At 48.5% G+C, this 283,849-nt stretch overlaps 7 protein-coding genes and 3 pseudogenes across 9 annotated transcripts; 6 read left to right on the forward strand and 4 right to left on the reverse strand.

The window, feature by feature from the left end:
* The first annotated feature begins 9,889 nt into the window (after positions 1-9,889).
* On the forward strand, positions 9,890-10,368 carry LOC150014945 (large ribosomal subunit protein uL24 pseudogene; annotated as a pseudogene).
* Positions 10,369-19,697: 9,329 nt separating this feature from the next.
* ACOT11 (acyl-CoA thioesterase 11) lies at positions 19,698-58,796 on the forward strand. The gene is made up of 16 exons (XM_090269525.1): positions 19,698-19,815; positions 38,398-38,608; positions 39,583-39,652; positions 43,307-43,367; positions 44,317-44,415; positions 44,899-45,034; positions 46,843-46,999; positions 48,392-48,511; positions 49,888-50,032; positions 51,584-51,643; positions 52,441-52,503; positions 52,869-52,952; positions 53,646-53,779; positions 55,719-55,850; positions 56,962-57,088; positions 57,901-58,796. Exons 1-16 carry the CDS (start codon positions 19,783-19,785, stop codon positions 58,054-58,056), a joined length of 1,788 nt encoding a protein of 595 aa, XP_090125651.1. The 5' UTR covers positions 19,698-19,782; the 3' UTR covers positions 58,057-58,796.
* FAM151A (family with sequence similarity 151 member A) lies at positions 58,161-76,984 on the reverse strand. Its single transcript, XM_090269524.1, has 8 exons — positions 76,732-76,984; positions 72,895-73,041; positions 63,373-63,525; positions 62,740-62,899; positions 61,093-61,317; positions 60,255-60,394; positions 59,334-59,477; positions 58,161-58,876 (listed from the first exon to the last, which is right to left on the reverse strand). The coding sequence occupies exons 1-8, from the start codon at positions 76,844-76,846 to the stop codon at positions 58,203-58,205; spliced, it is 1,758 nt and encodes a 585-aa protein (XP_090125650.1). The 5' UTR covers positions 76,847-76,984; the 3' UTR covers positions 58,161-58,202.
* An 18,859-nt stretch (positions 76,985-95,843) lies between these two features.
* Positions 95,844-135,831, forward strand: LOC150014948 (maestro heat-like repeat-containing protein family member 7; annotated as a pseudogene).
* Positions 135,832-150,974: 15,143 nt separating this feature from the next.
* TTC4 (tetratricopeptide repeat domain 4) lies at positions 150,975-170,116 on the forward strand. 2 transcript variants are annotated; one of them, XM_090269526.1, is made up of 10 exons: positions 150,975-151,101; positions 151,665-151,782; positions 152,769-152,930; positions 154,674-154,751; positions 156,433-156,557; positions 161,448-161,534; positions 163,165-163,379; positions 163,966-164,047; positions 166,724-166,806; positions 169,175-170,116. In XM_090269526.1, exons 1-10 carry the CDS (start codon positions 150,991-150,993, stop codon positions 169,275-169,277), a joined length of 1,164 nt encoding a protein of 387 aa, XP_090125652.1. In that variant the 5' UTR covers positions 150,975-150,990; the 3' UTR covers positions 169,278-170,116. The 2 variants fall into 2 exon arrangements, with proteins under 2 accessions (XP_090125652.1, XP_090125653.1); XM_090269527.1 differs by lacking the exons at positions 163,165-163,379; positions 163,966-164,047 and having other exon boundaries at positions 169,175-170,114.
* A 6,088-nt stretch (positions 170,117-176,204) lies between these two features.
* Positions 176,205-182,733, reverse strand: PARS2 (prolyl-tRNA synthetase 2, mitochondrial). Its single transcript, XM_090269528.1, has 2 exons — positions 182,666-182,733; positions 176,205-178,362 (listed from the first exon to the last, which is right to left on the reverse strand). The coding sequence occupies exon 2, from the start codon at positions 178,331-178,333 to the stop codon at positions 176,906-176,908; it is 1,428 nt and encodes a 475-aa protein (XP_090125654.1). The 5' UTR covers positions 178,334-178,362; positions 182,666-182,733; the 3' UTR covers positions 176,205-176,905.
* An 11,040-nt stretch (positions 182,734-193,773) lies between these two features.
* Positions 193,774-216,357, reverse strand: TTC22 (tetratricopeptide repeat domain 22). Of its 2 annotated transcripts, none has more exons than XM_090269530.1 (7): positions 215,656-216,357; positions 200,974-201,029; positions 200,659-200,774; positions 199,879-199,997; positions 198,382-198,543; positions 195,152-195,304; positions 193,774-194,616 (listed from the first exon to the last, which is right to left on the reverse strand). In XM_090269530.1, the coding sequence occupies exons 1-7, from the start codon at positions 216,220-216,222 to the stop codon at positions 194,080-194,082; spliced, it is 1,710 nt and encodes a 569-aa protein (XP_090125656.1). In that variant the 5' UTR covers positions 216,223-216,357; the 3' UTR covers positions 193,774-194,079. The 2 variants fall into 2 exon arrangements, with proteins under 2 accessions (XP_090125656.1, XP_090125655.1); XM_090269529.1 differs by having other exon boundaries at positions 199,879-200,024.
* Positions 216,358-221,114: 4,757 nt separating this feature from the next.
* Positions 221,115-233,060, forward strand: CIMAP2 (ciliary microtubule associated protein 2). The gene is given in 10 exon segments (XM_090271636.1): positions 221,115-221,164; positions 222,587-222,674; positions 223,136-223,300; positions 223,458-223,580; positions 228,035-228,172; positions 228,307-228,445; positions 229,029-229,033; positions 230,059-230,226; positions 231,275-231,391; positions 232,875-233,060. Coding segments are annotated over 10 exon segments (1,134 nt in total). The 3' UTR covers positions 233,016-233,060.
* A 3,537-nt stretch (positions 233,061-236,597) lies between these two features.
* On the reverse strand, positions 236,598-255,651 carry LOC150014953 (delta(24)-sterol reductase-like). Its single transcript, XM_090268273.1, has 6 exons — positions 255,613-255,651; positions 255,118-255,199; positions 253,578-253,681; positions 240,899-241,150; positions 240,327-240,505; positions 236,598-239,305 (listed from the first exon to the last, which is right to left on the reverse strand). Exons 1-6 carry the CDS (start codon positions 255,649-255,651, stop codon positions 239,152-239,154), a joined length of 810 nt encoding a protein of 269 aa, XP_090124399.1. The 3' UTR covers positions 236,598-239,151.
* A 688-nt stretch (positions 255,652-256,339) lies between these two features.
* LOC150014954 (maestro heat-like repeat-containing protein family member 7) overlaps positions 256,340-283,849 on the forward strand; it is a 40,221-nt pseudogene continuing 12,711 nt past the window's right edge.

Below are 283,849 nucleotides of genomic sequence, written 5' to 3' on the forward strand. Positions count from 1 at the left end.
TTGTTTCAAACTATACATGTGAGAGGGAGTGGAATAGGCCACCCCAAAATGTGCCACTTTGGATGTGGACTATTTTGAGGTAAAGGCAATCAAGATCCAGTAGAGTCAAGAAAAACTTTTACCTTTACCATACCTATCTGAAAGAATTTAGATAGGGAGTTTGGCCCAAGGAGAGAACTATTAGTAGAGATAACTTCTAAAAAAAATTTTATTCTCACCTGAGGACATTTTTTTCATTGCTTTTTAGAGAGGAAGGGAGAGAGAGAAACATCAAAGTGAGAAAGAAACATCGATGGGTTGCCTGGTATATGTGACCAGATGAGGGATTAAACCTACAACCTAGGCATGTGCCCTAGCTGGGAATTGAACCTGTAATCCTTTGCTCATGGGATGACACTCCAACCAACTGAGCCACATCGACCAGGGCACTAGAGATAACTTTTATCTGAATGACCTATCTGTATGGCAGTGCCAACATCTAATTACCAAACATCCTCCCTTTTATTATTGTTATTATTGTTATTTTATTTATTGATGAGATAAAGAGAGAGAGAGAAACATCAATCTGCTATTCCATCTAACTATACACTTACTGGTTGAGTCTGATATGTGATCCATCCCACAAACTTGCGGTATTGGGATGATGCTCCAACCAACTGAGCCGCCTGGCCAGGGCCAAATACCTGCCTTTCTTATTGTTCTGTGAATCACCCTCCTTCCCTTTGAAGACCCAATGCCTCTGTCCCACTCCTTAGCTCAGGATGATATATAAGTCCCATGCCCAACTTGCCCTTGAGTCTCATATCTTTGGGGCTCCTCGTATATGAAATTAAATTTTTTTCTTGTGAACCTGTCTTATGTCATTTGATTTTCAGACCAACAAAATAACTTATAACTAGAAGAAAAATTGTCCTCTCATACACATGTTTGGATGAGCAAAATTTACTCCATCTTTTTAAACATTTAACAGATAGCAGCGTAAGAAAGGACTATGTTTAAAGGAGACAGGAGCCTCTCCTGGACCCCAGTGGAACTGGGGCTGAATATTTTTGTCTCTCTGTGCCCCTCTTCTTTCCCTTTCTCATGCTTGTCCCTTCGTTTGTCCTCTCTGGGTTCCAAGTAGACAATAACCTCCCCATGGCACCTGAGCACTTCTATAACCCTCAGTTCCACATCTGGGAAGCCACTTCCCAGGGGAAGAGAGAAAATATAATTGGCTGAGATTGGACCAGGTAGGTCCAACTGAGGCCCAGTCACCTGTGAGGTACAAACATGGCTGTTACGGGCCTTGGCCTGTGTGTGTAGTGGGGTGTAGTCTTCAAAGGAGAGGGTGTGGTGGTGAGCAGTGCAGGCAGCAGTAAAAGTGCCTGCTATGGTCAGGGACAGCCTTGAACACTCAACTAAGGAACTTATCCCCCAGAGATGAGGGTTTTATGACAAGGAATAGCAGAATCCGACTCACAGCTTGGAAGGCTTGCTTTGGCTGCTGTTGGGTGCAGGGGGCTGCAGGGAGACCAGGGAGGAGGCCATTACTCCTGTGTAAGGTGGTGAGGGCCTGGGTGGGGGCACAGGGTCCCCTGAGGAGGAAGCACTAGATCATGCTGCCTTCTTTGGGCCATGTTAATTTTCTTCCTCCTGAGCCAGCTCTGAGACTCATCAGTTGATTCTGATCACTTTGTCCAAGCCAGGCCCTGTGGTGGGTGCTGAGGCCCTGTGCCTAGAAGCTCACCGCTGTGGCAGGAACAGGCCATGGACAGATACCTCAATGGCACTGGGGAATTGGTGTGTGAGAAAGGAGGGTCAAATGAAGTATTATGGGAGATCCAGGAGGCCAAAGTTACTTGGGGGTGGGGTGTGTGGGGTGGGAGAGAGGATCTTGGTCATCTCCCCCCACCCCAACTCTGACCCCTTTTTCTGTAAAGTTAGACCAAGTAGAAAAAAATGCATGGAGCTGTGGGGGAAGGGCTTTCCAGGTGGAGGGGGCAGCGTGAACAAGGGCATCGAGTGGGAAGGCGGGAGGTGTGGCTGGGGACAGCAGGCAGCTCTTTTGGTGGGGTGTGTGGAGTTGAGTAATGGGAGATGAAACAAGAGGATGGCGGCAGGAGCCTTCCCCTACGGGTCTTCCCTCGTGGGACATTTTAAATGCCCAGCTAAGGTGTTTGGGCTACATGCTGCCGTGCGAGGGGCCATTAACTATGCACAGATAGTGATGTAGTCAGTGTTTCCCTTCAGGACCCTGACAGCATGGGTTCTATACTTTAAACCAGGGGAGAGTACTTAGGCCTTCTGAGAGCCAGGGCCTGGTGCCTTAAAATCTCCTGCTGAAATGCCCACCCCATTTCCCAGAGCTTTTGGGAGTTCACTGGGGCGGTCGGTGAGGCCAGGGGAGGTATGTGCAGGCACGGGGTGGCCCTGGCAGCTGCCGCATGGCTGAGGGCCTGCAGGAGCTGCTGATGGCTGGAAGGTAATTAACAATTGTAATCACTCCTGTCATGACATCATTAAACTCCGATTGCACTGGCTGGGCAGCTGACGGATGGGCCTGGGAGTCACAGCTCGTGAGGAAGGCAGGGTCATTTGTCAGCAGGCAGAAGATCAGCAGTGGGGACCCAGATCTCTGCCTGTGGGGTGCTGGTGTGCCCTGAGGTACTGGCTGCCATCCTGGGACCGGTCATGGCGGGGGAGGCTGAGCTTGGGCCCAGAACAGGTCCAGACTCCATAGCATTTGATGATAGGTCTGAGCTGGAAGGTCTTGAGAAATCATTCAGTGGAGGTGCCGCAGAAGGTAGAGGTGCAGCAGAGGTTGTGGGGCTCTAGGCATCCCTCTCCTTGCTTCAGACTTCCATTTTCTCCCTAAATGGAAATTTTCCCATTGTTCATTACACATCATTTTTGAAAAAGAAATCCAAACAATATATGGGAGAAGCACATGTCCTCCATAATCTCATTTCCTAGATGTAAATGTTAAAAATTTGGTTGTGTTCCACTTCCCAAGGTCCCTGGAGCCACCACCCAGGTCCCTGCCAAGATTCTTCCTGTTCTGTGGGCTGTCCTAGTGACCTCCCAAGAAATTCTCTTTTTGGCTTAAAATAGTATGATGTTTTTTCTTTCAAGTGCGGTCCTCAACTCAAGGAATAGGACGTTCCTAACCCCCCACCCTGTCCCCACTCCCACCCCTGGGCTGGTTCCTAGGGTGGCCTGCCATTTTCATTCAAGAAGCTAGGGAACAAGCTGTAATGTCCCAGCTTCTGCAGATTCTTTGTGTTGCCAAAAGCAGAGGCTGGACTAGAGAAGCCTCTGTGTTTGGCCAGGCTCTGTGTATTTCCACATGCTGGCTAGAGGCCTGGGAAGGTGGGGGTGGAAAGGGGAGGAGGAAGAGCTAAGAGCCTGAAAAAGCAACAGGAATGGGGAAGGGGGAGGTTGTGCACAGGCAGCGGAGCAGAGGGGTGTGGAAGAGCAGGCACAGGTGGGCGGGTGTGGACTACTGGAGTATCTCCTCCCATCTGCGGTGCCCCTTGCTGGCTGTAGCTGAAGATGCGTTGGAATGATGAACACTCTTGGCCTCTCTCTTCACTCCTCTTGGTTGGTCCCCACCAGAGGGGGAGGAGTGACCCATTTGACATATAATCGCAGGGAGCCTGACATTTTTGGGCCAGATTAGCCTGGGGCAGAATCACCGTTTTAAAATTCAGTGTATTTGGAGATAGGGGGTGTTCAGTTATTTAATAATGCATATCAAATTAACCTAAACTAAGTGGCATAAAACAATCCTGTATTCCGCTCACAGATTCTGGGGCTCACATATTCTGGGAACTTCTGGTTGGGCAGTTCTGGTTTGGGGTCTCTTTAGGTGAAGTGCAGGTAGCCTCTGGGACTGATTCTCATTCATTCCCTCTCTTTTTCTCTCTCCCTCTATCGGTGTTCAGATGGGAGAATTGTTATCCTATGGAGTCTGCTGACAGCTGGGGTAGATAGAAGTCTGCCTACCCCATTCCCCAGTCTTGCCTCACCAGCAATAAAGCTGATTCTTCCCTCTGCCCCTCCTGGGGCTTCTGATCCCCATAAGGCAGCAGGTAATGGTGGAGCCCTCCTCCCTGCCCCCAGGAGTCCTGTGAGCTTGTGAGAGGACAGTGCCCACTTGCCAGCCATGTGAATGCATCCCCTCAGAAGTGAATCCTCAGGCTGGTCAAACCTTCAGTTGACTCCATCCCTGGCTGACATCTGACTGCAGCCACTGGAGAGACCCCAGCTAGGAACTGCCCAGCTTCCTGAAATCCTGACCCAGAATTTGTGAGCATAATCAATGCCTGTGTTGTATCGCACAGCATTTGATAACTGGTATTGCCTTTCTCCAGGTACTCCAGAGAAAGACGGAAAGATGATTCTTGGGGGTAGAGGGTGAGAAGGCAGATCAAGGGAGACAGAAAGGTAGACTGACCTCTCACTGTCCTCATGAAGCAAGGGAGAAACCCAGGACTCCATCAGTCTGGGACCCTTAAACATGGCACTCTCCAATGCGTGGTGAATATAAGAGGGCTTTGTCCCGTTTTCCACGGTGAGAGGGGGCTGAGAGTTCTTGTAGGGTAATTAGGCCAAAGTCACATTATCAGAAAGAATATGTAGACATGATGAGAGTTTTCCACAGGAAGCTAGTTTTTGAAGTGGGGGCTGTGTGTGATTTTTAGCACACCCCCTTCCTCTCTCACCTAGCAACCCAAAGTTACTCCCTCCCCTCAGCACAGACCCTGGTGGGGAATAAAAGGCCTTTGGCTTAGAGGATGCCAGGGACGGAAGAAGTCACAAGACTCAGAGGAGTTGAGGGACATCAGGAACTCAGTGGAATAGGACAGAGAGGGAGGGCAGGAAGAGGCCTGGATTTCAGGAGCGGGTGGGGTTGAAAGCGAGACAGGGTCTTGGGAAAAAGCACTCTACTAGAAAAATATTTGAAATTTATGGATCGATTGAACCCCCTCAATCTTCCCCTCCCTCATTTTATAGAGGGATAGGCAGGATTACCTAAAGTGGCGTTTTCCCAAGCAGATCCTAGACAAGGACTCAAGGCAAGCCTGCTTGAGAGGTGACCCCAGGACGCAGGGAAAGGGGGGGGAGTAGCGAGACAGGGCAGGGGAGGCAGCCAGTAAAGGTTGTTATCAGGCCAGTTACCCCTGTAAGCAACTGGGCAGAATAGGCCCCACCTTGTCATGCCACTGTGGGGAGAGGAAGCTGGCATTTATCCTCTCACTCCCATTGGTGGCAGCTGGGCTGCTCGTGGGCCCTCCCAGCAGGCCACTCATCATACCTGGGCAGAGGGAAGCCTGGGGAGAGTTAGTGCAGGCTTGGCTTTCTCCTGGAGTGGGCACAAAGGGTTATGGGTGAGGCTGTGGTGCCAATGGAGACAGAGCAAGCTGGCTTGCACGGAGTCCCCGGGCTTGGAGACCTTTCCCAGCAGGAGTCAGGGGTCCTGCTGGCCCAGACTCCTGATTGGTGAACGGCAAAACCTGTAGGAAGGTGGTTTGCTCTAGACTGGATACCTAGAGGGTGCTGCTGGATACTTGTTTTAGGGGAAAGGCTTAAGGTGAACGTTAAAAGGAATTGGTTCAAACTCTGACTCAATTCCTTACTATACAACTTTTATTAGGCTTATCTCCTTTCTTGGCCTCAGTTTCCTTAGCTGTAAAATAGGACTGATAGTCTCTGCCTGACTTGAATGCTTAGAAGAACATTGTAGTGGGTGTTGGTAGCTCGCCTTCATCCTTCTTGTCTATTCCCCCTTCTTCTGACAACATTTGAGGACCCAACTCTTAGTCCAAGTGGTTTCGGTGGGACGCCACCCCTGGATCCAGCCAATCTGACCATGACATTCCCCTGGCCATGCTGATTGGTTCAGAGTTGGGCATGTGCCCTGAGCCCAACCAACCCGAGCGAATCTCAGTGCTTCTGTGGGAGCTCTTGGAAAGCTCCTTTTTCCTGGTGGCCTTGAATTTGAAAGGAAGAGAAGCTTATCACTATGTGGAGCCTTAGAATGAAGCCAACACAGGGAGAGAGTAAGAATAAGAGGAAGAGAGAGAGAGACAGGTCCTAATGACCGCTTGCATCCCTAAATCAAGCTGCGCCTGAAGCTGCCTAGCACTCCTCGGCTTCTCAGTATGTGAGCCAGTACCTTCCCTCTGTTGAAACTTGTCTGTGTTGGATTTTCTGTCACTTGCTGCAGAAGGATTTTTAACTGATAGAAGTGCTGGCCATTGTGTTGATGTGAGCTGGGGGCTGAGCTGCAAGTTTGTTTTGTTTTTGGCTTAAAATAGTGTTTGCGACCACCAGTGCTAAACCAGAGGAATGCTTTGGAGTGTCTGTTGAATAGATGAATAAACGACTCACCTAACTTGTGGTCCCCTTGAGGTGAAAGAAGAGGCTGGAAAGAGGTGTCAGAGAATTTTCCATTTCCCCCCTAAAACTGGACAAACGTTCATTCTTGTAGGGCAGGCCAACCCCTGCAGTCATTATGGGGATGAGGAAGGATGTGATGAGCCAGGATAGGACCCCAAGGAGGTCTGAAAGAGGAAGCCAAGGGTCCTTACAGGGAGCGTGGGGATTCACCTTAGGCTTTGGAGCCCAGCCTCCCTCTAGGGCAGGAAGAAAGAGGGAGTGTAGAACATGCAAAAGCTTGGATTCAAGATCCACTCAGTTTAAAGACTTGCTCTTCTGGTGACAGCCTACATCACAGTGTCTGTCTCATCTGGCTGTGAGCGCAGATCTAATTTGCCCCATGTCTTGAGTGTGGGGCCTAGCACAGGTGGCCTCAGAGTGGACTCATGGGCTGAAGCTGAGGCTGATCTCTTTCCCAGTAAAAAGGACATTTGTGATAGAGTCTCAGGTGTGTGTCTCCCTCTCCTCACATCAAGCCTCTTTCTCCTCACTGTTCAGTTTTCTTCTCATCCCTGTGGCACAAGCCTGTGAGCAGCCCATTTGCAGTCCTTAAGCAGGTGGTCCCCCCAAAAGAGGCTATTTTCCCAAAAGCCCACCCACTGCAGGCAGGTAAAAATCCAGCTGTGTGGCCTTGGGCAAGTGTCTCAGCTTCTCTGATCTTCAGTTTCTTGATCTGTAAAGTGAATATAATTCATTCTTTGTGGGCTAGATGAAGATTAAATGAAGTGCTAAGCACTGTGTTTGGCACAAGGTTGGGTGCAATAAAAGAGACTTCCCCTTGTCCAGCCTCCACCTAAAGTAGAGCTGGGTTAAGAAAATTTCTGTGACTTGACTTTGGGTGATGAATGCACAGTACAATATGCAGATGATGTATTATAGAATTGTATACTTGAAACCTATATAATTTTATTAACCAATATCACCCCAATAAACTCAATACAAATTAAAAGAAGAAAAGAAAAAGAAATGATAGGCAGTATTCACTTCAGATACAGTAATGGTCAGGGAGCGGTTTCACCTTGAGCTTGAAGCATGACTCTTGTCATTTCTTTTCAGGTAGATGTCTCCACTCCCAAGTTAAATAACCAACCAGAAATACCCTTCTTTTGAAGAACATCTACAATAAATGCCTAACTTAGTTGCTGAAAAATAAATTCTGTGGATTGATTCCACATGACCCCATGTGTCCACATATGTGCATGCATGTCTGTGAGTGTGCACGGGCATGTGTGTGCTGTTTGTGAGCACCTGAATGTGGGTGTGTGTAAACAGAAGTGTGTATGTATGTATGTCTGTGTGCATTGCATGCATGTGTTTTCCCGTCACCATTAGTGGAAAGCCATAATTCTGCTTTATGGCAGCAGCAGCAGCTCGCTCTCCTGCCATTAAGCTGCCTCCCTCCACTCATCTGGGGGTGGGGGGAGCTGCAGCCACTGTGCCTCCCCTGTCCGTCTCCCTGCATGCTGCGTGAGCACCCGGCTACCCCCCTCCCTCACCATATGCCTGTCTTTTACAGTTCTTTGGAGCGTGGTGCTCATCCAGTGGCTAATTAGCTAAATGAATTAAGTGACATCCATACATGTAATTAGCAAATGGTTATAAGCAGCTAGTCTCCTTGGGATGTCTAAAATTTCTAGGGGTCAGATACTGTGGGGGTGCTTTAGGGAGTAAATAAGAATGTTCAGTGTGAGTGCCAAGGACCAGCCTGGGGGGCTCTGAGAGCTTCATGGCCTGGCTATGGGGAGGGTCAGCAGCGGGCAGAAGGGAGGAGGTGCCTGTGAACCTGGTAGGGGAAACTCACTCATAACATACCGGGAGTCAGGAGGCTTGGGTTCTGGCTGCATTCATGCAGGTTTCTGTGACCTTGGGTAAGTCCCCTTCCTTTTCTGGGACATGGTCTCTACTTCTAGGAGGGGGGGATGGAACCAGCTGGTCTCTTAGGACTCTCCCAGCGCTAACATTCTTCCTTACCTGAAGCCAAATTTTCTAATAAATGGGCAAAGAGAGGGTGATGTGCCCACTTCTTTGTTCCAGAGTATGGCATCACTATGCTCTCTCATACCTGTAGGGTTTGGTACAAGCTGTGCCCTCTGCCTTTACTGTCATCCAGGGGCAGTGTTTCTGAAGATGCATAGAAGTTTCTAAGTCAGGTCCAGATGTGGCTCATTGTAACCCAGAGAAGTGAACTGGAGAAATGAGAACATGGTGCCTGGTGCTAGGGTCAAGATGAATAAGTCCTCTCACTGTTCATAGTCGAGTGCAGAAGGGCAGACACTTCAACCAGTCCTTGTAGTGTGGTTACAAGATCATGTGATTGTGTAAAATTTGAAAAAGTAAGCTATTTTAGCCATAATCAGCTGAGATCGCTCTCTCTTTCTACTTTGACTTCTTCATATATCTTCCACTTGTACTGGGTGGTGTTGGAATGCTGTGGGCTTTTGTGAGGTGACTAAAGGAAAGTAGTGTTGGAAATGCATTTAGTGTGGGTTTAGTGGGATATATTTAGGTGATTCTGTCATTTCTTTGTATAGTTACATTATTGCTAGCTGTGCTAGCATAGGAATAAATTAATAATACATGCCCTCTCCCTAAGATCAAGAGCAAATAAAGGATGTTGGGATCTTACTACTTCTATTTAACATTGCGCTGGAGTTTCTAGTCAGGACATCAAGCAAGACAAAAAAATGAAAGGCATAAAGATTAGAAATGAAAAGGCAAAACTATCTTAATTTGCAAATATGATAATCTATGAAGAAAATTCTAAGGAGTTTACAAAATGCTACTAAAATTATGTGAGTTTAGTAAGTTTTAAGATATATGATTAATAAACAAAAAGCAACTGTATTTCTATATAATATCAATATTCTGACTGAAAAAATTTAAGTACACTTATAATAGTATAAATACATGAATAGTTTAATACATTTGACTGAAGATGTGCAAGCATGTAGTTAAAGACTACAAAATATCGCAGAAAGAAATTAAAGAAAATCTAAATACATGGAGAGATACACCATGTTTATGGGTCAAAAGACTCAGTATTATTATCAATTCTTTTCATATTAGTAGATTTGACACAATCCCAATAAAAATCCAAATGAGAGGATTTGCTAGGAGAGTGCGTGTAATCCGCAGCCATACGTTCACCGGCACGTTGGCCCTTGACCTCGGGGGCCCCTATACTTTTCCAGAGGCTGAGTAGCCACCAGGGAGTGGGGGCCAAGATGGCCTTGACCTGTTTCCCCAGTAGCTGAAGAGCCATCAGGCTGAGGAAGGGAAAAGAGGATTTGGGGACTCAGAAACGGGAGCTGGAAGGTTGGGGGCCTGTGGATCTGTAGTTAGAGCTGGGCAGAGTAGCTTATAAAGAATGACCTCAGAACTACTTTTGGTAAAGCCATGTAACTTCCAAACTGCGCTCGCCCATTGGAAGTTTTTTTGGTCTTGGGACCTGTGCAGCAATCTCCAGTCAAAATGAAGTTCAATCCCTTTGTGACTTCTGACCAGAGCAAGAACCGTAAAAGGCATTTCAATGCACCTTCCCACATTCGCAGGAAGATTATGTCTTCTCTTTCCAAAGAACTGAGACAGAAGTACAATGTTTGGTCCATGCTAATCCGAAAGGAAGATGAAGTTCCGGTTGTACAAGGACATTACAAAGGGCAGCAGATTGGCAAAGTAGTCCAGGTTTACAGGAAAAAATATGCCATCTACACTGAAGGAGTACAACGGGAGAAAGCTAATGGTCCAACTGTTCATGTGGGCATTCACCCCAGCAAGGTGGTTATTACCAGACTAAAACTAGACAAAGACTGCAAAAAGGTCCCTGAACGTAAAACCAAATCTCGCCAAGTAGAAAGGAAAAGGGCAAACACAAGGAAGAAACAATTGAGAAGATGCAGGTATAATGTAATCTTCTACACAACTTTCATTAAAAACTTGAAATGAAAAAAAGAAAATCCAAATGAGCTTTATTTTTAGAAATTGACAAGCTGATTTTAAAATTTAAATGGAAATGCAAAGAACTCAGAATAGCCAAAACAATTTTGACAAAGAAGAACAAAGTAGGACTTATGCTACTTGATTTTCAGACATTATGTTACAGTAGTCAGAAAAATATAGCATTGGCTGAAAGACAGATATATAGATCAATAGAACAAAGCAGAACCCAAAAAATAGACCTACACATATTTATTTGATCAACTTTTCACAGAGGTGCCAAGGCAATTCAATGGGGAAAGGAAAATGTTTTCAACAAATGGTGCTGGAACAACTGGATGGCCATATGTAAAAATATGAACGTCTATCTTTACCTCATACCAAATATAAAAAATAACTCAAAATAGATTGTAGTCTAAATGTAATACCTAAAATTATAAACTCCCTAAAAAAAGGCTTTGACTACTCTAGATACCTCATATAGTGCAGTATTTGTATTTTTGTGACTGGTTTATTTCACTTAGCATAATGTCCTCAAGGTTCATCCGTGTTGTAGCATGTGTTAAGAATTTTCTTCCTTTTTAAGGCTACATAATATTCCATTGTATGTATATACTACATTTTATTTATCCATTCACCAGTTGATGGGCATTGGGCTGCTTCCACGTTTTGCTTACTGTGAATGATGCTATTATGAATACGGGTGTACAAATATGTCTTGGAGAGCCTGCTTTCAATTCTTCTGGATTTATAAAGAACTCTTATAACTCAAGACAAACAATCCAATTTTTTTTAAATGGGGAAAGATTTGAATAGACATTTTACCAAGAAGATACAAAGATCATGGCAAATTAAGTATACAAAAAGATACTTCAAAAAGAAACCAAAAAGATTGTTTTTTTTTTTAAACAAAAAACGTTCTTAACATTAATAAACAGGAAAATAGAAATAAAACTCACAATGATATACTACTATGAATCCACTGAATGATTAAAATTGAACTGACTGAGCATACCAGCTGCTGGTGAGGATGTGGAGAAACTGGAGTTCTCATATACTACAGGTGGGGATGTGAAATGGTAATACCATTTTGGGAAATGTTTGGCAGTTTAAGAAATGTAAAACACTGGTCAAATGAGGCACCTAAAATTGTTTACTGCAGATTTAGGCATGCGTTCTATAAAGGAACAACAGCTAAACCCAAGAGGGCAGCTGTTGCGGCATCCAGTGCATCTCAAGGATTCCGATGACTAGTTATACAATAAATGTCCTGGTTCTTTAAAAAAATGTGAAACACACACCTATGACCTGGCCATTTTACTCCTAATTATTAACCTAAGAGAAATGAAAGAATATGTCCACACATAAATTGAACATGAATGTTCATACCAGCTTTATTTGTTTAACAGCCAGTAACTAGTAACAACCCAAAGTCTGTCACTAAGTGAATGAATAACCAAATTGCAGTGTATTGGTAAGATGACATTCTACTCAGCAATAAAAAGAAATTAATTATTGATGTATGCAACAATATATATGAATTGCAAAATAATTATCCTGAGTGAATGGAGCTAAACAAAAAGAATATATACTGTATGATTCCATTTATATAGAATTCTAGAAAATACAAACTAATCTAGAGTGACAGAGGCAGATTATTGTTTGCTTGAGGATGTGATGGAGGTGGCAGTGTGGGGCAGAAGAGAGAGATTACAAAGGGCCATAAGGAAACTTTGGGGGTGAAGAATGTGTTCATTACCTTGATTGTGGTGATGTTTTTATGGATATATCCATATCTAGGTCTAAAATATAGGTCAAAACTCATCAAATTGTATATTGTAAATATGTGCAGTTTTAAAATGATCTCAATAAAACTATAAAAGCAAAAAGAAAGAGATTGATTAAATAAATTCGAGTAGATTATAAGGAGAGATACTATATAGCAATACAAATTTTGGCAGGGGAGGGGCGTATAAGGAGACTAAATGGTAATGGAAAAAATACAATAAAATTTAAAAAATACAAATACAAAATAAATATCAGTTTCATAAAGAAAATTTTGGAAAGATATTTATGATAATCACTGAGAGAAAAAAGTCAGATTACAAGAGAATATATCCTATATGGTCACTTAAAAAAATGTTTATTGATTGATTTTTTAAAAAAGATTTTATTTATTTTTAGAGAGAGGGGAGTGAGGGAGAAAGAGAGGGAGAGAAACACCAATGTGTAAGAGGAACATCAACACCCCCAACTGGGGTCCTGGCCTGCAACCCAGGCATGTGCCCTGACTGGGAATCAAACCTCTGACCTTTCAGTTCATAGGCCGACACCCAGTCACTGACCCATACCAGCCAGGGCTGGGTTTTTTTTTTCTAGACGGAGAGGAAGGGAGAGAGAGAGAGAGAGAGGAAGGGAGAAACATTGATTGATTTATTGTTCCACTTATTTATGCATTCATTGTTTGTTTCTTATATGTGCCCTGACTGGAGATTAAACCCACAACCTTGGCTTATTGGGACAATGCTGTAACCAACTGAGCTACCCGGCTAGTGCTGGTCATTTTTTTTTTTTTAATAGATAAACTGAATATCTCCAGGATTCACCGTTTGATTAAAAATAGTGTCACATTAAACTTAATTCATGATTTATGCCAGTCCATAGCCATCCTACCAGTGTGAGGATTCCCCTTCCTTGCAAAGTCCACCTGTTTCATGTTTCCGGGCATCCTCAAATGTGACTCACTTTGAAAGCAATCTCAGATGTCATTTGCTGTTGCTGACACCTGGGGCCTCTGCTGAGCTGAGGCACCTGCATTAATGCTGCTGCTGAGTCAGAGATCGCCCCAGACTGTAGTCCATCCCCTGACAAGCTCAGCCATAAGGTGCTCTCAGAGCATGGCCCAGGCAACATGACAAGGGAGGTGCCTGCCCCTTCTTATTACCCAGCCAGAGGTTCCCCCCAGGAGGGCTGGCTGGGCTCCAGGTGTGGCCAAGCTCAGCATCATGGCAGCTTTGCTGGGGCAGGATGAGTTCAAGTGCCAGCTCCTGGGAGGTGTATGGAATGACTGATCCCACCCACTCTGCCATCCTGGCCAGGGAATGAATGCACTTGTACTGCCAAACTCCTTCCGGCAGATACGTTGTTTTTGCCAGAGGAGCCTGTACCCCAAACTTGAACACTGATGGAGATAGGCAGTTATTCCACACTTATGATGTATTATATATTTCACATATTATATAACATATATACCTACACACAGTGGGAGAAGGAGAGGGTGCCTCCATCACTCCCTGTCATGTACTCATTTATTTTTTAGAGAGAGGGGACTGAGGGAGAAAGAGAGGGAGAGAAACACCAATGTATGAGAGAAACATCAACGCCCTCAACTGGGGACCTGGCCCACAACCCAGGCATGTGCCCTGACTAGGAATCGAACCAGTAACCAATTGGTGACCCTTTGGTTCACAGGCCAGCACTCAATCCACTGAGCCACACTAGCCAGCGCAGCCTGTCTACATCTTTAAGCTCTAGTCTTGCTGGAAACAGAGACCTTGAAAGATCAACAGTGATCCCCTGAGTGAAAAGAGATTATAGATGGTATTTATTTTCTTTGCTTCTTTCAGACTGCTCTCCTCCTTTTTATGGATACACATAAAGACAAGGACAGCATGTCTGGCTCAGTACCTCATCCCAGTACCCAGTAGCAGTGTTTAGCACATAGTAGGTGCTCAATAAAGGTGTGAACGACTAGCAGGTGTTACTTTTAAGACGTGAGGGACTGGTTTAGCACTAACAGGAAGCGGCTTTGGAGCCCTTACAAGGCTCTACGTGGACCCGCTGGGTCCATTGCCCGCGTTTCCGCCTCTACCCGGCGCCTGGATTGACGCCTGCCTCCCGGGGCGGAGTGTCTGGCGCCAGCGCCTTTGTGAGCCGCAGGTTCGGCAGCCGCGGTTCCACCCCGCCCCTGATGTCCCCCCCACCCCCTCCAGCGAGGGGAGGAAAGGGGACCAGGCTCCTCCAGGAACTCACCCAGCCGCCCCCGCCTGAACTTCTGCTCGGCTTCTTCCTGCGCCTCCGTGGAGCCTCCTGCAGCCTCCCCCGTGAGACTGCTCTGGGACCCCGGATCTCTGTTTCGAAGCCTCTCCCGGCGGACCCGCTTCTCTGACTTCCCCATTCGGCTCCACTGGCCTCGGCCCTGCAAGCTGTTGGGTCAAGAGTATCCTACCAATTGGGTAAGGTCCCAGCCACCTGCAGTCCCTCCCTGACTTCCCGGCCTCAGAAGGGTCGCTGTCCCTGAGATCCTCCTGCTGCGGGCTTCTCCTGGGTCCCAGCCACCCCCCTAGCTGATCTGCCTCTACCCCCGTACTTAGCTCAGACAAGGGTTGGTGCCTGGTGCACTTGCGCTGGGGCAGGCTGGGGCGGGCAGCATCTGGGATTTGAGCTGGGATGGGCGGGCCTCGCACCAGGATGGAGGAGGCTGGCTCTGGGGAGGGCCTAGGGGCACAAGACTCAGAGTCCAGAGGGTGTGAAGCCACTGCTGACTCACTCTGGCACGGTTGTTTGTGTGTGTGTGTGTGTGTGTGTGTGTGTGTGTGGGAGCGTTAGCCCGTGTTGTGAGTAGCTTTCCTGCAAGGGCCCAAATGAGGAAGTCAGGCTGGGTCCAAGGAGGGGTTCAGTCCCCACAGGAGGAGGTGGTGAGAGACCGGGAGGGCAGGCGTGTTTGAGCCAGCTGGGCCGGATGGAGTTCAGAGCTGGCTAGACAGCATCCTGAGTCCAGCCTCCGTGACTTGTTAGCAGCATTTCTTCCTCTCTATCCCCACCTCTCTGTCTTCTCTCCCCTGGACCACTGAACTGGTTTCTCACTGCTCTCCTGGCTGGCTTCTCCTGAAAGCACTGTGTGTGTGGTTCCGAGGGATGCCTGGCCTTGAAGCAATGTCTAGGTCACCTCTATTTCCTGTCTTGCTGGTATCACTACCTCCTTCCTTTGTTCCTTCCTCCTGTCCTCCACCCCCTTTATACCACAACTTCCTTTATTCTGCCATGGAACTCAGTCTGTAGCTGGCAGAATAGGAGAGGATGGCAGCATTCTTGCATTCATTCATTCACACATGTATTTACTTCCATTTACTCACACATTCCCTTGTTCTTTCCCATTCAGTTACTCATTACTTCATTCTCTGGACACTGAGAACCTACTATGATCAAGGCCCTGAGTGTTTGGTGGGAGGGGACAAGATACTCTGATGAATCAACACTATTCCTGCTGCCAGTTTGCTCAAGGTCAAGAAAGGGAAATTAGCCCAAATCAGCCCAATTTAAGAGAAAAAACAGCATGAGAGAGAAATAAAGAACTGTCAATTGTGTGTGTGTTCATTGATGTGTGTGAGTTGAGGGTACAGAGGAGAAGGGATGTAATTTTCATTTAGGAGGGGACAAGAGGACTTCTGGAGGTGGTGCCATTTGAGCTAGGCTTTGATATAGGGCAGGGTTTGGATGTAGAGTTATTAGAGGGAATCAGAATGGAGGGAACAGCAAGAACAGAGGAAACCCCAGGTGTGTGAGGCTCCAGTGGGAAGCTCTCTTCGTGGCTTGAGAGGATTAGAAGAACTAAGTCTGGACAGGGAGGTCAGAGCCAGGCAGAAGACAGCACATGTACTTCCACACCTCTGCCAATGTCACAGGCCAGGGGACCAGGGGAACAGCTTTGTTCTGGGTGACCCAGAGCCATGGATTGATGGCAAGGCCCTTCTGGCTATCAGAGCTCCTGAATTGTACAGGCAGCTTTTGATGGTGTGAGTTCTTCAATCTTGGAGGTATGTAAGTGGGGGCTGGGTACTAGGTGTGTGTGTGCAGGGGGAGAGCAGTAGGTGTTGGCCTGTGGACAGGTTCAGCTAGGAAGGTGCTGAAAGTGAGGGCTGCAGTTGATGATGTCAGAGGTCCCTCCTACCTAGAAAGTCTGTGGTCCTATCTGGGAAGACTGAAAGGCCCAGCAAAGGGAATTCATAGGAGTTTGGTTATTTATTCACTCGGTCATTCCCTCGGTTACCCCTCACCCACCCACTCCTTTCTTCCCTCCCTCCCTCCCTTCCTTATCACTTAGTCACTGAACCCTTTCTCTGAGCAGACTCTCTGCTGAGCACTCCTAAGACTCAGATGAAGTCCCTGCCCTTATGAGTTCCCAGTCTCATGGGGGAGACAGACTAGTGCCTGATGGTGATAATGCAGTATCACTGTAGAATGTAGATTGAGATTATTATTTCATTGTGTTTTGTCACTGAGTGGGGAAGTAGAGCTGAGACATGGACCTGAAGTATTAACACAGACATCAGTCCTCCAGCCAGGAAGGCCCCGTTGGGGGGCCAGATGAAAGACTTAATGTAGGAAAAGATGTGTCTGTGGGAGAAAATACTGTGGGCTCACAGGGCTTAAGGGTCAGGCTTTCTGAAGATGCAGGACACCCAAGAGTGGACCACAAGCTCATCTCATTTCAGAGATGAACCTACTGGATTTGGGAACCTCTCGAGAATTCCTTGACCAGCATAAGCTGTAAGCAGGTTGTGTAGAGTGGTGGTCGAACTTGTGAGCTCCAGATTCAGATCAGGGTTCAAATCCTGCTGTTAATCCTTATCAACTGTGTGACATTGGACGAATGACTTTTGCTTTCGTTTTGTCCTCTGTCAGAGAATAATCATAGTACCTTTCTCCTGGGCGAGGCCCAAAGCTGGTAAGGAACCTGAAGTGGTTGCACAGTGCTGGGCATATGAGAAGGGCTATACTGGCCATTAGTGATGATGATGATGATGATGATGATGGTATTGATATACAGTCAAGGGCTGCCTTTAAACTCTCTGAGTTTCATTTTCCCCAGCTGTAAAAAAGGGTGGGCTGACTTAGCTCACCGGGTCTCAAAGTATGGTCTCTGAACCAGCAAAATCAGCATCCCTTGGCATCTTGTTAGCAGTGCAGATTCTTGGGCTCTGCTGCAGCTCTACTGGAAATGGGGCCCAGCAATCTGTATTTTAATAAGCCCTCTGGGTGACTGATACAGGCTGAAGTTTGAGAACCACTGACTTGGCTATCGCTTAAGATGTCTTCTTTGTCTGCCTTTTCAGGACTGTGACTCGTGCAGGTGTGTTTCATGTTTCCTGCATTTAGGGCCCTGGTCTGGGGGCTGGTGGAAAGGGGAGGCAGATATCCATGGAAATATTCACTGAAGTAACATCCTGAACAGAGCTGCTGAAGAGATGCCGAAATCATTTCTGCATCTAATAAACATCAGAGAGGAGCAGGAGGGGACTCTGCAGAAAGATCTCGCCCTTTGTTGCTTGTTCCTGATAATGACACTGATTGAACCTTGCTGGACATCCTCTCCTGTCTAACTGAAGCCTATCTTATTTTATGCCTTGTTGTCGGGTGGGGAGGACAGGGCTCTAGACCTGAGGTCAGGAGTGGTGGTTCTAGATACTTCCCCACTGAGTGACTTTGGGGCTCACTTTTCATTTCTGGGCCTTAATGTATCCACTGGTAAGATGAGGGGACTAGACCGAGCCCAGCGAGTCTGAGATATTACAGTTCTCTGGAGAGAGGGTAGGGTTGGGGACCAGAAGCTCTCTGGGTTTCCATTCTCTCATCTGCATAGTGAGAACCCTGAGGCTGTCCTGGCCGCCTGCCTGAATCCAGGGAGGCTGAGTGATACGAGCTTTCCCCTCACTGGGCTGGCTTCCTTACCAGTCCCAGGCAGTCTCATGGCACCTGTCTTGTTCACCTCACATGGCTTTTATCACGTTGAGCATGCTTTTCCTCTCAGAGGCTTCTTGATGCCTAAACCCTGTTGCCTGGCATTCGAGGCCTTCCTCGACAGATTTCCAGCTTTGTTCTGCAAGGTGAAGACCCTCACGGCCTGTGACAGCATCCTGTGTGGTTCCTGTTAGGCCTTCTCCCTCACCCCTCTTCTCAATCTCTCCAAACCCATCAGTCTTCAGAGCAGCTCTGCCACTACCTCCTTCAGGAAGCCTCCTGGCTTGCCCCAACCCTCAGTGCCGTCTGTGGACCATCTTGCACTTTTTAAGGTGTGACTTTAATTTCTCATTTGTAAACACTCAACTGCTGACGAAGGGCAAGGCCTGAGCTCATAGGGATGGACATTGGGGTTCTTGACTCTTAGAGCAGGGAGGCTCAGAGAGAGGAGGGAGTGTGACCAAAGTCACGCAGAACGTTCTGTGAAAGCCCCAGGCCCAGAACCCAGGTGTCTTAGGGCCCCAGGGGAGATAGCATTAGGTATGTGGCGAGTGAAACAGAGGCAGTGAGGGGCAGAGGAAAGGCAGAGGCCTCAGAATCAAGCTGACCTCTGTTCCAGCACAGCTCTGCACTCAGTAGCTCTGTCACCTGGGGCATATCACCTGTCTTGTTGAAGGGACCTGCCGGTAGGCTTAGATAAAGAACCATAGTGAGACCTGGCACACAGGTGCTCAGTTATTTTAAGGAGCTCATTATTAGTCCTGATCCACTTCTTCATCCAGCTCCCCAGCCTGGATCCCACCCGTTCACCCCTCAATGCCTAAGCACTTTATTCATTGCCCTGTCATAAGCAGTCCAGCCTGAGTGTCAAGGCCTCCTCATTAAGCCTCTTGCAGAAGTGAGGGGGCGAATGGGAAAGCCTGGTGGTCTCTCAGTTGGTAGTGGCTATAGTGGGCCTAGGATGGACATTCCAGGGGCTGAGTCCTGTGGAGCCAAGGGGGTGGGATTTGGCAGGTGCTACTTTTAGAAAAGCCATGCCACTTATTTTAAGGCAGTCAGGGGTGTGCCCTGTCCCTGGCCAGCAGCTGATAGAAGCCAGCAGCCTGGAGTGGTGGGGTGGGGGAGTAACACTCCCAAGGGCGAAGAGTCCTAGCAGGTGGGACTGCTATCTCTCTGGGACGCTGCTGGCAGCTCCCTGGCCCTCTGCCACCTTCCAACCTGATCCCTTGTACACGGATGGAAACCTGTTGCCCGTTTTACTAGTTTGGCTGAGACTGGGCATCTGGAGCCTCCCAGCCCCTGGGAGCAACCCCAGAGCCAAGAGGATGCCAGGGGCTGGAAATGGGGGTGATTAAGTTTGGCTGTGGCTAGAAGTGAAGTGAGTGTCCAGCTAGGAGCCCAGTGGGCGGGCTCAGGCCCCTTGACATGGCTGTGCCCCAGCTGGCAGCCTCTTTCCCTCCTCTCCACCAGGCAGGCGCGGGGGCTCTAGGAGGAGGGGTGCAGAGGGCAGTCTGAGTGGAGGCTGGGACCTGGGCTCCGCAGGGGCGGGAGCTGGGGAGGAGGAGCGGGCGGAGGTTCCCAACAGGCTTCATATGGAGCCGGGGCCTGGCTGTTGCTCAGGTGACTCACGTCTCTTGGAGGGTGCTGCCATCCGTGCAACCAGCTAGCAGAGTTTCAGCCACAATGATGCAGAATGTTGGAAATCAGCTCCGAAGGGTATGGAGGGTGTGCTGGGGGCGGACTGGAGGCAAAGGGGATGGGATGATCTGGGGATCTCAAAAGAGAATTGAAGTTTCCATTTTAAGTCAGAAGTTCTTTTTCTCCTCTCTCATTTTCCATGGGCCATTTTCCAGCTCTCTTTTGGAAAAAGAAATTGCAGGCCCCCTGGGCTGATTTATTAGAAGCAGCAATTGCCAGATAAGCCCGGCAGGCGGTTTGTTCCCCAGGGGCAGGTTGTATTGAGCGCCGTCATCTTCTGCAAGTTCTTTGCGCCTGGCATTCTATTCCAGGGGTGTGTGTTTCCTCCCACAGAGGTCTGTGTGTGCTCCTGCAGGACACACTGAGCTCCAAGCTGTGTGGTGTTTAATTCTCAGAGTTCAGGGCTCAAAGGCCACGGAACTGATAGTTGTTACAGGGCTTGGGGTGTGTGGGCCCGTATGACAGGGAGAAGCAGGGGTTCTCAGGGACAATAAACTCGGGAGAGCAAGTGCAGGACCAAGTGAGGACCGGTGGAAACGTGTCCTGCAAGGTGACCTCGCAGAGAATGTTTCCCTAGAAGCTTAACAGGGACTTTGGAGCTGAGATTAGATGCGAAGGCACGAGACAGACCCAAGTCCTCAGCGGGCTTTTGATATGGGAGCAGAGAAGGGTTCAGGGCACCGTGGCAGAGGTTGTGCTAGGCGTAGGGTGGGTGTCCTCTGAGGATGTTTACAGGAAAAGCCTTTTTAAAAGGGGCAGAGGCAAATAAAGAAATCTCTTATCCATCCCCTTCCTCCATCTATATGACTGCTACTCAGCTCAGACTCAGTGCACCCTCTCCTCCTTGGTTCCCCTGTCTCATGTCCAGCCCCCTCCTATCCACCTCCATTGGAGGGATGCATCAGAGGGGTAAGTGCGATTATTCCTCACCTTCTCAGGTGGCTGCCTTCAGTATAACACCTACATTCCTTACTTGGTACAAAAGGATTTTGGTGATCCGCTCCACCTGTCTCTCCCTCCTCACTTTACCTTGCCCACCCCTATGCATCCAGTATGGCGGCTATCTAGCACTGCTGGCCAGTGACTCGATGTACCAACTTTGTTGTCTCCCCGTGCTGTTGTACATATTGTACTTTCTGCCAGTGACTACTAGCTTCCCCTCACTCCCTACTAGCTTGTTCTCCTGGAAGGGTACTTCTGAGACCTCAGATCTCAGCTCAGGTGCTGCCTCCTCTGGAAAGCCTTCCCAGATTCCTCTCAACACAGCACGCTGGACTGTGTGTGGTGAACTTGCATGTGCATCTCTTCCATCAGCCAGTGAGCTCCCCAAGGCTGCTCTTGGTGTGCTCAGCACAATGTTGGGGAGGGCCAGAGCCCCAGGAAATGCTTAATGAATAGATGGGCACAGGCTACTTTGCAGCAAGGCCAAGGGTGGGATCTGAGCAGCAGGATGCCTTACTTCTGTTTCCTAAGCACAGGGCAGAGAGCATCTTCCAGGTGTGGGGGGCTCTCTGTGTCTTCTCTTATGTCTTGTCACCTTTAACTCTTCTCCCATTGATCTGAGTCTTTTCCCATTGATCCTCAGTAATTGGGAAGAAGGCAGCAGGGAAGAGACGTATCACTGTGACTATTTTATGGAGATAGCCAATCACCTTTTCTAGAACAATTCCTTACGTAGTGCTGACCGTGCCAGGCCCCAGACCATGCATATACTAACCCATTCAGTTCTCTGGGAGGCAGGTACAGCTATCATCCCCATATCCCAGGTGAGTTTCCTCATTTGGGCCATGGGGATGATATCCTAGATGAGTTTCTCTCACTGAGAGAAATTGAGTGACTTGCCCAGGATCACACTGATAGGAAGTGACAGAGCTGAGATTTCAACACAAACTCAAATCTGGCTCTAGAGTTTGAGCTCTTAAGGAACCAGAGGCTCAGCCTGATGAGAGCCCAGCGTGGACTTCAGTTTCCGCAGCGGGTGGGTCACAGAGTCAGTTGGTCAGATGAGCTGGTAAATGCTAGCTCTTTTTGAGTGCCTGCTAAACGTCAGGCATGTTTAAACTTCCCAGCTGCTCTGCCAGGCTGCTGGTTTTCATCTGGCTTTACAGATAAGAAAACCAAGGCTCTGGCATTGAGTCACCTTGAGCTAGTTAGAGAATTCCAAGTCAAGTCTTGTCTGACCCCAGGCTGCCACTGGGTGAGGCGTTGGGGTTGTGGCTCTTCTTGTCCTGGGCTGACCTGGCTGAGTTGAGGAACTGACAGTGCTGCCTTGTGCCTGCTCTGTCCTGTGGTTCCAGGGACAGATGGTGCTGACGGCCGGGTCCTCTGCCAGCTCCCTGGCTGAGGGCCTGCGTGCTCCTGCCAGTCCCCAGCAGCAGCTTCCTTGCGGGTAGGAGGTGGCATCAGGGCAGTGAAGGAAAAGACCAGAGTCCGATGCTTTGGGAACGCAGGGATGAGTCAGACTGGACCTGTCCTCAGGTGCCCCAAGCTGGTGGGGAGACAGAGAGAGGAACAAAATGATGATGACAGCACAGTGTGGCCAGGCTGTGACAGAGAGAGGCCCAGAGGTGGCCCCTCACAGCTGGGGGCAGGCCAGGCTCTCTGGAGGAGCTTGAAAGCTTTCCTAGGCTCCAGGCAGAGACAGCCGTGCGTTAAGTGTGGGCGAGAGCTCGTTCCACAAGCAGTGGGGAGAGAATTTGGCAGGGACCCCTTGAGGAGTCTCTCCCTGGCCCCCTTGTCCATGTCTAGGTACGTCCGGCCTGGTGTTTCTTAAATAATAATAATTTGTCCTCAGCAAATTAGACATTAATTAATTAATGTCAGTAGGCCTTAAATATTAAGCATCTCTTGATTGTGGTAATCCTTTCACAATGTGTATATATATATCAAAACATCACACTATGCAACCTAAATAATACATACAATTTTTATTTGTCAATAATCTCAGTAAAGCTGGAAAAAACTGTACTGAGACATTGGGACAGAGACATGGGACCTGCACCCTGTCCTCCAGGAGTTTCTCACATCCTCATTGTTGCACCCACCTTACAGTCTGGGAAGCAAGTGTACCTGCTTTACCTTGTCTGGTTGTTCAGAGGGCCAGTGTTCAGAGGGCCAGAGTCAGCGGGCGGGCTGGCAGCACCTCCCCTGGGGCGCATCACTCAGGATGGGATGCTGCCAGACCCCCATCTCTCCGCTCCTTGGCTTTGTCCTGCTTGTGACCTCTAGAATAGGCTGTGATCCTCCCCTGGGGGTGTGGTCCTGCTCCCAGGAAACTGGTCAGAGGTTGGAAGGGGCGTGGCCCTTCCGCTTCCCTAAAGTAGCCTCAGGTTCCAGCACACTCCAGGGCTGAGCTGAACCAGGTGGGTCTCCATTTCCTTTGGATTCCTTAGGGAGGGTATGGCGAGACCCTCTTTTTCTCCTTCTTAATCATAGCCAGTGGATTGAGCGTCGGCCTGCGAGCTAAGTGTCACTGGTTCGATCTTCCAGTCAGGGCACATCAGAGGAGGAAAACTCTGACTCCAAAAAACCTCCGCTGCCTTGCGGCATACCTCTTCAGGGGAAAGGCTAAGGGAGTAAACCCCGACAGAAAATCTGGAGCCGGAGTCCCTAAGGCAGTTTGACGTTGTAGTCAACACCGGCAACTCCTGCGGCGCACCTGAATCCAAGCTGTATTGACTCCGTCTTTCCCTTGGATCCTTCAGCTGCGAAGAGAGAGGGGGTCTGCTGCATGGGCAACAGCAGACCCTCCATATTACCCTGCCCAGGCTCTGTAGCTTCAGCGTCATCGCAAGATGTCGATTCAACACGGGAGGAGACAGATACTACCATGTCACTCCCGAGTCGGACTGCACAGCCATTCTCGGCGGTGCAGATAGACTCTTAAGAAGCTACACCATCGTCTCTCGAGACGGACGGCTGCCGCCGCCGCCGACGAAGACCTCAGAAATTCTTGATTCCATCCCCTACTTATTTCTCCCCAGTCTCCCCCGACTCAGTAACCAGCATCACCAGCTACCAGCCATCAGCCATGTATCCAAAGCCTGGGTCCTCCCTGCATCGTCCCTTTTTCTCACGCTCACTTGTGGAGTGGAATCTATCAGCAAAGTGCACTGGCTCCACTTCCTAAATACCCCCTGGGGCCATCATCTCTCTGCATCTCCAGTGTTCCTAGCCCTGCCCTAGCTCCATCATCTCTCTCTGGACTGCAGTGGCCGACTGAGGAGTCTCCCTGCTTTTTCTCTCTCATCCTCTAATTCACCCCTACACAACAGCAGAGTGACCTTGAAATGCAGGTGAGATCACCGCCCTCCCAACTTATAGCTTCCAGCTCTTCTCATTACACTTGGAGTAAAATCTAAATTCCGCTAGGACCTACAAGGCCTTGGGTGACAAGGGCCCTGTCTGTTCCCCTGACTGCATTTCCTACCTTGCCCTCCTCCCTGACACTGCTCCAGCCACCAAGCCTGTCCGTGTCCCTCCTTGGGATCTTTGCACCACCCTCTGTTCTCCTTGGACCTTGTGCCCCCAGAGCCTTGCAAAATCACTCCTTCTTGTCATTTTTTCAGATCTTGATTACCCTACCTAAATTAGTTCCTTCCCAACCACCACCTTTTCTCTTGATCACATCTGCTGTATTTTTTTGTAAAAATATTTTGTTTGTTTATTTTTAGAGAGAGGGGAAGGGATGGAGAAAGAGAGGGAGAGAAACATCAACCTGTGGTTGGTTGCCTCTTGCATGCCCCCAACCGGGGACCCAGTCTGCAACCCAGGCATGTCCCCTCACCAGGAATCAAACCAGCGACCTTTTGGTTTGCAGGCTGGCACTCAATCCACTGAGCCACACCAGCCAGGGCTGTTGTTGTTTTTAAATAGCACCTTTCACTCTCTAAACTGATCTTGTTCTGTGAGGGAAGAGTTTGTATCTTGTTCATGCTGGAATCCCAGCACCTTGAAGGAATGAAAGGGAGCTTTAAAAAGGATCGGTGTTAATCCCCCAGCCAGAATTGGCCTCTTTCTAACCTTGTCCATCCCTGTCTAGTCTTGGTTTTATACCTTACTAGGACTCTTCCTGTCCTCTGACCCAGCCAGTCCTTAGATTTACAGCTAGAGGCCTGTCACTCAGGCCAAATGTAGCCCAGCCCCCTCACCATCCCTCCTGGGGTATGGTTGTCCTTTGCACTCCTGTCCTTCCTGTTCTCCTAGCAGGGCTGGGCCTCACTCTGCCTGCTGTATCCCAGTGGGAGCCTGTCTTTTCCCTGCTGCTAAATCTTTCCTGCCCTAAACATGCTGCCATCCCTCAGCAGTCACTGGGTGCTCATTTAGTTACAGCAGGAGTTGTCACTGTTGAGCTATGGACAGATGAAATCATGTGGCCGCTTTTGCATAAACAACCATTAAGTTAGAGCTCCCCAGCATGCATATAACTTAAAGCAAAGTGACGGCAACAGAAAAACATAAATGCAGCCCTGGCTGGTGTGGCTCAGTAGATTGTGCACTGGCCTGCAAACCGAAAGGCTGCCAGTTTGGTACCCAGTCAGGGCACATGCCTGGGTTGCAGGCTAGGTCCCCAGTTGCGGGTGTTAGGAGGCAACCAATCGATCTTTCTCTCCCTCTCTTTCTCTTTCCCTTCCCCTCTCTAAAAATAAATAAAATCTTTAAAAAAATACATAAATGCAGGCTAGTACCATGAATCATGTCTATTTTAATCTGCTTGGTTTGATGTTTATGTTACATTTCGGGTGGCCATTGATGGACCAAGAGTGTCTTCATTCAAACCATTTGATCAAATGTTGAACAGAGCAGACAAATGTGGTGGTCCACTGGAGCCATCGCCCAGGTTCAATTTGACACATGTTTACTGAGCACTTACAATGTTCTGGGTCTGTGCAAGTGCAAAAGCTGTCTATTCTTGCTCCAGTGGCCTCTTCCCTTGTGCCTAGAATGTTTTGTTCCCAGTGAACCTGAGCTGGTTTCTAGTGATCATAGCCTTCTAATCCAAGAAGCCTCTTCCTTCGTGAGGTATCTTAAGCCTTTCTGGGGCCCAGCAGTCCCTGAGACTGGCAGACTGGACATCGGTGGGAGGCTTCCGTGGAGTGTCACAGACTCTGTCCTGTCCACCGTCTTGATTCGTGGCTGAAGTGAAGCCTTGGTGCTAGACAGATGCATGGTCACCTGGCAGTGATTATCACAGAATGGTGCTGAAAGGTCTGTCTGACCCCCACTGCTGCTGTAAGCTTCCCTTCAGTTCTATCTACCTGAAAGTGGGTCTTCATCCTCACTCTTGGCCAGGGCTCAGCAAAGGCTGCCTGGCCGGTCACAGTAGGTGTCTTTTATCCCGGAGGACCTGTGCAAGGCTCTTCCTGGCTCGGATGATTTCCTGTGTTGTTCAGTAACGTCTTGCTTTTTAACAAGTTGAAGAGCTGACACTTTTCGACCACTTTCGATGGCTCAGACCCTGTTCTAAGCATCTTGAACATAAAATCTCAGTGAATGCTCTCTATGAACATTATCCCCTCTTTATAGATGTGAGAAGTGAGGTTCAGCGTGGCTTTAAGTAAATGGCTAAAGGTTGTCCAGGGAGACGGGTGGGGCCGGATGCCAATGCAGCCTGTGTCAGGAGGGCCTTGCTGCCAGCCCCTGGGCCTATTTGTTTCCTTCTGCTCCCTGTGCCCTGCCCATCCTTTCTCCAACAAACCTTTACTGTGGGCTGAGATTCCTGAGACAGTGTAGGGCACACAGGGATGGGGATGGGACTAGTGCTGGTGTCTCCCAACCAGAAAGCTTGAGGCTGAGGGAAGGACTAGGAGCACTGTGGGTGCCCGGTGGAGAGTGGGTGGTGCACCCCTGAGTCAGCAGCCCCCACCACAAATGGGTCTCACCCTTAGACCTGGTGACTCAGGGCCTCAGAAGCAGCCCTTCGAGGGTTGAAGTCCCCTTGCTAGGCCTCATTCTAAGGCCTGGTCTCCTCCTTACATGTGCGTAAGGGAACACGTTCTCTGGATGAAGTCGTAAGTCTTGTTCTTACCACTTGGCTTTGAGAAAGGTTGCTTGAACACTTTTGCGGGGAAAAGTTGGTGTGTTGTGTGAGGGGAACCTAGGGAATAAAACAAGGGGACTGCAGACTGCAGACCTGGGTAGGCAGGAGAGCTGGGGACATCTAGGGGCCTTGGGGAGGGTAAGGGAGTCAGCCTGAAGGTTCTGCCTGGGGTGTGGGGGAAGTGGCCCCACCTGCTGGGGAGGGGGAACACCATCCCTTAGAAGGAGGGGCTTGCAGGAGCTGAAGGAGCAGCTGGGCCTTGAAGGGGCCACCCAGCGTGTTGCTAGCTTCCTGGGGCAGGAAGTGCCAGCTGCTGCCAGAATCCTATAGCTCTGTGAGGAGCGGCTCAGGCCTGAGGAATGTGTGCAGCCGGGAGGGTGAGGGGGCCCCTTTCCTGCTTCCCTTACCTCTGTCTGGAAAGAAAGAGGGATTCTCTTCTCTTCTACTTGTTCTGTTCTCTACCAGCCCCTATTCTTTGATCTCATGGCTTTTCTGTTCTCTCTTTCCTTCTTTCCCTCTTTCCCTGTCTCTGTAACCTCTCTCTTCTTCTCCCCCTTTCCCTTTTCTCATTCTTTCTCCCTCTCCCCTGCCTTCTTGGAGGGGACTTGTGAGGCCTGTGGCTGTTGTGCCCAACGGATGGCCAGGTCTGACCCATCACCTGGCCTCATGTTGCCGTGGTGACCCAGAGGCCGTATCAGGCAGCAGCCTTGGCTGTCTGGTGGGGGAGGGCAAGAAGGGCTCTCACAGGAGAAAGACTGGTCCTGTTCTTCACAATTCCTGAGGGGCCCACCCCGCTGCCAGGAGCTTTTGCATGGGGGTTGTTGCCTGTGAACGTGGGTTCTGGGCTGGGTGACATCAGAGTGGCTCCCCTGAGGGGCCACAGATACTGTCAGGCCACAGATACTGTCAGAGGTTGGTGACAGTTGGACCTAGGGTCAGACTGCCTGTGTTCAGATCTATCCTGCCTCTTTATGGGATCTACTGGAGGTAGAGCTTGGGAGGTGGCAACCAGCCCTAAGGGAGGAAGCCATAGGGAGGCAGCTGTGAGCTGTGTGGAGTGTGTGGTGGTGGGGCTGAAAGAACTCTGACACTGGTGGCGGCCACCTTGCCCCCTCACAGGCTTCTGGGTCTGGAGCATCCAGTAGGACAAGTGTCTTGACTCTGGAATGTGCATCAGTGTTTCCTGTGGAGCATGTGAGGGTGGACAGGGAGAGGAGCATCCCCATATGTGTCCTGGTCTGGCGTGTGTGGTAAGGAAAGGCTGCGCCTGGCACCGATGCCTAGGATGATGAAGTAACTAACTACCTTGCCTATCAAGCAAGAGAGGCAGTTATGGCAAAGTGGCCAAGCAGCCATAACTTTTGAGTTAAACAGACTTGGTTCAAATTTCAACTCTGTCCTTTACTGACTGTGTGGTTGTGTGTGTGTGCGTGCATGTGTGTGCAAGTTACTTCCCCTTTCTGAACCTCTGTTTTCCTATCTATAAAATGGGAATAATAATGATATTCAACTATTGGAGCCATGTGAAAATTGAACGAGATAATGCATAGAAAATGCTTAGCACAGTGCCTGGCACGTATTACATATATATTTTATTTAATTTTTAGAGAGAGGGGAAGGGAGGGAGATAGAGAGGGAGAGAAACATTAGTGTGTGAAAGAGACATCGATCAGTTGCTCCTTGCACGCCCCTAAATGGGGACCTGCCCCGCAACCCACGCACGTGCCCTGACTGGGAATCGAACCAGGGAACTTTCATTTTGTGGGATGATGCCCAACCCACTGAACCACGCTGGGCAGGACTACATATTAAATATTCAAGCAAGGGAGAGTGATTTTTCTCAATCTCACCTACATACCCACCCTTTGAATTTTACAAACAAGGGAGCTGTGGCTGGAGAAGAGACATGAAAAAACTTGTTCACATCCCATTGATCGTTAGTAATGGGGCATACTGCTGGGACAGCACCCAAGCAATGCAGAGAGGTGGGAGTAAGGGTGTTGGCTGAGTTTAATTTGAACCCCTAGCCGCACAAGCCAGTCCCCCATCCTGTGGGCTCTGCACACACTCCCACAGGCTCCTGCCACCCCTCGGGGTAACAGCATCTCCTAGGTAACCCCTTGCTCCACAGCTCTGTGAGGATAGGGAGCCCCTTGGGCTTGTCCACCCTGGCTGGCCCTGCTCAGACTCTCAGGCAGCGCTTGCATAAAAGGAGGGCAAAACCACTGCAACTTACAAAGCACTCTCCATATGTCCCCTCCCTTTGTACTCAGGACAATTCTGCAAAGTATTTATGCATCTCATTTTACAGATGACAAAACTGGCCTGGGGGTGTGCTCAGTGTGGAACCTATCAATCACTAGGTAGATGAGGAAGCAAGTTGCCCTTGGTCCGTGCATTTCTGAGAGTAGGTCTGGGGATTGCCAACACCCTACCTGGTTCCAGAACCCATTGTCCCACGGTGCCTCCCTTCCCTACATTTCATTTCCCCAAAGCTGAGGAATGAAGGCTGCTGGAGTCTCTCATGGTTTAGGAAAGACAAGCCCCCCCCAGTGCAACTGCTCCATCCCCTCCAGCATCCTCAGAACGCTCCCTAACATGTACACAGCCCTTTACTGTTAGCTGGGGGCCTTCAATTTTGGGATCTCTGTTAGTCCTCACACTAGTCTAGGATGAGTTGTGGTGAGGGTATTTATCCTCAGCTTCTCAATAACTTATCCAAGGCCTGCCTGACTCTGCGCCCTTGGACAGAGTGCCTCAGTTTCCCTAGTCATACAAGCAGGCCCTTGTAATCGATCTCCGAAAACCTTCCTCACTCTCCTGCAGGGGAGGAAAGGGCTGCATTGTAGGTAGAGGCAGGAGGCCTGCACTTAAGCTTCAGCCCAGCTCTGTGGTTCAGAGCAGGGGGGCCCTTGAACAGGACTTGGGACTGACTGATCTGTGCATGGGTCACCTGTGGACTTTGCCAGGGATGACCCCTCAAATATGTGCTCATGAATCAGGTGGAATAGGCATGGAGAAGCATTCAAGAAATGTTCTCAGCACGGCCACTGGCCCCTGTCAGGCTCCTTGTGGGGCAGGGGGAGTTTTCCTGTTGACCCCGCTGAGGGTAGGTATCAGATTTCAGAGAAGGTTATTTTTACACCAGGAGTGGAAAGAGGCAGGTGAATTCAGGCTGTCTGTTCTAGAATGGGATGAAGGGGTCAGGGGTAGGGGCCGGACCTCTATCTAGTGGGGAACCTCGCCTGACCTTATGGCCTGTGTTCTCCCTGCCTTTGTGGGGTGACAGTAGTGGGAATTGAGGACCCACTGAACAAACATTCATTTGGTCTTCAACAAGCCAGGTTCCGTGGATGCCAGGAGTAGCGAGGGAAAGCTCCTGCCTGGTGGATCTTCTGGTCCAGTGTCAACCAGATACTCTCACAATTAAATAAACATCGTCATTCATTACAGAGAGAGCATTACAGAGGCAAGGTACATGATGTTGGGGGAAGAGCTGATGGAACTGAGGGGTGAGTAGGCAGGCATTGCAGAAGTGAGGAGGAGAGGTAAAAGTGCTCCAGGTAGAGGGACCACACAGGGAGAGGCTCTGTGGCGGGTGGTGGCATAATGAGTACGAGAAACTGAAAGAAGGCTGTGAGGCCTGAGTGTTACAGAACCCCTGGGCTGTTCCAATTGAAAACAAACCCACGGGCTCTTTAGTTAGGGGCCCGATTGCCCGCCGCCAGAATTATAACTCTCAATACCAGAGTTTAGTGAAAAGAAAAAGAATTGTTTATTTACCAGTTATATAGATTTAGTTATTTGCGGATTTCTGTTGTTAAGTCTTATGTTCTTTAAAACACCCATAAACACATATCCTTGCCTCCCCACTACCAAACCAGGCTAGTTTTAGAAAAGTTAGAGAAACCCTTTCCCTACTTTCCAAACACAGTTCAGCTTTACCAGTAGCTGCCAATCATTCAGTTCTGATTGGGGAGACCTCGTCTGTGTTATTGGGTCCACCAGCTTTTAATCCAGAACCTCGTGGATTCTCAGCCTCCTTGTAAACTGTATAGTTAGTCCTTTTGTAATCCACATGGTCAGTTTGTTCCTTTTCAAAGCAGCAAGGTATGTCCCTTCCTTAAAACTGCATCGTCAGTCCCAGTTAAATTCACATGATCAGCCTGTCCCCAGTTAAATTCGCACAGTCAGCCTTAGCCTCAGTTAAATCCGCACGGTCAGCCTGGCTAAAATGTCTGCCGCTTATTTTTAAATCCCTGACTACGTCCTCTGATGCAGTGGGTGTGGTAACCAGTTCTGACCATTCACAGAACCTCACACAGGCTCTGTGTGCTTTTTCCATACCATCCCCTGGTCCAAGACCCCTCCCATCTACCTGAGGTTTTGGATGCATCCAAGCAATTTTGCATAAGAAAGACACTAGCCACCAGCCTCAGGCATGTGAAGGCATTCTAAAAGCTGCTTCCTTCTCCCCATCCCCCAGCCGCAAACTCTGGGGTTTTTTGGAACACACCTGTTTCTGTAACAGGAGCACGTGGTGTGAGTGAGACTGAAGGTGTGGCAAGGCTGCCTGCGAAGGGCCTGGGGGCCTTGTTGAGGACTTCCTCCTAGAAGCCAAGTCTTGGAAACTAGTTAAATGCTCCATTTGACAGATGAGGAAACTGAGGCCCAGAGAGCTAATAATAAAAACTACTTACCATTTTTACCATGCTAAACAGTCTGCTTCCAATACCTTTTTTTCTTAATGTGGTTTGCATTTTATATTTAATGTAATTTAGCTGGCTTACTTGATATTTATCAGAAATGTTTTGCAGAAGAATTTTTTTAAATTATCAAGGTGAAATATAAATTACCCATTTTATTTTATTTTAAATATTTATTTATTTATTTTTAGAGAGAGGAGAAGGGAGGGAGAAAGAGAGGGAGAGAAACATCAATGTGTAGTTGCCTCTCACACGCCCCCAACTGGGGGACCAGCCCCGCTGCCCAGGCATGTGCCCTGACTGGGAATCGAACTGATGACCCCTTGGTTTGCAGGCCTGCACTCAATCCACTGAGCCACACCAGTCAGGGCAAATTACCCAATTTAAAGTGTATAATTCAGTGACATTTAGTACATTCACCATGTTGTGCTACCACCATCTCTATCTAGTTCCAAAACACATCTGTCACTCCAAAGTAAAATTCCTTACCTATAAAGCAGTTTCCTCCAAGGGCTGGCGATAAGAAGGGGGAAGCCCCACTGCCTGATCAGTGCACCAAGGGGCTCCGGACAGGGACTCCACGCTGTGGCCTCTGTTTTCCCCTCCCTCACTGGCTGGCTATGTAACTTGAGATAGTTTGCCCCCTTTTCTGAGCCTCAGATGGAAAGAATTTCTTCTGTCTTCTCCATCTCCAGGGCCTATGGAAGTGCTGTTCATATAGATGTAAACGTGGACTTTGGCTGGTGGGTCTGGGAGTGTCTTAATAAACTGCCACTTCCCAGTTGCTCAGAAGCAATATACCTGCTCTCAGCCTTGGTTTACTCTTCAGTAAAATGGGTAGAATAACAATACCTCACAGGGTAGATATGAGAATTACTGAGATAAGATATCGGAAAGCTGTTGGCACAAACTTGATACATACTAGGTATCCAATAAATGTTAACCAAATGAATGGCATATAGGAGGTCTTAATAAAAAATATATTGACTTGATTCTCTACCTTTCCCACCTTAAAATTTGAAAAATGTTAAGTGCCAATACACCTGTAGCTAGAAGTAGAATGAGGATGTTTGTGTAGGGCATTTGGACCATTATTTATTTTCTAGAATGAAGATACGAGCTGATATTATATGACGATCAGAAGCCTGTGAAACAGCCCACTGGTGCCTTCCAGCCCCCCCAGGCTGGCTTCATGGATGAGGTCTCCCTCTTTTTACCTGAGTTTGGTACCCACTGCTACCCTTTTTTGCTTTGTCTGCTGGGAGTCTCAAGGCCAAACAGTTTTCTGTGGCAGCATCTTTGTGTACCTGGGTTTATAACATCATCACTTTTGCATTTTCTGGTTTCTTAGGTCTGCTTGCACTTCAGCTCCCAGTGCATGTGCGTCGTGTGTGTATGAGCCGGCTGCCTCAGAGCCTTTTTGGGGAGAAAGGTAGGGAACTGCAAGGGGAGTTGAGGATGTTGACAAATGTGCCTGCCTCACTGGTGGGGAAACCACTGGAGGCTGTCCTGGTCTCTCTGAGAGACTGGAGCCACCTTCGTGGGGACAAGGCACTGGGTCAGGCAGCTCCCTCAGACAGCTCAGAGTGGTCAGGCTTGGTCAGCCAGGCCTTTCATTGATCTGGCCAAGGGCTCTGAGGACGGGTCAAGGCTGCTTCTCCCTACTCCCCCAGGCCTGCGTTTTAGTCCCTCTGGAGAGGCAGGGGGGTGGGGTGGGGGGAACAGGGGCTTTTCAGTCTCACACCCTGGGCTTGAGTCCAGGCTTTAATATCAATGGCTCTTTGAATTCTCACAGAACCTCTCAAATGGGCTCATAATCTTGCCTCCTGTCTTGCCCCTTCACCGTGAAGTTCTGGTGCACTCCTAGGTGAGAAAAGTCTGTGTAAAGTCCAGTGTGAATTATAGTGGGGTCCTTCCCAGCTATGTTTCTGTAGGAAGTCTAAACTCAGCTTTATAATACTAACAGTAAGTGCTCAAAAATGTTAGCCATATGGCAGGCATGTGCTCGGAGCTTTCAACACTTGATCTCATTTAGTTTCATCCTTAGGATGACCCCTGGAGGTAGGTATTATAATCACGGATTTTACAGATGAGGAAACTAAGGTCCACAGAAGTTGAGCAGTGTGCTGAGGTCACAGAGAGTGGCCTGCGCCACTGATTTGAACCCAGGCCAGGCCGACTTCCAAGGCTTGTCATGGTGGTTTAGGTGAGAGATCCCCCAAGACTGCTCCTTCCTGCCTGCGTGGGTGGGCCTCCTCAGCTCTAGGCCGGCTGTTCTCTCTCATTTATTTTTAAAATTAATTTTTATTTTTTAACAAGTTTACTTTATTTTATTTTTATTTTATTTATCTGTTTTTAGAGAGAGGGGAAAGGAGAAAGTGAGGGAGAGAAACATCAATGTGCAGTTGCCTCTCACGCGCCCCCAACTGGGGACCTGGCATGCAACCTAGTCATGTGCCCTGACTGGGAATCGAACCAGCAACACTTGGTTCACAGGCCGATGCTCAATAGGCCGGCTGTTCTTGATGGGTCCTGCAGGCACTAATAAGATCACTCTGCTGGCCGGTCTCCTTTTCTGGGTAATCTGTAGGCCACACCCGTTTCCAGGAGCCTTCCATGTTTCTGGGGACTCCTTGGCTCCTTTCGCTCTGTCTCTGCCCGCACAGGTACCTAGTACTTTACCTCTGGCTTTCCTTTGCCATGGCCGTGCCCATCACCCCAGGCACCCCTGTTCCTGCCTGTCTTTTCTGCTGTCTTCATATCCTCTCTGCACCTCAGATCTTCCTCATCTTCAAGTCTCAGCTCCCAGGTGACCCCTGTCATGAGTTTCTTCCATAGGTGTTTATTTGGCACCTGCTCTGTGCTGTGCCTGAATGTGTTCTGTCCAGTGGATACACCTGTCTCATGGGATGGGCGCCTGTGCATACAGTGACTACACAGCTTGGTCAGTGCTGTGATGGAGACAGGCGAGGCTGTGGCGACTGGGGGGCCCTCACTCCCTGGGGAAGAGGCAGGGATGGGTGTGCTTGGAGAGGGAGGAGCAAGGACTCACCTGGCAGATAAGAGGATCCCAGGCAGAAGCAGCACGCACATGGCAGAGGACCGAATGGAGGTGGAGGGGAGTGGTGCTCTGAGAAACCATCTGTGGTCAAGCTGGGGGTCGTGGCAGGAGCTAGAAGCAGGGCCTTGATCCTGAGAGCAGTAGGGAGTCTGGAGCAGGGGAGCTGGCTGATCAGGCTTACTGTTCAGATGGTAGGTCTGTGTGGTCCTAGGGGACAGAACGAAGTTCCCTAGTGGGAGGAGTTACAAGGGCTGGACCTGGTCTCCCTGCCAGGCAGGGCACAGTAAGTTGTGGTTGGTGGGTCGGTGGATCTCCTCTCTGGAGGATCCATCTGGCACTGCGTAGAGGCCAGAAGGCGGTGGAGGCCTGTGAACAGGCTATGGAAGCAGTGCGGGGCCCAGCAAGCTGCAGTGGGGCCCCGAGCGCCTCAGGGCAATGGGGAAGGCTGAGAGCTTCAGGAGGTTGGACCACTGTTAGTTGGCTCACTGTGAGAGGGAGGAAATCCAGGTCAAGTGTGTCAGTGTGGAGCTGTGGTCAAATTGCCTAGAAGGAGCCCAGGCCCAGGAGGGCTCATCCTAATGCTCAGCTATGGGACCCTGGACCAGCCTTTCCTTCCATGTGCCTCAGTCACCCTATCAATGAAGGGATTGGGCGAAGTGGCTTCTCCTGCTCTGACCAGCAGGTCTGTGGCACGGCTGGCCAGGAGAGGGACACAGAGCCCATGGTGTAGCCAGCTGAGGCCTAATCTGGGATTTATTAAATCTGGCCAGTTCTGCTGTGGCCGGGGCCAGAGTCTGGCATGGCTTCCTTCTGAGAGGGCACATCTCTGACCCCACCTTTGCAGTAGGCTCTGCCCTCCCTGTCAGCTGTTTTGGCTCAGCCTGCCTGGTTGCCCCAGGACGTGACTCCTTCCAGGGCCTCCGCTTTCCCTGTGGCTGGCCCTGGGAGGAGTGGCCCAGCTCTAGGGTCCCATTGGCCAAACTCTTATGGGCTGCACAGTGCCCTGCCTCCCAGGCTGGCTGCCTGCCTGCCCACCCCGGACAAGAAGGAGGCCTGGCCTGGCCTGATGTGGGCAGGCCATCTTGGAGCCAAAGAAGGAGCTGGAATCTGAGAGGCTGTGTCCTGGGTCATTGGTACGGCCCTGTTCCCTCCGCTGGTGTCACAGCCCAGGGCTCTGCACCCCTCTTTTTGAGAGGAGTTGCGGGATAGCCATAGTGAGGCCTATCCCACGCCTTGCAGGGGAGTTGGGAAGGTGGGAACTTAGCCCTGGTTGGAGGAGCTCAGTATTTCCTGTCTGACAGGGCGAACCAGCTCCTTAGCTTCCTCATAGGAAATCTCAGTTGGGCTTGCCAGAGCCCTGCAAGGTTAGACCCCAGAATCCTGGAGCCGGGGCTGGGAATAACTTGGGGATTGGTATTCACCCACTTCCCCTGCCCACCTTATGAGTGATGGATGAGGCTCAGGAAGAGAGAGGACTTGCTCATGATCACATAGCACCTGAGGGACAGGAGTAGGATTTGAATTCAAGTCTGTTTCTGCTTGTCCCTCTGCAAATCTTTGATGAGGTCCTATTGCATGCCTGGCTCTTCTAGACATGAGCCCTAGAGTAGGAGCTTTTCAAAGGGATTGACTTGATTTACCTTTGCATACTCAGCGTTTGGCGCAGGGCCTCGTGCAGAGGAGGTGCTCAGTGAATGAATGAATGAATGAATGAATGAATGGGGCAAAGATCCTGCCTTCAGGCATGTAGGGTCTATTGGGAAGGTAGGGGCTCCTTTTCATGGAACTTGAGCCAGAGGAGGCTGATAGGAGTGGGGAGTGGCCAGATGAGAAGCAGAGAAAGGATTGAAACTAAGGTGCACTGACTGCTGGTGTGGGGCTTTTTCCATCCGCACTTTCCTCATCTGTAAAAATGGGGTCTGCCTTTCTTGTGAGGATCCAGGGAGATGGTGGATGTGAAAATAGGCTTGTGAAGCAGGGACATCATGCGTGCATGCCCAGAACTGCCCAGAAACTGCACATGTCTGCTCCCTTGCTTCTGCCCCCTTACCCTGTGCATCTTGCCTCCCTCATTTCCCTAGCTTTCTCCAGGCTTCTTTCTGGAATGTTCTGTGCAGAACCCCTGGCTGTGGGAGGGGTTTGGGAAGAGTGTGGGTGAACAGAGTCTGCCTGCCTTCTCCTCTACCGTCTCCCACACCCAGAGAGGCAGCCTCCGGCATCCACACCCACGCAGGCCCCCAGTGCACACCAGGCTGGAAATGCCGTGGCAGTGGTTACCATGGTGACATTCCTGCTTAGACCACAAGGCCTGTGAGATGCCTACAAGATCCTGCAAGCCTGGCACCTTGAAGGCTTCCACCCAAGCTGAAAGCTCCTGGGACAGCTGCCTTCCTTTCTCTCCCCTCAGTGCCCAGCTGCCTCTCTGGGGACCTACAAGCTATTCTGGGTCAGACAGGCCTGGTTTAAAGCCCAGTTCAAATCCCACTTACAAGTCAACCACCTTGAACCAGTCACGTCCGTGTGTATTGAATTTATTGAATTAGCTACAGAGTTTCATGGGGGGAATTATCTAAGGGTACACACCCCCAGCACAAGGGCCATCACAGCCCTGAGCTGTTCCTGCCCCCGTCTGCAGTTGTGGCAGCGTCAGAGTCGTGGCACTTTTTGCTGCCGAATCCAGGCCCAGGCTCCTGGCTTCCTTCTTATCTCAGCCCCAGGAGCCCAGTGCAGTGTGGTGGGTAGGACGTCAGACTGGAACCAGACCTCTGGGGTAAGCTTTGCCACTGACTCTGGCCTCAGTTTCTTCATCAGTGAAGTGGGGATAATAATGAACCTATCTCAAAGGTTTCTTGGGCAGATAAAATTGAATTAGTACATGTAAAGTGCCTAGGAGAGTGTTTGATATTTCATAAGTGCCATATAAATATTGGCAGCGACTGTTACCTTGATCACACCTGGCATTGCCCATGAGACCTGGATCTCGTGCCTGCCCCTCCTGTCGTTTTTCTCAGTACCCAGCTCTTGTTCACCGTCCGATCAGGGAAAGAGAAGGGATGACAAGTTGCCCCACCTCCTCCATCCCACCGCATCCAAGGGACTGCTAAGCCCTTGCCACCTCTTCTGCCTGAGGACTTACAAAAGCTGCGCCCTGGGCAGAAACCCCACCTCTCCTTCATGAGTTTGAGGATTTTCTCAGCTGATTCTCCAGCTGGCAGCTGCTGCAGCCCTGGCCTGGGTCACCAGCTGCTCAGTGACTGTCCAGCCCTCCAAGTTGGTAGAGCTAAGTGCTAAAGAGAGATGAGCACCCAACAAAGGTGTCATCTGAAGACCAAGGAGCCCAAGGATGGGGCCCTCGGGGGATGAAATAGGAGCTGCTTCTTGAGACACTTTATTGGGAACAAATCCTCAGGCTTGCTGGGTAGAGGCTCCTTAGGCCTCTCTGCACAGAGAGGGGGAATCTTTCAAGCATGAAGGTTAATTAGAGGCAAAACTTTAAAAAGCTGAGCTACAAGCTGAAGCAAGGAGGACTGAATTCTCTCCTACCTCTCTCTCGGGTCCAAGGTCATGCTAATATGGAGTTGTTGGCTAAAAGGAGCCTGGGCACAAGTGACATCCAGATTGCCCCCTATAGGGTCTGGCCATGAGCTGGAGGGTGGTGACCCCCCTTGGGGTTGGGAGCTGGTGGGAGGTGGCCCTGGGGGCTCTCTTTTCCCTGCAGCCCTCAGGTCTCAGGGATGGGCAGACCGAGGGGTCCCTGCAATGAGCTGACCTCTCTGAACCTACCTATTCCCCAGGGCTTCACCTCCGTGTTCTCAAATCGCCAGTCCCGAAAGTCAGCCTCACGTGCAGAGTTCAAGAACAGCGCCATGGCAGACGATGAGGGGTACCGAAACCCCACAGAGGTGCAGATGAGCCAGCTGGTGCAGCCCTGCCACACCAACCAGCGTGGCGAGCTGAGCATCGGGCAGCTGCTCAAGTGGATCGACACCACGGCCTGCCTGTCTGGTGAGACTGTGCTTGGCACAGCTGTCCTCCCATCCGCTGGCTCCACACACCCAGAGGAGGGGCCCTGCTTTTTTGAGATTCTTTTGAGATGGTCGCTGTCTTCCTGAGTGCCACACTAGTCCCTCATCCCAGCCTGCCTGCCTGCAATGCCCTCTCCAATTTCTCGATGCTCAGCCCTGGCCCACCCTCTCCCCCAACCCTCCCTGCTCTGAGTGCCCTTAGGTCCCTGCTGCAACACAGCGAGGCCTTGAACGTGGCTGCTCCAAGACTGACTTAGCAGTGCTGTGAGCAAGCACCATGCTGTCTGCCTTAAAGAGCTCCCTGCATTGAGTTGAGTTGAGTTGAGTTAAACTCATTTCATTCCTTATGATGTCCCAGTATTCTCCAACCTGCAGGGAGCTCAAGTCTGATGGGGCAGGTGGGACAGACTAGTGACCCAGCTGCCCCCAAGCACTGTTTAATGGGGACTGGGAAAGGGAGGTGAAATTGGGGCTGTGAGAGAACAGGCTGCGGGGACAGAGAAGAGATTCTAGAGGGACAAAGGCACATGAGCAGGGTCCTGAGGGTAAGAATGCCTCAGGCAAGCAAACAGAGGCGGTGAAGTTGACTGGGCAGATGTGTGGGCACTTGGAAGGCTGGGCAGTATAATAGAATAGCATGGTGTGACCATTCATTTGTTCCACAGCTACTTATTTGGTGTCTGCTATGTGCCAGGTACTCTTCTGGGACTGGGGCACAGCAATGAACAAGGCAGGCAAAAGCTCTTGCCCTCAAAGAACTTGCAGTTGAGCAGAAGGGAGAGATACTAGACAGGCCAAAACCAGGTGCCTAAAACAGGGCACGGCGGCCTTGAAGATGAGTGAAGAAGGGTGCGGGTGAGGCGGCATGGCCCCTGCTCGGGAGGGCTGGCGTTCGGTCGGAGGTCCGCATACATGGGAGGCCGCTAACGCGTGGCTTTCTTCTCCTGATGCCAGCGGAGAAGCATGCTGGCTGTCCCTGCGTCACCGCCTCCATGGACGATATCTATTTTGAGCACACCATTAGGTAAGTGGCCCCTCCTGCCTCTAGGTACTTTTGAGCACCCCATCACAAGCCTAGGGATCCCTCCCCTGTCTCTCCTGCCTGGTGGTCTTTACTGAGGAAGTAGGGGAAGCCTCTGGGAAGCAGTGACCCATCTGCAGGGTCTCTGGGACAGCGGCGGGCTGGGAGCTGGCTTGTTGCTAGTTGCTAGTTGCTGTGGGGTGGGTTTCCTCAGCTGAGGTGGAGCCAAGGAAGTTGCTTCAAATTCGGAGTTGAATGTTGCTGAGGCAGCATCGTGGGGTGCTGTGTGACTTTGGTGAAGTCCAGGTTTTTCTCTGGAAGGGATTAGACATAATCAGTGAATGCCTTTTTGATCTCGGGCATTCTCTGTGGGTCATTGGTTGCTGGACTGTAGGGAGGTCTCTAGACAAGGTGCCTGGGCCAAGCCCAAGCTAGAAGCTTGGGTCATTCAATCTCTGCTTACATACCTCCAGTGTTGAGGACCTCCCTACCTCCCAGATTTTCTTTTTTTAAATGCCTATACTGGTTAGAAAGCTCTTCATTACACTGTGCTGAGCTTTGTCTCTGCAGAGCTTTGCTGGGACTCAAGGACCATGCCAAGCCCTCAGCCCAGGACAGGCTGTAGAGACTGTTTACAGTGCTCTTGCCTTTGGGCCTGCTCCCAGATTCTCCATCAGTGCCTAGGACAGGAGGTGCCAAGGGCTTATGCAGGACTTCCTTGGTGCCTAGAGGGTTGCAGTTAAGGAAAAGGTTTGGCCAGTTCTTATATTCATCGTTCAGCCATTCATCACTACTTCCACCTTTTCTGGGTAAGGGCCTATGCTGGGTTCGCGGTACACAGTCAACTGGAGGGCAGTCCCTGTGCCCCAGGAGCTCCCAGACTGCAAGGAGGCAGATGTAGAAACATAATTTCAATTCATAGGGGTAAGTTCCATGCTGATAATGATCTCTGACGTATGGGTGCTTTGTAATACTTTTTTTATTTTAGAATAGTTTTTGATTTACAAAACAGGTGTAGATAGTACAGAGAGTTCCATATACCCCACATCCAGATCCTCTATTAAAATTTTATATTCATATGGCACCTTTGTCACAATTGATGAACCAATATTGATGCATTATTTGCAATGCCTTTTTAAATACATTAACTTAATTAATCCTCGGATAAATACTATAAGGTCCTGGCTATTAGTATCCTCATTTTACAGAATAAGAAACTGAGGCACAAAGAAGTGAAATAACTTCCTTAAGGTCATACAGCTAGAGGAGGACCCAGGATATACTGTCAGGCAGGCAGCCTGGTTCTAAACCACTTGGACCATATTTTCTATATGTCTCTGGGTGGGTATAGTGGCATAAAGGGTCATCAAGGGGGGCTTCCTGGAGGAAGTGTTTGAGCTGGCTTCAGTACTGTCAACAGTGTGAGTAAGTAGTGACACTGAGGAATTGCAGTTATTCTGGGCCAACTCTGGCTCTCTGCTGCCAACATAGATTCTGCAGCTAGGGATAGAGAGGGGTGGTAGGAGGGATGCATGCATAGTGCATGGATCTGCTGCAAGACCCAGCAGAGTGAAGGTAAGTCAGGGCAGAGGAGGGTGTGGGTTGAAGGGAAAGCTGGAGAGGATCCTGGGAAGGAGGGCAAGCTGGGGAAGTGCCTGGACCATGATTGGTGGCCAGGAAAGGCTTGGCTGAACCTGAGGAAAACTAGGGAAGTGTTTTTTGTTTTTTGTTTTGCTTTTGGCATTTAAAAATATTTCACAATGTATCTCTAAGGGGTAAGAATTCTTTTTAAACTTAACCTCAAGACAAAGATACCTAAACACAATTAACAACAATTTCTCATGTACATCAAATATCCAGTCAACATTCAATTGTCTACACTATCTCATGAATTTGTTTCTATTTTGTTTTGCTTCAGTTATTTTTGTTGTTCAAGTCAGAATGCAGATAAGGTTGCAATAGGTTGATAATGTTTCTTAAGGTTTTTAAAAAAATCTATAGATGTTATACCATCCCCCAACACCCTCTTCCCTGACCATCTCTCTCTCTCTCTCCCTTTCCTCCCTCCCCCTCATTGAAATGGATTTGTTGAGGAAACCTGGTCACTTGCCTTCTAGAGTTCTTCATCATTTGGGTTTTGCTGTTAGCATCATTGAGGTGTTATTTAACATGTTCCTCTGTCCCCTGAGAGTAAATTGGTCCTGGGGAAGGGCTTGAACAGGGGTCAGATTTGTTTATGGTAGCTGCCTCTCTGTCATGTGGACACCTGGATGGGTACCAGGGAGCTAGGGGCTTGAGAGGACCCCCAAAGAGGCTGGGCAGTGACTGGGGAAGGAGCCAGTTTCAGCCTGAGCTGCGGGATGAGGACAGTTAGGAAGTGAAGAGAGGCTCGGGAGTCCAAATGGATGTCTGCTCGGCTTTTGGGGAAGCTATAGAGAGGAGGAGGAAGAGGAGGGTGAGGACGAGGGGGTGGGGTGGGAGGAGAGTCACAAATTTCTTTCTTTTTAGCACCACAGAAAATAAACTTTTTTTTTTTTTGAGGATAATGGAAGGTTTTTTCTATTATTTTTATCATGAAAACTTTCAAAATTCTAGAAAAGTTGAATAGTGAAATGATCACCATCACTGAGATTCAATAATTAACATTTTGCTAACTTTGCTTTATATATGGGTAAATAAATACATACTCTCTCTCTTTTTGCTGAACCATTTGAAAGTAAGTCATAGACATTATGATCCTCCATCCCTCCACGTGTCAGCACATGTCTCCTAAAAATGACAGTCCCCCACATGACTGTGAGAATTGTTAAAAGAAATGAAAAAAATGAGCATAGGGCAGGCTAGGTGGCTCCTTCATAGATTCTGGTTGTTCATCTGGATGTGGGACTCATTCCAGAGGGACAGGCTGCAGCTGGAAAGAGTAGGGCCAGAGCAGTCAACAGAATCAGTCTAGAATCCTGGCTTTGTCACTTTTTAGCTGGGTGACCTCAGGCAAATGGTTTACCCTCTCTGATGTTCATTCTGCCCCTAAACCTACCTGCCGCACTTATTTTGAGGCTCAAATGAGGTCAAGTACAGTGCCTGGTACATAGTAAGCATTCTTTAAATGTTTTCATTTCTCTTTTCATCCTTTGTTTACAGCCCCTTGCTCTTAGTAGGTATGCAATAAATGTGGAATGTATTAATTTAGTAGGCTTCTATTATAGAGGTACTGCCCTGTGCCCTATGCTAGGCCTTGTCCCAGTGGAGCTTGGGACTGTGGGGAAGGCAGAGGCCAATCTGCTGGAAGAAGTATTAGGAAGGTTAACCTTGCAGAGCTATAGTAGGGCAGACAGGGCTTCCCTGAGGAGGGGACTGGTAAGCATAGAGTGCAAGGAAGCTGGAGCATTCATTGGACAAGGGGGAGTGGGGGCAAGGGAGCAGATGAATGAAATCATGAAGCTTCTCTCAGCCTCAGCTGCCCCTCCTGTAAAAGTGGTGCTGACACTATCTCGCTGGCTTGCTTTGAGGACTCAGGTGACATCCAGGTGTGAATATGCTCTGTAAACTGACATTCTTCTGCCAGTTCACCTCAGAAGAGGCCCTGCAAGTATCTGGGGCCTCTGTTCCCTCCCTCTGTTCCCTGTGGAAGGCTCACCTCCTGCGTTTCTCTTCCAGCGTTGGACAAGTGGTGAATATCAAGGCCAAGGTGAACCGGGCCTTCAACACCAGCATGGAGGTGTGTGGGGCAGGTGCTGCCTGGGGCTGAGTGGGTGCTGGGCGGGCTTTATACTTCCTCTCCTTGCTCAGCCCCCAGCGCAGGCATACTCACACTTGCAAAGCCTTGGTTGAGGCCGCAGAGTTCTGAACCACCGGGCAGGGCTGAAAGGGTCTTCCTATTCAACACCCCATAACACAGAAGGGAAAAACAGGTGCAGGGAGGGAAAGGGTTTGCCTCAGGTCACCAGGCCGCATAGATCCCACTGTGGGACTTGACTTCTAGCCCCCTGGTCTTCACGCCTCACCTCAGCCGCTGCTATGCCTGCCCCTGGAGGCAGTGGGGCTGGAGCAGGGAGAGTGCTGGACTTCAGTCCTTTAGCTTACCTCCCACAGACTCTACCGCCCACCAGTAAGGTGGGAGCATGATTCCTGTGCCTCAGGGTCATGGAAGGACTCTTGGTGACACATAGGGCTCTGTGAGCTCTGAGGGAGGGACTCTACCACCCATGAACATCAGATCAAGGTGGCTTCACCCGTCTGGGCGTGTGGTCACTGAGGGACCACTGAGGCTGAGATAGCAAGCCATGTCGGTGCCTCTGGGTGCCCTGTAAATGCCCAGATACCCCCACATATCTTTCCTTTCAATTTAGCGAACACTTCACTTTCACGGACACAGTCTCGTGTTAATTCTCTCAATAGTCCTGCAAGGGTGGGTATGGTCATCCTGACTTTACAGATGAGGAAACTGAGGCCCAGAGAAGGGAAGTGACTTGCCCAAGGTTTCCCAGGGAGCCAAGGGCAGAATCAGAACCTACCCCAGGTCTCTAGCCTCCTAGACTTGGCGGGTTAGGAGAAATAGCAGAGCCCAGGCCTAGGGTGGGACTTCCTATCTTATCGGGCCGTGGGGTTTCAGTTTTGTGAGCTCTGTTTCTTCTCTCCTCACTCCTCCACCTGCTCTTCCTCTCTAGGTGGGCATCCAGGTGGCCTCTGAGGACCTGTGTTCTGAGAAGCAGTGGAGCGTGTGCAAGGCCTTGGCCACCTTTGTGGCTCACCGTGAACTTTCCAAGGTGGGTGGCTACACCTGGCTGCTTGATACTGCTGGGCCACTTGGCCACCAGGCACGGTGGGCCTAGACCAGGATGGTGAGGCTGGGGTTTGGCAGAGGGGTGGAGGTGCGGGCAGGGAACCCACAGCCCCGAGAGGAAGGCCCATTTCCCACTGCTACTGGCCCCAGGCACCCTCCCTCTCTCCTTTCCCCACCTCTCCCTGTGTATCCCACATGAGGATTCTTTAGGTCTCATCCTTCTCTTTCATGTCCTGCAGTGACCCTTACCCCCATCCCTTGTGCCTTTACCCCAGAAGGGAGCCTGGGGTCATTTGGAGGATGTATATGATGTATCAGTCACATGGAGACAGGAAAATGTGGACCAAGAGGGGACAAAGATTTGTAGCCATCAGCCCCAGGCATGAGATGGTGGCTGGGGGGACAGGCCCTGGCACTGTTTCAGGAAGCCTGTCCCTAGCATCCCCCACCCCACCCCTGCCCACAGGTGAAGCTGAAGCAGATCACGCCGCTCACGGAGGAGGAGAAGACCGAGCACAGTGTGGCAGCTGAGCGCCGGCGCATGCGGCTGGTCTACACCGACACCATCAAGGACCTCCTGGCCAATTACGTCATTCAGGATAGTGAGTAGCTGGGATGGGGCGGCCAACTGGTGCTTCTTTTCTGCCCTGGGCCCTCACTGTGTAGAGGGAGCAAAGGCATTTCCTTGAGATGTGGCCCCACTGGTGGCCTCAGGCCTGACTGGCCCTCTTGCTTCAAGGTCTCCTTCAGTGAAAGGGGAGTGCCTCTTCCCCAGCTCCCAGCAGCCATGAGGAAAAGTCTTTGTTGTCCACAAATGCATTTGGGTCTTTAGGATATAAAGTATTTGGGGAGGTTGTATTTAGCTTGCCCTTGAAGACTCTAGGATTTTTAAAAAGCATCAAAGTAGGTAGGTAGGCAGGTAGAAAGACAGACAGATAGATATAGAGGTAGGTATAGGTATAGGCATAGACGTAGAGCTAGAGATAGAATAAAAAGCAAGACTCTCCTACCCCAGAGTCCAGGCCCCCTCCAGAAGCACATACTCTTTCTCATTTTGGGGCATCTTTCCAGAAGCATTCCCTGCATGTTCAAGCCCGCTATGTATCATATAGCTGCCTGGTTTACCCAAAAGGGAATATATGGTACATACTGTTCTGTATCTTGCCTCTTCCTCCCTAAAAGTGGATCTTAGAGATTGTTCCATACCAGCTCACTCAGATCTACTGTGGACTGGTAGGATTTTGACAGGCAGAGAGATGAGGAAGGGTATCCCTGACAGAGGGCATAGTCTGGACCAAGGGTCAGAAGGGTGTCCTTGGATTTGCTCACTAATCTCCAGAACATTAGGATGTGGAGTCTTCCTTGAAACTTAAAGGAGACTATTTTAGGATAAGTCAAAGAGAGTTCAGCTGCCCAGAGTGGGGAGGGGTGGAACTAGCTAACCCCACTGAAATCAGTGGGCTGTGCTTCGAATTCTGTGTGCCCTGTTTATTCTAGGCCCTGAGGGCTGTGGGTGGGCATGTTCAGCTCTCCCTGCTGACATCAGGCCCCCCTGCAGCCATCCATCCTGCTGTAGCCTTCCCACTCCCTCCTGTCCTGGCAGCCCTTCCTCCCCAGGGTCAGTCCAAATGCCCTAGGCTGGCATCCAGGCCCTTGGCTGACTGCTCAGCTTCATCTGCTCCAGCTAAGCCAAGGCTCCCTGTGACTGTGACTGTCCTGCCATCCTGCCTCCAGACCTTGGCTCAGGCCTGTAACCTCCCCTAGTCCATACCTCTGGCACGTCTGAGCAGCCTACAAGCCAAGCAAAATGTTGCCTATTTGATGGGCCCGCCCTGAGAAGGTCTTCTTCCCTGGGACATGGCACTTCCTTGCGTTGGGTGGGGCATGTCAGCATCTGATTCCCTGACCTCTCTGGCCTCTCCTACTGAGAACATCCTAATGCCATGGCCCCTGAGGGGTAGGGCATGTCAGGGCAGGGGGAGGGAAGAACTATCCTTTTTGAGAGAGTGCCTACTGAGTTTGGTGCCAGGGACTGTAGAGCTGAGATTGCATTTCATCTTCACAGTCCAGTTGGGTTGGGTTTGACATCTGCCCTTTACAGATGAGAAAATTCAGGTTCAGACATGTTACTTGACTTGCCCAAGGTCATACAGTCTGTATGGGGTGGAGCTGAAGTGCAGACCCAGGTGTGTGCTGTCTGAAAGCCAGTTTCTGACCCCTGCTCTGTGCCAGCCTCATCTCTCTCTCTCCGGTCTCCTCTTGCAGGTCCAGCACACTTGGTGCTGGGTAAATAACATAATGTGGGTGGGGCAGAGTCATGGTGGTGGGGTCCTAGCCTGCCCATGGGGAGGCTCTGCCCTTGGGAAGCTTCTCATCTCCCCTCTCTTTCCTTCTGCCCCTTCTTGGTTAGGTCTGGAGAACAGAGACTGCAGCTATGTGGTGCCAGCTGAGAAGACCCGCGTGGAGAGTGTGGAGTTGGTCCTGCCTCCCAACGCCAATCACCAGGGCAATACCTTCGGGGGCCAGATCATGGCTTGGATGGTGAATGTGGCCACCATTGCAGCCAGGTGAGGGAAGAGTATACTGCCTCTGCCTCCCTTCCTTTCTCCCCTCCTTCCCTTAGCCAGCTCCCTCCAGGGCAGAAACCCCAGTTTGGTGTTGGCATTCAAGGCTTCAGAAGCTTGGCTGTTCTGTTAAGGTAACCTGAGACATTCAGACACAGAACCAGAGAGCAATGATTTTCCATGAGCTGGCCATTCCTTCTTTGACTTAAAAAGCCCTGCCTGGGTGGGTGGCTTTCTCTACAGAGGACGCCCACACCCTTCCCCACTCCCTACTTTCCCCAGGGCACACTCTGTCTTTGGCAGAGCACTCCTGTGTCTCTCCTCCCTCTTCTGTCCCTCAAAGGCATGTGTCTCTCTCCCTCTTTTTCCTAAGCTCCAAGGGCCCTTCTGCTTCCTCTGTAACTTTCTAAATAAACTTTCCCTTATAAATGGGGGTGGGGGGAAGTCCTACATGGTTTTCATTTTCTGCCTGGGAAACACCAATTCCCTGGGCCTGGTACCAGGACCTCCCCTTGACCTGGGCTTCCAGCTGTCTTCCTGTATCTTACTCTCCCTGCCAATCAAGCCATTTTCCCTTCCCTTTCCCATCCTCCATGTTCCCAGTGACTTTGCTCCTGGTTTAACCTCCTACCATGCCACCCCTCTATTCATTGTTTGCTAAAATCCTGCCTACCTCCTCCATGCAGCCTCTCTGACTATTCCCTTCTCTCTAGAGGTGAAACACTCCTTCCTTCTTTGATAACCTCTGCGCCTATATTGGGCTCATTCTACCCCAATATCAGGGCATTTTTATAGTTAAGGTAACACATTCACTAAATGACACTCTTATGCCTTCATGATTTGGTACTTGCTGTTCCTCCTGCCAGGAGTGCTCTTCCCAACCCACACCCTCCTCCAGCGACTCCTCCGCTGGGTGGGACACAATGCATAAGCAATGCTATGAGTGCTGTAGGATCTCAGAGGAAAGTCAGAGCCTGGATAGTTAGGGAAGACTTCCTGGAGGAAGAGCATTTCAGCTAGACCTTGAGTGACAAGTAGCTTTGGGTAAGGGGAGGGCTTCTTTGGGTTCAAGGGACCGCAGATGCTAAGATATAAAGGTTGGTAGGAATATGGGTTAGGGATTACACCAAGCCCTGCACTAGGCTTTCTTCTGTCACCTCAAACTCAGCTGCTCTCCAGCCATGCACATGGACCTCAGTATTTTAAACTCTGAAATGAGACTTAGTTCTCTTCCTCTGGGCAAAACAGTCACCGGGTAGGAGTGGGTGGGCCTGAAGGTGGTGCATGTGGTTTTGGATGGGTCTAGAGATGGGGTAGAGGTAGAGGCTGGCTCAAACCAGTGGCTGAAGCACTCAAGGCATTTCTTCTGTCCCCCCAACAACTGGCCTCCTCCAGCCGGCTGTGTCATGCCCACCCTACGCTGAAAGCCATTGAGATGTTTCACTTCCGGGGACCATCCCAGGTTGGGGACCGCCTGGTGCTCAAGGCCATTGTGAACAACGCCTTCAAACATAGGTGAGGGGCTGGAATGAGCAGGACTGGGGTCCTGGGGGCTGAGGGCTCTTCCTGACCCAAGAAGGGACCCTCCTACAAACCTGCCAGGAACCCTTTAACCCTGCAGATGAGATCTAAATCCTGCCTTGCTGCTGGGTCCTTTCACCTCCACCAAGATTCAGCCTCGATGTTCCCTCCCTGGGTTCCCCCAGCCCTGTGTCTCCTGCTGTCTCAGATAGAGCCCTGTGTTCATTATAAGTCTCTCTCCCTGGCTCCTGCCTCCATGCATGTCACACTATGGATCACAGGGCTGTCTCTGGCCAGTATTGTGTTATCATCAAACCTTTTCCCACCCTTGCCTAAAACAAAACCTAGTCACCAGAACCCTTACGTTTGAAACGAATCCTGGCACCTACTCCCATGAAAGCTTACTTTAAATAGCCATCTTTTTTGGTGATTTCAAAGATTATAGCGTAGTCGATAAAAAGGAAGAATCTGGAGTGTAGTCGATAAAAGTGAAGCTGCCTGGGTTCAAGGTTAGCTCACCTCTTACCAACTGTGTGACTTTGGGCAAGTTACTTAACCCCTCTGAGCCTCGGTTTTCTCACTGGTAGAGTGGGGCTCACCACAACTATCTTATAGTTTTAAGGATCCGACGATGTGTTACTAGTAGAATGCCAGAGAAAATGTCAGTGAAGGTCAGCAATTGCTGCCACTGCTGCTGATACTGCTGCTTCTGTTGTTGTTGTTATTATTATTATTATTCAGTCTGACCAGCACACATTTTGCTGCCATGAATAAGGAGCTATGAGGCCTGGTGTGTAGTCCAGATTCTCTTCCTGACTGCTGTGTGACTTTAAGTTATTGCCTTGTTTAGGTCTTGGTGTTCCTATTCGTATAACGTCTATATTCTGGGATCAAGACCTTTATAAGTGAAGAGGATGGTGGGGGCTGCTATTTTATAATTAATAAAGATAGTCAGGTATACAGAAACCACAGCCACTGAGCTGTTAAAGTGCTGGTGATTGTATAATGAATATTATTTTTCTGATTAGGCTCTGTACCTCCCTCTACCTCCTTCCTTATGTTCTTCCATAACATTTTCATAACATGCCATCACTATATATACCCCCAGCTGTTAGCCCACAAAGACGTGGACCGGACAGGTTTTTTCATTTCTGTGTCCCCAGTGACTGGCATAGGGCCACATATGCAGTAGGTGCTGTGTAAACACTGACGGAAAGGAAAAGTTCTGGGTTTCCCGCCAATGAAGCTCTGGTCCAGGAAGAACTGCAGCAGTGCATGTGTGTGCATGCACCTTTGTGGGTGCATGTGTGTTGGGGAGGGAGCCTCAGGAAGGCCTGTCCAGCATGCAAGTAGCCTTCCCTCCCCCTCAGCATGGAGGTGGGCGTGTGCGTGGAGGCCTACCGCCAGGAGGCTGAGACCCATCGGCGGCATATCAACAGCGCCTTCATGACCTTCGTGGTCCTGGATACAGATGACCAGCCCCAGAGGCTGCCCTGGATTCAGCCCCAGCCTGGGGTGAGTGGGTGCAGCACCCTGCCCTTTCACCAGCTCCCCTCCTTCTCTGCCCCAGGTAGGGGTGCCTGCCAGCCCCTGATAGGCCCGGAGAGTGACAGGCCCAGCCCTGCCCCTTTGCTGGGGCAAAGCCAGGGCTGAGTGCCCTGGTGTGACCCCTGGAGACGCCCCTTGTGCCAGGTGGGAAACTTGTTTTGTCTGAAAGAATTCAGATCGTGCATGTGGACCTGGCTTATAGTGGGTGTTGACAGAGTTGAAAGAGCCTTGGCTTTAGGGTCGGACGTGGATTGGAACCATCTCTGCTACATTCTAGTGGTGCCCTCTGTGAGCTTTCAGTTCCCATCTGTAAAGTAGGTGTACCTGTGGTCCAGATCTCACAGGGCTGTCGGGGTCTATGGGCTCTTGATCCTGTGTCAGGTTAAGGTCTGCAGACACTCAGGAAGTGGTGACTGTTAGGATGATGGTGACAGGAAAGCAAGGAGATAGGGGTAAGAGTCAGGGCCTTGGTTCACAGCCCATTCCTTACAATAATGCTCCCTTGTGCGTCCAGTGGGCCAGGCCTGGCTTGCTTGTGGAGGGCCAGGGAGTGACTCTGGAGAGGCTGTCCGCTCTCTCTGGCAAGGTCCCCGCCCTGCCCACCTACCTGCCTCACAAAGCTGAGTATGGGCTGTGATAATTCCCCGATCCAGAGCTGAGTATTGGGCAGGCAAGAGTGGGGTGGGGGGAGCCTGGGAGATGGCCAGTATAGTGTACAGTCCCCAAAATGCCTTTCAGGCCTTTGCCGTATAATGCTCATGAATGGGGACACATTAGAAGTAGTAGTTAAGGGGGCAGGCTCTGAGCAGGCCATCAGGGTTCTGTTCCTGGCTCCACTCTACCCCTGTGACCTTGAGCAAGCCACTTAACCTTTCTGTGCCTCAGTTTTGTTCTCTGTAAAATAAGGGTTGTACTAGACCCTACCTCAGAGCGTTGCTATAAGGCTTAAATGCAATTTTGCATGGAAAGTACTTAAGAATAATGCCTGGTACATAGATAGCAAGTGCTCAATGAATGTTTCTTTTTAAACATTAAAAGTGTTTTTTTTTTACTGATTGATTTTAGAAAGAAAGAGCAAGGGCGAAAGAAATATTGATTTTTGTTGTTCCACTGTTTCTTGTATGTGTCCTGACTGAGGATTGAACTCACAACTCTGGTGCAGCATGACAGTGCTCTAACTAACTGAGCTACCCAGCCAGGGCAATGAATGTGGTTTCTTATTACCACTGTAAGTGCCCTTAGGGGTCCCCTGCTACCAAGGAGGAAACTGAGGTCCAGTGAGGGCAGGCGGCATTCTGAATCACTCAGAGAATCTGAGGGTGTGACGGGGCTGGAGCTCAGGGACCTGGCACTTTCCTGTCCAGGTGCTTTGACTCCTGCTGCCCATTGAGGCCTGAATACCTTAGGGCTGCAGGGCCTCCTTGGGCCCTTGTGCTGGGGTGGTCAGACAGTACCAGGGGTGGGGGGCAAGCTGGTTGTCCCACCTGAATCATAGTCTGTCCCTGTGTCTCTTCCCAGGATGGCGAGCGGCGGTACCGAGAGGCCAGTGCCAGGAGGAAGATCCGCCTGGACAGGCGAGTTGGGGCTGGGCGGTGGGAGGGGACACAGGGCCCAGGGCTGTCCACCTGCTCCCTGGCCTCAGGGACTTGCGTTTCTTTGATGTTGCCCCAGTGCTGGCCACTGGCTGGGCCCTCCACATCCATGTAGCCTCATTGCACAGCCATCTGACTGGCCCATTGTACAGGCGAGGGCACTGGTAACAGGGATTGTGGCCATGGGCACGCAGGTAGGAATGATTGGCAGAGTGAGAATTTGAACCTGGCCAGGTCTGGCCTATTTTAAATCTTATTCCTTCCATCAACTCTGATACCTGTTTGGCAGATGAAGAAAGGCCCTGAGAGGAGAAGTGATTGCCCAAGATGAAAACCCAGGTCTGAATGACTCTGCTAAGAAAACACTTCAGACTTAAAAGAGCTGAAAACATACCACAGGTCACCATCACTATTCGCTGTTAATAAGAAAAGCTTGTTTATGGAGGACTTGTATGCCAAGCACTGTTCTCATGATGACCCTAGGTGGCAGGTGTGACTGCAGATCCCAGTGAAGTCACCCCAGCTCAGCCAAGGTGTGGGCCACTGAGGCTGCGCCAGGTGCCGGCATTGGCACCTTCCCCAGGCCCGTCCGGCTCTGACCAAGTTTGCATGTTCTCGCTGCTGTACCCTGTGTGCCCTCCAGTCTCCCAGGCCAGACAGGAGTCTCCCCCACCTGCTGGGCTGAGCACAGGGCCTGGCACACAGTCGGCATGCAGTGAAGTCTGTCCAAAGAGATGGGCTCCCGTGGGATCAAGGTTGTCCTCTCCCTTCTCTCCCAGGAAGTACATCGTGTCCTGTAAGCAGACGGAGATGCCTCTCTCTGTCCCCTGGGACCCTAGCAACCAGGTAAGGCTGCCCGCCCTGAGGGGAGAGTCCTCGGGCCCATTGTGTCCCCACTTCCCTGCTGTCAGAGTGGGTTCGGAGGTAGGCCTGAAGGGGACAGGATACTAATGCCTCCAGGTTCATGCAGTGAGCCAAGGGCTTTCCTTTGTCCCTGTTTGGTGGGAGGGAGCTGAGGTCCCAAGAGGAGGTGTGGCTTGTCCAGGGATACTGGCTTGTCCAGGGAGTCTGGCCAGGCCTGGGCCTCTTTCCTCAAAGCCCAGCACCCACCCTCTTCCAAGACCCAAGTTCTTCTGCCCCGCTTAACGTGGCCTTGGCATTGAGCCCTGCAGAAGAGGAGAAGGTGAGGCTTCTCTCTGTGCCCTGTCCAGGTGTACCTGAGCTACAACAATGTCTCCTCCCTGAAGACGCTTGTGGCCAAGGACAACTGGGTACTGTCCTCGGAGCTCAACCAGGTAGCTGACCCCACCCACCCACCCTTTCTCCTCTGAGCAACCAGAGGTGGCTGACTGCAGGCAACAGAAAGTCTCTCAAGTCACTCATGTCAGAAGGGGGTTTCTTAAAAGGACTGGGAGGAGGTCATGAAGGCAACCCAGTGATGGAAACACAGCTGTCCTCACAGGGCCTGGAGCAGAGGACCCCCACATCCTTCTCTCCTGCCCACCTACCTTCTTGCCCCCATCCCTCATCCCTGCTGCCCATTGTCCAGCTGCTTCCTCCCTCTCTGCTCCTTCTACTGTGAGTCACAGCAGGGATGGGTGGGGGGCAGTGGACAAACACGGGCTGAGGGAAGACAAGCTCTGCCACTCTGCCTGTGCCCTAGGACGAGTCACTTCCCCACTTCCCCACCCATGACATTAGAGGGTTGAGTGAGTACCTGGCTCTGAAGATCTATTCCATTGTTGCCTCAGTCACTGCTTTCTAAGACATGTTTCTGTCCACTTGTATGGAATTCTCCCAACATCCACTTTCATAGGGATGTGACTGAGGCTCAGATAGGCTGAGTCACTTATTCACAGTCACACAGCAAGTCGGTGGCAGTTTTGAGCTTCCAGCCCTGGCGTCCAGCATCCCAGTCAGCCCAGCCCACCACTGGCCTAGTCTGGGGAGGAGGGTGCAGGAATGAGGCTGCCCTTTGTCCCATGCAGGTCCGTCTGTACACTCTGGAGGATGAAAAGTACCTCTCCTTCCACATGGAGATGTTGGTGCATGTGGATGCAGCCCACACCTTCCTGCTGCTCTCAGACCTGCGTCGGAGGCCTGAGTGGGACAAGCATTACCGGTGAGGGCCAGGGCACAAGTGGGGCAGGGTCCCTTCTCAGACCTGGTGGGGAGGGCGGGCCCTCAGGTGTCCTTTTGTTGCGCTATTCCTTATTAGGCTCAGCCCCAGCTGGCCTTTAGCTGGGGTAGGGTGGGGGACTGTAGTTATGTGTTAGGTGGGAGTCAGGGTCAGGGTTATTCTGAGCCTTCAGAGAAGGAACTGAGCCTGGAATTGAACTTGAAGGCCTGGTGCTGTTTCTGGTCCAACTAGCTGTGGGCAAGTCACTTTCTTTCTGGACCTTAGTTTTTCACCTCTTAAAATGGGTAATTAAGGGGTGGATCATGGAATTACACTCAGGGATAGATTAGTAATTTTTCAATCTGTGTTCTGTGGAGTTTTACATTCCCAGAAGAGTTTTAGATATTGCTTGGGATGGGGGTTAGAAGGCTGGAAGGGTGGGTGGGACAGGTGGGACCCCCTCTCAGATTCAGGCCAACTGATAGAATAACCAATTTGCTGAATTTACCATGTGTTGGTTCTACATATGGATATGTATGCAATTTTTTTTTAAATGTAATGATTGAATATAAATGTTATTCCTATGACATTTTATTCCTCAAACTTACTGCTTCTTCATATGAATATTGTCTTGCATTTAGTCAAGGATATATGTTCTTAGGAAAATAGCCAGAATTTCAGTGTTTAATGTGGGAATGGTAAGTTGAAGGTGGCATTTCATCAAATCCCTTTGATAAAATTTTCTGTTACACCAACATCCTATTTTGTGGGTGGGGGATTTCTTTGGTCATTTCTCCAATGACTTATTATGAGGAGCGTATATTCCTGAGTTTATGCATAGTAGGACCTATGCTTTTAGGAGTTCAGTGAGCAGATCATTTGATTTTTGACAAATTGGACTTCTCCCTCCTACCCCCATGCATCCTCACTTGAGCAGACCCACCTGTAGCCGATGGTACACAGGCTTTCTGCTTAAGATCTGTTTGCAAAAGGGGCTGTGCTGCTTTAAAAAGTCCTGCTCGAGGTGCCCCAGGCCTGCTGGCAGTGCCACCCGAGAAGCCTGAGAGGTGATTTGGTAGTGGATATTGGGGAAGCTGACTATATGGTTGGAAGGCCTCTTACAGGAGCTGGGCTGGTGTGGGCCTTGAAGGCCAGATCAGATTGTGATACGTGATGGGATTGAGGGGAAGTGGCCTGCAGGGAAAGAGAGCCCCTAGCTGCTTCTCCCCACCCTGCTCCTGAAGCAGCCTCGATGAGGGTGGGCAGAACAGCAGGCAAGAAGGTAGCAGGTCTGGACGTGGTCATGTGTACCTCTGTGGATGTCCTCGTGTGTGTCTCTGTGTGTGTATGTGTACATGTGTGTTGGTATAAGCCTACGTGAGTGTATAGGCACATGGGTTCAGTGCACCCACGCCTGAGGGGCACATCCCAGCTCTGCTTCTCTATTAGCTCTGTGGCTGTGGGCAGGTTGTTTCCCCTCCTCTATGAAATAGGGCTACTAAGAGTACCTGCTGCCTGGGCTGATGTGGGATTAAATGCGTAGTACATGTAAAGCACACAGTGGGTGCTCGCTAAATGTTCTGTACACCTTGGTGTGGGGTGTGTGCACCTGCATAGACATGCCCAGATGTGCACAGGTCTGTGTGTGCACAGTGTGTGTCAGTCCATATATCTGCATGGAGGTATGCCCCAAGTGTGTTGTGTCTGTGCATGTGTTCGTCTGTTCCCATGTCTGCACCTGTGTATTTGCTTGTGTGTGTGTGCGTGTGTGTGCACATGCACGCATCTGGGCTGGGCCTTCCTGTCCTCTGTAGTCCCTGCTGTCCCTGTCTTCTAAGCCTTGACTCAGGGAGGCTGGCTCATGGAGAACTGGGCCAGGCCTGATGTCCTACAAAGAGTAGATGTGATAGTTTCAGACCCTGAGCTCTGGGCCTTCCCACAGGCACGTGGAACTAGTGCAGCAGGTGGACGAGGACGATGCCATCTACCATGTCATCAGCCCTGCCCTTGGGAGTGACACTAAACCTCAGGACTTTGTGATCCTTGCTTCCCGCCGGAAGCCTTGTGACAATGGGTAGGTGCCTGCCTGCTGGGGTAGGAGGTAGGCAGGATTATCTCCTTTCCCAGGGAGGGGGACATCAGCCCAGAGTTGGCTCTATGCTTCCTATTGGCACTGAGACTCCAGGTACCACTTGGCTTTTCTGGGCTCCACAGGTAAGATGGGGGATAGGGAACACCCCCCTCTCCCTATCTAGTCACTCATGCTCTGAAGCAGGGTAGGCTCTGACCCTGCAGGGGCAAGGCCATTGCTCACATGGAGCTTCCTTGGCCTCCATCCTCTGACAGCCCCATGTTGGCTGAAGGGTGGCGAGTCTGCCAGCTGTGCCTTAGTGAGGACATGGGACAGATGGCCTTAGTTCTGTGAGAGATAGGCACAGAAAGATGAAGTATAAAAACCCCAAAGCCCACCACTCCTTCCTAAGGGGCTTTTTTAGAAAATCTGCCCTGAAGTCACACTGGTGAATTCAGTGCTGTTACACACAGGTGCCTCATCTCTGCAGCCAGGCATGGGGCCTTTAAGAGTTTACATCTTCCCCTAGCTGCTGTGGCTCAGTGGATTGAGTGTCGGCCTGCGAACCAAGTGTCGCCGGTTCGATTCCCAGTCAGGGCACATTACTAGGATGCATGTCAGGTCCCCAGTTGGGGGCGCATGAGAGGCAACAGCACAGTGATGTTTCTCTCCCTCTCTTTCTCCTTTCCCCTCTCTAAAAATATAAATAAATAAATAAATAAACAAATAAATAAATAAAATGGTTTAAAAAAAAGAGTTTATGTCTTTAGACTCTGGTGTCAGTGCCAGAGGAGGGCTCTAGAGTATGCATCAGTGCTGAGGGGAGCCTCAGAGCCTGGGTCAGTGCCAGAGTGGGGCTCCAGAGCCTGGGTCAGTGCTAAGGGGAGCCCCAGAGTCTAGGTCAGTGCTGAGGAAAGCCTCAGAGCCTGGGTCAGTGCTGAGGGGGGCTCCAGAGCCTGGGTCAGTGCTGAGGGGAGCCTCAGAGCCTGGGTCAGTGCTGAGGGGAGCTCCAGAGCCTGGGTCAGTGCCAGAGTGGGGTTCCAGAGCCTGAGCCAGGCAGGACGAACCCTTATCATCTCCTTCTCTGCCCCTCCTCTCTCTTCTTCCACTCCAGGGACCCCTATGTCATTGCACTGAGATCAGTCACACTGCCCACGCACCCTGAGACACCAGAGTATAGGCGTGGGGAGACCCTCTGCTCAGGCTTCTGCTTCTGGCGTGAGGGAGACCAGATGACCAAGGTGAGGCCCAGCATTCCCTTCTCCCAGACCCTAGCCCACCCCAAATCCACATGTGGGTACAGAGCTCAGTGCAGTATGGGTCTCACAATTCTGGCCCTGGGCCCCCACCTCTGCCTGAGAGTGGTCTCTTCCAGCTTTGGGGGAAGCCTAAGAATGTTGGGGGCCAGAAGTAGAATTCATGAAGATCTAATCTGTGCAGAGAAGTCCGAGGCCACTGCAGGGTCTTGCGAAAAGCTCTGGTTGCTGAGGGCAAAGGCCTAGGTTCTGATCTAATAGTCATCTTATTGGCTCGTATACTCCTTGTCTAGGAAGGCTTTATGTGGTTCTCAGGGCCCATCGACCTCAGCAGGGCAGTCGGTGTTGAAACTGTGGGGGAGGGAGCTGAGAGCGAGTGAGTGTGGGCAAACACAGCTCCCCTCCTTGACTCACAGCTGTTGTTAGGGCAAGCAATACACTTAACTGATGAGCTTCTCAGGACAATCCCTGGGTTTAGCTGTAACTTGTCTCTAAGGCCCTAATAGGCCTTCATTTAAATAGGATTCTGTTTTGGGCTCTGGAAACCCAATCCCTGTCTTCCAGGGTCTCCCAGATGGCAGGGGAGACCCCCGTGACAGTGCAGTGTGTGGTGACAGGGAAGCTAGGTCCAGGGGAAACCTCTCGGGGAGGTCACACCTGCCAGTCATGTAGCCTTCTAAGACCCCAGGCCGCTGCCCTCTCAGCAGGCAAGCAGGGCTGACTCCCCAAGGCCCACTTGGCTCCTGCCCCCCCCCCCCCCAGCCTAGCCTCCCTGAGTGTGTCTTCCTGTCCTGCAGGTATCCTACTACAACCAGGCCACCTCGGGCTTTCTCACCTATGTGACCACGAATGTGGCCGGCCTCTCCTCTGGATTCTACAACACCTTCAAGGCCTGTGAGAAGTTCCTTCTGGACAACCGAAATGACCTGGCCCCCAGCCTCCAGACCCTCTAGGCCCCCTGAGTAGCTGCCTCACTCCCACTCCATCCTGCCAAGGACACACATGCAGTGCATTGAGGAAGGCAGAGGCATTTATTTCTTCCTGCCTCCCCCATGGGAAGTCTGACCTGGGGGTCCTCCTGCATAGCACCACTGGGTGGTCAGTTCCTGCTGGCATCTGCCAGCAAGTCTTCGCGGTAACTCCAGGGCAGCCTGTAGTACACCCGGGTCCTATCCACGGCCCTGGCTGCCAGCAGCACTGGCCGCAAAGGTGCATAGCTACCCTCCGCAGGGCTGTGCTCCACTGTGACGGTGGCCCGGGGGGAGGCTGCCAGTAACCTGGCCACAACTCCAGCCATGCTCTGGCCCAGCGGCCCAGCCTGCAGCTGGAAAGACACAGGTTGCCAGAGGCCCTGGCACAGCTCCAGCATATCTGTGAGCAGCTGTTCCCTGTAGCCACTGCCTAGTACCTCCTCGGGCCAGCCCGGTGCCACTGTCACGTGGGGGAAAACTTCAGACACAGCTCTAAGCAAGTCCTTGCCGGCCACATGGCCAGGCACGGTGAAGCTCCCATGGGAGACTGTGGTCCCCACCCACACAGGCTGAGAAAGATGACCAAGGTCGGAGAGGTGGGCCAGCACGGCCAGGGATGGCCGAAGGGCGGTGGGCTCTGCTATGTGCAAATGGACACCCCAGTGTCCAGGATGTGTGGCCAACTGCAGCAGGCATGACTCCAGCGCCAGGGTAAGGCCACCTGGGGCATGGACGACGGGCACAGTATCCCCAGCTGCAGGCTCCTGGAGGCCCACATTCAGCAGGATCATGCCTTCTTTATCTGGAAGAGGCAGTGGAGGCAACAGGGACTGAGGCTCAGTGATCACGGGGGTGTCAGAGGCCCTTGTTAAAGGGGCAGCAAAGAGGTAATGGGCAGCCAAGGAGGAGCTGGTGCCCCCTCTGTCTGGAATCTGTGGACTGGGTCTGGGCTCTAGGTGGAAGAGCTGCTCTATATATATGTCCAGGGCTCATCAGAATGACAGAGAAGCTGCCAGCTCAGCTCTTGGCCCTTGCTAGTGGTTCAGCCATGGAGGCTGTGCCTACCTCTCTCACAGCACAATGTGGCTAAGGACTCAAAGGTGCTGCTGGTCTGAAGGCCAGGAAGCCCATCCCCTTGGCAACACTGGCCTCCTCCACCTCCTAGCTGGTGTGTTGCCATGGTAACAGAGTCCCTGCCCCAAGCAAAGTCAAGTCCCTGCAGTTTAGCTAGGAGCACAGGGGCTGCAGGCAGACCTCACCTGGGAGTTGAACTGTTGCTGTTGTTCCGTTGCCCTGGATGTCAGGAACCTGCCACTCCACCCTCAGAGCGTCACCCCCGGGAAGCTGGAGAAGCGGGATCAGGCTGCCCCCTGTGTAGTAGCTTCGCTTCCTTGTGGCATTCACTGTGGGGTCCCAAATTGTCAGGATGAAGTGGCCACCATTTACAGAGCGCCTTCTGTGTGCCTTGGCTAATCACACTTTCTAGCCCCACAGCAACCTGCCACATAGCTGTGGTTTCCCCTTTTGTTGGTTGCAGGAAGACACCTGCCCAGGATCCTACAGCCAATAGCAGAGTTGCTGGGATTGAACCCATGAAGCCAGACTTGTCTGGCCCCAAAACTGTTATTCTTCCCTCTCATCTAGATGGCTCCCAGGGAAGGAATGTTGAATCTGATGGGTCCCCTTTGATATGGCTTAACTGCAGTCTCTCCTAGGTTTGGAGTCAAGGGAATGAGGGGTTTGAACAAGAAAAAAGGTAGCATCTGAGTCATTGATTAGCAGGTACAATAGAGGGTCGCTCTCTGATACGTTAGAGTAACCCACAGAGAAACTATGCTGCAAGGAAAGGTATATGGGGTTTGAAATTTTCTGTGTTCCAACCTGAGCTGTGCCATGTACAAGCTGAATGACGTTGTATAAATTCCTTAACTGTTCTGGACCTAAGTTTTCCTGTTCATAAAAATGGGATCTCTGCTTCATGGATACATGAGGCTTAGATAGCATATAATACAAGGGTCTGGCACACAGTAGGTGCTTAAAATGATTCCTTCTCCCTGGTCCACCCAGGGTGTCCCCCTCCAGTGTCCCACCCCTCCAGCTCTGCCCCAGTGCCTGCCAGGTGCTGTCCAATGCAGAATCCAGCCCACCACCCTTCCCCACCCTCCCAGACCGCTCCCTACAGGCAAGCTGCTTGAACTGCGACAGGACAGGCTCGAAGAGGTCATAGTAGATTTGGTGGGTGGCGCAGTTGTCTCGGAAGTAGAGGAGATCGTCCACTGACACTGGGTCCGAGGGGCCCTGCCAGAGCGTCAGGCTGTACCTGGGGCCCAGAGAGCAGGCTCGGTGTCTGTCTGGGCCCAGCTAGGTTCTCAGTCCCTGTGCTCAGAACTGGACCCTAGTTGGGCAAGGGCAGAGCAGCTGACTTCCAGCCAGCCCTTTCTTCCAGAGCACTGCTCCCTTCCTGGGGGCAGAAGAAGCCACAGGGGCTTCAGGAATGAAAATTGAAAGCAGAGACCCAGAAGGAGGGACGGGTGCTATTTCCTGTTTTAGGAGAGGGTCAAGGACAGAATGGGATGGGCACAGGGGGTGTGGGGAGAAGCCAGGTGTGGGGGAAGCTCTCCTGTGGGGAGCTGCTGAAGGTGGGGCTGGGCATCTGGGAACAGACTGCAGGAGTGGGGATGGAGGACTGTCCTTGGGCAGAAGTTGCTGGTATAATCTGTGCAGCCCCACAGCTGGTTCCCGTGGGAGGAAGCTGTGGGGAGACAGAGTGTGTGTCTCAGTGTAAACTAAAACAGGCAGAGACTTAGTTATCCACCAATGGACGGACTGCCTCAGGTGATTGTGAACAGCCTGTCACCAGAAGCACACAAGCAGAAAGGGACTTTGTACAGGATGTAAGCACCAGCGGGGGTTAGATTAGAATCTTTAAGACCCTGCCAGCCAGGAGCATCTAGAATCAGTGCCTAGGGGTGGGTTTGGCAGGAGCAGGGGCTGTGCCAGGGGGCTGGGAGTTTTCACCTGTCAGATTGGCCCAGCAGCCAGCTGAAGTGGGGCCAGGCAGCCCGTACCATGACAGCCCGCACGGGGAAGGTGACCCTCAGTGGCAGCGCTCCTACCAGACCCTGCATCTTCTCCACCATCGCTCGGGTGTATGTGCTGTTTGGGAACAGGGGCACGTAGAGGGTGGTCCAGCCTGGAGACAAGGTGGCCTCAGGATACTTTTCCTGGACCAAGGCTAGGAACCTGCAGAGAATCGAAGACACGGGTTTCTTAGAGCCTTGTGGACCCTTCCCTGTCTCCTGGGTTCCCATACTGTGCTAGGAAGTGGCAGGGCCCATTGAGTCTATGATATAAGGGCAGAAGCAGAGTCCTAAAGAGCAGAAGTGGCTTGTTCAAGGTCCCACAAATAAGGCATGGATTTTGGAGTCGTTGGGGTCTGGGTTCAGGTACTGACTGGGACCTTGGGCAGCTCACTCAACCTCTTTGTTCTCAAGGATGGCATTCTGGGGCCAGGAAGTGGTGGAGGGGAGGAGGGCCTCTTACACATCCCCGTATGGACTGAGGCAATGAAATCCAGAGCCCTGAGGGTGGGAATCTGGACTCTGCCTGCTGTGAGAGTCTCTGAAGTTTCAGATTTTACTTTAAAATTTCATTCAGATTTTGCCCTGATGCAAATTTTAGTAGGCAAAAAATGTTCCCATCTCCTTCACCCCAAACTATTGAGTAAAATCATACTCCAGGAAGACAAACTATATTTATCTTGTGCCATTGACATTTTTATACACAGGAAAACTGAGGTGCCACTAACAGGAGAGGAGAAAGGAGAGGGGAGGAAAATTGCTGCTTTCCAAATGCACCTCAGTTTGAGAATCACAAATATTGGATGGATGGACTTGGCTGGTTGGATGGACAGATGGATGGATGGAGAGATGGGTGGTAAAGAGCATGGGGCTTAGCACCAAAGTCCTGGCTTTGAATCTTGCTCTGCCAATGAATATACTTAGGTAGGTCATTTAGCTTTGATGAGCTGGTTCCTGTACTAACAAAGATAATAGTACCTACCCCATTCTCATTGTAGGAGTTAAATGTATCCTGCAATTAAAGTACTTAAAATGGTGCCTGGGGCACATAATAAACATTTAATAAATTAAGCCTCAATTGTCGTCAGCTTTCTCATCAGCAAAATGAGGAGAAAAGACTCCTAGCAATGCTAGTAAGAATCAAAGCTGGTATATGCGACCCTTTGTAAACTATAGAGCATCATGCAGCTGGTATATGTGAGGGCTGTTAGTGGTAGTGCTGGGATTTCAGGGGGGATGGCAAGGAATCAGTGTTTTAGACTTTTCTAGCAAGCCAAGCTCTACCCTGGTCATTGGGGATACAGTCACCCCAATGAAATCAGGGCTGTGTTAGGAGGAAGTGCGGGTGTCAGCCTGGGATGTTGGGGCAGTTTTGGGGAGAGGCAGTGACTGGGCAGAGGTTCACTAGGAAATGGGGAAGAGGCATTTGAAATGAAGCAAAGGGAACAGCCTATGCAAAGGCTCAGAGGTCAGAATATGTGGTATGTCTGGAGGCCAATTCAGGAAAGATCTCCCAAGCACTTCCTGGGTCAAATGTTGAAGGAAAAGGGCTGGATACAGTTGGGGCAGAGAGGGGAACACTTACTGTGTCGCATTGACTTCGATGGAGATTGGCACGTTAGGGCCCCTCAGGATATCGGCATTGATCCATACAGGCCTCCGGACTTTCCCATCCAATGTCAGCTGTCGCAGGAGGTCCAGGGAGGGGCCCACAGCCTTGAGACTCTTGAAGTCTAGCTTGATACCTGTGGGGAGGAGGCTGAGGGCTTAGGGAACTGGTCCCTCATGCTCAGGGAAGAAGGAACTGGAAGATGTGAGCTCCTGGGGCAGAAAGAGCAGGTATGGTATATGTGTGTGGGAGGGGGGAGTAAGGGGTTGGGGAGGGGAGGAAGGTAGAAGGGGACCAGATTTTGGCCGGGTGTGAAGAAGGGCTTTCGAAAAGGGAGCACTAACCCAGGGAGGAAGGACCATTGCAGGAGTGAGCTACATGCTCCATCTCACCTGTGTCCAGCAGAGAGAACCCAGGACGTGCCCTTTCACACCCCCATCTCACCTAGAATTCCCCGAGCCTGGCCTCTGGAGCATGGGGCTGGAAAGTCAAGGCAGGGAGCATCTCATGGTGGGAACTAGACTTGCCTCCAGTGGAGTGGTCCTGGCACATACTTCCTGAGGACCAGAGGGCTGGAGAGCTGGGGCGGGGGGCCAGAGAGGTGCTTACCCTTTTGGGAAGAGGCCAGCACAGCCTCCAGCCACTGCTGCAGGGTGTTGTCACTATAGATGGCTGGGGGGTGCGCCATGATGGGGACCCCTGTCTCGTTGGCTGTGTTGAGCCCTTCTACGGTGATGTCCGCCTCCAGGACCATGACATTGCCTGTGCAAGATGCAGAACTCAATCAGCTCTTGATTGTTTTAAAACAATTATTCTCATCGTAAAAAAAAAAAAAATTGCATGTTTATTAGAGAACACTTGGAAAATACAGAAAAGCAGGAAGAAGGGAACTGTTGATTCACATTTCCATTGTAGTTCATGTTTTCGTACATTTTCTTCCATTTTTGTCAATGTATAGTTTGGACTAGTTGAAACCACACTGTATTTATAACTTTTAATGTTTTCTTTCAACATTATGACACATTTTCAAAAACTTTTATATGCTGCGTTAAAGAAAAAAAGAAAAAGGCTACAAAAGCCCCATTTGAGGGTTCACACCATGGTTTAGTTATCCTTCTTCCTATTCCTGAGACATAATGATGCACATTTTATCCTGATTTTCTGATACCTTTTGATCCCTACTTGTGGAATTTGAGTTAGGACAATACAGTGCCATTTTAAGCCCATATTATCAAATTGCTGTCTAGAAAAATTGTGCTTCATGTCCCCACCTGAAATGCATAAGCTGTCCATCTCCCTGACACCACTGAGCACTGTAACTTTTGTCTTTCAGATTCATGCAGGAACTCAGTCAGGTGGAGGCCATCTGATAAGAGCTGAGGACTTCCCTTGGGAAGCAGATGCTGGGAGACTCTGTCAGGGTCTCTGCACTTGGGGAGGCTAGTGGAGGGAGAGAGGGGTCACTTTTAGCTTCCTCAACATCACAGACAGTTGGCATCAGAAGGGACCTTTGTGCCTGGTTGGCACTGACAGCCTCCTGGCTGCCCCCTTACCTCTAGCCCTGCTCCCCTCCAAGTGCATTCTCTGCACAGCCACTAGAGTGAGAGTTCTAAACAGGTACCTGAAAGTGTCACTTCTGTTAAAAAAACAAAAACAGCTCCGCCATTGCTCTAAGGATCAAATCTAAATTCCTTATTGCAGTCTGTGTGGTCCTGCATGACCAGGCCCCAGCAAACTTTCCAATCTCACCTTGAGTCCCTCTGTCCCTCATTCTGAAGGATCTAGACACTCCAGCTTTTCTCACATTAGGAAATGTGCACATAAGTCACCCAAGAACTATTAAGATGCAAGTGCTGATACAGTAGGTCTCTGGGGCTGGACCCAAGATTCTGCAGGTCTAACCAGCTTTCTGGTGATGCCCATGCCACTGGTCCATGGACCATACTTTGAGTAGCGAAGCTCAATTTGTCTTGTCCTCCCCACCTCTGGGGTCTGACTCATGGCTGTTGCCTTGGCAACACTCTTCCCTCTGCAACTTTACTAAGTAGGCCATTTCTGGATCATCTGTTGGTGTTGGCTTAAAATGTCACTTCCTCAAGGAGGCTATCCCTGAACCCCATGCTTAGTCTGTTAGGCCGCCTGCTTCTGGGCTTCTCCTTTGAGAGCTTAGCCTTATGTAGTTGCTCGTTTAGCACCAGCCTTCCTGAGTGTAAGCACCAGGGAGCAGGGCCTGATCTAAATTTACTACCACTGGGATTTCTGGTGCTGAGATGATACCAGAGCTAAAAGAGAAGCTTCAAAAAGGGTTATTGCATAATAAAGGCCATATATGACAAATCCTCAGCTAATACACTTAGTGGTGAAAACTGAAAGCTTTTCCTCTAAGATCAGAAACAAGACAAGGATGCCTACTCTTGCCACTGTTATGCAACATAGTACTGGAAATCTTACCCAGAATAATTAGGCAAGAAAAAGAAAAGGCATCCAAATTATGGATGCAAAGGTAAAACTGTCACTATTTGCAGATGACATCATTCGACACGTGGACAACCCTAAAAACACCATCAAAAGACTGTTAGAAACAATAAACAAATATAGTAAAATCACAGGATACAAAATCAATATACAAAAATCTCTTGTGTTCCTATATTCTAACAATGAAATACCAGAAAGAGAAATGAAGAAAACAACTCCACTTACAGTTGCAACAGAAGGATAAAATATCTAGGAATAAACTTAACAAAGGAAGTGAAGGACCTGTACAATGAAAATAAGACATTGTTGAAAGAAATTGAAAACAAATTCCAAGTTCATGGGTCAGAAAAATTAATATAATTAAAGCAATTACCTAAAGCAATATAAGGTTTAATGCAATCCCCACCAAAATATCAATGTCATATTTTTACAGAAATAGAACAAAAATTTCTCAAATTTGTGTGGAACCACAAAAGACCCCAAAGACCCAAAGCAATCCTGAGGAAAAAGTAGAAAACAAAGTATCATATGCACTGACTTTATGCTACAAAGATACAATAATCAAAACAGTATGGTATTGGCAGAAAAACAAACACACAGACCAATAGAACAGAATTGAGCCCAGAAATAAATCACATATATATGGGCAACTAATTTTTGACAAAGGAGCCAAGAATATACACTGGAGAAAAGAAAGTCTCTTCAACAAATGGGAAAACTGGACAGCCACCTGCAAAAGAGTAACAATAGATTGCTATCTGACACCATACATAAAAATTAGCTGAAAATGAATTAAAGACTTGAATGTAAGACCTGAGATGGTAAATGCATAGAAAAGCCCTGACCAGTGTGACTTAGTTGGTTGGACATCGTCCAGCAAAGCGAAAGGTTGCCAGTTTGATTTCTGGCGAGGGCACATACCTAGGTTGCAGGATCAGTCCCTGGCCAGGGTGCATACAAGACACAACCAATTGATGTTTCTCTCTCACATTGATGTTTCTCTCCCTCACTTTCTCCCTCCTTTCCCCTCTCTCTAAAAATAAATACATAAAAATGAAAATACATGGAAGAAAACATAAGCATTAAACGTATGGACCTCGGTTTCAGAGGCTTTTTTTGTGACCTTGACCCCAAGGGCAAGGGAAGTAAAAGAAAAAAATAAACAAATGGAACTACACCAAATTAAAACACTGCTTCTGTACAGCAAAAGAAACCATCAACAAAACAAAAATGTCAGCTAACTAAATGTGAGAAAATATTTGCAAATGATACTTTCAGTAAGGGGCTAATATCCAAAATATGTAAAGAACTCATACAACTTAATAAAAAGAAATCCATAAAATCTGATTTAAAAATGAACACACACACACACACACACACACACACACACACACCTCCCAAACAAAACAAATGAACAGAAGACCTGAATAGACACTTTTCCAAGGATGAAATATGGATGACCAACAGATATGATGCTCAACATCACTAATTATAAGGGAAAAGCAAATAAAAAATCACAATACAGTAGTCCTTCTCTATATTGTGTTTCACTTATTGTGGCCTCGCTGTATTGCGGGATTTTAAAAAATAATATATTTAATTATCCCGCATTTTTCGCTATATTGCAGGATTTTGTGGTACTGTATATGTATGTTGTTAAAGTTAAGTAGGTTTAAGAGTGTAGAATAAATGTAAGGTTCCTACTTTGTGGGGGTGTGTGTGTCTAGAATGTAATATGATAAGTGAGGGAATTCTGTACTACCTCACACCCGCTATAATGGCTATTAACAATAAGATAGACTTTTGGCCAAGATGGAGGCCTAGACAGTCACTCTGCGTCTCCCTCCACAACTAAGAAGGAATACAACTACCTCAAAACTAGAGACAACCAGAAGTTCCAGAAAATCAAGCTGCATTGAAGTCGAACAAAGATACAGAGAAGAAATACTCATCCAGACAGGTAGGAGGGGTGGAGCCGGGGCGGAGAGGACGTCGTGTGGTGGCGGCAGCACCAGGCCAGTGGAAAGTGCAGTCACATGTTTTAAAAAGTCAGGAGAAGCACCTGGGGAGTGATCCCAGCACCAGACCAGACCACGCAGCTCACAGTCCCAGTGCCAGGGAAAATAAAGCCTCATTGCTTCTGACTGTGCAAATCACTGGTGGGGTTGGGGTGGAGGAATAAACTGCTGGTCTCTGAGAAGAGCCCGCTTGTTTAAAGGGCTTCCACAGTCCTAGAACATCTGCAAATCCACCCACTCTGAGAACGACAGCCAGGGCAACAGCTAGAGAGGTGCCAGGCTTATACAGGGGTGGGAGAGGGCCTAGAAAAGGAGCGAGTGCTGAGCAAGTGGCATTGTTCCCTCTCAGACGCCTCTCCCACACACAGCACCACAACGTGGTGAAATGGGTCGCCCTGTACTGATGAATACCTAAGGCTCCGCCCCTTACAATGTAATAGGTGCAACAGCTCTACCTAAGACACAGGCAAACAAACACAGAAGCCTGTCTATATGAGGAGACAAAGAAGTATGGCCCAAAAGAGGGAACAGATCAAGGTTCCAGTGGGAGAACTAAGCACAGCCAACCTAACAAACAAGGAGATAGCCAACCTAACAGACTCAGAGTTCAGAACACTGGTGATAAAGATCCTCACAGACTTGACAGGTATACTCAAGTATGGCAAACACATAAGGGAAGAAGTGAAGGCTATGCTAAATGAAATGAAGGGTAAAACCAAGGGTAAAGAGAAGGAAACCGGGGTTCAAATCAATGATTTGAAATATAATGAAGAAAAAAAGCAGTCAACCAGTACAGAATGAGGAAACAAGGATTGAAAAAAATGAGGAGAGACTTAGGAACCTCTGGGACAACTTTAAATGTGCCAATATCCGAATCATAGGGGTGCCAGAAGGAGAAGAGGAAGAGCAAGAAATCAAAAGCTTATGTGAAAAAATAATGAAGGAAAACTCCCCAAATTTAGAGAAGGAAATAGACATACATGTCCAGGAAGTACAGAGTCCCAAACAAGCTGAACCCAAAGAGGACCACACCCAGATGCATCATAATTAAAATGCCAAAGGTGAAAGATAAAGAGAGAATCTTAAAAGCAGCAAGAGAAAAGCAGAGTTACCTACAAAGGGGTGCCCATAAGACTGTCAGCTGATTTCTCAAAAGAAAGTTTGCAGGCAAGAAAGGACTGTCAAGGAGTTTTCAATGTGATGAAAATCAAGGACCTACAACCAAGACTACTCTATCTAGCAAAGCTATCATTTAGAATGGAAGGGCATATAAAGTGCTTCCCAGACAAGATAAAGCTAAAGGAGTTCAACATCACCAAGCCATATTATATGGAATGTTAAAGGAACTTATTTAAGAAAAAGAAGATCAACAATATGAACATTAAAATGACAACAAATTCATGACTATCAACAACTGAATCTAAAAAATAAAAACAAAAACAGAGCAAACAGCCAAAACAGGAACAGAATCATAGGTATGGGGATTATTTGCAGGGTTATCAGCTGAGAGAGGGAAGGGGGAGTAATGTGGAAATGGCGCAGGGGTTAAGAAGCATAATTGGTTGGTACAAAATAGACAAGGGGAAGTTAGGAATAATATAGAAAAGGCTGAAGCCAAAGACCTAATATGCACAACCCGTGGACATGAACTAAAGGGGGTGGGGTTGCTGGGGGAAGGAAGGTACTGGGCGGAGGGGAGCAAAGGGAAAACAAATCTGGGACTACTGTAACAACATAATCAATAAAATATACTTAAAAGAAAAAGAAAAATCAAGGAAGGGTTAAATTAAGTCAGTCTATTTGAGTGAAGAAGAAAACCAGTCAAGATTTTAGCTCAATGATATACTGGGTTGATGTTAGACAAGGAGCTTCAGAACAAACAGGGCAAAAATTAGAAGCAAGAAAGCATCAAAATGGTAAAAGAAGAAGAGGAGGGAGTAATAGTTAACTTTTTTTCTAAAGAAGATAATTTGGGATGGGGTAAGCTTAATTATAAGTAAGAATAAGTGAAGAATTAGATCTCTAGATAATATTATAAGGTTAAACTGGGAGTGGTTATCATTGATATGTATGTCTTAGGAAGACATTTTAACTTGTGTTTCCCTTTACTCTGTTTTTTTTTAACTTTGTTAGGCTAATTCATTTCATTTAGTTATCAAGTTTATAGAATATTATTAAAATAAAGAGCATTAGAAAGTAAAAAAAAAAAAAAAAAAGATAAAACCCTGACTGGTATGACTCAGTGGATTCATCATCATCCCACCAAGGGAGACGTCACCGGTTTGATTTCTAGTCAGGGCACATCCCTGGGTTACAGGCCAGGTCTCTGTTGGGGGTTCTGGGAGAAGCAGCCAATTGATGTTTCTCTCCCTCTCTCTCTCTCTCCCTTTCTTCCCCTCTCTCTCTAAAAATAAATAAAATATTTTAAAAAACCAATAAGTCAAATTACAAGTGTTGAGAAGATGTGAAGAAAAGGGCTTGATGAGGGTAGCCTTTATTTGTACGGCTTGAACATGAAGTCCTTTCTTATCATAACTTTTGGTTACCTGGGAATAGAGAGAGGGACCCAAGGAGTTGGCCCCAAACAAGGCCCAGAGAAGCCAGGCCCAATGGGGTGGCTGGGCAGATACAAGAGTACTCAAGAAAAGGGGTGCTGAGGGGTCTCCTATCCCAGTTAACCAGCCAGTTCCTGCCTGGGGGTGGTAGGGTGCATCGGGAGGGAGTCAGGACTGGAGCCAGGTCTCTGAGTCCTGGGATCCTGATGCTGCTGCCTCCTTGATTTGCCCTAACTGCTTCCCATGAACACAGTGAGGCCCTTGAACACAAGGTCACATTTTACTTCTAAATCTCCTTTCTGAGATTGGCCCAGAGCAGGGGCCCAGCAAATACTCAGCACAGTAGACTAAAAACTGATGGAGAGGGCATTGTGGACCTAACCTACCTCCCTGTGACTGCCACCTGGGTCCAGCTTCTTCCTGGAAAAATTTACTCCCTTATCATTAAAAGCTGTTACTTGCCTTCCAGATGCTGAATCTGGAGGCCAGACTTGCTTGAATGGAGAATGAAGAAGGAACTGGAGATGAGTGAAGGGTCAGGGCCCTGGAGCCACAGCAGGAGTCCGGGTCCTCAGGGGTGCAGTCAGGAAGGAGGAAGTACTGCTCTCCATGGGGAACAGACAGGAAGTTACCAAGTCTGCCCCAACCCTGTGTCCTCCTTGCCACACCAGCTCTATACTTCACATCCAGGCAGGAGAACATTGTGGTTGAGTGTGCAGACCTGAATCCATTATGCTAGTTTCCAGTCCCAGCGCTAACACTTGCAAGCTGTGCGACCTTGGGCATCTTACTTGACCTCTCTGTGACTCCTTCTCATTTACTAGAATTAAATAACAAAATATCCCTGATTAGGCATTCACTAAGTGTTAATTATTATTTACATGGAGTAGCTCACTTAACTAGGGTTACCATATGTCCCTGTTTGCCTGGGTTAGTCTGGTCTATTTCTGTTATCTCTGAATAATTATTAATCATGATCTCTTATTAAAAGTGCCCTGGCTGGGGGGAATATAATAAAAACCAAATTAAAAAACAAAAACAAAACACTCTTCTGCTTAAAAAAAGAAAAAAATGCCCTGGTGGAATGATAAATGATACAATCATCCTATCAACCCACATTTCGCAGAGCAGAAAAACTGAGCTGTAGGTAGGTAAAGTCGCTTGTCCCAAATCACTTCACTGGTAAAAGGGCCAAGGTAAAATTTGAACCCAGTCCTGTCTGCCTCCCAGACCTTCACTCTGACCCCTCCTCTCCACATGGCTGTCCAGCCATGTCTAAGATGACTTCACCTGTTCAACCCTACCACTGGTTCCCCATCAGGGTCTTCACCCGAGTTGTGGCACCACCCTCCTCCCAAGGGTCTACCGCAGGGACCTGGCAGAGCTGTCAGGAAGAAACTAGGCCTGGAGTTCCTCTCTGGACCCTGAAGCTATCCTAAAGGTGCCTCTTCATGCTTCTGAGCTGCTGGCACTGCCTGGGTGGGGTCCTTCACTTTCTTTTTGGTCAAGGTCCTAGCTTGGTAGGGCTGGATCTATCTGCTGCCCCAGTGCTGACATGGGATGAGCCAAGGAGTGGTGAGTCCTCTTTGCCTCAGGACTATCTCCTAGATAAGAGTCCTCCCTCTCTGATTTGGCTCACTCAGCAGAGGGTTGGGTCTCTCTTCTTCATCACCAAGGTCTGGCTGGCCTTCTAATCAGAGAAGATCCCCGAAGCACAGCAAACTGGCTCCCCCCATTATGTGATAGCCTTTCTTCTGTTGATCACCAAGCCTGTTTCCTTCAGCAAGTCCTTCATAATAATTTATTCACGTGTTCATTCAGCAAAGATTTTCCAAGCATTTATTTCTAGGTCCTGTGGTGTGGTGACCATGTAGGAATAAGAGCTGGAGGCCTGGGGCTGAGGCCTTGCTCTGCTTTAGACCTACAGTGTGACCTTGGACAAGTCTGTCTCCTACTCTGGACCCCAGTTTCCTCATCTGAAATTGAGAGATTTTTGTTGAGCAGTGGTTCTGAAAGTGTAGTCTTGGGGCCAGCAGAATCAGTGTCATCTGGGAACTTACCAGAAATGCAAATTCTCAGGCCTTGCCCCAGAATCATTGAATCAGAAATTCTGCATCTTCTGAAGCATGCTCAAATTTGAGGATGATGCCTTTCATATTTTTAAAAATATTCTATTTATTCTTTAGAGAGAAGGGAAGGGAGGAGAAGAGAGGGAGTGAAACATCGATGCGCAGGTGAAACATCCATCAGTTGCCTCTTGCACTCCCCCAACTCTAGACCTGGTCTGCAACCCTGGCATGTGCCCTGATCAGAAATCAAACTAATGACCTTTCAGTTTGCAGAGTGGCACTCAAACCACTGAGCCACACCAGCCAAGGCCATGCCTTTCATTTTGGATAGTTACCTCTTTAGAGTTTTGTGTCTTCCTTGTTGAACTGGGTCGGGCATAATCCAGTGGCCAAGAGCATGGGGCCAACCATTCTGCATTCCTGTGTTGGCCTAGTCACTTTTGGTGTCACCTTGGGTAAGTCACCCAACTTTCCTGAGCCTTTTTACTTTTGTCACATGGTATCCATGAAACAAGTTGCTTGTAGACCCACGAGAACCCATGCAGAATGTATATGTCTCTACAGTGAGTAATCAATGACTTGTTGCCATAATCATTCTGAATTGGAGACTCAGCACAGTTACATGATTTGCTCAGGTTTTTACAGCTCGTGTTTGGTAGTGCTGGGCCTAAGCTCACATTTTCTGGTTTCCTTAGATTGAGGACAAATGCCTCCTTAGCAGGAACAGCTGTCACCTGATAGGTCATGGGAGGGGTAGCTGGTAAGGAAGGTAGGATGTGATGAATTTGGAATCAGACTTTGGTTCAGGTCCTGGGCTCAGAGCTCATCAGCTGCACAGTCTGAGCCAGCGCCTTCACCTCTCTGAGCCCCACTTCCTCATGTCTACATAACAAGCCCTGTGAATACCCATCATAGTGTCACCTCATTGGTAGTGTTGTCTTAGCCCCACCTCTGCTCTCCCTCCGTCTCCCCCACTCCTGCCTGGCCAGTCCCAGTCCTTGCAGCTGGACTTACTGTTCAGGGCAGCCCTCATCTCCTCCTGGCTATTAGCAGCATGGTACCAGGTGACCAGCAGGCCATCCCGTTGGTTGATCTGGCCCAGGCTCAGCAAGTAGTCCAGCATGTCTGCATCAGGGCGGCAAGCCGCATTCTGCTCACAGCCTAGGAGGAAGGCCAAGGGGGCTATTGGCATCTGTTCTTGCCCCAGCCCAGGACTCCTGTTTACTCATCCATCCTCCCTCTCTGGGCTCTCAGGGTGTGCCTAACATGCCATCTGGCAGAGAGGAAGTGAGACCCAGAGTCATCAGTGCTGTGAGATGGGGAAATATGTGGGCACCTGGGTACAAGGAGGCTCCAAACCAGCCTGGAGCAATCAAGAAGTTTACAGAGGTGCTGACTTCTGGCCAAGATGGAGGCGTAGACAGAGATGCTACGTCTCTCTCCACAACTAAGAAGGACTACAACTACCTCAAAACTAGAAACAACCAGAAGTCCCAGAAAATCAAAGTGCATGGAAGTCCAGCAAACAAAGTTATAAAGAAGAAATACTCATTCAGACAGGTAGGAGGGGTGGAGCCGGGGCGGAGAGGACGCGGTGTGGTGGCGGCAGCAGCGGCAACAGCAGCAGGCTGGTGGAAAGTGCAGTTACACGTTTTAAAAGGTCAGGAGGGACACCTGGGGAGCGTTCCCAGCTCCTCACCAGACGGCACAGCTCACTGTCCCAGCACTGGGGAAGATCAAGCCTCATTGCTTTTGACTGTGCAAACCAGTGGGGGTTGGGATGCAGGCAGAAACTGCCGGTCTCTCAGCAGCGTCTCCTTGTTTAAAGGGCCCCCACGGACTTAAACATCTGCAGACCCACGCACTCTGGGAATGACGGCTAGGGCAGCAGCTAGAGGGGTGCCAGTCCAGTGTGGAAGTGGGAGAAGTGCCTGGAAAAGGGGCGAGTGCTGGGCAAGGGCATTGTTTCTACTCAGGCCCCTCCCCTGCATACAGAACCACAATGTGGTGAAACGGTCGCCTGTTACTGACGAATCCCTAAGGCTCCGCCCCTTACAATGTAGTAGGAGCCACAACTCTCCCTGGGACATGGAAGCAAACAAACACAGGAGACTTCCAGTCAAGATGGAGGCCTAGACTGACACGTTCTGTCTCCCTCCACGACTAAGAAGTAATACAACTACTGCAAAACCAGAAGTTCCAGAAAATAAATGGAAGTCCAACATATGAAGTTATAAAGAGGTGGTGCTCATCCAGACAGGTAGGAGGGGCGAAGCCGGGGAGGAGAGTTCAAGCTGTGCTCTCTGCGGCAGCAGGAGCGACAGAGGCAGGAGAGCGGTAAGTACAGACACCTGTATTTAAGGGGAGGCGAGAAGCGCCTGGTGAGCACCCCTGGCTGCCGACCAGACCCATCAGCTTGCGATTCCAAAGCCAGGGAAGGCAGACCTTCATTGCCTTGGACTGTGAGGCCTGGAGTGGGTGGGGAAAGAGGAAGAGGCTCCCGGTCTATCAGTGGAGAGTGAGCAGCAGGAATCCATCTTGGATCCCCGCCCCCACAGAAAACACCACAGCGTGGTGAGACAGGTCGCCCAGTTGTGAAGAATGCACAGGGCTCCACCTCCTATAGCATAGGAGGTGTAACAGCCCTGCCCAGGAAGCAAAGGTAAACACAAAATGGTCAGGGTGGCACAGATCATTGATAGAGATCCTGGTGACACAGCTGACCAGACAGCAAATATCTAATCTAACGGCTCAGCAGATAGGAAATCTTTCTGAGGCTCAGTTCAGAGCTTTGGTTATAAAAATACTTTCAGACCTAACAGCCGATCTTAAACAAGACGGGAAAAGAATGAAGGCTAGTCCTGCTAAAATGAAGAAAAACACATATGAGACTAGTGGTGAGGGAAAGAAAACCAGGGATCAAATCAACAAATTGGAACATAGGGGAGGAACAAACAGTCAACCAGTGCAGAAAGAAAAAACGAGAAGTGAAGAAAATGGGGAGAGGCTCAGAATCTTATCAGACAGCTATAAGTGGGCCAACATCTGAATCATAGGGCTGCCAGAAGGTGAAGAAGAAGAACGAGAAACTGAAAAATTATGTGAAAAAATAATGAAGCAGAACTTCCCTAACATGGGGAAGGAAATAGACGTACAGGTCCAGGAAGCACAGAGCGTTCCAGAAAAACTGGACCCAGGGAGAACCACACCAAGACATATTATAATCAAAATGTCAAAAATTAAGGATAAAGAGAGAATCTTAAAAGCAACAAGAGAGAAGAAGAGAATTACATACAAAGGGGTCCCAATAAGACTCTCAGCTGATTTCTCAAAAGAAACTCTGCAGGCAAGAAGGGACTGGCAAGAAATATTCAAAGGAATGAAAAGCAAAAACCTACAACCACGATTACTCTATCCAGCGAAGCTGTCATTCAGAATAGAAAGGCAGAGAAAGTGCTTCGAGGACAAAGTAAAACTGAAGGAGTTCATCAGATCCAAACCACTGTTATATGAAATGTTAAAGGGACTTGTTTAGGAGAAAGAGGATCAAAACTATGAACATAAAAATGAAAACTGTATCACAACAACCAACAACAGAAGCTAGGGAACCGAAACAAAGGAAGACTAAGGAGGCAACGAAAGTGGGAAAAGAATTATTGGTACAGGGAACATATTGGGGGCAGGTCAGTGGGGAGGGGGAGGGGGGGAAAGGGAGGGAGATGGTACAGGAATTAAGAAGCATAGTAGGAGGGAGTGGAGTAGACAAGAAGATGTTGAGAAGAACTATATGCACAACCAATGGGCATGGACTAAGTGGGGAGGGACAACTGGAGGGAGTGGGGTCACTGGGTGGAGGGCAACAAAGGGAAAAGAAATTGGGACAACTGTAATAGCATAAACAATAAAGCATATTAAAAAAAAACTTTACAGAGAAGGGAACATTTATGGGGAGGGGGTTTGAAGGATAGGTATAAATTTGACAGAAAAGGGGGGTAGGTTATTCCAGACAGAAAGGAGATTATAAGCAAAGGCTTGACTGTAGGAAATAGGGGTTGCCTAAAGAAATGGACATTGACTTGGTATAGATGGAATGTAGAGACATGGAATAGACCAAGATTTGAAAATAGGGTTGTGACCAGGTTGTAAATCACCTTGACTGCCACCAAAGGAATTGGGTATGTGCTGAGGGCAGTGAGTGAGTTCTACATTTAGAAGGCGCTCACTGGTGGCAGAGAGACTGTGTGTGGTGGGGGAAGGCCACTGCAGGGGTCCAGGAGGAGCCCAGAGGCCTGAGAAGGCAGCCAGGTAGCCTCTAAAGGACTGAAGGCAGAAAGGTCAAAGTGCCAGGACTGAGGAGACAGGCCTGAGGCAGAGGATGAGGGGAGGCTGCTCCCAGCTCATTGTGTGAATGGATGAGACACAGGGACAGCAGGTGTGGGAGTAAGTGTGGGAGGGGTGTGTGAGTTTGGCTCAGCGTGCCAAGTTTGAGATGCCCACATGACCTCCAAGAAGAAATGTCTATGTAGAGGGCACTGAAGGGAGCTCTGGGATGAAGACCAAGAATTGGTGTGGTCTTCAGGCAACTGAAGTCTGGTGAAGGGGGAAGGTAAAGAAGGCCAGTGGGACCTTCTGCGGAGGAGAGGTCTTGGTGCAGTTGGTAATGAGAGAGGGAAATGAAGGTGTGGATGGGGGTGAGTCTTGGCGGGGATGCAGGATGGGAGACCAGGTCATCAGAGCTGTCAGTGGGGCCCAGGAGGGTTGGTGATGAGGACAGATTAGATCTGCCTTGGTGGGGACAAGGAGTGAGCCATAATGGAAGCCAACCTAATGTTATGGTGGGGAGGCCCCTACCTGGCTGGTTGACCTCCAGCAGTGTGAAGCACAGGACCAATCCGATGACCAGCACCAGGATCACACTGACAACACTGGCAATGGTCCACTTGTTTGAGCACTCCTTGCAGGCCATGATGACCCTCTCTGGAGACTGCCTCCCAACTCCTCAGGGCCTGGGATCCCTGAAAGCTCTGTAGTTGGGATTGGGTGGGAAACAGGAGCTCCCACCGGCACCCAATTCTCTCCCAAGGTAAGGCAGCTCTAGCATTCAAGGAATGTTCCAGTGCATAGCTCCTCCTCCTTCCCCACCCTCCTTCTATTCCCTCACCCTCCCAGGATCTTAACGAGTCAAGCAGAAAATCCTGCCATCCCCAATATGACCTTTGAGCACATTAAGAGGCAGCAGAGGATGTTGGCCTGAGCCCCCACTCCCTGCCTATCTGCCCTGCCAGGGAGTTGAAAAACCATGGATCTAGACCTCGATTTGCTGGACACCTGCAACAAGTGTCTCACCTTTTCTGGTCCTAGTTTTTCCCTTAGTAAAAGGAGGCAGCTGGATTGTCCTTTCCTCTTTCTGCCCTGCCCCAGGGAGTCAGGAAGATCAGGCAAGGGTTGGTGACAAGGACAGATTAGATCTGCCTGAAGAACTGACTATTCCTTCCATTCCAGATTGTGGCTGATAGATTATCTACCTGAGATTGAAACCGATAGGCCTGGCATGCTGACCTGGGTTATTGCAGGTCACTCCCGGGGCAACAAGTCCATGGGGAGAGGCTGAGTTACCATCTTGCACAGAGGGTGTCCTGGAGGCACTGGTGTGGGAAGTAAATTAGAGACTGTCCCTGAAACAGAGTAGGGGAGGGATCCCCAAAGTCCCCACAGCCCATGGTTTGGGGGGTGGGGGAAGGAGATAATACAGCTTTTAAGATACTTTGCATATCTATGGCAAGCTGATAGCTAGATAATACCTGTGCCACTGTCCAGGGCAAAAGGTGTTCTTGACTTTCAGGATTGAAGGGCGGGCAGTCTTGAGAGAAGGAGCTTGTTGGAGAAGCATGATGGAGGGGTGCCAGGATGTAGGAGCATGTGGTAGTAGCCATGATGTAGGGGCATGTTGTAGCAGCCATGTGATGTAGGAGGATGCTGTAGCAGCCATGTGGGAAGCAGCAAGCAGCTGGGCAGTTTGTAGTCAGGATCTGGCCATGCGGCCTGGGCTAGTAAGAAAGCAGGCACGCTGCTGCTGGGATCGTGCCTGCTCTAGCTGACTCCGAAGCCACCAAGGACTCTGCCTTGCAGACCCAGACTCTATCTGGGTTTTTGGAACTCGGTACATATGGAGAGGACATTCTCTTAGGAACTGTGCCTTTTCCGGACTTAACCATGAGCCAGTGTAACATGGCACATGGTTTCCTGGGCTACTATTTGGAGGCTGAGGACAACATTCCCCATTCCTGAAGGAGAGAGCTGACAGATAAGGGATGGGGAACTACTGGCCTTAGTTATAACTTATAGCCTTCTGGGGGAGCAAGGGAAGTGCTGGGTCTCATGGGAGAAGAAGGCTCTGAGCAGGAGTGCTCACAGCACCCCCTCCCCCACCCCAGGTTGGAATATTATAAATAAAGACTTGTTTTTCTCAACACTAATTGTTGGGTATAACATCAAGGCGCCACATGAATGAGCTCCACTTTGCTCAGTAACATCCCGACTTCAGTTACCCTGAAGTTTCATTGAGTCCAAGAATCACCTGTTATGGGCACAGGGACTTCAACTTACAGGGGTTCAGAAGCTGGGTCCCTGGTGACTGATTCAAGTGTGTGTATGTGTGTAAGAGTGTCTAAAAAAATAAATGATGGGCGAGTGAGGGGAGCCTGGGGGTGGGGAGCAGGTTGGGAGGGAGTTTGGTTTAGGTCCTGTGAGTCCTGGGGCCGTGGGTTGTTCCTAAGGAGCTGCCCAGGAGGACACTGGTTAGAGAGAGGTCTGGGGCTCAAGACCAAAGACAAGGACGTGAGCATGATTTCCTGCCCAAGGCACAGAGAACAGTGGACACAGACCTCTGGGGAATTAGGGCTAGTGGAAGAAGAGGAATCAGTCAAGATGAGTGGGACAGAATGAAGAAGGATGGAGGGGTCCTAGGAGCAAATGGAAGGATCACTTCAAGAAGAAAGGGTGGTTCCAGCCAAGATAGAGGCGTAGATAGACAGGCTGCATCTCCCTCCACAACTAAGAAGGAATACAATTACCTCAAAACTAGAAACAACCAGAAGTTCCAGAAAATCAAACTACATGGAAGTCCAGCAAACAAAGATATAAAGAAGAAATACTCATCCAGACAGGAATGACAGCTCTACCTGGGACACAGAGGCAAACAAACACAGAAGCCTGTCAGAATGAGGAGACAGAAAAGTATGGCCCAAAAGGGGAAACTGATCAAGGTTCCCGTGGGAGAACTAAGCAACAAGGAGATAGCCAACCTAACAGATGAGGAGATAGACAACCTAACAGACGCAGAATTTCAAACACTGGTGATAAAGATGCTCACAGGCTTGACAGATGTGCTTGAGTACGGCAAACACATAAGAGAAGAAGTGAAGGCTATGCTAAGTGAAATGAAGGAAAATCTACACAAAACCAATGGTGAAGAGAAGGAAACCGGGGTTCAAATCAATGATTTGGAACATAAGGAAGAAGAAAACTGTCAACCAGTACAGAATGAGGAAGTAAGAATTGAAAAAAAATGAGGAACACTTCCCAAATTTTGCAAAGGAGATGGACATACAGGTGCGGGAAGCACGGAAGTTCCCGGGTGAGCTGGACCCAGAGGGGACCACACCAGGACGAATTGTGACTGAGATGCCAAAGGTGAAAGATAAAGAGAGAGTCCTGGGGGCAGCAAGAGAGAGGTGGAGAGTTGCCTACCGAGGGGCGCCTATAAGACTATCTGCTGATTTCTCAGAGGGCACTTTGCAGACAGGAAGGGACTGGCGAGCAATATTCAATGTGATGAAAAGCGACCTACAACCAGGATTACTTTATCCTGCAAAGTTATCATTTGGAATGAAAGAGCAGATGAAGTGGTTCCCAGATAAGGTAAAGCTAAAGGAGTTCATCGTCACCAAGCCATTATTATATGAAATGTCAAAGGGATTTACTTAAGAAAAAGATCAAAACTATGAACACTAAAATGACAACAAACTCACAACTATCAACAACTGAATCTAAAAAATAAAAACAAAATCCAACTAAGCAAACCAGAATAGGAGCAGAATCATAGGTATGGGGATCATTTGGAGTACTATCAGCTGGGAGGGGGGAGGGGGAGAAATGGGGAAATGGTGTAGGGACTAAGAAGCATAACTGGTTGGTACAAAATAGACAGGAGGTAGTTAAGAATAATATAGGAAAGGGTGAAGCCGAAAAACTTATATGCACAATTCATGGACATGAACTAAGGGGGGTGGTATTGCTGGAGGGAAGGTGGGTACTGAGCAGAGGGGAGCAAAGGGGAAAAAAATTAGAACTACTGTACTGTAACAACATAATCAATAAAATACACTTAAAAAAAAGAAGAAAACCTAAACTATTTCCCTCAGCCCTAACTAAGTATAATGGGCAAAAGGGTTTTTGACAGGAGAGATGTGCCTAGCACACCTTCCTCCAAAGAAGCCCTTTTTTCCTTTTTTTTTTTTCTCTTTCTCCTAATGTGGAACATTGAAAAATTAATCCCTGCCTTTTGTCATCTAGTAGTTATGGACTGAATGATGTCTTTTAACCCTTTTCACTAAATCTGTTGCCCCCAGAAGACAACAAGGATGCCAGCCTGTTAAACCAAGAACGCCATTGTCCGGAGACAGCCAACTGACCTGGAGTCTGCATGATCCTTCCCCATGTGGGAAGGCCACCCTCCCCTCCACACCCCCACTATTATTAGGGTTTTCTGGACCCAAAGGTAGGTAGGACGACGACCATGTCCAGCTTGAAGCAGCTAGAGGAGCTTGAGACCTTTGCCCATTGTCCTTTACAAGATTACAAAGGGTCTTAATATCTTAGGGGGAGGGATAGTTATTTTTTACGAACCAGGGGTATGGACTTAGGGGGGAGATTGCTGGGGGAGGGAGATGCTAGGTGGAGCGGAGTAAAGGGGAGAAAATTGGAACTATCGTAACAATATAATCAATAAAATACATTTAAAAATAAAAATAAAGTAAAATAATAAAATAAAATAAAAAGAAAGAAGAAGAAAGGGTGGTCCGTTATACCTGGAACGGAGTCCTATAAGTAGAACAAATTGCTGCCAGGAATGACAGTAAAAAGAGTGATGGTGATATTGGGGAGGACAGTGTCCATGGTCTCCACTTATAATGGGTTGGCCACTTTTGGGGGGTTACAACATTTAGCACCAATGTTGGATGAATCTTTTTGAAAGAAAAATCCAGAACTTAGATCTCACAGTTGACGATATCTCTCCATGTACAAACAGCCTTTGTTTTAGAACTGTTTGTTTATTTAGATGTCAGGACACTCTCAAGGGACTCCCTCCCATCCCCTCTCCCCTGGGCCTGTCTTTCCTCCCATCAGGGTGTGTGTAGCCTGGCTCCCTCCTTCCCCCAGCGCCTCCCCACTCCGCTCAGCTATGAGGGCTCTGCAGGCTGTATTTTGGGGGAAGAGGGGCTTTATCCAGCTCTGGGGCAGACTCCAAGCTACAAAGGACTCTAATACCAGTGACATTTCTTGTGGGACAGACAACTAATTAGGGTGCTGAGCCCCATGCTGTGCCTAGCACTCTGCTAGGCTCTAGAGACCCATCTGCTCTCCATGACCTACTGTGGGAGAGAAGAAGTGGGGCGTGTAAGGGGGGCTCCAGCCTCTCAGATGTGGAGCAGCCTCTCTGGAGGTGGTGCTGCAGGATCATGTGAGGAGGTGCCAAAGGCAGAGCCCCCAGTGGAGGGGGCATGATGGATTAAGGAGACAGGATTAGGAGCACAGAGGAGGAGCCCCAACCACCTGGGTGGGCCAGGTGGCTTTCAGGAGAGTCAGGGTGAACTTCGTGAATCATAAGGGTCGGGAGCTAGGGATGGACAGTCCAGACAAGAGAGCAGCAGTGTGTGGGGGAGCAAACAGGGCTTGCTCAGAGCCATGAGCAGTGCAGTGTGACAGGATTGCTGGTGGGAAATGGGGGTAAGCAGGCCTGGGTCACCCTGATAAAGAACTGGCTCCAGCTGTTGGTGAAAGCAGCACCAGCTGTTAGACCGGTGGAGTCAGAGCAGACCTTGGTTTGGCAACCTCAATACTTGAGTAAAGAATTCAGAGCCAAGACTCAAATTGTAAGAGAAAAAAAAAATAGTATAAAAAAATCTTTTTTAAAAAAGAGAGTTTATTTAGAAAGTCACAGAAATAGCAGTGAGATGTAGAAGAAGTGGGCTCAGGAAACAAGTTACAGAGACAAGAGGAGAGCCCTTGAAGCTTAGGAGGGAGACGCAGGGAAAATGCACCTGGGGGAAGCAGGTGCCAAAAGGCTGGGCGTACTCCATAGGGAGAGGCAATGGGATTCTTTGTCTTGAAGGCTTTTATCTGCTCTCCAAAGGCAGGGATTTCAGGGGAGGACCTGGGATGATCTCAATGCAACATTCATCAGCTTCCCAGGTATGTCCCCTCAAGGTCCTGTTTTCCATTGATTGGTTGGTGCTAGGGGAGGGGGGTCATTAGTCAATGTTTCTGGTCTTGATTTCAGCCCCAGAGTTGGTCCATCTGGTTTTGCTACTTTTCTGAGCCTGGAGCTAAAATACAACTGAGGCCTAGATGTTGTCTCTAGGACTTCATGCTTAAGGGAGTGGTCATGCCAGGGCTTGTATGGCAGTCGTGTGAGGCTATTTTCCAGCCCCCTTGTTCCTCCTCTAAGGGGGGTCTACCACATGACTATCAACAAGCCAGGGAAGGAAAAATCAGGGGAGAGTCTGAAAGGCCTAACCACCGATATGAAAGGTCAGGGTCAAACCCACATGACCAGTGGTATGCTGGGGATGAGATCCTCGTTTTCCTAGTTTTGCTCATTGCGAGGCACCCGGGGCTTTCTGTCCCGGTGACTTTCTGTGCTTTGCCCATCCTTGCCCTGCTCATGTCAGTGTAACATCTGCCTGCCTACCACATGACCCGGAGGAGATGGGGAGCAGGTGTTACACAGAAAACCACAGGCTCAAAATGATGTCACTTGTGCTGGAAGTCCCTGATACATAACCAAGATTTAATACCGTATCTAACTGCAGCTTCCACCCTCCCCAGAAACATTAAATCTTAATCGATCAGTATGAAATTTTCTGGTCAAGCACCAGTAAGGTAACCTGTCACCTGGGCCCTCTCCATCCCCACAGAAAGAAGAGGCAGTCTGCATAATAAAAAGCCTTCCCTTCTCACTCCCCAAAGAAAATAATCTTTTCTTTCCTTTCTCTACCCTGCTTCCTATAAAACTTTCCTAATAAGATCCCCTACCTTCCCCTAAGAGAAGAGGACTTTGCCTGAAATAATCAACTCTTTTAACGTCTTAGTCTTACCCTCTTTCTGCCCATAAAAACCTTCCATTTTGTTCAACCCCCAGGAGCTCTCTTCCGGTTGCTAGATGGGATGCAACTGATTCACAAACTGCTTAATAAAGCCAATTAGACCTTTAAATTTACTCAGTTGAAATTTGTCTTTTAACACAGGAAATGTGCTCAGCTTTGTATTTTGGAGGGTGATTCTGGAAGCTGCTATTTAAAAATGGCTTGAAAAGGCCCAACTTTTTCTAGCACCCCGACCACCCAGTTGTAGCGCTGCCCCAATCCCAGCCTCCGACAGAGCCACGTGATTTCTCATATCATTGTGCTTGGAAGAGCCAAATGCTCACCGAATTTTGAGCCCCACGAACTGTTACCTGGGTTACCTTGCCCCCCCCTCTTACCCCCGTCCCCTGAAAGATAGGGACACTAAATGGGAGGTTGTTGGGAAGTGCCAATATTTCAGATGTGGAGCAGCTAGGGCTGGTGCTGCAGGAGGTGCTGCCTGCTGGGCCCTGAGAGGCCCCACCAGCTTCTGGCTGCTCCTCTGTAGGGAAGCCCATGAGTATGGGGGAAAGTAGCCTTGAATTATCTCTGGAAAAATGGTTGTTCTAGCTTGTGGACTTTCAACACCCACTAGCTGGGGTCTGCTGAGCCTCGGGAGAATCCAACCTGCTCCCGAGGCATTTAGAATCCAGTCACAGCATTAAGGCCATGGGAGCAGACAGTCTGGTCTGGCCAAGGAGCTGGGAGTCCTCCTGAGGGAGGCAGCATTTGAACTGGACCTTGAAGGACGGATAGGATCTCTTAGGGAGAAAAAAAAGGTAATTTTTTCCCCTTATAAAAGCGATACAAAAAAGATATGGGAAAATTCAGAAAAATGGAAAAAGGAAGTTATCATGATTTTAAATTAAAAAGATAGCCTCACCAGTTATAACTTGTTTTGATTTTATCAAATATTTTTCCTTTCTTTTTCAATGCACATTTATTGATACTCTGTTTTGCTTTCTTGGTGGGTGTCTTAGTTTCCAATTGTTGCTGTAATGAATTACCACAAATTCAGTAACTTAAACAATATGCTTATTGTCTTCTATTTCTGGAGGTCAGAAGTCTGAAATAGATTTCACAGGGCTAAAATCAACATATTGGTAAAGCTGAGTTCCTGCTGGAGACTTAGGGGAGAATCCACTTCCTGGACTATTCTAGCTTCTAGAGTCTGTCTGCACTTCTTGGCTCATGACCTCATTGTGTTAACAGGCATTGAGGTTCTTGGATTCTCCAAGACAGAAATTGAGAGGAAAACCCAGAGAGATTTCCAGACAGATTTTATTAAGCTTATGCTTGAGCACAAGGGAGACAGCACAGAGGAAAGGAAGGCCCTCTGAACTGGCTGGGGGGCTGGTTCTGCTTGGCTGCTTTTATGAGCTGGGGACAAAGCAGACTTGTGTGAAAAGATGGGCTTGTGAGGGGTTTGGGAGTGGAATTTTCCATGTTAGGATGGGGCTATTTCCTCTTTCGGCTGGGTTGCTTGGCAGCTATCATGGAGGACTTCCTGGAGAAGATACCATTGGGTTTTGAAGGATGAGTGAAGTGGGGAAAATTGGGAGGGAAAGAACATTCTGTATGGAGGGGAGGGAAAGAACATTCTGTATGGAGGGAACATCATGAGAAAAGACAAGAGGCAAGAAACATCACTGTGAGTCTGGGGGAACCACTGTGTTGCTAAAGCAGAAATTGTACAGGAGGAAATGGTAGGGGATGAGACCGGGGAAAAATTCCAGCAGTATAATGGATTATAAACACTGAAAAAAGCTCACAATTGGAAACAAGTGAAATGCTGAATAAATTAAAAATACTCTTTTAAGCATAACTCTAAACTGGTGTGATAGTAAAGAATCCACAAGACCAAAAACTGACATGAACGCTGGAACCCTGAGAGGGAAGCAATTGTTAAGGCTGACTTTTGTCCTGAGGAATTTTGCTTCCATTATGATGGCTACACAGGTGATGATGACAAGAGCTTAAGCCTAGGACCCCCTCCCAAAGGGGAATTCTAGTGGGACACACCTTCATGGAATGGTACCCCAAAGGCTGCACCCTTGCAAGAATCAAAGAGAAATAAAACCACTGACCTGTTTTGATATTTGCACTTGGTGGGACAAAATATTCCTCTGAAAATGAATAACCACAAGCTGTCCCTCACACATATGTATTTGGGGGACATATATATTTGGTCCAAATTCATACGGTCTGGGTGGTCCCCAAACTCCAAATGGTGAAATTTAAAGTACGTGGTACCCTAAGGTGAGGAGCAGAAGCAAAAAGAAGCTTCCTCAAGAGGATCATAGTTGCACCCAGACCTTAAAGAATTCCTAGGCAGCCCTGGCTGGAGTGGCTCAGTGATTGAGCAGTAGCCTGCGAACCGAAGTGTTGCCAGCTTGATTGCCAGTCAGGGCACATGCCTGGTTGAGGGCGAGGTCCCCACTTGGGGGTGTGCAAGAGACAACCACACATTGATGTTTCTCTCCCTCTCTTTCTCCTTCCCTTTCCCTCTCTCTAGAAATAAATAAATAAAATCTTAAAAAAAAAAAAAGAGTATTTCCAGACAAATTTCCAATAGACCCAAAACTCGTAAGGAAATAAGGCACCATGAGTGAAAACTGACAGAAAGAGTACACAGCAGACTCAGGCTCACAAAATCTTTAGAATTCAAAATTATCAGACATGGATTCATATGTTTAATGTTTTAAAGATAAAAAATAACTTGAAAATATGAACAAACAACAGTAGGATATATAGAATGACCAAGCAAATTTGAGAAGGAGTCAAACAGAACTTCTATAAATGAAAGATAGAATTAAAATAAAAAAACCCACTGGGAAGGCTTAAGATTAGACACAGCTGATTAGCAAATCAGATAAGATCTGAAACTGTTATCCAGAAATTAGTGTAGAGAAACAACAAAGAACAAAACAGACAAAAACAAAAAAAAACAAAACAAAAAAAAAACACACAAAAAAACGAAGAGAGCTGGGAATACTACGGAGGTTAAGACAGAGAGAGGTAACCTAAATCTAATCAGAGCTGCAGAGGAAGAGCAAAGAAAGATGAAGAAAAGGCAATATTTTCCAACATTTCTGTAAATTTTTCAAAACCATTCATGAGCACCAATCTCTAGATTTAGGAATCACAATGAATCTCAAGTAGGAAAAGAAAAAAAAGTTCATAACTATATATGTCATAGTAAAATTGCAGAACACTAAAGTAAAAGACCTTAGAAGCAGCCAGAAATGCAGATTAACCCACCCAAAACCTGGCAGACTACCTTCTCAATGGCATCAATGGGAGCCAGAGGAAATGCAGCATTAACTTTGATGTGATAAAATAAAATAAGAGACATCTCAGTATCCTACATTCAGTGTAAATATTTTAAAAATGAAGATTAAATAAAGATTTTTTTTTTTTGCAAACAAAAACTAAAAAAGCTTACTACTAACAAACTCTCATTAAAGAATTTATAAAAGCTATTCTTTAGGCAGAAGGAAACAAATCCCAGATAAAAGCCTGAGATTCAATTTAAAAAATGGTCAATCAAAAACTTAGTAAATGCAAAGGGTTTTAGGAGTTCAGGGAAAAAAAGTCAGCGAAGATATTAATGAGATGTTGGTTAAATCTAAACAAATATTCATTGCCTAAAACAATGATGTCTAATTGATAGGGTTTAAAAAACAAAACAGAAATAAAGTAAAGAATAATGTATATAAAGAAAAGAAATAAACTAAAAAAGCAAAAAAGGAAGCCCAGTAAAACAAAAAAAAGTTAAAAAAATAATATATAAGTTAGGAGGTGGCTGATTGAAGTTAGGTTTTTCTATGGTCCTTGTGTTCCTTATTTTTGATTTTTCTGAAGGAGGATAACAGTATTACTTAATTTTACACTTTGCTTTATGAGGTATGCATGTTAAAATGGCTAAAGTAACCCTAAAGGATAGATATAGAATATGGAACTTTCAATGACATAGAAAAGGGGGAAAAAAGGAATGAAAAAGATGGCAAATGTGGTAATCCTAAAGAAAGTAAAAGAGGAGAAAAATAAGATAACAATAAGGAGAGTCTACCTCTGGCAATGCCAATGTGGCTCCTATCAGAGCAACCCTCCTAGAGATATGAATTCTGAACAAAATATACAAAACAACTACCTAAAGCCTCCAGAAAGAGCTCAAAATCAGGAAGGATGTAGAGGGGAGCCAACATTGAAAAGAAGGAAGAGCTTCTACATGCAAAAATATGTACAATCTTACAAACATAATATTGAACCAAAGAAGCCAAAAACTTAAAAGGGTGTTGCTGTGTAATTCTATGTGTATAAGTCAAAAGCAGACAAATCTAGAGTGGTGTTGGAAGTCAAGATCTGGTACCCTCTGTGGGGGATGGGAACTGGCAGGTTTCTGGGGTTGTGAGCAGCAATGGTTTGTTTTCTAGATCTGGGTGCTGGTTTCATGGGTGTCCTCGCTCAGTGAAAATGCATCAGCATTGAGAGTACACTCAATTTCCTATATCTGTACGATGCTTCAGCATACAATTTTTAAAAATCAAAAAGGGAGCATGAACAATGTGGACAGGCAGACAGAGGATGACTGAAAAGGGGCCTCAAAGCCAGACTGAAGAGCTTGCATGTGACCCTGCAGGCATGGAGACACTGAAGGGGTTAAGGGGGCATTGAGCTGTCAGGGAAGCTGCTTAGCTGCAGGAGCAACGTGGCTAGCAGAGGGGAGAGCCTGCCTTGTGGGACATTATTGAGAAGAGTGGCCGGAGAAGAGCGGGTCTAATGATGAGGACCGAAGCCAGGCTAGAGGGTGTGGGGCTGGAGGAACAGGAGAGATTTGGACGTAAAATTGAAAGAACTGTAACTGCACAGGAACCTTATTTTCTTTAATCTGGCCTTTTATTTTATTTTATTTTTTCCTTTGACCCAAGCTGGCCTCACCCACCTCCCTCCTCCTTGCTTAATCATTAATCCCTCAGGACAATGAGGTTCTGGTCAGCCTCCAGTAGTCCTGGGCCTATTGACTACAGAGTTTTCAATCAAACTAAAGACAATATTTTGGCCTCAGTTGTGTTTTAGCTCCAGACCCAGAGAAGGCAGAACAATCCCACGGAACAAATCCTTGTGAAATTGGACAGAACGACTCCATGGCCAACCTGAGGACCAGATGCAATGATCAATTACCCCCCTACTCTAGCTCTAATCAATCAGTAGAGACCACGACCCTAACTCCTTTAGTAACCATGATTAATGATTTTTTCCCTATATAATTCATCCCCCTGGAAGCTATCGGGGAGCCAGGTCTTTGAGCATTAGCTACCTGTGACTCCGGGCATGGCGCCATCGCCTTAATAAATCCTTACTTTCTTGGCTGCAAACTCCTGTTAGTGTCTTATTGGGCTTTGATGTGTGCAGGCAAATGGACCCCTTGAGTCTGGTAACAGGACTTGGTGGTTAATTAGATGCATGAGACCAGGTGAGGAGAGGGAGGAGTCAAAGAGGGTTCTGGGGAGAGGCTGGTCACTGCAGCGAGCGAGCAGGGGCTGAGGGGCTGAGTGAGGGGCCGCTGGGAGAAGCAATGAACTGGAAGGAAGAATTTTTGCTAAGAGAAAACTTAGCCATGTTCACAGGCCACAGGGAAGAAGCAAATAGAGAAAGAACTGGGACAACACAGTCCCCTGAAGCAGCAGGAGGGAACGAGAGGTGCAGGGCAGATACGAGGTGGACAGGAGAAAATTCACTATGGTGGATGAGAAAAGGGGTTCTATGGAAAGTAACCTCATGGGGAGATTTGATCATAAACTCCTAACTGGGCAGGTCACTGGGTAGTCACACCCCAGGCATGTAAATTTTTACAATTAGTGAAAGCTTTATCTTTGCTTTGAGCAAACCCTGTCCATGTCTTCTGTGCATCTGGGTCAGCAATTTTCAACCTTTTTCATATCATGGCATGCAGAAACTAGCTATTGAATTTATATGGCACACGAAAAAAGTGTTTTTTGCTGATCTGACAAAAAAAAAGAGTAAATTTTGATTCATTCACACTGGTTGGCTATTGTGTTGGTCATTGCCATATTTTAATTTGCCAATCTAAGGGGAAAGAGGTCAGTACCCCTGACTAAATAGTCAGGTATTGCATATTTTAAAAATTCTTGCAACACACTGGTTGAAAAATCACTGATCTAGGTTAACACACCTCCGAAATGCCTCTTTTGAGACCCCTCCTTCTAAATGTGAGGACCACTGTAAACGCATGAGAGAAACTTGCTCCCAAGCATATGTTGTCAGTTTGGGCTCAAATAAACTCATATAAATTTTCTACAGGTTTGGATGTTTCTTACATTCATCCACACTCTCAGGCGCTGAGGTGCCTGTGGTGGGGACCGCGTGGGATGAGGTGGATTTCTGGACTGAAGAGCTCAGAATATCACATGACTTACTCACACTATCCTGAGATTTCATGACCTAAGTAAATGGGAATGCAGCTTAGCGGACAGTTTCCTTCCTGTTTTGGAAGTGGTGCCCCATGACATTTTTCTATCTAGTCACTGGTTATCTTAATAGCTTAGTTATTGCTCATTCTTTAAAAAGCTTTTTCTTATCGTAGAATATAGGTTTCATTTCTGAATCTCCTGGCCCACCCTCATTCCCATCCTGCTCCACTGTTATCTACGCCTGGTGTGGGGAGGCAGGGTGGCGTAGGAGGAAGATAAGGTGCCCGGGCAGTGTCCTCGCTCTTGACTCTGGGCCAGTCTTTTCCCTCTGTGGGTCTGTTACCTCATCACAGACTATTTGATTGCAAAGTCCTTTGCCCACACACTATGCATGGGGCTCCACCTCAGGTCTGCTGCACCCCAAACTGCAATGTTCCTTAGAACCAGGCTGCCACCCCAAGATAAACAGAGGCATAAAGCCAGTGGGGCTTTTATGGGGAGGCTTGAGCACAGGGCAAGGAACTTTGTCTTCATTTGAGTGAGGTCATTGCCAGGCAGTGGTGGAGGGTCTGAAGACAGATCCTTCTTTTGGAAGTGTTACTGGTGGTGTTGGAAGCAAAATTGGACCTTGGCTCTTGGTTTCCGTGAAGAATCCTGAGCCAAGAACTCAAATGATAAGAGGAAGTTTATTTAGAAAGTTACAGAGGTAGTAGAAGTGAGCCAGCTGGGTTGCACAGGCTCAGGAAACAAGTTACAGAAGCAAAAGAAGAACCCTTGGAGCTTAGGAGAGGGAAAGGCAAAGGTACGGTACCTGAGGGGTGTGAGAAAGGCTCACAATGAAACACCGGGACGCAGGACTTCAGCAGCTAAGTGAGGCAGTTATTCACGAGTCTGCAGAGTCGGGTGCAAAGCCAGCCAGGAGCCTGTGCATGCGAAGTAGACAAAGAAAACTGGTTTTATAGGAATGCGATTAGCTCCCCTCCCTCACGCGATTAGCTCCCCCTCCCCTCTCCTCTCCATTACTGGTTAATCTGGGTTCACAATCTAATGCAATTAACTACTAAACTCAGGGTGTGATTAATTAAGGATAATCTACTTATAGGTCTCTCTCCAACTTCTTTGCAGTTATCTAGCTACATCTTCCTATTTCTCTGTGTTTGCTGATGACAATCTTCCTCCTTTTGATCCCAGAGATAGGTGTGAGGAGCTGCGGAATGTCATTTCCTCTCTCTTTTTTCATGATTCATCTGTTAATTATCTCCTACTGGTTTGAGAGTCACTGGCTTCTTATCCCTTACAGGGGGAAGATGAGGGAAAAGGAAAAGGCCTGGGCCACTCAGCAGTGGGAGAGTGTGTGCTGGGTCCTTCCTCTTGAGGGTTTTAAAGGCTGGGAGATTTGGGGGAGGTCTAGGGGAGATCTCAATAGAATGTTCATTAGCTTTCTGCTGAGGAGCCAACATGAGATTTATTCCCCTGACTTCATCTGTCCTTGGCTGTGGTTGGCACTAATTGGATTTCTATTATCTATCTGCGTGAGTAGGGTGATTTAAGTTATTTATCCTCTGGTTAGGGAACAAAAGATTTCACGATTTACCAGATGATTGTAAACTGCTTGGTCATTTAACTATCTCAGTTTGCGTATGCCACTTGTCCTGGTCTACAAGCCTGTCTCAGAAGAACACTTAACTGCTTTTAACTGCCGCGTTGGCATGAGCAAGAGCCCCATTGGCTGGGAACTCCTGTGTCATCATGTCGACCTCACAAAGACTGTAGCACTAGCCTGGGCTTGGGGGAGCCTAGGTAACCTGAGAGGTGGTTCTAGAGACATCCCAGGAGTGGGGGCAGCCTTCACAGCCTTCACAAGGCAGTTACGGTTTTGACCCCACCCTTCCTGGGTAAAAGTCTCTCTCCTGAGATTTTAATTCGACAGTTGGAACTTCATACCTTTGTCTTAAAGCTGAATTTTCTGTGACCACGTGGCTACTCCAGATGGAGGTAACACATTGAACTTTACACCAGCAACTTAAAGCTCACGGAGAAAATTTTTTGAGTGTGGTGGGTGGGAGTTGGGGGCAGGTGAGGGGGAAGAGAGTGAGAAGAAGACTCAAGGAGGCAGTACCATAGGTTGGGGAACAGAGAAGGCAGACAACCTGGAAGCAAGACTTGGTCTTTTTCTCAAGTCCCCCTGCCCCCACTGTACCCTCAGCCAGGGGGAGGAAGAGATGGTGACCAAACTGGGACCTGGCCCACAACCCAGGCATTTGCCCGGATGGGGAACCGAACTGGTGACCCTTTGGTTTGCAGGCCAGTTGAGAGTGTCTTTTGATGCGCAAGTTTTTGATATTAATGATGTCCAATCTATTTTTCCTCCTGTAGCCTGTGCTTTTGGTATCATATCTAAGGAACTCTTACCAAATCCAAAGTCATGTGATTTACTCCCATATTTCCTCCTGAGAGTTTTATAATTTTAGTTCTTACACGTAGGTCTTTAGTTTATTTTGAGTTAATTTCTGTATGCAGTGTGAGGTAAGGGGCCAAATCTCATTCTTTTTGATGTCAATATCCATTTGTCTCATGACCATTTGTTGGGGAGACTATTTTTTCCCCATTGGCTGGAGTCAGCATTCTTATAAAAAATCAATTGACTATAAATGTGTGGATTTATTTCTAGGCTCTCAGTTTTATTCCACTTGTCTATATGTCTACCCTTAGACCAGTACCACGCTGTTAAATGTAACTTTAAATTTAAATTTTATTTTGTATTGGTTTCAGGTATACAGTTTATGGATTGGACAACCATATACTTTTCGTAGTGTTCCCCTCCGTATTTCCAGGGTCCCACTGACATCATACAGAGTTATCGCGATATCATTGACTGTATTCCTTCTGCTGTACTTTACTTCCTATGACTGTTTTGTAACTACCAATTTGTGTTGAATGCAATTTTAAGAAGATTTTGTGGCTCAGTTTGGAAAATGGTTTATTGGGTGCAGTCCTTAGATTCAGGGACCATTGTCAAGAGGGCAATTCTAACAGCCCCAAGGCAAGAGAGTTTCACTAGGGTCTGGGAGTGGTGACGGAGACGTGGCATGATATTTAGGAGCTTTTTTTTTGGAGCCAGAATGAGCAGAACTTGGCTAAAATGTGATGCAGCAAGTGAAGAAGAATTGTCAAGGATGATACTGTTTCTGGCTTGGATAGTGGAACCAGTTCCTTTGAATGGAAGAAAATAGGATGGTCCAGTTTGGGGAAAGGATAGCAAGTTGTGTTTTGGGTTTTCTAGGTCTGAAAGGTCCTAATGTCAGATGTATGTGTGCACTGGCACATGTGCATGTGCACGCACACTCACATGGGTGCCTCACACATTCCAGGCCCCTACATCTGATAAACGTGTTCTCAGTGAGGAACTGGAAGATCCACTGATTTCGTTTTCCTGAGAGCACCAGCAGGGGGCTGGAAGGGTTCACTGAGGTGGAGAAGACATGACGGGAATCAGTCAATGATTCTCTCAGTCTTGGATAAGATTAGTTGTTCCATGGCCATCCTCTGCCCTCCCCATTTGGGGCCCTGGGGCTTCAGGGCAAAGGCCAAAATGTCAAGACAGTAGTGAGTTCCTTTAGTTCCTCTGGGTCCCACCCAAAGCCATCAAGAACCATCACTTCCCAATGCACAATGACCCTTTAGCAGAGGGTAATGTGGGCTGCGTCAGTCACTGTAGTCAGCTCTGAAGTCTGACTTTTCTGTTGCAGAATAAAGGAGAATCAAAGGAACAGGAGGAAGTTGGGGGAGATCTGCTTTTTTCTCATGAAAGAGGGAGGGTCAGTCAGGGCTGGGACCTGCGGCTTTCTGCCTCTGCCCGTGACTGTGCCTCTGCTGTGTCAGAAGGGCGTAGATTACTCTCTTCGATAGCCCAGACCAGTTAGGCTTTCCAAAATCTTATTCACTGCTTCAGAGGCTTGACCTGATTCATATTTTTTTCCAGGTTGAAAATTCCTCTCTTTGATAACTATGGCATGTGTATGCATGCATGTGTGTGTGCCCTTGTGTGCACAGATGAAAGGGGTGATGAAGGGAAGATCCGGGGTTTTTTGGAGCCTGAAGCTTTTCATAATTTTGAGGCACCTCTTTAAGGAAAAGAAGACAAACTTGTGAATGCAACATTAAGTATAGATCCTTTGTAAAGGGACTTATCAAGCAAGGAGCCCTGGAATTTTCAATTTCATTAGCTTCAGGGTAAAATTGCTTCTGGTGCCAATGGTGAGTGAACCTTTCCTGCTTCTGAGGCAGGACGTGAAGCTGCTTGCTTGGAATGAAAGCTGCTCCCACTGTGCTCTGCCTTACTTTTCCCAGTGCACAACGGGCCTTACTCCCCTTTGTCCACAGTGCCTGGCAGAGAGAAATAGAGCAAATGGCAATGATTTATAGAAAGCAGTAGGTGGGCTATTTGTGTGCAACAACCCTGGGTAGCAGGCTTTGTCTTCCGTATTAGCAATGAGGAGGATGAGGGTCAGAGGGGGAAAGTCTCTTACCCAAGTTCACAAACACTAGTGAGAGGATGAGCTGGGATTTGAACCTGGGATAGCATGACTCCAAATCTACAGCCTTTCCAAAGCCACACTGTAAAGATGCACAGCAAAGTTTGTGGAGTAAGTGATTTAGTAAATGAGTGCCTGAGCGAATAGTAAATGAGTAAGTGATGAAATCAGCTAGTGAAAGAATGGGTGCGGGAATGGAGACGAGATAAAAAGATGAAACAACAAGCTTATTTATGGAACATCTCACGTGTGCCAGGTGCTGTGCTAGACTCTTGTGGATCTTATTGTCTAGTGGAGAAACCAGATATTATGTGCCAAGAAAAGGGAAGTGGACCAGATGCTTTGGGAACTTACAAGTGGACCTCACCTATGTGGGGGACCTGAAGGCTTTTAATATCTGAGCTGAAATCTGAAGTGGTGAAGCTGTAGGTGTTAGCCAGGGCAGAAGGCTGGAGAAAGGGGTGCCCAAATGTGGAAGACCCAGACCTAACCTAGGAGCATGGCTCTTTGAAAAAACTCAGAGGAACTGAGGGATGGTGGAATGGAGTCGGGAAGGGAGTATGGAGGGGCAAGAAGGGTGAAAAGAGAGTTGGGGCCACACACAGAATGGTGCTTTGGGTGTTGCTAAGGGTTGAGAATGTTGTCCTGAAGACAATGGGAAGTTATGGAGGGTAGGCAGACAGTTAGCATAAAGAGGTGGTCTTGGCTGCCCTGAAGGTCAGTGGGGTGGGTGACCTTCCTCTCTTTGAGCTCCACTTCCTTAAGTGTATAATGCAGCAATAATATCTCACTTCGGGACTGTGTATGTATATGCCTGACTTGTAGACTTTGCTCAGTAAGTATTGGAAAAGCCACTCTTCACCTGACTTATCTCCTCCTGTGTCTCCTCCCAGGGGCCCATTCCCGCCTAAGAGCACCATGCATGCAGGTGAGCTGTGGTCTAGGTGTGGGGCGGGGTAGGGTGGGGGGATTAGGGAGGTCAGCCAGCAGTCAGATTGCTGGGTTGAGGCGGGCTGTGTTTTTGACGATTGCCCCAGCTTGTCCTCTACGTAGCCAGCCCCACCCAGAATAGGCAAACCGTTAGGGACGGTGGGCAGCTCTGCCAAGTCTGCTTTGGGAGTCTGGGCCACAGTTCTAGCAAGTTAGGGGTTGGTTGGAAGTGGGGTGACTCATAAGGAAGCTCCTCCTTCCCTTTTTCTACTTAAGGTGGGAGAGGTTCCTCATTTATGGACTTCCTACCGTGCACTTGGCACAGTGCTAGGTGCTGTGGATGCCCCAAGGACTAAGATATGCAGCTCTTCCCAGGGTGGAGCTCTTCCCAGCAGGGGCTGGCCCACTAATGGAGTCGTTGGAATAAAGGGTGATGAATATTTTGTTGTGTAGGGTGGGGCTGGAAAAGTGGGCTGGGAGTGGTCATGGAGGTCCTTGTAAGTCACACAGGGCCTCATTTGAAAGATAGTGGGGATCCATGGAAAGATTTTAACAAGTGAGGCATTGCCTTTCCTCTCTCTTAAGAACACTGCATGGAGTGCAACAGTCAGCTATTTGAGAGAAAGGGGCAGTGGCATTGAGAAACCTCTAGACCAGACATGGCTCTGAGTCCAAGGGCCAGTGTGGCCCTCGATGAAGACCCAGAGATGAAACCCAGTCTCAACTCCACTGGGGCCCCAGGTTTAGGCTCTGGCACCATCTCTGGGCCAAACCCAGATACAGACCTTGTTCCGATCTTGAATCCACCCGTGAATCCTGGCTTGGCTCTTCTTCCAGACCTTAATCTAATTCCGAGTCCTGTCTCTGAGGAAGCCCCTGGCCTAGTGTCTGATAACAGCCCCAGACCTGTTGACAGTGAGGCCATGGCTCCAGCCTCCCTCTAGATCACCACTTCCCACTCTGGTGAAGCTCTGGGCCTGGATAGAAATCACATCTCAAGGCCCAACTCACAGGGGTCCCCGTGTTCAGCCTCAAACCTTGTTCTGAGCCCTGGCTCTACCGAGGCCCAGTGTCTGAGCTGGAACAACTCCTCGGGGCTGAATTCTGAGGAGGCCTTCAACTGCCACTCAAGCACAATTTTTGATTTGGGTCAGAGCAACTCCAATCTTCCCAGGCCTGAATCATATCCATTTATAAGGTCCTGAGTCCTGGCTCCAATGATGATATTAGCCTGCACTCCAGCACCTATGGACCCAACTCCGCCTTTTCTCCACCCTCATACATGACCTCGATAGTAGGTTCCAAGGAGACTCTGAGTCTGGGCTCCAGCCTCACCTTCAGCGACACGTCCACCCTGACACTGAGCAGCCAGCGGGATGATTCTGAGGACAACACCATCCACACTATGCCCCTGGAGAAAAATCAGCAGAGCTCGAGCAAGATGGCCGGTGCCAAGGTGGGCCAGTTCCTACTGGTGTTCCCCACCCACAACACAACAATCAAGCACACCACAGCCTTCCAGAGTGTCCCTGAACGTGAATGTGGCAGGGGTGACAGCCCTAGAGAGGGCACTGTCCTGGAAGAAACTTGTATTTAGACTTGTGGTGCAGGGAGGGGAGAGGAGAGGGGAAGAAAGGGAACATCAATCAATGGATAACATGCAATATATTAATTATACACAAGAGATTCAGTGCTCAGCCTCTGCTTGTTGAGGGATTTGGGACAAGCTACTTAATCTCTCTGAACTTCAGTCTCCTTAACTCTAACATCATCCATATGATAATACCTTTATTATGTCCAGATTACAAGTCAACTAACTATAGCTTCCTTTCAAAATGTATGCCTCTTCCTTTTTTGATAAATTTCAGACCTGGCTTTCCAAATCAATGGAGGAGGCAGGCTCTAGGCTCAGCTCCCCTCTATTATAGAGCGTTTGAGGTCCCCACCTGAGCAAGGCCTTGGGGTCCTATCTGGAACCTGCACTCACTTCTGATATACAGGTGTTTTGGAAATCAATCTCCTGTTTTTGATGTTGTAAGGATCTCTCAGTTATTTATATCTCCAAATATTTGTGTTTGTTCATGGACCAATACTATATTGCAATTAAAAAATTACCATGGCTTTGCAAATATGTATTCGTATCTGGGAGGGTAAGAATCTCTTTAAAATGTCTCAAAATTATTCTGAGGATAACAGCATCCAAACCATGCTCTGACATCTATTAGCAAGCCCCCATTCTTCCACATACATTTTACTTTATTTTTTAAAATACTTTATTTATTTATTTTTAGAGAGAAAGGAAGGGAGGGAGAAAGAGAGGGAGAGAAACATCAATGTGTGGTTCCCTCTCTCATGCCCCCAAGCAGGAACCTGGTCTGCAACCCAGGCATGTGCTCTGACTGGAATCAAACTGGTGACCTTTTGGTTTGCAGGCCGGTGCTCAATCCACTGAGCCACACCGGGCAGGGTCCATATATATCTTAGAATATGTTTTTCTAGGTCTTCAGAAAACTCTTGCTGGCATTTTTATTGGAATGCTATTAATTTATCCATCTATTAAAGTTTTTCTTTATATAGGATATAGCTTTTACTAGAACTGAAAAATTCTCCATCAAGATCAATTGTATTTTTTGATAGGTTAATTCCTATGTACTTTATAGTTTTTATTGCTTGCATGAATCATATCTTATTTTTTAATACAATTCCTCTTTTGTACTGCTGATGCTTGATGGTATAGAGGAATTCTGTTTCTGTATGTTGAACTTTTTAAAATACAACTTTATTGAGTTATAATTTAGATATCATAAAATTTCCCCACTTTAAGTGTACAATTTAATGGTATTAAAATATACACAGAATTGTGCAGTTGTACAATCAAGTGTAGAACATTTTCATCAACCCCCCCCCAAAAAACCCAAACCTCTTAGATATCACCCCAAACCCGTTGTCCCCCAGTTCTGGGCAACCACTGATCTACTCTCTGTATAAATTTACCTGTTTTGGAATTTTCATATAAATATGTGGTCCTTTGTGATTGAAACACTGTAACCCCACTTAATTCCTTCCCCCTAATTTATATGCTGTCCTGGTAATGCATATTCATTATTTTCTTAATCCTATAAAGTTATTATTGTTTTATGTAGTTAATGTTCTTATAGTTACCCAAATATTAATCTTTCTTTTATTTCATTGCTTATTGCATCTCAGACCTTCCATCTGACATTGATTTCCTTTTGCTTGAAGAGCATACTTTAGAATTTCCTTTAGTGAATTCTGCTGATGGTAAACTTTTATCATTTTTTGTCTGAAAAAATTGCCTCTAGTTCTCTTTCATTCTTTTAAAAAATGTTAAAACAATGAAAACTTGAAGAAAAATTGAAAGCACAGTATATAAAATTTTTTGTCTGTGAATAATTTGATTAAGTGGCCCAGTGATGTCCCACATCCCTGAATTTTGTTTTTTATTTCTTACAAAAAAGAACAAAGGTTAACCATCAAAATCATGAAATCAATATTAATACACTGTTACCATCTAATTCGCAGAGCCCATTCAAATGTCACTGATTGTCCCGGTAATTTTTTCTGGAAGAAAGAGATCCAGTGCAGAATAACTCACTGCACCTTTTTGTCTAGTTTGTTTTGTTTCCTCAGTCCTCACCTCAGCCTTTCCTTGACTTTCATGTTCTTTTTTTTTTTTTTTGAACATGTGCTTTAATGAGCTGTCAGGCCAAGGGGGCAGCAGCTGACCAGAGCTCAGGGCCTAGAGGGGAGTCACCCATGGCTCCCTTTTGTCACCTCAGGAAGCCTATTTTTTTCCTTTCAACCCTGAGAAAGTGTCAGAGGCTTGGCTAGCAGTCTTGTCGATGCTTTTCTGGGTGTATTTGGCCCCCCCGTCCATGGCTGCAGCCTGGGCTACCCCTTCCACTTGCTGCTTCAGGTCCTGCAAGCCCTTGCTGGCTATGGCTGCAGGGGGCCTCTGAGGAGTCAAGGGTAGCTGAAGCCACATTGGATCTCCGGACTTTCATGTTCTTGATACATTTGAAGATTACAGGCCAGCTGTTTTGTAAGTTGTACCCAAGTTGAGGTTTGTCTGATGCGTCCCCATGATCACCTTCGTGTCATGCGCCTTTGGCAGGAAGAGCATGGAAGGGAAGCTAGCCTTTTCTCATGGCGTCCCACCTGGTGGTGTATGATTTTGGCTTGTTCCGTCACTGGTGATGCTCACTTCAGTCACGTGAGTGAGATGGTTGCTGCCAAGTTCACCACTGTGAAGTCACTATTTACCCCTTCGTAATAAATATCCTGTGAGGAGGTTATCTGAAACTATGTAAATAGCCCATTCCTCATCAAACTTTCTATTTATTCATTTACTTGTTTATGTTAGTATGGAGTTGTGGTTTCCTAGTGTATTCAATGGACTGTATCATCTGTTGCTGCCATTATTTATTGTGATAACCAAACTTTCCCCAGTTTGACCAGTGGACTCCTCTTCAAGCAAGCTTTTGTGCCCTTTGACATAGCCTCATTGTTGCTCGAGTTCTCTTGTTGTCCGTTTCAAGATGTCTCTTCCTTGTTTTCTAGCTCGTCTTGTATTTTTCCTGCCCAAGTCCTAGAATCAGCCCAAGGAGCATTGTTCCTTTTAGTGGAGAATGGTACTTAGAAGCCAAGGTCTTGGTGCTGGCTGTATTTACTACTATTGGGATGTCTCTGCTTCTTTCTCTTGGCTTAATCCTCCAGCCAAACCCTGGCTGGTTTGGCTCAGTGGATTGAGCGTCGGCCTGCGAGCTAAGTGTCGCCGGTTCGATCTTCCAGTCAGGGCACATCAGAGAAGGAAAACTCTGACCCCAAAAAACCTCCGCTGCCTTGCGGCATACCTCTTCAGGGGAAAGGCTAAGGGAGTAAACCCCGACAGAAAATCCGGAGCCGGAGTCCCTAAGGCGGTTTGACGTTGTAGTCAACACCGGCAACTCCTGCGGCGCACCTGAAGCCAAGCTGTATTGACTCCGTCTTTCCCTTGGACCCTGGACCCTTCAGCTGCGAAGAGAGGGGGGGTCTGCTGCATGGGCAACAGCAGACCCTCCATATCACCCTGCCCAGGCTCTGTAGCTTCAGCTTCACTGGAGAGGACACTCCAGCGTCATCGCAAGATGTCGATTCAACACGGGAGGAGACAGATACCGTGTCACTCCCGAGTCGGACTGCACAGCCATTCTCGGCGGTGCAGATAGACTCTTAAGAAGCTACACCATCGTCTCTTGAGACGGACGGCTGCCGTAAAAAAAAAAAAAAAAAATTCCTTCAGCAGCCTCTGGTGGCCAAGAGGGCCCTGAAATTCTAGGCTCTCATAGGTCCTCAGAAGGAGAAGACACACTTTCTTGAATAAAGAGCTCTATTGCCCTGCTCACCCAAGAGCCCATCCCTGGACCAGTCACTGTGGCTGTGGGCACAGGACTCTTTTTATTGGCCAAGCTTGGGTTGCAGGCCCGTGCCTATTTGAAGAGGGGGATAGGTGGGGCTTGAAGGATTCAGCTTCATCTAACTATATGGAATGGGTAACCCACAGGGAAGGCAGGAATTCTTTTACCAAAGGAAAGGTGAACAAACCTGGGGCTGACAAAATAGCAGGTATCTATTATAACAAGTGAGAGTTTAATTATAAATTGTGATAATGGTTGAAAAAAGAGAGTAAGATGATGCACAAGAGGATCACAGTGGGACCCCCATTAACCCAAAGGTCAGGGGAGGCCTCTTTGAGGAGAGGCAGGCAAGCTTAGACCTGAAGGACAGGTGTAGGAGCTGGGCAAGGGGGCGTGGCAGTGAACTGGTCCAGGTAGAGGAAACTGCCCTGTGCAAAGGCCCTGAGCCTGGAAGCTTGTCTGGCCAGTGTGGCCAGAGCATGGTGAGTGAGGGAGAGCAGCAACAGTAAGGCTGGGAGTGGGGTCAGGGAGGGTGACCTGGCAGGGCCCTAAAGGCACTGACAAGGATGCTGACTTTACGCTCAGTGAACTGGGGTGCCATTGAAGGGTTAGGGTAGGGAGCCCAGTCTGGCTGCCGGGAGAGTAAGGATTAGAGAAGCCCAGTTAGGGAGGAGAGAAGGGACTGTGGCCCCCTAGGTATATTATATCTTTCTACTCTTTTCTTCCCTCATCGAAACAATGACATGCAGAAGCCTTTGACGAAGCGGCCTCATGCCTGGTGAACGTGCCAGGGAAGGGAGAGGATGGCAACAAAGTGACTCTGGTATGCATCCTGCCCAACAAACAGCTGACTTCCTGGGATGCCCCCCAGCCCCGACTCCCCAGCCCCAGCCCCAGCCCCAGCCATCCCTGTTTCTCTGCCCAGCTCCTCTTTTCTCCATGGTGTTCATCACCATCCGATGCACAAGATGCTTCCCATCTTTTATCGGCCTCTCTCACTATATGTATCTCCTGTGCACTGGGCATTTTCATCTGTCTTATTCGCAGCTGTATTCCCAGCATCTACTGTGGTGCCTGGCATATCAGAGGTGCTCAGTAAGTTTTCTAAACAACTAAATGAATTGTGAGACGGTCTGTAATGGTGACAGAAAGGCTGGAAATGGCCTGTTTCAGGACATAGGCCTGACCCAGGTCTTGGCCATGCACCAGGCCTCGGGAGGCCAGAGAAAGCCAGTGTCTGCAGGACTTGTTGAGGGCCAGTTGGGGCAGATGGGACAGGCTTGTGGACACGAGTATGACACACAGAATGTGGGCAAGGCTGGCTGACGGGCAGAGTCTGGAGGTAGGGGATCCACCCAGGTCAGGACTTATAGGGGGGAGGCCCTGCCCTGCCCTCAGGCTGATTCAGAGGCCAGCTCAATGCAGCATGTGGGTGGGGGTGGGGAGAAGGTGACAGAACTATGAAGAGGTCTTGCATTTGGGAAGCATCTGTCTTTACCCCACGGCATTCTTCCAGTTGTCCATCTTGCCCTTGCCACACTAGCCTTCTTCTGTTCCATACCAAACTCATTCTTACCTCAGGGCCTTTGCACTTGTTATTCTGTCAGGAAGGTTCTTCCTATAAGATAGGCCTAATAAGGCTGAAGTGAGGTCTGTGTTACATAATGTATGCACAGCACTGAGCACGATCCCTGCACAGAAAGAGTTTGTTACTGCAATCACTCAGCAAATTTAGGTGAGCCCTTGCTACGTGCCAGGCACTGTTTCAGGCACTAGAAATATACTAGCGAAATGACGTTCTACTTTGGAGAGACAGACAGACGCTCCTTCTTGTTTTTCACATGGCTACCTCTTTCTTGTCATTCAGGACTCAGTCTAAATATTATCTCCCCTGAGAGGCCTTCCTGGACAGTTTGTTGTAAACGAGCCATCCCTCTCCCATCACTTTAGTAGCCAGAGTCATTAATCGCTGTTTAACAAACTGCGTCAAAACTTAGTGGTTTAAAAGTTCACTCTGACAGCCGGGGAAGTAAGGATGGAAAGGGCCCAATTTCTCATGATTCTAAAGTGTGACTGGGCTCAGCGGGTGGTTCTTCTGCTCTGTGTGGTGTAGACAGAGATCACTGGGGGAGGGGGCCTGGAACATCCAAGATGACCCCATCTTCCCAAGTCTCTGTGTACCTGACGTTGCCATTCCATGGCAGCTGGGTTCCAGAGGGGAAGAGTTGCCAGTTCCTTTAAGGGTTAGGCCAGAAACTGCACAGCAGCACTTGCATGGCCTTCTGTTGGTCCAAACAAGTGGTGGGATGAGCCTAGAGCCATCTTGATAGGCAGAATAGGGAAGAACTTGTGGGATCGTGAACCCACCACGCTGTTCATCCGATTACCTTGTTTTGCTTTCTTTACTATATTAAGTTATTTTATTCATTGTTTTATTTATTTCATGTTTTTTTTCTCCTCCTTCTGCCCTAAGATAAGGAGAATGAATAGATTAATTGGACATTAGTAAATGTGTTGCCTTTCTCAGGTAGCAGAGTGCCTTAATCTGATTAGGACGTGTCCTTCAGAAGGGTAGATAGCAGAAGGCCCATAGGAGGTATGACTTATGGTGAGATTTCAGCTTGAGGTGTGGGGACCCTTTCTGTCCCCGCAGCCGTTGCTTCTCCCTTAGTTGACTGGCAAAGGGGGAGAGTTCTGCAGCCCCTGATATCTGTCCTCTTGCAAATGCTGGGCTTCAAGGATTATCCACACCCTCCTGCGGTCACCTTCTCAAGTCTCACTCACTCCCCAGATGTTCCCTTTGTGGTTTCTCATTTCTCTCAAGCAACGCTGGGGCTGGCAGCTGGGGAGGAGCAAGCTGGCATGCCTGCAGGGGGCGGGTGGCTGATGCAGGGGTAGGGACAGCCCCTGAAAGCTGGGTTCAGTGCGGCTCTCACCCTGTGGCTTTGCCCTCTGCTGCCCCCGAGGCTGAGAATGTCACCACCCTCCAGAAGAGCCAGGATGTGCTGGAAGGTGAAGGAGAGAAGAAGACCATGGTGAAGAAGATGATGGTGCGAGAGCCACATCTGGTCTGTGGCATTGGGGTGGGAGGAGCGGAAGTCCTGAGTCTACCCACTGATGAGACAGGGGGCTAGGCGGGGAGAGGAGAGACAAGGAGGCAGGGCACTTGGCCTTGAGTCTCAACTCCACCTCTAACTGCTCTCTGCCTGTCTAGAGGGAGCCCAGGCAAGTCACGTCCCTTCTCTGAGCCTCACTCTGCTCATCTGTGACAATGCCTGTGTCACTGCTTGGCGGGGGAGAACACAATCCAATGGTTCACTGTAAAGCATTGTGTACCTGGGAGCAGTTTTATGACTTAATACCAAAAGTTAGTTCTGGTGGGGAATTTTCTTATCATTTTGCTAAATACAGTCATTTCTCAGTTATCCACCAGCATGTGCTGGGTGGGGATAACCAGAGAAGTTTCCAAAATCATACTTAGCTTTGAGTCCCTTATAGAGGGAAAATATCCTTGCCCTTGATACCTTCATTTAACTAACATTAATTGAGCACCTATTGTCTGTAGGTACTAAATCAAAAGTGAGAAGTCATTAGAAGAACATTTTAAAAGGAATTCAACTGGATTTCTTTCGAGGGCCCTTTGTGGTGTTTTTGCTTTGGGCTAGTCCGTGGTTTAAATAAACCTCCCCACCATGAGTCTTGAGAGATGCAGCTGGTTAGAACGTGGGGTGTTTTGGTGGCTTTGAACTGAGGCTCCAGACAGGTCTGAGCAGTGAGCTGGCTCCCCCCGACTGGAGGCTGCCAGAGCGTGGAGGTGGGGAGTTCTGCCCAGGCTGAGGGGCTGCTGTAGCTGCTCCTGGAGGGGTAGCCGCAGCCCTGGTGGTCTGCAGCGGCCTGCTCCCCTCATCGGCCCTTCTGTGTGCCCTGCTCAGAGGCTGATCCAGGAGGAGCCACTGGATTCCCTCTCCAGCCCCATCCGCCAGCAGGCCATGGAGACCCTGACGCAGCTGAGGTGTCCACAGCCCCTCCCTGACCCCCATCTCCTTTTCTTCTTCCCATGGGCTCCGCCTCTGTCTTCTGGAGCCTCTCTGCTGTGCCCTAACCCCACTCCTGGGTCTTCTCTCCTCGTGCCCAGTCCCTCCCAGTGTTGTCTGCCCTCCACACCCACTTCCCTCCTCCCTCCACCACACCTCACCCTTCGTGGATCTGAATCTCAGGCCCACGCCTGGCACCCCGTTGAGGTACCCTCGCCCCAGCCCTGCATTCATAGCTCCAGCCTCCCTCACTCTATGCCTTTGCTTTCTGTCTCCTCACCAGTCACACCGAGCCTGTCCTGGATGTTGAGGAAAGGTTGGATCTGGTGGACATGTGTGTGAAGAGTGTGTTCTCCCTGCCTTCTGTGCAGGCCATGCAGGAGAAAGATGAGGCCAAGGTTGACACTGTACAGGTAAGCAGCGCCCTCCCCGGTGGGTCCTAGGGTGGTCCAGGGTCCTCAGAGTGAGGTACATGGTAGGACTCCGAGCAGGGAAAGGAAGGGTGCTTGCTCGAGTTGTAGGGCCTGGGGCAATGTGCTGACCCTCTCTTGGTATCAGAGGGATGTTTGGTGAGTGAACGAATTTTTGGAATAGGGATCAGTCCCTCATCCGGAGGGTTCTATTGACTTCTGAGCCCTGCCCAGTGAGAGGGAGGTGGGCAGGCCTTGGCATGGCCAGAGGAGGTAGCCAGGATTGAGAGGAGGCTGGTTGAGGGCTGGGTCACAAGGAAGAAAGACTGGCTGTGGCCCAGAGAAGCAGGACCTCAAGGAGCTCAAACACATGAAAACCTTTCAACCTCTGCAGTTGTCCTAGAAGGAGCGGTCAGAGGTGACCTTTAGTGTAGGGTGTAGGGTCTGTGGGGGAAGTTAAGGGAGTGGTGTTTCGGCTCAGAGTAAAGCTCATTCATTCATTCATTCATTCATCCTTTCATTCATTGAATATTAACGGAGGGCCTACTAGAAGCACAGGGGTGGGATAGAGTAGGGGCAAGGGCGGGGTGAGATAGACCTTATCAGAGAATTATGCAGTTAATGCAAAATTACAACACTGGTACATGCTGCGAGCAAGAAGTTCTTCTGCTATAAAGAGCCTGGAATGGAGGGGACCTGGCCTAGATGGACGGGGGTTCAGGATTCTTGGTGCTGGAGCTGAGAGGTTAAAGAAGAGCTTGTTAGCTGAAGGGAGTGGGACTGGCAGAAGGAAAAGCATGCCGGGCAGAGGGAACAGCCTGTGCAGAGGCCTGAGGATGGAGAAAACATGATGACAGCAAGGATGACACTGAAGCGGTGTGGCTGGAGCCCAGGGTCAGGCGAGAGTGCTGAGAAGTGAGGCTGAGAGCTGTGGGGGCAGACCACGTGGCGGTAAGAGGGCTCTGGGTCCCAGAGGTGGTGCCCTGAGATAAGACCCAAAGGAAGGGCAGGCAATCCTTGTTTGGGCCCAGGAAGACAGAGGCCCCCTTGTAGTAACAGGTCCAGCCAGCAGAGGTCAGCGCTGCACAGTGCTGGGCTACAGATGAGAAGGACGGGGACGTAGCTGGAGAGTGAGGTTTGCTTGGTGGTTGTGGTGCAACCCTGGTGTGAATGAACAGACTCAGGAAACCTGGGCAATAACAATGTGAGAGGCAGACATGGGGAACTGGCAGGACAAGGGAAGGCAGAGGAGAGAGGGCCTTTCCAGAGTGGCTCAAACCCATAGCTCAGCCTCCTGTATGTGTAATGCCTGCACCTTCCTAAAACCCAGGCCTGTGGTGTGATTGACAGGGGAGGAGCCCGGGTGTGGAAGAGATGGCGGCCCTGAAGAGGCAACTTGGAAAACCTATTTAAGTCTAGGAGTAGCAATTAAAAAAAGAACCAGAGCGCTTCCCTAGAGACAATAATAAAAGTTTACCTAGCTCTTAGAGTTCTGGAGCATTTTCCCACTCACCCTCTCATTTGTTGCTTACTTGGCCTATGGTAGATTCTTAGTGAATGTTGGGTGTCTGCTTCCTTCACTATAAGGTAAAAAGTGTAGGGATAATAACGACCAATTTGTGGATAAGGAAACTGTAACCCATGGAGGGGAAGTAATGTGTCCAATATCATACATTAAGTTAGTCTCGGGTGCGACCAAAGAGCAGCTTCCTGGGTCCACACAAGGGGTTGCCTGGGGTGAGGGTCTGCTTCAGAGGCCTGCTAGTAGCTTGGTCCTTCTCCTGTCTACAGACCCTTTACTGTCATACCTTGGAAGCCCTGCAGACACTGCTCAATGCTCTCTTTGTTGAGGACCCCACTCTTGCTGGGCTGATGATCGTTTTGCAGGTGAGGGGACGGGGGGAGGGGAAGGGTGGAGGAGAAAGGAGGATTGGCTTAGGAGGAGGGGGTGATGGGTGCTGGACCCAGAAGGAGTGATTTGACTTCAGGATGTGATCTTGTGTGCGTTCTGCCTCCCTGTCCCAGACCCGTGCCTCTTCACTCTCTCCCTCCCCTCCATACTCCCATGGTAGCTGCCCCCATATCTTCGCTCTGTTCATTCATGCCCCTGTCTTCTTCTTTGAGCCTCATGATTCTCCATCTTTCATCTCTCTCCTCATTGACCATCCTCCCTCTGGTCTTTCAGTCCTATTCTCAACTTCTGGACCCCATGACTCCCTATGCTCTAAGAAGAAGAGAAGATCTATGGGGAGTGGTCTTTATGCTCTCCCCAGAAGCTGATCAGTGAAGACTGGGCTGCCCACCCAGGCAGTAGGGGCGGGCAGCCAGCCTGTAGCTCTGAGTCTTACCCTTGTCCTCACAGTCCCTGGGGCCCTGGATGAACTCTGAAAAGGCCCATGAACGAGCTCGTGCTGTGAGCAGCAATGTCTCTGTGTTGAAGCACACGCTTCTCACCCTGCCTTACTTTGTGAGTGGCCCCTGGGAGATGGGGCGGGGGGGTCTCCCAGGGAGAATATTCCCAGTTCTGAGGGAACCTGTGCACCTGTCCAACCTGTCCAGAGATTCCCAGGTGGCCCTTACCATCCTCAGAGGGCTCCGCTATCAGGGACAGACATTCCATCTCTTTTTACCATTTACTGTATGGCATTATTGAACCTATAAGACTCAGTCCCTAATATTATTACAACACAAATAGATTTATTTCCGATTCCCGGGCCTGGGGCTTCTGCTGGGAAGACTCACCCTTCGCATTGGGGATCCCGATGAGGATATTGGCCGGGAGGCTCTGGAGGGCATCACCATCCTTTATACTATCCTGGACGTCCGAAAACGTAAGTCTAGAGCACCTCTGAAGCAAAGCTTCTGAGCAGGCATTCAGCTAGGCACTTGACTAAGGCAGTAGTAGCAAGGCACTGGTGGGAGATGGTGGAGACCATCACAGGGTCTGATGGGGGTATGCGGAGGTACAAAGAATTAGTCCCCACAGGACCAGGGACAAAGGCTATAAGCAAACCTATTTTGATTGAAGCAATCCTTCTATCTAAGCTTTTCCTCATCCTTCCAAATTTAATCTGTGATTCTCCTTTTCACATTCCCATGGAACCATGTATACTCAGGCATGATAGCCCTACTACTAAGAGTAGTTCCTGGTCTGTCTTCTCCACTAGACTATAATCTCACTTGAGGACAGGGCAAGGCTGTGTCTTGTTCACCGATGAACCCCCAAGGGCTAGCCATGGGCCAGGCACGTGGTGGGTGCTCAGTGAATATTTATGGAATGAATGAACAAAGAACAGATTCTATCTTAGAACCACAGTGGTTCAAACCTGTAAGTGGGGAACATTCCTGGGATGTTCTTCCAGGGAGCTAGTGTTGCAGCATGGGCTGACACAGGTGCCCAGAAGGCACTGCACCTAGAAGTGCACCGTATCATCGATTAGTTGTGTCCTTCTTTTTTCCACAGTCCCAACACTGCCTCAAACCAAGGGACCTTGGCATGTTGTTTAAACTGCCCTGGCTCTGGAGGCAGAGTGACCTAGGTACAAGACCTGGCTCTGGCCCTCCCTAGCTGTATGACCTCAGACAAGCACTCTCCTTGTCCAGGTCTAGATTTATTCATCTGTAGAAAAGGGTAAAATAGCATATAACTCGCAAGCTTTTTGAAAAATTAAGTGAGATCATATATGTAAAAAGACCAGCTCAGTACCACACATTATAGGCACTTGTCAAATAGAGCTTTTTTTCTTTCTTTCTTAAAGACTTTATTTCCTTGTTTTTAGAGGCAGGGGAAGGGAAGGAGAAAGAGGGGGAGAGAAACATCAACATGTGGGTGCCTCTTGCGCACCCCCAACTGGGGACCTGGCCTGCAACCCAGGCATGCGCCCTGACTGGGCATTGAACCAGTGACCGTTTGGCTCATAGGCCAGTGCTCAATCCACTGAGCCACACCAGCCAGGGCAAGTTTTCTTTTCTCCATGCAATGATGGTCTTATTAGTTTCAGGCCTTTGGGATCTGTCTGGTGTCCCTGCTTTTCTTGACCTCTAACATTTGGGACAAAGATTTGGCCCCTGGACTATTTTTGCTGCTTCCCAGGAACCACTCAGACCTCCTGAGTAATGGGTAAAAGTGATATAAGTCATGTTAATAATCAGCCTTAAGGTCAGGAATAGCATAGACCAAGTTAGTATTGCTAGATTTTGCAAATAAAAACACAGAACACTCACTTAAATGTGAATTTCAGATAAACAATGAATAATCTGATTGAAAGTATTATATATTTGAGAGATATTTTCACTAAAAATTATTTGTTTACCTGAAATTCATATTTAACTCGTTATCCTGTATTTTATCTGGCAAGCCTAGGCCAAATCCACTCTGTTAGATTCTGCAGGAGAAAAGTGGTTTGTCTGGACCCCCTGACCGTAGGAAGCAGCAAAGCTAGAATACAAAACGTGCGTTTGCCTGATTCCAGGTCCCAAGCTCCTTCCCTTTACAAAAAACCCACACACTTGGTTCATGTGGTCACTCCACCTGATGGACCTTTCTCATGCCCATGTCTTGCCTACACTGGCAGATCCAGGAAGGACCCAGGCCAGGCCATAGTAAGGGCTCATAAAATGCATCTGAAATGTGTTTCCTTCAGTAGAAAACAGAAACCATCATGTGCCAGATACTATTCTAGGCCCTGGGACACAGCAGTGAAGAAATAAATATAAAGTCAATTAATCAAATAATCCACCCTGTTGAACTTACCTTCTTGTTGTCAGTAGACAACAAAATAAAAAAGTAATACCTATAGTAAGTCAGATGATGATGAGTCCTAAAGAAAAAAGGAAGCAGAAAAGGGGAATTGGGAATGCCAGGAGCAGGGGGATTGCCGATTAAGAGGCATTGCCATACGCCTGCCGGAATGGCAAAAATGAAAGGGACGGTGCCGCACGCTGGTGAAACCTGAGCCACTGGAGCTCTCGGGATCTGCGGTGGGAGCATCACTGGCCTCCACCATGGAAAGCTGCTTGTCAGTACCCCTGAAGCTGAATCTATGTCTACCCAAGGACACAGCAATTTCTCTCCTAGTTATCTGCCTAGCAAATGTGTACATATAGTCAGCAAAAGACATGACTAGACATACTAGAGTGTTTACAGCAGCACTATGCACAATAGCTGGAACCAACCCAAATGTCCATCAGAGGTAGAACAGATACATAAATTGTAGTATATTCATACCATGGGAAATTGGGCAGCACTGAGGATGAATGAAGCAATGCTACTTGCAACAGGGGCCATGAATCTCACCCACATGATGTTGAGTGAAGGCCAGACATCAAGGGTCGCATAATATATGAGTCCATTTGTAGAAGTCCAACAGTAAGGATATCTAATCTGTGGGCTGAGAAGTCGGAACAGTGGTTACCCCAGGGTAGGGGAGGGACAGAGTGGACTGAAAGAGGGCATGTGAGGGGCTTCTGGGGTGCTGATCACATTCTGTTTCTTGACCTAGGCGCCAGTTATGTGGATAGGTTGAGCATTTGAAAATCCATTTAGCTGGGTACCTATGATTTATGCACTTGCTACATCTATGTTTAACAAGAAGTTTTAGAGAAAGGGTGATCAGGCCTCACTGAGAAGGTCCTCTTTTTACAGGAGCCAGGGATAAGGAAAATTTCAACAAGGAGGAACTGTATGAGAGCAACAAGCGTTTCCTGGGGCCCTACGACCCCGTCAGCCCACGCCAGAACATTCCGCGTGTGATCACGGTGACTGCTTGCTGCCTGCCAGCCCTCGGCCTTCCCGGGAATGGGGGAGAAGGGCAGCACCAGCCTGCTCAATGCCCTCCCCTCCTCTCCCGTCTTCCAGGAAGGCTTCCCTGACCACACGGGCCATCCTGAGTGCCCACGACCCCTCTGGTCTGGGCCACAGTGAGTGGGCTGAGTCACTCAGCTCTGAGGCCACATCACCTCTTGTTTTGCAGCTCCTCCCCAGAGATTGCGGGCTCTCCCTGCTGACCTCTGGGTGTGCTTGGCGGTGTTTATGCATCTGTGTATGGCTCATTCAGGGTCTGTCCATGTGTGCCAGCATCTCTGTGCCTTTGTTTCAGGAATTCAGAAACTTCCTGGAGCCCCAGCAGGTAAAGGACCTGTTGCTAGCAGCCCTGGAAGGGCTGAAGGGTGCCTCGGAGGCTCAGGGGAAAGACTCAGGGGTGACGATGCGGCTGGCCTCAGAGGTGACACTCCGCTCGGTGCTGGAGTGGTACGAAGACGGGACACTGGAAGTGGTAAGGCCCCTGGGAGTGGGGGCTGGGCTGGGAGACCCCACAGGGTCTGCTCGTCCCTCAGGCAAGGCAGGGGTGGTGGTGGCTGAGTTCAAGGCGAGGAAGAACTCACCCATCCAGTGTGGGGCAGTGGGGGTGGGCAGTGAAGACAAAGTAGCTCGCTTTCAGGGAAGGAGCAGGCACTCTGCCCACTTCCCCATTTCTCTCCTGTGTGTCCCCTTCTATCCTGTCACTCCTTTCCTCCTCCGTCTCCCCTCCCCCACAACTCTCTTGGCCTCGCCATTGGCCCTCTGCGTGCTCATGGCTTCCCGCCATCCTCCAGATCCCAGAAATCACGGAGGCTGTCTACGTGCAGCTGAGCCACATCCAGGAGCCACAGGCCCGCAAGGTGGCCCTGCTGCCCGTCTCTCTCCTGGCCCGCTCCTTTATGCCCGAGGTCGTGGAGGCCCTGCTCCTGTGTCCTCTCCCACTAGACAGGTACCAAGGTGGGGGTTGGCCTCAGAGGGTTGAAGCAGCCCCCACACTGGCCTGGGACTCTCCTTCTACCCAGAGGAATCCCTTGCCCTTCTAGACGGCCCCTCTTCTGTGATCTGTGGTACTACGACGACCATTAGGCACTTCCCAAACACTGCTAGCTGTCTTTGCTCAGCATTAATAGTGCAATAACCCCATTCTACAGATGAGGAAACTGAGGCTCAGGGGAAGTTTCTTACCCTAGGCATCCACCGAGCCAGCAACAAAATGAGGACCTGAACTCAGATCTGACCAACTCCAAGCCCAGAGCTCTATAATGGTGCCATAGAAAGGAGGCCTGAGTGATAGTCCTGACTCAGCTTTCAGCTGCTGTGTGGTCTTGGGCAGCCTGCTTGTCCTCTCTGGGCTTCAGTTTTCCCCCACAGGCCAAAGGAAGAAATAATCCCTGCATTCCCACTCCATATGGGTGGTTGTGCCGAGTAATGCAGCCAGTTGTGCCGGGCCTGTGCAGGAGGGCGCACCGTGTCCTCAGCCTTCAGGGAGCAGGTGGTCTGATGGGCCGAGGGGACTGTGGCCAATGGTGAGCTCATGGCCAGGAGAGACCAGTGTGACTGGTGCAGCCTCCTGGCCCTGGAAATGCTCCCACACCTTTGAATGACTAAATCAAGGCAGAAAGCATGTGGTCCACATCTTAAGATGGTTGGTTGAGAGTGAAGGTAACAGAACTGTGCAGAGCTATGCAAATGGGGTGTGTCTCTAAGGAGAGTTGGTGTCATTCACAGAAGCCAAGGACATCAGTGGTGAGGGCTGGGGTGACACATATCTGTCCTCCCACCTGCAAGAATTTAAACCTTGTGACTGCACTGCCCACTAGAGGGTTTGCTTCTTGGAGCCACTAGACGTGCAGACTCACAAGGCTGCGGAGGCCACACTTGAAATCAGAGTCACTCAGGATATAGGACAGGATGGCATCAGGGGCTCCTCTTTGCAGGAGACATTGCAGTAGCCCATGAAGCTGGCCAGACAGAGCAGGAACAAAATTCAAGGAGGCCCTTGCTCTCAGGTGACATGCCTGCCTGCACTTGTGTGAGCCTGAGAGTGAGGGACTCCTTACGTTTTGTGCCCTGGATGCTTCACTTCCCTTACCCCAGCCTTGGCCCTGGTTCCAAGAGTTGGTCTTGTGGGTCTCAGGCGGAAGGTGCGGGAGCTGCCTTAGCTTAAGTGGCTCAGGCCACACAGGAACTAGCATTTCTTCTAACAACTCTATAGACTTGGCTTCCAGGGTCCCCACAGGGACAAGCACAGTCACCCCAGGAAGCTCAATGCTACAATGTCCCCATCGGTTCTTATAGTTAATTTATAGTTCCTCCCAGCTCAGATGCAATTTACCAGTTGGGTCACTTTTACCATAAACAATGTTACCTAGCAACATAGTTGACATACTATCTTTATCAGGTTTCCAGGGGAACAGAGCTGGAAAGTTAATGGGAGGCTCACATGTTCCTGCAGAAGGTAGAAAGGGCTGGGTTAACTCTATAGCTCACCGGCCCCTCAGAATGCCCGGAGGCCGGTGCCGCCTGGCGCAGGTGCCTTCCCCTGCCTGGGGTACTGCCTCCCAAGGGACAGGGGTGTGGGCTTCTTGATATCATGTGACAGATGCAGGGTCCAAGCCCCAAAGGGCTCCTTGGCCTGGGGGAAGGAGCACAGGCTTTGGGACACCAGACCCGGTCACTTCTTGATGATACAACTCATGAGCTGTGTTGTCTTAGACTGGTGATTGCACGTCTCTGAGCCTCAACTCTCCATGTCTAAAATGGCAATAACAACCCACCTTGAGGGTCATTGTGAGAATTCAGTGACCCTGAATGTCTTAAATGTCTTTTTGTATCTGTATCCCCAGAGATATGCTCAGTGCCTGGATGATAGCAGATGATCGATATTTGCTGAAGTAATAAATTGTCTGTAAAGCACCTGGCATAATACCTGGGAAATAGGGTTTTGTATCGCTGTTAGCCCCCTGCCTCACAGGGAGTGTTTTCTGGACCATTCCAGGAATTTGCTAGCATGCCCATGGGTACCAGTGGGAAGCTGGGTTGCCCCAGCTTGGGCCTGGTCCCCATAACTATCTTACCCCCGACCTCCCAGCAATGCAGCAGAGATGTGGAGGCAGCTGATACTGTACAAGCCCAGCAGTGATGTCCAAAAGCTCCTGGACCTGCTCCTGCTCATCCTGAAGGAGGAGCCTGTCACCAAGAAGGGCGGGGCCTCCAGCAAGCCACTAGCGGTGAGACCTGTCTGCCTGCCCTTTTCTCCTCCCTCCTCCTGCTAGACTCAACCCGCCCAGCTTCTAGGGTGCTGCTCTGCGAGCAGCTAGTTGTGTGGCCTTGGATAAGTGTCTGTCTGTCTGCTCTTGATTGTGATCCATCGATGGCAGCAGTGCTGCTACTTACAGTTACATCAGTGGCCTGGAATAGTAAACGTCTAACATTTACCTGGCACAGAGCAGATAGTCAAGAAATTTCAACTCATATATTTAACAATTCTTTATTGAGCACACGTAAGTTCTGGAGACTCAGCAGAGAGCAAGACATTCTGAGGGAGGGAAGCAAATAAGCAAAGATATGGGGAATGGAGGAGTGGGTGCTATTCTCCTTTACAGAGGGAGATTCTCCTGTTCAGGAACAGTCTGCGTCTTGCCCAAGGTCACACAGCCATTGAGTGGTGATGGCAAGACTCAAACCCAGATCCCGTGCTTCCCCATCGGATCTCTCTGCCTCTCTCTCCCAGCATCGAGCTCTATGGATCAGGCACTCCGTGCCCTCCATGATTTTGGCATTTAATTCACTCCTCCCATGTATTCTCCAGTCACTCATCCATGCGTCTTGCTGAACAAGCATAGTTTGAGCATAGATACGGCGTGGGCAAATTTTTACCTTGTGGCATTAATACACCATTTGAGCAAGATTAAGCCAAGAGCAGAGCCTCATGGCACATCACCAGAGGCTTTTCTCTACACCGCAGACTGTTTTATTTGAATAAAGTATTAGTTTTGGGCTACTGACAAGTGGAAAGGCTTTGAGTCCAAGAGACTCATCTTAGCTCTGCCACTGCCTCTCTGTAACCTTGGCCAGTCACTTCCCCCTCCTTAGCTTTCATAGTAAAATCTGTAAAATGAGTAGTAATAACTCCTGCCTCTCGGTCTTACCTGTTGAGAAGAGTGAGATAGTGGATGTGAAAGGGTTTCCTAAGCCGTGAATTACAAATAAGGGCCGTTTATTGTTCTCCTCCAGCCCACATTATGTCATTTATTTCCATGGGAACAAGTCATGGGCTCTTTCACTTCACAATTAAATGGGCCAGCTGCATGGTGGCGCAGATTTCAATCATTTCTTTAGGAAGCAGTCTCCCTTCTCCTTCAGTCACTTCTCACCACACCTGTGGGGCTGGCTGGACGAGGCCCAGTAACCTCACCTTATGGAGGATGAATCTGAGGCTCAAAGCGGGGCAGGGAGCGGTGGAGCCAGAATGAGCCATCAGGTCTTGTGACCCCAACCCATCACTGCCTGCTCCCTGCCCCCACCTTGTCCTGCAAGTTAGGGAGGACTCAGTGGGCCAAGTGTGAGGGGTGGGCCCAGGCCAGGACCAGAGTGAATGTAGGTGGGGAAGTTGGAGGGGGGCAGCAGTGAGTGCAAATTTGGTCCTTGGGAACCTGGTGGGACAAATGCCAACGAAGCCAAATTCCCAGGGCTTGGGAGGGTTGGTGCCAAGGAAGGTGTGTGAGGCAGGTTGTCATGGAGTTCAGAACAGGTCCTTCCTGGCTCCTGCTCCAGGCTGTGGCTTGTTTCTTTTAGCTGCTGGCCACATGGGGAGGCAGTGAGGGCAGTCCACCTTAATGGCCCAAAGTAAAGGGTCAGCTGGTGCCCCTTTGCGGTCTGTGTGCCTGTGGTACAAAAGAGGAAGAGGAAGAGGAAGGGCACGCTACAGCCATATCTGAAACCCTAGGTTCAAGACTCAGCCCTGCACCCCAGGGGCTAAGTGACCTTGGGCAAGTCCCATCACCCCTCTGATCTTCTCACTGGCACAGTGGGATCAAGACCACCACCATGACCTTCCAGGGGTGTGTCAACATCAAAGAGGCAGGCTTTTGTTATTGCTCCAGTGCAGGGCCCACCCACATAGCCAGGAGTGGGAGTCGGGATTCGGGGAGATCTGGGCTTTCCCAGGTCTCGCCAGAGTAGAGCAAAGATCCAGGTCTGACCTCCTAGAGAAGCAGTCCACCCCCTGCCAGCAATGCTGAGACAGTGGGCCAGGACTTCTCACACGCCTCTTCTCTGCCCCCAGGCAGCCAGCGGCCTGTGTGAGCTCCTGTCCGTCAACAGCTGCCTGGACCGTGTGAGGCGCATCTATCCCCAGCTGCTTCTGGCCTTGCTCGTTCAGGTGCATCACCACATCGGCCTCAACCTGTCTGGGCTCGTGGGTTCCCACGAGGACGCCAAGAAGGATGCACAGCTCTCTGCCTTCGTACCTGTGCGGTATGCTCCTGCTGTTCCTGGCTCAGGGAGCCTCCCCCCCACCCCAAGGGCCCTTCTGAAAGTCTTTAGGGCAATCGATAAGTAGAAATCAGCTGTGAGACTTGACGAGCAAACAGAACCACACTTCTATGAGAGGCAATCATCTGTTCAGCAACTATTTGTGAGCCCTTGCTGTGTGTCAGACTCTGTTTAGTGCTGGGCTGTGGGAGAGAATCGGCCCTCCCCAGGGGGGTTTTATCTAAGGCCTGGACATTCAGTTTTAAATGGTTAATTGGAATAGGTAATATATGCACATGGTAAAAATCTCAAAAGATATTTTCTTCACCCAGTCACCCTCCCCAGAAGGACAGAGTTCTTTCATGACCTTCCAGAGGTGGTGTGTACAAAGATAAGCACACATTTATTTCTCTGTTTTTCTACCAATGGAATTGTGACCCTTACGCAGTTACACATTTTTGCTTTTAGCATATATTATGTCTTGGAGATAACTACATATAGTGCCACCCATTATTTTTCACAGCTGCATAATATTTCCATGTAAAAAATTAATTTCAATATTAATTTCAATGTACCGTAATTTATTTCACCAGAGTCCTCTTCATTTAGGCACTTAGAAGCCCTTTGTGATTACAAACAATGCTGCAGTGAGTTTGCTTGTCCACATGTCTGTATGTGCACACATGCGATCGTATGTATAGGAGGAATTCCTGACAGCAGGATGGCTGCAGCAAAGAAGGTCTCTGCATCTAAATAGTCAGGTGGAATAGGAATGTGTGGGGAAAAGGGTTCTTGACCAGTGATGTGATGGAAGAGGAATTGCAATATATCCTAAAGCACCGAACTTGCCAAATAGCCTCCAACAAGGGCACCGCCACCAGTGGTGTATGAGTGTCTGTCTCCTCGCATTTTGCCAGCACAATACTGTATAAAACATTTTCATCTCAGCCAGCCTGAGAACTGGGGAACAAAAGGTACAGTAGTCCCTCTCTATATCGCAGTTCACTTATCGCAGCCTCACTGCATCGCGGAATTAAAAAAAATATTATATTTAATTATTTATCACAGATTTTTCGCTGTATCATGGGATTTTGCGGTACTGTATATGTATGGTGTTAAAGTTACGTAGGTTTAAGAGTGTGTAATAAATGTAAGGTTCCTACTTCACGGGGGGGGGTGTGTGTCTAGAACGTAATACCTGCGATAAGTGAGATAATACTGTATTTTGCTGCAATTTTAGTTTGTGTTTCTCTTATCGTGAGTGGGGTTGAGGTTGAGATGCTGTTTGTGTTTTCTGTGAGCCACTTGTTCTTGTCCTTTGTCCAATTTTATACAAAACTGTTGGGAATTTTCCTTAATTATTTGTAGAAGTGCTTTATATATTAAGGACACTACTCTTTGTCATTTGTATTCTAGTTTGTTACGTGACGGGCAACGATTTTACTGTTTATTTATTTTTTGTCTGTTTGTTTTTGCCACTCAGAAATTTTAAATGTATGTAGACCAGTTTGTTAGCTTTTTCCTTTTTGGCTTCTCTTGCGTGTTATGCTCACAGAGGTGCACTTTGAGGGGCACAGGGCAAGCAGTTTTGCAGCTGGGCTTGGATTTGAGTCATGCTTCCACCACTTTGTGCTTTGTACTTTAGGGAAACTACCTTAACGTCTTGGTGGCTTGTTCCTTTGCCTATAAAATGGGGTAAGAGATTTCTACCCCCTAGGTGTGTTGTAAGGACTAAATAGGATGGCATCACAGCAGGACACTGGCACTCACTCCCCTGGCGCTCACAGGTGCTGCCATGAGGGTGTCACCCCTGACTCAGAAAGCTGGTGGCTGGAGGGAAAACAAAACCAGAGGAAGGTGGAGGGGGAAGTGGAAGAGGAAGAAGAGGAACACATCGTGGAAAAGTCCTGGGCTGCCGAGTGAAGGTGCAAACTCCTGACATGGAGGGCTTCAATCTGCTGACGCTTGCACCAGGGAGCTGGAAGAGAGCCTGAGCGTCCACCCTCACCTCTGCCTCGCAGGAGGCAGCATCTGAGACAGAAAACCAGAGGTGGGCAAGTGCCACGCTGAAGGGGACCAGAAAAGCCACAAGGTGGTACCTGGGTGGAGAGGGCTGCATGGCGGGTCCCACCTGGAACCTCCAAGTGTGACCTTATTTGGAAAAAGAGTCTTTGAAGATAATTGAGGAGCTTGAGATGACATCATCCTGGACGAGCCAGGTGGGTCCTAAATGCAGCAATAAGTGTTGTTATACGAAGAGGAAAAGACGCACACGGAGGGGAAGGCCGCGTGAAGAGAGGCAGAGACCGGAGTGCCGCAGCCACAAGCCAAGGAACGCCATGAGTCACCGGAAGCAGGCGGAGGCCGGCACGGGTTCTCTCCTCGACCATAAGAGAGAGCAGGGCTCTGCTGGCAACTGGATTTGGGACTTGTGGTGTCCAGAATGGAGAGAGAATAAATTTCTGTTGTTTTAAGCCACCACTTATGTGGCCGTTGGTTAGGGCAGCCCGAGGAAACTAGGCACCGGGGCGTGGAAGCCAAGTGGGTCGTGGGTGCTCCAGGCCCCGGTGAAGGAAAGGAAAAGCTCTAAGGAGATGGCTAAGTGCACAGAGACTGTCACAGCCTCCCGTGAGGAGAGGTGAGTGGAGGCGATGAGTGTGGGCCCCAGCTCTGTCACACGGACTTGGGTTTGAAGGGGGTGGGGGCGTCCTGCTGGACCGGACACCATAGATAGAGCTTGACAGTGCATCCCGTGCAGTTCAGCTTCCATGCTGTGCAGCAGCCTCGGGCTCTGAAGCAGCTGGTGTTAGATCCTTGCTCCCTGCCGCCTTCCCACCCCCCATCCCAGTGCAGGAACAGGGCAACACTGGCTCCATTTGCTGGGAAAAGCCAAGAACCTTCCAGGAAGGTGAAGCTCGCAGAGTTGGTGTTTGGGGAGCCGAAGGAAATGCACCCCCTACCCCGCAGCTTTCTCCCAACAGTGTACCTCTGCCTTTTTACGAAGCAGCACAGGCTGGCCTTCTTTGGGCTTTTCCAGGTGTCTCTTCGGGAGTGAGGTGGGGAGGAAGGGTGATGAAGAAGGTCATTTTTGTTAAACTTTGGAGCCTTATTGAGAAAGTGGTGAAGTGGGAGAAGACAAACTATGAATGATGTAGCTCTGTGTTTGGAAGTTTTGGCCTAAATCTACATTCTTTGTGGGCTGCACAGATGAGGTCAGGGGTCTGCTGTGACTGTCTGAAACCTCTAAGTCACATTCTTTCCTGTGGAGCTTCTGAGCCCTGAGCTCAATGCTGTCCCCGAACCAGTTAGTGAGAGGTGACCAACTGCCACTGGAGATGGAGACACATAACAGAGAGCACACGCAGGTGGTTCGTTCTGTTTTAGTTAAAGGTGCTGCTAATACTTGAACTGGAAGATATAACATTCCTTCTCTAAACAAAATGCATAAGTCTCAGCTTAGCCCGTGCTGGGAGTTTCAGGGGCAGAGGAAGGACAGTGGATGGGAGAGTTGGGGAGGGTGAGCCCTCGGCTGTTAGGGTGAACAACACCTGGGGCCTGCCCCACTCCATCCCCTCGTGTGTGTGTGTGTATGCATGTGCGTGCGTGTATGCACATGTGTGTGTAACTTTAAACTCTTAACGGCATGGCTAGTGAAGGACTGTCCCCGACAGCATGTGTTTCAAAGAATCCGCACAAAGATTGCATGACTTGAATTTTTACACTGGACTCATATTCATTACAAAACCCCAAAGACAAAAATTCAGAGCAAATTCCTGAACATCACCTGAGTTCCAAAATGCTTTGATGCCTTGTCCTGGATCCTGAGAACCACCAGCCCTGAGCATCAGTTGAACTATGCCCACAAAACTGTGTCTTAAACTCTTAAAGCAAGGGTTTGGCTTTCTGGAAAACTGTGTTTAAATGTAAACTTTATTCCACACATTGTCAGTTTTTATTTTACTAAAGGCTCATACACACACTCACAGATCTACACGCGTGCATGTCCGCACACACACACATATACAATATATACCCATGAGCAGCCGGGGCCGTGCATGCAGGGGGATGACAGCCCCTGGCGGAGCCCTCCTCCTGCTCCCTCGTACCGGGGCTCCTCAGGCTCACCCAGGGCCTTCAAAGCACAGACCGGCGTCCCAGCCTGATAGTCCCCGGGTGGTGCAGGCTCCCCAGGGACTTTTGTTGTGCACCTAGACTTGGGACTCACTCCTTAAGTGTCCTGAGCGAATGAAGGACTCAGGGTTGGACAGGAGACTGTGTGTGAAGGAGCAGAAAGGACTGTCCCATGGAGCTCCCCCCGCCATGGGCTTGATGGGGGTGGAGGGCAAGCTTGAGGCAGGACCTGGGAGGCAGGAGGCTCCAATCCGACCTCTGCATTCAGTAAAGAAACTCAGGGGAAAAGGGAGGGTAAAGCAGCAGCTCCAAAGAGAGGGACATCTTGCTTCTGTTTGCTCTCTTGTTCTCAAAGCTAATAATTGTTTGTAAAAAAGCCACTATTTGTGGATACACTGGACACCACTAGCTAATGATTAGCATGACAGAGAGGAGCTTGTCTGGCTAGATGGGAGCTGATGGTGGGAGAGTCCTGGGTGGAGGGCGGCCCAGCCTGCTGGGGGCGGGGTGACATGAGGTCTCAGTCCCCTTATCTTGGCAGTTGGATGGTCAAAGTGGTGAAAACCCTGCTGCTGAAGATGGGCTGCTCGTCCGAGGCCACCTTTCTGGATGACCAGGGCGGCTGGGAGCTCATGGGACAAGCGGAGAACCACCACCGAGGAGTGTCCCTGCTGGCTAGGTGAGGCCAGGGGCCCCCAAGGCAGGGGTTGGAGGGAGGGGAGGGACCTCAGCGTCTTCAGACAGACTTGGGTTTGCAGGCCTCTGGGCAAAACCCTTCCCTCAGTCCATCACCTCTCCTCTAAAACCAGCAGATCCCGTCTGCCTTGGTGGGTAGACAACACAGATGTGAACTACGGTGCACGCTCTTCAGAGCAAACCAGGTATCACAGGACCTGGCAACCGCAGAGCACTTAGGTTGTTTATAAAGCACCTTTCCTCACAGCATCATGAATTTAATACCCCCAGTGCTACAGAAATGATGGGATGGCTGAGAGGGTCAGAGTGTGGCCTTGGAGGTGGTCTGCCTGCGTCTGAATGCCCGCTTGCTGCGTCCCATCTGTGTGACCCAGGGCAAGTTACATCCCTGTCCATGTCTCGGCTTTCCCTTCAGTCGTAAGGAAGTAACAATAGGACCCACAGCCAAGATTTGGGGTGAGGGTTAAGTAAAGCACTCGGAACAGCCCCTGGCATATGGTCAGAGCTCAGACACACAGGTTAGCTCTTACTATCGTTATGCTCCCTGGTGGGGCAGGAATTACTGATGCAGAGGAGGATGCCAGAGAGGGACAGCTGTGTACCAAAGGTCACAGAGCCAGGAAGTGGCAAAGCTGGGAAATGACCTGCTGACCCCAACTGGGGCTCTTCCCTGCAACCACACACAGCCTCCCGTAGGGTCAGGAGAGGACAGACACCTTGATTTTAAAGATGTGAGTCCTGCAGGAATGCCTGCTTCAGCCCTGCACCAAGTGCCCAGGATGGGGTCTCAGGATACAAGCACATTTATTGAGCACTTACTATGCTTGAGGCACCGTGCAAAGAGCTGTATGTATGTGGATTATTCCACTTAATTCTCACCGTGACCGATGAAATAGTACTACTGTTATACCAGTGTTACCAAAGAGGAAACCAAGGCACAGAGAAGTTAAGTGACTTGCCAAAGTCACGCAGCTAGTGGTGGGGCCAGGATTTGAGCCCGAGCTGCCTTACTCCAGTCTCTGTGCACAGCTGCCACACTTCCTGGGTTCGCTGATAATGGAGCATAGTGCAGTGGTCCCCAGACTTGAGCAAGCAGGGCTTGTTTCAACACTGATTGCTGGGCCCCACTCTCAGAGTTTCTGATTCAGTCGGTCTGGGATGGGGGCCCGAGAATGAGCACTTTTGACACGTTTCCAGGGATGCTGATACTGCTGATCAAGGGGCCACGTTTTGAGAACCACTGACTTGGTACAACAAACAAGGCAGCTGGAGTGGGGTCCCTGGGCTGGGGCACCAGCTCTGCCATTTTTCCTGTTCTGTGATCCTGAGCAGGTTACACTTGAAGTCCCTGTCTCCTTATTTATGAAAATGGGAATAATAACGGTAATGTGCTCGGGGCTTAATGGGGAGGATCAAATGCAATAACAATGTGAAAGCACCTGGCTGCTGCCGGGCGCTTAGGAGTGGGTCCTCACACCCTCTCCTTCCGGCCTCCTCCTCCTGGGGGGGTCCTGTTCAGTGGGCAGTCTGAAGCCAGGCTGTCTTACTGATTTGCCCTGTGCTGTTGGGCAAGCCACATTCCTACTCTAAGCCTCAGTTTCCCCATCTGTAAAACAAAATAGTTAAACTAGATGGCCTCTGAGGTCCTGTCCAGGTGGGAAATCCTGGGAATGCAGAAGCCCAGGTGACCCTGTCTTGTTCATGGTTTCCAGTGTCTTGGCCAGACTCCCACACAGCAGGCCTCCCTGGGGCCAGAGAGCCTGAGGGACTGCTCCCCTTCCCCCCTGCAGGGCCATGGTGCACTGCTCCTGCCGGGAGCTGAACCACATCCTCTGCCTGCTCATCCTGCTCCTGGAGCAAGGCGACGAGAAGCACAAGATCACCGCCACCGCCTTCTTAGTGGAGGTACCAATGGGGCACTGCGTGCACGGTGGGGCTGCTCCCAGGCCTTCCCCTGAGCATAGGCTTCAGTTCACATTAGTGGTCTTTTGTCCTGCGCAAATAGTACTTAACAATTGACAGTCTGTGGTGAGCATGATTTCTCTTGAATAGGAAGAGCTCCTTCTTCCCTCCCTTTTCTCCTCCTCTTTCCACTCCTTCACCCCATTCCACTCTTCTCAGACCCCTTCTGTTCCCCAGGCAACCGCTATCCTTTGCTGGGCATTTCTGTGTGCCAAGTACCAGATTGGAGGTATAAACATACGTTTGACTCTGTCCTGCCCTCAATGAATCCTTGGTGCAGCAAAGGAGCGAGAGGACATCCCCATTATAACATGGGGTGCTGTAGAGTGATGTGTGCTATGATAGGGATCATCGGGGAGGGCTTCCTTGAGCAAGTGACATCTAAGCTGAGCGAGTGTGGGGGGGGGTACTAGGAGGGGGTTGCTGGGGAAAGATGAGTCAGGACATGGATAGGGTCAGACCCAGAAGGGGAGACTTACTTATAATAATAGAACACATACTGAGCACTTACTATCTTCCAGGCACATTCTAGGAGCCTTACACATACTGATTCATGTAATCTTCATGCAATCCGGTAGTGCAGATACCATTCTATCTCCCATTTCAGAGGAATAAACAGGCACAGATTTAAATAACTTTCCTAAGGCCATGCAGCCTGTAAGTGGCAGATCTGGAACTCAAACCCAGACATCTGAGCTCTTAGAACACTGTGTGTATGTGTATGTATGTGTGTGTGTGTGTGGTAAAATACACATGGGGCAAAAGTAGGTTTACACTTGTGAGTACATTATTTTTGTATTATTATTTATTAATTATTGTATTATTTTCCATATGAACAGCTGTAAGCCTACTTTTGCCCCACCATGTATATCATAAAACTTACCACTTTAATAATTTTAACTGTACAGCACAGTGGCATTAAGTGCATTCGTAGTGTTGTGCAGCCATCACCACCATCATCTCCAGAACTTTTTCATCTTCCTTCCCAAACTGAAACTTCCCATCCCCCTCTCCTGGCCCCTGGCAACCACCTTCTACTTCCTGTCTCTGTGAATCTGCCTTTTCTAGGTTTTGGATAAGTGAAATCTACACTATCTGGCTTATTGTACTTAACATAAGGCTTTTAAGATTCACCTATGTTGTAGAATTTCATTCCTTTTTAAGGCTAAATCATATTTTGTAGTATGTATATGCCACGTTTTGTTTATCCCTTCATCGGTTGACGGACACTTGCAAAACCTACTCTCTTAAGCTACCCCTGTGTGCCTCTTTTGACCTGCTGATTGTCATGTGGCAGGTCAGGGCTATCACCGGGGTCTGTACAGTGGGGCTCAGAGACAGGAGGCTCAGTTAAGGAAGGCTTCCTGGAGGAGGTGCCATTTGAGACAGGCCTTGACAGGTGAGCCAAGTCTGCCAGGTAGACAGGAGGCAGCATGGCATTCCAGGTACTCCTTGCATATTTTCTGCCTCTGCAGAACTCCTCTTCTGGACTGTGAGTCTGCAGAACAGAGGCCATGCATTGCAGCCCCAGACCCAGTCCTCGGAGGGCTCCCAGATGGGGAGATTGAATAGAGAAGTGAGGGTCGGAATGGACACTTTGCCTGGCTTTGCAGGCACCAGCAGAACATCACCTCCAGGATGATAAGCATGGGTCTTACTTCTAATTTTCCACATGGTTCTGGTGTGGAAAGGGAAAATATCATTTCTTGAGAGCCTACTATGTCTCAAACCCTGTGCTGACTGCTTTCATTTGTTAGTTACCCTTCTAATCTGCACAGCAGTGCTACAAAGGAAGACTTGTGAGGCGCAAGTTTAGGGGCATTTTTCCAGGTCACGCAGCTCAAGGAGTCCAGAGAGCTTCAGACCACGTCTGCATGACTGGCTCTTCTATTGCAATCAGCCTTAGTCTTAAGTGGCTGCCGCACAGTTTCTTCGGGGAGGGGGTGGGAAGTCGGACCTTGCCAGATCTCGGGGGATGCTCTTGTGTTCACCACTCTAGACTTAATCTTTCCCAGCATTCGCCTGGAACCCTGAGCAGCGGCCCTCCCTCCAGGAGCAAGGGTCCTCCCCTAGGCTCTCCTACTTCCCAGAAGAGGAGGTGGTCTTCTCCTGGCCAGAGCCAGGCCTGCTGCGTACACTCTGGAACTTTGATGAGGCTCAGATGTTCCTCCCTGGCTCCCCAGGCCCCTATGCTGTGAGTGTTGTGTGTGTACTTGCTTCTACCAATGGCCAGGGAACTCCTCTAGGGCGCTGTGTGACCTTGGGCAAGTCACTGAACCTGCCTGTGCCTCAGTTTCCTCACCTGTAATGTGGGGATAATGAACTGCCCATCTCATAGGGTTTCGATGAGGATTCAGTGAGTTTACATCCAGCACTCAGAACAGTGCCAGAACACAGGAAGTGCTCTCTGTGAGTCAACTCTGTTGCTATTATTACCATCATCGTCATCTTGACTCTTTTCTGTATTTCTAGTGCCCAGCACAGAACCTGGTGCATAGCAGGCCTGAGTATCCTGTATGGATGGGTAGGAGCCCCTCTCCCCAGCTCTCTCTTCTCATTACACAGACACACGGTCCCACTAGTCTCAGTAGATATAGGGCAGGGTAACAGGTAGGAGAAGTGTTTATGAGGACAACTAGGCAGAAAATGAAGACCGGTGATTGTGGTGGGTGGGGAGGGTGAGGAGGGAAATGAAGGAGATGAGAGTGATGTCTGGTTTGGGGCTGGGAAAAGAATTGGGGGGGGGTGGCGGTTGCTAACCCTGCAATGGGGACACAGGAGGAAGGGCAATTCTAACGAGGAAAGGAACCAAATTTCATGTTTGAGGCAACAAGTGTCCCCTAAGCACATATGCCACACCACAGCTGTCTCAAAGGGACCCAAAGGAGAAACACTTGTTTGTGTCCTCAAGGAAACCCACAATGGGAGAGGGAAGGCAGACACATTAGCAGAGGGGAGCCCTAAGGTCTCCATGTTCAGGGCCCTAGGGGGCCCAGAGAAGGGAGCCAGCAGCCGAGGTGAGTCTTGGGGGCACTGTCAGACGTGGCTTCTCAGGGGCTGAGTTCTAGATGGAGTCATGCAAAGTAAGCAGGGGCTAGAGTGGAGGTGGCTGCTGTGGCAGAAGGGCATCCTGTCCACCCTAAAGGGACAAAACAGTCTGGGTCATTTCATGAATGGTGTGCAGCTTGTTTAGAAGCTGGTTTATAGCAAGTGGGGCTAGAGGGCAGGCAGGCATGAATGGGGCCCCAGAGCAATTAGGGTTGATGGAGGAAGGCAATGGGGGAGAATGGGGGCTCTGAGCTGGGTAGTGACATGTTCAGCTCTGACATGAGGTGCTGGACATCTGGTGGAGGTGTGCGGTGAACTGTTGGTTTTCCAAATTGGAAGCTCCAGATGGAGGCTGAGCTGGAGGCACAGACTTAGGAGTTATTTACCCAGGGACAGCAGTTAAGATTCTGAGAATGGGGGGCTCACTGGGAAGAGTGGGCAGAAAGGACAGGGCGCAGGGCCGTCACCACTGTGTGCTGGGTGGAGACAGAGGACCAGTGGCTATCACCAACCAAACCTGGACTGTCCAATACGGTTGCCACCAGCCACATGGGACTAGCTGACCCTTGTAATGCAGTCTGAATTGAAATGTGTCCGGAGTATAAAATTCACACCAAGTTTCAGTGTGAAATATATCAATAATTTTTATATTGATTACATGTTGAAATGATACTAATTTGGATATACTGGGTTAAATAAGATGTATTAGTAAAGTTAATGTTACCTATTTCTTTTCACTCTTTTAATGTGGCTATTAGGAAATTTAGGCCTGTACATGTGGCTTGCATTGAACAGTGCTGACTGGGCAGTAATTGTTCGTGCCCCACACCCGGCCCCTGGTCATCCGGCATGTGCTACCAGTGCATGGGACCCAGAGGGCTGCCTATCCCCTCCGTCCAGGGAGTAATCACTGTTCCTCCCTTAGCTCCTCCAGATGGAGCAGGTGCAGCTGATTCCTGAGAAATACTCTTTGGGGTGGATGGTGGAAGGCCTGAACCACCGCGATCCCATCATGAAGCTTCTGTCCATCCGAGGCCTGGCCACTCTGGCCCTCAAGACTGGAAAGGTAAGCCGAAGGCAGAGGAAAGCCCAGCCCAGCTGGACTCTGGGTTGGAGGAAGGACGGAGCTGGCTGTCATCGACTTTCAGATGCCGGTGGCTGGAATGAGAATCGGAGCCTGTTTCTGTCTGTGCCTCAGCAGCTCCATCTGTAAAATAGATATCCCTTAATAATTCCCTAAATACTTCATTTGTTTTGAAGTAGTTTGTAATCCAGAGTTTTCACAATGTCCCTAAAAGCAGCGTGTGTGAGAGGGGCTGGGGATGGCAGTAATTATTATTGCTTTACAGATTAGGAAACCAAGGCTAGGATTGTTGGGACATCATTAGCATTTCTTAAAGTGCTTTGTTTTTTCTACCAAGCACTGTTACAGCTCATGATATATATATATATATATATATATATGGCAGGTGAAATGGCAAGATGTAGACTCTAAAGCTAACTAATAATTATACAAAGAAGGGAGTAGACAGCCAAGGGCTTCGGGTATTCAGGACAGGAAGGAGTCAGCAGGGCCAAAGAAGGCTCTGGGGACAGCAAGAGCTTGAGTGAGGGTGTCCCAGGCCGGCGGGATGGCAGAAGCAAAGGCCTGGAAGTGAGCCTTGTTGCACTGAGTTCTTCTCGGTGAAGCAGAGGCTGGGTCTCCCACCTGTTAGCCCAAGTAGGAGGCCCCATCCCAAATGCTCCTGCCCCACAGACCACCAAGGTGCAGGCTCTTCTGCCCTTCATGGTGAAGGCTCTGAAGAATGTGGATGGGCTGCTGTTGATGGAGGCAGGCGAAAACCTCAAGACCATCTTCAAGGGGCTGGACCGCAGGAAACTGAATGACAGCTCAGCCTATGTGGAGCTGCTGCAGATCCTGCTGCCACACTTCAGTGATGTAAGGGACCCCCTTGGATATGGGTGGGAGGGGTGGGAGTTGGCTATAGAGGATGGTTCTTTACTGCCCTGCAGGTTGCAATACCTCCATGGCCCACTGGCACCTGGGCAGTGCCAAGTGGGCAGGGCCAAGTCAGCCCAGGGGAAGGGGTACCTCATTCATCATTCCAACTTGTCTACATCTTTTTGTAATAGGTTTGCATAGAGAAAGGTCCTTTTCTAATTGGCTCGCATGGAGGGAGCTCTTCTTTTATAATCAAGTCTCCCAGTGACTTGCTTCATTGCTATTGGTCCACCTGCAGGAGGTGCATTTCTTATTGGTCCAGGCAGAGGGCTCATTTTCCCACTTGACTCTAAGACATGTTTTGGGTGAGCAGGAGGCCTGGCTGGGAAGAGCGGGAGGAGCTCCAGACCTGGGCTCCAGCAGGGAGACACCGGCCCCAGATCAGGCCCACCAGGGGGCTCTGCTGTTCTCTGTCTCTGTGCCTCCTGTGCCTGGAGGGCCGCTCAGAATGAGTGGAAGGAAGGCCGAGGTGTGTCCCTGTGAGGCGCAGAGGCCCAGGTTGCCTCCTGGAGGAGGGAGCGTGCCTGAGCCTCCACATCTCTCCCAGTCACGAGAAGATGTGCGCTCCTACTGCATCAAGCTGTACGGCAAGGTGGTCCGCAAGCTGCGGTCGTTGCCCCGCACCCCTGCCATGGAGGAACAGCTGATCAGCGCCTTGGTTCCCCTGCTGCTGACCATGCAAGAGGGCAACGCCAAGGTGGGCCCGGTGAGTGTGCGCAGGCCCCGGGCCCTGCGGGTGCCTCTCCCTTTATGGAAACTGATCCGGAGTCACTAACCACTATGGTGAGAAGTCTGTTTTCCGAAAGCACCTGTGTCAGGATTCCTCTTCCAAACACCAGCTCCGCTTGTCCACTTCAAATGGGAATTGATTTTCCAAAGTGCCGTTTCACACGACTTTCTTCTGGAACATGTTCTGGCGGTCCCGGAACTCCACAGCTCTGGTATTCTCTTTCTGTTGGTCCTCAGTGCTGTGTGAAGACCCTGTCCCGCTGTTCTTGCTTCATGGCGTGGGACTTGCCAAAAAGAGCTTATAGCCAGAAGCCCTGGGACAGCCAGCAACGGACGGTGGCCAAGATTTGCAACTACCTCGTGAGTGCTTCCAAGACGCCAGTGGTTCCTTATGAGTATGTTGGAGATGGGCAGTTCTTTCCTTTCCTCTTCTTTTTTTTTACATCTTGACTGGAAATCCAATAGCACCCATGAGTTGTTGGCTCCTGAATGTTCATCTCGGTCTCTAACTTCTCTCCTTACTCCTAGTGTTCCCTTTCCAGGGGTTTACCAGACACAACCCCCAAACTGAACCACACGCACTGCGAGCTCAGCATGTCTCTTCTGAACTTATGACTTCCTGTTGCAATTGTGCTCTGTCCCTCTTGAGCCCCAAAGCTGAAACCCAGAATCAGCCTAGACGCCTTCATCTCCCTCACCTTCCACACTGGATCAATCTTAAATATCTTAAATACGTCTGAATCTGATTTTCCCTCCCCACCCCCACTGTCACTGCCTTTAGTTCAGGTCATGGATGTCTCTCAGCTAGGACTTGGGTCTAGCCCTCCAGTGGGTCTCCCAGCTTTTAATCTCACCTTTCCAATCCGTTCCCCACTCAGGCCACCAGAGTGGTCTGGTGAAAACACACATCTGTTTATCTTGCTGAAAGGGCTTTACCGGCTCCCTTTTCTACAACAGTAATTCCCAGAGTGTCTTGTCTATGACAACAATTCTTTTGTTTTTTTTTTATCCTTACCTGAGGACATGCTATTGGTTTTTAGAGAGAAGGGAAGGGAGGGGGAGAGAGAGAGGGAGAGGAACATTGATGTGAGAGAGAAACATCGATCAGTTGCCTCTTGTATGCACCCTGACAGGCCCGGCCCCCAGACCTAGGCACGTATGCTGACTGGGAATAGAACCCGAGATCTCTTGGTTTATGAGATGATGCTCCAACCAAGTGAGCCGCAGCAGCCAGGGCTATGACACCAGTTCTATAGGATATGCCCTACTGGGGAGAAAGGACGTTCTCAGACGTCCCAAACTAGGTTTGGGAAACACTGCATTGTCATCTTCCTCTTGGGTATTTGCAGCACCATCAGCTCTTTGAAGTCTCTGAGATGTTCCGTGCTAAGGGCACGTTTCATGGCTGTTTAATTTACGGTTTTCCAAACTTATCTGACCACACAGAACCCCTTTTCTAGGTAACACCTGAGAACATCCTAAGGTAGTAAAGTGCTGGATATGGCCCAGTACCTCCGCATAACATTTAGGAAGCTTTGCCATCTGGTCCCATTTACCCTCCCTGTTGTCATGGGCAGGGTTCCCCTGGATGCAGACTCTAAGACAGATTAGCACGCACAGGGTTTAAGAGGGTGCACCCTTGGGGTTAACACCTGCAGAAGGGAAAGCGAGGAGCAAGAGTGGTAGAGCAGTCAAGCCTCCTCGTGGTTGCAGGGAGGCCTCAGCCAGCACTTCATGAGATTCCCCAAATTGGAGTCGGGGGTCATATCTTTACATCCTGCCTGTCTCTGGCCGCCAGCCCCCCTGTGAAGGGATGTGACCTTGGGTTAACGGTTTTCTTCAGCCAAAGCAATCTCCATAGCTGGGAGAATACATTTTTCAAACCCAAAGGGAGATTTGGACCGAGCATGTCAGTATTCCCCATACCAACCTAACAAATATATACAAAATATCAGATTGGGAAGATGTTTCAGGACCACCATTCTCAGGAATGCTCAAAATCTCCTCACCCAGTGTCTAATATCGTTACCATCATTTTACACAGAGAGAAAACGCCCTGGAGGAAGTGCTTGGCCAGGGCGCTAATTCAAATACTTGCAGTGCCCAGGGACTGGGCAGACATGATCACGAGTGACGTGGCAGTGGTAGTGCCTGTGGCAGCCTGCAGGGCCCAGTCCCTGCTGAAAGCCCGAGTGGAGTGCTCCAACTCACTGTGCAGCCACTCTTGCCAGGTCCTCGCCTTCACAAGAGAAGCTAGAAACCCAGATTTTTTTTTTTTATTAGAGAGAGAAACATTGATTTATTGTTCCACTAATTGATGCATTCATTGGTTGATTCTTGTATATGCCCTGACCAGGGATCTGACCCATAACCTTGGCATATTGGGAAGACATTTTAACCAACTGAGCTACTTGGCCAGAGTGAAACCCAGATTTTTATAAGACATTAATCAGTAATCAGTTTAGCTTGCTTAAAACACTGTGTGGGTCACCACTCGGCTGGTCACTTATGGCCCGTGGGCTGCCAGCTTGTGACTCTGCAGGATTCTCTGTCCCTAGTTTTGCTCACGCGAAGGTTAAGTTCTATCGTTTGGTTTAGGAAGGGGTTGGGAACCTAGTCATCAATTCATTCATTCACTCACTCACTCATCCATCCATCATCCAACAGTTTCTGGGCACCTGCAGCATGCCAAGTCCTGTGCAGGGCACTGAGGCCCTGAGTGCAGTGAGATGGCTCCTTCTCTCTGGGGAGCTTAGGATCCAGTGGAGGAAACGGGTATAAATAATTACAACACAATGTCATAGGTGCTGTGACAAAGATTGTGCAAGATGCTGCAGAAACATCACAGGTGCTGGAATCAGCTCTGCCTGAGGTTTGCGGGAGCTTCAGGGAGGAGCTGGCTTCTGAGCTGAGCCTCAAGGGATGAGAGGGAATTCCTCAGATGAAGAGAGGGAAGGGCGCTGCAGTTAGGAGCAACTGCTTGTATCAGGCACAGATCTGAGGAGAACTGGGCTACATCCTGGGACTGGAGCATAATGTGCATGGCAGGTGAAGGCAGTGCGGAAGTTGAGGCCGAGAAGGAACATGATCATAAAGGCTTTGCATCATGCCCAGGAGTTCACTCCCTGATGTGGAGATTGTCAACAGGGGAGTGATCAGATCAGATTTCTCTTCATTTCCCACAACAGCCTCTTAGCAAGCTATCTGCCCCCTAGTTTCTACTTGATCAAATTCATCCCAAGCACCACTGTCAGATTATTTTGCCCAAATTATTGCTTTGCCATCACCTTATCAAGAATGAATGTTGGGCCCTGGCTGGTGTGGCTTAGCCGATTGAGTGCTCACCTGCAAACTAAAGGGCCTCTGGTTCAATTCCTGGTCAGGGCACATGCATGAGTTGCGGGCCTGGTCCCCGGTTGGGGGCGCGTGAGCAGCAACCACATGTTGATGTTTCCCTCCCTCTTTCTCCCTTCCTCCCCCTCTCTCTAAAAGTAGTAAATAAAATCTAAAAATAAGAAAAAAAAATGAATGAATGCTGGCTTCCTATTTTCTAAAGCATAAGTCAGCCCTCTGCCTGCTTGGCTTTTAAGGGCCTTTAAGAACTCCCTCACTTTCCAGTTTATTCCCACCTGCTCTGCAACTTGAATCCTTCACCCTGGTCAGACCTTTCTCCTTATCGATCATGTCCATTGTACGTCATGTGCATCCTCATCTCTGAATGGACTTGCATTTTAGAATTTTCCTTCCAGCTGCAGCAGGGGGGTGGGTTGGAAGAGGAGACACTCAAGGCAGAAAGACCACAAAAGTGATTTTTGTAATCCACCAGGAGAAGATGAGGCCTGGCCTCTGGGGGCTCAGGCAGAGATTTTCAGGAGGCAAGAGGCCAGGGCTTGGCTGCCTGACAGTCACCATTCCCAGTTTCGGGAGGAGTGGATGAGTAATTAGTTCTCATGAGGGCTCAGCACTTTGGGGGTTCTCTTTGTCCCAGGTGAACACCCACCGTGACAGCGCCTTCACATTTCTCAACCAGAGCCTGGAGTACGCCAAGAATTCCCGAGCCTCTCTCCGGAAGTCCTCCGTCATGTTCATAGGTAACCTACCTGGGCACTAATGCTGCTCCTGGGGCTCTGCACAATCTCCAACGTGGAAGGAAGCTGCCAGCCCTTTGGGCACCTGGATGGGTGCCTCCCCTGGGGTTTGAGTGTTGGTTAGCAGATAGTTGTGGTGCAAATTAGAAAGGTCTTCTCTCCTCTGAGATCACTGCGTGGACCACAGGCTGGATTCAGCCTGGAGTCCTTGTGCAGGTCAGAACCTTGACAACTATACATAGCAGAACAGTTCCCCCTGGGGTGCAGCCTGGGCCCAGGCGCAGCGGGGACCTGCCACTGTGGACGTGGAAAAGTGACGTCGAATCTCAGCTCCATGACGCCCCCTCTCTGAGCTCAGTTTTCTCACCTGTGAGATGGGGAGCAACTCCTGTTTCACAGACTAGACAAGAATTTTTTTTTTTTTTTAACGTGAAGCCTGGCACGTCAAGGTACTCACTCAATGTTAGTTACCTTCATTCTCGCCACAGTGCCAGCCTCTGTCTTTGTGTGAAAAAAACAAATAGCAGAGTCCCCTCACCCAGAATCCCCTGCAGGACCCTTCTGATGACATGCTGGGTATGTCTTCTCCCAGCTATACTCCCGCTCCCCACAAAATAATTACACACCCTTCACCGAAGACCAGGAAGCCCTGCTGCAAAGAGGCTTAGAGAGGATGATGCTCCCAGCCCTGTACTTTGTAAAGTGATGTTTCCTTGACTTTCCTCAAATCAGTTGCAGTTTTTTATCCATTAATCCATCCGTGGATCCCTTCAGTGGTTTGTTTAGCAAATGGTGGTTGACCCTCTACTCTGTGTCAGTCACTATGCTTAGTCCAGGGAAACAAAGAACCCTTCAGGGGGTGATGCCGTTCACATGATCAGTGATGGGACAGAGGAGTCATGCCCGGACTGGGGGAGCCCTCAGAATGTGGGGGCCTGTTCAGAGGCAGCTTCTCCCGGGGAGTGACATTACTTCCTAAATCTTGTTCCAAATTAATCACTTCTAAAAGTGTTGGTGTTTAACACTGCAGGAGTCTCCTCTCTGCCAGGCGCTGTGCTGGGGGAATAGAGTTGAGCAGTGCCAGCCTTGCCCACAGACAGCCCCCACTGTGGGGCAGGACTCCAGCCTCCATGGGTGACCGATCTTTTGTGAGACTCTGAAGAAAGTTAGGAACACCTATTCTAGGAAAATGCATATCTGCATACAATTGTGCCCATGCTCTAGGATCCTTGGAGACTGCCCTACCTCTCCCCAGGGAGTTTAAGCTGAAGAAACCCCTGGTCTGATGGGAGATTCATAAGTCACATGTAAAATACAACATGCTATATACAGATAGAGAGAGACTCACAGGGACTCTGGGAACCCAGAGAAGCATTTAACCTAGCTTGGGGGCAGGAGCAGGAACGATTTCCTGGAGGAGCAACTATGTTGAGCTGAATATTCAAAAATAAATAGGAATTAGCCAGGTAAGAAAGTGTAGGAAGGGCCTTGCAAGAGGTATAGGCCATTTAAGGATCTGGTGGCACTTTGGGAGCCAGGCATGCAGGCTGGGCGCAGGGGAGGGCTAAGTAACATCGCTGAGGAGCTGGGTCTCAGCCCCTCCATGGGCCCTGCCAACTGCCTGCCTGGAGGGTATACCAGGCACTTGGTGTCTTTCATGTTATTGTGGTTCAAACTCCCCAGAGAAGGGGCAGCTGGGGCAGCACCGCCTCCAGTCTCAGGTGAGGATACTAAGGGCCAGTCTGACTAAGTGACTGCCTGGGGCTCTGTCAGAGTTGGCTACAGCCCACATCCTGCCCCTGTCCTGGTGCCATCCCTGCCCTTTGAGCCTGCCACCTCTCCCAGGGCCTCTGTTGCAGGGTCAGAATAAAGTTCTCCTTTTGTGTCCTCATTTGCAAGGCTGGAGGAGGGTAAGGGAGAGCTTCTCTGAGGAGGTCTGGTCCGAGGGTGGGATGGGGGTGGGGTCAGAGTAAGGAGGTAGATATGCTCACCTCTCGGATTATGCTCAAGGGTCCCTGGTCCCCTTCATGAAGATCGTAATGACGGAAGAGCATCTGCATGAAGTTAAAGCCGGTAAGTTGTGCTCTGTGTTGGTGAGATTTCAGGGGCCAGTGAGAGAATGCGTAGGCCCACAGTGGGTCATAGAAGAGGAAAGGGATAAGTCCCAAGGGAACGGTCCTCAGCTCAATTCAGTTGTGTTAAGTCTTTATGCAGATGAGTACATGTTATGTACCATGGAGTTGCCAAGACAGAGGACATAGCCCCATCCTAAGGGAGCTTATAGTCTAAGAAACCAGACTCAGAGAACCAGACTCAAAATCACTTAGGGCAAGCACTTCAGACTCTTAAAAGGGGAAGATTAATTTTTTAACTGGGAAAGCTGATGGGAAAACTGAAGGTAGGCTGGGGCACTCCAAGAAGACTTCCTGGAGGAGGCAGGTTTTGCTTCAGGCGTTGAAGAAGCTGAGAGGAAGGTAAGATGAGGGGAGGTTGAACAAAGGGTGCCGAAGCCATGTCATGGAAGTGAGAAGGAAGGTAAGGTGTGAGACCCATGTGGAGACCTGGTCTTCACAAGTGGCCCCTTTCCTTCCCATGACTCAGCTCTGAAAAACTTGAGACACGACCCAGAAGCCTCAGTATGTATCTGTGCGGCCCAGGCCCAGGACAACATCCTGGCCAGCTGTTGGCTGAACTCATCGCCACTGCCACATGGGGACTCAGCCATCATACATCGCGGGAGTCCTAATGATGAGAACCTGCCCACTTGCCGTCGGCGGCGCTCCTGGATCATGCGGGCACTGGGCTTCTGATCGATGTCCTTGAAGCAGTGTTTTGATATGATATGGTTACAATAGTTCCAACTTTTTCCCCTTTACTCCCCTCCACCCAGCACCCCTGCTCCAGCAATTCGCCCCCAAGTCCATACGCATGGCTCGTACGTACAAGTTCTCCTGCTTCACCCTTCTATATATTCTTTTTCTCCTCTTCCCCCTTTAATAAATAATTAATGATTTTAAGAATAAAAAAGAACAATCCTTCCCTCTTAGATATTAAGACCCTTTATAATCTTATAAAGGACAATGGGCGAAGGTCTCATGCTCCTCTAGCTGCTTCAAGCTGGACATGGTCATCATCCTACCTACCCTTGGGTCCAGAAATCCCTAATAAGAGTGGGGGTGTGGAGGGGAGGGTGGCCTTCCCACATGGGGAAGGATCGTGCAGACTCCAGGTTGGTTGGCTGTCTCCGGACAACGGCGTGCTTGGTTAAACAGGCTGGCATCCTTGTTGTATTCTGGGGGCAACAGATTTGGCAAAAAGGGTTAAAAGACATCATTCAATCCATATCCACTAGATGACAAAAGGCAGGGATTAATTTTTCAATGTTCCACATTAGGGAAAAAAAAAAAAAAAAAAAAAAAAAAAGGCTTCTTTGGAGGAAGGTGTGGTAGGCACATCTCACTTGTCCAAAACCCTTTTGCTCATTATACTTAGTTTTGGCTGAGGGAAATATTTTAGGTTTCCCCCCTCTCCGACCTCTGGGCCCTTTCAGTCCACGCCATTAGGATAGAAAAGAGAAACCAGTTTTAAAGTGAAGCCCACAGACCACCACATTCTTCGCCAACCCAGCCACTTAGTTCAGCCAAACCGTTGAGTCTCAGGAGGCAGCGCTGCAGAGAGGATTAAGTGAGGCTTATGCGTACAGACAATCACTCAGGTAATGTGATCATAGGCTTATGCCCTTTGAAAACAGAAAACACATGTTAATTTATGTATTATAACCTACAAACAAGTCCCTAAATCTGTAAGACTGTCTTATTGGAAAGACATCCAGTTGCAAGGCACTTGACATTCTTCTTGCCTGTAACTTAAATATCTTTGATGATACCACAGACATGGTTTAACTTTCAAGTGAAAACATATTTTAAATGAAAAGAAACTTTAGAGACGGTTAGCTGCACTACTTTATAGTCTACCGCTGATCATTGTGATTTTCCTTGAATAATGGTTTTTTTCCCTAAGATTACCCTCCTTGTCATTAAAGGGACTGCATTAAGTCCATTTTTAATTTATTCTGTTCATTTGCATATACACAACAAGAGCAGCAAATGATCACTTATGATCTTTAGTTTTGCTTTGCTGGAACTTACCCAAGGAACATTTAGGGTGACCTTCAGTCTGCTCTTCAGGGCACAGAAGCTGGGCCACACACCTGGCATTCAGCCTTGCCTGTACACTCCTGTCTTTTCTAAGTCCTTCTGGTTTTTCATTGTGCCTTAAGGTCCCTTCTAGCCATCTTTCAGGAAAACAACCTTCGTTCCTTCCCTGGAAAGATTGCTGTGGACTGTACAACCAACCATGGTACCAGGCCTTTTATCTCGCGGGCTTTTATTACCTTCGAAAGTCATTCCCAGTTCCTCAGGGCTTTTTGGTAACAACCTGAGCCAAAGCATGTCTCCTTTAGGCTTGACATTCCAGTCACAGTCTTCGTCAAAAAGAAAAAGAAAAAAAAAAAAAAACCCTCTATTAACAACTGGTCTTATTAGTTTTATGCAAATAAACTTACGTTATTACTTACTTCTTTAGAATGCCAAACTCTGGAGGGATCACATAGGGAGAAAAATATACAGTGTGAAGGAAATTCCTTGTCCTTCTAATATTCACTAAACTGGCATTTCCATTTTTCATATTTTCATTTTTGCCCCACTAAAATTTTTTTTGTCTGTTTTCCCATTACAGTTGTCTCACATTTTCCCCCCTCTTGCTTCCCTGTCCCTGTTCCCTCCCTCTCCAACATTTAGTCCCCACTCAGCTGTCCATGTCCGTGGGTCATCTATATATGTTCTTTGACTAGACCCTTCCCCTTCTTACCCCCTTCTCTCCCTCCTGCCTCCCCCCTTGTTACTATTAGTCTACTCCTTGTTTACATACCTGTGGTTCAATTTTGCTCATTTGTTTGTGTTGTTCATTAGTTTCCTGTAATAGGTGACAGCATAAGGTATTTTTCTTTCGTTGCCTGGCTTATTTCGCTAAGCATAATTCTCTCTAGTTCCATCCGTGTTGTTGCAAATGGTAGAAGTTCCTTCTTTCTCTCTGCTACATAGTACTCCATTGTGTAAATGTACCACGATTTTTTGATCCACTCATCTACAGATGGGCACTTAGGTTGTTTCCAGCACTTGGCTATTGTAAATAGTGTTGCTATGAACATAGGGGTGCATAGGTTCTTTTGAATTGGTGTTTCAGGATTTTTTGGATATAATCCTAGCAATGGAATTGCTGGTTCAAAAGGCAGTTCCATTTTTAGTTTTTTGAGGGAATTCCAAACTGTTTTCCATAGTGGCTGCACCAGTCTGCATTCCCACCAGCAATGCACCAGGGTTCCCGTTTCTCCGCATCCTCACCAGCACAAGTTGTTTGTTGATTTGTTGATGATGGCCATTCTGACTGGTGTGAGGTGGTATCTCATTGTGGTTTTTATTTGCATCTCTCTGATGGCTAGTGATGTTGAGCATTCTTTCATATGTCTATGGACCCTCTGTATGTCCTCTTTGGAGAAGTGTTTGTTCAGGTCCTTTGCCTATTTTTTAATTGGGTTGTCTGTATTGTTGGTGTTGAGTCGTGTGAGTTCTTTATATATTTTGGAGATGAATCCCTTGTCTGAGATGTCATTGGCAAATATATTTTCCCATATGGTTGGTTTCCTTTTCATCTTGCTGATGTTTTCTTTAGCTGAGCAGAAACTTTTTAGTTTGATGTAGTCCCACTTGTTTATTCTTTCCTTTATCTCCCTTGCCTTAGGAGATATATCAGTGAAAATGTTGCTACGTGGGATATCTGAAATTTTCCTGCCTATTTTTTCCTCTAGGACTTTTATGGTATCATGGCTTACATTTAAGTCTTTGATCCATTTTGAGTTTATTCTGGTGTATGGTGTAAGTTGGTGGTCTAGTTTCATTTTTTTGCATGTCCCTGTCCAGTTCTCCCAACACCATTTGTTGAAGAGGCTCTTTTCACTCCATTTGATATTCCTTCCCACTTTGTCAAATCTTAGTTGATCATATAGACCTGGGTTTATTTCTGGGCTCTCTATTCTGTTCCATTGATCTATATGTCTGTTCTTATGCCAGTACCAGACTGTTTTGATTACCATGGCCTTGTAATATAGTTTGATATCAGGTATTGTGATTCCTCCTGCTGTGTTCTTTTTCCTCAAAATTGCTGTGGCTATTCAAGTTCTTTTTTGGTTCCATATAAATTTTTGAAGTATTTGTTCTAGGTCTGAGAAATATGTCATTGGCATTTTAATAGGGATTGCATTGAATCTATAAATCGCTTTGGGTAGTATGGCCATGTTAATGATGTTGATTCTTCCCATCCATGAGCATGGTATATGCTTCCATTTATTTGTATCTTCTTTAATTTCTTTCTTCAGTGTTATGTAGTTTTCTGAGTACAGGTCTTTTATCTCCTTGGTTAAGTTTATTCCTAGGTACCTTATTTTTCTTGTTGCTGTGGTAAATAGGATTTTTCTTTCAGTTTCTCTCTCTGAGTTTTTATTGTTGGTGTACAGAAATGCCTTCAATTTCTTAATATTGACTTTGTACCCTGCTATTTTGCCGAATTCACTTATTAGGTTGAGTAGTTTCTTTGTGGAGTCTGTAGTGTTTTCTATGTACACTATCATGTCATCTGCAAATAATGACAGTTTTACTTCCTCTTTTCCAATTTGGATGCCTTTTATTTCTCTTTCTTGTCTGATTGCTGTGGCTAGAACTTCCAAGACTATGTTGAATAGGAGTGGAGAGAGTGGGCATCCTTGTCTTGTTCCTGATCTCAGGGGGAATGCTCTCAGTTTTTGCCCATTGAGTATGATGTTGGCTTCAGGTTTCTCATATACGGCCTTTATTATGTTGAGGTATGCTCCCTCTATTCCCATTTTGCTGAGAGTTTTCATCATAAATGGGTGTTGTACTTTATCAAATGCTTTTTCAGCATCTATTGATATGATCATGTGGTTTTTGTCTTTCATTTTGTTTATGTGGTGTATTACGTTTATTGATTTGCAAATGTTAAGCCATCCTTGCATCCCTGGGATGAATCCCACTTGATCGTGGTGTATGATCTTTCTAATGTGTTGCTGGATCCGGTTTGCCAATATTTTGTTGAGGATTTTAGCAACTATGTTCATCAGCGATATTGGCCTGTAGTTTTCTTTCTTTGTTGTGTCTTGACCTGGTTTTGGAAGTAGGGTTATACTGGCTTCATAGAACGAGTTTGGGAGTCTTCCCTCTTCTTGGATCTTTTGGAATAGTCTGAGGAGGATAGGAGTTAGTTCTTTCCTAAATGTTTTGTAGAATTCCCCTGTGAAGCCATCTGGCCCAGGGCTTTTGTGTGCTGGGAGTTTTTTGATTACTGCTTCAATTTCACTAGCTGTTATTGGTCTATTCAGACTTTCTGCTTCTTCTTGATTCAGTTTGGGAAGACTATAGGTTTCCCGGAATTTGTCCATTTCCTCTAGGTTGTCAAATTTCTTGCCATAGAGTTGTTCATAATAATTTCTTACAATCCTTTGTATTTCTGTGGTATCGGTTGTGATTTCTCCTCTTTCCTTTCTGATTTTATTTATTTGGGTCCTCTCTCTTGTTTTCTTGATGAGCCTGGTTAAAGGTTTGTCAATTTTGTTTATCTTTTCAAAGAACCAGCTCCTACTTATGTTGATTTTTCGAATTGTTAGTTTAGTCTCTATGTCATTTAATTGGGCTCTGATCTTGATGATTTCCTTCCTTCTACTTGATCTGGGCTTTGCTTGTTGTTCTCTCTCTAGTTCTTGTAGCTGGAGGATTAAATTTTTTATTAGAGATTTCTCTATCTTTTTTAGGTAGGCCTATATTGCTATGAACTTTCCTCTCAGAACTGCTTTCGCTGTATCCCATAGGTTTTGGGCTGTTCTGTGTTCATTATCATTATTTTCCAGAAACTTTTTGATTTCTTCCTTGATGTCATTGTTAACCCATTTATTATTTAATAGCATGTTATTCATTCTCCATGAGTTTGAATGTTTTTGAGTTTTTTCCTTGAGGTTGACTTCCAATTTTAAGCCGTTGTGATCTGAGAAGATGCTTGATATAATTTCTATTTTCTTGACTTTGTTGAGGCTTCTTTTGTGTCCTATATGTGGTCTATCTTTGAAAATGTTCCATGTGCACTTGAGAAGAATGTATATTTTACCTCTTCGGGGTGAAAAGTTCTATATATATCGACTAAGTCCATTTGATCTAGAGTGTTGTTCAGTGCCTCAATATCTTTGGTGTTTCTTTGCTTTGAAGATCTGTCCATTGTTGACAATAGGGTGTTAAAGTCCACTACTATGAGTGTGTTGCTGTCTATACCTTTCTTGGAGTCTTTCAAATTTTTCCTTACATATTTGGGTGCTCCTAAGTTGGGTGCATATATATTTATGAGGGTTATATCTTCTTGATGGACTTTTCCCTTAAGTATTATGAAATGCCCTTCTTTGTCTCTTTTTATGGCCTTTGCTGTGAAATCTGTTTTGTCTGATATAAGTATTGCTACCTCAGCTTTTTTTTCATGTCCATTTGCTTGAAATACTTTTTTCCATCCCTTCACTTTTAGTCTGTGTAGATCTTTTGTTCTAAGGTGGGTCTCTTGTAGACAGCATATATGTGGGTCATGCTTTCTAATCCATTCAGTTACTCTATGTCTTTTGATTGTGCATTTAACCTGTTTACATTTAAGGTTATTATTGATAGGTACTTATTCATTGTCATTTTCCCCCTTTGTACTTGTGTTCCTTTCTGTCTCTCTCTGTTTCTTTATCTTCTTAAAGCAGACCTTTTAGCATCTCTTGCAATGCTGGTTTGGTGGAGATGTATTCTTTTAACCTTCTTTTGTCTTGGAAACTCCTTATTTCATCCTTTATTTTGAATGAGAGCTTTGCTGGGTAGAATATTCTTGGTTGTAGGCCTTTGTTTTTCATTGCTTGGAATATTTTTTGCCATTCCCTTCTGGCTTGTAGTGTTTCTGCTGAGAAATCTGATGATAGCCTTATTGGAGCTCCCTTGTATGTTATTAGTTGTTTCTCTCTTGCTGCTTTTAGGATTCTCTCTTTGTCTTTGAATGTTGCTATTTTAATTATGATGTGTCTTGAAGTGGGCCTGTTGGGGTTCATCTTCACTGGGACCCTCTGTGCTTCCTGGACTTGTGTGACTCTTTCTCTCCTCATGTTAGGGAAGTTTTCTGTCATTAGTTTTTCAAAGAGGTTTTCTATCTCTTGCTCTTCTTCTTCTCCTTCTGGAATTCCTATGATACGGATATTATTACATTTCATATTGTCCTGCATCTGTCTTAGAACCTCTTCAGTCTTGTTCAGTCTTTTTTCATTCTGTTGTACTGTCTGGGAGTTTTTGTCTACGTTGTCCTCTAGCTCGCTGATCCAGTCTTCTGCTTCCTCTAGCCTGCTTTTAATTCCTTCTACTGTGTTCTTCAGTTCAGAGATCGTATTCTTGATTTCCTCCTGGCTATTATTGATAGCTTCTCTGTCCTTTTTCATGCTGGTGTAATTCTCAGTAAGTTCCTTGTAATTTTTCTGGAGTTCCTTGTAGTTTCCCTGGAGTTCTTTGTAGTTTCCACTGAGCTCATTCAGCTTCTCCATAATCCATGTTTTGAATTCCATATCTGATAGTTGGCTCCCCTCTATTTTCATTTAGCACTCTTTCTGGGGATTCTACCTTTCCTTTTGATGGGGGGTTGTTTCTCTGTCTCCCCATTTTTGTGACTCCTATTGTTTGTTGGTGCTTCTTAGAATGATCTGCACTTCCTGGCTCTGCCCCTGGTGGCGTCAGATCCTGTATCAGTCTGGGCCTAGGTAGCCTTTTGGAGACTTCCAGGGTTCTACTGCCTTTGTCTGTCTTCTTTAGTTGTTAATCTACTCAATCTATGAGTAGCCGTCAGGCTTAAGGACCGTGTGTGTGGCAGCTTAATTCCTGTAGGCAGGGATTCTATTTCCCCTCAGGCTGACGCCACTCAGAGGGGAATGGTCTGCCTGCAGTTCTGGGGATGAGTCAGCACTGGGACCGGGTCGGCTGCTCCTCCAGTTCTCCCCTCAAAGCCACAGCGTCAAACTCTCCCAAAGTGTCTTCAGTCCTTTCTGCCTTCCCTCTGATTGAGCCCAGGGTAAGTGGGGGCCAAAATAGTTTTGTATGTGATTCACTTAAGATCTCTTTTTCTCCTGCTGTTTCTCTCTGGCTAGCAAGAAACCCTGTGGCTTTTCACTTTCCACATTTGGATACTATTTTACTTTCCACTCTGTCGCTGTAGGCTGGGAAGCTCAGCTGGGGGTTTAGACCCTGCCCTTCTCAGGGGGAACCCCCGGCTGCTGAGCTGTTTCTCAGTCCTTTCAGTTGCTACCCGTGTGAGCCCAGCCAGTCCTTCTGTGTCTCCACACTCCCTACTGGTCACGTTGTGATGTTGTGGCCTTTTCTGTCTCTCCATGGTTATAAGACTTCTTTCCAGCTGGTGTTCGTTTGGTTATTCCAGATGATTTCTCCAAAATTAAGTTGTAAATCCAGACTGGTCCTGGGAGGAGGTTCGTGTAGCTTCCACTTATTCCTCCACCATCTTGCATCTCCGTCTATGTTGTCCTTTATGTTATTTGTTTAATCTGTCTGGTTGTATTTCAGCTATTCTTTGGTGAGTCTTTTCCTCTGGTTAGTTGATTGAGAGTCACTCTGCCCACCTTGTCTTGAGATCTTTTGTGGAGGTGCTGTTAAAACGTAATCACACAACCCAGGCAAGAAACCCACACCCTCCAATATCTCCCCCAACTACAATCTCACTATAGGTTGCAAATGAGCCCATATTAATATACTTGTGGAGATACTGGGACTCTTATTTCATAGGAGAAACAGATAGGAGTGTTTTAAATGAAGGGAGGGTAATTTTTGAGAGGGAAGGTGATAGAGTAATAATATTAGCAATTGGGATCAAGGCTATGCAAGACAGCAATTAACATTTACCCTATGTTTGAAAAGGAGGAGAGGGTTACAGTATGTAGTGAGAAAGTGGAAGTGTATAGTATTAAGATTATATAATAGGTATATGCTATATGTTTAGTGTGGAAGGGAGGATAGACACAACAGACATCCAGATAGACAGCCAGCCAAAAATTGAAGCAGAGGGCTGAGGGGGTTAGAAGGTAGGAAACAGATTGAGAAAGAATTTTTGAAGAATAAAAATACAGAGTAGAGAATAGCAGGACAGGAAGGGAGAGAGGAAAGAGAGAGGGAAAGTAGAGAAGAGGAGGGTAGGAAAGAGAACGAAAGAAGAAGGGGAGGGAGAAGAGGGGGGAATGGATTAAAATTTTAAAAAATTAGAAGATTAATACATGATATAAAATAGTGAGATAGAGAGAAAGAGAGGATATATATAGAGAGGAATAAGAGCTGGGAAAGGGAATAAAAAAATAAATGAATGGAGAGGGAGAGGGGGGCAAATAAAGAGAAATATTAATAAAATTAAAAGTACGTAGAAAGAAAGAAGGGAAGAAAGAAGAGGATGAGGGAGGGAAAGAACATGGGGGAAGGAAGGAAATTGAGAGGAAGAGGAGATATTAAGGAGGGAAAAAATTGAAATTGAAGAGTTGACAAAAGATAGGATGAAGGAGAGAAATACAAGAGGGAGAGAAAGGAGAGAAGGGATGGGGAGGAAAGAAAAAGGGTAAGAAGGGGATGGTGAAGAGGGAGGGAAATAGATTAGAATTAAAATTAAAAAATTAAAAGATCAGAAAATAAAGTGGACTAGGGATGAAGAAAGAAAGAAAGACAGAATATATATAGGGAGAGAAGGAAAACAAGGGAAAGGGAAGAAAGAAAAACAAACGATGAGGGAAGGGGGACAAAATAAAGAAAGAAATTTAATAAAATTGAAAGTGCTTAGCGAGGAAGAAGGAAAGAGAGAGAAAGGCAACGGAGAGAGGACGAGAATAGGGGGGAGGGAAGGAGATAAGAAGAAGGGAATAGGAAGGAATGGGAAAGAACTTGAAATTAAAAAATTAACAAAGAATAGGATGAAGGGGAGACATGCTAAAGGGAGAGAAGGGAGGGAAGAGGAGGGGAGAAGAGAAGAGAGAATAAGAAAGGACGGGAGGGTCAGTAATAGAGAGAGTAAGAAATAAAAGAATGAGATGATTTTAACTCAATTCAACTTTTGAGCACAGTCTCTGTATTTTTTGTTGTTGTTGTTGTTGTTGTTTGTTTGCTTTTTGTTTTTCCTTCCTTCCTTCCTGGGTCCACCTCTATTCAAAATTCCATGGGTTTCAAATCTTTTCTGGTTGGTTGGCTGGCTGTGGGAACGTCCTGCTTGATTCTGGGGTTGCTAGTCTTTTATTCGTGGGCCTACTGCTGCTCTGTTGTGAGCTGCGTTTAGTTGTCCCCTCCTGTGGCACCCTCAGCCCTCCTCAGGCTTGTCCAGCTATGCCTTCCCACTGTTGGACCAGCCTGTGCCTGCCAGCAATCCCCGCCCTGCCTCCAGTCGTGTCTCTATTCGCGGGCTACAGCTTCCGCTCTCTTCCCCTTCTATATGCCTGCGCGTCCTACCTCTCTCCCTGTCTCAAGACCGTCCCTTTGTTCTGCAGGACTCTGGCGCAGTCGGTCAAAGCACCAGGCCCAGTGGCACTCTCCTGCCCAGGACCTCTCCCCTAGTCTGGAGCTCTGCAGCGGGTTTCCTGCATGGGCTCTTCTCCTTGCCCCAAAACTGTCTCTATTCTGAGCTACAGCTTCCGCTGGCTTCTCTGTCTATAGGCCTGAGCGCTCTATCTCCTTCCCTGCCCCAGCACCATCCATTTATTCTGCAGAACTCTAGTGTGGTCGGTCAACGTGGCATTCTCCTACCCAGGAGCTCTCCACCAGTCTGGAGCTCTGCAGCGGCCTTTCCCTGTGGGCCCTTCTCCCCGCCCTAAAACATCTCCATTCCCGAGCCACAGCCTCCGCTCGCTTCCCTGCTTACACGCCCTGTGCGCCCTATCTCTCTCCTAGCCCCGAACCCATCTTTTGTTCTGTGGGATTCTAGCGCCATCACTCAAAGCGCTGGGGGCATGCACTGCTCTCCTGCTCAGAAGCTCTCCCCTGGTCCGGAGTTCCGTAGTGGCTTTTCTGCACAGCCCGTCTCCTTGCCCCCAAACTGTCCCTTTGTCCTGTAGGGCCCTAGCGCGGGTGCTGCGTGCGCCCGGAATGCCGAGCTTTCGGTCGGAGGTTGCAGCTGAGGAGGCCTCCCTCTAGACTCAGATCACACAGTTTCTCCCAGTCCTGGTTGTTCACTGTTCTCCCACTCCTCTGGCTTTTTCAGCCGAATCCTCTCCCTAACTCCCTACGAGACTTCACTTACCAGTGCGCCCCTAGCAGGGGGAGCCTCCAAGCAGCTCTCGGCTATTGAGCCCTTGGGCGTGGTACTGCAGACGACTGGGTCCCCGAATGACTCAGCCTGCAGTGTGTGGTAAACCCGTCCACCCCCCTCCATGCTGCTCCCACACTCCCCTCCCTGTTCATGTTATCGGAGACCCACACCCACTCAGTCACTCCTCTCCGCATTCGTTCCTGGAGTCTCTCCTTAACAGGAGCGAGCAGAGAACACTGCCTCTACTCCACCGCCATCTTAGCCACCTCAGGAAACATTCTTTATAGTTTATATATTAACCTCCTTTTGTTTTAATCCCAAGTAAGTAATTGTGTATTATAATCAATATTGGAATGTGCCTGTGAGCTCATTTCTTACCCTCCCTATTGATTTCTATACTTGTAAAACTCAATAAAAGGAGAGGTCCTTGAGCTGCTCATTGCTGACCTGCCAGAGCGTACGGCAGAGCCTTCCAACTGACTCATTCTCCCTGCTGGAATTACTTCTGCATCTTCGACTATATTTCACACAACAAACACCAAGGCCCCCGCCACGCTCATTATAAATGCCACCTGGCTTACCTCTCTCCACTGAGTGTTTCCTTGTGGGAGAGGCCCCAGGGTCGGGGGCAGTTGTTGCTCTGTGCCACGAGTCTTTGAGTAGAGCATGGCCTTCCTTGTTGACTCAGTCAGCATTTACAAACTCACACAGGCTATCTGTCCACATTTTATAGGTGGGGAAGCTGAGGCTCAGAGAGGTGTGGTGGCTTGCTCAAGGCCACACAGTAAGTTTGTTGGCAGTTTCGATTTTCCCTCCCCAACAGGGAGAGCATAAGAACAAAAGGAGAAGATGATTTGGGTGGTTTTTGAGGGAGGAAAAAAAGAGACACCTCCCACCCCATGACATCATGCATATCCCAGAATCTGAATCTCTGAGTCCTACCCTCAGATCTTTGCACGAAGATTGGTTGCCATTCATTTGGGCAACATTTATTGAGCAGCTAACCTGGACCAGGTTTGCTCTGGGTGCTGGAGATATAAACATAAACGAGACCCAACCCCAGGCCCTGGGCAATTTATGGTCTGATGCAATGGTTTCCCCCAAGGGCGTGATTTTTGATCCCCTGGGAATATCTGACAATGTCTGGAGACAGTTTTGGTCGGTATGACTTGGAGAAAGAGATGCTAATGGCATCTGTGGGTAGAGGCCAGTGATATTGCTAAACATCCTAAAATATTTACATAGGAAAGCCCCCACAGGGAAGAATCATTCACCCCAAATTGTCAAAAGTGCCGGCATTGGGAAACGTTGGTTTAATGGAAGTACAAGAGATATAAAGACACCAACAGCCCAGCAGGTCAGGACTGTGGTGAAGGGAAGCATAGAGCTGTGAAATCCAGAGGAGGTATATAGACCAGCTTGGGGTTAAGGTGCTCCTCCAGTGGGTTTGGAAAAATGACCACATGGTGGGTGTGTATGGAGAACAGGGCACATGGGGCCAAGGCCCGAGTGCAGATACATATGTGCAACCAAGCCCAGTGGGAGGGAAGAGGAGGGCAAGTGTTGGCCACTGTGGCCTTGGAGGCTGTGTTAAGCAGGGAGACTCCATCCAGAGAGCAGTGGGAAGGCATCATGGGGAGGGGAGAGGCAAGCAGGGGAGAACTGTGGGCATATTTCTGCTTTAGAATGCTCCCTCCTCATGGGGATACAGGAATTCGTAGGCATTGCTGGTGGGAGGGTAGATAAGTGCAGCCATTCTGGACAGGAATCTGTCTCTCTTCAGTCATATTAACTTTATGTATACCCAATGACCCCGAAATTCCACTTGTGGGCGCACATCTCAGGGAAATCCCCTCATTGGTCCACAAAGAGCAATGTATGAGGAAGTCTATCACAGTTATTTGTGGTGCCTGGGAGAGTAGGAGAGTAGGACCTGGGTATCCATCCTCAGGAGTGAGTGGGTGCCATGGAGTACCACGGAGCAGTTAGAGGCAGTGGGGGTACATGTAACACCGTGGATGGAACCTAAAACTTAGTGCTGAGTGAAAAAAGCATGTTAAAAAATGTATGGCCCTGGCTGGGTGGCTCAGTTGGTTGGAGCATTGTCCCGTACACCAAAAAGGTTGTAGGTTTGATTCCCAGTCAGGGCACATACCTGGTTGTGGGTTCAATCCCCAATCCGGGTGAGTATGGAAGTCAACATATTGAGGTTTGTGTCTCACATCTATGTTTCTCTCTCTCTCCATTCCTCTCTCTCTCTCAAATCAATAAACATCTTCCAATGAGGGTAAAAAAAGAAGTATGCACAGAAGTTGCATTTTGCAAGAACATATACAAGTTGAAAATACACATTAAAGCCCATTAGATACACCAGGCAGAATGGCCATCATCAACAAATCAACAAACAACAAGTGCTGGCGAGGATGCAGAGAAAAGGGAACCCTAGTGCACTGTTGGTGGGAATGCAGACTGGTGCAGCCACTATGGAAAACAGTATGGAATTACCTCATAACTCTAAAAATGAAACTGCCTTTTGAACTAGCGATTCCACTGTGAGGACTATACCCGAAGAATCCTGAAACACCAATTCAAAAGAACCTATGCACCCCTATATTCATAGCCACACTGTTCATAATAGCCAAGTGCTGGAAACAACCTAAGTGCCCATCTGTAGGTGAGTGGATCAAAAAATTGCGGTACATTTGCACAATGGAATACACTATGCAGCAGAAAGAAAGAAGGAACTCCTGCTGTTTGTGACAACATGGATGGAACTGGAGAGAATTATGCTTAGTGAAATAAGCCAGGCGATGAAAGAAAAATACCATATGATATCACCTGGTACAGGAGACTAATGAACAACACAAACAAATGAGCAAAATTGAACAAGGAGCAGAGTAACAGTTATCAGGGGGGTGGGGGGAGGGAGGGAAGGGGGGTGAGTAGGGGAAGGGTTTAGTAAAGGAAGTAGTATAAATAACCCATGGACACGAACAACGGGGTGGGGATTGACTGGGAGAAGGGGTGGGTTAGGAGGGGGGTAGCAATGAGGGAAAAAGTGGGACAATTGTAATAGAAAAACAATAAAAATAAAATAAAATAAACAGATTAGAGTGGTGAGAGGGGATGAAGAGGGCTCTGGGGCAAAACAGGAATAATGAAAAAAATGAGCAATAGAAAGCTCACTCTAAGTGGAATGAAAGGGTGGGGCAGCAGGTGGCGGCAGTTGTATGGACAAGAGCTTCATCTCCAGGGTTTTAAAGGCTGGGAGTTTAGGCGAGGTCTTAAGGGAGAGCTCAGGAGAAGATCTGTCAGCTTTCCCAGGTGTATCCTTTCTGGGTTGTGGTCCCTGTTGATTGGTCAGCATCAGGGCAGGGGAGTCATTAGTCATAGCAGCTGGACCTGGCATCACCCACCTGGTTTTGTTGCTTTTCTGGGGCTGGAGCTGAAATACAGCTGAGGCCTAGATGTTATCTGTAGGGAGGTCACCTTCTGTATCTGGCTGTAAATTGCTTGGCCAGTTTGTTCAGCTATGTCTCAGTTTCCCCATTCCACTTGCCAAGGAATTTTCCTAGCTTCTCACTATCCTGCCTCATCCCAGGTAACATTGACTCCTCTGTGCAGACCTGTAAGCAGCCCTGGTTTCCCCTGGTCTGCGGCCTGTCTGCCTTTCCTTCTAGACCAGGCTGTGGGCCTCCTGACGCTTAGCACCCAATGCGGGGCTGGCAGCCATTTGCTGGGTAACCCAGTGTCTGCAGAAAGGCTCACCTGGTCTGGAGACATTGTTTCCATCTCAACTGCGGGTGGTAGGGGTTGGTTAATCTTGGAAATATTATACAACATGTCTGATTACATCACTTATTTCCCCCAAACTCTCCAAAAGGTCCCATTGCACAGAGGAAAACCCGTCTTCCGAATCACGCCCATTATCCCTCCCTCTTCACCTCCTTTCTCATTCTGCTCCCCGAAGCTCCCCTTGCTGGGGCTCCGCCCTGTTCCCTCCACAGGGAATGCTCCCATTCCCCACCCCGACACACATATCTGGGCCACTCCACGCTTTCTTTGCTTGAATGCCTGTCCACCAGTTTAAACGTTTACCCCCATAGCTCTTGCTACCACCTGACAAAGTCTCACATCTTATTTATTTATTGTCTGTCTCTCCTCACTACCTTATCAACTCCTAGGAGGGTGGGATTTTATCTGCTTTGCCCAGCCCTGTATACCCAGAGAATACAACAGTCCTGGAATCCAGAAGGAGCTTAGGCAATACGTGTTAACCTGCTGAACAAGCGAACGAATGAGTGGACAGTGGGGCGTTGGGGGAAGCCGGGTTTATCCACCACCACAAAAGCATTCGGGGGGCGGGGCTGCGGCTGAGGGGCGGGGGGGCGGGGAAGGGCTGGGCGGGACAGGTGTCAGTCCGAGGGACGATTGGAGCCAGGTTGGCCACGCCCCCAGTACCGCGGAACACTAGGCAAGCGATCGGGCGCCACCCGGAGGATTTAGGGAAGGGCCCTCGCGCGGCCGGAAACCGGGGAAACCGGGTTGCAGTTTCCGGCGGCGCCGGGACCGCGAGCCCGTAGCTGGAGAGCTGAGGAGCTGCCATGGAGCGGCCTGAGCCGGACCCCGCGTCCGACGACACTCAGGACTCGTTAACGGAAAAATCCCCGAGCCAGTCTTACCGTGGCGGCTTCCACGAGGACCACTGGGAAGAGGTAGGCAGGCCTGTGGGCTCCTCACCGTGTGAGGGCGTCGTGCGGACTTAGCGGCTCCCTCAGCTCCTAGACCCCTGACGCTGCCAGCAGATGCGTGGTTTCTGCTCGAGTGTTAACAGTCGGCCTCGAGGGATTGGGGGCCTTCTTACTCCGTCAGTGCACTCAGGAGGACAGGTTTAGGAGTCAGGCCTGTGACTCCTCCACCCGCTGGCTCTGCTACTGGGTTGGTTACTTAACTTCTCTGATCCGTCTCCTGGATCTATAATTGCCCTAGGTATAGCACGAATGTGATGGGGTTGTGGCGAAGATGAAGGAACATTGAGCGCTCAATTAAGATGTGTACTACCACTCTTGTAAGAATGTCATAAGGGAAAGAATCTTTAGAGATCATTATTCTACACTCTCATTTATAGATGAGAAACTGAGGCCTGGGTAGGGAGCGATATAGCCAATCATGATGTTTTGCACGTCATATTAAGTAAGAAAATTTTGATGTTGAGACTTGGATCTACTCAGTGGCAAATCCCATTTCTGTGGTTCATTCTTCTCTTAACAATCTCTAGGAATTTGAAAAGATCCCCCTATTTATGAAGAAAGCACCATCAGAAATTGATCCCAAGGAGAATCCTGATTTGGCTTGCCTCCAGTCAATTATTTTTGATGACGAGCGATCTCCAGAAGGTATCTTCCATGACTCTTAACATTTGTTCCGTGTCTATTGAATTGAGGTAAAGAGTGAGTCGTTCTGTCCCTGGCCGGTGTGGCTCGGTTGGAGCGTTGTCCCATAAACACGGGGTTTCGGGTTCTATTCCATTCCTAGGTTGCGGGTTCCGCAGCGTCCAGGTGGTCCCGTGGGGGTCCAAGTGAGCCCATCGGGGCACGTGTGAGCGGCAACGGATGGATGTTTCTCTCTCCCTCCCTTCCCCTCTCTCTAAAATCAATAAGCATGTCCTCAGGTGAGGATTAAAAAAAAAAGTGAGTCGTTCTGATTTATAACACGTAGTAGTTAGCCTGAGATAACCTGTCACTATTTATTCCACATCCATTTTTTTGGACACCTACTAAATGCTAGGCATTAAGGATACAGGGGTGAAGAAGACCAGTCTCCAAGGTCATGCTCCAGTGGGTAACCAGATTGTCCTAAAGAATCAGGACAAACCTGTGTGCTATGTGCCAACATGTAGCTATATACAAGGTGCTGCTGGAACACTGAAGGCAGGGAGGTAGGAGTGGGCTCACAATGGATCAGAAATTTGAACTGAGTCTTAACAATTTTGTAGGCTCTTGCTAGGGTGAGGATGGAATTTGCATTCCAGGGAATAAAATAACATAAGCAAAAGTAAAAGTATAATTTCCCCCCATCTCTTCAGTAACTTAAAAAAAAAAGTTCTTCAAAAACTAGGGTACGTATACCTTTTTTCCTGTATGTTTTCTTTTTTGTAAGCACTTAATAATCTACCTTGTAAAATATTTGGAATTGATTGTAGTATTAAGTACACATGACTTTATTTCTCCATGTTAATAAGCAGGTTTATAGAATTTTTTGAATTTTGTTTCCCTATTGGTTTCTTCTACTTGGTTTATTATGTTTCATTGTTGCATGATTTAGAATATTTTTAATGAGCCTTTTAAAAAATAGGAAATAATGATTATTTCTCTCTTTGCAGAACAGGCCAAGACCTATAAAAATGAGGGCAATGATTACTTTAAAGAAAAAGACTATAAAAAAGCTGTGATATCATATACTGAAGGCTTAAAGAAGAAATGTGCTGACCCTGATTTGAATGCTGTTCTTTATACCAACCGGGCAGCAGCACAGTACTATTTGGGTAATTTATTCCATTATTGAGTGCTTTCTAAAGAGTTAACTTATGATAAAGGCATTATTATGGTCAGTGGGGAGTTTGAGAATGTCAGGAAGAAGAGCTGCTTATCCCAGATACCTAGGATCGTTTACTCTAATTGAATTCTGATCTTCCAGGCAGAGTTGGTGAAAAGGGAAACCAGATAGATTGCATAATTTTTGCTATCTGAACAAATGGGTGACATCAAATACTTTAGTATATGAGTTGGTATGATCTGGGATTTTTTAAAGCTCACATGCTTCTATTCCCTCAAAAAAAATGTCCCATTCCCTCCTACCCACCCCCGCTTCCGGCCTTCTCAAGGATGCTTTTGTGGAAGGATTAAGGTAATAGAGAATTTTGTGTGAGAGAAACTATATTATCTAAGGGAGAATTTCTCAAAGAGTATTCTGTGGGACTCTTGAAGTAAAAAATATTCTTTGCACAAGTAAGTTTGGAAAGTGCTGTTTCTCTGTGGGGGATTTGCAGTGCACATTGGTATGTTAAGGACTCTTAGATAACCTACAGCAAAGAACCTTACCCCATGATTCTCAGGGTCTGTAAACCACCTCTTCAGGTAACACTTGCAGTACTGTTCTGCAGATATGACCTTGGGAAACACTGATTATTTGCTAGTGACTAGTCTTCATCATTTTAAACCCACGTTTCTTATCACAGTTTAGAGAGGACCTGGGAATGACCCCAGGCATTGTGAGGGGCTGAGAGAGAATAAGCCTTGCAGTCTAGCTGGGATGAGTCTGTTGGGACTCATCACCATTTGAGCAGAGTTCCTTCTCAACCATTGTCTGCTCTACCTGTTTTCTCATTTAGCCTGTTTTATTATAAAATCCTAAAAAAATAAGAGTGGTATAGCACTTCAGAGATTATTTGGGCCAGTCAGTGCCTTCATTTTGCATGGGCCCAGGGAGAGGGACTCCTTGGTTAAAGCCTGAACCTGGACTAGAGACCCAGTCTTCTAATTTCCGGAGGAATATATTTTCTTCATTCAGCAGACAGTATGCTGTGCCAGGTACTGGCATCACAGAGATGAGTAAGACCTGACTTTTACTGTGTGCTAGGCACTGTACTGTGAACAAGAGCTACATAGCTCCTTTCCTTGGTGAACTTAAAAGGTGTCATTTATAGGGCTAACATGAGCAAGCACCTTGCAAGAAAAAAACCTGTGCGTGTACAGGGACACCAGAGGAGCAGATGCATAATAGTGAGAGCCATTCCTTGTATATGTCACTGGTAGGGCTTATAAAGGACTTTGACATTTGTTATCCCTCTTGACCTCATAGCAACTATGTAAGGTAGGATAACTTAGAAGAATATTCATGGGTCACAATGTACCCACAAAGTTCATGCTAATTTGCTCTCTAATTTACCATTGGAGTACCCTTTTCCCCTATCTGGATATTATCAATCTTTGCCAGTTTCATGTTAATTTTAATTTCTCTAATCATCCATGATGTTGAGCATCTTTTCATGTGCTTATTAGCTAGCCATCTATAGTTCTGTGGATTGGTTGCCTGATAAAAACATTTCTAAGGCTTTTGATGAGCATAATTATGGATATTTTTCTAAAAACAGTTGCTCTGATTTACATTTATCCAAGATTGTACAGAGTGTCTTTGTCTCTACGCACAAAATTTTGGAAATATTCTGATTTTAAAACTTGTTGGTTTTTTTTTTTTTTTTTTTTTTAACTAACTGGTGTTTCATTAGGCAATTTTCGTTCGGCTCTCAATGATGTGACAGCTGCCAGAAAACTAAAACCCTGCCACCTCAAAGCAATAGTGAGAGGTAAGTTTTGTACAGTATGATTAGAAATAAGGAAAAGTTAGTACTTACTGTGCCAAAAGTTGAGACATTTTAAGCTTTGATATTAAGGTGCTAAGAAACTAATGAAGTCACCTTATTTTTGCAGTCTTGATATTAAGTTCCTTGTCCTTATCAATAACAACATTCCATTTTTTTAAAGAATTCCCCAGAGAATAATCTAACCCTTTGTGTTTTAAGAATTTGTAGAGAAAATGAAATTCCTCATTTCAAATTAATAAAGAATAAAAATTAATTAAAATAAAGCAGTTCCAAAGCCACATTGTAATTTTTTTCCAAACGTTTTTTTATTGAGCCCTGACCAGTGTAGCTCAGTTGGCTGGAACATCATCCTGTAAACAGAAAGGTTGCAGGTTCAATTCCCAGTCAGGGCACATGTCTAGGTTGTAGGTTCGGTACCCAGCCAGGGCACATACAACAGGCAACCAATTGATGCTCCTCTCCCTCTCTTTCTCCTTCCCTTCCCCTCTTTCTTGAAAATCAATGAGCATGTCCTTTGGTGAGGATTAAAAAAATTTATTTTTGTTGATTGAAAGGCGAGATATTAAAATGCCATGTTAATGTTAATTAAAAGATAAGTTATGCAACCTGTGCTAATAACTCTGATGCTGAAATGGTCCCAGGTTATTTTTTCTCTTGTAGTCTGACCTTTCTATGTAATAATAGTGTTTTATTACTTTTATACTTCACCGTTTTTTGAGAAGTTTAAAGGTGCTTTGCAAACTTTAATTTATTTCTCAAGTATTAATTTTCCCTATATCCCCATGGACCAACTTAAAATGCTTTATCAAAATTATGCTTTAGCTATTTAGATATTTATGATTGGAGATGGTAAGCAGATCCATGCTCATAGGGAAAGAAGGTACTGAATAAAGATTGGCAAGTAAATTGAGTATAGTCCTGTGGAATTGGCCTCAAGTTGGGCGTCTGTAATCCTTCATTGAATTGTCAGTTTTACCTTACTATGTGATCTTAGCAAGATACCCACTCTGAGTATCAGTTCATTCATCTTTGAAAGATGAAGTTGGATTCTGTTGACATGTAAGCACTTATAGTTCTCATATTTTGAAATTCTATGGAAAGCCCAAAGAGGCTAATGGGAGAAAACTGAGCATGATTAAAGGAGAGGCAGCTTAAACTGGTAGACATCAAGAACAATTTCAGGAGAGGCCTATTGTCTTTGGTCTTGCCGCTGCTTTGATTAATTGCTGAGGCAAACTGTACTTTCAAACTCCATTTAGAAAAAACACCTGAGACGGGCTTTATTCTTCTCATTTGCAGATAAAGAACCTGAAGCTCAGAGATGCTCAGTCCTTTGTCTAATGCCTAGTTGGTTAATGACAGAACCAGATTTCTAGCCCAGATCTGTCCGATTCCAAGGCTTTTGCTTTTTGCCACTAAGCTGTAGCCTTTCCTACTTTGAGTCCTTAAGACTAGGGAGGCTCACAGGAGTTTTGAGCTGAGTGCACTAGAGATCTTACTGATCTAAGATATAAAAAATAGTCTTTCTAGTTTTGGGAATGCAGTACAAGGGACTTTCCATATAGGGTGCTGGCTGGTAGGTAGTGGAGGTGGGGATTCCTCTTCAAGGGGGGCTCTTCCTATGCATGTTGTCCATGGATCCTAAGGGTTCTGAGTTCTGCAGGTGTCTTATGCCATCTGGAATTAAAAAACTCTGCCGAGGCTGTGAACTGGTGCGATGAGGGGCTGCAGATAGATGCCAGAGAGAAGAAGCTTCTGGAAATGAGGGCTAAAGCAGACAAACTAAAGGTTGGTGGCAAAATCAGCAGCCATTTGACATTTAGTCAGCATTAATGAATTAATTAGTATTCCTCAGATTGTGTCTTTTGGTCATTGTAAACTTTTTCTTCTTTAAAAATAAAACCCATGAACCAACAAGTTTTAACCAAGATGTCTGGGCCCTTGCAGAGCTGCCCAAGCAGGCCGTTATCAGTCATGATGTCCAGGTCAACAGATCCTCATCAGGCAGGTCCACCAAAAGATCCAGCATAGAGAGAGCCACCAGCATTCCTGGAGGACACACCACAAGCAGCGTTAACCCAAGCTCTATCTCTAGTTGTCACAGAAACAGAGACAAGAAAGAAAGCAATATCAACAGATGAGCCGACTCTACAAATGACAAGAGTAAAAGGGAAGAGACACAGAGCCACCTGGAAGTGAGTCAGGTAAAGAGACCTGTGATATTATTAACTGACACAAAGGAAGTTAGAGATCATCTACTAGAGAGAATTGATTCTGTCCTTGGTGCAGTTGATAGTTTGGCCAAGTTCATGGAGGCTAAGTTTAAATCACTAGAGAAAAAACTAGATAAGTTATAGACTGATTTGTCTTTTTATGTATTCCAGACCAATACCAGGTACTCCAACTAAGAGGCGGTATCCAAGTCTTCCAGGTGAAAGCAACCCTCTGCTGTCACCACTTCCTTTTGCTTCGCCCTCTCATGCACTAAGTGAACCTCTTAACAAATGGGATGGTTGGTAATTGCTCAACAAACACAACAAATTTAAATGCCTAGAAAGATGCTGCAGTATCTTTACCTCAAGTGGATAGTATCCTGCCATGAGAGTACATTGCCATGTATAATACCACTATTATCAATAAAAATAAGTCAATGCAAATAAATAAAAAAAAATACATTGAAAAAGGAAGAACTAAACCAAGAGAGGAAGAAATCAGAAATTGCTAGGGGAGGAAAAAGACATACTCTTTCTCTTCGTTGTCTGGAACTTTGAACCCTGCACGATACTGTAGTTGAAAAGTATGAGAATTGAAATGACAAATTCACTAGGGAGCTTAATAGCCGAACTTTGAAGATAGGTCATTTGCGATTACCCAGTTTGAGGAACAGAAAGAAAAAAGAATAAAGGTGAAGTGAGACTGAGACACCTGTGGGGTGTCATCAGGCACATCATCATAGGCATACTGGGAGTTCCAGGAGAGAGAGAAAGGGGCAAAAGAATATTTGAAGAAATAAGAACTGAAAACTTCTCAGATTTGATAAAAACAGTAATCTACCCTCCCAAGAAGCTTAACAAACTCCAAGTAGGAAATACTTAAATCTATACCCAGACACATCATAGACTGCTGAAAGTCAAAGACAAAGAAGAGAATCTTAAAAGTATCAAGAGAGAAGTGACTTCACATATAAGAGACCCTCAATAAAATTAAAAGCTGATAGCTCATCAGAAACCATGGAAACGAAAAGGCAATGGGATGACGTTCAAAGTGCTGAAAGCAAAAGACTCAACCAAGAATTCTATATCCAGCAAATCTACCCTTCAGAAATGAATGAGAGGAAGAAGTAAAAACTACCTCTGTTTGCAAATGATATTGTCTTAAATATGGAAAATCCTAAGGAATCCACTAAAAGAACTATTGGAACTCAAATTAGTTCAAGCTGGTAGGATATGTCAATATACAAAAATTATTTGTATTCTATAGAGTTTTAATGAACATTCCCAATATGAAATTAAGAAAACAATTTTATCTATAATAGCATCAAAAAGAATAAAATACTTAGGAATAAATTTAACAAAAGTAGCATAAAACTTATACTTTGGAAATACAAAACATTGTTGAAAGAAACTAAACTGAAATGAGTGGGAAGACATTCCATGTTCACGGATGAAATCTTATATTGTTAAGGTGACAATACTCTTCAGTGCACTCTGCATCAAAATTCCAGTTGGCTTCTTTGTAGCATATCGACAAGCTGATTCTAATATTCATATGGAAATTCAAGGGACCCAGAAGAGCCAAAACAATCCTGAAAAATAAAAGAAGACTCATACTTCCTAATTTTAAATCTTACTACAAAACTGTAGTACTCAAGATACAGTATTTCCTCACTTATTGCGGATATTACGTTCTAGAACCCCCCCCCCCCCGCCCCCACAATAGGTGAAAATCCACGAAGTAGGAACCTTACATTTATTTTAGTATTTATATATATTTTAAGGCTTTATAAACCCTTCCCACACACTTATAAACCGTTCCAGTCCCTTATTAACCTTTCCCACTCCCTTATTAACCTTTTCCACACTTTTATAAACACTACTTTCATTCTTAAACATATTCTACACTCTTAAACCTACGTAACTTGAACAACATATGTATACAGTACCGCAAAATCCCGCGATATAGCGAAAAATCCATGATAAATAAATAAACATAATTTTAAAAATCCTGTGATACAGTGAGGCCGCGATAAGTGAACCGCAATATAGAGAGGGACTACTGTGTTGTGGTACTGGCATAAGGATAGACATATCGATCAATGTAACAATTGGGGGCTCAGAAATCCTCATATTTACAAACAATTGATTTTCAACAAGAGTACCTAGACCATTCAATGGAGAAGGAATAGTCTTTTTAACAAATGATGCTGGGACAACTAAAATTCTAAAACAATGCCAGTGTGATATAGAATGGTATGACTATGTTGGAAATCAGTTTGGCAGTTTCATATACCTGTCCTGTGACCCAAGAATTTCACTCCTAGGAATCTACCTAAGAGAAATAAAAACAAGTTTATAGAAAGACTTGTATAAGAATGCTATAGTCTGTTTTTATTTATAATAACCCAGAAATAGGCCTTGTAGCCAATAACAGGAGTGTAGATAAACAAAGTTGTATATTTATACCATGGAATATTACTTGGCAATAAAAAGAAACAAACATACAGTGTTGAGATGGGAGGGAGACCGACTGCAAAGGGGCATGAGGGAACTTTCTAGGGAAAGAAATATTCTCTACCTTGATTGGAGTATTGAGCTCTCAGGGTATATATTTGTCAAAACTTATCAAAGTTTGTAAATTATAACTCAACAGAGTTGATTTAAAAAGAGGGAGCAGTTGCAGTGGCTGCTGTGGCTCAGTGGATTGAGTGCCAACCTGCGAACCAAAGGGTCACAGGTTCTATTCCCAGTCAGGGCACATGCCTGGGTTGCAGGCCAGGTCCCCGGTTGGGAGTGTGCAGGAGGCAACCACACATTGATGTTTCTCCCTCTATTTCTCTCTTCGTCACTCTCTAAGAATAAATAAATAAAATCTTAAAGAAAAAAAAAAAAAAAGAGAGGGAGCAGTGAACTCCATAGTTCAGGGCTCCTCTGACCTGACCTGGTGGTTATTCCACTTTATGTGGGCTACTGAGACCCAAAACTTCAGGAGATACAGCAGAAAGCCATATTCACCCACTTGCATTCTGTAAATCAGTAAAACATGAGACAGAGTCCGAGTCATCCTTAATAATCCATCTTAATCATTCTCTAATGTGGACCAGACAGTGGTCAAGTGTAGCTCAACTAGGAAGGTGGAATTGGATATAGTTCTAGTGGTATCCATGAGTGGGGCACTCTTGATAGTGTAATCAAACTTGCTAACAGCAGAAAGGATTTTTGCAGCCCTCTTGGCAAACTGGATTGGAGAAGGAATGACCAAGAATTATCAGCCATTATCTCCCTGAAAGGGTAGGCTGTCCACAAGAAAAAAAAAAAATACGCACAAAAAGAAACTAGCCTTTCTGGGGCATTTGTGGGGAAGTTGATGAATGGTTGGTGCTATATTTTCGAGCAGTGGTCAGAAAACTGATCCACAGGCCAAATAGAGGCCTGTTTTTGCACATGCTATGAACTGAGAATGTTTTTCACATTTTTAAAGGGTTCTAAACAGCAACAAAACCAGATACTAGATGACAGAGACCACACATGGTCTTCAAAGCCTAAAACATTTACTCTCTGGCCCTTTACAGAAGGAGTTTGCTGATCCCTATTAATCACAATCTTGAGGGTAAGAGCAGGATCAACTGATTTTGGGTAGATTAGCAGGAAATGGAAATTAAATTATCTTCCTGCCAGATTAAGTAGACTGGTGGCATTTTTCTCTTGTGGATTACATAATAATTGTGAAAAAGACAGAGCTTCTGATAAGTTCTTGCCCTGGGTTTTCCCATCCATACCAATGAAACTAAAATGCCCCATAGTTGGGGGGGTGGGGGGATGCCCTGGCTGGGTGGCTCAGTTAATTGGAGTGTTGTCCATAAACCGAAAGGTTCTGGGTCTGATTCCTGGTCAGGGCACAGGCCTAGGCTGTGGGTTCAGTGCATGGTTGGGGTGCATATGAAGTAACCAGTCAATGTTTCTCACATCGATGTTTCTCTTCCTCTCTCTCCCTTCCCCTCTCTCTAAAATCAATAAGCATGTCCTCAAGTGAGGATAAAAAAAAAAAAGAAAAGAAAAAAAGAGGCCCCATAGTGGTATCCATGCAATGTCAGTCCCTTTACCAAGAATGCCCTTTCTTCTTCATCTGGTGGACTAGACTCTTCCTTGCCTGTTTAAACCCACCTTCTCAAAGGTGCAGAATTAGTCACTCCTTCCTCTGTATTTTAAAGCACTTGGTTCACACCACCAGGGACTGTGAGCTCCTTGGGCATGGAATTGTAGATTTTTAAATTTCTGCTGTTACTGGTCCTGACACCCAGACATGTGCTTTTAAAATGTTTATTGAACTGAATTTAGCTACTGGTGTCCCTTGACACAGGAGCCTGGATTGCATAGAGTCAAGAGATAGTAATTTAGGAACAGGCTAGGGTAACGAGGAAGCAAATTCCCTGACGATGATTGATCTGAATTTCATTTTCAGCGAACTGAACAGAGGGATTTGAGGAAAGCAAAGTTGAAAGAAAAGAAGGAGCAGGATCTGAATGAGGCTTTACTCCAGGCCATCAAGGTGAGTTCTCAAACCTTAGGCCCTTATGGTCTTGTCAAATCCACTGATCCTGAGGCCTCTTGGGAACCTTTCTTGGGATGCTTTACCTGAATGGATTTGTTCATTTTCTCTCTGTGTGATGAAGGGGCTGTGGAGTCAGACTCCCTGAGTTCAGTCAGCTCTCCCACTTGTGTACATGTGTTGGTCTCAGGTAACCTATCCTGAATAGTTGCTACAGGTTAAGCATCATTTAATCTTCACAGTTGCATTCTGAGGTAGGTTTCCTGGCTCCTGTTTTGCTAGGTGATGATGTGGTCTCACAGAGGTAAAGAAACCTCACGTAGCTAATGTTGGTCAGTCAGGTCCTTGCTGTAAATGAATGTAGTCTGATCCAAACCTTGCTTTTACCTGGTGAGCAAGTCACTCGGTGAGCCTTGGATTACTTGGTCTTGGTGTTGGGTAGGTTCTTGGTTTCATTCTTTGGTGAGTTAAATTATGCACCCATTTAAGTGACTTGTTGACTTTGAGAACTTCACACTACTCAGATGCACTCCACTAGTCCCCCCGCCCCCACAACAAGCAGTCTGTTCACACATATAAACAAGTTAAACAAAATGGAATACTCCTGATTCTCCATCTAATTCTCATTCATAATCAGGGATTTGGTCATTTTCTAAAATGTAGAATATTGAAATGCCCAGGCATTTGCACACACACCTTATTTTGGTTCTCTCCTTTAGTCTTAACTGCATCTCAAAAACCTCACTGTACAAAAGACAGTGTATACACAAAACCACACATACTATTACCAATAGTTTAAAGCAAAGGTCAACAAATTGCAGTCCTGCCTGTGTGTGTATGTGGTACCTGTAACTGTTTCACACTGCAATGCCAAAGTTGAGTAGTTAACTTCAACAGAGACCATTTGAACCACAAAGCCTAAAATATTTCTTATCTGACCCTTTAAGGAAAAGTTTGCCAACCCCTGTTAGGAGATCCTATCAAAGGCAATTTTGAGTGCATGTAATTTTCTTCTCATTTGTAACCTTAGGAATCTCCATACACAAACATAAGAGGTGACTCTACTATTCAGACTTCAGATTATCCTTAGTTCCATGAGACAGTCAAGATTAAATCAGGGTGCATTATCTTTAGTATTCCATGTCCTAGCTAAACAAGCATTGTCATTTTTGTACATGCCACACTCTTGATCTTTTCTGTGCCTTTGTACATGCTGTTCCTTGGGGTAGAATGCCCTTCCACCTTCCCCCACTTCTACTTCTCTGCCTTACGAAGTCTTTGTTTAAGGCCTAGAGTTCCCCAGTCACCTCCAGCTTTCAGACTGAACTAATTATTCATGGTCTGCAGTTCCACAGCTTTACTTCTTACTGTATATTGTACTTATTTCCTTGGGTCTCCCCACTAGACCATTAACAAGGTCTTGAGGGCAACAACCGTGTCTAGTTCGTCTTTGTTGTGGTACACGTCCGGGGAAGTTGAGTTAAACAGATGATGCCTACTATGTGCCAGGCCTCAGGGATAATGAAGACGAATCAGGGAGCTCGCAGTGTTGTGGTTTCCCTGTTTTAGTGAAATGTGTTTGCATCTTTCCACACAATAAGGTTTCTTTGTGTTTCTGTCTTTACCGCAGGCTAGGAACATCAGGCTAGTTGCTGAAGCTGCCAGTGAGGATGAAGATTCAGCCTCAGAAGGTCTAGGTAAACTGCTGGATGGGCTCAGCTTTGAGAACCCCTATGGAGCCAGGTTGAGTGTAGATGACCAGGGCCGACTGAGCTGGCCTGTGCTCTTTCTGTACCCAGAGTATGCCCAGTCGGACTTCATCTCTGCTTTTCATGAGGATTCCAGGTACTTACTTGCCCAAGAACTTCTGCTCTTGCTAGCATGCTCTTTTCCTGCTGTCTCTGCAGGAGGGACAGGTGGATTTTGGTTGAGGAGGGAAGAGAATAGTGTAGAGGGTTTCAGTCTGGTTTGGCGTAATCTCTATCCTGTAGCTGATTCTCCTTTTGCTAACTACCCTTGCAGTGACAGACACAATCTCACCATTGTACTGACGGGGCTAGTACGGTGTTTGTACATATCTGGTGAGATATGAAATAATTGTAGGTGGTATATGCATAGTAATTTAAGTGTATTTTATTAGACAATATATAACTAGAAGTTATAACGTGATTTCCTAGGGTTAATGCTTAGAATGTGGCTGAATGTGAGGAATGTTAAGCTTGAGTCAGACTTAAATTTAAAGAAAATTACTATGTCCTAATAGGACAAGTGATACACATACACAGTTTGGGCACTGTTGTAAAAATGACTTACATTGCATTTCATGTTCTGTACATTCTTGTTATCTCTGTGATTTGGTGTCTGGGGACTATGATGTGGGAAAGTAGATCATGAGTTATTGATACCTAGAAAGTACATGTTATATCCTTAGGTTTATTGATCATCTAATGGTGATGTTTGGTGAAACGCCCTCTTGGGACTTAGAGCAGAAATACTGCCCTGATAATTTAGAGGTAAGAGAAGTTTTATTTTGTTCCTCTATGGGATTTTTTGCGGGGGTGTGGAGGTTTCATTGCTTTTTAAAAAAATTGTGGTAAAACAGAACATAAAATTTACCATTTACCATTTTATGTTCTGTATATTTACCATAAAATACCATTTTTAGCTCTTTTTAATTAGTTATATAATTATTATTATAGTTCAGTAGCATTGAGTACATTCACATTATTATACAACCATCACCACCATCCATTTCCCTTTTCATCATCCCAAACTGAAACTCTGTCCCCATTAAACAATATAACTCCCTATTTTCTCCTCCTCCAGCCCCTAGAAAGCACCATTTTACTTTCTGTCTCTATTAACTTGACTACTTTAGGTACCTCATATGAGTGGAGCCATATAATATTGGACTTTGTGTCTGGCTTGTTTTACTTAGCATAACATCCTCAAGACTCATCCATGTTGTAGCATGTGTCAGAATTTCCTTTTTAGGGCTGAATAATATTCCATCACTGGGATCAACAAAATAATCCCAATTATAGTACAAAGAATTTATCTTCTAACCATTTCAGAATAAGATGCCGACTGATCCCCCATCATCCCTGAATACTTCAGTTTCTATTTCCCACAAACAAGGGTATTTTCCTTCAAAATCCTAATCAACCATCAAAATCAGGAAATTAACTTTGATACACTAGTACAGTGATTTTCAACCGGTGTGCCACAAGAGTTTTTAAAACATACAAAGAGGGGCACTGATCTCTTTTCCCTTAGATTGTCAAATAAAAAAATGACAACAGCCAACACGATAGCCATCCAGTGTGAATCAATCAAAATTATATCTATTTGTTTGGTGTGCTGCAAAATTTTAGTAATTAGTTTATGTGTGCCATGAGATGAAAAGGGTTGAAGATCACTGCACTAGTACCACCTAATCCTCAGACTCCATTCAGCATTTACAGTTTGTTCCAGTAATGTCCTTTGTAGCAAACAGACCCGTTCAGAATCCCACATTGTATTTTGTATTTAGTGGTCATGTCCCTTTAGCCTCCTTCAGTCTATTGAGGAGTTTCTCAGTCCTTCCTTGATTTTCTTGATCTTACTATTTTTGAAGATTACAGACCAGGCATTTTGTGTAAAGTCCATCCGCGTGGGTTTGTCTTTGTTTTTTCCTGACTAGATATGGATTATGCATATTTGACCAGAATACCACAGAAGTGATGCGTCTTGTTGCATCCTGTCAGCTGCTCTTAATTTCAATTTGTCCCATTACTGATGACATTCACTTTGATCACCTGATTGAGGTGGGGGTCTGACAGTCTTTTGTACTGTAAATCTTTTTTTCTTTGTAATTAGTAATTTATAGGGAGGTACTTTGAAATGATGTAAATGTTCCATTGTTTATCAAACCTTCAACATAATAATCTCTTTATATCAGTTGACTTATGGTTTCCTATTTTATTCATTGAGTTATAATCTATTACTATGATTAGGTTATACTCATATTATCTCAGATTTGGCCAATGGGAACCCCTCTAAATTTGTTTCTGTGTCCTTTTGACTTGTTTCCATTTTGTAAGCATTTCTTTGCTTTCTGGCAAAAGCTGTTCTAGGCTCAAATTGTGCTTTTTTTTTTGTCTCAGTTCTGGAATCAACCATTTTTCCCCAAGCAGTCCTGGTTGTTTTTAGTAGAAAAGTGTATTTGGAGCCAAGATCTGTACAATAGGGGTGTGGGCGTGTAAATGTGTGTGTGTGAGAGAGAGAGAGAGAGATAGAGAGAAAGAGAGAGAGAGAGAGAGAGAGAGAGAGAGAGAAAGAGAAAGAAACATGAGGTCTCACAGGTATCTTCAGTTCTAATCCAACACCACAGGGTCTCTTTTCTTCCTTTCTATATTTGTAATAGTGGCTTCTATTATTATTCATATATTTATTCATTTGATCAGTCCCCCTCCTGTCACTACCACGGTCCCCTCTTCCATGTAGAATCTTCTTCACCCTACCTAGACTTTTGACTCGCACATCAGGCTGCTGCCCCAGTGTAAGCGGGGTGCCTCTTCCTACATGCACACCGTTAACCACTCTGCACACATACCCCTTATCCTTCTTGGGTTCTCACTCCCCGTGGCAGCCCGCCCCCTGCCATTTGTGGTTGCCTTTCTCACCCTCATTGGTCTCTGACACTTCATATTGGCTGTCCCCATGCATGGACACCCTCCTCACCCAATGTGGGATTGAGAGCTATCTTACGAATGTAAGATGAGCCTTTGTTCTGTCTTTGGAAAATGGAGCCAATAATACCCTTTTTATTTTTATTTTTTAAAATTATTTATTTAGAGAGAGGAAGAAAAACATCGATGTGAGAGAGAAACATCTCTGTTACCTCTCGTACATACGCCAACCAGGGACTGAACACACAACCCAGTCATGTGACCTGACTTGGAATCAAACCAGCGACCTTTCACTTTGCGGGATGATGCCCAACCGAGTCACATGGGTCAGGGCCGATAATACTTTTATTAGTATCTTGGGGGAGGACTGAGTACTTTATATTCCACTGCTCTGTATGGGAGGCATTCAGCTAATAGCAGTCATATCTCTTTAACTTACCCTAGACTTGGCCTCAACATGCCTGGTGCTGCTGCAGCCCTTTGTTTGATCTGACCTCTGCTCCTCTGTTAATCTTGCAGGTCTACTTTGAGGATGAGGACAGGGCAGACCTGTACCAGGTGCCTTCCAAGAGTACCCTGCTGGAGGTGCTACAGCACCCCCGGTGAGTCACTTCATGGGGCTGAGTAGAACAGGGAAGATGCCCACCCATCATCCCTGGGGTACTGCCGGTTCTCATTCCACTGCCAGTTGTCTCGCACTTCCTGCCCTCTGCCCTGGACACAACACCGTGAGATGGCACCATGGAGACGGCCCTGACCATTTGCGAAACAGTTGGCAGTGTGATGACTGAGCTCATTGCACTGCAGCCATGGTACCCTCAGACTGGGAGAAGTGAATGGGACTAGTCTAAGGAGGAAAAAGCTGTCTGGCTCTTGTACCTAAAGACAGCAGGGTGGTTCTCCTGCTCTCAATTGTGCCTTGTCCCCTGATTCTGTTATATGGAAAGAGCACTGGCTCTTGAAGTCCTGGCTGTGTGACTCTTTAGGTACCCACTGCCTCTCTGGGGCGATTTCCTCATCTCTAGAGTGGGAATAATAACTGTTGCCTATATATTTCTCATGTATTTGAGAGCTGATGAGAGAGCAGGAGTCAAAGTGCTTTTGTAAGCTGTAAAGGACGGTCTTGTGCTAAGGACAATACCTTCGTCAGTAGCAGTAGCAGCCAGATGGATTTGGCAGTTCTTTCTTTTGCTTTGGGGTGTTTCTGGATTGTCAAGGAATGCCCTCACTAGATGTATAAATTGATTCTTGGACTAGTTTTCCCTATCTTTGAGCAAAGCAAATGCTCCTGTATTCAGGCTTAATGAGCCCAGTATGTTAGGGGAATGAGGATGGTTGGGTGTGGTGGGAAATGAGGCTGGAGAGCCAGGTGAAGGCCATGTGTGAAGGCCTTGAATGTTCTACTGAAGGAACATGACCTGTGTTCTGATGGTGGCGTACGGGGCCGCAGAGGGTGTTTGTGTTGGTAAAATTTACAGTGATGTACAGACTTGGAAGAAGTGTTGTATTGGTTGATGGTGGGGCCTGAAATAGGGGATGGATTGGAGACAGGTTTAGGAGGCGGATTGGGTGAGAATTGGTGATGTGACTGACAGGGTAGGGGTGCCCCACTCGTCTTTATGCTTCTGTTTTGGGTTGGCAGACGGGAGGTGATGATTTCTTTAAATATGATCAATTACTTTGCTTGGCAGTGGTTTTTTTCTGGCTCCAAATCTTTCAATTTTATTGACAAATTTTTAACAGTTTTCTCAATTACTAGCAAATTATCTAGATTCTTTAAAGGCCTGAGGTCCACTCTCCCCCATGTCCAAAAGAAAAAAAGAACAAAAAGGGGGTTGGGGGCGAAATCTAACCAGAAAGCAGACTGATTTGTGGAGATGAACCAATTTTATGCTTCTCCAAAAATGTAAATGTGGTTGGAAGTTATTGCTTTTTAAATGACTAGTATAGTTAGTAAGAGGCTACCCAGGACAGATTTCCAGCAATTCAGACCCTATACATTACTGGAAATAAACTGGGACCGACCAAGATTGGGTGGAGCCAAGATACAAGTCTCTCTGTCAGAGGCAGATTTAACAGTGGGTACACTGGGCGCGCGCCCTGGGCCCCGACTTCTGAAGGGTCCTGCAAGTTTACAACTTGTATGTAATTAAAATTGCACACATGAAACCAAACTTGGTGTCATTAGAAAAAAGTGTAAAGTTGGGGTTTTGCGGGGCCCTTCAGAAGTCGGGGACCAGGGTACGTGTCCGGTGCGCCCGCCGTTAAATCCGCCTCTGTGTCTCTGTCCAAATCAAGCACACCGGGTAATGCTAACACCCCTCAACCTGGGAGGCTGAGGCCTTGCCCATTTCTCCAACCTGCCTCACTCCATTTGCTTTGTGCCCAACAACAGCAAATATTCTGGTGACCTGCACTGCCTGGCTTAATTCCCCCAGGCCCATCATGACCCACTTTCTGAATTAAGTTCAGGCATGACATCTTCCAGGAAGCTTTTCCTGATTCCCTTTTCCCATAGAGGGAGTCACACCCCTTGGACTAAGGGTGTACCTCACAAATGCTTCTACAGTTTTGCCTTGCTGTCGTTCATTGATTATTTATCTCCCTCCCTCCAGGACTCGAGAGCCAAGACAATGGTTTTTGTTTGTTTTGTAAAGTCTGTTTTCAGCACAGTGCCTGGCTTACCCTGGACATTCATTATTGAATGAATGAATGAAAGCATGTCCTTTTAGTTTTATGTCATGTTTAGTCACAGACAGTCAGTGCTAGAGGACTGGCCCAAAGATTCTGAGGGGGCAGGGTTATGCTAATTTGCCAGATTTATAAACAACCCAACAAATAAATGTGCTAAACTTGCATTTTAATGTTGAACTCACATCCAGAGGTTCACCTTGAATGTTGTTGGGAAGGTCCATGGATGATTAAGATTGCAATTCAAGTAACCCCTCTTTTTTGTTGTATTCACTGCAGGTACTTTGTAAAAGGCCTGACACCAGCATTTCTGGTCTGTGTGGGATCCTCACCTTTTTGTAGAAATTATCTCCGGGAGAGAAAGGTGCACCAGGTAAAGTGACTGGGCCAGGCTGTGGAGCCAGGCCCCCTGGATCCCCTTCTTGATCCTCTTCTGCCTGGAATATAGCACACTTGTTATCAGCTGGACATGCTCCTAGAATCCAACATTTTTTTCTGTTATACTGGGGACAGTCCTTCCTCAAATCGTAGGCAGGGAGGAGCTGCTGACTTCTCTGAATTGCAGCCTCCCTGGTCAAAGTGCTGAGCCTGAGCTGGTCTTCACTCTCCTCTGTTGATACAAAACTCTGTGCCTTGGTCATGACATCCTTGGACTCACTGTGCGCTGTGTTAACCAGCCTCTCTCTCTGAAGGGACCATCTGTTGCAGTTACCATAGCAACTGACCGAAGGAGCTCATTGGACTGACTCAAGATCCAGTGACCTGGTTCTGAACCTTTGTGGAGTTAGAGGCTTTAGAGAAGCTAGTCCTCAAATTGCATGTATATACAAACCATGCATGTAATTTTAAGGCATTAAAGCTGAGAGACTCTGGCCTCTGGTTATTTCATGAGCACGGAGGGTTGCTCTGTGGGGATACTGTAGATAAGCAGTTCTCAACCTGTGGGTCACGACCCCTTTGGGGGTTGAACGATCCTTTCACAGGGTTCACCTAAGACCATCCTAAAAAACATATATAATTACATATTGTTTTTGTGATTAATCACTATGCTTTAATTATGTTCAATTTGTAACAATGAAAATACATCCTGCATATCAGATAACTTACGATTCATAACAGTAGCAAAATTACAGTTATGAAGTAGCAATGAAAATAATTTTATGGTTGGGGGTCACCACAACATGAGGAATTGTATTAAAGGGTCGTGGCATTAGGAAGGTTGAGAGCCACTGCTGTAGATGCTTTGGGGTGAGATGGGGCCAGGAAGGCCGGGTCCCATTTGTGTATCTATAGACACCTATAATCTGGGATCCTCCAGAGCCCCTAACAGGTTTGCCATTTTTCCTGATCTTTGTAATATGGAGGACTGTGATATTCTTGGACAGTGGACTCTGCATTCTTCCCAGTTTTCACATTTTAGGATTTTGTGTCTTTAAAAGTGGAAAGTCTTTGCATGTTGAGTCATTGTCATAGGTTGTACCTAGTGGGTTTTATATGTCCTTACCTGTAGCCATGTGACTTCTTGCAGTGCCCACCCCATCCCCCATGGAGGAGTGCATTTGCCTGAAGAGCCATGGTGTGGAAGGTTCATGTTCTCTTCTGCCATGAGAACACATTTCCCAGGCTGGGGCTGTTCCTTCAGCCTGGGTGCCAGAATGGTAAGACATATGGAGCAGAGCTACAGCAGCTGCCCTTCGGCCACTGATTGCAACATGAATGAGAAATAAATGTTTGTTGTAGTAACAGCACTGAGATTTTGGGGTTGTTTGTTACTACAACAAAGCTAACTAATACATCATTAAACTGAAACCAGCTGCTGTCCTTGAGATGGACTGCTGTGGGGTTTTGTGCTGTGTGCTTCCTTGTCTTTGAAAGGCAACTTGCTGTGGAATATTTACAAAGAACCATGCAGTTGTGGCCAGGAAGCTGAAGTTCAGCCTCCATCCGAAGCCTGGCTGAAGCCATACTGAGGCAGTTGTCCCTCACTTCCCAGCTACCGACTCCTGCTTGGTTCTCTTTGTAAGAACTCAGCCATTTTGTGTAAGAGGCCTGACATTAGTTAGCAATGACCCTAGCAGGCATTGTGACATTCAGTTAGCAACAACCCTATCAGGCATAGCAGGGTTCCCTGTAGCAGCTGCCTTCAGCCACCTCACTGTCTTGGGGCAAAGCAGGTTCCAGTGGGCCGCCTTACTCCTCTGTGAAACAGACTGATTACCCTGCCCAGATTGTACCATGAAAAATACATGCACCTGACAAGGGTCGTTCTATGACCTTCGTCCCATCATAAGGCTCCTGGCAGGCCAGGTCATCAACTTCTGTTCTCCTTTCCTGTCAGTCCCTGCCCATCCCTCCAGGTAGAGGTGAGGACAGAAGTGGAAGAGACTTAGAATGGCAAATTGTTAGACCAGAGGTAGGATCGTAATGGCTGTTGACTTGCTATGACTGTAAGGGACTGTGCTAGGAGCTGCCTTCATCTGTAAAATGTTTCACTATACCTACCTCATAGGTGTGTCTGTGGCATTTCTCTGCAGGTACTGTATCAAAGTGCTCAGTCAAGTGCCTGGCACATAATTATTCAATAACTAGCTCTTAAGCGATCCAGGTGTACATCTATGCAGACTGGTAACACTAGACCAGTGGTTCTCAACAAGCGTCATTGCACTGAGGGGACATTTGCTTATGTCTAGCGACCTTTTTCTTCATCACAACTTGGTGAGAATGCTACTGGCATCTAGTGAATTGAAGCCAGGGATGCTGCTAAATATTCTATAGTACCAGGATGCCCCCCGCCCCCCCACCAAATAAAGAACTGTCTGTCCCAAATTGTCAATACTAGTTTGAGAAATGCTGCACTAAACCTTCCACAAAGCTAGCTCTCAGTGGGCAGGGGCCAGATGGAGATTTGTCTGACACATAGTGGGAGCTCAGTGAGGATGAGTGTGCTGATGAATAAATGGATGAATGGAAAAAAATATATATCAAGTCCTGTTCCGAGGCACCACTTGTGCACACACTAGCATCCAAGCTCAAGCCCAGTGTGGCCCTCTTACACGTCCAGGAAGGCTCCTGGCCTGCCAAGGCAATGGGCTCTGCCTCCTCTGCTGCTATTCTCTTTGGTCTCCAGGAGAGTGGAACAGGCACAGATTTAGGAGCAGGCCTGCAAGGCAGGGCTCTCTGCAGGCTGCACAAGACTGGCACATGTACACCCCACTGCCAGACCCCACAAGTCAGGGTCAGGGTTTGCAGGGTGGGGGTGCAGGTGCAGATGCTTCCAGCTGAGCTCACCTGGGGTCACCCTGGCCACCTGCCCATGTCTGAGACTCCAGCAGAGCTGATTCAGAGCTCCTGCAAGGACTCAACCCTCCTCCACCTAATTTTACAGATGAGGAAATTGAGGTCCAGAGAGGAGGAGCAAGGCCAAGGCACCAGCATCCTTAGCATCCATGACTTGAGGCAGAGCTTTTTCACCCCTGAACATGTGATGGATGTGGGCCACGAAGTTGAACAAGGCATTGGTGGGAAGGGGTGAAGTGGGAGGCCTTTAAGCAAAGGCAAGGAGTCTTGAAGAGGCATATTCCAGGGGCAGTGCATAGGCTGGCCTGGCTTAGTAATAACAGCTGCCATCTACGGAACACTTAGAATGTCCCAGTCTTCTCGGAGCTTTATGTGAATGGCTCACTTAATCCTCCCAACACCTCTGGGAGGCAGGTAGTTTCACAGCACTGTTTAACTGATGAGAAAAGTAGCAGAGAATGACTAACTTGTCCAAAGTCAGCTAGCTAGTGAAAAGTATAGCCAGAACTTGAATTCAGGACTCCCTTAACCCTTCAGGAGACATTAATAGTAACAAGGCTGGCCCCTGCATTCAAGGACTTGGCAATAGGCTCAATGGCCCTTGTCTACTCACTCCAAGATTATGGTCAAGTCTTGGCATTCAGTCACACAATGTTCCCAACTTGTCTGCCTGGGTAGAAGAATCTACAGCCTGAAGAAACCCTTACCATAGCCCACAGTTGAACTCCATAGCACCTGACACCCTACCAATGGGGCTTCTGTCACCCCACAAAATTCCTAGGTGAGCCTAGTCAAGTTCTACCCTTGCAAATGGGACATCCTCAGTTAGCATTAACTGGTAAGTGCCTCCTCCTTGCTTTCTTGGTCCTGCACAGTTTTAATTAGCCAATGGCAATTAAGCTTTCACTATGGAAGCTCATAGCAGCCTTGAGAGCTGCAGGTTTAACAGGAGTGGACACCATGCCTACACTAAAGTGGTGACTGAATGTCCTGGCCCACATGCACCACCCGCCCACCTACTGTGTGCAAAGGGCTAACTGGTCTAACAAGGGCAGCTGCCACTTACCAATCAACTGCTCTGAGTTAGGCACTGTTGTCCCCATTTTACTGACCAGGAAGGGCTGGGAGTATGAGGAAGGTCATACCTGCACAAAGTCACATGGCTATCAAGTGGCCCAGGAAGTTGCTCTTGAGTCTCTAGTATGGGTCACTAAGATATAAGCCATTATTTTCAATTAAGTGAAGAACCTTGATTTTTTTCAAATGTTCCCTAAGTTTGCAATATCATAAAAATATTTTCCCATTTTCCACATTATAGAAAACTATCCACAATTATAAAAACTCTTCCTAACTCTAAGACAAAGCCTTACATGCCCTTGGAGGCATAACCATCCATTCTAAAAAGACATTCTGCCACTCTGGTGTACAAATGGAGGGTGGGAACTCTGTGAAGAGGCCTGGCACTCAGGTAGTTAAGGAAATGACAATTTCAACAGATTTCTGCAAGCTCCTTTATGGATAGCTCAGCAGGTGTTTCTTCCATTAAAACACAGAATATTAATGGAGCCCTGGATTTACATCCTGAGCTTGATTTATATGATGGTTTTATTATGCATCAGCCTTTGTCCCCAAGTATTAATTCTGCTAAATATTTCCCAGCAAGTTGCTGCTAGAGCTCCCCAAGGAATGAGCAATGATAATACAGCCTGTACCTGTTATTTTGCAAGCATTTCCATTTCATCAATTTATGGCAAGTGGTAACACTGGCAAGTTCAGGAAGGAGAAAAGGTACACAATTTGAATATTTCCATCTTTTCCTCTAAGGAGATGGAACCACTCCACAGGCATTACTTAGTTCTTGTTGGTGGCATTCCCAGGAAGGTTGTAAAGCATCACAAGAAAACAAGATCCAGGTCTGGAGATAAAGTTAGCAGCACCTGAGCTCCCATTGGGGGCACTCCTGAAGCCATCTGGTATGAGGGAAGTGTTTCCTGAGAGCAGTTCATATAAGTAAGCTCAGCCAACCTCCAGACAACACTAGGAGCTGGGTACCATTATCATGAGGGCTACTTACAGATGAAGAATCTGAAATATACAAAGGGCAAGTAATTTGTCTAAGGTCCTAGAGGTGAATCTACGATTATGTGTCTTCTGACCTTTCAACCAAATTATACTGCCCCTGGCTACTAGATGAAACACTGGCTTAATAATCAGGACACCTAGGTTTCAGTTCAACTTGACCTTGGGCAAATCACTGCACTCCTTGTATTTGTCTGCGTTGGAAAGTATCTGTTTCATACTTACAAGGCTTTTCTATATCAAAGGCTGATCCAGCCAGACCTCTCAATACAATGAGATCAACTGGAAGAAGCCCAATTTAGGGATGTGGCCTTTTGCCAGTCAGATGGTATGTGGCTGGTGAATTCCCACGGCAGGCCTGTTTCCCATCTGTGAAGGTTGGACAGGGAGACACCAAGTAGTCCTTCTGCTCTAAAGTTCCGTAGTTCTACATCCTCAAATCATTCTATAATTTGCACATTTATGAGTCAAAAATTAATTGGTTTTTAAAAGTGCCAGCCTTCCATACATATGATTATAGACACAAATTTAAATATATATATATATATATATATATATATATATACCCATTTGCACAAATTCTAATTTCTCACCTATTTTAGGCAAATTTGGTTAGACAGAAATAATTGTTTTATTTGCTGAAATCACTTTTGTGCAGGCAGAGGCCATGTGGTGTGGTGGGGGGGGCAGAGGTTTTGGTCAATACTTGGATTCTAGCTCTGATACTGAAGAACTGTGCATCCTTCAGTAAGTTGCTTAAACTTCAGATTGCTCATTGGTAAACTGAGAGTAACAGCACCTCCCCTGCACAGTCTCAAGGTCTGAAAACAGTGTATAAAAGGGCCTCATAGCACAGTGGCACATGGCAAGCCCCCAACAAATAAATGACCAGACCATGAAAAGCAGAGCTCACATTAGTCTAATAACGTACAACCAAAATCACTCAAAGAAACACTCAACTACAAAGTGGGCTCAGAGAAGGCGGCTACCACACAAAAGGAGCTCTCTCGATGGACTCTGCGCATCAGCATTGTCCAGGAGCTTTAAAATTCCTGACACCTGGCCACACTCGTCCTTAAGAAGAACCTCGCTCTGGGTGGGACCCAGGTGGTTCCAATGTTCAGCCAAGGTTAAGCGCCCGTGCCTCACAGTCCAGCCTTTTCTAGGTTTGCTGTCAGAATCTGCATCTCCTGGCCTGAGTGCTGGGCCTGCGCTCGTGGCAGGCCTGGGAGTCATTAGGGCTTGGCACATGCAGTAATTAGGAAACCTGACGGTGTGTGCTTGGGGTGGGGTTACTCTAGCAGTAACCAGCTCCTGGGAAGCTGGCCAAGACAAGAACTGCAGTACACTTGGAATCTGCCTAGGACCCTGGTCCTGGGGAGCTGACCATCAACAAGAGGCTGGCCCACCAAACAAGGAGCTGGGTGGCCCCGAACAAGAAGGAATTGCCATCAGGACTGAACAGGAGGGTGCTAGGAAGCCAGACAGAAAACCACTTCCAGGAGCCATCAGGTGCATTTTTAGGAGGTGGTGGCTTTGACCTTGCCCTTGTTCGATTCCTGTTAGATTTGGACGAGACCCTAATCTGGTGAGTAGGAGCAACAAAAGCAGGCGGCACTACAGTAGTGGCTCAAGTCTAATCCTAGTTTTCCACACACTTCAGGCAGAGACCTTAAGATTCACCCCTGCCATGGCTCTAGAATCCAACTCTGCACCGAGGACAGGGCCACCACGGCACTCAAAGCCTGCTGTCCCCAGTGTGTGTGGGAAGAAACAGTTTAAAACACATTTTTCCAGACACCCATTTGTTTTTTCTCCTTTTGGAATGGGAAGTAGAAATGGTAGAAAAAGAAAGTGAAGACTCTCAAGACAAGATACCACTACAATATTAAGATGGTAGATGTCACCACTGTTTCAAATGAATGTGCAAAGCTTATCCCACTATTTTTGACTTTATTTAATCAATACAGCGTGATTTCAATGCAGAGCCACCTCAATAGATCCAGATCTATTGGGGCCATTAGCTTATTACATCAACTTTCTGTGTCGCTTAGACTAAGGAGGACCAGAGGACTCATATCTGTTTGTCATGAACCTCTTGTGGAACCAGCCAGTGCCAGACAGCTATTAAGGACTTTATAGATCTAGGTCCATTTTCTTATGTCACAGATGGGGAAACTGAGGCCCCAGTAGGGGAGAGGACATGTTCAAGTGGAGGAGGGCCATATGCAGCAAGTAGCCTGGACTATGGAGCCGGGGGGGTGCTCTGGCCATCAGCCACTCCCACCTTACACAAGGGAACTCAGCTGAGACCAGGGAAATGGCTTGCTTCAGGGCCAAGATGAGTAGTCTGCCCTTTCTTGCCTCCCTGCCTCCTAACAGAAGCTTCCACAATGAGATGTAAAAGGAATGGTATGTGGCAGCATGGCCCGTCCAGAGGAAGGGACCAAGTTAATGACTTTAAATACAAATAATTTGAATAAATGACTAGATAAAAATTGGTGTCCCTAACATGTGCTCACCTTCCATGAGCTGCCCTGTTTCTGGAGACCAGCCCCAGAAAGGAGTTTAAGAAAGGCAGCATTGGAATGAACTCCAAGGCTTCGAAATGGGGCACGGGTGGCCTGGGAGCATTTAGACAACCTGCACTTGGTTCAGTAATTCCATGACTGCTTCTTTGGTGAGGAAGACCACCTCACTGGTGTTCTGGCACCAAACCTCAAAACGGGCAGGGTCCTCCAGGGCCCTCTTGCCGGCGATGATCACAAAGGGGTAGCCAAACTTGTTGGCATCTTTCAGTCTATTTCCAATAGTCAGATGGGTCCTGTCGTCCAGCAGGACCTCCCCACGAAGCTGCGGTACTGCCTCTGTGATGTGGTCATATAGGTGCCCTGTGAGCTCTGCAGCCGCCTCCTCTTTACTGCCTTTTTTGGGGGGGATGAGGCAGACTTGGTAAGGAGCCAGGAGGCCAGGCCAGCGAATGCAGTCTTCTGTAGAGAGAAGCTCAATGGCAGCAGCCAAGATCCGTGTCACACCCAACCCATAACACCCCATTTCAGCCAGGGATGGTTGGCCATGGACGTTAATGAACTGGGCATTGAAAATGGAGGAGTACTTGGTGCCCAGGTAAAATGTGTGCCCCACCTCAATGCCTTTGGTTTCGGTCAGTGGTCCCTGGCAAGCAGGGCAGTTCGTTTGTGATGAGTCTAGTGTCTCCTTGTTGGCCGAGAAGCTGCATCTGGGACAGACTGCAAGTCGGTCCTCTCCAATATCCACTGGTAGCTGGAACTCGTGAGACATCGTGCCCCCGATGCTGCCCACGTGTGCCTGGACCTTGACACACCGCAGTCCCAGCCTGTCAAACAGACTGCCATAGGCATCACACACCAGGCTGTAGGTCTGCCGGGCAGCTTCTGGGGAGGAGTCGAAGGTGTACATGTCCTTCATGTAAAACTCTCGGCCACGGAGAAGACCAAAGCGAGGCCGGGGCTCATCCCGAAACTTCCTTGTCACCTGATACAGCAGGAACGGGAGCTGCTTGTAGGAGAGTGTCTTCTGGGAGGCAACCAGGGCTGTAATGGCTTCCTCATGAGTTGGTCCTAAGCAGTATTCCTTGCCGTGTCTGTCTCTAAGTCTTAGCAGCTCCTTGCCCATCAAGTCCCACCGGTTGGTGGCTCGCCAGAGCTCTGCTGGGCTAAGGCTGGGCATGTTGACCTTCTGCCCACCAATGGCCTGCATCTCCTGGTCTATCACCCGCACCAGCTTCTCCAAGGCACGAACGGTATAAGGCAGGAGGTGGTAACAGCCAGAGCTTGCAGGGTGGATCAGGCCGACCTGCAGCATTAGCCGCTGGCTCTTACAAGTCAGGTCACCAGATCTTCCCTCCAGTGAGAGCGCCTGGTCTTCCCGGAGGTTCTGAGGCTGGAACATTTGGGACAGCGCCAAGCGCTTCCCACTCCCTGGGGCACAGTAGTGAAACCTGCGGGGAATGTACCCAGAGAGCTGGTGGGTGCAGGTGGCCAGGGTGGGCAGTGCTCTGCATCTTGTCAGCAGCCCTTCCATGACACCATGGCACAGGGAAGCACTTGTGCCTGCAGAAAAATGAGTCGTGCAGAAATAAGTGTTAACTGTGTCTGACGCCATGAAATGGCCAGCTCAGTGTGTCCTCCAACAAACTTGTACGACAGCCACTGATTCTGCAGACAAAAACCCTTTCATTTCTAGTATCTTTGCAGATTCAAGTTCTACTGCTCTTACTGCCATGTAAAAAAAAAAAAATTAGCATTTTCCCACTTATAAAAATGTAAGAGCATACTGTAGAGACATGAGCAGGTACCAAAGGCACAAGCTCCGACACCAGGCAGCCTGGCTTCCAGGAGGGCTGCCTGCTGACAGTGCCCTGTGTAGCTTGGGGCATGTGACTTAACCCCTCTGTGCTCAGTTTCTTCATATGTAAAATGGTAGTAATATTAGACCTACCTTATAGGTAGGGAATTTAGAAGAGTTATAAAGTTATAGAACAGTATCTGGCATATTCTATGAGCTCAATCATTGTTTTCTATTATTATTATAGAAAACTGGAGGGAAAAGAAACAAATAAAAAAAGAAAAGGAAAGCAACTACAATTCCTCGGTTCAAAGACAACCGCAGCTGATGACCCCTTATCTTTTTTGTCAGCCTTGTCCCTTGCCCACCTTCCATAAAATGTCAAATGTCTTGTGCTCCTCCCTCCTCTCATACACACTCCCTGGTAAGGCCGCATGCTAATGGCTCCCGGTCAACATTTCCACCTCGTGTATGTCTCTCAAGCTTCAGATCTACCTATCCAAATGCCTCCTGGAGAACACACTGCACTTCTAACTCGGCACCCCAGAAGGATCTCAGCACCTTTCCCCTAGACCTGCCCCGCCTCCAGTGCTGCCTATCACTGAATGGCACTGCAGGCCACCCTTCGCCCAAACCAGAAACATGAGTTCCATCCACTCCATCCCCCATGTCTCACATACACCAACCCCTTGGCCCTGTCATTCCTTCTTCACTTGCTGTTCAATCTACTCCTTCTCTCCACCTCCGCAGCCTCCGCCCAGGTCCAGGCCACCATCATCTCACCTGCTTATTGCATCAGCCTCCTCCCTGGGCTCCCAGCTTCCACCCCGTCCTTCTCCAATCCCATTCTCCACGCTGCAGCCATAGGGGACACTTCTAAAACGCCTAACAGTTTTTCTTGCGTAAAGCCCTGCAATGGCTTCCTGCTACCTTTAGAATCGGATCTGAGCTTCAGACCTTTACGGTGCCACGGCCCCCTTGAGCTGGTTGCTGCTCCTCTGGCCTCATCTCACCATCGCCCTCTCCATGTTCCAGCTGCACCATGCTCTCTTTTAAACACATTGTCTCCCTTACATACCAACCCCTACCCATCCTCCAGGCCTCAGGATTACCATGCTGTCCTCTAGGACTCCTTCCTTGTCCCACTCCCTGCATTCCAAAGACCAACATGTCCTGCAGCAGCTGACTTGCCCCTACCGAACTCCACTCACTCTTTGGAGTTACAGTGGTACCTCAGTACTCGTCAGCTTCAGAACTCCTCAAATTCATTGCATTTTAATGAGAAAAAATATTTCGGCGTTTGAAGCTTGCTCGCCACTTGTTGCACTTGCTAGAAATTGAGAGTCACGATGCCACTCCACAAGAGAAAATGCTTCATCAATCACCGCCTGCTTGCCACTCACTGGAATGAATTAATGATGAGTACCGAGGTACCACCGAACTGCTCAATTGAGCTGCCTGTCTTCCCCCAACGCTCTGCTCTGTGCAGGCAAAGGTCACATCTAACCTGCTCTCCACTCAGCATACAGCAGGGGCTTACTGGACATCATCTGATGAATGAGCATGTAGGCTTCTCTATGATTTTACCAAACAGTCACACATTTCATTGACTGACTACATCAAGAACAATTCTTCTACTATCAGAGAATTGTTGGTTTTCTCTTTTATACATAATCTACAATGAACAGAAAGTTTTATTTTGTTATATATTTGTAAGAGGATTTTCAGGAATGAAATTACTGAGTCAAAGGGTATAAACTTCCAAGGTTCTTGACTTATATTGTCAAATTTAGTGAATGCCTCTGATTTTCAGCATATCCCATGGAGTGAAGCTCTTCTGCAGGGTTACTGATCCGCCTCAGTTCTGGGAAGCTGGAATTCCCATGTGGTTACCTCTAGCTTTCAGCCTCAAGTCCTCCAGCTGGTCCTCTCCAACCTCAGGCAGCACCATCCATTGTCCCTGCACCCTATACAGATATTATCACTTTCTATGTAGTCTATGACCTGAAAAAGGTTGGGAGGCAACAGTACAGAGTCCTAGTGTGACTGCCTGAAGTATGGGTCCTGTAGGCAAGGAACATGTGGTTCACACCTGACTCCATCACTTGAGGTTCCACCTCAAGCCAGTGGCCCGGGCTGGAAATGCCTTCATCCTTGGCTCCTCCTAAAGCAAATGAGTCTGTCCGCAATATTTCTCTCAAGTCCACCCCTTCCTTTCTGACCCTTACTGCCTCAGCCTTAGGTTAATCCCTCAATACCACATTACATTATAGGAGACCAGTGGTTCTGAAACTTGAGAGCATCACATTCACCTGAAGGGCTTGTTAAAACACCAACAGTGGGCCTCACCCCACAGTTTCTGACTTAACAGGTCTGGGGTGTAGGCAGAGAACCTGTATTCTTAGGAAGTTCCCAGGTGATGCTGATGTTGCTGGTCGAGGGACCACACTGGGAAAACCACAGCAGAAGCATACAGAGTGGGTGAACGGTGGGCAGTAACCATGCCTACTTTGTTCCAAGTTATATCTGCAATATCCAGCCTGGTGTCAGGATACAGTGGACACTCTAAATAAATGTCTACCAATGAATGAACTGAACGATTCTTGATTCCTGTCTGTCCAGTCTCCATATTATAATCACTCCTGTTTATAATCTCAAATGGCCCCTCATCATAATTTTCTCAGAACAGTACCAAAGCCTCTTCATACTTTGATCCCAACACATCTCTTCCAGCTTATCCTACCACTCCCCTAACATGCCCCAAATTGCTCATCATTCCTAGAATAGGCCATCTTCAATCCAGCAACTCCAATTCATCAAAACTCACTTATTTTAAGAAGCCTTCTCCAACCCTTCCAAATAGATAGTCAGTTTCTTCTCTGTGTTCCCACGGCACACACCTCTTCATAGTACTGTATTGGAATAATTTTCAAACATGGTTTTGGATTAACTGCTGAGTGCCAGGCATTGGGAGTGAACAATATTTCATGCCCTATTCTGCCATTAAACTATGGGTTCACGAGGTTTTCTGCAATTTTAGGTTTCAGGGCCTATGGAAACGCCTAATAGGCTATTATTCATAATGTTTGCTTACCAAACATATTAGTAAATGAAGAGCAAAGTGAAGGGGTGCAATGGGAAATTATCTGGATAGTTAAAATAAGCGCCTTAAGCCCTCTGTCCTCAGATCCCTCAGCTTACGCCAACAGGAGAATAAATACATCTCAATTTTTCCACGGACAATAGAAAGCAATATAATAACTAATGTGTCTTGCACCTCATATTCGGGTAAAGACACTCTGAGTCATTTGACCATTCAATACATTTTTATAGAGCATCTGCTCTGTCCTTCCAGCATAGGCCCTTTTTTAGGTTGATTCACAATGGCCCTGCAATCCAAGCAGGAAAGCTATGCATAAAGTGCTGGTAACAGTGTTTGGTGTATCATAAGTGCCATAAAGTGTTTGCTATTATCATTAGGTCCGACTCACAGAGAGGGAGGCTCAGAAATGTGAAGTCATTGTATCAAGCGACTCGGCAGATGAGCCCAGGACTACATCTGGAGGCTAAGCCCCTGCCTCCAGTTCCCACGAAGTCTCCATCACGGACGGTGCTGCATAAAACAGCAACAGAACCCAAAACTTCGTTCTAACAACTGGCTCTGCCGTCACTGCTGGTGACACGGTCAAATGACTCCACTTTCCAGACCTGTTTTTCCATCTGTAAAATAGGAAGATGGGCTCAGCCCCCAGGTGATCCCCGACGGTCTTTCCAGGGCTGGCATTTGTAGGAACACCGTGACACTCACTCCCAACAACCTGAGGTAGACAACGGAGGAAGTCCTGGCCTCAATTTTCCACGGAGGAAACTGAGACCAGGAGACAACTATTACCCAAAAATTTATGTGACTGTGACACTGTTCCAACTCAAAGACGGGATGCACGTGGGAAAACAGTATCCACACCCAGAGACCTCTCTTCATTCTGCCGCCTTCCACCCCGGCCCCCCGACCCTCCGACCCCCCGATGCGCCGCCGGCTCCTCAACCTTCGCTGTAACCCACGCTCACCAACTGCAGCCCCAGCCAACGGCACCCACAAGCCCGCCAGGCCCGGCCAGTACGCCTGCGCCGGGAGCTAGCGGTGTGGGGAGTACCCTCCAAAGCACCACCTCCCGCTTTCCTAGCCAATCACAAGCCGAGATTAGAAGACTAGTCCCACCCAACTTGTAGACAAGTGACGGGTTTTCCGGAAGCTCAGCCAAGGAGAGAGAACTCCGCTCTAGCAGCACTGAGTAAATCCAGGAAGTGCTCTCTAGGATACATGGAGGTGTAACTCTATGGTCAAGGCCTTTCCCGCCCCCCCCCCACCAACCCCCCCCCCCCCGCCCCCGGGTTTTGAATCTGGTGTTCCCGCTCATGACCAGGAGCTCGCCCCACTCTCGGACTAGGAGAAGCGCGGGCAGTAGTGTAACCATGACAACAATGCACCATGTTTAAAATCTAGCCTATTATGTAACAGGCTTTCAATTTAAATAAATTAAAGGTTTTTAAATAATTGGAAAAAGGCAGACTTTAAGACACTAAATCAAATTTTCACTCGAAATATTTTTTGAGCAGCTACTATGTACCAGCCACTGTTGTAGAAATTGGGAATGGTGAACAGAACCAAACAAAATTCCTTGTATTCAATGCTGCTTACATTCTAGTCGATAAACAAATACAGTGAAACTTAAAGGGATGCCAAAGAACTCAGTAATTAAGAGAAGTGGTGTTTTAATGAAATTAATTTAAAAATTAATGCAAAGTCCATGGTGAACAAATTGTCAAAATTTTATAAGGCCCTAGCTGGTGTGGCTCAGAGGATTGAGCGCTGGCCTGCAAACCAATGGGTTGCCGGTTCGATTCCCAGTCAGCACACATGCCTGGGTTGTGGATCTGGTCCCCAGTTGGGTGCTCATAAGAGGCAACCACACATTGCTGTTTCTCTCCCTCTGTTTCTCCCTCCATTCCCCTCTCTCTGAAAATAAGTAAATAAAATCTTAAAAAATACATAAAATAAAATAGGATAATCAAGAAAGCCTCATTGAGAAGGTCACATTTTAGCAAAGACCTGAAGGAGATAAGAGCTTTGCAGATATCCAGGGAAGAATGTTCCAGACACTGGGCACAACAAGTGCAAATGTAATGAGGCGAGAGCTACATATCATATAACTCTACCTATGTAATAACAGCTATAGTTTATTGAGTGCTTAAAATGTACCAGGCCCCATGCAATACACTGGTGATTCTGATAGTGGCTCCAAGAACCTCTCAGCGCACCCAGGATCTGCCAGGAAAAACAGCGCGGTCAGTGGTGTAATGGGAGCTGAGAAACCTCCTATGGGAATGCCAGGGAGAAGGGTTTCACTGAGGAGGTGAGCTTTGAGGTGAGCCTGAAGGATGAATGGGGTTTACCAGGACAAGAATGGCAGTGGGAGTAGAGCAGAATGTCCAGGCAGAGGGGCTGTAGGGACACTCATTGGCATGGAATCAGGAAATGACAAGCAGGTGTGAAGGAAGCATGGGGTGTGGTAGGGTTTACACCTTCTGTTCTCACCACTCCTAACACAGTGCTTGACACATAGGCCGAAGCAATGGTTCTCATCCTTGATTGCACTGGAATCTCCATAAGCACCCAGTCTCAGCCCTGAGAGGCTGGTTAGTGATCTGGGTGGGTCTGGGCATCAGTACTTTATAGTCCCTCCGGTGATCGATCCTACTATGCAGCCAGGTTTGGATCTACTGGCCTTAAGAAAAGACACTAGACTACTGTGTGGGGGATTGGGGAAATGGCAGATGTGTGGTATCATCTCAGTCTCACAGCTGAGGAAATCACAGCTTGGGTGGGCCATACAACTGCTATTTGCCCAACCAAGCTGGGAGTCCAGACAGAGCTGGGCTGGACCTGAGCTCTTTTGAGTTAAGGGTGTGGCTTGGCCTCTGCAGCCCACCATTATGGTTGAGGTTTTCCCCAAGGAGTGCAGTCCCAAAGGTTTTACTGAGGCACTATTCCCCACACTTGCTCCTTGTAGGCGGGAGATGAATAATCTTTGGTACATTTTGGGATCCAAAGTAGCCTTATAGTTCTCCCTCCTTCTTATGCACATTATTACATCGCTTCCAATCCTAGAAAAGCCAGCTTCCTTCCTCTGCACCCTGAGGTGTTAATTATTTCTCAATTAGCAGTTCCCAGGCTGTAGAGTATAATGGTGTGGAGAGGCCTAATGACTTGCTGTGTTTATACACCCCACATCTTCAGAGCACTTTACCAATGGTAGCTAATTAATGCTCACGACACCCTTGGGAGACAGGCTGAGAACTGCCGCATTTTACTTCAAGTTTGCAGGAGGCTCTACAGCCTAGAGCTGCAGAGCCTGCTCAAGCCAGCCATGGTCAGAGTAAATTTGTTCCCCAGTGAGGATGCCGGGTGGTGGAGACCCAGAATGTAACCCTATTGCTGCTAGGAACTTGTTGTGTGACATGTCAATCAGTCAGTTGATCAGTCATTTATTGGGTGCCTTGATTTACAGAGTTCATTCATGGTGAAAACTCCACAAGTGCCCTAAAACAGAAAATACCTCGCACAAACAAATTATTCATTGTTATTTAAAACAAAACAAAAGAAAAAGATCCTACACTTGCCTTGGAGTCCCCCAGCTCTGGGGACATACTATGCGCTTAATGGTTTCTCTTGGCCCCTGGCCAGACTGGGAGCCCCTGAGGCAGGCATGGGTTTTGCTCTTTTCTGTACCTTGAACACAAAGCCTGGCTCAGATGGGGGATTAGCAAAAGGATTTTTTTTCATTTTTTGTTTTGTTTTAATATATCAATCAATAAATGAATGGATGGATTGTCTCTCCCTCAGGTTGGAGCTCCTCTGAGGACACACTGTGTCATTCCTGCATCCAGAGCCCATGCTGGGCACAGAGAGGGGCTCCAAATGTGCGCTGAATGAACAGGTAAAGGCAGAGTTAATGGTGAACTTGCTGACCTCAAACTGCTCTTAACCTCCTGGAAAGACAACTAAGGCTTGAAAAGGTTGGTTAGCTCATCTATGGTCAACACCACTAGTCAAGGGGGAGAAAAAAAATTAACCTCCAAGTGTATTTGATGCACAGCCTGATCTCTGCACTCAGAGCCTCCAGTGGCAACTTATTTGTATCAAACGTGCTGACCCATAAGCAAAATTATGGGAGCCATCACGCAAACAGTCTTTCTGGTTGGGTCCCCTTTGTCTGGAGACCTGACCTTTAGAACCCCACTCAAGTCACCCTCTTTGGTAAGCCTTTCTTGAAGTCCTCACATGCAAGGACTCCATTCTCCTCAGAATTTTTGTCTGAGTTTCTCATCTGGCCCATTCACTCTTGGAGGTGTGTGACAGCTGACTGTGTACATTCGACGGGGCAAACAGGCCTGAATGCCAATCCCTGCTTTGCCACCCACTTACTATGTGCCTGTGGGTAAGATACTCAGCCTCCCTGAAGCTCAGATGCCTCATCTGTAGAATAGTAGTGACATCTTCCCTTTGGAATTGTGATGAAGATGAAAGGAGCTGGCCCCCATAAGGGCTCAGCACAGTGCCTGACACTCAGTTGGTCATGCAGGACACGCAAAAAGTTCTTCTTCACCCCCACAGGCTGCAAGCTCTCAGAGGGAGGACCCATGTCCTGTTCACCTTTGGCCTGCCATAATAAACCTGATTACTATGTAAAAAGACTTTGCACAGAGTAAATCTCAATTGTACATAGTAAATTTCAATTGTATGTAGTAAATCTTAATACCTATTTGCTGAATCAATGGCTTTCTACTTAATTCTCTCAATTCTTAAGAATGAACTGCTAAAAATTCAACCAAACAAAACCTCAGCAACGGTTAATCTGGTGGCCAACATCTCCTTTTTGAGCACCTGCTTCGTGTTAGCTCTGCAGAACCCTGGGCACAGCCAGAAGTAGCCTGGGGTAGAGCATAAGTGCCCTGGGACTGAGGAAATGGTCAAACGTCTGTGAGTTCTGGGTGTAACTTTGGTTTATCTGGGCACTGCATTTGGAAGGATGATGGAAATGGAGTTCCTTTCAACACGCCTCTGCCTTTTCTCTTTGGTGCAAGATTTGGGTGAGCCGGTGGCTTAGGGAGAGGGATGCAGCATTTGGATCCAGATCCGGGTTTGCTTTTCAGGTCCAGCACTTACTGGCTGTGTGACTTGGGGCAAGGGACTAGACCTTTCTAGTCTTTGGCTGTATGAAGAGGTCAGTAACCTCCTTGAAATGTGTGAAGAGCAAGCAAACAACATTACAAAACGTTGTAAACTGGAAGTTCTTTATAAATATTGGAAATATATTAAATATATTCAGATCATTCTTTTGTAAGGTTAAATGTGTAATGAGAAGATGACTTTTAAGTAATTAGATGAGATTATGTATGCAAAGCACTTGAAGGGCACCTGGTACTTAGTGCTCAGTATAAAATTAACTTTGTTAATATTCCAGTATAGCTCTTGCATTTGCCACTCCTCTATCCGGTGGCTCTTTTCTGCCATGTCCACATGGCTCACTCCTTCACCTACTGCATGTCTCTGCTCCAACGTCAACTTCACAGTCAGGACTTCCTGACACCCAGTTTTTCACAGCAATCCCCACTGCTACCTGCCTTCCCCCAGAAGATTCCTGAGACTCCTTACCTGCTTAATTTTTCTCCATAGCATTTATCACCATTTAACATACTAAATATCTTACTTAGGTTTTGATTTAGTTGTTTTAGCTCTCCCCTCACCCCAGTAAAATTCAAACTCCGTCCAGGAGGGTAGGGCTTTTGTTTGTTTTGTTCACTGCAGCATCCCCAGTGCCCAGACCAAGGGCACCGAAGTTTTTCTAAAGGGGCCACTCAATATCTTATGCCTTGCAGGATATACTGTTTCTGCACAAACTACTCAACTCTGTTATAGCCTGAAAGCAGCCATAGAAGTATGTCAACAAATGAACATTACTGTGTTCCAATAAAACTTTATTCACCAAAACAGACGGCAGGCCGAATTTGGCCTGTGGGTCATAGTTTGCCAATCCTTGGCCTAGATCATTGCCTATCACATTATAAATGTTCAATAAATTTTTTTGAATAAACTAATTAGTGAGTAAATGAATGAATGACCACAAGACACCTTGTACAGTGCCTGGTGCACAGCTGGTACTCAATAAGTGCAAATTCCTTTCTATTTTATATTGTCAAATGAACTCACAAGAGTCTGAAGGCTTTGATAGAAATAAATGATAAAGACTTACTCAAGGGTCTTTGAATTTGCACACTATGAACACAGCTAGGCAAAAACTCCCAAGTGTTTGAAGAAGAAATTAAGGCTAAGAGTTCTTGTAGCAAGAAGTACATTCTTGAGGATTATCTGTCCTGCATTCTTAGCCCTAGAGTTGGTCCAGGATGCTTATCAGTCAGATGTCAGAGGTCTGGAGAGTGGATGCTAGATGATCTGGATACATGAGTCCTTCAGGGAGTAACCAGAGGTCTACTGTATGATTGGATTTATACTCAGGCATTGATACAGGACTGGAAATTCCAAAATGTTCCCAGGCTAGTTAGGACAAGAATAGGATAATTCTCTCCTACATTAACCTTCATAATGTTAACAATTTTAGCATCTGGTAAGTGGCTCAATTATATCTATTCCCTATCTTCACTCCTTCCTCATAGTTAATGGATGCGACAAGATAGACCAACAAGCAGTTTATTTGGGAGGCAACCCCAGGAAACGAAGGTAGAGGAGTGGGGAAATGAGAGAGGGCAGGGCAGGGGTGAATATAGGGTGTGATAATGAACAAACAGGTTACCGCTGAGGACCACCAACTTCAATCCCAGTGGCCCTTGGGGAGAGTGTGGAGTTTGCCTCAGAATAATCCTATCCCCTGCCTCTAGGAGGCTGGGTTATTTTCTAATTTCCACTCCCCATTAGTTGAAGGCTGCTCTCGGGGCATCAGCTACCCAGTGCTTCCGGTCAGATGGAGAGTGGCCGGAGCTTGCAGTAGGATGACTTCAGCAGGTACCTGGGAGGTAAGGGGAGAGGGGAGATGGGCAGGCACTAAAGTGATACTTGAGCTACCCTCAAAGGATAAACTGCCATTTTGTTTACGATACTGTTTTCAGGTCTTCGATGAAGGCTAAGCCTAATTCTAACAGAGACAGCCACTAATAGCTGTTTCAGCAGACAGACCATTTGCATTTTCTGTCCCTGCACTCAGTTGGAGAACTCTGGGGAGGACTCTGATTGGCCCAGCCTGGGTCTTGTGGCCTGGGCATGGGTACTGTGACTGGCAGCCCTACCCTTCCATGCAGAGTGGGGAAGGAGCAAATCCTAGCCCAGGAAGGAGAGGTGTGCTATTCCCAGCGGGGATGGGCTCTGGACAGACGAAACAATTGATCTCCACTATAAATGCAGAGGTTCTTCAATTTGTTTCTTTTACTTTGTAGATGACAAATAAAACTCCCAGAGGAGCTGCAGTTTAATGAAACAATTTGCATGCCAACATTGAACAAGCCCTACCACAGAACTATTGGCAGGCTTGGAAACATAAACATGAAAAATACATTCCAATGTTTTGTGTTCAGTTTATATAACAACATATGTGAGAGAAGAGAAAGTAATCAAAACGCCAAATAGTTCAAAAGTCATTTATTAATACTCTCTAGCCTGCTTGCCATTCAAGGCAGTGTGGAGAGACCTCAGGCAAGTTATCAAACCTCTCCAAGCCTCAGTTTCCTCATCTGTAAAATGGAGACAATGTGGATACATAGCTCATGGGCTTAGGAGGGTTAAGTGAGGCAAAGGCGTGTGCCCCAGGGAACAGCCCATGGCAACTTCTCAGTAAGTTGTCGTGATGGTGATCAAGATGAATATGATTTTCTTTGACCTCCTTGCAGGACCCTTCCGTGCTCAATCAAGTTGTTCTTCTGCGGCCATGGAGAGGCCAGCTGAAGTCTTTCTGCAGCTCCACAGATTTTGCTCACCACTGCTTGCCAAGGACATCTCTCTCCTCCTCTCCTCATCAAAATTGGAGTTTGTTTTCCAAGCAGATCTGGGAGGCAGGAAAGGTGCTCCAGGCAGGAAGTGGGGAGTGAGGGCAGGCAGAACCTACGCAGACTGTGGGGTGGAGGCATGCGGGGAGGAGGAGGGAGCAGGCTGTGTCCTAACCCAACAGCAAGCCTTGCCAGTGACTTCAGCCCCACAGATCTGGGGAGGGTTTCTCACTGGATGCACACCCGCCATTCTGGGGATCTGTTTCCATCTGCTCATTTTACTGCTGAGTTGTAAAGTGCTAAATGTCATTATCCTCCCTTTCCTTAAACAAGAAAAAAGTTAACAGCCTGAGGAAAGGAGATATTTCACTTCATTTGGCATCCAGCCACCATCGTTCACACAGGGTGCTCCCTAGGGGCCTGATTAGGGACAGGAGAGCCTTGTTCTGTTCTGCTTCCAGCTGCTGGCATCACTCTGTGCAGGCTCTAGGCCGGGCACTGGCAGCTGGCAGCCAGATCAGAGCCCTGGCTGGCCCTTGGCGGAGTAGCCAGCCACCTTCTGAACAACTCAGGCACTGTAATAGGTATCACAACAGAAAGAGAGAATGGGGCCAGAGGAAAGTAATTTGTTCAAGGTTACCATGCTTACTAGGGTATGTTCTGTGTGGGCCCAGAAGCTGAGCTTGAATCAGAAGATAAAAACTATAGAAAAGAGGATTTCAACTCACTAGAAGGACAAACTCAATATAACGAAAAATGGATTGGTTCCTTCAAGAGGCAGTAAGCTGCCTGTCTGCCAGAGGTATGCAAGTGGTTTAGACCCTCCTTTCAGAATAATCACTTGAGAGGAGTCCTCCTTTAGATGGAGAGGCTGGAAGAGGTAATGTCCAGGGTTATTTCCAACTCTGAGATTCTGGAGACCTGTAACTGAAAAATCTCACCTGCTTCCTTTTAACACGTCTTGCTCACACTGGCTAAACAGGAGTTTCTAGCTGCCTGATGTTGGCTTCTAGACACAGAGGAAGGAGTGGGCAGGCAGCTTGAGGTGTGATTTATCTTCATTACTCTGATTATGGGGTCATTAAGGCTTTTACTCTGCAGTGCTACCCTAAGGATCTCCTGCTGCTTCAGCTGTGTGATAGACAGTTGTTCTCCCAGCTGCCCAGTGGGCTGGGGTATTCTGCAGGGCTCAAAATTGTAATTAAATAAAGATCAGCCATCCACTGGTCTTCCCTAACCAGCCTGAGTAACAGTCCTGGGGGACTGCGAGGTCTGGCCTGAGGAGTGGCTTGCTGGAGAGGGGTGGCCAAGGACCAGGTTCTGAGCCTCAGGGACAGCCATCCTCTCCCCCACACTGGGCTGGGGAAAGGCCACTAATATAGGACACAAAGGACTGGTGTGGAGGGGGAGGGTAGCCAGCTCTGCCAGCTAAAACCTTCCACAGCTTCCCGTAGTCTCTACAAGTCTCCACTGCAGCCCACGAGGCCATGCATATGCTGCTGTGCAAGGTCTAGCCTGTGAGCTGCCTGAAGGTAAGGGCAAGTCTATTTGGTTCTCCACTGGAGCCCAGAGCTTGGCACTCTGCTTGGCACTTGACCAGTGCTCAGTAAGTACTAGTTGAGTGAAGGAATGGAAGGGCTGTAATCCTCTTGGACTTGATAGAAAAACTTGGCAAAGGAGGTAGCCTTGAAAAGGCAGAGAACACTGGCCCACAAGTCTGGAAGTGGGGTTCAAGTTTGAATATGTCATCGGTTCATGGCTTGACCTTGGTCGAGTCCCTGCTCTCTTGTCTCAGTTTCCCAACCTGGGCTTCACTTTCCTGAATTAAACAATTGAAGAATTGGCTTAAGGCTGGAGAGGCGGGGGGAGGAAAGCCCATGTTTTCTGGTTGAGTTCTGGGCCTCAAATGTCCTTGGGCTGCAGACCTGGCCCCAACCTTAGGCCTGTGGGCCTGGTGATGGAGTTGCCTGTTTGCAACTGAGGTAGCAACGTCATTGCTGGGAGTTTACTCATTTCAATAACCCAAACTGAACCTGTCTCAGTGCCAAGCCCGGTGCAGGGCCCTGAGGCTTAATCAGGTATAGTTCCTACTGTAAAGAATCCAGCTGGGGCAGGGGTAGGCTGCAGACATGTTGATACAATTATGACCCAAGGAGAAGGAATCAATGTAATAGAGTGGGACACAGGCCCTGAGAGCCCTCCATGCATAAAAGGGAGTGATAATGAGAGCTGGGAGGATTTGGTAAGGCTTCCTGGAGGAGGCATTTTTGAGCCTAGCACTTGGGATAGAAATCATAGGGAAAAAACCAGTGGGGGAATAGGATGTGCAAAGTCACAGAGGAAAAGCAGTTTGGGAACAGAGAGCTAGTGCACTGGAGGAAAAGATGGGGCGAAGGGACAATTCAAGCTGGGGATCACAGACCCAACTCTAGACCACAAATGACACATCTCCCAGGAAGAATCATGTTCCAGGAGGCAGCACAGAGCTGGGCAGGTCTGGTCCAAATTCTGGCTCTTCCCATACTTATCCAAGACTTTGGGCAGGATCTCAGTGTCTTTATCTGTAAAGTGAGGAGTAGAATGCTACTCCCCAGGGCTGTGGAGAGAATTACATGTATGAAGTGCCTAGCACATAGGATCTGTCCTGGAAATGGGCTTTCCTATCTCTTTTTGGCTTTTGGTCAATAGGCAGATACCCCGAGAGAAACTGCAGTGGGTGTTTATTAGTCATTTATACAAATTGTGTGAATGAGGTTATCAGGAAGAAAGTTTATTGAAAAGGTCTGACAGGAGGAAGAGGCAATGGAGGGAGAAACACATTACCTTGCGGACAGGAAAAGCAAGAAAGGAAACAAACTGGGAAGCCTGGGGAGGCAGACAAACTTCACCAACTTCCTCATTGTGCCAGCAAACCATCTTGAATTCAGTTTGTCTGTTTGAGGAAGCAGGAGAAGAAAGAGATGGTTTCCCATCGTGGGTGGAGAAGGGATGGATGGAGGAGTGGACAGGGCTGTGTGTGCTGTGAAGTCACCTTCTGGACTCTGCTACAGTGGAGGTGAGAGGAAGCAGGGAGAGAACGTCACTACCCGAAGTGGGGAGCCATGATGAGCCGTGAGGTGGAACTCAAGGACCTTAGGGTGGCCTCATTGTCCAGATTTCACAGGTACCTGGGACACTATCATTAGTGTTAGAGCTTTATCTCAATGGATATAAGTGCCCCATGTGACAGGTAACACAGAAACACTTAATGCTTTAGTGTTAATTAGTATATTTGTATTTTTCCAAAACTGAAAAATGCTGACAGCAAGTCTGAGGTACAAAGAAGGGGAGGCTAGGAAGTGTGAAGTGTGACCTTGGGCAAGCCATTTCCTTTCGAGAGTTCTCGGTCTTCCCATCTGCACAATGAGCGGTTTGGAATATGTGATCTCTAAGGACTGTACCTCTTAGTCTGTTCGCCATCTGTCACTGGAGACAGGAGAAGTGATGTAGGGGTGTTAGCCTATTCCTGGTTAACATCTGAGGATCAGAGATACGAGCAAAGTAGTGAGTATAACTTTAAAGAAAGGAACAAATGCAAAACAAATTGCAAACCATTATGGGGGTCTTGCCAGTGCAGGTACGTGCAACTAGTTTACCTGCAATCTGGCAAGAACTTAATCTGGAATTTCAGGGTAAGTGGTTCTTGTAGGCAGGGCCACAAAAGTCCTGGTTGGCCATTATAAGATTTGGTAGCAATCAGAATCTAAGCCTTTGACAATAAAATTCCACCTTTAAGGTTGGTTCTATGTCTACGATTCCAAGAAAGTAAAAATTCTGAGATATTCTTCATTCTGTTGTGGAAGGTTCAAGACTGGGAGCAGGTGGCACTCCTGATGGGTGGGCCTCTAGGTTCCCAGAACAGGGAAGTCTGTTGAAGGGTTTTATGCCTTGTCTGGGAGCCTTGCAGAGCACACCGAGCAAGGATGAGGCCTGCCGGAAGACTGCTAGCCAGGTAGGAAAGAGCCCGGAGCACACGGCGTAGACCACTGCCCTGCCCCTTCCTGGCTCACTGTGCAGCTTTGCCCTCTGCTGTGGCCATGGCTTTCTGGCCTGCAGGAGCTGTGAGACCCACGCCAGCCAACTTAAGTAAGGGCTTTATTTTAAGGATAGAGTTGCTCAGGGTGATCCAAAGACACACACTGAGGCCTAAGGGATTGCACCGCAAACTAGAAAACCGCCAAAATTGAGACAGTTATCTAATGCATCTCTTAGGAGAGTTGCAGCCATCTTATTTTCTCTGCACATTTGCCCAATTCTGTTCTTCTCTTGGCAGTTTCCTGAACCAGGCCCTTCTAACTCCGCAGGCGTATCAAACTGCCCTACTGTCTCAAGGTCCCCATTCCAGTTCCTGAAAGAGAAACTGACTGACGAGGCCTCGATGGGGTTCCTCAGAAGGAGAACGCGCGGCAGACCCGCGGTGCCCCCGTACCCTCACCATCATGTCCCATGGTCTCAAAGAGCAGCCGCACCAACGCCAGCCGTCCCTGGTCCACCAAGGCCCGGGCCAGCCCCAGCACCTCGCCCGCGCGGCCGCGCCACACACGCTGCAGCTCCTGGCGCAGGCGCGCCGCCGGGTACTTGTCCTGGGCGCGGCGCAGCCACGCGTCCACCTCGCGGCCCAGCTCGCCATCGCTCAGCTGCGCCTGGCTCCACTGCGCCAGCAGCGCCTCGAGCAGGCAGCCGAAGCCCTCAGTGTGGCTGGAGCCGGCGTCGTCCAGCTCCACCGCGCGTTTGAAGCAGGCCGCTGCGTTGGCCTCCTCGCCCTTGATGCGCAGGCACTTGCCTCGCAGCAGCTGCACCTCCGGCAGCGAGGCGCCCAGCTCTGACTCGCCGGCCTTGGCCAAGAAGACCAGCGCCTGGTTCAGCGCCGCCTCATCCACTGCCAGCAGCTCCCGCATTGCGTCCACGCCCATGTAGTAGTACACCTGGGGTGGGGTGGCAGGGGTGAGCTTTTCAACCCTCCCTCCCCCCTCCTCTGTGACTGCTCCCCGGATTCCAGCCTTCCCTCTTTCCAGCTGTTCCTCTCTCTTTCCACAATTATTCACTGCAAATGTTGGTCCCCTGTCCCTGGAAAAGGAGAGACAGTATTCTGATTCCAGTTCCAGTCTCACCACTCTTGGCCACATAACCTTGAGCAAGGCAATTTCTGGGCCTCAGTTTTCTCATATGTAAAATATGATGTTGTCACCTTTTGCTAACCATTCCCTGTGCACAGAAAGCACTTCTGGATAAAAAATATTGGTCCCTACTTTCTGAGTGCTTAGAAAGCGTTAGGCCCTGTCCTAAATGATGTACGGGCATTCTCTCATTTATTCCTCACCTGTAGGTGGTGGGTACTGTTATCAGGTAGAAAGAGGTCCCCTATTCCTCCCTGTGTCCTAAGTTCCCAGACCTGGCCTGACAGAAAGTAAATACGTTCTTAGTAAGCCATTGGCTATGCAAACCCAGAGACGAGCTTACCCGGCCGATGTCCAGGTAGGTCTTGAGCCCTGGGCACACCTTGACCACTTCCTCGAGGTCCGCCTTGGCACAGGCCAGGTGGTTCCTGTCAGGCATGCCTCCGAGTCCCATCTTGACCCGCTCCAGGTCATGAAGGTAGGCTCTCATATGGATCTGCCCACAGAGAGTCAGCTTAGGGAAGATGCTCCACGCAAGGACCCCTGCCCTCATTTCTACACTAAATGAAGCCCATCTTTTTCTCAACAGCAGCTCAGGGAGGTTCTGTGGTGCAGCAGAAAACCCTTGAGACTGGGACCCAGGAGTCCTAGGTTCTAGTCCTGGTACAGCTTGGGATAGCCACTCCCCTTTCTGGGTCTTAGTTTTCCTATATGTACAATGAGTGAGTTGGATGAAGTAAGAGCCCTTCATTCACTCAACAAATATGTACTGAGTGTCCACTATATGCCAGGTCCTGTGCTAAGTACTGGGGGTGCACTGTTGATAAGACAGATGAGGTCCCTGTGCTGGTAGAACTTAACGTTCTACTAGGGAGAAGATCAGTACCATTTCAAGCAGTGATAACTGCTATGAAAAAAGTAAGCAGGGTGATAGGATTGAGGTGACTGGGGAAAGGGTTATTTTAGATAGAATAACAGCATCAATTTTGTGAAAGTCCATGTAAGCAAGCAGTTTGGGAAGAGTGGCAGGTAGCCGCAACTTACAGGCATCAAATTACAGAAGATTCCAGGCCCCTGCTTTCATCTTCACTTTGTCCCTTTCCCCCCCACACTTGGAGCATTTATAAAGTCTAGAGATTCAGGAGCGGTGAGGTAGGGGTGAGAAGCAGGAAGGAAGGAAAAGGGGGTCATTGTTGTTGAAAGTATTAAAGCCTCATAGCCAACAGGGGGGCTCTGGTTCTAAGAGAGCTTCATAATATGAGTGTGGAAGGTAGGGGGTGGGGGGTTGGGAAGCTCTGGTTTTATTGCAGTTGGACTTGGCTGAATTCCACCCATCCCCCTTATTCACATGTGAGCTAGAGGAAGTTGCTCAACCTCTGTGAGCCTCATTTTCCACATTTGAAAAATTAGTACACTAATATTTTCCTTGGGGAGTTACCATGATGACTGAGAGAACGTGTTTCAACCAGGACCTAGTGTATGGTAGGTGCTCAGTTCGTTCATTCATTCATTCATTCAAAAAATATTCATCAAGAGCCTGCTATGTGCCAGGTACTGTTCCAGGAACTGAGGGTACACTAGAGAGCAAAATGACAAAATTTCCTGCCCTCATGGAGCTTATATTTTAGTGGTGGGGAGAGACAAAAAAATATAATAAATAAGCAAATAGTATGTTAGGAAGTGGTAAGTGTTGAGAGGTTGCCCTGTGGTTATGGATCAGTTGGTTGGAGCATGGTCCCATAAAACCGAAAGGTTGCAGATTTGATTCCGGTCAGGGCACGTGCCTAGGTTCTGGGTTCAGTCCTGGTTGGGGCCTGTATGAGAGGCAAGCAGTTGATGTTTCTCTCTCACATTGATGTTTCTCTCTCTCTCTCTCTCTCTCTCTCTCTCTCTCTCTCTCTCTCTCTCTCTCTCTCTCTCTCTCTCTCTCTCTCTCTCTCTCTTTTCCCCTCTCTCTGAAATCAATGGGCATGTCCTAAGGTTAAAAATTTTTTTTTACATGATGAGAGGTTGATATTTTCAGTAAGATAGTGCTAGAAGCTGCCTTTAAACAAGACTTCCAGGAGGTGAGGGAGGAAGCCAATCGGACACTGGAAGAAGAGCATTTTAGGCAGAAGTCCTGAGGGAAGATGTTGCCTCAGGAACAGTATGGAGGCCAGTGTGGCTGGAAGAGAAGATGCTGAGTGAGGGGTAGGCAGAGGGAGGTGATGTCGGGAGGTAATGAGCCAAGTAGGGCCTTATGGGTTGCAGCCTCATGGGTAGGAACTGAGGTTTTCACATAGGTAACGAGTTCCCTTCCCTTCTGTTCCTTCCACCTCACCATCCCCTGCCCTCATCCTGGTGCTAGTTTGATCATCTGAGTAGTATGTGACCTTGGAGCTATAGGGAGCCAGTGAGCAGGACACAAGCTGATGATGGTTTGAGGATATTAAATCAGACCATGAACATGGAAGTGCTGGGTGAAATGCATTGTTACAGAAGTGTTACATTGTTTACTATTATGATTAATAGCATTACTGTTGATAATAACATATCAACTACAATGGATGAATATCCTGCCTACTACTGGCTGGCAAAATGATTATGCCATTGAGACCAAGAACAAGGGAGCAGATTTGAAATCATTTCCTGAGGAAGTGAGTAGAGAGGATTGGAGGGACTGTTTATCCTGGAGCAAAGCTGACTTGGAGCTCCAGGTCTCTGTCCCCAAGCAGATGGGCTCTGTGGGGGTCCAGAGGGCAGATCTGGGACCAGTGGGGGAAGGCAGAGGGAGATGTTCTCAACTAAATTTCTAACTTGAAGAGCTGGATGACTATGTGGTAGACTGCTTCAAGAGACAGGAAATCAGCTAAAAATACACCTAGTAATAGCAACCCGTCAGTTATGAGTTCTTACTGTGTGCTTCTCAGTGCTGAGTTTTACATGGAATCTAATTCTCATAACAACTCTGTGAGGTAGGTATGGTCATCTCCAGTGAGGCCCAGAATTTGGGCAAGACAATATGACTGTGGTCCCGCAGTATGTGAGTGCTGCTGTGGAACTTGGACCAAGACTAGCCGGTCCAGAGCCAGAGCTCTGATCGACTACTCCCTTAGACTACCCCTAATATATCCTGCTGCCTTTCACCAGCACCTCCTATGCGCCAGGCACGGTGCATTAGGTGTTACTTCACTTATTCTTCTGGCAACATTTTAGGACAGGTGTTACTGTTCGTATCTTCCAGATTTAGAGGCTTGGAGGATAAGTGGTTTGTCCCTGGCCCCAGAGTGATAAGTGGAGATGTCAGATTTCAACCCAGGTCTGTCTGACTACATGGGATACTGATCAAGAAGAGGCTGCAGGTCATAGACCAGGTAGGTCATTGTAGAAGGGATGCCTGCAATGGATAGGAGGGTCCTTTATTCTTTTACCCAACAACATACAGAACATAAACTGTGTGCCTCAAGGACTCCTAAGCTCCTTTCCGCCATGAAGGCTCCAATACCATTGGGTTCCGGCAACAGGGTCTTGGCCTGTGGTCCTTGTTCTCTGACTTCCGATGGCAGGAGGAGATGGAGTTAAAGGGGGACTTACCTTGGCCCTTGTGCAATATGCCTGCCAATTGAGCTCCGGATCCTGTAGGACATCCAGGGCCATGTTGCAGGTGCCAATGGCCATATCCTGTTTTCCTAGGAAGTAGAAGATTTTGGCCAGGCGATTCAGGATTGGGGGCTGGTCCTTGGCAATCTCGATGGCCTGGGTAAGGGAGGAGAGGAAGAGCAAACAATCTGTCTGTTTGCCAGAACTGGCTACATAATGACCTTCAGGAATCCCGTCTCTGGATGGAGCCATGTCATTGCAATGTTCTTATTCCCCATATCCACCTGCCAGTAAGCTTGGTCTTCTCATGGAGGCCAACACTTAGGGGCACAGCTCACTGGCATGTAACTCTTGAGAGCTCAACCCATTGCCATGCTCTCCATCATGTTCCTGGGTCATGTCCAGTGAATCCCTCCAGACCCCAGGCAAACCCCTCTTCCTCACACACATCGAGTGTGTTCCCTTCTATCTTCCCAGGGAAGATGGGAGGATGGGCCAGAATCAGCCTCTACCTCCCCTGTACCTAATGCAGAGGTTCTACCTAGGTCACAGCACTCACCCCCTATATTGTTACTGCTGGCTATGGGTGTTGTGTCCTTCGCTGCCTCTGAGATGGCGAACTGCAGGGCAGGGGCCCTGTCTGTCCCTCTCTTTGCTCCAGCAGAGTAGGTTCTCAAGGTGTGGTGAAGGCACAGTGTTTTTGTTAAATTGGACACAACTCTCAGAATACTCATGAGCCAATGTTAATGCTCTGCTCTCTTCTATGATCTCTCATCAAGAAATTGCTCATCACCCACCAGCAAGCATCAGGAATGTGCCTGTGCAGGGCACTGTGCTGAATGCACTGGTGAATGAACGTCGCAGGGTCCCTGGCCTCCAGGAAAGACTCCAAAACTGAGCTGAGTGTAGAAAGGGCCACGTAAACAAGGTGCCAAGAATAAGGCCTGAACAGCACTTTACAGTTTTCAATGAACAGTTTTGTCCACTAACTCCTTTGAGTCTCTCAATCATCTAGAAGGTAGAAAGATCACATAACTTACAGAAAAGGGGGCTCAGGGTTGGAAGTGACTTGCCTTAGCATCACATGGCCTGTGGACACAGCTGGCACGAGACCCTGGCTAAAACCATCCTCTTTCCACTACGCCACTGGAGGTGGGGAGGGACAAAGGGAACTAAGGCCTGAGGAGAGGAGCCTGAGGGTATATCTGGGAAACGGTGAACAGCGTAGAAGACAAGGCTGGAGACACAGGCTTGGGCCAGACTGGGTGTGGAAAGGGTCTGATTCTTAGGCGAAGAGGATCCATCGAGGGGACCCTTTTGTTTTGTCTGGGATGGAGAGAGAGGTCTGGAATGAGGGCACTTTCTGGGTGAGCACGCTGTGGGGGTGGAAGCGGGGGATGACACCCAGAGAAGCAGAGGGTTCCAGAAGAGGAGGATGGGGTGGTAGGCTCCGTCCTAGTTTGGACACTGGGTGGGGCTGGGGACACTTACCTTGCCAAAGCAGTCCAGGGGGTCTGTCCCGGAGTACCCGCAGTCGTGAATGCCCATAGGCGTGGTGGAGAAGGTGTCCTTCCTCTCCAGCAGCATTCCGAGGTAGCACCAGGCCAGAGCTGGGGTGAAGGGTGGGAGAGGGGTCTCTAGAAGCGGCAGGGAGGAGAGAGAGAGAGAAGCTGCAAGGATGGAGGGGCCAGCTCCCAGGAAGACAAAGGGAAGGTCAGTGCCATGAAATCACAGAGGGCCACTCAGGGACCCACCGAGAGAAACAAAGGAGGGGAGAGGGGACATGTGAGTGAATGGATGAACACACGGTTGTGCTCGATCTGTGTTTACTGTGTTGCTCAGGGGACCTCCTGGAAGGTGCACGGCTTCCCTGGCTCCAGCTCTTCAGCTCTGAGGTTCTAGTCCCTACTCGGGTCGTGTGACCCTGTGAAAAAGGACTGAACTCCTCTCCAGCACAGCCTCCATTCCAGGCCGCAAAGTGGAGGCAAGAGGCTGAGCTAGAAGCTCTCTCTCAAGCTCTGTCTCTTACATGCTAGGTCTTGAGTCACACGCCTGGAAACATGCAATTATGTGACTGACTCACCATCGGTGTACTTGCCTGTGCAAGGTGAGTGAGCTCTTGAGATGAACAAGAGGACATATGAGACTGAGGGTGAGGGAGAGAAACAGGGTCTGAAAAGGGGGGCAGCGCTCCAGGTGGGGCCAGTGCCAGAAACAGGAGCGGGGAGAGCTGGGCAGAGGCTGCTCTTCCCCCATCCCTGAGGGCCCTACCTCGGGGGTGGGGGTCCGAGGACTTGAGGACTTGCCGGAGCAAGGCCAGTGTGCGGTTGAAGGCAGGCAGCCTCTTCTGCTCCTCGCTGCCCAGCTCCAGGAAGATGCCATCTAGCCTGTGGCCGAGAAAAGGATACAGCTGGTCGGTACCACCTCCCCCAGCGGCCCCTAGCATGCTGTAAGTCCTCCCTTTCCCTGGCCAATGGCAGGGAGGGGGTCTTGGGGAGCCCTTGCCATAGACGTGGGCTCAGCCACCTGTCCCCTGGGTTCCAGTCATCACCCCCCTCCATCCCGGGCTCCCCTCCCCAGCCTGACCTGATGAAAAGCGTTGCCATGGTGAAGTACCAGCCCCTTTTCTCCTCCATGGGGATCTAGGGAAGCAGAGAATGGCCCGTGCTGCTGTTATTGAGGTACTCAGGCTATTGTTCATAGATTCCCACACTTTCTCTGAACCCGAGAAGTCTCCCGGGTCTGCCATGGACTGGCCAGATGACCCTGGGCAAGTCACTTCACTTGTCTGACCACAGAGGAGGTGACGAGATGATGTGTGTGAATGCCCTGCATGAGGAGCCCATCACAGAGCCAGTGTGGGACACGTTCCCTCCTCTCCCACCTTGTTCTCCAAGCTGAGCTCCCCTCCCCTGGCTCCCCACCTGTGTTCTGCATGCCCCCACCTTGGGGCCTACACTCCACTGGTCACCTTCTCTCCCCTGCCATCCCTCAGCTCCCACCTTCCGGAGAAAGCCCCTTTGGGTATGCTGAGTGAGTTCAGCTGAAGCCTGGGACCCCCCTGCACTGTCTCCCATTGTTATTCTTGCCAGCCTTGCCGTGCATTTAGACCGACTTGGGCACCAGATAAAATATTTATGCTGTTATTTATGGGAGTAGCTGTTCCTGCCTCGGGAAGGAATTTTAATGAAAACCAATAAAACCCCCAGTGCATATCAGCAGATCTGCTTCAGGCTCCAGCCCCTCCCTCTGTCTTCATCTCCTGTCGATGGTCTCCAGACTCGACTCTGCATTCACCTCACACCCCACGATGGCTTCCTTAGCTCAGGACCCCATCATCCCTCCCAGCAGCTGGGTGAACGCGTTCAGTCCAGCCAGCATTTCTGGGCATCTGTGGTGTGAAGCCCAGTGTTCGGTACTCTGGGAACGTGGAACTGAATGGGAGCTGCACCCTGGCCCAGATGGGCTTGCAGCCTGACTGGGGAAAGAGACCCAGGCATAAATCATAGGGCTTGACTGAGTGCCTGCCACGTGCCAGGATCCTCATAGCAATCATCTCAATCTCACAACGCCTGTGAGGTAGGTGTCACCCCATTTTACAGAGCAACATGTTAAGGCTCAGAGAGGTAAGGTGACCTGCTCAAGTTCATAAAGTGTGTGGGTATCAGTGCTGGGATCCGGGCTCCAAAGCCCACGCTCTCCTCACCACACCGGGTTGCCAGTAACTGTGGTACAAGGCAGAGTGGGGTGAAGGCCCGGAGAGGGATGCAGACAGGTATAGCAGGATGGAGAGGCTATCCCAGCCGAAAGACTCTGAGGCAGCCTTGCAGGGGTTGGGCTGTAATGTGCGTCTTGAACAGCAGAGGTATATCAGAGGGCAGATGGGGGACCGGGGCATTCCAGATGGAGGGCTCAGCGTGGAGGTGTGTGGGTAGCCTGGTGAGCGTGGAGCATGTGTATGTAGATGTGGTATTGGGGAGCTAAAGCTTGCAAATTACATTGCAGCTGCTCTGGGAAGGCCATGGATGAACTTGGAGGGAGGAAGAGAGAGGAAGGAGAACTGTGAGTCACATCCCACTGAGTGAACCAAGCCAGACCATCAAGAGGGGGCTCCACTAACTGCATTTCTCAGCCACTATTCCCCAAGGACCTTCCTGTGTGGCCCAGGCTGGGCAGTGGGGATAGGGGAGGGAAGAGTCAGGTCTTGCCTTTAGGAGCTTCCGATCTGGTGGGAAGGTCAGAACCAAAGGCACGGAATAAAGGAACACCAGGGGTAGGGGAGGAGGCATCCTACACGACCCAGGGGTACCCCCTGGGCTTCCGGAGGAGGACAGGCTGGATCAAGTTTTTCAAGGACAAAGAGGAACACCCCAGTGGGTGTGATGAGAGAAGACATTGCAGATGGAGAGGACATCACGTGCAAAAGCTCAGAGATGAGTGAGCACGGAGTGTCGGGGGCTGCATGCAGCTGTAAGGGGCAGAGGATGAGCCAGCAGGGGTACACCAGGAGGAGCCCCTAAATGCCAAGCTTAGGACCAGGAGCTCACCTGCAGGGTAGCAGGGAGCCATCAGACAACTACTGTGGGCCATGATGGCTGAAGACCTGGACATACTATCAGCATCTGACCATGGAAAGATTGAAGGCATGTGCGCCTCAGGCCACCTGGCTGCTTGTACGTGTGTTCTCATGACCGCTGACCCTATGCTCACTTTGATGTTGGCCAAACTGAGTCATGGTAGGGAAGGTCATAACCTGCTCCCCCTCTCAGGCTCCTTACAAGGAGGTGTAGCCACAAAGAGAGCAGGTGCAATAGACCTGGGGGCTGTAATACAAAGAGCAGAGGGCTGGTGACTGGCACTGGGCGGATAAGTTACCCCTGGGGACTGTGTCCTTACCTGAAGGGGGATAATAATGCCAATGTCACAGGCATTGTGAAGCAGTCCTAGCCTGGAGTACTTGCTCCATTAATGTTTACTGCCTTTCTCCTGGTTTGGGTATAAGCTGAATGGAATTAGGGGTGTCTAGGAGGCTTCTCTGTACTGTGACCTATTTCAGTTCCCTATGGAGCAATGAGGTCTCAGGCCCTGGAATCCAGAGGCATCCTCTTTCACCCCACTCTCCACACCTTGCTGTGCTCCTAGGCCTCAGATCCCCTAGGGTCCCAGGCACCTTCCCCAGTTCTAAAGGTCCCCAGTATTGGAGAGGATGTGGCGTCCCAGGCGCTCTCCCTGGTTCATGGCCACTCTCTTGTTTGGTGTTCAGGTGGCAAGGAACTAAATTATGCACCCAGCCACATAGAACATGACAGAGCTGGGACTTAAGCTCATGCCTTCATAGTCCTAGACTCAAGTATTGTCCACAACCCTCAATTATTTTGATCAATCTCCTTATTATTATCTCTGAGGACACTGAGACCACAGAGGTGAAGCAACTTGCCAACGGTCACTCAGTAGCTAGTATCAAGTCTTAAAATCCAGTGGTTTCGCCACAACTCTGATATTCTCAAGTGAGTCAAGAGCCTGGTTATGAGTTTGAACTAAGCACACAATACTACTACCTGGTGGTAGTATTTCTGAATTGCAGGGACAACTCTTAAGAGCTTCCCCTTCACCTTGAAGACTGAAAATGATTTTCAGGAAAGGAGCTAGCAGAGTGACATCTGTATGACGAATCCCAAACATAGTCCCTTCTTAGATTCCTGCTTAAGAGTTATATTTGCCAGAGGGCTTATGGGGTTGCAGATTTGGAATGGAGTCAATTGTATATAAATGGATCTGGTCTGAAGCCTTGCTGTGCCTAAGGTATTATCTTCTCTCCCTGTGATGAAGTTGGTGGATGCCATTCCCTCTGCTGTGCAGTTCTGGCCCTAAAATGGGCTGTCTCTTTAAAAATCCTTCTGGTTGTAACTGAAGCAGCAACTGAAGCTGTTACCAGGGGCAACCTGGCAAGCCACAGTGCGTTAAATTAAATTAAACAGGCCTCTGACTGTTCCCTCCCCTCCTGGAGAAGGGAAGGGCTGTTCTACCTCTCTCCTGGAAAATAAAGTTGCTGTGAAACCTCTTATGCTGCAAGGAATTCACTTCCAGAGTTGATGGCTCCCAGAGGCAAGATGTTTGGAGGCAGCCTGGGAGGGGCTGAAAGGATCTCTGCCAGGCCGGGCGTGTTTACTGAGGGCCTGCCTGGTGTGGGAGCTGGACAGGAAGCCTCGCCCTTTCTCTTGTTACATTCTTATCATGACCCCATGAGCTGGGGCTTCTGGTCTACAGGAGGGGCTGGCCAGTGAGTCAGCCCAGGCTTGGAGCTGGATGGGTCTTAGATTAGGCTGCTGCTCCCCCGCAGGGGGCGGGGCCAGGCTCAGGCACCAGCACTGACCCTGATTTGAAATCCTTAAGACCCTGCTGCTCATTGAAGATGAGAGTGAGGAACGGATCTCAGGCGAGGGGTTCTCAGGACATTTCCCAGCTACTCTGGAGTTCTCACTGTTATTTCCTTCTTTTTAAAAATGGGGAAACTAAGCCTGAAAGAGGCAGAGACTTGCCTATTTAACCTGGTATTTTAGGCCAGGTCTCTCTGACTTCAAGTTCATGTTCTCCCACAACATCTAGCTGCAGGCGTTTGTACAGTGCTTATCATTTAAAAAGCGCACTCACACACATTCCACTTGATCCTCAGAATACTATGTGGAATGTAAAGTGGGTTATAATTACCCTTTTAGTACAGGTGGGAAAACTGAGGCGAGATGATGTCCTTGAAGTCACATGGCCAGTGCGAAAGTCTGGACTGAAACCTGGAAATGGGGCTTTCATTCTTTTCCTTCCTTCCTTCCTTCCTTCCTTCCTTCCTTCCTTTCTTTCTTTCCTTCCTTTCTTTCTGCTATGCTAATAACAGCAAATTTTATCAAGCACTTGCTACACACCAGGCACATCATTTGCATGTGTTAGTTAACGCAGTAGGCCCTCTCCAGGCTTGCCTATGAGGTGGAGACTTTTATTATCCTGACTTTACAGCTGAGGCAACCGTGGTCCTGAGTGGCCCAGGTAGAAGGTAGCAGAGCTGGGAACTCAGCAGTTTAGCCCCAGAGACCCTGCGCCCAACTACCCAAGACTAGTGGTTCTCAAAGTGTGGTCCCAGGACCCGGCAGCATCCGCATCACCTGGAAATTTGATAGAAGTGCAGACTCTTGACTCACTGAATCAAAAACTCTGGGGGTGGGGCCCAGCAACCAGTGTTTTAACAGGCCCTCTAGAGGATGCACTCTTGTTTGGGAACCACTGCACTAGACTCTCACTGTATCATACTGTGCGGAGCTGAGCAAAAACAGGGTCTTTTTAAAAATGAACCAGAAGATCAGGATTTGTGATCCTCAGGGAAGCTCGAAGATCTAAGCTGCTACAGTTCCATGGGTAAATGACAAAGGTGGGTGATTCGGTAGTACCTGCAGAGAGAATAGTAGGAGTAGGATAAGCTATTACAGAGCAGGTTTGTGTTAGCTCGGGGGCATGAGGATGGATCTTAGCCATTCTATTTACTTCCAAAGGTGACCCCCCAAAAAGGAAATATTGGGGGGTTCGCTATTTGAAAGGATGTCAATAGATCTTTTAGTGTACCAATGTCTTATGATTCTATGTGCATCTGGATAGGCTCATAAGAGACCTTGTTGGTTCCTAAGGAAAACATTTGCCTTGCAGTCTGAACTTTGCTCCCGGTAACTGTTGTACTCTTCCTCTGTGAGTTAGCTCCTGAGAGCTGACTGGTTTTCTCTCAGGGGAGGGGGAGTGAAGAGGAAAGAGAACAAACATTTCTGGAGCACCGACTATCCACTGGGCACTCTAGTGCATCGTGGCACTGATCCTCACAGCAGCCTGAGATGTAATGCATCCTCCTCCTTTTACAGGCGAGGAAACAGAGGCTAAGAAAAAAAGCCACAGCCCAGCCCAGCCCCACAGCCCAGGACAGGCAGACGTGTCAGGATTCCAGTCCAGATCTGCCTCCCTCCAATGCTCCAGTTCTTTCCAACCTTATCAAGCCGACCCTGTTAAGGCTGATGGTGCAGAAAGAAATGTCACAAGGTGGCAGGACTCAGGATGTTCTTCCTGTACAACCAGAATATCCTTTGTGATCATCTGCACACCAGGCCCTGGCCTCACCCCACCTGGGTCCTCCCTGCCACCTGGGGGTGTGCACAGGAAGGCAAGACAGGATTTCTCCTCCCCTACTCAGGGGCTGCCTCAGTGGGTGAGGGGAGTAAACAGAGGGATGGGTGTGGAGGCCCACCCCTGCCTTTACCTCCCCCAGGGATCCTAGAAAGTCTGCTGGGCCAGCCTGGGCCTCAGCTTCTGAATCTGCAAACTAGGATGATACACTTGTCCTGCTTGTGCCACAGGCATGTTGGTAGGGACCAATGTGACCGAGTGGAGGGGATTTGAAGGATGGGTGCTATGTCATGCAAATAAATCCCTTAATCCATCTCTGTCTTGGGTTCCCTGGTGGGTTCTGTGCAAATCTTAAGAGCTGATCAGATCAACTGCAGCTCCCTGTTGTCACCCCCTTTCAGGTCCTAGGTCTGTCATACAAACCCAGGCCCTGTGGGTCACCTTTGTTTTGCACTAGTTCCCAGACTTGCAGGACTGCCCTGAGCCACTTCTTTATTCCACTGTCCCTAGAAAAAAGGGATCCTGTTTAGTCCTGGGTCCAAACTGAGCTCTCTAACATTGGTAGAGGCTGGGTGGGTGTGAAGAAGTACCTTGCCCTGTGCAGTAATAATAGTGATGTCTGAGTTTTCTCTGCTCCTCCCACATGTCCGTGCTTTGTTGTACAATAGTCCCTCTCTATATTGCGGTTCACTTATCGTGGCTGCACTGTATTGCGAGATTTAAAAAAATATTATATTTAATTATTTATCGCAGATTTTTCACTATATTGCGGGTTTTTGCAGTACTGTATACATATGTCGTTAAAGTTATGTAGGTTTAAGAGTGTAGAATATGTTTAAGAACATAAGTAGTGTTTATAAAAGTGTGGAAAAGGTTAATAAGGGAGTGGGAAAGGTTAATAAGGGACTGGGAACGTTTATAAGTGTGTGGGAAGGGTTTATAAAGCCTTAAAATATATATAAATACTAAAATAAATGTAAGGTTCCTACTTTGCGGATTTTCACCTGTCGCGCTGGGGGAGTCTAGAACGTAACACCCACGATAAGTGAGGGAATGCTGTACTCTTAACATAACAATCTTTTCTCCTGTACAAGAGGCAGTTGAGCCAGGTGACACTAAAGGCTTTGCTCTAGGGTCCTGTACTTTGCCAGGTAAGCAGGGAGAGAAGCCAGCAGCAAACTCTGACGGTGCTGATATGCGAATCTGAGTGGCACCAAAGCCATCAGAGCCAGAGCCTCAGGAGAGCTGTCTCTCAGCCTAGGCTTTTTGTCCCAGAGACTTGGATTTCATTCCTGCCAGCCATTTATGGCTGTGTGCCCTTGGGCAATTCACTACATCTCTCTGAACCTCAGTTTGCTCATCAGTAGCATGGAGTTAATACAAGTTCTTATTTCCCAGCATTTCTGTGAGGATCAAGAGAGCTTACCTATGAAAAGCACATGAGAGCACACAGTACCTAACTCATGATCCAGCGGTCATCTATCTCCTTTCCTAGTTGAACCAAATCAGACCTCTCTGGTTTGTGGACTGTGTGTGTGTGTACATGTGTGTCTTTGCAAGCACTATGGGAGGAGAAACTCTGCTCATGATCTCAAAAAGCCCTCAAAATACTGTCCTCCATAGTCCCTAAGCTGTGGTTCCCACCTCGGTATGTGTGTTTATGCATTTTCTTCTGCCAGGAGACTCATTCCTTCCTCCACTTCTCTGTTCCTCAAAGTCCTCCCTGTCCCTGAAATTACCTGCCTACCACCTTAGTCCAGCCACCTCATTTGATAGAGGAGGACACAGAGGCCTGGGGAGGTGAGATGACTTGCTGTCCCACAGTCGGGGCACGGCTGGGGCAGGAACCCATATCCTGGCCTCTGGCCCCAACTGGAGGTCTTCCCCAATGTCATTGTTCTTTCCCAAGGCTGGTTCTGAGTCAGGATGAGGCAGGCCACAGGGAGGGCAGGAGGAAGCGGAGAGGGGAACGGGGCCCACTAAGAAGAGGAGGCTGTGGCTCTTGTCCTGGCAGCCCCATTGGGATGAGGACAAGAAGCCTGCGTCCCTTGATGCTCGCTGGGGCTGGGCCTTTTCTCTGCAACCCCAGGTACTCCTGCTATAGCCATCAGGCTGGTACCACTGTTCCCATTTCACAGAGGCAGGTTCAGACACTCAGGGAGGTTAAGCTACTAGCCCAAGTCACCAAGGGCATGGCCAGCAGTGTGGGGGTTCCCCTGCAGCTTCCCACACTGAGGTCACCCTTGCATCTGCCCTGCACAGGGAAGCAGAGTTGCCAGTGTCTTGACGCAGCTCTGGTGTTGGGCAGAGAAGGGGAGAGTGAAAAAGGAAGGTTCAGGGCGGGTGGGGCAAGAGGGCAGAAGGGTGTGTTTGTGCTGGGGACTGCGGATTCCTGACTGGCTGTGTCCTGGGCCTTCCTGCTAGGTCCCCACCCTGTGGGTGTGGTGATTGGGATTGGAATGTCCACACCTTTGTGAGGCTGGCCTACTAGCCTGGCCTTCTTCCCTGCGGGTGAAATCTGGTACAATGGGTCACCTCGGGCATGTTGCCTCCCTCCCTGAGCCTGATATGTCCTTGGTGCAATGGGGAATCACAATACTCAACTGGCAGTTTGTCCGTGAGGTTTGAATAAAAATCAAATGTACCAAGGAATGTATAATTCCGAGCTGAGTGCCCGGGGAACAGGCTGGAATGGGGGGCACCCCCTGCAGTGGCAGTCCTCCTTGTCACCCAGGGCCTGCCCTGAGCCCTGAGCGGGAGAAGGACCTCCAAACCTGCATGTGGGCAGGGTGAAACCATGGGGATAGGGGAAGAAACACAATTGAGCTAGTTGGGACAGGGATGTTACTTTTTCTTTTCTTTTTTTTTTTAATCCTCACCCAAGGACATGCTTATTGATTTCATAGCGAGGGGGAGGGAGGGAGAAAGAAATAAAGGGAGAGATATATTGATGTGAGTGAGAAACATCGATCAATTGCCTCTCATATGTGCCCATCCAGGAACTGTACCCACAATCCAGATATGTGCCCTGACCGGGAAATGAACCTGCAAGCTTTCAGTTGATGGGATGACTCTCCAACCAACAGCACCACACTGGCCAGGGCAGGGATGTTACTTTTGAAAGAAATAAAAGTTTGATCACCTTATTTACAAAAAAAAAAAAAAAAAAAAAGGGGTGTGTGTGTGTTAAGCCTTAAAATTCAGTTCTTCAACTAAATTAAACAGTAGTCATAAACTCCTTCTGTGTGTTCAGCTCTGCTAAACGTCAGTTGGTGGGGGAAGAGAAAGGGGAGGCCCAAGACAGAGGGCTCACCCTCTAGAGGGTAAATCCCTTGCCGCTAAGCCAGAGGCTGGGAGCGGCTCTGCTAAGAAGCAACAGCAAAGCACTGGGGGGCCAGAGGGTGGGCAAGGAGCAGGGCCGGGCCCCTAAAGTGATCTGCATCCTGCCTGGAGCCTTTCATGTTTTCTCACTTCATCCTCACAGCAACCCCGCGAGAGGGATGTTAAAATCCCAGTTTGCAGATAAGGAAACTGAAACTTAGAAAAGTGAAATGACTTGCTTGTAACCACCTGGTGATAGAGGCAGAATTTTAACCTGGTCTAATTCCAAAATACTTTTAATATCCACGCAATCTTGTGATTTGCCACCAGGAATCCATTTGTGAGAGAGAGAGAGAGAGAGAGAGAGAGAGAGAGAGAGAGAGAGAGAGAGAGAGAGAGAGAGGAGAGAGAGAGAGAGTGTGTGTGTAGGGGGGATGGAAGGGGGGAATGACAGGTAAAAGAAACCTGCCTGACCGTAGTTTTGTGACTTGGGAAGGAGGAAGGCAGGGCATGAAGAGCTGGGAAAGGAAGCTATAAATCCTCACTCACTCACACACAAACGCTCTGCTTATTTTTGGATTATGGGCCACATTATTAGCTTTTATAATGTTTTCTCTTCTCATTTTAGTTAGCAGAGGAGCAGCTGTTCATTGGTTCTCCAGCTGCTCTTTATCCTTTGGACTCCAGGGGCTCCTCCCTGCCAGGGACGGTCCCAGCCCCATCAGTATGGAAAATCTCCTGGAGCTGCAGCACAGGGTGGGTCAGACCATCAGCTGCTCACGCCAGCTCCACTCTTGGGCGGCGACCCTCTCCATTTGGGGGGTCCCACACTGCTCTGAGGGGGTCCCACACTGTTCTGCTGTCCCACCTCCTCCTCCCCTGACCCTGTCTCTGACTTCGTCTCTGCCCTTATCCTTCCATACTCCTCTTATGATCCATGGAAAGCTGTTTCCGAACAGCAGCTGAGGTCCCGCTGTCCACTGCCACCCACTAGGCAAAATTCCAGAGGCAAAACTGGTGATAAAGGAAAGGGGTCTTTAATCACAAGCTTCACAGTTTTGGAATAACAGCTTTCCACCAGCATTAATCACTTAAGCCTATCAATTAAGGCTAAACTCTTTAACACCTGAGTTCTCCTAGCATTTCCCCCTGTTTTTAATTTTTCTATAGGGTTAGTTTACAAACTAAAACAACATAAGGTATAGAAGCTACACAATTTTGGAAGAATAACAGGTTTCTGGCTCACAGTTCATCCGCTCGAGAACACCCAGGGAATAACCCTGTCACCCTGTGCCAGGCCAGCCTGATCCTAGGCTGCACCCGGTGTTCCTTCCCACCCAAAATCCCATATAGGGAGACACATGCAGCTGCAGCACAATCATCTGGGCACCCTCCAGGGAGAAGAGCCCGAGCCAGTGGCCAGCCATCTGAAAGCTTGAGAGCCTGAGAGCCCTTCCTTTATATCAAATCCTCTGGCCCATAATTCCACGCGCTCTGGAGGCATTCAGCTTTTCAGCCAGTCCTGTCCTAGACTGTTTACCATTGCCTCCTCCTATGGCTCCTTCCTACTCTTCTCCAGCAATCAGATCAGATCTCTCTGTATGAAAACCACCTTCTCTTTCTCAACACTTCCTCCACCCCAGATTTCCAGGAGGTGGTTTCTGAGGGGTCTCCCCTCACCACCCGCCAGCCATCTATCTGCACTACATTCTCATCGCACCCCCACTTCTCTGACCTCTCCAGAGAGAGCAAAGGCTTTGAAGTCAGGCAGAGTACAGTGTATTCAACTGCCACTTATGTGATATTGAGCGTTACTTTACCTGGCTGTACCTCAGTTCCCATATCTGTAAAATGGGATGAGAAGGTTCTTGTGAGTCCCGTCTAAGATGAAGTCTGGAAGGCACCCACAGAAGGCATGAATATTACTGATTAAGCTGTGTGTTGTATGAAGGAAGGCTTCAAGGGGGAGGTGACATTTGAGCTGGGTTTTTATGAATGGAGTCTGCTTTCTAGGCAGAGGGAAGAGTGACTGCACAGGGAGGTATGGCACAGCACAGCGTGTTTGGAGGAGAAGTTGTTTAGAATCGCGGGGAAATGTGTCCAAGGGAAGTAAGAGGAAATGTGGCTACAGAGGAGGCAGGAGCCAGATTTCAGGGTCCACATCAGCAGTTGTTCCAGGCCATGGTGTGCTCTTCCCCGTGAAGCTTCCGCTGCCTTTTTTTCAGGCCTCATGCCTGCTCCAGGGCAGCTGTTACCGAAGCCCTCTGGCTCTGCAGGTCCCCCACAGGCCCTGTGCTGGGAGTGCCCTCACCTCCTTCTTGCCACTCCACTCCTGCCTCGTCCAGGAGCCTCCCTCAGTCACTGTGCTGATAAAAGGTGTTCCCTCTCTAAAACTCAGTCACTGCCACTCTGTCCCTAGGACCTGGACTCTCCAGGTCATTACTGACTCCAACATTGATCCGGATGTCCCCAAACCCATGTCCCTTGTCAGCTTCTGGGGGCCTGTTATTGGTTCAGAAAGTATGGTCTTTTGGTACAGCACTCAGAGATGATTGTCACATGGAACAGGCCATCTAATAAATGCCTGTGGTCTCGGCCAGCCGTAAGCACATCTCTGACTTGTCCCTTTGGCTCCTGCACCCAGAGGAGGGACCCAGGCAAGATTAGTTAATGAAGAAACAAATGTTACCTCCTCTCTTTGCCCATGAGCTTCTTAAATTCAGGGCCTGGCATATAGCAGGGGCTCAATAAATGTTAAAGTGCTGAGTATATGCCTCTCAGACAAGCTCAGAACTGACCAATTTATGCACACTTTCACCTCATGATTCAATTGGATAATCAGGAAACTGAGATCATTACTGTTTAATGTTCATGCAGCAGACACTGAGGCCAGAGACAAAAAGTGACTTGTTTATAGCCACCCAGCAAAATATTGAGAGTTGAGGACTCAAATCCAAGCCTCTATTCTCTAACTATAATGAAGTCATCATCATTATCCTGACTGTGGCTATTTCTTGAGCACCTGCTCTGTGTCAGCTACTTTATAAGCACCATCTCTTCTAATCCTCAGATGACAAAATGGAGCTTCAAATCCCCAACTTTCTCCTGGGATTTGTTGGGTGGGAACTGACCACAGCCTCTCTGTCCAGACCTGGGGAGCAGTGCCTGGGCCAGGCCTGAGGACCCAGCACACAGCCTGGGAGCCACCTCCCACCTGAGGCAATCAGCTCTTCCCTGAGAGTACTGGGTACACTGCTTGACATACTCTCCTCTGGGAGGTCACTCACTAGGTAGGTGGCCCCCACCAGGGAGGGCGGAGCCAGTCTCCATTCCATTCCTACACCGGGAGCTCTGCCTCCCTGCTCACCTCCAAGAAGCCTTCCCCCAGGGAGCAAGGAGGGACCTTGGAGACCACCCAATCCCCCTCCCTGCACCTCTTTCATAGATGAGGAAACCATAGCCCAGATAGCAGAAGACCCCCCTGGCAGGCCTCCTGCCCCTAGCCTAGGGTTCTTTAGGCCCCATTCTGCCACCAAGACCATACTCAATACAAACAATGCTGGCCATTCCTTCCCACTGAGGGCAGCTGGCATTCAGGGCCTCAGGCTCGGGCTTCAAAACAGGACACCTGTTGGCCCCACACGTTGGCCACAGCTACACCCAGTGTGGGGTGGAAGTGAGTCTCCCAGGCTGGGAGAGATAGGGGTTATCAGTGATCCTGGGGTCTCTGTGCAGGCTCTATTCCAGGTGCTTTCCAAATATCAATTCTTAGTTTTGACATCAAACAGATGAGAATGTCCTCATTTTACAGATGAGGAAGCTGAGAACATAAGAACCATCAATATCCCCATTTTACAGAGAAGGAACTAGAAGCTCAGTGATGCTGAGGACCAACTGGAGGTAAGAGAGCATGGGGGAGTTGGGATTTGGATTTGGATGCCCTGACCCAGAGTCTACCATTTTAACCTCTACCTTGCACTGCTCCTTTTAAGTCAAGTGCATGCACTCCACCCTCCACATTTCCTCTCTGAAGCCATAAGCTATTGTGGAAAAGGCTCCAAGGGGGTATGCAGAGGCTTTGTGAGTGGAGCTGTGTGTGAAGGCATGCTGCTATTTAAATATCACAGATCTAAACCATTATGAAATGCCATTGTTATCAGTTCAACTCTGCCTGTGCTGTGCCCTCACAGAAAAGTCATGGCACCTCTCTGAACTGAGGTTCCCTCTTCTGTAGTGAGGAGGACAATGCCCACCATTCATCTATCATCCAATGCAGGTTGCCTTTGAGATGGCCCCAGTGATCCCTCTCTCCTGATATGTGTGCCCTGTGCAATCCCCTCCCTTTGAGTAGGGCTAGACCTACTGACTTGCTTCTAGTGAACAGAATGTAGCGAAAATGATGGAATGTCCTCGTGGCAAGGATTTGAGGGAGGCCGCTGGCCACAGCCAGTGAGGAACTGAATCCTGTCAACTGCCAGGTGAGCGAGCGTGGAAGGAGAGCCAGCAAGCCTTCAGATGAGACCACAGCCCTGAGGCACCCAGCTAAGCCACACCTAGATTCTTGACTCACAAAAACCCTGAGATAACAAATGCTTATTGCTTTAAGCTGCTAAGTTTTGGAGGGTATTTTTTATGCAGCAATAGGTAATTAAAATACATAGTATTTGTCTAGTTAGTGCCAGGCACTATGCTGCACCTGCATTCATTCAAGATACATTTAGTAAGTGCCCCTGTGTACCAGGCACTGTGCCAGGTATTGGGTTTACAGTGGTAAGCCAGACAGATGTCCTCACTCTCAAGGACCTCAAGGTTGAGTTGGGGAGACAGATTTGTAAATGGACAGTGTGAGCAGTGCTATGGGAGCCCAGGGAGGCACCTGACCCAGCCTGGAGAAGTCAGGGGAGGGATGCCCAAGACTGTGACACCCTTCCGGGCGAAGGTGAGCAAAAGGGCACCTCAGAACGAGGTTGAGAGTGGTAAGATGGGTGGTAAGGAGACCTGGCTCAGGGGGAACAAGGGGAAGCTGACCATGGGAAAAGTCTGGATGGAAGGGGGAACATGGCAGAGGGAGGGCAGAGATCACTCAGGGCCTCAAATGCCCACCACAGAGCTTTGGATTCATCTTCCAGGTGGTGGAGAATCACTGGGGGTTGTAAGCAGCTGAGGGACATGGCCAGCATGACTGAGCAATGTGACACTGGCAGCAGGGTGGAGGACAAGGCCGAAGGGTCAAACCAGAGGGCAGGAACCCAGGAGGATGATGGCGACTACACTGGTTCAGGCAGGGACTGTTGGAGGCTGGGTTGGCACAGGGAGGCTGGAGAGGAGGGGACAGACCTCAGAGATATGAAGAGCCAGAATAGATAGGATTTGAGGTCTGAATGGATGGGGGTAGGGGGTGAGTGGGGAGGTGAGAATACAGCCCACATTTCTGGCAGAACGTCTGGTTTTGCCTTTTACTTAAGTGGGTGTGCATGGACACATCGGGTACTTGCTGGGAGGGGCCCAGTGAGAGGGATGAGTTGGCCAAATTGAGTTTTTGGTGTTGCCAGAACAAACATCTTTGCAGGCTGCCCTGCTAGGAAGAGGGTCCACCCCTATCTAGTTCAGCAGAGAAAAGCTACAGACCTGATCTGGGACCTAAGGGAGATGCTGAGTAGGAGAGGCACGTTGGGAAGGTCCTCCGGAAGCCAAAGGGCCAGGGTTTGGGGGGGTCTTCGGGGTTCAGGGGCATCCCTGTAGACTTCAGGGGCCACGGCCTCAGCCCTCCCAGCCTGGGGTGGGGTCACTCACCTGCTGCCCATAGCTCAGCGCCTTGTCATAGAGCGCGATGCCGGCCTCCAGCACCCGCGCGTGCTCCTCTGCGCTGGCGCATCCCACGTCAAAGCCGTGCGCATAGCCCTGCTCCGCCAGGCATCGTGCGGCTCGGAGCTGGGGGTCTTCGTCGGCCTCGGGGTCAACCTCCAGGCCCATGAGGCCGGCCAGCCTTACAGCACAAGCCTCTTCCTCTTCCTCCTGTCCTAGTCGCCCGTACACATGCGCCAGATTGGCCCAGGCGTTGAGGTTGCCCGGATCCTCACGGGCCACTTCGAGGAAGAGCTCACGGGCCTCGTTCACCTCCTCCAGGTAGAAGGCAAAGGTGCCCAGGAGGTGGCGCACCGCCGAGCGCTGCGGGGCAGCTGCCAGCTCGAGCTCCAGCCGCAGACCGTCCCGTTGCAGCTTCAGATCTCGGGCGCGGAGCGAGGCCGGCGAGTGCGGCTCGAAGTTCAGCTGCATCTCTAGGTGGAAGTGGCCCGGGAGATAGTCCAGGTCGCCGATGAGGGCGTCCAGGTCGTCGGCCACGGCCTCGGGGGCCGCCATGTCTGCCTCACTGCTCCCCGGACCTGGCCCTTGCCCCGGAGGCTGCGGAGGGCAGTGGATGGGGCGCCCCCCGAGTGAGCCCGGCGCGTGAAGGTCAGCGCTCGGCGGCCCAGGGCGCGGTCACCTCCGGGTGCCCGGGTGCCTCCCGCCGGGGGGTGGGTCCCTGTAGGTGTTTCCGCTTTCGCTGCTCAGGGGCTCTTAGACGCCAGCATTGCATGACCAGGTGTGCCGGACAAACAGGTGCATTGCCAAATGCCGGCGCGCAAACCCAGTTGCAAGGCAAAAGGCGTGTTTTCACTCTCTGCTGAAGGAACTGAGGTTCAGGAGGAAAAGGACTAGCCAAGGTCACAGAGCTGAGATGTGCTCAACCAGGCCTTTCTCGGTGGGCCCTGCTCCACCCTCCCTGGTTGAGCTCGCTGGCCGGGCGAGCCAGGAGTGGCCTTCCAGCTGCCTGCATCAGCTCCCCTCCTTCCTGCTGCTGTCCTTTCCTCACCATAGGGCCTCAGTGTTCTCCTTCCTCTTAACACAGCCTGCCACCTCCCTCGGTCTCTTCCTTCAGCCTCATTTTATCAGGCTTCTCCACGTGGGATCTCGCTGCCTCCTCTCTGCCCTGCAGTTGGCCCCATTGGAAAGACCAAGGGGCTCCATGTCCTGGTTCTAAGGCTTGTTCTCCATCACTGAAGTGTGACCTTCATAATTTCACACTTCAGACTCTCCTCATCTGTGACGTGAAGGTGACATCCTCTCACCCAGGGGCAGGTAGGCATCATGGGTAAACTTGGTAAGTATCACTCTGAATAGCTGCCAGCTCCCACTCCTGCACTCTACCTGTGGCCTTGAAAGGGGTGGGTTCACCACTCTCTAGAAGGCTGGGCTATACTCCCAGCTCCAGGGCTGTTTGTCCTCCAGCGCTTGGCTTTTGTAGCAAGTCTGAACTTCTGAGTCCCTCCTGTCCCTCTTTTCACTGGGGCTGGGCTCCTTGAGACCCCGTTGCTTCAAGTTTTTGAAAAACAGAGCATTTTCAAAAGGGGAAATCGAGCTAACTAGTAAACTTAGAACAAAAAATAGACTTGAACAATAAAAAAGTAAATTAAAACAACATTCTGGTGCTATTTTTCACCTGTAATTTTAAAGTATACAATTTAATAATTTTTAATAAAAATTGTTACCATAAATTTCTGGTGATTGTGAGATGAAACATGGGCTCTGACCTGCTCAGAAGGCCCAGGAATGGATTCCAGAGTGTTTGGTTGTTCCTTTTTTTAAAATTTTTATTGTGGTAACATAACATAAAATTTACCATTTTAACCATTTTTTAAGTGTACAGTTCAGCAGCATTAAGTATATTCACATTGTTGTGCAATCATCATCACTATCCATTTCCCGAAGTTTTTTATCTTCTCAAACTGAAACTCTGTGCCCATTAAACAATAGCTCCCCATTCCCCTCGTTCCCTAGCCCCTGCTAACCACCATTCAACTGCTGTCTCAACTTACTGCTTTAGCTATCTCAAATGAGTGGAATAATATGATATTTACCCTTTTGTGTCTGGCTTATTTCACTCAGAATAATGTCATCAATGTTCACCCACATTATAGCACATGTCAGAATTTCTTTCCTTTTTAAGGCTGAATATTTCATTGTATGTATATTACACATTTTATCTATTCATCCATTCACTCCAAGAGGGTGGCTTCCACCACTTGACTATTGGGAACAATGCCACTATGAACATGGATATACAAATATCTATCTGAGACCCTGCTTTCAATTCTTTTGAAAATATACCCAGAAGTGAACTTGCTTGGTCATGTGGTGATTCTATGTTTAATTTTTTGAAGAACCGCTATACTGTTTTCCATAGGAGCTGCACCATTTTACATTCCCACCAACAATGCACAAACATTCCAATCTCTCTACATCCTTGCCAACACTTGTTATTTTTTCTGTTTTCCCTTGTGTGCTTTTTATCATGGCTCTTGATCTGACTCTGAGAAGATGAGTAGGAGTTGAATAGGGAGTTGCACTTCAACAGCAGGAAAGGCACCTGAAAAGGCTAGAGGTTTGCAGTGCAGGGTATGTCTAGGGACAGAGCAGCCCATATGGTTAAAGCATACAGAGTGTGGAGAGGAGGTGACAGGGGATGAGGACTGAAGCAGTGGCCACAGGCCCATCACAGAAGCCTGAGTCCTGGCTGAAAAGCTTGACTTGACTCAACTGACATAACAAATGGCTCCAGAATCTGGGTGAGTTAGAAACTTTAAAAAAAAAAAAAAGATTTTATTAATATTTAGAGAGAGGAGAGAGGAGGGAGAAAAGAGGGAGAGAAACATCAATTGGTTGCCTCTCGCACACCCCCAGCCAGGGACCGGGCCTGCAACCCAAGCACGTGCTGCAACTGGAAATCGAACCAGTGACCTTTTGCTTTGCAAGATGATGCCCAATCCACAGAGCCACACCAGTCAGGGCTTTTTTTCTCTTTTTTAAGATTCTATGTATGTATTTGTAGAGAGAGGAGAAGGGAGGGAGACAGAGGGAGAAAAGAGTTAGAAACTCTTGCAGCCAGGGACCTCCCAACTCTAGTTAAGAGTTTCATGTCCACTGTATGATCCTGCACCTCACTAGATGTGACCAGGGCAAGTTGCTTTCCCTGTCTGAGCCTCACTTTCCTCTTCCGTGCAATGGCGGTAGGAGGAGGGTGGCAGCGCTCCCTACAAGAGAGAAAGGTGAGTTTCTGTGATGGGGAGGCTGTGCGCTAAGTAGGACATGCTGCCATGCTGCACAGCTGACTCATCCTGGCCTTCTCTGGTCTCTGGCAGCCAGGACTCCCAACCTAGTGGACCTTGGCCTATATCCTGTGGTCCCTCCTCCATGAGTCCTACGACCAGGAGGCTCAGGCTGGGATAGAAGCAGCCCCAGGCAGGTCTGGAACACAGGTGAGAGTAGCTGAACAGGCCCAGGGCTGGTCCCAAGGTCGCCCCCATGCATGGACTTGGTAGTGTACCCAGCCACACCTCACTAACACACAAAAACAGCTCCTGCAGGAGGCTGCAGTCATATGTTCATGTCACAGATGAGGAAACTGAACCTTGGCCATGGTAACTTGCCCAAAGTCACCAGATAGGAAGCAGCAGGGCCAGGATTCAAACATGAGTCTGAGGATTTATGCACTCTTAGGAAGCTGGACTAGATTCATTTATTTGTTCACTTGTCATTCAACAGATATTTACTGAGCATTTACTACATGCCAGGCATTGCACCAGGAGTGAATGAGACAGTGTCTGGTCTGGACCTTCTGAAGGTCCCTTCTCAGGGCAGGTAATAACCTCTAACTGAACTTCTGCTACATACCAGGAGAATACCTAAATTAGCTCATTTAACCCTCACAGCAATCTGGAGACAGAGATAATTAGCTTTATTTCATGGGTAAGAAAGCCGAGAATCAGAGAAGGAAGTGCTTGCCCAAGGTAGCCAGTTGGGAAGGGGGGGAGTCCATGCTTGGATAACCCAGCTATATGTTCTGTGTGTGTTCAGCTCAGCAGTGCAGGGTGGACACTCTGCCAGCCATGGCCATGGGCCTGCCTGACCTGGTGTCTGAGCTTCACGGCTATGCTGGGGCCCTAACTTCCTATTTAAATGCTATACTGGCCCTGACTGGTATGGCTCAGTGGATTGATCACCAGCCTGCAAACCGAAAGGTCATCAGTTAGATTCCCGGTCAGGGCACATACCTGGGTTGTGGCCTGGTCCCCAGCTGGGAGCATGCAAGAAGAAACCGATTGATGTACATCCATCTTTCTCTCCTCTTTTCCCCTCCATTCCCCTCTCTCTGAAAAAAATTAAATAAAATCTTTTAAAAATATGCTATACTGGATGTCAGAAGGGCATTGGGTGGAGCCTGAAAGGAGACCCACTGTCCCAGTAGTCCAGTTCCACCACAGGCTGGATGCAAAGGAAGTCCTATTTCTGACTTAACTCTTGTCATCACAAATGAGGTGTGGCTCTCTGCCATGCCAGATAAAGGAAGAGGAGAGAGGAGAGCATATACTCTCAACTGTTTTCTTTACTAAGGAGGTCATACATACATTTCAATGATGAGTTTGGAATTCTCCTCCTCCAGGAAGCCTTCCCTGATCTACTCCCTCACAAACTGGGTTACTGACCTTCCTCTCTCATAGGACTGGCCACACATTGTGATCATTGTTTTCCCCATTAGACTAAGGACTGGGACCTCATGTGGGTCCAACGCACCCCATACATCCTCTGCAGAGTGAAGTGAGCATGTTTCTTTGAAGAATGTCCTGACTCCATCCTTGCAATCCTTCCCTCCCTCTCTGCAGCCTTAGTCATGCTTTCCCCTCTGGTTCTTCTTCTCTCCCCAAAGGGGAGAAGGGACCAGGGGCCCTCTTTTCCCAAGTTGGGCCTTCCGTGGGTCTCAGTGGAATGCCCGGGTTAGGGGCGAGAGAGGCAACCGATGTGTTCTCTCACACATCGATGTTTCTCTCCCTCTCTCTAAAAAATAAATAAAATATTTTAAAAAGGAAGGAAGGAAGGGAGAAGGGAGAAAGAGAATGAGAGAGGAGGAAAGGAAAGAAAAGACTAGAAAAGAAAAGAAGAGAAGAGAAAAGAAAAGAAAAAAGAAGAGGAAAAAGAAAAGAAAAAAAAGGAGACGACAGCACGGATGGGCAGGCCGGGGCAGGGAGCCACGTTGGCAGAGACGCAGCCACAGTTCTCTGGCGAATCACAAATCTCAAGGGCCCCCTTGCTGTGGCAGCGGCCAGAAGGACCAGCGACCAGCTGGGCGGAGCAGTCCCGCCGCTGCCGCTGCCGCTGCCGCAGGAGTCCTGCAAGGAGGGAAGGACCTCGTTGCTGGGGACGGGCCAGCGAGCGCCATGGCCGTGAAGTGGCTCACTGGGATTCCCTTCGGGGCACAGAGCCACAGGTGGGGCTAGGCTGCCTGGCCAAGGGAGAGAGAGGGCCCCTGAAGCAGGGCTGAAGCCTGGGGGAGGAGGGAGTTGTAGGAGGGGGGCTGGATTTCCCGCCTCATATCTGCTGTACGTCCCTGCCCAGAAGTCCATTTATCACCCTTATTAAGTTATTTAAAACCATCTCAAAAGTACGTACAAGGTGCCAGACTTAGAGAGGCCAAGTGGTCTGGCTCATAGCAAGTCGGTCAGCCTAAAAGTGGTGGATGTCTTTCTTTATTCATACGTACATATGATGTTGAAGTGTATATATGTATACATATCATCTATTATATATACATATACACACCACCTATTTTATTTACATATAATATATATATGGATGATATAGGTGATATCGGTGTGATATATATATGACCCCCCCAAAAACAGAATTTATTTATAAAATATTGTGTATTTATTCTTACATATTTAAACTTCAGTCACCTTTAAAGTACTCTCCTTTTGATGCAATACACATATCGAGATGTTTTTCCACTGCTCAAAACAGTTTTAAAGTCATCGATTAAGATGCCATTTAACACTTCTGCCATTTTTTGTTTCACCTCTCCCTTGAAGGGTAAAACTTTCCCCTTCAAGGACTTTTTCATTGGGGAAACAAACAAACAAAAAAGTCACTTGGGGACAGATTGGGTGAATAGGGAGGGTGGGGCACCAGGGTTGTGCCATGTTTGGTCAAAAACTGCTGAATACTCAGTGAGGTGTGGCAGGTGAGCTTGTAAATCACCCATCATGAAATGGGCAAATGTGTTCAAAGAGTCTTCAAAAAAATTTCACCTAATCTGAATGCAGCCTCTCACGACAATGCCAGCTGGTACAGTGATACAGATGGGTTCCTAGAACACTCACCTAGTGGGGAAGCCTGTACTACAAGGGGCCGCTCTCCAGAAGATAATTCCAGTTTTTTGGGGGTGTGGGGGTCCCCTCTCATATATCACCTACTATGTATCGGGACAGTTGTAGCATCTGGAGATACAGCAGTTAACAAAACCTTGTACTCAGGGTTTGCATTCTTGCCAGGCTGGGAGTTTCGAATGGATAATAAACAAAAAAGAAAAATATATAAAATGTTGGGTAGTGACAAGGGTTATGAAGAAAAAGAAAACTGGGAAGAGGATCTGGTAAGTGCTAGAGGGTGGGCTGGGGGTTGCACTGAGAAAATGACTTTTGAGTAAAGGCTCCCAGCAGCGGGGAGGGGACCAGGCAAGGGTGGTGTCCAGGGAGAGGTAACCAGGAAGGATGAAGACCCCGAGGTGGGGGTGGTTCTGCTCATCCTACATGGGCAAGCTCTGAAGTCACCTTTCTTACCCCCTAGAACTGCTCATGCCAGGGCTGGCTGCCAGGCACTGGGCTCTCACTGGGCCTTTGTCATTCCCCAGGTTTGATGTCTCTGCTGTTTACCCCAACCGGAAGAAGATGAGCACCTTCACGGAGGCCCCATACTCCAGGCTTTATTCCGTGGACGTGGTGAGTTTGCCCAGCTGCGCTGACTCTCCCACGTGGTCCGGCCTCTGCCCTCTGAGTCCCCGACCATACAGGAAGAGCTGAGCGGTGTCAGGGATATGTCCTACACCTCTCCCTGCCCTCAGTACTCAGCCCAGGGCTGGGTTCAGAGCCAGGGCAGGACCGTAGTGGAAACAGCATGGGTGGAGCCACAGAGACCTGGGTTCTGTTCCCATCTCTTGCACTGACTGGCTGTGGGCTCTTGAATGAGTTACTACTCTTCCCTGAAGTGTGAGGGGGCCAATGACAGAGGAATTCATGATGGCACCTTGAGTACCATGCTGCTTGGCGCCGGGCTCGATGCTGGGGTGGAGCCACAGAGAAGTAGGTCATCCCCAGGTCAGGGTGGCAGCTTTGTGAGAGCTTGCTCTGTGGGTGGACTGAGTGTGTGTGGCTGTCTTAGCTCTGACTGTGCTCTGACTCAGTCCTACATAGGACCTGGGACCTATGGCAGCAAGGAGACCTGCTTCAGCAAGAAAAAGCTGAAGAAGGAGGTGGGCACAGGCTGGGCCAAGGCCCAGGAAGCCATGCGGCTGCCCCAGCTGCCCCACTTCCAGTACCAGACCATCATAAGAGAAAAGCAGCTGCAGGTGAAGGTCCCTAGGCCGTACCCCTCCAAGGGTGGGCGTCAGCATCCTCCCAGGTCCAGGTAGAGCTCATCCTTTAAGGAGCACCAGCATGCCCTGGACTCCTTCCTGTGTGGACATCCCCGAGTTGAAGGTTTTCATCTCTCTTCTCTTGGAACAGAAGGAAAAGCTGGGGCCTGGCTCCTACAACTTCAAAGACTTCTTAGAACAACTGCAACAGAAACCGTGCAGCACCGGGGGGCTGCTCAGCTCTGGGGAGGTTCGCTTCCGAGGCCCCATCGGGGTAGGTGCTCTCCTATCAGGAGCGGGAGCCCTTCCACCCTCTGCTGTTTTCAGAGCATGCAGCTTGGGTGGTGCTGGAAGCGCCCCTCTCATCCCATCTCCTCCCCAGGCTTGGCCGGGCTCTCCTTTGGGTCCCCACAGCCCTTAGCGTCCCCCCTGGCTGTTGTATATCCCTGCGGCTGTCCCCCGACTAGACTGGAACTTTTCTGCTGGCAGGGACAGGTGTGGTTCATTTCTGAGTCTCCAGCAGAGAGCCTGGCATACATTAGGTGCTCAACAAACTCATTCATCTTTATATCCATCCAGCAAATAACGATAGAGTACCCACTATGTGCCATGCACTGTTGTTGCTCCTTTGGTGAGGAAGACAAGGTTCCTGCTGTCCTGGAATTGGCACCCTAGTGCTAGACACAATAGTATAAAGAAGTAAGTCATGTATTATCAGGCTTATGAAGAAACTTGAGACAGGGAAGGAAGGGGCAGAGTGATAGAGGTACAATTTATAGGGTGGTCAGGGATGGCCTCTGGTAAGAGGTGATGTCTGAGCAAAACCTGCAGGACCTGAACAATTTGAGATTCCCGGTGTCTGTGAGAGACCATGCTGGGGAAGCAGGAACAGCAAAGACTAAGGCCCTGAGTTAGACCAGCAGGCAGAAGGCCAGTGTGGCCGGAGAGAGTGGGCTAGTTACTGCAGAATTCCTAGGCCCTAGCTGTGGCTGGCACATAGTAGGCACACAGTCAGTACCTGTGGACTATACACAGGCACGCCTTCTGAGTGCCAGGTATTCCACAACATTCTCACTTTTCACATTCACTCCTGATCAGGCCCTGGAGGCTCAGAGAAGATAAGCAGCTTGCCCCAGGCTGCACAGCTGCAGGTGAGGAACGTCCAACCCCACATCCAGGCCCTTTCCCCCACACTTCGCCCCTGGGAAGCCTTCTCCGAGGCCTGGAAATTACTTCTTGCCTTTTTCAATGGACAAGCACCTGCATCTTCAGGTTCAGATGCTGTACCTGCAACTTGGGGAGAGAGGATGCCTGCAGGCATTTAAAAATGAGTCATTACCTTCCAATCTGAAGTAGTAATAGCTGACACTTAACAGCACTTACCTCAAGCCAGGCACTGTTCTAAGGACTTCAGTGTACTAATTAATTTAATCCTCACAATGACCCTATGAAGAAGGCCTACCATTATCTTCACCTTCTATAATAGGTAACTGGAGTACAGAGGGTTTTGTTTACTGTCCAGGGTCACAGAGCTACTAAGGGATGGAAGCAGGATTTGAATGCAGGTGTTCATGCCTAACCACTGCACCAGACCCATAGGCTCAGCTCACTTGGATTTTGTTCCTTAACTAACTGTGGAGGGCAGGGTCTAATAGCAGAGCCCAGCCCAGCAGAGGGCAGAGGAGTTGGGGGAACATATCTGATACTGTGTGTTTCCTTCTTGTGTCCCCAACCCCCAGCTCTAGGGCATCTGTGAGTGATGGCTGAGCAGGGTGACCGTGCCATGGTGGGTCCCTCTGTTCCAGCTGTCTCTTCTCCCCCGTGGTCCCCCAATCTGCTCCTGCATAACCTTGGCCAGGCCCTGCGGGATTTCTGAGTCGCTCTCCCAGGCCCAGCCCTGGACAGTGAGTTCAAGGAGGTATCACGGCCCTGGTGCGTGAAGGCCGTGTGTGGGGAGCTCATGTCCAAGGCCTGCTTTTCTCAGTCATTGTCTTGCTGTGAGACCTGGACTGGGACCCTGAGAGTCTCTTCTGGTCTCTGGTCCCTACTTGTGTGTCCCCCCCTCACCCCCAACCACTGCAGTTCTATAAGCATCACCTGCCAAAGCTGTGGGTGCCTACTTTGGGGTCCCATGATGCCTCTCCTCAGGAGGATGGGGCTGTCAAACCCTGCCAAGGCAATGCCTTCTCTGGTTTCTGAACCCCATTCCCCCACTGGCACTGGGTGCTGCCACCCCCACCCTGTCACTGCACTCTCCCCTCTCTCGGCTTTGGGGACACTGGGCTCTGCAACCCTGAAGTTCCTCTGCCAGCCTCCCTCCATGGCCATGGCTCCTTTTCCCCAGCCACCCCCCTGTACTTTGGGGAAATTTCTTTCACCCAGCCAGGTTCCATGCAGATAGTTCTAGATCCCCACCCCAGCGCCCCTCAGGCACCTCAAAGTTTGCAGCTCCCATCCATCACAGGTCAATGTCTCCCCTAGGCCTGTTCTTCCAGGAAATGGCTCCACCTAGCTGCCAGAGCCAGAAACCCAGCACACCTGTTGCCCTGCAGTCACTGGGTCTGTGTTCTCAAGCCTCCTCCTCTCCTCCTCCTCCTCCCTCTCCCCCTCCCTCGTCCTCCCATCCCTGCTGCCTCTGCCCTAGCCCAGACGACTGGCCCACCCCCACCCAAGGGTGGCCTCCTGATGGATTCGCTGGTCTCCTACATTGCCAGCCCCTTCCTAAGCACCCTCACACCTCCGAATCATGTCTTAAGGAGCCTCCATGTGGCCTCTAGGGCCCTTCCCACCCTCTTCCCACCCTCTTCTCCCCCTCTTCCCACCCTCTTCCTGGCATTCCTCTCCCAACTCACTTCAAAGTGGGCACCCACAGCCTCCCTGCCTTTGCCCCCCTACCTAGGGGAGCTGCCCCCTTCCCCACCCCTGTCTTCTGGGATCCTTCTCATTCTTCAAGGTCCAGCTAAAAAAATCTTATAAGCGCCACTTTCTCTATTCCTACACACCTCTCTCCCCCAGAATTAATCACTCCTCCTGCTTGGGTCCCCAAAGCTCTGACAAAATACCATTCTGTTTACAGTCATGGGCTTTCACATCAGCCCAAGTGTGCTACCACACCTCTGGGCCTGGAAGTGTGAAGGAAGGGCGAGGCTCTGCCGACAGAGTGCCCAGCACTGGCTCCAGGAGCAGAGGGTACTCTTACCCCTTGTCACTTTTGATGCCCACCCCACCCCCCGCGCCCCCAGCATTGTGGTGCTTACCGCGCTCCTACCCCAGTGCGTACATGGTGCCTGGCAAACAGAGGCTCAGAAAGAGCGTGGATTTTGGAGCTGAGACCCTGCGCTGCCCCTTCCCGGAGGTGGGACCTTGAACACAAGGATTGCCTTTCTGAGACTCGGTCTCCCCATCTGTTAATTGAGGATCGCACTGATTTGATCTCATCGGGTTGTCTCCGGGACCAAGATATTAGGCTCGTGAAACACCTAACATATGAGGCAGGGGCCCAGCTTCCTATCTTGGGGCTTCTCTCTTGAACACATTAGAGACTCTGAACCCTGGAAGCGGGCAACGTGTTCCTCTGAGGGCGAACAAGTCGAATACCCGCAGCGGCCTGACTCCGCCATCAGAGCCCCTGGTCCCCGCCGCCCCGCCTGATTCCGGGCTTCTTTCCCCTGGAGGAGCCAAAGTGGGCAGGGCTGAGCGATCGTGGAGCGGCAGCGACCCCTGGTGACTAAAAGATGCAGAGCAGCAACAAAACTCCTGCTGGTTCTCTGCCCAAGGACCCCCACTCACCCACCCACCTACGCTGCAGCGTGGCTCTGCTCACTCCGCCTACAAAGCACATATTTCTGATCTTGGCACTCAAGGTTCCAGATGGGCATTCCAGCCCTACAGTCATAATTGTCAGCCTCTCTTACCTCCTCCTGCCCTCTCCAAGACAGCCACCCCACTCTGACTTATCCTATGTCAGTGCCCACTATGGGCTGGGCATTGTGCAAGAGGCTTTATAGACATTTAAAAATTTCTTCCTCATTACCCTGGAAGAAAGTATTACTATCCGATGTTACAAAGGTGTACCATGAGGCTCAGAAGGATTAAATGGTCTGCTTAACGTCACTCAGCTAGGAAGCAGCAGAGTTAGGATTTGAACCCAGGACTCCGGATCCTTCCAAATCACGGCAATGTTCACAGCACAGTGTGAAACCCATTCATGCAAGTGCAGCCCTATGACATGGGTGTAATGGATGGCATTTCCAAGGCCACCAAAGCAAGCAGCTGTCTGAGGTGACAGGTGAAGGAAGGCTTCATTCCCAGGAGAGAAGACATTTGAGCTGGCTCTGTAGGATTAGGAGACTCTTCCAAGGCAAAGAAAGCAGGAAGGACATTTTGGGTGGCAGTAGAACAGCATAAGTAAGCAAAGGCAAGGAGGTTGGCAGAATGGCACGTGTTTGGGGACCAGCAAGGACCCACTTAGGCTGAAGTGGGGATGTGGGAAAGGAGCAGTAAAAGACAAGTTGACAAGGTGGCAGGGCCCTGATGAAGAGCCTGAACTTGGAACTGAAGGTCTGATCAGTGGTGGAGGCTCACAGAACAACAGTGCTGTGTGTAGGGAGGTGGTTGACTCCTAGGATCCCTGAAAATCCCGCTCCCCTCTTGGGGGCAGCTCTTCCTCAGGTGCACTTAGCACGAGAAGTGGGACTGATAGCCTTCATGTCCTTTCTCCCCCCACAGAACTACTATCCAGGCCCTGGAAACTATGGAGAGAAGGGCAGCCCATACACAAAGCTGGAGGAGAAGGCCTGGGACCGGTCTCATTCCGAGGGCCTTTTGTGCAGGATGACCAACAAGCCGCCCCCCGTGGCTCATCAGGTATCCCCCTACCCTGACCAGGCCTGGCCGCCTTCATGCACAGTTTTGGGGGCAGATGCCTGGAGCAGATGGGGAACTGGAGACCCTGAGGGGGCGATGGGCCTGCAGGGACTGGCATCTGTGCTCTGTTCTAGGGCAGCGGTCTGGCACCATGCACCTACTCCTTCAAAAGCGGCATAGAGGCACACTTGGAACGATCCACGGGCACCCGCGACCCCTATGATACTTTCTCTGGGGATTGAAGCAAGCCCCAACCTTATGGACATTACCCAGGTGGGGAGTGGGGGGCGCTTTCCCCAGCAAGATAACAGGCTTTACCTCCACCACGAGCACCGCCCTGTGTGCCGTGCTCTTCTCACATCCTGCTCGTGTCCCCTTCACAGTGTTAGAGGAGGAAACTGGGGCTGGCCCCACCTCTGGTAAGGCGCGGTGCTGGGACTTGAACTCTAGCACATCTGTCTGACGTCGCTGCCCGGTCTCACTCCTCTGCACTGGCGTGAGATGGCCACAGTGCCAGGACTGGATGGATGGGAGACTGGCTACAAAGCCCGTAGGGACCTTGACGCCTCAGGTCTGGGAGTCCTACTGTTTGGGACACACTTCCTGGCAACACAGACCCAGCTAAGCTGGCTGGGCTAGTGGCATACGTTAACAAGGCAGAGAACTGGAGGGCCAGGAGGGGAAACAGGAAGAATTTTATCTCGATCCTCCCTTTCCTGCACCCGTGAAGTCCCTGTTGGGTGATCTGTAGCACCCTGCACTTTGCCTTCTTCATGCTCATAGCAACTGGACTTAAGTATTTGTATAATTACCTGTTTTTTTCTCCACTATGCATGCACTCAGTGTGTACGTTTAGGGCAGGTATTAGTCTAGGTGCAGGGGAAACTTGCCCCTTTGGTGTTTATATTGTGATGGAAATAGAAACACAGTCATGAGTGAAACACAATGTAGTGTTAGCAGGTGGTGAGTGCTATGGTAAAGGGCTTCAGGAGCGCTAGGAAGAGGGTGCAGCTGGTGAAATGTTAAACACTTTTGGGCCAGTTGGTTAACAGCCACTGAAGTGAGCCCCTGACCTAGTGCCAGATCACGTGGGCCTTTCCCTAACCAGCTATGAGGTGCTCCTGCCCAGCATGGCAGGAAGTTGGGGCTCTCCTCAGGCCCGGGAGTCAATGCCCATTCTGCATGGAGTACCCAGGCCATATCGTATTTTTTGTTATCTAAAAACTAACAGACTTTACTTTCAGTTTAGGTTCGTGGCAAATTGAGCAGAAAGTAGAGTTCCCGCGTACACTCTGTCCCCTATACATGCACCGCCTTCTCCACAGTCAACATCTCGCCCCAGACTGGTACATTTGTTACAATCGATGAAGCTACATCGATACACCATCACCCAAAGTCCATAGTTCACATGCATTCCGTGGGTTTGGACAGATGTACCCCCCATTATAGTATCACACAGGGTAGTTTCACTGCCCTAAAAGTCCTCTGTGTTCCCCCATCACACTTTTTAAAATATTTGGACTGCCGCCGCTCCTGCCTAGAACTGTGCCTGACTCAGTAAATGCTCATCAGATGAGTTAAAGAAAGAAGGAATGGGTAAACTGGAGCTGGGCTGCAGGGTGTGGCACGTAGGTGGGGGTGGGGGTGGGAGTGGGGAGTGGGGGGTGCACTAGAGACTCTGCCAGACTAACCTCTCCCCAGTCTGGGGGCTGCTTCTTGTCTGCCCAGGGTGGCCTGGCCTGGCTGCAGCATGTCCTCAGGCAGGGTGGGAGCAATGCCGCATTGTGTGGCCACCTGCTTTTCTCCGATTGCTGGTAAAGGTCCAGAAAGGGGACCATTGATTGTCCTGGAACACAGATACCCTTTTCCCCTGCTCTGTTTCTCAGAAAAAAACGCCCAGGGAACTGATTGGTTTCAAGAACTTCGTGGAAGAACTTAAGTCACGTCACAATAAGAAGCGTGGGGTGTTTTCAAGACTTTCCCGCAACCCGTCAACCCCTACAGAGAGGATTTACTGGTCCACCCTCAGCCAGTGTCCCGGAACACTAGTCAATGTTCCCCTAGGGCCTGTCTTCCTTCCTTTCTTGGAGGGTGGCTCTCCTGTAGAGCTGGAGTGGAGTGGGGTGGATGTTTCAGGGGGAAAGCTCAGCCTTGATGTCAGACCCACCTGGTTGCCTGTCTTGCACTTGCTGGTCATGCTGGGTGAGTCCTGTTCACTCTCTGAGCCTTGGTTTGCACGCTTGATCTAACCAGGAGCATAACCAGGTGGCAGGGAGGATTAAATGAGGTTAAGAACTGGAGCCCATAGCGTGGAGCCTGGTACCCCAAAGTGCCTGGCTAGCATTGATCTCTACCCTGTCCCTCAGAAAACAAGGAGGGACACTAGGGTGGGACAGAGTGTGAATAAGGGCTCTACCCCACCCAAGAGCTGCACACCTGTTCTGGCTAAGGGAGTCTTGGGCTCCTCTCTGCAGGGGCAGTAGCCTGTCAATTGAGTAGGCCCCTGACAGTCGCTGGGCACTGCCCTCCCACCTGCCGCAGGGTCTGCTCCCTTTAAGAGAATGGCTAAGGGCTTGGGAAGGAGTGGGGTCTGTGGAAGGAAAAAGGGTACCAACATTTCCTGAATGCTAGCTCTGTGCCAGGCACCTTCCAGCACTTCGCCCCAGGGAGAGATTACCATTTGCATTTCACAAAGAGCAAACTAGCCCCAGAGGTAGGAAGCATTTGCCCAGAGTCCCCCAGCCAGGGCAAGAAGGAGCAGATCGGAACCCAGCTCATCTAGTTCCAAGGCTGAGTGGCTTCTGCTCCCCGGGCTGGGGTCTGGACATCTCTCTGAACTCTGCTAGGCCTGGATGGCCCTTGGGAACCTGGAAAGAAGTGTCAGGCTAGTGGCTGGGGGTTAGCATGGGTGGCATGGATCATAGAGGCACCATAGGGTTCTTCAGCCCTGGAAGGTAGGCTCCCAGGGAGGTAGGAGGTGGTGGGTACCTACCACTGTCCTTGGGTCAAGGCCCAGGGCTGTCAGGGAGCATTCACCTGCCCCGGTCCCAGGCTGATGGCTGCCAGAGCTCCTAGTTTCTAGGCTTCATTCCTTACCGCTAGGGTCCCAGTATGTGGCTTCCTCCAGAGAAGGAACACAGAAACATCAACCAGCCACCATTCCTGCTGTCCTCCACGCGGACAGATGTAAGGGCCAACCAGATGGTCCTGGGAAGCTGGGTGAGTGGGTCTCTATGGGGTGATGAGCAGCCCCTAACCCTCCTAGTGCCTGGGAACTGATGCTCTGAATGAGCCAGATTCCCACTGTGCTAAGGGACATCACCCAGAACCTTCTCATTCTCTTCTTTTTCCAGGGGAAGTCTCCCTTCACTCTCTTTGCATTTGTCTTGAGGCCTCAGGTGCAGCTGGTGGAGTTGGCCCATTTCTCGTCCCTGGTTGAGCAAGGACCCCTTGTGTTCCCTTCCCCTTCCCTCTCTTCCCCTCCCCAGGGGCAGCCAACTCCACGTGTGTGATGTAATCTCCCCTTGTCCTGCCTGGTTTTGAACAGCTGTCCACTCTTAAGGCCTCTCCGGGGAACGCCTTGTTTGTAACTTATTTGCCTTCTCATTATGCTACCACCACCCCATCCCCACCCCACCCCCACCCCTAGCTCCCCGCTCTGAGGAGAGCAGCAGGCCACCCCCTCCCCACCTCCTCTGCTCCCGGAGTGGTGGCTTGGTTCCGTGCCCACAGCCTGCCCTTACCCCTGCCCAACCTGATTCTCACAAGGACCAGCCGGTCAGTTCCCCAAATCCTTCCTTTTCTCACCTCCAGCCGGCATCTCCTATTTGGAAAAGAGAAAAATGACTGTACTGCTGCCCCAGGCCTGGCCAAAGTGGGAGGGGCTGAAGTGGGGTCCCAGTCCCAGAGGCTGAGCTCTCCCTGCCCCCAGGGCAGGAAGCCCTGGGCCTGCACCCCTGGCCGGGAGCCTGCTCCCCAATGTGGCAAGCCTTTCCCCTTGTTGGCAGCAAGCTCAGCTTCCCAGGGGACTGGCGTTTGCTTCCTAACATCTCCCAGCTCACCCTTGGTACTGCTTCTCTGCAGATGGCCAGGTCCCTGGCCTGACACTCTTCTGCCCTCACTAGTCACCCCGGGCAGGTGGCATGTCCTCTCTGAACCTCTGTTGGTACTTCTTGTATCTGCAACCAACCCAGGTGTCTCGGTGGGATGGTATATGAATTTCCTAGGGCTGCCATAACCAAATGCTACCAACTAGGTGGTTTAAGACAGCAGGAATTGGTCTTCTCATGGTTTTGGAGGCCGGAAGTCTGAAATCCAGGTGTGGGTAGGGCTGTGCTTCCTTTGAAAGCTGCTGGGGAAAATCCTGCCTGGCCTCTTCCTAGCTGTGGTGGCCGGCAATCCTGGGAATTCCTTGGCTTGTAAATGCATCCCTCCAGTGTTTGCCTCCATGTTGTACGGCTGTCTTCTCCCCGGCTCCTCTTGTACAAGGACACCAGCCACATTGGATTAAGAGCCCACACTACTCCAGTACAACTTCATCTTAACTAATTGCATCTGCAACTACACTATTTCCAAATAAGGTCCTGCTCTGTGGGATCCATAACAGATGGAGAAGAGCCTGGGGGAGGGGAGGAGACCTGAGATCAAGTCTCCAGGCCAGGTGTCCAGCTTGCTAACATCCTGCCTCATCTCCCTGGTGCAGAACCCCGTGGGCGTGGGCCGCTACTTCAACACCTGGCCGATGGAGGTAAAGGACCAACGGCAGCGATATCGGTCCCTGTTCTTGGGAGTATGCAAGTGCTACCCTTCCGATGACCAGGCTTGGGACAGGTTCATGCAGTGAGTGCCACTCAGGGTTCAGCAGAGGGGCCAGGGCACAGAAGGGCTCATTCTGGGGTGGGTGGGGTCCTCCCCCACCTTGTGCTTGGTTCCCATGGGAACACAGCAGCTGCCTCTGGTGCCAGCCAAACAGCTGTGGCAGCTGAGAGAGTTCAGATCCCGGCTCTGCCTCTTCCTGGCTGTGTGAGGCGGGGCATGTCACGTAACCTCTCTGAAAAAAATTTTTTTTCTCATCTGTGCAACTGATCAACAGTTTGGTTAGAAATAAAATTTTAGGTTGGAGATGATTATCCTTTGGAATTTTGAAGGCTTTGCTCCCCCTGCCTTAGAGTTTCAAGTGTGGTTGTTGAGAAGTCTGGTGTCATTCAAGTTTTCTGTCCTTTGTATGCAATCTACATCTTTCTCTCTGGACCCTTGCAGGATCTTCTCTTTGTTCCTTGTGCCTGAAATTTCATGACCATGGGTCTTAGTGTGAGTCTATTTTCATTTTTTGTTTTGGGTACTTAGTGGGTTTCTTCCTTCTGAAAACTCGAGAACTTCTGTTCTGGGAAAATTCTTGTGTTTTTGTCTTTGACGACTTCCTCCTCTCTGTTTTCTCTCCTCCCTCAGATGAATGTTAGATGTTCTGGTTTGATGCTGTTGTTTTCTTGTCTTTCCCCCCCCTTATTTCCCATCTCCACCTTTTCTGTCCTACTTTCTAGTAAAGTTTCCTTGTTCCTATCTTCCTTCTAAACAGTGCAATAAAACAAGAGGTTCATAATAAAAGGGTAACCACCAAAACCAAGTACTTGGAAATTAGAACATACTCTCCTAAATAGCTCTTAGGTCTAAGAGAAAACCAATTTTGAAATTACAGACTTTTAAGAAATTAATTACAATGAAAATGCTATATCAAGCCCAGGTAATATGGTCAAAGCATTCATTAGAAGAAAATCTATAGTTTTAATTGCTTTTAACAGCAAAGAAGAAAGACTGAAACCAAAAGAAGCAATCGTTCTACTCTAGAAGTTTTCTGAAAAATAAAAAGAAATTAAAAAATAAAGCAGGAGTATAGACAGGAGGGACGAAGGGAGCCTGGATGAATGGAGGCCTTCTCATTGGGTCCTCACAGCTCCTCAGTGCTGATGTGCTATTGTTAACCCCTGCCTGGGCTCCAGGGTGGGGACCATGATCCAGTGTGCACAGCTGTGGGTGAGAAAGTCCACGGACTGTGGAGCTGCTGTAGAAGGGCAAGGGTGAGGGTGATGGGAATGGCCCAGGGTCCTGCAGCCAAACAGAGGTAGGGCAGGGACCAGGAACCTTGGTTCTGCCTCCGACCCTGTGCTTCAGCCTCTCCCTCCTTGACCAGGTTTGGAGGAGGCTGTGGGCTGGCAGAACACCACATGTTTTTGAATAGTTGCTGTCGTCAGGCAGGCAGGGGCGGGGGCACATGTGGGAGAGTTGTGACATCTCCTGCTGGAATGTGTAGTTACAGCTGATCTTTCTCACCCCTCCCTCCCAAGCCTCACCGGCTTCTTCCTGCCAAACGGCAGGGTTATGGTCTTCTAGCTAGGCAGCCTGGGACTCAGCTCCTGCAAGGGGAAGGCAGCCTTTGGTTTTGCATTGTTTAGGGTAGTGGTGTGGGAGGAATAAAGAGCCAGAGGCATGGAGATCCTCCAGGTGGTAGTAAAGGCCTCTTCTATCTTGTTAGTTTGGAAGAAGTTAAGGAAAATTGAAAACTAAATGCAATGTAGGATCCTAGAAAGGATTCCAGAAAGAAAAGGAGTATTAGTGTTAAAATTGGTGAAATTCAAATAAGGGATGTGATTAAGGGCTGAGTGATATTATGCCAATGTTAGCATCTTGGTTTTGATCATTTTACTGTGGTTTTGTAGAAGATGTCAACATGTGGGGACGTTGGGTAAGGGGGACAGGAAAACTGGTACTATCGTTGTAACTTTTCTGTAAGTCTAAATTAATTCAATGTAAATTTAAAAAATATGCAATAAAAAAATTTAGAAAGACTGCTTTACCTCATAGAAAAAGTAACTGTCATGTTATTGACAGTTACTGTTAACCATAAAGTCAGCAAATTTGGAGTGCTTGCCTTTTGATAAGAGACACCTGTGTAATAACTTTAACTTAGGCAGTTCTTTTTAAGTACTTTGCCATGAGATACCAATGAACATCTGTTACAAAAGTCACGTATGCCGAGAAGGGACAGCCACCTACTGGAATGGAGTGGAAGTCTCTCTGGCCGCCGTGGAAGGCTTCATTTCACCTTTTCTGGATCTGGAGCACCTGTCTCAGCTGTCTGGGCTAAGGCTGTTTGGGTGGTTTGGTGTTGTAAGACTATGCGTCTGCATTCTTGTTTAACTCATTAACAGCTTCAACGTGGCCTTCGGGCAAATCACCTGACCTTCCTTGAGCTTCACTTTCCTTACTTGTAAAATGGAGATCAAAACTGACCTGCTTCTGTGACAGGATTGTGAGGATTAAATGAGACATTGCATCTTGTGTGTAATTCAAAAGTAAGGTGCGATTGAAGGCTTAAACTACAAAATCTGTTTTAAGGAGCATTGTAGATTTCCCCTCATTCATGGAGACTTCACAAAATCCAAATTGGTGAAACTGAACAATTGGAAGAGGAATTTCCTAAAAGGTTCCTCTAACATTAGGAAGGGACGCGCGCATCATGCACGTTTTCAGAAAGCGTCCATCATGCATATCTATGCATTTGCATAAAACGTCATTGCACCAAACTCAACTCTTTTATCTCTGCTCATTTAAGTCTGACAACCCTCTAACAATTAGGGTGAGCTAAATTGCTCTACCAAGTAATCCCAGATATGTAGTGACTCAACTATGGTAAATATTTTATTTCTTGCTGCCATAAAAAACCAGGCCAGGCTGCAGGTTTATGGGCTGGTCTCCAGTGACTCAGGGGTGCAGTCTCCTTCCAACTTGTGATTCTGCCATGCCTATGGCCTGGTTGTCGTCCACATCTACCTCATAGAAGGGGCCAGAGCCAGGAGAACCTCACATAGGTTTTTACCACTCTATTCATATTCTTCTAGAGAACTATAACTCAAGGATGCACTTCAGTGCAAGGGAGGCTGGGAAATGTAGTCCAGCAGTGCCCAAGCAAAGGAGAAATGGATTTTAGTGGATAGCTAGTAGTCTCCATCAGTTTGTAGGTGAGGGGATAGTCTTAATAGGTTAACTTGCCAAAATTTGTTAGGCCACAACCTGGTGACAAAGCCAGGACTGTAGCCCACAGCTCCTGACAACCATGTCTGGAGCCACCAGCCTCTCACCATCTCACCAGGCCTCTTTTCTGGTCTCCTGGCTTCTGTCCTTCCCACTGCAGTCTGTTCGCCACCTCGCAGATGGGAGATTCTGCTAACATCTAAGCCAGCTCACATTTTGACCAGCGATAGAAAATCACCCATGACCCCACCGCCCTAACAAACCTGTCGCTTCCCCCATGCTGTCTTTCAGACCTTGTTCAGGTTCAGAGGGAAACTGACCTGGTGCATGGCAGAGCCTGCACTTGAGCCAAATCTGATTCCACACTGTGGTCCCCAGAGCAAGAAACAACAAAGGCTACTTTCCAGGTCACACTTTTATTTTTACAGAAGCGGCAGCCACACAGCCGCAGGGACACGAACAATTCTGGACAGTAGGCATAGTGCCTGCGGTTGCAAGAGCCTGCTCCTTGGACCCCATGATCAAGGAGGAGAAAAAAAATCACACAACATCCCCATCCCTCCCTTCCTGTTTCGTAATACCCAATGAAACAATGCATCCTTCCAGCAAAAGAAACTCGCTATAATTGCTTTTACAGAAAACCCTCATACAGCCAAGAAACTCATGGCTCTGGAGGGAGAGGCCTAGTCTTTTACTTTCCATACACTGCCCCCTGCCCCCCAGTGTGAAGTTCAACGTCGTCTGAAACCACCACGAGGTTGGACGGTGAAGGGACTGGCTACAAGAAAAAGCCGACAGCTCACCGTGCTTGGAAGACTGCCCTTTCCAGGCAACATATTATTGGAGCAAAACGTAACCCGAGGCTGGTACAATCCCAAGAACGTCCCTTCCAAGCCTCAGGTTGCAGGTGAGGTCTGCGAAGGACAGGATTTTGGTTTGTGGGGCTAAAGACAACAGAGGCTGCTGGCCTCTCTGGCCCCCTCCCAGTGGCTTTGGGATGGAGGCCCCACTGGTGAAATGGAGCCTTGACTTTTGGGTTAATCTGCCCGGATTAACCACTCCTCTACAGCAAGTAGGATCATCGGTTTAACCCCGAGCGGGAAGCACACAGGCCCACTATGAGAACTGATGCCAGAATTCATGTGCTTTGCATACAAGCTAGAGAATGAGGTTTCTTATATTTTTCCTATGCCCTCTCCAGAGGCCAAATGGGAAGGGGGTTCCTCTGCCTCCTGAGTGCCATGAATGCATACTTCGCAGCGTGCCGAGCCCTGAGTGGGGTGGGTGAGCATGTCATCAAAGTGTGACTCTATGAGGGCTCTGGCAACCTGCAGTGACCACACTGCCACTTCCTGCAAGCCTTCCTGAAAATGCGGTGAGAGCAGACCACCACCAGATATCCGCTTGATCATTTATTTTTCCTGATTTTCCACATAGATGAGGCTTCCCATGGGTTTTGCAACCGTGGGGGCTAAGACAGCCATGCACTTCTATAACAGAACGGCCCCAGGGAGGTCTTGCCTGTAACTGACCCGACAGATGAGCAAAAACTGTAGTTCGGAGGAGAGCATGACCTACCCACAGTAGCAGAGCTCATTGACAACACTTCAGGGGCTGAAACCCGGGTCCCCTGACTCCTGGTACAGTGTGCTCTCTCTCTCAGAAGGTCACTGCCTGGCACAGCTCGCTTAATTCAAGCTTCCCTTACAGGACACAATTCCTTCTCAGACTCCGGGTCCTTAGCTGAGGCTGGGCATTTCTTCCGATGGCGTTGCATAAACGACCAAGCTTTCATAAGTGGGGAAGGACCTAGGGAGGGTCCCTTCCCTCTGGAACGGAAATGGAGCTAACTTTTCTCTGAGCTTAGGATTTATAAGGCACTGAAATTAACTACAGCTGGGGGAGGGGGAGTGAAGGATGAAAAGGGGATGAGTGGTTGGAGAAATCAAACTGACGTTCTATTCTGTCAGCCCCATGGCGATGGCAATGGAACCTAACAATAGCAGGCTCCATTTTCCTGCGGGTGAAGTCCCCCTCACCCCTGATGCCACAGAGCAGCATGAACGCACCCCACCATAACTAAGCGGGTTCTTGGGACAAGAGACATTGAGGGTTAGAAAGCCAAGGATGAGCCCAGACCCTCTGGATCCAATTCAGAGCAGAAACCACTTATTCCAGCTGGGTGCATGTTCCAGGCCTAGGCTGGGGACAGGATTCAACCCTGAAATGTCTTCCCAGGGACATGGTCCTCTAGGAATAGACTCGGTGATGGCTGTGGGGGTTGGGGTACATGCAAGCCTGAGTGTGAAGGGGGGAGGGACAGGACATCATCACCAAGGACGGCAGAGAAAGCTTTAGGATTGGACCTGGCTTTGGCACAGCACGTCTTGGGCCCATCTGCCTGCCCATCTGTTGCCCTCCTGAGACCCCAGGGATGGAGAGGACCCTCCCTTTCCCCCATGAGGAGCAATTCTGGCTGACTGGAGCAATGGCAGTGCGACTCCAGGACATGCTTTCATCATTCTAGCCAAGCCTGTGCCCAGGTGGCCTAACATGGAGCCTTTAGTACTCAACCACCGAATCCAAAGCACTTCGGTCAGTTGTGTTGCTCACAGCCTGTAGGCTGATACTGTTACCCCTGTCAACAGATGAAGAGCTGGGCTCAGAGGGGCTGAGTGACTCACACAGAGTGACACAGCTAATGAGTGGCTGAACTGGGAACTGGACTCAGGTTCATCTGACTACAAATCCCATGTCCTTCCCTCTGCACTGGGCGGCCCCTAGAAGCTGGGAGCAGTCCGTTGGGACTGTCTGCGTGGGATGTCTGGAGGAGTTTGTTTCTGAAAAGGTGGATCTGGGAGAGCAGCCAAGCTTGAGTGAAGGGAAGATGCCTCCTGGCCCTGGGGACAGTGTTCACGCACACGTCTGTCTCTTTGTAGGCGGGCTCAGGCTCAATGCCTGGCGGCCTTGCAGATCTTGTCATACACCTCAGGGAAGGCGTCCTGGCAATTGAGCTGCTCCCGCAATTTGTGGTACAGGGAGCCGTCAAACATCTCCCAGAACTCCTCGCGGTCCATGTAGCAGTCGGCATACAGCATCTGGAACCTGCAGAGCAAAGATGGGGGTGAGGACATAGGGAGGTGATGTCAGTGGGACAGGGAGGGAGAGGGGAGGGGAGGAGAGAGAACCCCAACTGCCATTATGTGTAGCATGCTTTGCAGTGGCAGGAGGCACTTTTGGAGGACTTCTCTTGTTTAGGCCCCTAGTGACCTAGTAGCGGAGGGTGGAGTGGGAATTCTTATCCCCATGTTGCAGGTGGGAAATCGAGGCTCAGGGTATTAAGTGGCCTGGCAGTGGGAGCAAAGTCAGGAGGAGAACTCAGACTGCTGACTTCTCCCTTGTGTCCCGAACACTGCCTCCCTGATGGGGCCGCTAACTGCCTTCCTTTTCATTTTTTTCTGATGTTCGATTAACTGTGCATATTGGAAGTATACAACTTGCTAAGTTTGACATATGTATACAACCTCAGTTGAGATGACCACAACGACCTCCCAAACAGTCCTTAAGCCCCAGTGTTATCACCTTCTATCAGCCCGGGCAGGTCTGTTTTCTGTCATGGATTTTGGGCTTTTATACATGGAAACATCAGTACTCCTCTCTTCTGGCTTCTATCAATCAGCAGTTTTTCTGAGATCTGTCTGCGTTACGTAGATCAGTAGCTTGTTCCAGGCCATTTTCTGAGCACTGCTCTCCCCAGGCCTCTCAGCAGCTCTCACAGGCATGAATCCCTCCCTCCTTAGCTTTGGTCTTCTAACCTGGAGTGGCAGCCCCTGAACATACGGCAAACCACCCTATCATCTGCCCTGGGGCAAGCAGCTGTGGGGGTGCAGGTGCGCTGCCTGGAGGAGGGGGATGCAGCGAGAAGAGGGTCAGAAGCCTGGTGCTCCCTCCTCCTTACCTTTCACAGGGTACTTCCTGAAGCAGAGGCTGCCAAGGTGACAGGGTCCTGAAGCAACCGGCTGGCCTGGCTCCAGAGCTGGCCACCTGGGCCCCCTCCCTGCACCCTTGTGCAGCAGTCCCCTGGGGCTGGCAGCAGAAGGGCTGTGCCATGCTCTGAGCTACTCACCCATGCACGCTTCGGACAAACTTCTCCAACTGCCTCATGCAGGACCTGGCTTCAAAGTGCTTCACGCGTGGCTCCCCGTAAGCTCCAATGTCTACGTAGAGCTCGGCCTCGTCTCCCTTGGGGTGTACCAGGCCTGGCTGACTGGGCAGGATGAACGGGCACAGCCAGATGGGGTAGACCTGGGTGGACCAGGGAGGAGGGTGTTGGTACTTTTTCTCCAACAGGTGGCAGGCCCATAGCTGGCCCACCCCACGCCTACTCATAGAAAGGCGTGCAACACTCTCATGGGGCCCTTCCTCTGGCTACCCACAGCTTCACCCTCACCCCCAAGCCCTGGTGGAAAGCACCCAACTCCACCACACTAGAGGACACAATCTGAGCAGTTCACAGAAGTGCTCTTCTCTGGGCCTTATGACTTCCCTCCCATCAGGACCATAGCTGAGCAGGTCCATTTTGCAGTGGGGAAACTGAGGCCCAGAGGTCTGGTATGCCCAAGGTCAGTCCCATGGTTCACGGAGAGAACCGTGGGTTCCACGAGATGGCTCTCTTCTGGCCCTCCCTGCCCCACTTACATGGATGTCATTGTGGAAGGTGTACAGGGCCTGCTCCAGGCACTTCATGGGCACCAGCATGTCCTGTACCACATGGTGCTGCTCGTACAGCTTGCGCAGGGTTTCGCCCTGTGTCAGCTTCAGGAGGGAGATCTTGGGGGGCACCATCCAGCCAAAGAGGTAGCGGAAGATGGGGTTGTTGCCGAAGGGGATGATGTCCTGAAAGACAAAGTTTGAAGATGGGGAGAAGGAACCAACAGGGGCTGAGTGTCTCTGCGCCAGGGGCCAGGTCCTCGTTCAGCACTTGACACGTATGACAGGGTCCACCCCTCTTATTTGGAGGGTCATGATGGTACCCAGGATTTTTACCCAGTTGGATTAGGGTTTGATTCTCTGCTCTGGAATTCAGCAGCTGTGATGACCTTGGGCTAGTTACTTAACCTCTCTGAATTCAAGTTTCCTTATCTATAAAATGGGACTTCTGAGAATAGTGACTTCATACCAAATGCAAGGCATTCAGCCCAGTGCCTGGAGCAAAGTAAGTAGCTATAACTGCTGTTCTAGTTGTTGCTCACCTTTCAAGGTCAAGCTCAATGCCTGCCTTCAACCCTGAACAAGACTAGCCATTTCTTCTTCGTGTTCCTGTGGCCCTTACAGCGCCACCCCACCTGCCTACTCCAGTTGGTCTCCCTAGAAAGCCCCCTGAGCAGAGGCTGCTCTTCCTTATCTGTTCCTCAAATCGCCATGAGAAAGCCACCTCACCCAGCACCACTGCCTTCCAGAGACACCCTGTGCTCCCACCAGCTCGCAATCCTGCCCACCAGCCACAGTGAAGATCTGCTCCCGTCTGCTGTCTCCCTGAGGGTCACCAGTGTCTTCCCGATACCCTCTTCTCACAGCTCCTGAGCCCGATGTCAAGGACATCCTTTCATTCATTAGACAATTATGAGGTACCCATGAGGTCAGGTATAGGTTCTGTGCTGGGCACTGGGGACACTAAGATAACAGACATGGTTCTTGTCTTCAGGTGTGGAAGACAGGCCACGGGACTACAGTATGGAAAGAGCTGGGACAAAGACATGCGGAGGCAGCTTATAAAAGGGTCCCCGTCGGACTACGGATCAGGGGAGGCTGCCCATAGAAGCCACCAGGCGAGTCCTCCCCTCCACTCCCCTAGAATCACCTCTCTGATTGCCAGACCACACCCATGGAGGAGGGACTGTCTGCTCTCTTCTCTGTTGGCTTCCGGCACCTACACCGATGCCTGGCACACAACAAGGGGACAATACATTGCAATACATTGTTTCCTTGGTTGTTTTTGGAAAAAGCCACACATGCCCACAGCAGAAATTCCAACAATCCAAATTGTTAAGGCTCCTTTCACAACTCTGACCCCTCTTTCCTGTCCCTAAGGCAATCATTTTTAGGAATTATTGGTGTACCTTCTAGAGACATTTGATGTAGCCATGAGCAGTGCAGTGTGACAGGATTGCTGGTGGGAAATGGGGGTAAGCAGGCCTGGGTCACCCTGATAAAGAACTGGCTCCAGCTGTTGGTGAAAGCAGCACCAGCTGTTAGACCGGTGGAGTCAGAGCAGACCTTGGTTTGGCAACCTCAATACTTGAGTAAAGAATTAGAGCCAAGACTCAAATTGTAAGAGAAAAAAAAATAGTATAAAAAAATCTTTTTTAAAAAAGAGAGTTTATTTAGAAAGTCACAGAAATAGCAGTGAGATGTAGAAGAAGTGGGCTCAGGAAACAAGTTACAGAGACAAGAGGAGAGCCCTTGAAGCTTAGGAGGGAGACGCAGGGAAAATGCACCTGGGGGAAGCAGGTGCCAAAAGGCTGGGCGTACTCCATAGGGAGAGGCAATGGGATTCTTTGTCTTGAAGGCTTTTATCTGCTCTCCAAAGGCAGGGATTTCAGGGGAGGACCTGGGATGATCTCAATGCAACATTCATCAGCTTCCCAGGTATGTCCCCTCAAGGTCCTGTTTTCCATTGATTGGTTGGTGCTAGGGGAGGGGGGTCATTAGTCAATGTTTCTGGTCTTGATTTCAGCCCCAGAGTTGGTCCATCTGGTTTTGCTACTTTTCTGAGCCTGGAGCTAAAATACAACTGAGGCCTAGATGTTGTCTCTAGGACTTCATGCTTAAGGGAGTGGTCATGCCAGGGCTTGTATGGCAGTCGTGTGAGGCTATTTTCCAGCCCCCTTGTTCCTCCTCTAAGGGGGGTCTACCACATGACTATCAACAAGCCAGGGAAGGAAAAATCAGGGGAGAGTCTGAAAGGCCTAACCACCGATATGAATGGTCAGGGTCAAACCCACATGACCAGTGGTATGCTGGGGATGAGATCCTCGTTTTCCTAGTTTTGCTCATTGCGAGGCACCCGGGGCTTTCTGTCCCGGTGACTTTCTGTGCTTTGCCCATCCTTGCCCTGCTCATGTCAGTGTAACATCTGCCTGCCTACCACATGACCCGGAGGAGATGGGGAGCAGGTGTTACACAGAAAACCACAGGCTCAAAATGATGTCACTTGTGCTGGAAGTCCCTGATACATAACCAAGATTTAATACCGTATCTAACTGCAGCTTCCACCCTCCCCAGAAACATTAAATCTTAATCGATCAGTATGAAATTTTCTGGTCAAGCACCAGTAAGGTAACCTGTCACCTGGGCCCTCTCCATCCCCACAGAAAGAAGAGGCAGTCTGCATAATAAAAAGCCTTCCCTTCTCACTCCCCAAAGAAAATAATCTTTTCTTTCCTTTCTCTACCCTGCTTCCTATAAAACTTTCCTAATAAGATCCCCTACCTTCCCCTAAGAGAAGAGGACTTTGCCTGAAATAATCAACTCTTTTAACGTCTTAGTCTTACCCTCTTTCTGCCCATAAAAACCTTCCATTTTGTTCAACCCCCAGGAGCTCTCTTCCGGTTGCTAGATGGGATGCAACTGATTCACAAACTGCTTAATAAAGCCAATTAGACCTTTAAATTTACTCAGTTGAAATTTGTCTTTTAACACAGGAGATGTGCTCAGCTTTGTATTTTGGAGGGTGATTCTGGAAGCTGCTATTTAAAAATGGCTTGAAAAGGCCCAACTTTTTCTAGCACCCCGACCACCCAGTTGTAGCGCTGCCCCAATCCCAGCCTCCGACAGAGCCACGTGACTTCTCACATCATTGTGCTTGGAAGAGCCAAATGCTCACCGAATTTTGAGCCCCACGAACTGTTACCTGGGTTACCTTGCCCCCCCCTTCCCCCCGTCCCCTGAAAGATAGGGACACTAAATGGGAGGTTGTTGGGAAGTGCCAATATTTCAGATGTGGAGCAGCTAGGGCTGGTGCTGCAGGAGGTGCTGCCTGCTGGGCCCTGAGAGGCCCCACCAGCTTCTGGCTGCTCCTCTGTAGGGAAGCCCATGAGTATGGGGGAAAGTAGCCTTGAATTATCTCTGGAAAAATGGTTGTTCTAGCTTGTGGACTTTCAACACCCACTAGCTGGGGTCTGCTGAGCCTCGGGAGAATCCAACCTGCTCCCGAGGCATTTAGAATCCAGTCACAGCATTAAGGCCACGGGAGCAGACAGTCTGGTCTGGCCAAGGAGCTGGGAGTCCTCCTGAGGGAGGCAGCATTTGAACTGGACCTTGAAGGACGGATAGGATCTCTTAGGGAGAAAAAAAAGGTAATTTTTTTCCCTTATAAAAGCGATACAAAAAAGATATGGGAAAATTCAGAAAAATGGAAAAAGGAAGTTATCATGATTTTAAATTAAAAAGATAGCCTCACCAGTTATAACTTGTTTTGATTTTATCAAATATTTTTCCTTTCTTTTTCAATGCACATTTATTGATACTCTGTTTTGCTTTCTTGGTGGGTGTCTTAGTTTCCAATTGTTGCTGTAATGAATTACCACAAATTCAGTAACTTAAACAATATGCTTATTGTCTTCTATTTCTGGAGGTCAGAAGTCTGAAATAGATTTCACAGGGCTAAAATCAACATATTGGTAAAGCTGAGTTCCTGCTGGAGACTTAGGGGAGAATCCACTTCCTGGACTATTCTAGCTTCTAGAGTCTGTCTGCACTTCTTGGCTCATGACCTCATTGTGTTAACAGGCATTGAGGTTCTTGGATTCTCCAAGACAGAAATTGAGAGGAAAACCCAGAGAGATTTCCAGACAGATTTTATTAAGCTTATGCTTGAGCACAAGGGAGACAGCACAGAGGAAAGGAAGGCCCTCTGAACTGGCTGGGGGGCTGGTTCTGCTTGGCTGCTTTTATGAGCTGGGGACAAAGCAGACTTGTGTGAAAAGATGGGCTTGTGAGGGGTTTGGGAGTGGAATTTTCCATGTTAGGATGGGGCTATTTCCTCTTTCGGCTGGGTTGCTTGGCAGCTATCATGGAGGGCTTCCTGGAGAAGATACCATTGGGTTTTGAAGGATGAGTGAAGTGGGGAAAATTGGGAGGGAAAGAACATTCTGTATGGAGGGGAGGGAAAGAACATTCTGTATGGAGGGAACATCATGAGAAAAGACAAGAGGCAAGAAACATCACTGTGAGTCTGGGGGAACCACTGTGTTGCTAAAGCAGAAATTGTACAGGAGGAAATGGTAGGGGATGAGACCGGGGAAAAATTCCAGCAGTATAATGGATTATAAACACTGAAAAAAGCTCACAATTGAAAACAAGTGAAATGCTGAATAAATTAAAAATACTCTTTTAAGCATAACTCTAAACTGGTGTGATAGTAAAGAATCCACAAGACCAAAAACTGACATGAACGCTGGAACCCTGAGAGGGAAGCAATTGTTAAGGCTGACTTTTGTCCTGAGGAATTTTGCTTCCATTATGATGGCTACACAGGTGATGATGACAAGAGCTTAAGCCTAGGACCCCCTCCCAAAGGGGAATTCTAGTGGGACACACCTTCATGGAATGGTACCCCAAAGGCTGCACCCTTGCAAGAATCAAAGAGAAATAAAACCACTGACCTGTTTTGATATTTGCACTTGGTGGGACAAAATATTCCTCTGAAAATGAATAACCACAAGCTGTCCCTCACACATATGTATTTGGGGGACATATATATTTGGTCCAAATTCATACGGTCTGGGTGGTCCCCAAACTCCAAATGGTGAAATTTAAAGTACGTGGTACCCTAAGGTGAGGAGCAGAAGCAAAAAGAAGCTTCCTCAAGAGGATCATAGTTGCACCCAGACCTTAAAGAATTCCCAGGCAGCCCTGGCTGGAGTGGCTCAGTGATTGAGCAGTAGCCTGCGAACCAAAGTGTTGCCAGCTTGATTGCCAGTCAGGGCACATGCCTGGTTGAGGGCGAGGTCCCCACTTGGGGGTGTGCAAGAGACAACCACACATTGATGTTTCTCTCCCTCTCTTTCTCCCTCCCTTTCCCTCTCTCTAAAAATAAATAAATAAAATCTTAAAAAAAAAAAAAAAGAATATTTCCAGACAAATTTCCAATAGACCCAAAACTCGTAAGGAAATAAGGCACCATGAGTGAAAACTGACAGAAAGAGTACACAGCAGACTCAGGCTCACAAAATCTTTAGAATTCAAAATTATCAGACATGGATTCATATGTTTAATGTTTTAAAGATAAAAAATAACTTGAAAATATGAACAAACAACAGTAGGATATATAGAATGACCAAGCAAATTTGAGAAGGAGCCAAACAGAACTTCTATAAATGAAAGATAGAATTAAAATAAAAAAATCCACTGGGAAGGCTTAAGATTAGACACAGCTGATTAGCAAATCAGATAAGATCTGAAACTGTTATTCAGAAATTAGTGTAGAGAAACAACAAAGAACAAAACAGACAAAAACAAAAAAAAACCAAAAAAAAAAAAACCACACAAAAAAACGAATAGAGCTGGGAATACTACGGAGGTTAAGACAGAGAGAGGTAACCTGAATCTAATCAGAGCTGCAGAGGAAGAGCAAAGAAAGATGAAGAAAAGGCAATATTTTCCAACATTTCTGTAAATTTTTCAAAACCATTCATGAGCACCAATCTCTAGATTTAGGAATCACAATGAATCTCAAGTAGGAAAAGAAAAAAAAGTTCATAACTATATATGTCATAGTAAAATTGCAGAACACTAAAGTAAAAGACCTTAGAAGCAGCCAGAAATGCAGATTAACCCACCCAAAACCTGGCAGACTACCTTCTCAATGGCATCAATGGGAGCCAGAGGAAATGCAGCATTAACTTTGATGTGATAAAATAAAATAAGAGACATCTCAGTATCCTACATTCAGTGTAAATATTTTAAAAATGAAGATTAAATAAAGATTTTTTTTTTTTGCAAACAAAAACTAAAAAAGCTTACTACTAACAAACTCTCATTAAAGAATTTATAAAAGCTATTCTTTAGGCAGAAGGAAACAAATCCCAGATAAAAGCCTGAGATTCAATTTAAAAAATGGTCAATCAAAAACTTAGTAAATGCAAAGGGTTTTAGGAGTTCAGGGAAAAAAAGTCAGCGAAGATATTAATGAGATGTTGGTTAAATCTAAACAAATATTCATTGCCTAAAACAATGATGTCTAATTGATAGGGTTTAAAAAACAAAACAGAAATAAAATAAAGAATAATGTATATAAAGAAAAGAAATAAACTAAAAAAGCAAAAAAGGAAGCCCAGTAAAACAAAAAAAAGTTAAAAAAATAATATATAAGTTAGGAGGTGGCTGATTGAAGTTAGGTTTTTCTATGGTCCTTGTGTTCCTTATTTTTGATTTTTCTGAAGGAGGATAACAGTATTACTTAATTTTACACTTTGCTTTATGAGGTATGCATGTTAAAATGGCTAAAGTAACCCTAAAGGATAGATATAGAATATGGAACTTTCAATGACATAGAAAAGGGGGAAAAAGGGAATGAAAAAGATGGCAAATGTGGTAATCCTAAAGAAAGTAAAAGAGGAGAAAAATAAGATAACAATAAGGAGAGTCTACCTCTGGCAATGCCAATGTGGCTCCTATCAGAGCAACCCTCCTAGAGATATGAATTCTGAACAAAATATACAAAACAACTACCTAAAGCCTCCAGAAAGAGCTCAAAATCAGGAAGGATGTAGAGGGGAGCCAACATTGAAAAGAAGGAAGAGCTTCTACATGCAAAAATATGTACAATCTTACAAACATAATATTGAACCAAAGAAGCCAAAAACTTAAAAGGGTGTTGCTGTGTAATTCTATGTGTATAAGTCAAAAGCAGACAAATCTAGAGTGGTGTTGGAAGTCAAGATCTGGTACCCTCTGTGGGGGATGGGAACTGGCAGGTTTCTGGGGTTGTGAGCAGCAATGGTTTGTTTTCTAGATCTGGGTGCTGGTTTCATGGGTGTCCTCGCTCAGTGAAAATGCATCAGCATTGAGAGTACACTCAATTTCCTATATCTGTACGATGCTTCAGCATACAATTTTTAAAAATCAAAAAGGGAGCATGAACAATGTGGACAGGCAGACAGAGGATGACTGAAAAGGGGCCTCAAAGCCAGAGTGAAGAGCTTGCATGTGACCCTGCAGGCATGGAGACACTGAAGGGGTTAAGGGGGCATTGAGCTGTCAGGGAAGCTGCTTAGCTGCAGGAGCAACGTGGCTAGCAGAGGGGAGAGCCTGCCTTGTGGGACATTATTGAGAAGAGTGGCCGGAGAAGAGCGGGTCTAATGATGAGGACCGAAGCCAGGCTAGAGGGTGTGGGGCTGGAGGAACAGGAGAGATTTGGACGTAAAATTGAAAGAACTGTAACTGCACAGGAACCTTATTTTCTTTAATCTGGCCTTTTATTTTATTTTATTTTTTCCTTTGACCCAAGCTGGCCTCACCCACCTCCCTCCTCCTTGCTTAATCATTAATCCCTCAGGACAATGAGGTTCTGGTCAGCCTCCAGTAGTCCTGGGCCTATTGACTACAGAGTTTTCAATCAAACTAAAGACAATATTTTGGCCTCAGTTGTGTTTTAGCTCCAGACCCAGAGAAGGCAGAACAATCCCACGGAACAAATCCTTGTGAAATTGGACAGAACGACTCCATGGCCAACCTGAGGACCAGATGCAATGATCAATTACCCCCCTACTCTAGCTCTAATCAATCAGTAGAGACCACGACCCTAACTCCTTTAGTAACCATGATTAATGATTTTTTCCCTATATAATTCATCCCCCTGGAAGCTATCGGGGAGCCAGGTCTTTGAGCATTAGCTACCTGTGACTCCGGGCATGGCGCCATCGCCTTAATAAATCCTTACTTTCTTGGCTGCAAACTCCTGTTAGTGTCTTATTGGGCTTTGATGTGTGCAGGCAAATGGACCCCTTGAGTCTGGTAACAGGACTTGGTGGTTAATTAGATGCATGAGACCAGGTGAGGAGAGGGAGGAGTCAAAGAGGGTTCTGGGGAGAGGCTGGTCACTGCAGCGAGCGAGCAGGGGCTGAGGGGCTGAGTGAGGGGCCGCTGGGAGAAGCAATGAACTGGAAGGAAGGATTTTTGCTAAGAGAAAACTTAGCCATGTTCACAGGCCACAGGGAAGAAGCAAATAGAGAAAGAACTGGGACAACACAGTCCCCTGAAGCAGCAGGAGGGAACGAGAGGTGCAGGGCAGATACGAGGTGGACAGGAGAAAATTCACTATGGTGGATGAGAAAAGGGGTTCTATGGAAAGTAACCTCATGGGGAGATTTGATCATAAACTCCTAACTGGGCAGGTCACTGGGTAGTCACACCCCAGGCATGTAAATTTTTACAATTAGTGAAAGCTTTATCTTTGCTTTGAGCAAACCCTGTCCATGTCTTCTGTGCATCTGGGTCAGCAATTTTCAACCTTTTTCATATCATGGCATGCAGAAACTAGCTATTGAATTTATATGGCACACGAAAAAAGTGTTTTTTGCTGATCTGACAAAAAAAAAAGAGTAAATTTTGATTCATTCACACTGGTTGGCTATTGTGTTGGTCATTGCCATATTTTAATTTGCCAATCTAAGGGGAAAGAGGTCAGTACCCCTGACTAAATAGTCAGGTATTGCATATTTTAAAAATTCTTGCAACACACTGGTTGAAAAATCGCTGATCTAGGTTAACACACCTCCGAAATGCCTCTTTTGAGACCCCTCCTTCTAAATGTGAGGACCACTGTAAACGCATGAGAGAAACTTGCTCCCAAGCATATGTTGTCAGTTTGGGCTCAAATAAACTCATATAAATTTTCTACAGGTTTGGATGTTTCTTACATTCATCCACACTCTCAGGCGCTGAGGTGCCTGTGGTGGGGACCGCGTGGGATGAGGTGGATTTCTGGACTGAAGATCTCAGAATGTCACATGACTTACCCACACTATCCTGAGATTTCATGACCTAAGTAAATGGGAATGTAGCTTAGCGGACAGTTTCCTTCCTGTTTTGGAAGTGGTGCCCCATGACATTTTTCTATCTAGTCACTGGTTATCTTAATAGCTTAGTTATTGCTCATCCTTTAAAAAGCTTTTTCTTATCGTAGAATATAGGTTTCATTTCTGAATCTCCTGGCCCACCCTCATTCCCATCCTGCTCCACTGTTATCTACGCCTGGTGTGGGGAGGCAGGGTGGCGTAGGAGGAAGATAAGGTGCCCGGGCAGTGTCCTCGCTCTTGACTCTGGGCCAGTCTTTTCCCTCTGTGGGTCTGTTACCTCATCACAGACTATTTGATTGCAAAGTCCTTTGCCCACACACTATGCATGGGGCTCCACCTCAGGTCTGCTGCACCCCAAACTGCAATGTTCCTTAGAACCAGGCTGCCACCCCAAGATAAACAGAGGCATAAAGCCAGTGGGGCTTTTATGGGGAGGCTTGAGCACAGGGCAAGGAACTTTGTCTTCATTTGAGTGAGGTCATTGCCAGGCAGTGGTGGAGGGTCTGAAGACAGATCCTTCTTTTGGAAGTGTTACTGGTGGTGTTGGAAGCAAAATTGGACCTTGGCTCTTGGTTTCCGTGAAGAATCCTGAGCCAAGAACTCAAATGATAAGAGGAAGTTTATTTAGAAAGTTACAGAGGTAGTAGAAGTGAGCCAGCTGGGTTGCACAGGCTCAGGAAACAAGTTACAGAAGCAAAAGAAGGACCCTTGGAGCTTAGGAGAGGGAAAGGCAAAGGTACGGTACCTGAGGGGTGTGAGAAAGGCTCACAATAAAACACCGGGACGCAGGACTTCAGCAGCTAAGTGAGGCAGTTATTCACGAGTCTGCAGAGTCGGGTGCAAAGCCAGCCAGGAGCCTGTGCATGCGAAGTAGACAAAGAAAACTGGTTTTATAGGAATGCGATTAGCTCCCCTCCCTCACGCGATTAGCTCCCCCTCCCCTCTCCTCTCCATTACTGGTTAATCTGGGTTCACAATCTAATGCAATTAACTACTAAACTCAGGGTGTGATTAATTAAGGATAATCTACTTATAGGTCTCTCTCCAACTTCTTTGCAGTTATCTAGCTACATCTTCCTATTTCTCTGTGTTTGCTGATGACAATCTTCCTCCTTTTGATCCCAGAGATAGGTGTGAGGAGCTGCGGAATGTCATTTCCTCTCTCTTTTTTCATGATTCATCTGTTAATTATCTCCTACTGGTTTGAGAGTCACTGGCTTCTTATCCCTTACAGGGGGAAGATGAGGGAAAAGGAAAAGGCCTGGGCCACTCAGCAGTGGGAGAGTGTGTGCTGGGTCCTTCCTCTTGAGGGTTTTAAAGGCTGGGAGATTTGGGGGAGGTCTAGGGGAGATCTCAATAGAATGTTCATTAGCTTTCTGCTGAGGAGCCAACATGAGATTTATTCCCCTGACTTCATCTGTCCTTGGCTGTGGTTGGCACTAATTGGATTTCTATTATCTATCTGCGTGAGTAGGGTGATTTAAGTTATTTATCCTCTGGTTAGGGAACAAAAGATTTCACGATTTACCAGATGATTGTAAACTGCTTGGTCATTTAACTATCTCAGTTTGCGTATGCCACTTGTCCTGGTCTATAAGCCTGTCTCAGAAGAACACTTAACTGCTTTTAACTGCCGCGTTGGCATGAGCAAGAGCCCCATTGGCTGGGAACTCCTGTGTCATCATGTCGACCTCACAAAGACTGTAGCACTAGCCTGGGCTTGGGGGAACCTAGGTAACCTGAGAGGTGGTTCTAGAGACATCCCAGGAGTGGGGGCAGCCTTCACAGCCTTCACAAGGCAGTTACGGTTTTGACCCCACCCTTCCTGGGTAAAAGTCTCTCTCCTGAGATTTTAATTCGACAGTTGGAACTTCATACCTTTGTCTTAAAGCTGAATTTTCTGTGACCACGTGGCTACTCCAGATGGAGGTAACACATTGAACTTTACACCAGCAACTTAAAGCTCACGGAGAAAATTTTGTGAGTGTGGTGGGTGGGAGTTGGGGGCAGGTGAGGGGGAAGAGAGTGAGAAGAAGACTCAAGGAGGCAGTACCATAGGTTGGGGAACAGAGAAGGCAGACAACCTGGAAGCAAGACTTGGTCTTTTTCTCAAGTCCCCCTGCCCCCACTGTACCCTCAGCCAGGGGGAGGAAGAGATGGTGACCAAACTGGGACCTGGCCCACAACCCAGGCATTTGCCCTGATGGGGAACCGAACTGGTGACCCTTTGGTTTGCAGGCCAGTTGAGAGTGTCTTTTGATGCGCAAGTTTTTGATATTAATGATGTCCAATCTATTTTTCCTCCTGTAGCCTGTGCTTTTGGTATCATATCTAAGGAACTCTTACCAAATCCAAAGTCATGTGATTTACTCCCATATTTCCTCCTGAGAGTTTTATAATTTTAGTTCTTACACGTAGGTCTTTAGTTTATTTTGAGTTAATTTCTGTATGCAGTGTGAGGTAAGGGGCCAAATCTCATTCTTTTTGATGTCAATATCCATTTGTCTCATGACCATTTGTTGGGGAGACTATTTTTTCCCCATTGGCTGGAGTCAGCATTCTTATAAAAAATCAATTGACTATAAATGTGTGGATTTATTTCTAGGCTCTCAGTTTTATTCCACTTGTCTATATGTCTACCCTTAGACCAGTACCACGCTGTTAAATGTAACTTTTAATTTAAATTTTATTTTGTATTGGTTTCAGGTATACAGTTTATGGATTGGACAACCATATACTTTTCGTAGTGTTCCCCTCCGTATTTCCAGGGTCCCACTGACATCATACAGAGTTATCGCGATATCATTGACTGTATTCCTTCTGCTGTACTTTACTTCCTATGACTGTTTTGTAACTACCAATTTGTGTTGAATGCAATTTTAAGAAGATTTTGTGGCTCAGTTTGGAAAATGGTTTATTGGGTGCAGTCCTTAGATTCAGGGACCATTGTCAAGAGGGCAATTCTAACAGCCCCAAGGCAAGAGAGTTTCACTAGGGTCTGGGAGTGGTGACGGAGACGTGGCATGATATTTAGGAGCTTTTTTTTTGGAGCCAGAATGAGCAGAACTTGGCTAAAATGTGATGCAGCAAGTGAGGAAGAATTGTCAAGGATGATACTGTTTCTGGCTTGGATAGTGGAACCAGTTCCTTTGAATGGAAGAAAATAGGATGGTCCAGTTTGGGGAAAGGATAGCAAGTTGTGTTTTGGGTTTTCTAGGTCTGAAAGGTCCTAATGTCAGATGTATGTGTGCACTGGCACATGTGCATGTGCACGCACACTCACATGGGTGCCTCACACATTCCAGGCCCCTACATCTGATAAACGTGTTCTCAGTGAGGAACTGGAAGATCCACTGATTTCGTTTTCCTGAGAGCACCAGCAGGGGGCTGGAAGGGTTCACTGAGGTGGAGAAGACATGACGGGAATCAGTCAATGATTCTCTCAGTCTTGGATAAGATTAGTTGTTCCATGGCCATCCTCTGCCCTCCCCATTTGGGGCCCTGGGGCTTCAGGGCAAAGGCCAAAATGTCAAGACAGTAGTGAGTTCCTTTAGTTCCTCTGGGTCCCACCCAAAGCCATCAAGAACCATCATTTCCCAATGCACAATGACCCTTTAGCAGAGGGTAATGTGGGCTGCGTCAGTCACTGTAGTCAGCTCTGAAGTCTGACTTTTCTGTTGCAGAATAAAGGAGAATCAAAGGAACAGGAGGAAGTTGGGGGAGATCTGCTTTTTTCTCATGAAAGAGGGAGGGTCAGTCAGGGCTGGGACCTGCGGCTTTCTGCCTCTGCCCGTGACTGTGCCTCTGCTGTGTCAGAAGGGCGTAGATTACTCTCTTCGATAGCCCAGACCAGTTAGGCTTTCCAAAATCTTATTCACTGCTTCAGAGGCTTGACCTGATTCATATTTTTTTCCAGGTTGAAAATTCCTCTCTTTGATAACTATGGCATGTGTATGCATGCAAGTGTGTGTGCCCTTGTGTGCGCAGATGAAAGGGGTGATGAAGGGAAGATCCGGGGTTTTTTGGAGCCTGAAGCTTTTCATAATTTTGAGGCACCTCTTTAAGGAAAAGAAGACAAACTTGTGAATGCAACCTTAAGTATAGATCCTTTGTAAAGGGACTTATCAAGCAAGGAGCCCTGGAATTTTCAATTTCATTAGCTTCAGGGTAAAATTGCTTCTGGTGCCAATGGTGAGTGAACCTTTCCTGCTTCTGAGGCAGGACGTGAAGCTGCTTGCTTGGAATGAAAGCTGCTCCCACTGTGCTCTGCCTTACTTTTCCCAGTGCACAACGGGCCTTACTCCCCTTTGTCCACAGTGCCTGGCAGAGAGAAATAGAGCAAATGGCAATGATTTATAGAAAGCAGTAGGTGGGCTATTTGTGTGCAACAACCCTGGGTAGCAGGCTTTGTCTTCCGTATTAGCAATGAGGAGGATGAGGGTCAGAGGGGGAAAGTCTCTTACCCAAGTTCACAAACACTAGTGAGAGGATGAGCTGGGATTTGAACCTGGGATAGCATGACTCCAAATCTACAGCCTTTCCAAAGCCACACTGTAAAGATGCACAGCAAAGTTTGTGGAGTAAGTGATTTAGTAAATGAGTGCCTGAGCGAATAGTAAATGAGTAAGTGATGAAATCAGCTAGTGAAAGAATGGGTGCGGGAATGGAGACGAGATAAAAAGATGAAACAACAAGCTTATTTATGGAACATCTCACGTGTGCCAGGTGCTGTGCTAGACTCTTGTGGATCTTATTGTCTAGTGGAGAAACCAGATATTATGTGCCAAGAAAAGGGAAGTGGACCAGATGCTTTGGGAACTTACAAGTGGACCTCACCTATGTGGGGGACCTGAAGGCTTTTAATATCTGAGCTGAAATCTGAAGTGGTGAAGCTGTAGGTGTTAGCCAGGGCAGAAGGCTGGAGAAAGGGGTGCCCAAATGTGGAAGACCCAGACCTAACCTAGGAGCATGGCTCTTTGAAAAAACTCAGAGGAACTGAGGGATGGTGGAATGGAGTCGGGAAGGGAGTATGGAGGGGCAAGAAGGGTGAAAAGAGAGTTGGGGCCACACACAGAATGGTGCTTTGGGTGTTGCTAAGGGTTGAGAATGTTGTCCTGAAGACAATGGGAAGTTATGGAGGGTAGGCAGACAGTTAGCATAAAGAGGTGGTCTTGGCTGCCCTGAAGGTCAGTGGGGTGGGTGACCTTCCTCTCTTTGAGCTCCACTTCCTTAAGTGTATAATGCAGCAATAATATCTCACTTCGGGACTCTGTATGTATATGCCTGACTTGTAGACTTTGCTCAGTAAGTATTGGAAAAGCCACTCTTCACCTGACTTATCTCCTCCTGTGTCTCCTCCCAGGGGCCCATTCCCGCCTAAGAGCACCATGCATGCAGGTGAGCTGTGGTCTAGGTGTGGGGCGGGGTAGGGTGGGGGGATTAGGGAGGTCAGCCAGCAGTCAGATTGCTGGGTTGAGGCGGGCTGTGTTTTTGACGATTGCCCCAGCTTGTCCTCTACGTAGCCAGCCCCACCCAGAATAGGCAAACCGTTAGGGACGGTGGGCAGCTCTGCCAAGTCTGCTTTGGGAGTCTGGGCCACAGTTCTAGCAAGTTAGGGGTTGGTTGGAAGTGGGGTGACTCATAAGGAAGCTCCTCCTTCCCTTTTTCTACTTAAGGTGGGAGAGGTTCCTCATTTATGGACTTCCTACCGTGCACTTGGCACAGTGCTAGGTGCTGTGGATGCCCCAAGGACTAAGATATGCAGCTCTTCCCAGGGTGGAGCTCTGCCCAGCAGGGGCTGGCCCACTAATGGAGTCATTGGAATAAAGGGTGATGAATATTTTGTTGTGTAGGGTGGGGCTGGAAAAGTGGGCTGGGAGTGGTCATGGAGGTCCTTGTAAGTCACACAGGGCCTCATTTGAAAGATAGTGGGGATCCATGGAAAGATTTTAACAAGTGAGGCATTGCCTTTCCTCTCTCTTAAGAACACTGCATGGAGTGCAACAGTCAGCTATTTGAGAGAAAGGGGCAGTGGCATTGAGAAACCTCTAGACCAGACATGGCTCTGAGTCCAAGGGCCAGTGTGGCCCTCGATGAAGACCCAGAGATGAAACCCAGTCTCAACTCCACTGGGGCCCCAGGTTTAGGCTCTGGCACCATCTCTGGGCCAAACCCAGATACAGACCTTGTTCCGATCTTGAATCCACCCGTGAATCCTGGCTTGGCTCTTCTTCCAGACCTTAATCTAATTCCGAGTCCTGTCTCTGAGGAAGCCCCTGGCCTAGTGTCTGATAACAGCCCCAGACCTGTTGACAGTGAGGCCATGGCTCCAGCCTCCCTCCAGATCACCACTTCCCACTCTGGTGAAGCTCTGGGCCTGGATAGAAATCACATCTCAAGGCCCAACTCACAGGGGTCCCCGTGTTCAGCCTCAAACCTTGTTCTGAGCCCTGGCTCTACCGAGGCCCAGTGTCTGAGCTGGAACAACTCCTCGGGGCTGAATTCTGAGGAGGCCTTCAACTGCCACTCAAGCACAATTTTTGATTTGGGTCAGAGCAACTCCAATCTTCCCAGGCCTGAATCATATCCATTTATAAGGTCCTGAGTCCTGGCTCCAATGATGATATTAGCCTGCACTCCAGCACCTATGGACCCACCTCTGCCTTTTCTCCACCCTCATACATGACCTCGATAGTAGGTTCCAAGGAGACTCTGAGTCTGGGCTCCAGCCTCACCTTCGGCGACACGTCCACCCTGACACTGAGCAGCCAGCGGGATGATTCTGAGGACAACACCATCCACACTATGCCCCTGGAGAAAAATCAGCAGAGCTCGAGCAAGATGGCCGGTGCCAAGGTGGGCCAGTTCCTACTGGTGCTCCCCACCCACAACACAACAATCAAGCACACCACAGCTTTCCAGAGTGTCCCTGAACGTGAGTGTGGCAGGGGTGACAGCCCTAGAGAGGGCACTGTCCTGGAAGAAACTTGTATTTAGACTTGTGGTGCAGGGAGGGGAGAGGAGAGGGGAAGAAAGGGAACATCAATCAATGGATAACATGCAATATATTAATTATACACAAGAGATTCAGTGCTCAGCCTCTGCTTGTTGAGGGATTTGGGACAAGCTACTTAATCTCTCTGAACTTCAGTCTACTTAACTCTAACATCATCCATATGATAATACCTTTATTATGTCCAGATTACAAGTCAACTAACTATAGCTTCCTTTCAAAATGTATGCCTCTTCCTTTTTTGATAAATTTCAGACCTGGCTTTCCAAATCAATGGAGGAGGCAGGCTCTAGGCTCAGCTCCCCTCTATTATAGAGCGTTTGAGGTCCCCACCTGAGCAAGGCCTTGGGGTCCTATCTGGAACCTGCACTCACTTCTGATATACAGGTGTTTTGGAAATCAATCTCCTGTTTTTGATGTTGTAAGGATCTCTCAGTTATTTATATCTCCAAATATTTGTGTTTGTTCATGGACCAATACTATATTGCAATTAAAAAATTACCATGGCTTTGCAAATATGTATTCGTATCTGGGAGGGTAAGAATCTCTTTAAAATGTCTCAAAATTATTCTGAGGATAACAGCATCCAAACCATGCTCTGACATCTATTAGCAAGCCCCCATTCTTCCACATACATTTTACTTTATTTTTTAAAATACTTTATTTATTTATTTTTAGAGAGAAAGGAAGGGAGGGAGAAAGAGAGGGAGAGAAACATCAATGTGTGGTTCCCTCTCTCATGCCCCCAAGCAGGAACCTGGTCTGCAACCCAGGCATGTGCTCTGACTGGAATCAAACTGGTGACCTTTTGGTTTGCAGGCCGGTGCTCAATCCACTGAGCCACACCGGGCAGGGTCCATATATATCTTAGAATATGTTTTTCTAGGTCTTCAGAAAACTCTTGCTGGCATTTTTATTGGAATGCTATTAATTTATCCATCTATTAAAGTTTTTCTTTATATAGGATATAGCTTTTACTAGAACTGAAAAATTCTCCATCAAGATCAATTGTATTTTTTGATAGGTTAATTCCTATGTACTTTATAGTTTTTATCGCTTGCATGAATCATATCTTATTTTTTAATACAATTCCTCTTTTGTACTGCTGATGCTTGATGGTATAGAGGAATTTTGTTTCTGTATGTTGAACTTTTTAAAATACAACTTTATTGAGTTATAATTTAGATATCATAAAATTTCCCCACTTTAAGTGTACAATTTAATGGTATTAAAATATACACAGAATTGTGCAGTTGTACAATCAAGTGTAGAACATTTTCATCAACCCCCCCCCCAAAAAACCCAAACCTCTTAGATATCACCCCAAACCCGTTGTCCCCCAGTTCTGGGCAACCACTGATCTACTCTCTGTATAAATTTACCTGTTTTGGAATTTTCATATAAATATGTGGTCCTTTGTGATTGAAACACTGTAACCCCACTTAATTCCTTCCCCCTAATTTATATGCTGTCCTGGTAATGCATATTCATTATTTTCTTAATCCTATAAAGTTATTATTGTTTTATGTAGTTAATGTTCTTATAGTTACCCAAATATTAATCTTTCTTTTATTTCATTGCTTATTGCATCTCAGACCTTCCATCTGACATTGATTTCCTTTTGCTTGAAGAGCATACTTTAGAATTTCCTTTAGTGAATTCTGCTGATGGTAAACTTTTATCATTTTTTGTCTGAAAAAATTGCCTCTAGTTCTCTTTCATTCTTTTAAAAAATGTTAAAACAATGAAAACTTGAAGAAAAATTGAAAGCACAGTATATAAAATTTTTTGTCTGTGAATAATTTGATTAAGTGGCCCAGTGATGTCCCACATCCCTGAATTTTGTTTTTTATTTCTTACAAAAAAGAACAAAGGTTAACCATCAAAATCATGAAATCAATATTAATACACTGTTACCATCTAATTCGCAGAGCCCATTCAAATGTCACTGATTGTCCCGGTAATTTTTTCTGGAAGAAAGAGATCCAGTGCAGAATAACTCACTGCACTTTTTTGTCTAGTTTGTTTTGTTTCCTCAGTCCTCACCTCAGCCTTTCCTTGACTTTCATGTTCTTTTTTTTTTTTTTTGAACATGTGCTTCAATGAGCTGTCAGGCCAAGGGGGCAGCAGCTGACCAGAGCTCAGGGCCTAGAGGGGAGTCACCCATGGCTCCCCTTTGTCACCTCAGGAAGCCTATTTTTTTCCTTTCAACCCTGAGAAAGTGTCAGAGGCTTGGCTAGCAGTCTTGTCGATGCTTTTCTGGGTGTATTTGGCCCCCCCGTCCATGGCTGCAGCCTGGGCTACCCCTTCCACTTGCTGCTTCAGGTCCTGCAAGCCCTTGCTGGCTATGGCTGCAGGGGGCCTCTGAGGAGTCAAGGGTAGCTGAAGCCACATTGGATCTCCGGACTTTCATGTTCTTGATACATTTGAAGATTACAGGCCAGCTGTTTTGTAAGTTGTACCCAAGTTGAGGTTTGTCTGATGCGTCCCCATGATCACCTTCGTGTCATGCGCCTTTGGCAGGAAGAGCATGGAAGGGAAGCTAGCCTTTTCTCATGGCGTCCCACCTGGTGGTGTATGATTTTGGCTTGTTCCGTCACTGGTGATGCTCACTTCAGTCACGTGAGTGAGATGGTTGCTGCCAAGTTCACCACTGTGAAGTCACTATTTACCCCTTCGTAATAAATATCCTGTGAGGAGGTTATCTGAAACTATGTAAATAGCCCATTCCTCATCAAACTTTCTATTTATTCATTTACTTGTTTATGTTAGTATGGAGTTGTGGTTTCCTAGTGTATTCAATGGACTGTATCATCTGTTGCTGCCATTATTTATTGTGATAACCAAACTTTCCCCAGTTTGACCAGTGGACTCCTCTTCAAGCAAGCTTTTGTGCCCTTTGACATAGCCTCATTGTTGCTCGAGTTCTCTTGTTGTCCGTTTCAAGATGTCTCTTCCTTGTTTTCTAGCTCGTCTTGTATTTTTCCTGCCCAAGTCCTAGAATCAGCCCAAGGAGCATTGTTCCTTTTAGTGGAGAATGGTACTTAGAAGCCAAGGTCTTGGTGCTGGCTGTATTTACTACTATTGGGATGTCTCTGCTTCTTTCTCTTGGCTTAATCCTCCAGCCAAACCCTGGCTGGTTTGGCTCAGTGGATTGAGCGTCGGCCTGCGAGCTAAGTGTCGCTGGTTCGATCTTCCAGTCAGGGCACATCAGAGAAGGAAAACTCTGACCCCAAAAAACCTCCGCTGCCTTGCGGCATACCTCTTCAGGGGAAAGGCTAAGGGAGTAAACCCCAACAGAAAATCCGGAGCCGGAGTCCCTAAGGCGGTTTGACGTTGTAGTCAACACCGGCAACTCCTGCGGCGCACCTGAAGCCAAGCTGTATTGACTCCGTCTTTCCCTTGGACCCTTCAGCTGCGAAGAGAGGGGGGATCTGCTGCATGGGCAACAGCAGACCCTCCATATCACCCTGCCCAGGCTCTGTAGCTTCAGCTTCACTGGAGAGGACACTCCGGCGTCATCGCAAGATGTCGATTCAACACGGGAGGAGACAGATACCGTGTCACTCCCGAGTCGGACTGCACAGCCATTCTCGGCGGTGCAGATAGACTCTTAAGAAGCTACACCATCGTCTCTTGAGACGGACGGCTGCCGTAAAAAAAAAAAAAAAAAAAAAAAAATCCTTCAGCAGCCTCTGGTGGCCAAGAGGGCCCTGAAATTCTAGGCTCTCATAGGTCCTCAGAAGGAGAAGACACACTTTCTTGAATAAAGAGCTCTATTGCCCTGCTCACCCAAGAGCCCATCCCTGGACCAGTCACTGTGGCTGTGGGCACAGGACTCTTTTTATTGGCCAAGCTTGGGTTGCAGGCCCGTGCCTATTTGAAGAGGGGGATAGGTGGGGCTTGAAGGATTCAGCTTCATCTAACTATATGGAATGGGTAACCCACAGGGAAGGCAGGAATTCTTTTACCAAAGGAAAGGTGAACAAACCTGGGGCTGACAAAATAGCAGGTATCTATTATAACAAGTGAGAGTTTAATTATAAATTGTGATAATGGTTGAAAAAAGAGAGTAAGATGATGCACAAGAGGATCACAGTGGGACCCCCATTAACCCAAAGGTCAGGGGAGGCCTCTTTGAGGAGAGGCAGGCAAGCTTAGACCTGAAGGACAGGTGTAGGAGCTGGGCAAGGGGGCGTGGCCGTGAACTGGTCCAGGTAGAGGAAACTGCCCTGTGCAAAGGCCCTGAGCCTGGAAGCTTGTCTGGCCAGTGTGGCCAGAGCATGGTGAGTGAGGGAGAGCAGCAACAGTAAGGCTGGGAGTGGGGTCAGGGAGGGTGACCTGGCAGGGCCCTAAAGGCACTGACAAGGATGCTGACTTTACGCTCAGTGAACTGGGGTGCCATTGAAGGGTTAGGGTAGGGAGCCCAGTCTGGCTGCCGGGAGAGTAAGGATTAGAGAAGCCCAGTTGGGGAGGAGAGAAGGGACTGTGGCCCCCTAGGTATATTATATCTTTCTACTCTTTTCTTCCCTCATCGAAACAATGACATGCAGAAGCCTTTGACGAAGCGGCCTCATGCCTGGTGAACGTGCCAGGGAAGGGAGAGGATGGCAACAAAGTGACTCTGGTATGCATCCTGCCCAACAAACAGCTGACTTCCTGGGATGCCCCCCAGCCCCCACTCCCCAGCCCCAGCCCCAGCCCCAGCCATCCCTGTTTCTCTGCCCAGCTCCTCTTTTCTCCATGGTGTTCATCACCATCCGATGCACAAGATGCTTCCCATCTTTTATCGGCCTCTCTCACTATATGTATCTCCTGTGCACTGGGCATTTTCATCTGTCTTATTCGCAGCTGTATTCCCAGCATCTACTGTGGTGCCTGGCATATCAGAGGTGCTCAGTAAGTTTTCTAAACAACTAAATGAATTGTGAGAGGGTCTGTAATGGTGACAGAAAGGCTGGAAATGGCCTGTTTCAGGACATAGGCCTGACCCAGGTCTTGGCCATGCACCAGGCCTCGGGAGGCCAGAGAAAGCCAGTGTCTGCAGGACTTGTTGAGGGCCAGTTGGGGCAGATGGGACAGGCTGGTGGACACGAGTATGACACACAGAATGTGGGCAAGGCTGGCTGACGGGCAGAGTCTGGAGGTAGGGGATCCACCCAGGTCAGGACTTATAGGGGGGAGGCCCTGCCCTGCCCTCAGGCTGATTCAGAGGCCAGCTCAATGCAGCATGTGGGTGGGGGTGGGGAGAAGGTGACAGAACTATGAAGAGGTCTTGCATTTGGGAAGCATCTATCTTTACCCCACGGCATTCTTCCAGTTGTCCATCTTGCCCTTGCCACACTAGCCTTCTTCTGTTCCATACCAAACTCATTCTTACCTCAGGGCCTTTGCACTTGTTATTCTGTCAGGAAGGTTCTTCCTATAAGATAGGCCTAATAAGGCTGAAGTGAGGTCTGTGTTACATAATGTATGCACAGCACTGAGCACGATCCCTGCACAGAAAGAGTTTGTTACTGCAATCACTCAGCAAATTTAGGTGAGCCCTTGCTATGTGCCAGGCACTGTTTCAGGCACTAGAAATATACTAGCGAAATGACGTTCTACTTTGGAGAGACAGACAGACGCTCCTTCTTGTTTTTCACATGGCTACCTCTTTCTTGTCATTCAGGACTCAGTCTAAATATTATCTCCCCTGAGAGGCCTTCCTGGACAGTTTGTTGTAAACGAGCCATCCCTCTCCCATCACTTTAGTAGCCAGAGTCATTAATCGCTGTTTAACAAACTGCGTCAAAACTTAGTGGTTTAAAAGTTCACTCTGACAGCCGGGGAAGTAAGGATGGAAAGGGCCCAATTTCTCATGATTCTAAAGTGTGACTGGGCTCAGCGGGTGGTTCTTCTGCTCTGTGTGGTGTAGACAGAGATCACTGGGGGAGGGGGCCTGGAACATCCAAGATGACCCCATCTTCCCAAGTCTCTGTGTACCTGACGTTGCCATTCCATGGCAGCTGGGTTCCAGAGGGGAAGAGTTGCCAGTTCCTTTAAGGGTTAGGCCAGAAACTGCACAGCAGCACTTGCATGGCCTTCTGTTGGTCCAAACAAGTGGTGGGATGAGCCTAGAGCCATCTTGATAGGCAGAATAGGGAAGAACTTGTGGGATCGTGAACCCACCACGCTGTTCATCCGATTACCTTGTTTTGCTTTCTTTACTATATTAAGTTATTTTATTCATTGTTTTATTTATTTCATGTTTTTTTTCTCCTCCTTCTGCCCTAAGATAAGGAGAATGAATAGATTAATTGGACATTAGTAAATGTGTTGCCTTTCTCAGGTAGCAGAGTGCCTTAATCTGGTTAGGACGTGCCCTTCAGAAGGGTAGATAGCAGAAGGCCCATAGGAGGTATGACTTATGGTGAGATTTCAGCTTGAGGTGTGGGGACCCTTTCTGTCCCCGCAGCCGTTGCTTCTCCCTTAGTTGACTGGCAAAGGGGGAGAGTTCTGCAGCCCCTGATATCTGTCCTCTTGCAAATGCTGGACTTCAAGGATTATCCACACCCTCCTGCGGTCACCTTCTCAAGTCTCACTCACTCCCCAGATGTTCCCTTTGTGGTTTCTCATTTCTCTCAAGCAACGCTGGGGCTGGCAGCTGGGGAGGAGCAAGCTGGCATGCCTGCAGGGGGCGGGTGGCTAATGCAGGGGTAGGGACAGCCCCTGAAAGCTGGGTTCAGTGCGGCTCTCACCCTGTGGCTTTGCCCTCTGCTGCCCCCGAGGCTGAGAATGTCACCACCCTCCAGAAGAGCCAGGATGTGCTGGAAGGTGAAGGAGAGAAGAAGACCATGGTGAAGAAGATGATGGTGCGAGAGCCACATCTGGTCTGTGGCATTGGGGTGGGAGGAGCGGAAGTCCTGAGTCTACCCACTGATGAGACAGGGGGCTAGGCGGGGAGAGGAGAGACAAGGAGGCAGGGCACTTGGCCTTGAGTCTCAACTCCACCTCTAACTGCTCTCTGCCTGTCTAGAGGGAGCCCAGGCAAGTCACATCCCTTCTCTGAGCCTCACTCTGCTCATCTGTGACAATGCCTGTGTCACTGCTTGGCGGGGGAGAACACAATCCAATGGTTCACTGTAAAGCATTGTGTACCTGGGAGCAGTTTTATGACTTAATACCAAAAGTTAGTTCTGGTGGGGAATTTTCTTATCATTTTGCTAAATACAGTCATTTCTCAGTTATCCACCAGCATGTGCTGGGTGGGGATAACCAGAGAAGTTTCCAAAATCATACTTAGCTTTGAGTCCCTTATAGAGGGAAAATATCCTTGCCCTTGATACCTTCATTTAACTAACATTAATTGAGCACCTATTGTCTGTAGGTACTAAATCAAAAGTGAGAAGTCATTAGAAGAACATTTTAAAAGGAATTCAACTGGATTTCTTTCGAGGGCCCTTTGTGGTGTTTTTGCTTTGGGCTAGTCCGTGGTTTAAATAAACCTCCCCACCATGAGTCTTGAGAGATGCAGCTGGTTAGAACGTGGGGTGTTTTGGTGGCTTTGAACTGAGGCTCCAGACAGGTCTGAGCAGTGAGCTGGCTCCCCCCGACTGGAGGCTGCCAGAGCGTGGAGGTGGGGAGTTCTGCCCAGGCTGAGGGGCTGCTGTAGCTGCTCCTGGAGGGGTAGCCGCAGCCCTGGTGGTCTGCAGCGGCCTGCTCCCCTCATCGGCCCTTCTGTGTGCCCTGCTCAGAGGCTGATCCAGGAGGAGCCACTGGATTCCCTCTCCAGCCCCATCCGCCAGCAGGCCATGGAGACCCTGACGCAGCTGAGGTGTCCACAGCCCCTCCCTGACCCCCATCTCCTTTTCTTCTTCCCATGGGCTCCGCCTCTGTCTTCTGGAGCCTCTCTGCTGTGCCCTAACCCCACTCCTGGGTCTTCTCTCCTCGTGCCCAGTCCCTCCCAGTGTTGTCTGCCCTCCACACCCACTTCCCTCCTCCCTCCACCACACCTCACCCTTCGTGGATCTGAATCTCAGGCCCACGCCTGGCACCCCGTTGAGGTACCCTCGCCCCAGCCCTGCATTCATAGCTCCAGCCTCCCTCACTCTATGCCTTTGCTTTCTGTCTCCTCACCAGTCACACCGAGCCTGTCCTGGATGTTGAGGAAAGGTTGGATCTGGTGGACATGTGTGTGAAGAGTGTGTTCTCCCTGCCTTCTGTGCAGGCCATGCAGGAGAAAGATGAGGCCAAGGTTGACACTGTACAGGTAAGCAGCGCCCTCCCCGGTGGGTCCTAGGGTGGTCCAGGGTCCTCAGAGTGAGGTACATGGTAGGACTCCGAGCAGGGAAAGGAAGGGTGCTTGCTCGAGTTGTAGGGCCTGGGGCAATGTGCTGACCCTCTCTTGGTATCAGAGGGATGTTTGGTGAGTGAACGAATTTTTGGAATAGGGATCAGTCCCTCATCCGGAGGGTTCTATTGACTTCTGAGCCCTGCCCAGTGAGAGGGAGGTGGGCAGGCCTTGGCATGGCCAGAGGAGGTAGCCAGGATTGAGAGGAGGCTGGTTGAGGGCTGGGTCACAAGGAAGAAAGACTGGCTGTGGCCCAGAGAAGCAGGACCTCAAGGAGCTCAAACACATGAAAACCTTTCAACCTCTGCAGTTGTCCTAGAAGGAGCGGTCAGAGGTGACCTTTAGTGTAGGGTGTAGGGTCTGTGGGGGAAGTTAAGGGAGTGGTGTTTCGGCTCAGAGTAAAGCTCATTCATTCATTCATTCATTCATCCTTTCATTCATTGAATATTAACGGAGGGCCTACTAGAAGCACAGGGGTGGGATAGAGTAGGGGCAAGGGCGGGGTGAGATAGACCTTATCAGAGAATTATGCAGTTAATGCAAAATTACAACACTGGTACATGCTGCGAGCAAGAAGTTCTTCTGCTATAAAGAGCCTGGAATGGAGGGGACCTGGCCTAGATGGACGGGGGTTCAGGATTCTTGGTGCTGGAGCTGAGAGGTTAAAGAAGAGCTTGTTAGCTGAAGGGAGTGGGACTGGCAGAAGGAAAAGCATGCCGGGCAGAGGGAACAGCCTGTGCAGAGGCCTGAGGATGGAGAAAACATGATGACAGCAAGGATGACACTGAAGCGGTGTGGCTGGAGCCCAGGGTCAGGCGAGAGTGCTGAGAAGTGAGGCTGAGAGCTGTGGGGGCAGACCACGTGGCGGTAAGAGGGCTCTGGGTCCCAGAGGTGGTGCCCTGAGATAAGACCCAAAGGAAGGGCAGGCAATCCTTGTTTGGGCCCAGGAAGACAGAGGCCCCCTTGTAGTAACAGGTCCAGCCAGCAGAGGTCAGCGCTGCACAGTGCTGGGCTACAGATGAGAAGGACGGGGACGTAGCTGGAGAGTGAGGTTTGCTTGGTGGTTGTGGTGCAACCCTGGTGTGAATGAACAGACTCAGGAAACCTGGGCAATAACAATGTGAGAGGCAGACATGGGGAACTGGCAGGACAAGGGAAGGCAGAGGAGAGAGGGCCTTTCCAGAGTGGCTCAAACCCATAGCTCAGCCTCCTGTATGTGTAATGCCTGCACCTTCCTAAAACCCAGGCCTGTGGTGTGATTGACAGGGGAGGAGCCCGGGTGTGGAAGAGATGGCGGCCCTGAAGAGGCAACTTGGAAAACCTATTTAAGTCTAGGAGTAGCAATTAAAAAAAGAACCAGAGCGCTTCCCTAGAGACAATAATAAAAGTTTACCTAGCTCTTAGAGTTCTGGAGCATTTTCCCACTCACCCTCTCATTTGTTGCTTACTTGGCCTATGGTAGATTCTTAGTGAATGTTGGGTGTCTGCTTCCTTCACTATAAGGTAAAAAGTGTAGGGATAATAACGACCAATTTGTGGATAAGGAAACTGTAACCCATGGAGGGGAAGTAATGTGTCCAATATCATACATTAAGTTAGTCTCGGGTGCGACCAAAGAGCAGCTTCCTGGGTCCACACAAGGGGTTGCCTGGGGTGAGGGTCTGCTTCAGAGGCCTGCTAGTAGCTTGGTCCTTCTCCTGTCTACAGACCCTTTACTGTCATACCTTGGAAGCCCTGCAGACACTGCTCAATGCTCTCTTTGTTGAGGACCCCACTCTTGCTGGGCTGATGATCGTTTTGCAGGTGAGGGGACGGGGGGAGGGGAAGGGTGGAGGAGAAAGGAGGATTGACTTAGGAGGAGGGGGTGATGGGTGCTGGACCCAGAAGGAGTGATTTGACTTCAGGATGTGATCTTGTGTGCGTTCTGCCTCCCTGTCCCAGACCCGTGCCTCTTCACTCTCTCCCTCCCCTCCATACTCCCATGGTAGCTGCCCCCATATCTTCGCTCTGTTCATTCATGCCCCTGTCTTCTTCTTTGAGCCTCATGATTCTCCATCTTTCATCTCTCTCCTCATTGACCATCCTCCCTCTGGTCTTTCAGTCCTATTCTCAACTTCTGGACCCCATGACTCCCTATGCTCTAAGAAGAAGAGAAGATCTATGGGGAGTGGTCTTTGTGCTCTCCCCAGAAGCTGATCAGTGAAGACTGGGCTGCCCACCCAGGCAGTAGGGGCGGGCAGCCAGCCTGTAGCTCTGAGTCTTACCCTTGTCCTCACAGTCCCTGGGGCCCTGGATGAACTCTGAAAAGGCCCATGAACGAGCTCGTGCTGTGAGCAGCAATGTCTCTGTGTTGAAGCACACGCTTCTCACCCTGCCTTACTTTGTGAGTGGCCCCTGGGAGATGGGGCGGGGGGTCTCCCAGGGAGAATATTCCCAGTTCTGAGGGAACCTGTGCACCTGTCCAACCTGTCCAGAGATTCCCAGGTGGCCCTTACCATCCTCAGAGGGCTCCGCTATCAGGGACAGACATTCCATCTCTTTTTACCATTTACTGTATGGCATTATTGAACCTATAAGACTCAGTCCCTAATATTATTACAACACAAATAGATTTATTTCCGATTCCCGGGCCTGGGGCTTCTGCTGGGAAGACTCACCCTTCGCATTGGGGATCCCGATGAGGATATTGGCCGGGAGGCTCTGGAGGGCATCACCATCCTTTATACTATCCTGGACGTCCGAAAACGTAAGTCTAGAGCACCTCTGAAGCAAAGCTTCTGAGCAGGCATTCAGCTAGGCACTTGACTAAGGCAGTAGTAGCAAGGCACTGGTGGGAGATGGTGGAGACCATCACAGGGTCTGATGGGGTATGCGGAGGTACAAAGAATTAGTCCCCACAGGACCAGGGACAAAGGCTATAAACAAACCTATTTTGATTGAAGCAATCCTTCTATCTAAGCTGTTCCTCATCCTTCCAAATTTAATCTGTGATTCTCCTTTTCACATTCCCATGGAACCATGTATACTCAGGCATGATAGCCCTACTACTAAGAGTAGTTCCTGGTCTGTCTTCTCCACTAGACTATAATCTCACTTGAGGACAGGGCAAGGCTGTGTCTTGTTCACCGATGAACCCCCAAGGGCTAGCCATGGGCCAGGCACGTGGTGGGTGCTCAGTGAATATTTATGGAATGAATGAACAAAGAACAGATTCTATCTTAGAACCACAGTGGTTCAAACCTGTAAGTGGGGAACATTCCTGGGATGTTCTTCCAGGGAGCTAGTGTTGCAGCATGGGCTGACACAGGTGCCCAGAAGGCACTGCACCTAGAAGTGCACCGTATCATCGATTAGTTGTGTCCTTCTTTTTTCCACAGTCCCAACACTGCCTCAAACCAAGGGACCTTGGCATGTTGTTTAAACTGCCCTGGCTCTGGAGGCAGAGTGACCTAGGTACAAGACCTGGCTCTGGCCCTCCCTAGCTGTATGACCTCAGACAAGCACTCTCCTTGTCCAGGTCTAGATTTATTCATCTGTAGAAAAGGGTAAAATAGCATATAACTCGCAAGCTTTCTGAAAAATTAAGTGAGATCATATATGTAAAAAGACCAGCTCAGTACCACACATTATAGGCACTTGTCAAATAGAGCTTTTTTTCTTTCTTTCTTAAAGACTTTATTTCCTTGTTTTTAGAGGCAGGGGAAGGGAAGGAGAAAGAGGGGGAGAGAAACATCAACATGTGGGTGCCTCTTGCGCACCCCCAACTGGGGACCTGGCCTGCAACCCAGGCATGCGCCCTGACTGGGCATTGAACCAGTGACCGTTTGGCTCATAGGCCAGTGCTCAATCCACTGAGCCACACCAGCCAGGGCAAGTTTTCTTTTCTCCATGCAATGATGGTCTTATTAGTTTCAGGCCTTTGGGATCTGTCTGGTGTCCCTGCTTTTCTTGACCTCTAACATTTGGGACAAAGATTTGGCCCCTGGACTATTTTTGCTGCTGCCCAGGAACCACTCAGACCTCCTGAGTAATGGGTAAAAGTGATATAAGTCATGTTAATAATCAGCCTTAAGGTCAGGAATAGCATAGACCAAGTTAGTATTGCTAGATTTTGCAAATAAAAACACAGAACACTCACTTAAATGTGAATTTCAGATAAACAATGAATAATCTGATTGAAAGTATTATATATTTGAGAGATATTTTCACTAAAAATTATTTGTTTACCTGAAATTCATATTTAACTCGTTATCCTGTATTTTATCTGGCAAGCCTAGGCCAAATCCACTCTGTTAGATTCTGCAGGAGAAAAGTGGTTTGTCTGGACCCCCTGACCGTAGGAAGCAGCAAAGCTAGAATACAAAACGTGCGTTTGCCTGATTCCAGGTCCCAAGCTCCTTCCCTTTACAAAAAACCCACACACTTGGTTCATGTGGTCACTCCACCTGATGGACCTTTCTCATGCCCATGTCTTGCCTACACTGGCAGATCCAGGAAGGACCCAGGCCAGGCCATAGTAAGGGCTCATAAAATGCATCTGAAATGTGTTTCCTTCAGTAGAAAACAGAAACCATCATGTGCCAGATACTATTCTAGGCCCTGGGACACAGCAGTGAAGAAATAAATATAAAGTCAATTAATCAAATAATCCACCCTGTTGAACTTACCTTCTTGTTGTCAGTAGACAACAAAATAAAAAAGTAATACCTATAGTAAGTCAGATGATGATGAGTCCTAAAGAAAAAAGGAAGCAGAAAAGGGGAATTGGGAATGCCAGGAGCAGGGGGATTGCCGATTAAGAGGCATTGCCATACGCCTGCCGGAATGGCAAAAATGAAAGGGACGGTGCCGCACGCTGGTGAAACCTGAGCCACTGGAGCTCTCGGGATCTGCGGTGGGAGCATCACTGGCCTCCACCATGGAAAGCTGCTTGTCAGTACCCCTGAAGCTGAATCTATGTCTACCCAAGGACACAGCAATTTCTCTCCTAGTTATCTGCCTAGCAAATGTGTACATATAGTCAGCAAAAGACATGACTAGACATACTAGAGTGTTTATAGCAGCACTATGCACAATAGCTGGAACCAACCCAAATGTCCATCAGAGGTAGAACAGATACATAAATTGTAGTATATTCATACCATGGGAAATTGGGCAGCACTGAGGATGAATGAAGCAATGCTACTTGCAACAGGGGCCATGAATCTCACCCACATGATGTTGAGTGAAGGCCAGACATCAAGGGTCGCATAATATATGAGTCCATTTGTAGAAGTCCAACAGTAAGGATATCTAATCTGTGGGCTGAGAAGTCGGAATAGTGGTTACCCCAGGGTAGGGGAGGGACAGAGTGGACTGAAAGAGGGCATGCGAGGGGCTTCTGGGGTGCTGATCACATTCTGTTTCTTGACCTAGGCACCAGTTATGTGGATAGGTTGAGCATTTGAAAATCCATTTAGCTGGGTACCTATGATTTATGCACTTGCTACATCTATGTTTAACAAGAAGTTTAGAGAAAGGGTGATCAGGCCTCACTGAGAAGGTCCTCTTTTTACAGGAGCCAGGGATAAGGAAAATTTCAACAAGGAGGAACTGTATGAGAGCAACAAGCGTTTCCTGGGGCCCTACAACCCCGTCAGCCCACGCCAGAACATTCCGCGTGTGATCACGGTGACTGCTTGCTGCCTGCCAGCCCTGGGCCTTCCCGGGAATGGGGGAGAAGGGCAGCACCAGCCTGCTCAATGCCCTCCCCTCCTCTCCCGTCTTCCAGGAAGGCTTCCCTGACCACACGGGCCATCCTGAGTGCCCACGACCCCTCTGGTCTGGGCCACAGTGAGTGGGCTGAGTCACTCAGCTCTGAGGCCACATCACCTCTTGTTTTGCAGCTCCTCCCCAGAGATTGCGGGCTCTCCCTGCTGACCTCTGGGTGTGCTTGGCGGTGTTTATGCATCTGTGTATGGCTCATTCAGGGTCTGTCCATGTGTGCCAGCATCTCTGTGCCTTTGTTTCAGGAATTCAGAAACTTCCTGGAGCCCCAGCAGGTAAAGGACCTGTTGCTAGCAGCCCTGGAAGGGCTGAAGGGTGCCTCGGAGGCTCAGGGGAAAGACTCAGGGGAGACGATGCGGCTGGCCTCAGAGGTGACACTCCGCTCGGTGCTGGAGTGGTACGAAGACGGGACACTGGAAGTGGTAAGGCCCCTGGGAGTGGGGGCTGGGCTGGGAGACCCCACAGGGTCTGCTCGTCCCTCAGGCAAGGCAGGGGTGGTGGTGGCTGAGTTCAAGGCGAGGAAGAACTCACCCATCCAGTGTGGGGCAGTGGGGGTGGGCAGTGAAGACAAAGTAGCTCGCTTTCAGGGAAGGAGCAGGCACTCTGCCCACTTCCCCATTTCTCTCCTGTGTGTCCCCTTCTATCCTGTCACTCCTTTCCTCCTCCGTCTCCCCTCCCCCACAACTCTCTTGGCCTCGCCATTGGCCCTCTGCGTGCTCATGGCTTCCCGCCATCCTCCAGATCCCAGAAATCACGGAGGCTGTCTACGTGCAGCTGAGCCACATCCAGGAGCCACAGGCCCGCAAGGTGGCCCTGCTGCCCGTCTCTCTCCTGGCCCGCTCCTTTATGCCCGAGGTCGTGGAGGCCCTGCTCCTGTGTCCTCTCCCACTAGACAGGTACCAAGGTGGGGGTTGGCCTCAGAGGGTTGAAGCAGCCCCCACACTGGCCTGGGACTCTCCTTCTACCCAGAGGAATCCCTTGCCCTTCTAGACGGCCCCTCTTCTGTGATCTGTGGTACTACGACGACCATTAGGCACTTCCCAAACACTGCTAGCTGTCTTTGCTCAGCATTAATAGTGCAATAACCCCATTCTACAGATGAGGAAACTGAGGCTCAGGGGAAGTTTCTTACCCTAGGGATCCACCGAGCCAGCAACAAAATGAGGACCTGAACTCAGATCTGACCAACTCCAAGCCCAGAGCTCTATAATGGTGCCATAGAAAGGAGGCCTGAGTGATAGTCCTGACTCAGCTTTCAGCTGCTGTGTGGTCTTGGGCAGCCTGCTTGTCCTCTCTGGGCTTCAGTTTTCCCCCACAGGCCAAAGGAAGAAATAATCCCTGCATTCCCACTCCATATGGGTGGTTGTGCCGAGTAATGCAGCCAGTTGTGCCGGGCCTGTGCAGGAGGGCGCACCGTGTCCTCAGCCTTCAGGGAGCAGGTGGTCTGATGGGCCGAGGGGACTGTGGCCAATGGTGAGCTCATGGCCAGGAGAGACCAGTGTGACTGGTGCAGCCTCCTGGCCCTGGAAATGCTCCCACACCTTTGAATGACTAAATCAAGGCAGAAAGCATGTGGTCCACATCTTAAGATGGTTGGTTGAGAGTGAAGGTAACAGAACTGTGCAGAGCTATGCAAATGGGGTGTGTCTCTAAGGAGAGTTGGTGTCATTCACAGAAGCCAAGGACATTAGTGGTGAGGGCTGGGGTGACACATATCTGTCCTCCCACCTGCAAGAATTTAAACCTTGTGACTGCACTGCCCACTAGAGGGTTTGCTTCTTGGAGCCACTAGACGTGCAGACTCACAAGGCTGCGGAGGCCACACTTGAAATCAGAGTCACTCAGGATATAGGACAGGATGGCATCAGGGGCTCCTCTTTGCAGGAGACATTGCAGTAACCCATGAAGCTGGCCAGACAGAGCAGGAACAAAATTCAAGGAGGCCCTTGCTCTCAGGTGACATGCCTGCCTGCACTTGTGTGAGCCTGAGAGTGAGGGACTCCTTACGTTTTGTGCCCTGGATGCTTCACTTCCCTTACCCCAGCCTTGGCCCTGGTTCCAAGAGTTGGTCTTGTGGGTCTCAGGCGGAAGGTGCGGGAGCTGCCTTAGCTTAAGTGGCTCAGGCCACACAGGAACTAGCATTTCTTCTAACAACTCTATAGACTTGGCTTCCAGGGTCCCCACAGGGACAAGCACAGTCACCCCAGGAAGCTCAATGCTACAATGTCCCCATCGGTTCTTATAGTTAATTTATAGTTCCTCCCAGCTCAGATGCAATTTACCAGTTGGGTCACTTTTACCATAAACAATGTTACCTAGCAACATAGTTGACATACTATCTTTATCAGGTTTCCAGGGGAACAGAGCTGGAAAGTTAATGGGAGGCTCACATGTTCCTGCAGAAGGTAGAAAGGGCTGGGTTAACTCTATAGCTCACCGGCCCCTCAGAATGCCCGGAGGCCGGTGCCGCCTGGCGCAGGTGCCTTCCCCTGCCTGGGGTACTGCCTCCCAAGGGACAGGGGTGTGGGCTTCTTGATATCATGTGACAGATGCAGGGCCCAAGCCCCAAAGGGCTCCTTGGCCTGGGGGAAGGAGCACAGGCTTTGGGACACCAGACCCGGTCACTTCTTGATGATACAACTCATGAGCTGTGTTGTCTTAGACTGGTGATTGCACGTCTCTGAGCCTCAACTCTCCATGTCTAAAATGGCAATAACAACCCACCTTGAGGGTCATTGTGAGAATTCAGTGACCCTGAATGTCTTAAATGTCTTTTTGTATCTGTATCCCCAGAGATATGCTCAGTGCCTGGATGATAGCAGATGATCGATATTTGCTGAAGTAATAAATTGTCTGTAAAGCACCTGGCATAATACCTGGGAAATAGGGTTTTGTATCGCTGTTAGCCCCCTGCCTCACAGGGAGTGTTTTCTGGACCATTCCAGGAATTTGCTAGCATGCCCATGGGTACCAGTGGGAAGCTGGGTTGCCCCAGCTTGGGCCTGGTCCCCATAACTATCTTACCCCCGACCTCCCAGCAATGCAGCAGAGATGTGGAGGCAGCTGATACTGTACAAGCCCAGCAGTGATGTCCAAAAGCTCCTGGACCTGCTCCTGCTCATCCTGAAGGAGGAGCCTGTCACCAAGAAGGGCGGGGCCTCCAGCAAGCCACTAGCGGTGAGACCTGTCTGCCTGCCCTTTTCTCCTCCCTCCTCCTGCTAGACTCAACCCGCCCAGCTTCTAGGGTGCTGCTCTGCGAGCAGCTAGTTGTGTGGCCTTGGATAAGTGTCTGTCTGTCTGCTCTTGATTGTGATCCATCGATGGCAGCAGTGCTGCTACTTACAGTTACATCAGTGGCCTGGAATAGTAAACGTCTAACATTTACCTGGCACAGAGCAGATAGTCAAGAAATTTCAACTCATATATTTAACAATTCTTTATTGAGCACACGTAAGTTCTGGAGACTCAGCAGAGAGCAAGACATTCTGAGGGAGGGAAGCAAATAAGCAAAGATATGGGGAATGGAGGAGTGGGTGCTATTCTCCTTTACAGAGGGAGATTCTCCTGTTCAGGAACAGTCTGCGTCTTGCCCAAGGTCACACAGCCATTGAGTGGTGATGGCAAGACTCAAACCCAGATCCCGTGCTTCCCCATCGGATCTCTCTGCCTCTCTCTCCCAGCATCGAGCTCTATGGATCAGGCACTCCGTGCCCTCCATGATTTTGGCATTTAATTCACTCCTCCCATGTATTCTCCAGTCACTCATCCATGCGTCTTGCTGAACAAGCATAGTTTGAGCATAGATACGGCGTGGGCAAATTTTTACCTTGTGGCATTAATACACCATTTGAGCAAGATTAAGCCAAGAGCAGAGCCTCATGGCACATCACCAGAGGCTTTTCTCTACACCGCAGACTGTTTTATTTGAATAAAGTATTAGTTTTGGGCTACTGACAAGTGGAAAGGCTTTGAGTCCAAGAGACTCATCTTAGCTCTGCCACTGCCTCTCTGTAACCTTGGCCAGTCACTTCCCCCTCCTTAGCTTTCATAGTAAAATCTGTAAAATGAGTAGTAATAACTCCTGCCTCTCGGTCTTACCTGTTGAGAAGAGTGAGATAGTGGATGTGAAAGGGTTTCCTAAGCCGTGAATTACAAATAAGGGCCGTTTATTGTTCTCCTCCAGCCCACATTATGTCATTTATTTCCATGGGAACAAGTCATGGGCTCTTTCACTTCACAATTAAATGGGCCAGCTGCATGGTGGCGCAGATTTCAATCATTTCTTTAGGAAGCAGTCTCCCTTCTCCTTCAGTCACTTCTCACCACACCTGTGGGGCTGGCTGGACGAGGCCCAGTAACCTCACCTTATGGAGGATGAATCTGAGGCTCAAAGCGGGGCAGGGAGCGGTGGAGCCAGAATGAGCCATCAGGTCTTGTGACCCCAACCCATCACTGCCTGCTCCCTGCCCCCACCTTGTCCTGCAAGTTAGGGAGGACTCAGTGGGCCAAGTGTGAGGGGTGGGCCCAGGCCAGGACCAGAGTGAATGTAGGTGGGGAAGTTGGAGGGGGGCAGCAGTGAGTGCAAATTTGGTCCTTGGGAACCTGGTGGGACAAATGCCAACGAAGCCAAATTCCCAGGGCTTGGGAGGGTTGGTGTCGAGGAAGGTGTGTGAGGCAGGTTGTCATGGAGTTCAGAACAGGTCCTTCCTGGCTCCTGCTCCAGGCTGTGGCTTGTTTCTTTTAGCTGCTGGCCACATGGGGAGGCAGTGAGGGCAGTCCACCTTAATGGCCCAAAGTAAAGGGTCAGCTGGTGCCCCTTTGCGGTCTGTGTGCCTGTGGTACAAAAGAGGAAGAGGAAGAGGAAGGGCACGCTACAGCCATATCTGAAACCCTAGGTTCAAGACTCAGCCCTGCACCCCAGGGGCTAAGTGACCTTGGGCAAGTCCCATCACCCCTCTGATCTTCTCACTGGCACAGTGGGATCAAGACCACCACCATGACCTTCCAGGGGTGTGTCAACATCAAAGAGGCAGGCTTTTGTTATTGCTCCAGTGCAGGGCCCACCCACATAGCCAGGAGTGGGAGTCGGGATTCGGGGAGATCTGGGCTTTCCCAGGTCTCGCCAGAGTAGAGCAAAGATCCAGGTCTGACCTCCTAGAGAAGCAGTCCACCCCCTGCCAGCAATGCTGAGACAGTGGGCCAGGACTTCTCACACGCCTCTTCTCTGCCCCCAGGCAGCCAGCGGCCTGTGTGAGCTCCTGTCCGTCAACAGCTGCCTGGACCGTGTGAGGCGCATCTATCCCCAGCTGCTTCTGGCCTTGCTCGTTCAGGTGCATCACCACATCGGCCTCAACCTGTCTGGGCTCGTGGGTTCCCACGAGGACGCCAAGAAGGATGCACAGCTCTCTGCCTTCGTACCTGTGCGGTATGCTCCTGCTGTTCCTGGCTCAGGGAGCCCCCCCCCCCGCCAAGGGCCCTTCTGAAAGTCTTTAGGGCAATCGATAAGTAGAAATCAGCTGTGAGACTTGACGAGCAAACAGAACCACACTTCTATGAGAGGCAATCATCTGTTCAGCAACTATTTGTGAGCCCTTGCTGTGTGTCAGACTCTGTTTAGTGCTGGGCTGTGGGAGAGAATCGGCCCTCCCCAGGGAGGTTTTATCTAAGGCCTGGACATTCAGTTTTAAATGGTTAATTGGAATAGGTAATATATGCACATGGTAAAAATCTCAAAAGATATTTTCTTCACCCAGTCACCCTCCCCAGAAGGACAGAGTTCTTTCATGACCTTCCAGAGGTGGTGTGTACAAAGATAAGCACACATTTATTTCTCTGTTTTTCTACCAATGGAATTGTGACCCTTACGCAGTTACACATTTTTGCTTTTAGCATATATTATGTCTTGGAGATAACTACATATAGTGCCACCCATTATTTTTCACAGCTGCATAATATTTCCATGTAAAAAATTAATTTCAATATTAATTTCAATGTACCGTAATTTATTTCACCAGAGTCCTCTTCATTTAGGCACTTTGAAGCCCTTTGTGATTACAAACAATGCTGCAGTGAGTTTGCTTGTCCACATGTCTGTATGTGCACACATGCGATCGTATGTATAGGAGGAATTCCTGACAGCAGGATGGCTGCAGCAAAGAAGGTCTCTGCATCTAAATAGTCAGGTGGAATAGGAATGTGTGGGGAAAAGGGTTCTTGACCAGTGATGTGATGGAAGAGGAATTGCAATATATCCTAAAGCACCGAACTTGCCAAATAGCCTCCAACAAGGGCACCGCCACCAGTGGTGTATGAGTGTCTGTCTCCTCGCATTTTGCCAGCACAATACTGTATAAAACATTTTCATCTCAGCCAGCCTGAGAACTGGGGAACAAAAGGTACAGTAGTCCCTCTCTATATCGCAGTTCACTTATCGCAGCCTCACTGCATCGCGGAATTAAAAAAAATATTATATTTAATTATTTATCACAGATTTTTCGCTGTATCATGGGATTTTGCGGTACTGTATATGTATGGTGTTAAAGTTACGTAGGTTTAAGAGTGTGTAATAAATGTAAGGTTCCTACTTCACGGGGGGGGTGTGTGTCTAGAACGTAATACCTGCGATAAGTGAGATAATACTGTATTTTGCTGCAATTTTAGTTTGTGTTTCTCTTATCGTGAGTGGGGTTGAGGTTGAGATGCTGTTTGTGTTTTCTGTGAGCCACTTGTTCTTGTCCTTTGTCCAATTTTATACAAAACTGTTGGGAATTTTCCTTAATTATTTGTAGAAGTGCTTTATATATTAAGGACACTACTCTTTGTCATTTGTATTCTAGTTTGTTACGTGACGGGCAACGATTTTACTGTTTATTTATTTTTTGTCTGTTTGTTTTTGCCACTCAGAAATTTTAAATGTATGTAGACCAGTTTGTTAGCTTTTTCCTTTTTGGCTTCTCTTGCGTGTTATGCTCACAGAGGTGCACTTTGAGGGGCACAGGGCAAGCAGTTTTGCAGCTGGGCTTGGATTTGAGTCATGCTTCCACCACTTTGTGGTTTGCACTTTAGGGAAACTACCTTAACGTCTTGGTGGCTTGTTCCTTTGCCTATAAAATGGGGTAAGAGATTTCTACCCCCTAGGTGTGTTGTAAGGACTAAATAGGATGGCATCACAGCAGGACACTGGCACTCACTCCCCTGGCGCTCACAGGTGCTGCCATGAGGGTGTCACCCCTGACTCAGAAAGCTGGTGGCTGGAGGGAAAACAAAACCAGAGGAAGGTGGAGGGGGAAGTGGAAGAGGAAGAAGAGGAACACATCGTGGAAAAGTCCTGGGCTGCCGAGTGAAGGTGCAAACTCCTGACATGGAGGGCTTCAATCTGCTGACGCTTGCACCAGGGAGCTGGAAGAGAGCCTGAGCGTCCACCCTCACCTCTGCCTCGCAGGAGGCAGCATCTGAGACAGAAAACCAGAGGTGGGCAAGTGCCATGCTGAAGGGGACCAGAAAAGCCACAAGGTGGTACCTGGGTGGAGAGGGCTGCATGGCGGGTCCCACCTGGAACCTCCAAGTGTGACCTTATTTGGAAAAAGAGTCTTTGAAGATAATTGAGGAGCTTGAGATGACATCATCCTGGACGAGCCAGGTGGGTCCTAAATGCAGCAATAAGTGTTGTTATACGAAGAGGAAAAGACGCACACGGAGGGGAAGGCCGCGTGAAGAGAGGCAGAGACCGGAGTGCCGCAGCCACAAGCCAAGGAACGCCATGAGTCACCGGAAGCAGGCGGAGGCCGGCACGGGTTCTCTCCTCGACCATAAGAGAGAGCAGGGCTCTGCTGGCAACTGGATTTGGGACTTGTGGTGTCCAGAATGGAGAGAGAATAAATTTCTGTTGTTTTAAGCCACCACTTATGTGGCCGTTGGTTAGGGCAGCCCGAGGAAACTAGGCACCGGGGCGTGGAAGCCAAGTGGGTCGTGGGTGCTCCAGGCCCCGGTGAAGGAAAGGAAAAGCTCTAAGGAGATGGCTAAGTGCACAGAGACTGTCACAGCCTCCCGTGAGGAGAGGTGGGTGGAGGCGATGAGTGTGGGCCCCAGCTCTGTCACACGGACTTGGGTTTGAAGGGGGTGGGGGCGTCCTGCTGGACTGGACACCATAGATAGAGCTTGACAGTGCATCCCGTGCAGTACAGCTTCCATGCTGTGCAGCAGCCTCGGGCTCTGAAGCAGCTGGTGTTAGATCCTTGCTCCCTGCCGCCTTCCCACCCCCCATCCCAGTGCAGGAACAGGGCAACACTGGCTCCATTTGCTGGGAAAAGCCAAGAACCTTCCAGGAAGGTGAAGCTCGCAGAGTTGGTGTTTGGGGAGCCGAAGGAAATGCACCCCCTACCCCGCAGCTTTCTCCCAACAGTGTACCTCTGCCTTTTTACGAAGCAGCACAGGCTGGCCTTCTTTGGGCTTTTCCAGGTGTCTCTTCGGGAGTGAGGTGGGGAGGAAGGGTGATGAAGAAGGTCATTTTTGTTAAACTTTGGAGCCTTATTGAGAAAGTGGTGAAGTGGGAGAAGACAAACTATGAATGATGTAGCTCTGTGTTTGGAAGTTTTGGCCTAAATCTACATTCTTTGTGGGCTGCACAGATGAGGTCAGGGGTCTGCTGTGACTGTCTGAAACCTCTAAGTCACATTCTTTCCTGTGGAGCTTCTGAGCCCTGAGCTCAATGCTGTCCCCGAACCAGTTAGTGAGAGGTGACCAACTGCCACTGGAGATGGAGACACATAACAGAGAGCACACGCAGGTGGTTCGTTCTGTTTTAGTTAAAGGTGCTGCTAATACTTGAACTGGAAGATATAACCTTCCTTCTCTAAACAAAATGCATAAGTCTCAGCTTAGCCCGTGCTGGGAGTTTCAGGGGCAGAGGGAGGACAGTGGATGGGAGAGTTGGGGAGGGTGAGCCCTCGGCTATTAGGGTGAACAACACCTGGGGCCTGCCCCACTCCATCCCCTCGTGTGTGTGTGTGTATGCATGTGCGTGCGTGTATGCACATGTGTGTGTAACTTTAAACTCTTAACGGCATGGCTAGTGAAGGACTGTCCCCGACAGCATGTGTTTCAAAGAATCCGCACAAAGATTGCATGACTTGAATTTTTACACTGGACTCATATTCATTACAAAACCCCAAAGACAAAAATTCAGAGCAAATTCCTGAACATCACCTGAGTTCCAAAATGCTTTGATGCCTTGTCCTGGATCCTGAGAACCACCAGCCCTGAGCATCAGTTGAACTATGCCCACAAAACTGTGTCTTAAACTCTTAAAGCAAGGGTTTGGCTTTCTGGAAAACTGTGTTTAAATGTAAACTTTATTCCACACATTGTCAGTTTTTATTTTACTAAAGGCTCATACACACACTCACAGATCTACACGCGTGCATGTCCGCACACACACACATATACAATATATACCCATGAGCAGCCGGGGCCGTGCATGCAGGGGGATGACAGCCCCTGGCGGAGCCCTCCTCCTGCTCCCTCGTACCGGGGCTCCTCAGGTTCACCCAGGGCCTTCAAAGCACAGACCGGCATCCCAGCCTGATAGTCCCCGGGTGGTGCAGGCTCCCCAGGGACTTTTGTTGTGCACCTAGACTTGGGACTCACTCCTTAAGTGTCCTGAGCGAATGAAGGACTCAGGGTTGGACAGGAGACTGTGTGTGAAGGAGCAGAAAGGACTGTCCCATGGAGCTCCCCCCGCCATGGGCTTGATGGGGGTGGAGGGCAAGCTTGAGGCAGGACCTGGGAGGCAGGAGGCTCCAATCCGACCTCTGCATTCAGTAAAGAAACTCAGGGGAAAAGGGAGGGTAAAGCAGCAGCTCCAAAGAGAGGGACATCTTGCTTCTGTTTGCTCTCTTGTTCTCAAAGCTAATAATTGTTTGTAAAAAAGCCACTTTTTGTGGATCCACTGGACACCACTAGCTAATGATTAGCATGACAGAGAGGAGCTTGTCTGGCTAGATGGGAGCTGATGGTGGGAGAGTCCTGGGTGGAGGGCGGCCCAGCCTGCTGGGGGCGGGGTGACATGAGGTCTCAGTCCCCTTATCTTGGCAGTTGGATGGTCAAAGTGGTGAAAACCCTGCTGCTGAAGATGGGCTGCTCGTCCGAGGCCACCTTTCTGGATGACCAGGGCGGCTGGGAGCTCATGGGACAAGCGGAGAACCACCACCGAGGAGTGTCCCTGCTGGCTAGGTGAGGCCAGGGGCCCCCAAGGCAGGGGTTGGAGGGAGGGGAGGGACCTCAGCGTCTTCAGACAGACTTGGGTTTGCAGGCCTCTGGGCAAAACCCTTCCCTCGGTCCATCACCTCTCCTCTAAAACCAGCAGATCCCGTCTGCCTTGGTGGGTAGACAACACAGATGTGAACTACGGTGCACGCTCTTCAGAGCAAACCAGGTATCACAGGACCTGGCAACCGCAGAGCACTTAGGTTGTTTATAAAGCACCTTTCCTCACAGCATCATGAATTTAATACCCCCAGTGCTACAGAAATGATGGGATGGCTGAGAGGGTCAGAGTGTGGCCTTGGAGGTGGTCTGCCTGCGTCTGAATGCCCGCTTGCTGCGTCCCATCTGTGTGACCCAGGGCAAGTTACATCCCTGTCCATGTCTCGGCTTTCCCTTCAGTCGTAAGGAAGTAACAATAGGACCCACAGCCAAGATTTGGGGTGAGGGTTAAGTAAAGCACTCGGAACAGCCCCTGGCATATGGTCAGAGCTCAGACACACAGGTTAGCTCTTACTATCGTTATGCTCCCTGGTGGGGCAGGAATTACTGATGCAGAGGAGGATGCCAGAGAGGGACAGCTGTGTACCAAAGGTCACAGAGCCAGGAAGTGGCAAAGCTGGGAAATGACCTGCTGACCCCAACTGGGGCTCTTCCCTGCAACCACACACAGCCTCCCGTAGGGTCAGGAGAGGACAGACACCTTGATTTTAAAGATGTGAGTCCTGCAGGAATGCCTGCCTCAGCCCTGCACCAAGTGCCCAGGATGCGGTCTCAGGATACAAGCACATTTATTGAGCACTTACTATGCTTGAGGCACCGTGCAAAGAGCTGTATGTATGTGGATTATTCCATTTAATTCTCACCGTGACCGATGAAATAGTACTACTGTTATACCAGTGTTACCAAAGAGGAAACCAAGGCACAGAGAAGTTAAGTGACTTGCCAAAGTCACGCAGCTAGTGGTGGGGCCAGGATTTGAGCCCGAGCTGCCTTACTCCAGTCTCTGTGCACAGCTGCCACACTTCCTGGGTTCGCTGATAATGGAGCATAGTGCAGTGGTCCCCAGACTTGAGCAAGCAGGGCTTGTTTCAACACTGATTGCTGGGCCCCACTCTCAGAGTTTCTGATTCAGTCGGTCTGGGATGGGGGCCCGAGAATGAGCACTTTTGACACGTTTCCAGGGATGCTGATACTGCTGATCAAGGGGCCACGTTTTGAGAACCACTGACTTGGTACAACAAACAAGGCAGCTGGAGTGGGGGTCCCTGGGCTGGGGCACCAGCTCTGCCATTTTTCCTGTTCTGTGATCCTGAGCAGGTTACACTTGAAGTCCCTGTCTCCTTATTTATGAAAATGGGAATAATAACGGTAATGTGCTCGGGGCTTAATGGGGAGGATCAAATGCAATAACAATGTGAAAGCACCTGGCTGCTGCCGGGCGCTTAGGAGTGGGTCCTCACACCCTCTCCTTCCGGCCTCCTCCTCCTGGGGGGGTCCTGTTCAGTGGGCAGTCTGAAGCCAGGCTGTCTTACTGATTTGCCCTGTGCTGTTGGGCAAGCCACATTCCTACTCTAAGCCTCAGTTTCCCCATCTGTAAAACAAAATAGTTAAACTAGATGGCCTCTGAGGTCCTGTCCAGGTGGGAAATCCTGGGAATGCAGAAGCCCAGGTGACCCTGTCTTGTTCATGGTTTCCAGTGTCTTGGCCAGACTCCCACACAGCAGGCCTCCCTGGGGCCAGAGAGCCTGAGGGACTGCTCCCCTTCCCCACCTGCAGGGCCATGGTGCACTGCTCCTGCCGGGAGCTGAACCACATCCTCTGCCTGCTCATCCTGCTCCTGGAGCAAGGCGACGAGAAGCACAAGATCACCGCCACCGCCTTCTTAGTGGAGGTACCAATGGGGCACTGCGTGCACGGTGGGGCTGCTCCCAGGCCTTCCCCTGAGCATAGGCTTCAGTTCACATTAGTGGTCTTTTGTCCTGCGCAAATAGTACTTAACAATTGACAGTCTGTGGTGAGCATGATTTCTCTTGAATAGGAAGAGCTCCTTCTTCCCTCCCTTTTCTCCTCCTCTTTCCACTCCTTCACCCCATTCCACTCTTCTCAGACCCCTTCTGTTCCCCAGGCAACCGCTATCCTTTGCTGGGCATTTCTGTGTGCCAAGCACCAGATTGGAGGTATAAACATATGTTTGA

Source organism: Furipterus horrens, unplaced genomic scaffold, assembly GCF_987537825.1.
Source record: "Furipterus horrens unplaced genomic scaffold, mFurHor1.1.pri manual_scaffold_3, whole genome shotgun sequence".
In the NCBI taxonomy this organism is placed as follows: Eukaryota; Metazoa; Chordata; class Mammalia; order Chiroptera; family Furipteridae; genus Furipterus; species Furipterus horrens.

What these genes read in the sequence shown, in the direction of transcription:
- ACOT11 (XM_090269525.1), top strand. Translation starts at nt 19,783, where the DNA reads ATGATGCAGAATGTTGGAAATCAGCTCCGAAGG. An exon ending in AGATCCGCCTGGACAGGCGA is followed by an intron (nt 51,644 to 52,440) that starts GTTGGGGCTGGG and finishes TCTCCCAGGAAG; the next exon opens with TACATCGTGTCCTGTAAGCA. An exon ending in TGTCCTCGGAGCTCAACCAG is followed by an intron (nt 52,953 to 53,645) that starts GTAGCTGACCCC and finishes TGTCCCATGCAG; the next exon opens with GTCCGTCTGTACACTCTGGA.
- FAM151A (XM_090269524.1), bottom strand. Translation starts at nt 76,846, where the DNA reads ATGGCCTGCAAGGAGTGCTCAAACAAGTGGACCATTGCCAGTGTTGTC. An exon ending in ATCGAAGTCAATGCGACACA is followed by an intron (nt 61,318 to 62,739) that starts GTAAGTGTTCCC and finishes GATTCTCTGCAG; the next exon opens with GTTCCTAGCCTTGGTCCAGG. An exon ending in CTGCTGGGCCAATCTGACAG is followed by an intron (nt 60,395 to 61,092) that starts GTGAAAACTCCC and finishes TCTGGGCCCCAG; the next exon opens with GTACAGCCTGACGCTCTGGC.
- TTC4 (XM_090269526.1), top strand. Translation starts at nt 150,991, where the DNA reads ATGGAGCGGCCTGAGCCGGACCCCGCGTCCGACGACACTCAGGACTCG. An exon ending in ACGAGGACCACTGGGAAGAG is followed by an intron (nt 151,102 to 151,664) that starts GTAGGCAGGCCT and finishes AACAATCTCTAG; the next exon opens with GAATTTGAAAAGATCCCCCT. An exon ending in CCTCAAAGCAATAGTGAGAG is followed by an intron (nt 154,752 to 156,432) that starts GTAAGTTTTGTA and finishes TGAGTTCTGCAG; the next exon opens with GTGTCTTATGCCATCTGGAA.
- PARS2 (XM_090269528.1), bottom strand. Translation starts at nt 178,333, where the DNA reads ATGGAAGGGCTGCTGACAAGATGCAGAGCACTGCCCACCCTGGCCACC.
- TTC22 (XM_090269529.1), bottom strand. Translation starts at nt 216,222, where the DNA reads ATGGCGGCCCCCGAGGCCGTGGCCGACGACCTGGACGCCCTCATCGGC. An exon ending in CCCTGGACTGCTTTGGCAAG is followed by an intron (nt 198,544 to 199,878) that starts GTAAGTGTCCCC and finishes TCCCTTACCCAG; the next exon opens with GCCATCGAGATTGCCAAGGA. An exon ending in CCTACCTGGACATCGGCCGG is followed by an intron (nt 194,617 to 195,151) that starts GTAAGCTCGTCT and finishes ACCCCACCCCAG; the next exon opens with GTGTACTACTACATGGGCGT.
- LOC150014953 (XM_090268273.1), bottom strand. Translation starts at nt 255,651, where the DNA reads ATGGGCCCCTGGGAGGAGACACAGGAGGAGATAAGTCAG. An exon ending in GATGTAGGGGCCTGGAATGT is followed by an intron (nt 241,151 to 253,577) that starts GTGAGGCACCCA and finishes CCCCTGGCGCAG; the next exon opens with AGACACTCAGCCCCTGTTGG. An exon ending in TTTGTCCGAAGCGTGCATGG is followed by an intron (nt 239,306 to 240,326) that starts GTGAGTAGCTCA and finishes TTTGCTCTGCAG; the next exon opens with GTTCCAGATGCTGTATGCCG.